Source organism: Pan paniscus, chromosome 21 (assembly GCF_029289425.2).
Source record: "Pan paniscus chromosome 21, NHGRI_mPanPan1-v2.0_pri, whole genome shotgun sequence".
Taxonomy (NCBI): Eukaryota; Metazoa; Chordata; class Mammalia; order Primates; family Hominidae; genus Pan; species Pan paniscus.
The window spans coordinates 67,899,430-68,167,105 of record NC_073270.2 but is presented as its reverse complement, the minus strand read 5'-3'; the positions used below and the strand labels follow the sequence as shown (position 1 = coordinate 68,167,105).

General features: G+C 56.9%; 9 protein-coding genes and 2 long non-coding RNA genes across 41 annotated transcripts; 4 read left to right on the top strand and 7 right to left on the bottom strand.

Annotated features, from left to right (window-relative positions):
- Nucleotides 1-15,817: 15,817 nt before the first annotated feature.
- Nucleotides 15,818-77,765, top strand: LAMA5 (laminin subunit alpha 5). Of its 5 annotated transcripts, none has more exons than XM_063601133.1 (80): nucleotides 15,818-16,170; nucleotides 20,576-20,728; nucleotides 30,449-30,566; nucleotides 31,340-31,458; nucleotides 31,982-32,152; nucleotides 32,260-32,357; nucleotides 37,957-38,072; nucleotides 38,185-38,303; nucleotides 38,389-38,479; nucleotides 38,770-38,904; nucleotides 39,108-39,167; nucleotides 46,345-46,485; nucleotides 46,584-46,721; nucleotides 46,803-46,937; nucleotides 47,015-47,149; nucleotides 47,226-47,363; nucleotides 48,144-48,196; nucleotides 48,483-48,588; nucleotides 49,665-49,717; nucleotides 49,808-49,913; nucleotides 50,310-50,409; nucleotides 50,589-50,745; nucleotides 50,892-51,030; nucleotides 51,247-51,389; nucleotides 51,472-51,578; nucleotides 51,729-51,882; nucleotides 52,255-52,415; nucleotides 52,492-52,600; nucleotides 54,003-54,100; nucleotides 54,188-54,389; nucleotides 54,518-54,644; nucleotides 55,216-55,355; nucleotides 55,872-55,987; nucleotides 56,070-56,281; nucleotides 56,680-56,884; nucleotides 57,114-57,258; nucleotides 57,455-57,595; nucleotides 57,704-57,877; nucleotides 58,144-58,245; nucleotides 58,350-58,433; nucleotides 59,564-59,794; nucleotides 60,552-60,665; nucleotides 60,902-61,026; nucleotides 61,250-61,330; nucleotides 61,436-61,650; nucleotides 62,389-62,489; nucleotides 62,700-62,880; nucleotides 62,982-63,131; nucleotides 64,019-64,170; nucleotides 64,240-64,350; nucleotides 65,117-65,228; nucleotides 65,900-66,070; nucleotides 66,263-66,459; nucleotides 69,031-69,147; nucleotides 69,313-69,467; nucleotides 69,789-69,930; nucleotides 70,039-70,141; nucleotides 70,748-70,858; nucleotides 71,601-71,780; nucleotides 71,861-72,009; nucleotides 72,083-72,253; nucleotides 72,361-72,497; nucleotides 72,746-72,899; nucleotides 73,088-73,221; nucleotides 73,298-73,460; nucleotides 73,538-73,660; nucleotides 73,769-73,917; nucleotides 74,017-74,149; nucleotides 74,233-74,376; nucleotides 74,499-74,629; nucleotides 74,765-74,935; nucleotides 75,013-75,163; nucleotides 75,242-75,387; nucleotides 75,455-75,647; nucleotides 75,720-75,884; nucleotides 75,980-76,133; nucleotides 76,241-76,374; nucleotides 76,470-76,563; nucleotides 76,716-76,835; nucleotides 77,630-77,765. In XM_063601133.1, the coding sequence occupies exons 1-80, from the start codon at nucleotides 15,874-15,876 to the stop codon at nucleotides 77,707-77,709; spliced, it is 11,043 nt and encodes a 3,680-aa protein (XP_063457203.1). In that variant the 5' UTR covers nucleotides 15,818-15,873; the 3' UTR covers nucleotides 77,710-77,765. The 5 variants fall into 5 exon arrangements, 3 of the variants coding, with proteins under 3 accessions (XP_063457203.1, XP_054960894.2, XP_063457202.1); XM_055104919.2 differs by lacking the exon at nucleotides 77,630-77,765 and adding an exon at nucleotides 77,197-77,514 and having other exon boundaries at nucleotides 75,013-75,148; XM_063601132.1 differs by lacking the exon at nucleotides 77,630-77,765 and adding an exon at nucleotides 77,197-77,514.
- Nucleotides 27,236-31,007, bottom strand: LOC130541085 (uncharacterized). The gene is made up of 2 exons (XR_008955122.1): nucleotides 30,492-31,007; nucleotides 27,236-27,523 (listed from the first exon to the last, which is right to left on the bottom strand). It is a non-coding gene; the product is annotated as an uncharacterized LOC130541085 (long non-coding RNA).
- A 32-nt stretch (nucleotides 77,766-77,797) lies between the features above and the next one.
- Nucleotides 77,798-86,446, bottom strand: ADRM1 (ADRM1 26S proteasome ubiquitin receptor). Of its 3 annotated transcripts, none has more exons than XM_003810820.6 (10): nucleotides 83,609-86,446; nucleotides 82,877-83,090; nucleotides 82,081-82,197; nucleotides 80,338-80,461; nucleotides 79,926-80,012; nucleotides 79,208-79,289; nucleotides 78,832-79,064; nucleotides 78,482-78,639; nucleotides 78,190-78,292; nucleotides 77,798-78,005 (listed from the first exon to the last, which is right to left on the bottom strand). In XM_003810820.6, the coding sequence occupies exons 2-10, from the start codon at nucleotides 83,087-83,089 to the stop codon at nucleotides 77,899-77,901; spliced, it is 1,224 nt and encodes a 407-aa protein (XP_003810868.1). In that variant the 5' UTR covers nucleotide 83,090; nucleotides 83,609-86,446; the 3' UTR covers nucleotides 77,798-77,898. The 3 variants fall into 3 exon arrangements, with proteins under 3 accessions (XP_003810868.1, XP_008961454.1, XP_063457204.1); XM_008963206.5 differs by having other exon boundaries at nucleotides 83,613-83,763; XM_063601134.1 differs by lacking the exon at nucleotides 78,190-78,292 and having other exon boundaries at nucleotides 83,609-83,858.
- LOC129394921 (uncharacterized) lies at nucleotides 80,468-81,226 on the top strand. The gene is made up of 2 exons (XR_008622318.1): nucleotides 80,468-80,618; nucleotides 80,832-81,226. It is a non-coding gene; the product is annotated as an uncharacterized LOC129394921 (long non-coding RNA).
- Nucleotides 86,447-90,582: 4,136 nt separating the features above from the next.
- On the bottom strand, nucleotides 90,583-149,915 carry OSBPL2 (oxysterol binding protein like 2). 4 transcript variants are annotated; one of them, XM_034947527.2, is made up of 15 exons: nucleotides 146,179-146,271; nucleotides 141,995-142,335; nucleotides 129,973-130,137; nucleotides 126,071-126,215; nucleotides 122,502-122,577; nucleotides 114,334-114,468; nucleotides 113,178-113,275; nucleotides 107,235-107,417; nucleotides 105,315-105,422; nucleotides 104,601-104,690; nucleotides 102,300-102,423; nucleotides 99,845-99,973; nucleotides 97,400-97,523; nucleotides 94,936-95,026; nucleotides 90,583-92,982 (listed from the first exon to the last, which is right to left on the bottom strand). In XM_034947527.2, the coding sequence occupies exons 3-15, from the start codon at nucleotides 130,007-130,009 to the stop codon at nucleotides 92,880-92,882; spliced, it is 1,443 nt and encodes a 480-aa protein (XP_034803418.2). In that variant the 5' UTR covers nucleotides 130,010-130,137; nucleotides 141,995-142,335; nucleotides 146,179-146,271; the 3' UTR covers nucleotides 90,583-92,879. The 4 variants fall into 4 exon arrangements, with proteins under 4 accessions (XP_034803418.2, XP_054960895.1, XP_054960896.1 ...); XM_055104920.2 differs by lacking the exon at nucleotides 141,995-142,335 and adding an exon at nucleotides 130,933-131,054; XM_055104921.2 differs by lacking the exons at nucleotides 141,995-142,335; nucleotides 146,179-146,271 and adding an exon at nucleotides 149,425-149,915.
- Nucleotides 149,916-150,846: 931 nt separating this feature from the next.
- Nucleotides 150,847-152,564, bottom strand: LOC129394920 (putative uncharacterized protein FLJ44790). The gene has a single exon (XM_055104918.2). The coding sequence runs from the start codon at nucleotides 151,942-151,944 to the stop codon at nucleotides 151,309-151,311; it is 636 nt and encodes a 211-aa protein (XP_054960893.1). The 5' UTR covers nucleotides 151,945-152,564; the 3' UTR covers nucleotides 150,847-151,308.
- Nucleotides 152,565-164,772: 12,208 nt separating this feature from the next.
- On the top strand, nucleotides 164,773-170,144 carry HRH3 (histamine receptor H3). 3 transcript variants are annotated; one of them, XM_008963200.4, is made up of 4 exons: nucleotides 164,773-165,363; nucleotides 166,469-166,593; nucleotides 168,157-169,073; nucleotides 169,702-170,144. In XM_008963200.4, the coding sequence occupies exons 1-4, from the start codon at nucleotides 165,111-165,113 to the stop codon at nucleotides 169,727-169,729; spliced, it is 1,323 nt and encodes a 440-aa protein (XP_008961448.2). In that variant the 5' UTR covers nucleotides 164,773-165,110; the 3' UTR covers nucleotides 169,730-170,144. The 3 variants fall into 3 exon arrangements, with proteins under 3 accessions (XP_008961448.2, XP_008961447.2, XP_034803416.1); XM_008963199.4 differs by having other exon boundaries at nucleotides 164,774-165,363; nucleotides 166,427-166,593; XM_034947525.3 differs by having other exon boundaries at nucleotides 164,775-165,363; nucleotides 166,427-166,593; nucleotides 168,157-170,144.
- Nucleotides 170,145-180,982: 10,838 nt separating this feature from the next.
- Nucleotides 180,983-201,501, bottom strand: MTG2 (mitochondrial ribosome associated GTPase 2). Of its 9 annotated transcripts, none has more exons than XR_010111029.1 (10): nucleotides 201,444-201,501; nucleotides 190,889-191,097; nucleotides 190,113-190,275; nucleotides 189,489-189,625; nucleotides 188,547-188,694; nucleotides 186,546-186,661; nucleotides 185,665-185,883; nucleotides 185,260-185,398; nucleotides 181,707-183,865; nucleotides 180,983-181,467 (listed from the first exon to the last, which is right to left on the bottom strand). XR_010111029.1 is itself a non-coding variant. In XM_063601130.1 (9 exons), the coding sequence occupies exons 2-9, from the start codon at nucleotides 191,090-191,092 to the stop codon at nucleotides 183,471-183,473; spliced, it is 1,521 nt and encodes a 506-aa protein (XP_063457200.1). In that variant the 5' UTR covers nucleotides 191,093-191,097; nucleotides 201,444-201,501; the 3' UTR covers nucleotides 180,983-183,470. The 9 variants fall into 9 exon arrangements, 3 of the variants coding, with proteins under 3 accessions (XP_063457200.1, XP_054960742.1, XP_063457201.1); XR_010111030.1 differs by having other exon boundaries at nucleotides 180,983-181,386; XM_063601130.1 differs by having other exon boundaries at nucleotides 180,983-183,865.
- Nucleotides 201,502-202,015: 514 nt separating this feature from the next.
- On the bottom strand, nucleotides 202,016-242,013 carry SS18L1 (SS18L1 subunit of BAF chromatin remodeling complex). Of its 7 annotated transcripts, none has more exons than XR_004668247.3 (12): nucleotides 241,793-242,013; nucleotides 227,092-227,168; nucleotides 225,947-226,031; nucleotides 224,116-224,260; nucleotides 222,774-222,953; nucleotides 221,342-221,506; nucleotides 220,740-220,841; nucleotides 219,479-219,571; nucleotides 211,917-212,036; nucleotides 210,064-210,191; nucleotides 205,143-205,317; nucleotides 202,016-204,330 (listed from the first exon to the last, which is right to left on the bottom strand). XR_004668247.3 is itself a non-coding variant. In XM_034947340.3 (12 exons), exons 2-12 carry the CDS (start codon nucleotides 231,354-231,356, stop codon nucleotides 205,291-205,293), a joined length of 1,125 nt encoding a protein of 374 aa, XP_034803231.1. In that variant the 5' UTR covers nucleotides 231,357-231,538; nucleotides 241,793-241,930; the 3' UTR covers nucleotides 202,016-205,290. The 7 variants fall into 7 exon arrangements, 5 of the variants coding, with proteins under 5 accessions (XP_034803231.1, XP_034803230.1, XP_008961442.2 ...); XR_008622288.2 differs by lacking the exon at nucleotides 241,793-242,013 and adding an exon at nucleotides 241,042-241,613; XM_034947340.3 differs by adding an exon at nucleotides 231,354-231,538 and having other exon boundaries at nucleotides 202,016-205,317; nucleotides 241,793-241,930.
- A 244-nt stretch (nucleotides 242,014-242,257) lies between these two features.
- PSMA7 (proteasome 20S subunit alpha 7) lies at nucleotides 242,258-248,980 on the top strand. Its single transcript, XM_034947345.3, has 7 exons — nucleotides 242,258-242,474; nucleotides 244,742-244,868; nucleotides 245,782-245,906; nucleotides 246,512-246,634; nucleotides 247,426-247,545; nucleotides 248,290-248,352; nucleotides 248,764-248,980. The coding sequence occupies exons 1-7, from the start codon at nucleotides 242,379-242,381 to the stop codon at nucleotides 248,854-248,856; spliced, it is 747 nt and encodes a 248-aa protein (XP_034803236.1). The 5' UTR covers nucleotides 242,258-242,378; the 3' UTR covers nucleotides 248,857-248,980.
- A 1,356-nt stretch (nucleotides 248,981-250,336) lies between these two features.
- On the bottom strand, nucleotides 250,337-263,300 carry LSM14B (LSM family member 14B). Of its 6 annotated transcripts, none has more exons than XM_034947333.3 (10): nucleotides 262,926-263,293; nucleotides 260,934-261,097; nucleotides 259,272-259,485; nucleotides 258,011-258,127; nucleotides 255,759-255,926; nucleotides 255,416-255,493; nucleotides 255,021-255,182; nucleotides 254,206-254,356; nucleotides 252,234-252,419; nucleotides 250,337-251,554 (listed from the first exon to the last, which is right to left on the bottom strand). In XM_034947333.3, exons 1-9 carry the CDS (start codon nucleotides 263,050-263,052, stop codon nucleotides 252,248-252,250), a joined length of 1,353 nt encoding a protein of 450 aa, XP_034803224.1. In that variant the 5' UTR covers nucleotides 263,053-263,293; the 3' UTR covers nucleotides 250,337-251,554; nucleotides 252,234-252,247. The 6 variants fall into 6 exon arrangements, 5 of the variants coding, with proteins under 5 accessions (XP_034803224.1, XP_034803225.1, XP_034803226.1 ...); XM_034947334.3 differs by having other exon boundaries at nucleotides 259,272-259,407; nucleotides 262,926-263,290; XR_010111028.1 differs by lacking the exon at nucleotides 250,337-251,554 and adding an exon at nucleotides 252,523-253,355 and having other exon boundaries at nucleotides 252,281-252,419; nucleotides 262,926-263,300.
- Between the last annotated feature and the right edge of the window lie 4,376 nt (nucleotides 263,301-267,676).

The following is a 267,676-nucleotide window of genomic DNA, read 5'->3' as shown; positions in this document are numbered from 1 at the left end:
TGCTACTACCATCATTGTCACCATCACCACCATCGCCATCACTATCATCACCACCACCATCACCATCGCCATCACTATCATCACCACCACCACCATCACATCATCGCCATCACTATCACCACCACCACCATCACCATCACCACCACCATCACATCATCGCCATCACCATCACCACCACCACCGTCACCACCATCATCACCACCATCACCACCACCACCACCACCATCATCACCACCATCACCATCATGACCACATCACCGTCACCACCACCATCCCCATCATCACTACCATCACTATCACCATCATCACCACCACCACCATCACCATCACCACCATCATCACTACCATCACCATCACCACCATCACTACCATCACCATCATCACCACCATCATCACCACCATCACCACCAGCATCACCACCAGCATCACCATCACCAGCATCACCATCACCACCATCACTATCACCACCATCACCACCATCATCACCACCACCATCACCATCAGCATCACCACCATCACCATCACCACCATCATCACTACCATCACTGTCACCACCATCACCATCATGACCACCATCACCATCACCACCACCATCACCATCATCACCACCATCACCATCACCATCATGACCACCATCACCACCACCATCACCATCATCACTACCATCACTATCACCACCATCACCATCATCACCACCACCACCATCACCATCACCACCATCATCAACTACCATCACCATCACCACCATCACTACCATCACCATCATCACCACCACCATCATCACCATCACCATCATCACCACCATCATCATCACCATCAGCATCACCACCATCACCGTCACCACCATCATCACTACCATCACCACCATCATCACCATCATGACCACCATCCTCACCATCACCATCATCACCACCACCATCACCACCACCATCAGCATCACCATCACCATCATCACCACCATCACCACCATCGTCACCATCATCACCATCACCACCACCGTCACCGTCACCACCACCACCATCACCATCATCACCACCACCATCATCGTCAATACCATCATCACCATTGCCACCACCACCACCATCATCACATCATCATCACCATCACTATCATCACCACCACCATCATCACCATCACCACTATCACCACCACCATCATCACTATCATTATTGTCATGATTGTCTATCACCATCATCATCACTGTCAGTATCATCATCACCACCATTGTCATTATCACCATCATCATCATCTTCACCATCTTCACTATCACCGTCATATCCACCATCATCATCACCATCATCGTCACCATCACAACCACCATCACCACCAACACACTGTCACCATCATCACCATCTTCACCATCATCACCATTATCAACATTGTCATTGTCACCATCATCATCATAACCACCATCGTCACCACCATCATTGTCATCATTGTTATTATGCCCAAGATCACAAGACTAGGTCTGGATTTGGGGCTGTTGACTCAGGAGGCCACACTATAGCCACCCCAATCTCACACGGGCCCCTATTCAGGATGCCTGGGCAGGTATCTGTGTACAACAGCCCTGGCTCTGCTCTCCAGCCCCTCCTTCAGGCTCACCTCACAGGCAGGTAAACATGTTCTCAGACATGCTGTGGTGCAGGCCGGGAGAAGAGCCTCCCTCCTCCTTCCCAGAGCAGCTGTTTCTGGGCCAAGCAGGGCCCAGGACAGCCCCAAATGCATTGTGTGTAGAAGGGAACAAGCCCAGAACAAGGAAATCCTCCTTCCAGGCCAGGGAGGTGGGTGTCCGGGTGAGTGGCAGGTCAGGGCCATGGGATGGGCCTTCTCCTGCAGCGAGCCCGACACTGAGCTACAGCCACCAGCCCCCACCCCTGCCCCAGATAGAACCCGCTCCTGGGTGAAGGCTACGATAGCCAGCCTCAGAGTGGGACTTATGGGGTGTGGGGAGAACACGGACCTGGCCGTGAGCTGTCGGGGGATTCCTGGGGCACTGCCTCCTAAGCCATGACTCTGGACATCCTCTCGTCCTGGAGAGACAGAGGCAGTAACAGCCCCGCCCCAGGTTTGCAGAGGCTTAAGTGAGGTCACCAACGTGAGGGGGAGGCCCAGCTGCCCGGGAGCCCTGGAGACTGTCACGGCATTTGGCACAGGGACCCTGGGAGTGTTGGGCCAGCGCATCTTTCCATTTTGTGCCATTCAGTTTTACTTTTAACTCACTTTACTATTTTGTTTTTTGAATTTATTTTACTTGATGAGACTTTACAATTTTTACATTGAGGGAGAACCTACCTATGAGAAAGTGCCCAGATCCTGAAGGTCCCACCCCTGTGGTCACGGCAGGCACTGGGTCAGAGCCTGGGGGTCCAGGGTACCTTCCCCACCCCCCTCCCCAGAGGCTCCTCATGCCCCTTTCCAGGACATGGTGAAGACAGGCAGAGGGGCTGGGCTGGCCGGGCCTGGGCACTGGGTACTCGGTCCCACCGTGAGTCTCCCTGGAGTACAGGCTGACCCAGCAGGGAGACCCGGAGAACTCCTCTCCCCACACCTCCTGGGGGCTGGCTGAAATCTGAGCCAAATGGCAGGAAAAGAGGCACTTCCATCCCAGTGGACACAGCAAGGGCTCCCACGCTGGCCGGGCGCTAGGCCAGCTCAGCCAAACTGGTTCAAAGAGAGGAAGCTGAAGGGGAGACCAGAAGCAAGGCCCACTCTGCCTCCAGGACCAGGCCCACCTGGGGCAGAGACTGGGGTCTGTCCCCACCCGGGACCTATGGGCCTGTATCCTGACCTGGGCCCAAGCTGACCTCTGACCCCAGCATAGACGGAGCCCCAGTCTCGGCTCCAGGCCAACTTCTTTTTTTTTTTGAGACAGAGTCTCGCTCTGTCCCCCAGGCTGGAGTGCAGTGGCACGATCTCAGCTCACTGCAAGCTCCGCCTCCCTGGTTCACGTCATTCTCCTGCCTCAGCCTCCCAAGTACCTGGGACTACAGGTGCCCGCCACCACGCCCAGCTAATTTTTTGTATTTTTAGTAGAGACAGGGTTTCACCATGTTAGCCAGGATGGTCTCAATCTCCTGACCTCGTGATCCGCCCGCCTCGGCCTCCCAAAGTGCCAGGATCACAGGCATGAGCCACCACGCATAAGCCACCACACCCGGCTTTTTTTTTTTTTAAAACGAAGTCTCGCTCTGTCCCCCAGGCTGGAGTGCAGTGGCACGATCTCGGCTCACTGCAAGCTCCACCTCCCTGGTTCACATCATTCTCCTGTCTCAGCCTCTCGAGTAGCTGGGACTACAGGCACCCGCCACCATGCCTAGCCAATTTTTTTTTTTTTTTTTTTTTAGCTGGAGTTTTGCTCTTGTTGCCCAGGCTGGAGAGCAATGGCGCGATCTTGGCTCACCGCAACCTCCGCCTCCCGGGCTCAAGCGATTTTTCTGCCTCAGCCTCCCTAGTAGCTGGGATTACAGGCATGTGCCACCACGCCTGGCTAATTTTATATTTTTTTTTTTTTTAGTAGAGATGGGGTTTCTCCATGTTGGTCAGGCTGGTCTCGAACTCCCGACCTCAGGTGATCCGCCCACCTCGGCCTCCCAAAGTGCTGGGATTACAGGCGTGAGCCACCGCACCCGGCCTCCAGGCCAACTTCTGACCCCAGGCCCCAGCATTCCGGAGCCAGGGCAGCACCGTAATTAAGGCAGAGACCTGGGAATCAGACAGGCCTGTTTCTGGTGCCACCTCCACACACACCCGGCCCTTCTCCTCCCTGAGCCTCAGTTTTCCCATTTGGAGGCAGGACCGTTCCTCCTTCACCATGGGTGGAGGGGAGGATCCACAGGGAAAGGGACTGCCAGGGACACCGTGAGGGGTGCACTATGCAAAGGCAGTGTCGCGTCCACACGGGGTGCACCTGCAGACACAGAGAAAAACTAACTTTTACTTTTGCTGCTGTTTTCCCACTGAAAATGGGCCGCCTCTGGCTGGGCGCGGTGGCTCACGCCTGTCATCCCAGCACTTTGGGAGGCCGACGGGGGCAGATCATGAGGTCAGGAGATCGAGACCATCCTGGCTAACACGGTGAAACCCTGTCTCTACTAAAAATACAAAAAATTAGCCGGGCGTGGTGGCGGGCGCCTGTAGTCCCAGCACTTTGGGAGGCTGACGGGGGCGGATCACGAGGTCAGGAGATCAAGACCATCCTGGCTAACATGGTGAAACCCCGTCTCTACTAAAAATACAAAAAATTAGCCGGGCGTGGTGGTGAGCGCCTGTAGTCCCAGCTACTCGGGAAGCTGAGGCAGGAGAATGGCGGGAACCCAGGAGGCGGAGCTTGCAGTGAGTGGAGATCGCGCCACTGCACTCCAGCCTGGGCGACAGAGTGAGACTCGTCTCAAAAAAAAAAAAAAAAGAAAAGAAAAGAAAAAATGAGCCACCTCTGTCTGCCTATGTGTCCAGGAAGGGGCCTGGGACTGGCTCTCAGGGGGCCTAGCTCCTCCTGCCCTCTGGGAAATGTGCAGAATGTCTAAGCCAGCAAGCAGGCATGGGAAGGGAGTGGCCGGCCAGATGCAGGGCTCCAGTGCCAGGGCAGGACAGCAGGGCCTGGAGAGCCATCGTCAGCAGGCTCCATCCTTCCACCTGTGAACTGTGACCTGAGAGGAGCCACCTCCTGGGAGGCCCACGAGGGGTCCTGACCAGCAGCCTGGCACCTGCTGGGGCCACGCAGAGACCCCATGGCAGCCCTGCGGGAAGGGCAGTTATCAGCCCATTGACAGAGCAGTGACTGAGGCCAAGCGGGATGGAGTCGCTTCCCTGGAGTCATGGAGGATTCGAGGGCCCGGCATGCCCAGTGGGAATGGCGGGATTTCGGGCACGGCACGTTCAGAGGCAACGGTGTGGGGCCCCCTCATTTCTGGAGCCCTGCTGGCGCCCAGCCGGGAGCCTGGGATGGGCCCCAGAGGAAGGCGGCTGGGACTCCTGCTCCACCCCCACCTCCCCGAGCCCATCCCAGCTGCTTCTGAGAGCATCAGGCTGGACGTGCCCGCACAGCAGAAACAGGCCCAGAGGCGAGGCTGTGTTTTGCTTGAAAGCCTCTGCAGAGTGATGGAATCCACATTCCTGCCCCAGGTGAGTCGCCCAGGCTTGTCTTGCTCAGCCTGGCTCTCCCAGCTCCTCAGGGTTCCCAGCCACTCAAGGTTCCCAGCTCTGTGGCCCGGCTGGAGCTCCGAGGCCCTGGAAGTTTTTGTGGGACCCAACAAGCCCCTGAGGGGCAGCCAGAGGCCCTCATCTGCTGGGACTCCTGCAGGTGGCTCCGCAGGATCACAGGTCACCCTGGGCCCTGGGGCCACAGTGAATGGATCCTAAGGCTGCCCTGCAAAGGGACCCCAGAGAGGGGATGGGGTTGCACCCCCGGGCCGGCCACTGCGTGCCATGCAGACCTCTCAACCGGCCATGCTGGTGGGAGGCGCCCAGCAACTGGCAGGGCCCAGGAGGGTTCCTGCCAAGAACCTGGCACCCGGCCTGGGAGTCAGGCAGAGCCGCGGCCCCCACCTCCCTCCCACAGCGCCACCACCTCTCAGCGCTTCCTGGGGCCCCTGCCTCAGGGGGTGCTTTTGCCCACTCCCCTCAGGGGACCTCACGGCCACCCAGCAGGGAGGCACCATTGTCCCTGCTCAGCACTTGAAGCCCTAAGACTCTCCCAGGCTCCCAGCCAGGGAGGCGCTGAGCCAAGACTGGGCAAGGAATGGGCCAGGCCCACCAGCTCCCCAACCATCCAGCCAGGACACAGGGCAGCCCCTGCCTGACTGCTGTCCCCAGGAGCCTGCACCAGGAGCCAGGAACCATCTGAGCTCCAGGCCTGCATGACAAGGCTACATGAGAACCAGTATTGATTCATTTCATTCATTCACTCCACAAATACAGTTGCTCCTCGACCCTCCGTGAGGCCACGTCCTGATAAACCCGTGGTAGGTTAGAAATACCGACAGCTGAAATGCGCTAATACACTTAACCCACGGAACATCACAGCTGAGCCTTCTTGCCTTATACACACTCAGCACACTTCCATTAGCCTACAGCTGGGCGAAGTCATCCCCCACAAAGCCTCCTTTATAATAACGCATCAAATGCCTCACGTAATTTGTCCAATGCTATAAGAAGGAGAAAAACAGATTGGTTGTGTGGGCACTGGAAGTACAGTTTCTACCGAACAATTGCAAATCAGAAGCCGGGAACCGTAGAGCACGGAACACCCCTCATGTCCCCCACCATTTCCAAGCCCCGTGCTGGGTACAGGCGCTCCTTGGTGCGTGGAACAGACAGCCCTGTGCCCAGGGAGCTCGCAGCCTAGGACGGGACAATTGGCATCCCAGGAGGGTGTAGGGCTGTGAGTCTCACCGGGGAGATTCAGCCCCGGGACATGGGGCTACTCAGAAGATATTTTTGGTTGTCACGACTGGAGGGCAAGTGCTTCTGGCCTCTTGGGAGTGGGGGCCAAGCGGCCCCACCTCAGGTCAGTGTCCAGCCAGACTGTCTGACCAGCGCCTGTTCAGGGGCTCTGAAGGGCCATGGCCCGGATGAAGGGGCTCCAGGGGCAGGGTGGCCAGGGAAGGCCTCTCTGAGCAGGGGACTTTCACAGAGTGAGCGGAATTGAGATGGCCCCGTTCCTCTGCAGGTCCCCACAGCCTGGGAAGAGGAGAATCTGAGAGCACGGCCGCCTGGGGGCAGGCCGAGGCAGGCGGATCCTGAGGGAGCAGCCGCCTGGTGCCAGGCCTGGGGAATTCCAGGAGGCAGAGGCCTCAAAAGCCCTCCTCCAGGCTCCGAGTTCCCAGCAGCCCCTGCTACATTCCTCCACCTGGGTGGGCAGGGGTGCAGGGGCTCAGCGCATTCCTGGTGGAGATAGGGAGGCCAGCCTGCGGCCTGCGCCAGCCTCCTGCGGGGCCTGGGGAGCCCTGTCCAGGCTCTGCCGAGCTCGGCATATTGGAGCTGAGCCAGTCGGCCTTTGCTGGAACACTCAGGCGGAGGTCGCCTTTCGCCTTTCTGTGTGGGGAGAAGCCACTTGCAGATAAGGCAGGGATTCACCAGCTCCGGGGGGCTGGCAGGACACAGCCACACTTCACCTGCAACCAAGCCTCCCCATCTGTAAAATACAGATAACAAGGGGGCCAGGCGGTGGCTCACACCTGTAATCCCAGCACTTTGAGAGGATGAGGCCTGTGGATCACTTGAGGTCAGGAATTCGAGACCAGCCTGGCCAACATAGTGAAACCTTGTCTCTACTAAAAATACAAAAATTAGCTGGGTGTGGTGGCGAGCACCTGTAATCCCAGCTACTCAGGAAGCTGAGGCAGGAGAATCGCTTGAACCCGAGATGCAGAGGTTACAGTGAGCCGAGATCGCGCCACTGCACTCCAGCCTGGGCAACAAGAGCAAAACTCCATCTCAAAAAACAAAAAAAAACAAGAGCAGGTCCCTCGCAGGAGATGGGAGCCGGCTCCGCGCCCGGCCTGATGTCAGCTGCACAGGCTGCCTGGCTCTCTTGCACAGAGGTGGGAGGGAGGCACGGGGGGCCCCAGGTCAAGAAAACACAACCCCCACGTGTTCAGGGGGCTGGAGGCGGGGGCTGCGCCTCTGACCTGAAGCCGCCCAGCAAGCCCTTTGTGGAGCCAGGAGCAGGCAGTGGGCAACTGGGCCGACGGGCCCTGCCCTGGCCGCCAGGAGGCTCCGTGGCAGCTGCTCTCTTGCACGCCGTCCCCACTGCCACTCCCGGGTTCTGAGAGGGAGCCCTGTGGGAGGCCACGCACAGACCCCTGACCTGGCTGCCGGGGGTGGTCCAGATCCCTTGCGAGAGGGAACGTGGGCTCCCAGTGGACCCCAGCACCATCTGTGGTCAGCGGGAGCCTTCCAAGTCTCCGTGTGTTTACATTCCCCCAGGAAATAGCTCCCCAGAAGAGCTGCAAATATTTTCTTAATGTTGGAACTTGTGGCAAACAGAGGCCTGGAGTGGGCCCACCCACACTTTGCCCCTCCACACATCGGGGGCCCAGTGGGATCCTGGGGTTACCTCCTCACCTGGCCCACCCCCTCCACCTCCCCCTCCTGGCAGGGGGCAGGCACATGGGGGCCCAGCTGGGGCATCTTCCTGCCGGAGCTGGGGCAGCCAGCCCAGGGGATTCAGTGGCACTGCCATCCTCCCACCTTTCAGCCTTCCTTTTGTGAAACCGGGATGGCAGTAGGTGGAGGTGGCTGAGGTGTTGCTTGGCGGTTTGAATCAATGAAGACCCTAGGGGACGGGGGTCAGGCCCTGGACCTGCCTAGTAATTCAGGCTCCTGGCAGACCGGGCTGAAGACAGAGGCAGCTACGGGGCTGTGTCTCCCGCCCCAGGCTGAGTCAGTGTGTAGGGCTGGGTGTCCTGGGTATGTGATGGCCCTAAACACAGGCCCCCACCTCTCTGTGCATGAGCACAGGTCCAGCTGGCATTGGCAGGCTGTGTGGGTGGCCCATAAGCACCAAGAAGTACCCTGCTTCTACTGACCTCCACCTGAAGACTCCCAGGCACCTGCCCGCCTGAACTGGCTCTGCAGGCCCACTCAGCATCCACGTGCTCCTCCCTCTCCCCCTCCACACTGGCGAGGGGCCAGTGGCCATGCATGGCACATCCCAGGCCTCTGGTCCCTGGTCCCTGGGCAGCCCCTCCAAGAGCCTGCCTGTACAGAGTGCCGCTCCTGTCCACTGATGTCTACTGTGTGGATGGACCACGTTTCTCTCCCCAGTCGACCCTGGATGGCCGTTCGGGCTGTTTCTGCCTGATGGCTCTGGTGCCTGGCGCTGCCGTGCGTGTTCACCCACGAGTATCTGTGCAGAGACGTGTTTACGCTTCTCTCTGCAGCTACCAGGTGTGGAGCTGCTGGGCCGTGTGCAACTGTGTTCAGTGCTTTGAGGAACCACCAGCTGGTGTCCTAGCAGCTCCCACACTGGACACCACACTGGTCCCCGCAGGATCCTGCCTGTAGTTGTTATTGTCTTACTTCCTGATTCTGTTGGTGGCTATAGAGTGAGGATCACGGTGTGGGCCTCAGGCGGGCATAAAAAGAGGCTGGAGTCTGGGCACCGGGCCCTTGCCTGCCACACCTGGTGTGGGAGGATGTGGGTCCCGGGGCAGTGGGAAGGTGACGGGAGAGGGGCGATCGGTCATTCAGCCACCATCGTCCAGCAGCCCAGCGCTGGGCTCGGACGCAGCAGTGAGCACACGGAGCTGCCTCTGCCTTATGTGCTTTGTCTGGGGGGCTGATGTGGGTCAGGAGATCTCATCCTGGATGCCCAAGGACACGCTGCACTGTCCTCTGTGAGCCGGGGGCAGCAACATGCCTCCCGGGCAGAGGGCGCGAGGACAGAGGGCCCATCCGTGTTGTGGATGGCACTTTCCGTGTGGAAGTGCGCGGTCTGGGAGCTGTCACTCCTGGGATCCTGGTTCACTGCAGAATCTGGACCAGCTCCTGGGCAGGAACCGTGGCCCGTTGTGTCCCAGTGGTGGCACCAGCCCCCAGACTAAGCCAAGCCCCACGTTCGATCCAGTCAAATAAAGTGACCGAGGCGCACACCCGCGATCCCTAGTGAACGTGACCGAGGCCCACACCCGCGATCCCTAGTGAACGTGACCGAGGCCCACACCCGCGATCCCTAGTGAACGTGACCGAGGCCCACACCCGCGATCCCTAGTGAAAGTGACCGAGGCTCACACCTCTGATCCCTAAGACCCTTGGCTGAGCTTGGCAGGGCTAGGGCAGCAGCGGGGGGAACACAAAGAGAGCAAGAGAGACAAAGAGAGATAGAGAGACACAAAGACAGAGAGATACAGAGACACAGAGAGAGAAACAGAGACAAAGAGAGATCGAGACAGAGAGATGGAGACAAGCAGAAACGGAGAAACAGAGAGATAGACAAAGAGATAGAGACAGAGACAGAAATAGAGACAGAGAGATCAAGACAGAGACAGAGAGATGGAGACAAGCAGAAACAGGGAGAAACAGAGATAGACAAAGAGATAGAGACAGAGAAATAGAGACAGAGAGTTGAAGACAGAAACAGAGAAAGAGATACAGAGATAGAGACAGAAACAGAGACAGACAGATGGAGACAGAGAGGCAGAGAGTCAGAGGGAGAGAGTCAGGAGAAGGAGGAGTGGGAGGGGGACGCTTCCCTCTGCCCCAGGGACCCTGGCTAGCCAAGGCACACACCAGGGCACAGGCAGAGGGGATGAAGCCCCGTGGGCGTCCATGTGGCTGGAAGCGGCTGACTGTGGGGCCTGGGGAGTTGCTCTTGCAGTGCGGGAAAGCCGACCCAGATGAGGGGAGGCCTTTGTCCTGAGGAGGGGCCTTTGCAGAGCTGCAGGTGTTCCCATCCATGTGGGACCCCCAGCCAGATGTCCCAAGGTGGGTGAGGGGCCGGGCCAAGCTGCCTCCCTCTGAGGGGTTCTCAGCCCAGGAGGCTGGGTTCATGGGAGACATTTGAGGGTGGGCTCGTGGGGGCCCTGGCCTCGCCCAGGGCGCAGTCCCAGGTTCCTGCCCAGGCTCTGGCTCTGCCCACTGGGCCCTCCTGGGAAGTCAGATTCCTCCTGGGCTTCGAGGCCTTCTGGCCATATAAGGCCGTCTGTGGGCACCTCCTGGAGAAGCTCAGAACCCTCACCCCCCACCCGCCCCACCCTCTATGAGAACCAGAGCTCAGCCAGGCAAGGACAGAGGCAGGGGAGGGCCTGCTGGAGCCGTGGTCCTGTGGGGGAGGAGGGCACAGGCAGGCCAGGCCCCAGGGGTTGAGGCTCAGGGTCCCGAGTCACCCTGCCCGGCATGCTGGGGCGCCCCCATTCCACCTGTTTCCCCTGGGGTTCCTGGCCCCTGGAGCTCACTAGGGCTCCCCAGTCTAGGCCTGAGGCAAGCAAGTGGTAAGAATAGGGGGTACGGGGTAGGGGGACCGCAGTTAAATAAGATTAAGGTGACGCGTGGAAGCGTAGGTGCCCGGCCTCGGGGTGGACGCTGCAGCCGTGTGCCACTGCATGTTTACCCCGGGCGATGCCTTTTCTGGGGCTCCCCAGAGATCTGGGGGCAGGAGTCCTGGACTCTGCCTCACACCCCAGCAAGGTGCTGGGAGGTGCCCTGACAGGGGCCCCCACTTGAGGGAGGGGATGGGCTGGGGTCCTGGGAGCAACCTTGTTACTGGACCGGCCCCTTCCCTGCCAGGTTGTAGGTGGTTAGCTCCCAGGGAGGTCCCGGGACCCCTCCCTGGGAGTTCCCAGGGCCCCCTACTCCTTCCCTCCTAAAGGCTGGCAGGGTGGAGGCTCCCCTACACCCAGCTACACAGGCCCAGGCCAGGGCAGGGGCGTCCAGGTGGGATCCTGGACTCTGGACTTTCGGTCGCCACGCAGACCACCCCACAGAGCTCCATGAGGCCCCCCCCATTTCTGAGCACCCCAGGTTTGCCTGCTTGTCGTGGGGCTGGGCCCGCCTGCACAGGGCACCAGCCCAAGCGCTTCTCCTTGCCACTTGGGAAGAAAAGGAGCTGGGTGGGCAAGAGGAGCCTCGGGGAGCATCTGTGGAGAGCCCAGGAGCCTGGATGCTGACCCTCTCCAGATCTCCGACACTGGGCACCACCTAAGCCTGTCTGCACCCCCTCTGGCATGGGGGCCCACCTGAAACCCCCCAGGTGTGAACCCAGTGGCAGCCTTTGGGTCGGGCCTCGGGGAGTGGGCAGGCGTGAGGCATGTCACCTGCACGGGTGACTTGTCTCCTGGAGCCCTAAGGCGGTGGCCATGCTCCTGGCATGGTGCCTGGCCTGGAAGGCTTTGAAGAGCCCCCAAGTCTGTGGAGGGCCTGCCCCGTGAGTGGTGCCTGGGGCTGCGTGGCCTATGAGCTGGGCACACACAGCAAGTGGCAGAGGGGCCAGGCAGCGGTGGGTCAGAATCCTTCATTCCTGGTTAGCGTCAACCCAGAGCCTGGTCTCTGTGCTTTCCAACAACCACATGTCCCAGAGGCCATCAGGAGCCCAGCAGTGGCCCAGCTGGGGTCACAGCCAGGGAGGAAAAAGCACCACTCCTTCCAAACGGGCTGTTTCCAGACCCTGCCTAGGCCAGGAAGGCCGGACTATCCCTTGGCCCCATCCTTCTGGCAGCAGGAACCTGCAGACCCTCGGAGGCTGGAGGCAGGTGGCAGCCCTGGGGGAAGGCGGGCTCCAGGCCTGGGGGAGGGGTCTGGCTATGGCTCAGGGTCTTCTTGGGCTCTGCCTCCATTCCTTTGAGGCCAGCCCCCCAGGGTCTGCAACTCCGGGCTGGCTCTTACAGCAGTCTGTCCAGGCTGAGGGCAGTGGGGGCCTCCTAGGCCAAGAGGCCCAGAAGCTCTCCCAGTCCGCTGGGTTTATGCAATCCTGATGAGACCTTGTCTTCCCGGCACCTGCTGTTCTGTGTCCTCCTCCCAGAGGACTGAGCTGGCCCATGCGAACAGTTCAGAACCAGCCTTGCTGCCCGCTCCCAGCTTCTCTATTTCATGGACAGGGATGGAGGTTCTTACCAGCCGGCTCCATGGAAGGGCATCCCAGCAGCCCTGAGAAAGGGACTGTGGCCTCCGATATCCTAAACCACAGCGCTGGCGTTCCTCCAGACCTCATCCCGCTGAGACAACATTCCCAGTTCTGGAGTGGGAGCCACAAGGCCTCACCCGCAGGCCCGGCCCTAGCAGGAGCCCAGCCTCCAGCCCTCCTTCTTGCTCAGCCCCCGCTTCCTCTTGGGGGCTTCTCCCGAGGGTACAGCACCCACTTGGACGCTGGGCTCTGGGACAGGAGGGTCTGCAGAGTCATCTGTTACTGATTGTGGCTGCCTGTGATGCAGCTGAGTGTGGGCGTGGGGGTGCCCCATGTCCTCAGCACAGCGGTGTCCCCAGGAGGCTCCCAAGGTCAGGAGTTCACGACTCACGGCTGAGTCAGATGTGCCTGTGGCCTACCCTCAGGGTCCCCCACAGCTGCCTGTAGGTGTGGCCGAGTAGGGTGGGGGCATTCTCAGGAATGCCACTGGAGTAGCACTGGGGGCTCAGGTGAGGTGGCTGCCCCCAGGGCTCCGCAGCAGGCCTTGTCCCAGGGCTGGGGGAGGATCTGAGACCCCTTCCCCAGGGCCAGGAGTGCCCCTACTTCTCTCGGGCTGCCACTGACCCCTGCCCCCGACCCACCTCCTCTGGGGCTCCATCACCCTGGAGCTGGGTGGGCAGGGGCTCTGGATCTTGGATTGTCCCTGGAGGGCAGCCAGAGCCTGGTGGGACAGAGGCTCCTCCACGGCCCTCCCCTGGCGAGCCACCTCCTTTTACCCTCCCCTCCACTCCCAGACTGGGCAGCTCCCTCCTGTGGATTCAGGACAGGACGTGTTTGGGGGTGGGGTGCTGTCTGACCTGTTGTAGGGAGGAGGACTACGTCACGGGCGGGTGCCCGAAAGATGCCCAGTAAATAGGAGTAAGAAATGAATGATGGACAAACTTCCTCTTGCTTTACTAACTTGTGTGCTCTTGATTGACCCTGGCCTTTTTGGCCTCAGTTTCCCCATTTGTAAATAGAAGAGGTGGCTGGGCTGCGCAGGACTCAGACAAGGAGACAGGCTCGCTGGTCCATTTGGTGATGACTCACTGGAACTATGACAAAGACAGCAGGGGTGGGGGTGTGCAGAGATGAGCTGCCCCTCTCCCTGCCCACCTCCCCAACCCCCTGTGTGTAGCCCGGCTGGGACAGCCCCCCCGCCCTCCATACGCTCAGCTCCTGCCCCAGCTGCCTCCTCCCCAGTCCGTGCACCAGCAGACACAGGGTGGGGGCAGAGTGTGGGCTCTTTACCCAGCCCCTGGGCCACATTCTCTTGTCCACTGCACTCCCCGCCTGCCTGCCAGTTGCTCCTGGGGCAGCTGTCTGCCGGGAAGCAGTGAGCCCGGTGATTAACCCTGTTGGTGCTGGCAGCTCCGGCTGACACAGCGCATTCTCAGGGCCGGCCCCCGCTCCCCTCCTGGCCAGTGCCGGAGGACAGCGGAGGCCTGGCGGCTTGGCCTGATCTGGCCGCTAGGAGGCTTAAAGGGCTCTCCCCACCCCCACCTCTCCCCCCGCCCCGCCACTCGCAATCCCACCCCTCCAACCACCCGACCCTCCAGGGATCCCAAGAAGCCCTCAGGGTCTCAGGAGTCTCCACCTCCAGTCCCCCGGGGCTGTCAGAGCCCCAAGCTGTCAAGGGGGAGCCCAGAGCCAGAGCACACTGCCTGGGGCCAAGCCCCCACCTGGGGACCCGCTACTGCCCAGAGGCCGCTCTCTGCCTCACACGGGATCTAAAGCAGCTCAGAGCCGGACTCTGCGCCTGGACTGCAGATTCCTTGATGTCTCCGCCCCCTCTCCAGCCAGCCCCTCCCCCACTTGGAGCTGCTCCTGCCAAGGGGAGCCGCCTCCTTTCCCCCCTCCCCCAGGTGGGAGAACTAATAGTGAAGTTATGGAAGAATTGCAGGGCCGGAAAGTAGGAGGGAGAGAGGGTCCCATCGCCCTCCCGACTCCATAGAGAAAGGGCCATACACCCTCTTGGGATTTGAGATTTGCAGGAGGCCAGGGCGCCAGGAAGGTGTGCAAGGAGGTGCACCCTCCAGGGACAGCTGCTAGCTCAGAACCCCCACCAGAACCGGCTGGCCAGTGCCCCACAAACCCACCCGGCCCCCCGGGACTGTCCAGGGAACCCAGCGAGAGATGAGCCCCACAGCCCATCTGGGACCATGGCCCGCCCAGCTGGCCTGGCTCAGAGATGGGGGGTTGCTGCCAGCTCGGCAGCTGCAGCCCCACCCCGCCGCCACCCCCTCGGGGCTTCCCTGGAGGCAGATTTGGCCCCGGAGCCCAAGGGAAGTAGGAGACCCAGGGCCGCAGCCACCCAAAGGCAGACGAAGACCTGATCTCGGCCTCTAGGTCCTGTGCTGTTTGCCAGGCGTCCTCGAGCCGCCGATCGTGGCAGGAACGCGTGCGCGGCTGTGCAGCGGGTTGGAGGCCAGGCCGAGAGAGCTGGTGGAGCCCACGGGGCCCCGGAGCACAGGTGCTTCCAGGCACCCAGCAGGTGCTCAGCAGCTGTGACCAGAGCCCCCGACCTCCTTAAGAGCCAATTTGGCGGCTGTGGGGCCGTGAGCACCGCCCCCGTCCTCTAAAGGGGGCTGCAGCTGCAGGCCAGTCCCTCCTGCCCCTATTTCCCTATCTGAGAGTATTTTTAAGTCCTGCTGGGGCAGGCAGGAGCCAGGCCGAGTTGAACCTGACCTGGCTGCCCCAGGAAGCAGGGGGTTCCCACCTAGGCTGCCCCTGTTCCTCTGCAGATGGTCATTCGCGGGTGCAGAGGGCACCTTCCCGCAGCCAGCAGGACGGACGCTGTTGGGGGAGGAGCGGGGGCAGCCGAGTGGTGCACCAAAGTTAGGGTAACAAAGAGTGGGCCCCTGGGCTGGGAGGAGCTGGTGGGCGCTCTGGGGGCCAGGGCGTCGTGGGGAGCGCTAGGGTCACACCCGGGACCCGGAGCTACGACCTGGGCTGGGGGCCCGGCGGCGCCGTCGTCCCACGGCCTGGCCCGAGGCCAGCAGGTGCCCCTTCCGGGAGGCGGCCGGGCCGGGGTCCGAAGGGTTAAGGCCGCCCGGCCGCCCCTCCCCCTCCTCTCTCCTTCCCCCCCCCCCCCCCACCCCGCCTCCCCGGACCTCTCCCCGGGGCTCGGGGCTCGGGCGCTCGGGCGGGCCGGGGCGGGGCCTGACGTCCGCGGGCGGAGCGAGCCCTGCCGGCCGCCTGGCTTCAGACCCGCCGGGCTCCCGCCGCGCGCGCTGTCCCTGGAGCTGGGGACGCGGCCCGGAGCCGGGAAGATGGCGAAGCGGCTCTGCGCGGGGAGCGCACCGTGTGTTCGCGGCCCCCGGGGCCCCGCGCCGCTGCTGCTGGTCGGGCTGGCGCTGCTGGGCGCGGCGCGGGCGCGGGAGGAGGCGGGCGGCGGCTTCAGCCTGCACCCGCCCTACTTCAACCTGGCCGAGGGCGCCCGCATCGCCGCCTCCGCGACCTGCGGAGAGGAGGCCCCGGCGCGCGGCTCCCCGCGCCCCACCGAGGACCTTTACTGCAAGCTGGTAGGGGGCCCCGTGGCCGGCGGCGACCCCAACCAGACCATCCAGGTGAGCGCAGGGGCGGGCCGTGGGGCATCCTCCCGGGGCACTCGGACCCGGAACACCGGCCCGACCCCAGGGGGAGCGCCGTGGCCCGGGGCGAGTCCAGGTGCGGACTCTCTGGTTCCGCATTTTGGGGGCCCAAGAAGGCACCCCGACCCGGCCGCTCCGTCTCGGCCGGGAAACTTCGCGTCCCTCCGGGAAGGCGGAATTAAAGTCCCCGGCATGGACCCGGGGGCGGCTGGGCGCCGGTCCAGTTAGACTGCGGTGACCGGGGCGGGAGAGGGGCCGGGCCCAGTCCCTGGCGGCCCCAAGTCCGGGATCCCGGGGAGGGCGGGACTTGGCCTCCGCCGCCTGCTGCCGGTGGGGAGGGGGCGCAGCTCCGCCCTACCCGGGACAGGCTGGAACCTGTTGGCCTCTGGATGGGGTGGGAGGGGCCAGCCACCTGAGGCTCCCACTGGCCCCTCTCGGAGGAGTCTAGGGACTCGAGGAGACCTCCAAAGTAGGGGAGGGCCAGCTGCGAAGTTTTGACTGGGGCTGGGAACACGTGGCTCCCAGGAGGGGCAGCATCTCTGCCCAGCAGGTGGTAGGGTCCGGGGGCTTCAGTCTCCCTGGGAGATGTGGGTTCAGGCCCTGAAGACCCCCTGGGGTGCATGTCCCCTCCCCAACAAGCCTTAAACCTGTAGGCGGGTTCTGTTGGTGGACTCCATGCATGGACACCTCACCTGGAAACCAAGGCTCTTGGGGCCCTCTAGACTTAGGTTGGGCCTGGGGTCAGCCTTTGGTGAGGAGCAGCAAAGTCAGCTCCAACGGCTCCCAACCGGCCGCTCTAGGCCCATTCCCCACCTCAGCCCCACCTTAGGGAGAGTCTAGGGGCCCTGAGGGCCTGTGTAACCTGAGCTGTCTCCTCCCTGGTACCTCTGCCTTCCTGGAAGGAGAGGCTGGGGCAGGGGCGAGTAGCTGGAGATTTGCTGGGTGGGGGCAGAGGGCCCTGGAGCAAGACGTTATGGGGATGAATGGAGGAGCCTGGGCTGTGCCCGCCCCCTCTGCCTGCCCCACCCCCTTGGCCCTGGTGGAGGGGGAAGGAGCCTCCCCAGGCTTCTGGGCTCACCGTTCTCTCCTTAAGCCCAGCACAGTCCTCTGAGATAGGAGGTCTCAAGCCCACACTTCAGATGGGGAATCTGAGCCCTGGAAAGCTGCTGACACCTGCTTGGAGCCCCCCAGCCAGAACAGGGTCCAGCGGGGGTTAGCTGTGGGAACCTGGGCGCCTCCTGGCTGCCCCCTTATCTGTTCAACTCAGAGGGGCCGGGTCTCAGGACGGAGGGCCTGTGACTGTCTCCTTGCCTGCTGCCACACCTCACCACAGAGGGCCTGGCTGAGTGTCCCCAGCTGAGATTTTGCCGTTCTGGCAGGGGAGGCTCCAGGTGCCCTCTGAACCTCAGACCACCCCCCAACAGCCTGCCCATGCTGCGTGGCTGGGGGCCACAGGCCCCCTCTCAGATCTGTCTCCTCTGTGGGGGCTTATTACCCCCGTCTCGTGAGTAAAGGGCCAGCCTGTAGTCAACGCCCCTCTCCTCTGCCTCAGCTGTGTGGCTTCCCTCTGTCAGCCTCAAGCTGTCTTTAAAATGGGCACAGCGTGCTGGCCCGCCTCACCTGAGACTGTGAGCTTGGCCCGAGGAGCCTGGGAAGCGGCCACAGTTTCAGTGGCAGCTGTGGGCTGTGGTGCTCCATGCCTCAGAGCCAGCTTGGATGAGAAACCAGCCGGCCTCGCCCAGCTCATGTCTAGCAATAGAGGCGAACCCTTCGCTTCCAAAGTCTTGAGCTCTGAGCAGTGAGTGCCCACTGAGGCTGCCAGATATGTAGAAAGATCGGCTGGTAGACGTGAGCTGGACGGGTATGACCTTGGATGCCTCCTTCATCTGAGAGCCGCGGGTCTGCTGACCGCCCTGGCCGCGGATTGGGCGTGTGAGAAGTCCTTGCCGGCCAGTCTGGAGTGGAGCTGCGGTTGGGGCAAGGCAGGCAGGCACAGGAGGTGCCCAGGCGATGAAGCCGCAGCTCCATCTGAGGGGGCTCACTAAGGCTATGGGGCCTGGGGCTGGGCAGTGTGTTCTCAAGGCTGCAGGCCAGGGGCTCTCAGGGACCCTCTGTAGGAGATGCACATTAGCTGGGCATCCCAGATGGGGGTCGGGGTGAACCCTGCTGGGCAGCTGGAGCAGGCAGAGGGCAGGGGGAGGTTGTGGCCCTCGCAGCCCCAGGTGGGCATCAGGGGATCCCTGGCCGGGCCGGCCCAGCCTGGGAAGGTGGGGACTGGGCAGCCAGGCCAGCGTGGTGACTCATTGGAAGGGGAAGTCCTTATCGGCCCTTCTGCTGTTTCCTAGCTCTGTTCTCACGGGACCCTCCGCAGCGGAGGTGGGGGAGCCTGGTTTTCCCAACCCTGTCCTCTGTGGCTCAGTGAGTGGCCGAATGGGGACTGGAACTGCCTCCCAATAACTGGACCAACGCTGGCCCAGGCAGGGACTGAGCAGTTGCTTCCCTGATCTCCTGGAAGAGTAGAGGCTGACCCTTGACCCGCAACCTTCCACCCAGCTTCCCTCTGCTGCTCGTGTGTCTGGGAGGGTGTTGACCAGCAAGCAGCCTTCCCTGGGAGGTCCGGCTGCCCCAGCCAGAGGGCCCCGCCCACACCTACCTTCTCCAGGAGCCCCTGGCCCCACCCTGAGCAGGACCTGTGTGTGCCGTGCTGTCATTGAGCTCTTGAGTTTGGGGGCCACCGTCAAAGCTTGCAGTGCGGCCTGCGGGTAGGGGTCGTGGCGCTTAACTGGGTGTCTTCAGTTGCTCTAGCCCCATCCACAAGAATGCTTAGGTGGTGAGCTGGGGACACAGCGGGAATAAGGAGGGTGTGGACCCTGCCACCGCAGAGCTCTGGGGGACCCCGGGGAGGCCCCCAGATAATTCCAGGTCTCATACATGCAGTAAAGGAAATACAGCAGTGGCCACACTGGGGGCTGCGGAGCTGCATCTTGGGTGGTCTGGGGCAAAGTCTGAGATGGGGCAATCCAAACACCAGGGTGGGGTCTTGGGAGCCTGTGGGAGGGGTACCGGGTGTTGCCCTGGTGCTCAGTGGAGGCAGAGGGCACACTCTGGGCAAGGGGGTTGGGCCCTCTGTAGGTGCTGGGCCTGGGGGTGGGGAGAAGGCATCTCCCCAGCTCCTACCTCCTCCTCCTAGGATGAGGTCTGGCCCCTCAAGGGAGGCTGGGCGGGGTAGGGCCACTGACTTTCCCAAACTCAGATTGAGGCCTCTGGGGCCTCAATCAACCCCAAGCCTGGGAGGGCGCCTTTGTGTGGACAAACAGCAGATCTGGTTTCCTGGGGGGGCGGGGGAGCAGCCAGGACCCAGCTCTGCCCCCTCTCCTCTCCTCATCCCTGCCCCGGCTCCCAGCACTACCCCTCCCCTGCCAGGATGCAGGCCAGGATCCTGCTGGGAGCCTCCTCTCTTCCCCACTCACCCATGCAGGACAGGCCCCCAGCAGATGGCAGGCCCGGGACAGAAGCGGCTGCCAGGCTGTGTGTGTGAGCCATTACTCCTCACGGTGGCCCCAGGCAGGTGCAGCCTTATCCCCACTCTTTGGATGGGGACATTGAGGCTCAGCAGTTACTGTGACTTGGCCTCTTCCCAGGACTCGGAAGCAGCAGCCAGGAGGCCCAGGCCCACCTGCCGCTGTCCACACCTCCACTCTGGGGCCGGTCCCCACAGGCCTCCGGAACAGCTTAATTCTGTCTCTCTGGAGACCCTAATCCGGAAGGCTATGGGCAAGATCTGGAGGTGGGGCGGGGTCTGGCCGCCTGGATCCCGGCCCTGACGGTCCTTCTGTCTGCAGCTCCCCCTTCCGCCCCCTGGCTTGCTGCATTTTGTCCAAGCCTCTCTGGAGCCCCTGGCAGGGCCAGCAGGGAGGGGTAGCCATGCTTTGCCTTGCTCCTGCCCCTTCTTGCCCCCTTGGCTCTAGACACATTGATCCACCTTGTGGTTTACTGTGAGACTCTTCCTGCCCCCAGGGCTCGTTGCACTGGCACCCCCTCTGCCTAGAGCACACCCCCCACCTTACCACGTAGTGCTCAGACGCCACCCCCCTAGAGAGGCCCACCGAGATTTTCCCACCCAAGGCAGACGCCCCTCTCCACCCTGGTCTTCCTCTTGTCCTTAGCGCCGTGAGCAGCTCACATGAGCCACGTCCCCTGAGTCGGAGGCGCAGCAGGTGCTTGGCGCGTGTTTGCTGAGCAAGTGGATGAGGGGCGCAGAGGCTGGGCGTGGAACCAGCTCAGTGGGACCAGGACTTGTCTCGGGGCAGCAGGGTGACTGTGGAGGAGGAAGGGGGCCCCGGCCCTTCTCGGCTATCTGACCCTCCTGTTCCCTCTGCAGGGCCAGTACTGCGACATCTGCACGGCTGCGAACAGCAACAAGGCACACCCCGCGAGCAACGCCATCGATGGCACGGAGCGCTGGTGGCAGAGCCCACCGCTGTCCCGCGGCCTGGAGTACAACGAGGTCAACGTCACCCTGGACCTGGGCCAGGTAGGGACCCTTCTTTGCGTGCTGCAGCCCCCATCTCTGTGTCTGTGCCCGTCGTGCCTACCTTGGGCCACAGGACCAGAAGGCGAGGTCTCCACCGTGAGCGAGACCTGGGGCCTGGGAGGCTGGACACGAAGGACTTGGTGGGGGGCAGTCCCCACAGGGACAAAGGCACGGCAGTGGTCACCTTTTGTTTGTGCTTTCAGCGTCCCCATGACACAGGGAAAGCGGGTGCTGATGGGGGTGTTTCCAACGGCCACAGAGTTTGGTTGCGGGTGCTGAGTAGACAGCTTGGGGCTGGGAGGACGGAGGTGCTGTGAGCAGTGCGGTGGTGCCCCCTGCGTCAGGCGCCCTGCTGTTTAAGGAATTCCTGGCAGGTGCGGGAGGGGCTGCAGGAATGCAGAGGAGGCTGGCGCAAGTGGACATTCCTGGGATACCTGTGCCGAGGTGGCGGCCACTGAGGGTTAGGTGGGGTCGGGTGCCTGCTCTCCGGTCCCCAGCTCTGGGCTCTCCTTGGCCTTGGAGGCCCCTGCACAAGCAGGAGGCTGCAGCTGGGTGCCTCCAAGCGAAGAGTGAAACCCCCAAGGTGGGCCTGCCTGGCTGCCAGCCCTGAGCACCCCCAGATTGGGGGCGACTTGGCCTGGGTACCCAGCCTTGAGGTCCTGGCCTGTAAAATGGGCCAGTAATCCTGGTGCTTCTTGGGTCAGGGACAGTGGTGGGGCAGGTGGAGGAGGCTGGGCCTGAGAGCAGCCAGTGCCTGGAGTGGGGGCCCCAGGGCTGACCCAGAGGCCTGCATCCCAGCCGGCTCCGCCGGTGCCCCAGTCCCAGCGTGTGAAACGTCGGTCTTCACCCCTGTCTGAGCCTCTGTCCCTGCCGTTGTCCTGAGAGTGTTAGAGATAGAGGTCTCCCTGGAGCCTGGCTGGAGGGCCGGCCCCAAGGGGCAGACACCTTTGGCAGCCTTGGTGTTCTGCAGGCCTGGCCCGGGCTGGGCAGGCAGTGAGGGGAGGGCTCAAGCTCCAACAAGTGGCCTGGAATTTCCAGGGGTTCCTGAACTTGCAGAGCCCTGTGGAGAAGGGCGGGGAGCTGGGGAGGGGTTGCCTGTCCTGGGCTCCCTGCCTGCCTGCCAGGCCCCTAGCCCTGCCCTGGCCTGGGTCTGGGTGTGGCTTTGCCTGTTTACCTTCATCTCACTGGGTTTCCCCGCATCTGACTCCCCTGTCCCCTGGAGCCTGGGGGTCCCTCATCTCTCTGGCACAGCAGCAGAGGCCCCCACCTTGGCTGTAGCGTACGTGTGAATTCTCAGCTGCTCGGGGCGGGAAGCTGGGTACTGGCGAGTTCTTCCCGCCCCTCCTCCTTCGAGAAACTAGGGGGCTGGGCTGGGGGAGGGGAGATGGCCCAATCTCCATGGCAACCCCAGGGTGGCTGCAGAGCCAGTGGGTGTAGTGCCCGACGTGCCTGGGTGGGGCAGGGAAGCCGGGACTGACACTCGGACCCACGAGCGTGGGCTCCACCACCCCTTGGCTCTGGGGCTCTCTCAGCCTCGGTGCACATGTATGAGCTGGGCTGGAAACTTCAGGCCTGAAGCCAGTTTGCTTTTAGATTGTTCTGGGCCAGAAATCAGGTTCCACCATGTGAGCATCTTGCTTCTCACAGCCTCAGTTTCACCAACTGTAAAATGATACGGAGGGAAAAGGAACCCTTTCCACTCCACCTGGGAAGTGGTCCCTCCACCCACCCACCCATCTATCCCTCCACCCACCCACCACCCATCTATCCCTCCACCCACCCACCCACCCATCTATCCCTCCACCCACCCACCACCCATCTATCCCTCCACCCACCCACCCACCCATCTATCCCTCCACCCACCCACCCATCTATCCCTCCACCCACCCACCCACCCACCCACCCATCTATCCCTCCACCCACCCACCCATCTATCCCTCCACCCACCCACCCACCCACCCATCTATCCCTCCACCCACCCACCCACCCACCTATCCTATCCCATCCTGCTACCTGCTGACCCATCCACCCCCCTACCTATCCACCCAGCCACCCACCCCCTACCTATGCACCCACCCACCTACCCACCCCCCACCCCCCCACTTATCCACCCACCCACCTATCCACCCCCACCCCCCCACCTACCCACCCCCCCACCTATCCACCCATCCACCCACCTATCCTATCCCATCCCTCTGCCTGCTGACCCACCCACCCCCCCACCTATCCACCCACCCACCCACCCACCTATCCTATCCCATCCCTCTGCTTGCTGACCCACCCACCCGCCCCCCACCTATCCACCCACCTACCCACCCACCTATCCTATTCCATCCCTCTGCCTGCTGACCCACCCACCCCCCTACCTATCCACCCAGCCACCCACCCCCTACCTATGCACCCACCCACCCCCCACTTATCCACCCACCTACCCCCCTACCTATTCACCCACGCACCCACCTATTCTATCCTATCCCTCTGCCTGCTGACCCACCCACCCCACCCCCTCCCTATCCACCCACCCACCCACCCACCTATCCTATCCCATCCCTCTGCCTGCTTACCCACCCACCCACCCCCAACCTATCCACCCACCCACCCCCTACCCATCCATCCACCCACCCACCCCCCTACCTATGCAGCACCCACCCCCCTACCTATGCAGCACCCACCCTTTATTCCTTGTTTCCATCCATCCGTCCATCTGTCTGCTCATTCCTCCCTCCACACCTGCACCGTCTTCCTTCCTTCTCACCCACTTTCCTGACCACGTGGATGTATCTTCCAAGGCCCCTGTCTCGGCCTAGGCCAGGGGGCTGCAAGCCTTGGTCAGGGTGGGGGCAGGGACTCCCTGGAGTGGGGTGGGGAAATGTCCTTCCTGGGCTTCAGGGCTGATCCTGGGGCGGGGCTGGGGCTTCCATCAGGAAGCCAGGCTGAGCGGCGGGTGGGTCCGGGCACTCCCCCTGCAGCGGGCTGCCAGCAGCCTTTGTTCTGGGATCTGGAGCGGATGCCCTGGGACGGGGGTGGGGGCGGCTGGCACTGGGCATCGGGAAGGCTTCCTGCTCCTGGAAGGCTGAGGAGGGCGGGATGGGCTGCATCACGGTTCGGATCTCATACCCCTGGTGTGTGGTGGGGCAGGGGCTGGCGCAGGGGAGGGGAGACTAGTCCCTGTGGTGTCCACCCAGAAGCAGCTGAGCCTGGGCCCCCGGGAGTGCCAGCTGGGCTCCTGGCCTGGGTCCCGCTGCGCCCAGCCGTGGAGGGGTTCTCTCTCCAAGGGTGGGGCCTCAGGAAGAGGCTCCAGCGCTGGTCACTGGTGACTCAGGGGGCAGTTTCCGAGTTCCAGACGTGACCTTCCCCAGGGGGTCCTTCTAGGGGGTTCTTGCGTATCTCCTTGCATCCTCCGGAAGCTTCTGGAACTGAGCGGCCACATCACTGGCCTCAGGCTCCTTCTTCCGAGAACCACACCCAGGCCCCAGGCCCAGGGAAGGGTGAGCGCGTTCATGACTGCCCAGGCACATGGCCAGCGGGTCCTGGCTTGAGCTCCCCCACCCCCTGGCTCTGCCGCAGGGTCCAGGCCCTTGCCCCACTACACCAGCACGCTAGCCCAGCGGGCCCAGGTTGTAAGGAGCTGGGCAGGGTGAGTGGGGCTGGCTCTGGCCTGTGTCCCCTCCCTCTCCAGTCGGCCCCTGGGTGGCCTGACCGTGGGGGCGGGGCTCTCCCCAGCAGAGGAGGGCATTGCCTCCCGCCTCCCTCAGATGAGGAGTGAGGACGCACGGGCCCCCTTCCGGTAGGGAGGCCCCTGCTTTGTTCTCTGTAGAGCAGGCCACACTGCAGGTGCTACAGGTGGGGTAGCGGCTTTGTCCCAGTCCCCAAGGCCCAGAGCTGCAGGGCAAATGGGGAGGCCCAGGTGGGGGTCAAGGTGTGGGGGAACTGGGGCTGGCAGGGTATAAGGGGGTAGTTAGGCATGAGGCTAGAAGTATTGGTTGGGGGCGAGCAGTGCCAGGTGAGGGCCTGTGCCCCTGGGGATGGTGGAGACCCATGGGAGGGCAGAGTGGACAGGTAGGGCCGGAGAGGGGAGGCAGTCAGCTGTCCCCTCCAAGTGGGGGTACAAGGAGGCAAAGCTCTGCTGAAGTCATTGGCCACTGGAGTGTGAGTTTCCCTAGGCACTTGGGGAAACTGAGGTGGGGTTATGAGAGGGTCAGGGCCAGTGTGGAGTGCCCAAGGTCCCAGTGCTGGGGTCTGGAGGACTGTGGGGTTGGCCATGCTGTCTGCAGTCTGGGTTCCCGGGCTGGTTCCTCCTCTGTAAATGGGAGGAGCACCGCAGGAGGAGGACCTGCCGGAGGCCCGGCGGGCCCAGGCTGCCTCACCCTTCAGGACTGCCTGTTCTCTGGCTGGCCGGCTTGGGCTCTGGGCAGGCCTCCTGGTCCAGGGTGCCACTGGCTTGGCTCCCTGGGCCTGGTTGGGCACTCAGCCATGTGGCCAGTGCCCCAGGACGGTCAGTGGGTTGTCCAGGGAGGGACAGGAAGTGCAGCCGCGGCCAGGCTCTAGTTACAGAGCTCGGCGGCCGGGACAGGTGCACGGGCTGAACCAGACGCAGCCACTTGAGCAGGGCTCCCTGGGGGGTACGGCGGGGGTCCTGGGAGGCACCACTCCCCTCCCCTGGCACAGGATAGATGGCAAAACCCTCCCTCTACGTGTCCTGGAAGGAGGACACGGCCCAAGGGGCTGCCATGCCAAGGTGGGGATGGGGCCGCTCCTCTCCCCGCACCCCCGCTGCCATGCTTGCCCTTGGTGGCTGCATGGCCAGACCTGGCACTCAGGGCACAGAGATGCCCCAGCACCCACCTAGACCCCCAGGCCCTGGTGGTTCCCAAAGGCTTCCTGTTTTCTGTCTGTTTCTAAACAAGAGCCACCACATTGGCCTCTGACAACACAGCTCAGTGAAGACGAAACTGTTTGAGTTTCAGGCCGAGGGGTCCCCTTGGGATAATCTCTACTTCCTGTGTCCCCGGCTGACCATCTGGCCTGACCTGGGCTGGGCTGCAGGGAGGGAGCCTGGAGCTTGGGCTGCAGTGGTTGGGGTCCCTGAATCCACCCCAGGCCCAGCTCTGTTGAGGTGCGGGCAGCCCCCTGGCTGGGAACCCATCCTCTCCCTCCAGCTGGGGAGCTCCTGTCCCCCCGCCCACTCCTGGAAGTTTTCCTGTCCTGCTTAGGACATCTGTAGTTGGGCATGGCGGCGTCCAACCCCAGAGTTGGGGGTTCTGGCCTCAGAGTTGTTATTTTTCTTCCCAGCGGTGGGCTTGCTGTGGAAACCCCTGGCTTTTCCACTCCACGTCCCTCTGGGAGAGGTGTCTGTGTGGGGCATGTTTCCGGACCCCTGATAGGTTGTGTGGCCACCGTGCTTATTCACCCAGCTGGGGGCCAGTGGAGATGCTCCCGGCCACCGCCCCGCCCCTGCTGTGGGGCTTATCTACGTTTCCAGATGGGGTCTCTTCGAGGGGAGGCACACAGCAGGAGCGGGCAAGGGCTGGGCTGGCCCAGGACTCTGGGCATCGAGGGGGCTGGGTGCCCCGGTGCCCTGTCCGAGCAGTGCGGTCAGGGTGCCCCGGTGCCCTGTCCGAGCAGTGCGGTCAGGGTGCTGGCCTGGACGCCTGGGGCTAGGAGGGGCTTTTCCTGCCCCGGGAATTGGCACAACGCCCTTCTTCCTGCAGGGCGGGGGCTGAGTCACAGACCTCTGTGATCCAGGCTGCCGGGGAAGGCTGACTGGCCCTCACCCAGCACAGTGGGCACCTGGACCTGGCCCTGGTCTCCCCAACCCAAGATGGGTCAGGGCAGAGCTAGGTTTGGGCACAGGACAGCACCGCCTCCCCTCCTCTGGGGGTTCCAGCCACAGCCCACCCCATGGTGAGGTGGGTGCCTCAGCCCAGGAGGCTGCTAGCCAACAACCCCACGCCATCCCCAGGGTCCCCGAAAGCCCCACCAGAGTTTCTCTGTAGTCCTCACCGTGCTGCCCAGACCCCAGCACCTACTCAGTCCCCTCCGCAGCTTTGCCTTCGGAGCGCCGGTGAGTGGGGCAGCTCCAGTGGGGGCCTCTCAGCGTCTCTGCGGGGTGGCTGCTGCCCCCCAGGAGCAGCTGGCGTCCTTCCTCCCAGGGCGCTCAAACCTTCATGCCCTCATGAAAGGCATTTTATCCTGATGCCCCTCTCTGCAGCTCTTCCCACTGCCCTGTGCCCAGGAAGGGGAAGTGTCCGCCCCAGGGCCACACAACCCCTGAAGCCTGGAGCCGGCCTGGGCCCTGGGTCCTGGGCCCCGTACTCCTGGGGCTCCTGCCCACCCCCTGTGAGGCAGTGGTCACCGGGCAGAGGCCTCCTCTGGGAACCGTGGCCCTCCCAGGTCAAGCTGGGTAGGGGGGACTGGAGGGTGCAGTGGCTGAGAGGCGGGTCCGGCTGCCGTCCTGGAGACGTGCCTGCCCCAAAATAGCCGATTTTTAAAAATAACTCAGGCAGCTTTTGTTTGGCTTTTGCTTTAAAAGAATTTTTTTTTCTTTCTGCACAGAACTATGTAGCAGCGGAAAGGTCAGCACTGGCAGCTGAGCTGAGCGGGGCGTGGAGGGGGAAGGGCGGTCCTGAAGCCAGGGGTCTGCGCTCGCTCCGGGTCATGGCGAGGGCGGCCGGTGTGGCCCTGGGAGCCGCAACCAGGTCAGAGACAGATGGGAGTCCTCCAGCGCGGGCTTCCCTTCCTGTGACCATCTGTGCAGCCACCAGGCCCTCGAGGACAGCTGTCCAGGGGCCCTGTCTGACAGACAGATGGTTGGGATGGGGGACAGACAGGAGGCCAGGATCTTCCTGTGCGTCCCAGGGGTGGGGAGGGCGAAGTGTCTGTGTCCCCCTCATCCTGCTGATCAGTGTCTTCAAGTCAATATTTGTGCAAGTGCTCTCAGCTGGGAAAAATGTGACTGGCCTGCTGAAGGGGAGGGAGGAGGACAGATCGGGCCGAGGAGAGCGCAGCCTCCATCCAGGCACTCAGGGAACAGCGGGGGCGGCTCCCAGGGGGCTCAGTCGGGACCTTTAGTCTCCTTCGGAGCCTTTGGTGGGAGGGGCTGTGTTGCCAGCTCCCCGAGAACAGCCTGTGTCCCTGCCTCTGTCCACCTCTAGCGGGCCCTTCCCTGTCCAGGCACAGGGGCCATTGGCCCCCACCTGGGGCTCTCTGGAATGCTTGTGGTCAGGCCCACAGGGGGCTGCTGAGGCCCAGGTGTGGGGCTGGGTATAGGGTCTGTCCCTGAAGAGGCTCATACCCCTCCCTGCTGGGCAGGGCATGTCTCCCTGCCCCCCACCCACAGGGAGGTAGACAATGACCTCAGAGCCTGGCAGCCGGTGAATAGGCCTGTGCCCCGCCCCCACCCCGGAAGGCTGCGCTTGGCTCCCACAGTCCCCGCAACGCCAAGCCCTCCAAGAAGGGTGGGATTTGGACCTGGGATGTCTGGAGTCTTGGAACCTTGCCCCCTACCTGGAGTCTGGACAGCTGGTGCCCCCAAGGGCTGAAGCTATGAGGGGTCTGTGGTCTTTTCATGGGGGACCCCACAGCAGTCTCAGTCCAGCTCAGTCCAGTGGGGTGACTGTAGGTCTTGTGCAGCTCTGGGGGACCCCACTCTCCCCCTTGGGGCCCTAGGCTTCCAGGCCTACCTGGCCAACAGCACCCAGCTGTTCCCGGGCGTACCTGCTGTGGGGAGAAACTCTCCGGAGGAGTGGGCACTGGCGGGTCAGGGTCCCGAGGAGGTGTGGTGGGTGGCCCTGGGGTGTGGCGTGACCCTCGGAGGCCTGCTGGCCTTTTTAGGGCCCACCTGGGGGCCCACCTGTGAGCAGAGGAGGGGCTGGTCCCCACTGCCGCCCACAAAGAGTTGGGCTGAGTACTGAGGTCTCCCAAGGTCTCCATCGTGGACCCTGTGGGCCTGTCAGGGGAGGTGTGGGCCGGGACAGGCAGGCCACACCTGTGCTGTGGGTCCATGAGTTGCCTCTCTCCCCTGGCACCCGGGCCTCCTTGCACAGGCGGGGGAGAGGTTCGTGTTTCCTCCGCCTCCCTGCCAGGTCCCTGTGGAGCCTCTGCCTGGGAGAGCCCTTTCCCCTTTGTTTGAGAGAGGCTGGGGAGGGGCTCACCCTCCCTTGGAGCCTCCAGGCTTGTGACAGGGCCTGGAGACAACTTCCCTCCTTTGCCCCCAGGTAGGGGGAGCCTAGGGCTCCCCTCAGAGGCTATGGCGGGTGGGAGCACTTGGCTGCAGCAGGGGCTGAGCCCTGGCTTGCATGAGTGTGAAGGCGGGGTGCTGCTTGGGCACCGCCCCCTCCTGTGTGCCTCGGGACCCCCCCTGCTCCTGGGTGCAGCCTCTTGCCATTGAGGCCATGGGCTGTTTTTAGGGACCAGAGACCTTTTCAGAGGGGGCCTGTGGCCTGGGTCCATGGAGGAGCCACCCCCACGGTGTTTCACTGTTGGGCGGGTGTGTGTGCACCCCCAGGTGCAGGCATGGAGGCCCACGGTCATGTCGGGTGGGTGCAGAGATGAGGCTGGGTAGCACTGACTGCTGGGGGCAGGAGAGGCTCAGGCCTGGAGTCCTGAGGGCAGGGTGTCAGGGGATGGGTAGGGAGGGAGGGAGGGAAGCCCAGGCTGATCAGAGGCCTGAGGGGAGTCAGGCCTGGCCTGTGCGGAGAGAAGGGCCGGGGCCTGGGGAGATGTCCGCAGCTGAGGGTTAGGGGGAGGGGCTGCAGTCAGGGAAGGCTTCTCTGAGGAGGTGTACAAAGCGTCCTGTGAAGACTGAGCCAGGCTCTCCCCCAGCCCCGAGGCACAGACACATGGGCTGTCCCTGGGTGGAGGTCAGGCTGATACACGGGGAGAAAGTGGGCAGAGCCAAGGTGGGGCTGGGGCAGGGGCTTGGGGTTTCGGGGGCCTGGCAAGGAGCAGCTTTCCTCTGCCCTGGGCAGGGCTGCCCTGACGTGCACCGGGCCACAGCAGTGCTACTGCCCCAGTGCCTGGGCTGGTGGAGTCTCCGAGGCAGACTCAGCTTCAAGAGGGCCCCCAGCCTGCAAGGCTGAGCCCCGCTTGCTCCCTGCAGCCCAGCCCCTGGGGGCTCAGTGGGCCCCTGGCTGTGGGCTGGTCAGCATGGGAGTGAGCAGAGCCTGGGGAGGGGTGCCCGGTGTGAGGTGGGGGCAGGGGCCCCATCTTAGGAGCTGCTGACCTGTCAGAGGGACTAGGGGGTTGGACCTTTGGACCTGCCTGGTGGCAGGGACAACTGTCTGGCCACCAGGCCTGGCTGGACGTGAGGGCTGTGGGGACACTGGGGTGTGTTCCTGCCTCCACCCTGGCCAGTCCCTGCCTGGGCCGCAGGTAGGCCTCTCCCTAGCTTGCTCCATCTGCAGCCACAGAGCTTGCAGGACCATGGGGGAACCCCAAACTCCTGCGGCAGGGAAGGGGAGGAGGCAGCGCGTTGGTCCCGAGCGCAGGTGGGGAGCCCTTCCAGGAGGGCTGGTTCCCGGGGGCTCATCTCCATCCCTGGGGAGCCCTCTCCCCTGGGCTCGTCTGCCCCACACAGGCAAACCCAGAGGTGCCCCCTGTGTGGCGAGGGTGCCACAGCTCCTGCTGTGGCCTCACCTGAGGGGCAGAAAATGAGCCAGGCCCCTGGGAGCATGGGAATCCAGGCGCCCCTGGCTCCCCTGACGCCCTCTCGGCCCACAGGTCTTCCACGTGGCCTACGTCCTCATCAAGTTTGCCAACTCACCCCGGCCGGACCTCTGGGTGCTGGAGCGGTCCATGGACTTCGGCCGCACCTACCAGCCCTGGCAGTTCTTTGCCTGTGAGTCTCTGCCGCCATGGGGCCTGGGGGGAGAGGCAGGGGGGTCCCTGGGCAGGCCCTCCATGACCAGGCTTCTGAAGGTCTCCGAACACCCAGCCCTGCCCTCACACCCGGCTGCTGCGGTCATGACTGTCAGACGAGGACCCGAAGGCTCATGGGGATTTATTGGCTCCTGTCCCTGGCGTCAGGCACAGCCAAGTCCAGGGGCTGTGGCGCCAGGAATCTCTGGTGCCATCTCTTGGCTGCCTCTGGATGGCTTCATGCACCGGCAGCTCCCGTGGTGACAAAAGGGGCCTGGCAGCTCCCACCTCGCCTCCTGCCAGCCTAGCCACCTGCGTCAAGAGTACTGGAGTCCTAGCCCGGATGCTGGCCGTCCCTGGCCCCGTGCCACCCTGACCAGTCATGCTGGTGGGAGTGGGTGCTCCTCCCCAATAGGGCAGGCCTGGTCACGTGTCCCCCAAAATTCCCTGGCCTGAGAATGGGGGAGGGGCGGGTCAGTGATGGGCAGTAGGCATCTGTCCCCAAGGAAGGGGGTGAGGATGGTCATCGAGGGGGGTCACTCGCACTCAAAGCGTGCAAGGGAGAGCAGTGGGGGGCAGTGCAGTCCAACGGGCCAGGCCCCTTCAGCCAGTGAGCTGTGGTCTCTGTCACGCGGCCTCTTGGCCTGTGGGAGCCTCAGTGGCAAGGCCCGGAGACGTCAAGGGGCCCGGGCACTGCGGGGACCCAGGCTTTTCTGGTGATCCAGTGCCCTCCCCTCCCGCCATTCCCCGCAGCCTCCAAGAGGGACTGTCTGGAGCGGTTCGGGCCACAGACGCTGGAGCGCATCACACGGGACGACGCGGCCATCTGCACCACCGAGTACTCACGCATCGTGCCCCTGGAGAACGGAGAGGTGGGCCGGGGAGGGGCAGGGCGGTGCGGGGGCTGGAGAACGGAGAGGTGGGCCAGGAGGGGCAAGGTGGGCCGGGAGGGGCAGCGTGGTGCGGGGGCTGGAGAATGGAGAGGTGGGTAGGGGAGGGGCAGTGCCGAGCGGGGCTGGAGAATGGAGAGGTGGGCCGGGAGGGGCAAGGTGTGCCGGGAGGGGCAGCGTGGTGCGGGGGCTGGAGAATGGAGAGGTGGGTAGGGGAGGGGCAGTGCCGAGCGGGGGCTGGAGAATGGAGAGGTGGGTAGGGGAGGGGCAGTGCCGAGCAGGGCTGGAGAAGGGAGAGGTGGGCCCGGGAGGGGCAGTGCTGAGCGGGGCTGGAGAAGGGAGAGGTGAGCCGGGAGGGGCAGCGCGGTGCAGGGGCTGGAGAATGGAGAGGTGGGTAGGGGAGGGGCAGTGCCGAGCGGGGCTGGAGAAGGGAGAGGTGGGCCCGGGAGGGGCAGTGCTGAGCAGGGGCTAGGGCCACGCTGGCCTCACCGCATACTGCCCACAGATCGTGGTGTCCCTGGTGAACGGACGTCCGGGCGCCATGAATTTCTCCTACTCGCCGCTGCTACGTGAGTTCACCAAGGCCACCAACGTCCGCCTGCGCTTCCTGCGTACCAACACGCTGCTGGGCCATCTCATGGGGAAGGCGCTGCGGGACCCCACGGTCACCCGCCGGGTGAGCTGCCCATGGCGCAGGCGGGGGAGGGGGACTGGCCGGGTGGACCCGGGACTCGGGGTGGGTGAGGCCTGGCCGCCTGGTGCTCACGGGGCCTGCGGATGCAGTATTATTACAGCATCAAGGATATCAGCATCGGAGGCCGCTGTGTCTGCCACGGCCACGCGGATGCCTGCGATGCCAAAGACCCCACGGACCCGTTCAGGTGAGGCCCCATTCAGGTGTGGCCCCGTTCAGGTGAGGCCCCCCCAGCTCCCTGCCTGTCCTTGTCACCCCTGCCTAACCTGAGGGTGGGTGACCTGGTTCCATGGCCCACCACAACCCTGCTGTCTGTGTGACCTGCACTGACCACCACCGTGTGTGCCTCAGTTTCCTCATCTGTGCAGTGATGTGGAGGCCAGGGCATGTGCAGCCTCCCCAGGGTGCCCTATCTTGGTTTGGGGGGCCTTGCCCTACTGCCAGCAGAGGTGGGGCTCTCCGGACCCCCAGGCCAGCTGGCCTTCCCACCATAGTGGACACCTGGGGCCCTGTGGAGGGGAGTCAGCAATGGGGATGATTGATCCCCGACTCCAAGACTGCGTCCCCCGGAATGGACAGGTGCCCACTACCTGCCGAGGCAGCCCTAATTCACTTTGGGTGTGCCCGCCCAGCTCCCCCAACCTTTCAGGACACAACAGACAACTTCCCTGCTGCCCCAGCCCTGACCTTCACTCCAGTCAAGCAGGGACCAAGGCCCAGGACGGGGATGGCAGGGTGGGGGCAGCCAACACCCCACATCTGCTGTGCCCTGTGTGCCTGCTTTCGGGGGCAGCCGAGGGCACTGCAGAGCGTCCACCTCCCGGGAGCCCCTCACAGGACGGGCAGCGGCCCTGGTGCTGGCACCGGCACATTCCTGGGCCTCACCCAGAGTCCTCAGTAAGGTAGGGCCGGGCTCATTCTGCCGAGAAGCAACCCCAGGGCACGTCCGTCCTTTCCTCCCTCCCTCCGTTGGTTCCTTCAGCCAGCAGCTGTATGTTGAGCGCCTAACACATGCTGGACCGTTTTCCTGGGAATGGGAACACAGGGTGGGACCCCAGCCTGGCCTCAGGAGCACCTGTTCCAGGGGAGGCAGCTGGGAAACACACAAACCAGTACTCAGCGTGGTGCCTGGAGGGTGTAACACCCTAGGGTGGCAGTGCAGGCATGGGGCTGGACAGAAGCCACTCAGAGTGGTGCAGCTGAGGCTGAGTGTGTGACGAGGCTCCTGGACCCCCAGCAGGGAGCTGGCAGGGCTCATCTAGTGCCTGCAACCGAGCAGCCCAACTTTCATGCGCTTGGATTTGGGACCCGCCCCTGCCTTCTGTGGGGCCTTACTGCTCTGTCCACGCTCCAGTTTACAGGGGAGGTGGGGAGGCGGGTGGAGCTCAGACAGGACAAAGGTTCACTCCCATTCTCACGGCCAGTGCCGAGCAGAGGCGGGAGCCCTGGGCCCCTTCGGATGTGGCTGGTGGGTCTGAGGGGAGGAGTGGCACAGTCACCTGAGCCGGAGGACTTGGGCTGTTTGCCAGGAGCTGTGGGCCCTGGGGACCCACCCGGGCACTGGTTGCTGCCAGCACAGCTTCAGGTGCTGAGCTCCAGCAGAGCTAACTTGTCCTGGGAAATTAAGTGCCAAGTGGGGATGCAGCTCGTGACAGCAGGGAGTGGAACCCACCAGGCAGCCAGATGGGCCTCCAAGGAGAGGAAGGGCGCGGGAGCCGGGGGCTTGCCTTGGCCTGCAGGGAAGACATTGCCATCCCCTGACTCACCGCACCTGGGTGTGGACTGAGCTCAGCTCTCCCTGCAGGTGCAAGCAGGGGTGACTGGGAATCTTTCATGGAACCACAGCCTCTGTTACCAGGACCTGGTCACCCACCAGTGTCCCAAAACATTAGCCTGCCCATGTTCTCCCTGCACCCTTTACCCGCCACCCCACCTCTCCTCCAGGGAAGGGGGCTCCATGTCATTAGCCAGCAATTTTCTGCCTCTTTACCTCCACCATCACCTTACTCCCACCCAAACCATCACCCCCACTACCAGCCCACTCCCACCATCATCACCCCCACCATCACCATCGTCACCCCCACCATCACCATCGTCACCCCCACCATCACCATCGTCACCCCCACCATCACCATCGTCACCCCCACCATCACCATCGTCACCCCCACCATCACCATCGTCACCCCTACCATCACCATCGTCACCCCACCATCACCATCGTCACCCCACCATCACCATCGTCACCCCACCATCACCATCGTCACCTCCACCATCACCATCGTCACCCCCACCATCACCATCGTCACCCCCACCATCACCATCGTCACCCCCACCATCACCATCGTCACCCCCACCATCACCATCATCACCCCCACCATCACCATCATCACCCCACCATCACCATCACCATCATCACCCCCACCCCCACCCCCATCATCACCCCCACCCCCACCATCACCCCCACCCCCACCATCACCCCCACCCCCACCATCACCCCCACCCCCACCATCACCCCCACCCCCACCATCACCCCCACCCCCACCATCATCACCCCCACCCCCATCATCACCCCCACCCCCACCATCATCACCCCCACCCCCACCATCATCACCCCCACCCCCACCATCACCCCCACCATCATCACCCCCACCCCCACCATCACCCCCACCATCACCCCCACCACCATCATCACCCCACCATCACCACCCCCACCATCACCATCATCACCCCCACCATCACCATCATCACCCCCACCATCACCATCATCACCCCCACCATCACCATCATCACCTCCACCATCACCATCATCATCACCCGACCATCACCATCATCATCATCACCCGACCATCACCATCATCACCCCCACCATCACCATCATCACCCCCACCATCACCATCATCACCCCCACCATCACCATCATCACCCCCACCATCACCATCATCACCCCCACCATCACCATCATCACCTCCACCATCACCATCATCATCATCACCCGACCATCACCATCATCACCCCCACCATCACCATCATCACCCCCACCATCACCATCATCACCCCCACCATCACCATCATCACCCCCACCATCACCATCATCACCCCCACCATCACCATCATCACCCCCATCATCACCATCATCACCCCCACCATCACCATCATCACCCCCATCACCCCCACCGTCACCATCCCCATCCCCTGGGTTGCTGCTTCCTCCTTCCTGAAATGCACCCTGTAGTTTTTCTATTCCATGACAGTCTATCCGGAATTGTCTGAAAACGGCTGTTTTGTCCTCCCTCTTGAATGATAGTTGAGCTGACTGTAGGATTCGTGGTTGATAGCTGCATCTCTCAGCACTTTGGAGAAATGATTTGACTGTCTCTTCACCTCTCCAGGTGCTTGGGAGAGTCCATTGTCCCTGCAGTTGCTGATCGTCTGTGGGTCGTCTTCTTCTCCAGGACTTTTTATGGTCTTTTTGCCATTGGTGTTCTGCAGATTTATTGTGATGTGTTGAGGATTGGGATTTTTTTCTTGCTCAGGACTCACGCTTTTTTTTTTTTTTTTTTTTTGAGACGGAGTCTCACTCTGTTGCCCAGACTGGCGTGCAGTGGCACGCTCCGCCTCCTGGGTTCATGCCATTCTCCCACCTCAGCCTCCTGAGTAGCTGGGACTACAGGCACCCACCACCACGCCTGGCTATTTTTTTTTGTATTTTTAGTAGAAACGGGGTTTCACCATGTTAGCCAAGATGGTCTCGATCTCCTGACCTCGTGATCCACCTGCCTCGGCCTCCCAAAGTGCTGGGATTACAGGTGTGAGCCACTGCACCTGGCCATGTGTTCATTATTAATTCAAGACCATCCTTGGCCATTCTTTCTGACTGTTGCCTCCCTTTCCTACCTCTTTTCCCCTGGAGTCCCCATTAGATACAGGAGCACCTTCTGGTTTCCTTCTCATAATTTCTATTTCCTCTCTCTTTATCTTCTGAGGTGTCTTCTGGATAGCTTCCTTTGCTCCTCTTCCACTTCACTAAATCTCTCTTCCACTGTGTCTGTCTGCTGTTTAGCCCATCCATTGAGTCTTTAATTTTATAGTTTCATTTTTCATTTCTAGAAGTTCTGATTGGTTCTTTTTCACATCTGCCTGTTTTCCATAGTGTTATTTTTTTATTATTATGTTTTAGATTTCTTTTTTATTTTATTTTATTCTTTTTTGAGACAGAGTATCACACTCTTGCCCAGGCTGGAGTGCAGTGGTGCAATCTCGGCTCACTGCAAGCTCCACCTCCCAGGTTCGTGCCATTCTCCTGCCTCATCCTCCTGAGTAGCTGGGACTACAGGCACCTGCCACCACACCCGGCTAATTTTTTGTATTTTTCTTTAGTAGAGATGGGGTTTCACCTTGTTAGCCAGATGGTCTCGATCTCCTGACCTCGTGATCCACCCGCCTTGGCTTCCCAAAGTGCTGGGATTACAGGCGTGAGCCACTGCGCCCGGCCTATGTTTTAGATTTCTTTATGACCATTTTTAACAGTCTTCTCTGGCTTCTACTAGATTACTCCATTTTGTGAGGTTCTTGGGGCTCTTTCTGCTGACCTGCCACATTGTTTCTCTGCAAGGTCTTTAGCAGGGTTTATCTTTGTGCTTCTGGCGTGCCCTGGGATTGGGATGGTTTTGGGAGAGCTTTTGCTATACACCCCAGGGTATCGCCAGCCTGGCACCACTTTTCCTATCAATTTCTTGACCATGTGGATTTTTGAAAAATGGAACACCAGTTCAGGCCCTTGCTTATAGGTACTTGGAGCTGGTGTGACGACAGAGCAGCTTCTTTGTTGATCACCTGTGCTGACGGGCAGTTTATTTCCCAATTCCTCTCATTGAGGGTATGGCCCTCCGAGATGTTTCTGGATTCTGAGGGAAAGCAGTATTGATTCCCGAGGCCCTGTGAGGTGGGCCCCGTGGAGGACAGGACTAGAGCTGGACCATTTGAGGCTCTGGGTCTAATCCTCATGGACTGGACTGACTTCTGGGGTCCTGCTCAGGGAATGCACGGCCCTGCAGCCTCCGGCAGAGCCTGATCTGGGGCAGGGACTCCCGCTGTGGTCTGGCTAATACTGAGCAGTAGGTGCTTCCAACCTCAGGCCTTGTCTCTCTCCAGCTGTCACCCTGCCCACGGGACATAAGGCAAGATTCCAGCCCTGTGACTTAGTGTCCACCCCAGCTGGAAGAAGGAAGCAGTTCTTGGCCACTTGGCCCTAGGGAGGTGACCAGGATGCCTAGGAGTCCTGCCTGCTAAGCGAAATCTGAGCCTTGGGGGGTGCAAATGGACCCCTTTCCCTTCTGGCTCAGGGAAGTTTTGAGCTTACGCTCGAGTCCTGGCCGAAGTGGAAAGGGCATAACTCAGTTTTGGAGAACGCAGGTCTCCATCCTGACCTGCAGGCAAGGGGGACTCTACTGACCCCTGAGGTGCCCTGTCCTAGGCCCCACCCGGTCAGTGCACACCTGCTCCCCAGTCCTGCCTCCACAAAGGCGCTGTGAGACCCTGTCCTCCACCGCCTCTTTCCTTGTGTCCATTCCCTGAGCCTGGGGAAGTTGCGTCAGAGCCACTGGCTCGGGGATGCTGAGTCTGGGCGAGCGCTTGCTGCCTGACAGCTGGAGAAACAGCAGCGGGGGGCCGTGTCCATGTGGCAAGCCAAGCCATCGAGGGGATCACAGGCCCCTTCAGGGAAGGGACTGAGCACCTGCCACCTGCCTCCAGGATGGGCCTGATCACCCCTCCTGTGTACCCCACAGGCTGCAGTGCACCTGCCAGCACAACACCTGCGGGGGCACCTGCGACCGCTGCTGCCCCGGCTTCAACCAGCAGCCATGGAAGCCTGCGACTGCCAACAGTGCCAATGAGTGCCAGTGTGAGTGCCTCCTCCCACACACGTGTGTCCTGCCCACACCCTGGCCCATGAGAGGGCCCCGGTGCCCGGGCCTGTGGAGGGCATGCCAACAGCTGCGCTCCCCTCTCTCTAGCCTGTAACTGCTACGGCCATGCCACCGACTGTTACTACGACCCTGAGGTGGACCGGCGCCGCGCCAGCCAGAGCCTGGATGGCACCTATCAGGGTGGGGGTGTCTGTATCGACTGCCAGGTGGGCTGGGCTAGAGGGCTGGGAATGGGCTGGCCCCAAGGTGGGGCAGGGACCTCCCCAGACTCAACGGCCATTGCGCTCCCAGCACCACACCACCGGCGTCAACTGTGAGCGCTGCCTGCCCGGCTTCTACCGCTCTCCCAACCACCCTCTCGACTCGCCCCACGTCTGCCGCCGTGAGTGGGCTCAGCTGGGCGGGTGTCCTGAGTCTCAGGGTCTGCCTGGAAAGAGGCGTTCTTGGGCCTTTGGGGCTGCTTTGGAGGGGATGTCCTGAGCTTCCAGGCCAGCCCAGGAAGGAGCCTCCCAGGCCACAGGGCGGGTCCCCAGCCCTCATGTCCCCCCAGGGGGCCTGGCTGTAGCCCTCATCCCCATGGCCCTGGCTGGGGAGGTAGAGACTGCCACATCTTGGAGCCCACCCCTTGAGTCCTGGTAGCTCCAGGCTTACCCGGCTCCTGCCCCTGCCCAGGCTGCAACTGCGAGTCCGACTTCACGGATGGCACCTGCGAGGACCTGACGGGTCGATGCTACTGCCGGCCCAACTTCTCTGGGGAGCGGTGTGACGTGTGTGCCGAGGGCTTCACGGGCTTCCCAAGCTGCTACCGTGAGCACCTGCCAGGGGCATCCAAACAGACACCACTGCCTGCTGGACTCCGGGAGCCCTGCAGGGGGTGGAGGGGTTCCCCGGGATGGACCGTGTTATCCTGCCTGCATCTCCGATTGTGCTGAGAGACCAAGGGTGGCAGGGGGTGTAGGGTGCTAGGGTTCTGAGCAGACCTGGCCAACATGCGTGTCTCTTCCCCTCAGCAACGCCCTCATCCTCCAATGACACCAGGGAGCAGGTGCTGCCAGCCGGCCAGATTGTGAGTAAGTGTCCTTGAGGTCCCCAGGTCCCCGGCCTGCCCTGGAGCCATGGGGGCGGCTTTACAGGAAGTTCCTGGAGGAAGGGAGGATTTTCATTTGGTCACTTTATTTTTGGCTTATTTCTTTTTATGCAAATTATGCCTATTCACACTGGAAAACCTTCGGAAATATAGGTCGGCCTAAAGCCAAAGAAAAAAGTTAGCCCAGGCAACATGGTAAAACCCTGTCTCTACAGCAAATACAAAAATTAGCCGGGCGTAGTGATGTGTGCCTGTAGTTTGAGCTACTCTGGAGGCTGAGGTGGAAGGATTGCTTGAGCCTGGAAGGCCGAGGATCACACCACAGCACTCCAGCCTGGGCAACAGAGTGAGACCTTGTTTCAAAAAAGAAAATTGGGCATGGCACATGTATACATATGTAACTAACCTGCACAATGTGCACATGTACCCTAAAACTTAAAGTATAATAAAAAAAAAAATAGAAAAAAAAAATTGGTTGGGCACAGTGGCTCACGCCTGTAATCCCAGCACTTCAGGAGGCCAAGGCAGGTGGATCACCTGAGGTCAGGAGTTCAAGGCCAGCCTGGCTAACATGGTGAAACCCCGTCTCTACTAGCTGGGCATGGTGGCGGGCACCTGTAATCCCAGCTACTCAGGAGGCTGAGGCAGGAAAATCGCTTGAACCCGGGAGGCGGAGCTTGCAGTGAGCCGAGATTGCACCACTGCACCCCCGCCTGGGCAACAGAGCGAAACTCCATCTCAAAAAGAAAAACAAAAACAAAAAGTTATCCACAATTCCACCAGCTCTGCACAGTGCTTGAATGCTCTCTGTACACAAGCACTTCTCTTTCACAAGCTTCGTCATGCGCTCTGCACCCTCTCCTGTGATTACGTCCCAACCACAATCCTGTAAACACATTGTCTTGTGGTCCATTTCATAGGGACTAATGAAGTATTTATTTAAACAACCCCCAGTGGTTGGAAATCTAGGTTCTTTTTTTTTTTAATTATGCTGTGATAAAGCATTATTAAGATGAGGTAGAAAACTGGCCGGGCACAGTGGCTCACACCTGTAATCCCAGCACTTTGGGAGGCTGAGGCAGGTGGATTACCTGAGGTCAGGAGTTAGACACCAGCCTGGCCAACATGGTGAAACCCCATTTCTACTAAAAATACAAAGATTAGCCAGGCGTGGTGGTGTGTGCCTGTAATCCCAGCTACTTGGGGGGCTGAGGCAGGAGAATCATTTGAACCTGGTTGCAGTGAGCTGAGATCCACCATCACACTCCAGCCTAGGTGACAGAGCAAGACTCCATCTCAAAAAATAAATTAAAAAAAAAAGAGTCTCCCAGCATACAGTCACAGCCACAGAGCAGCATGGCACCTGCTGACCAAATCATTGCCATTACCACATAGCAGTCTATCACTCTTGGCTTGATAGACAAAAAATATTCTCAAGTCAGAGCCATGTTCCCTTGCTTTTTAGTGTTTCTGGAATTGGGACGTGTCTTTTGCTTGATGGCATATCACAGTCTAGTTGGTAGGGTTTTTCCCTTTCATGACGGGACATACAAGCATGGCATCTTTCCCAGTGAGTGGGGTCTTACACTTAGATTGTATTTGATATGACGTCTTTTTTTTTTTTTTTTTGAGATGGAGTTTCGCTCTTTTTACCCAGGCTGGAATGCGATGGTGTGATCTTGGCTCGCTACCACTTGTGCCTCCCAGGTTCAAACGATTCTTCTGCTTCAGTCTACCGAGTAGCTGGGGTTACAGGCATCCGCCACTAAGCCCAGCTAATTTTGTATTTTTAGTAGAGACAGAGTTTCTCCATGTTGGTCAGGCTGGTCTCGAACTCCCAACCTCAGGTAATCCGCCTGCCTTGGCATCCTAAAGTGCTGGGATTACAGGCATGAACCACCATGCCTGGCACGATATTGTGTCATTTTTAGCTGCACTTTGACTACTCTGTAAGCTTGAATCTTCTTGACTTTTCGAATGCTTTCTTTTTTTTTTTTTTTTTTTTTTTTTGATGGAGTTTCACTCTAGTTGCCCAGGCTGGAGTGCAATGCTGCAATCTCAGCTCACTGCAACCTCTGCCCTCCGAGTTCAAGTGATTCTCCTGCCTCAGCTTACCATGTAGCTGGGATTACAGGCATGTGCCACCATGCCTGGCTAATTTTTGTATTTTTAGTGGAGACGGGGTTTCTCCATGTTGGTCAGGCTGGTCTCGAACTCCTGACCTCAAGGGATCTGCCCGCCTCAGCCTCCCAAAGTTCCGGGATTACAGGTGTAAGCCTCTGCGCCCAGCCTGTATCACCTATTTCTTATAAGTTGTGTGTTTTTCTCCTGATGGGTATTTGCCCCTTATTTTTGGGGGGAGCTTTTTTCCGTGTCCTGATTTTGTAAATTTTGAGGTGAATCTGCCCACGTTGTTCTACCGAATCTCTGGCTGGATCGGGTGTAGATGCTCCTCCCTTACCCAGGAATTCTCTTGTCTGCTGGTTCTGTGATGGTTTTTTTATGTGGAAATGTTTAGTTTTTCATCAATAGTGTAAACCAGGGGTCAACAAACTGTCGGAAAAGGCCCAGACGGTAAATGTCATAGACTGAGGGCCGTGCGGTCCCTGTGGGGAAACTCCTCAGCTCTACCGTTACCAGCTGTAGCTTGCAAGCAGCCATAGAACGCGTATTCATGAGTGGGGTTGGCGGCGTTCCAATAAAACTTTATTTACAAAAGCAAGCGAGGAGTCCATAGACTAGTTTGCTAATCCCTGGTGTAAACTGACAATTTATCTTTTCACTACTGGGCCATAGTAAGCACTCAGTAATTACCTGTGGCTGTACAGTATTCACTTTCAATGTGTTCATTACAATGAATTGTATTGTCTTTCCTAATGGGGACACAGTATTGAACATCAATATTTTATTTTGTCTAAATTCACAAGTGAGATTGTTTTGGTTTTGTAAAATACTTGGGAAATCATCCACACTTTTTTATGCTCCCAATCAGTTTAAAAATCACAGAAATTATTTACTTGTTAAAAGTCTGGTCAAACTTACAAAACCCTTTAGTCCTGATACCTGTTTTTCTTTTCTTTTCTTTTTTTTTTTTTTTTTTGTTTGAGACGGAGTCTCGCTCTGTCACCCAGACTGGAGTGCAGTGGCACGATCTCGGCTCACTGCAAGCTCTGCCTTCCAGGTTCACGCCATTCTCCTGCCTCAGCCTCCTGAGTAGCTGGGACTACAGGTGCCCGCCACCACGCCCGGCTAATTTTTTTGTATTTTTAGTAGAGATGGGGTTTCACCGTGTTAAAGCAGGATGGTCTCGATCTCCTGACCTCATGATCCACCCGTCTTGGCCTCCCAAAGTGCTGGGATTACAGGTGTGAGCCACTGAGCCCGGTCTCTGATACCTGTTTTTCAACAGAGATCTTAAATTAAGGTTTTAATGTATTCTCTGGCTATTGTATTCAGTTTTCTACCTCATCTTTTTTTTTTTGAGATGGAGTTTCACTCTGTCGTCCAGGCTGGAGTGCAGTTGCACGATCTCGGCTCACTGCAACCTCTGCCTCCTGGGTTCAAGCGATTCTCCTGCCTCAGTCTCCCAAGTAGCTGGGATTACAGGCACCTGCCACCACGCCTGGCCAATTTTTTGTATTTTTAGTAGAGACGGGGTTTCACCATGTTGGCCAGGCTGGTCTTGAACTCTGACCACAAGTGATCCACCTGCCTCGGCCTCCCAAAGTGCTGGTATTACAGGCATGAGCCACCATGCCTGGCCAGTTTTCTTCCTCATCTTAAGTCAGGTTTGATTATTTGTATTAGCAAATTGTGTGTTTTGTTTGGATTTTTTTAATGTATTGACATAAAGTTATGCACAGTGGCCTGTTATAAAGTTAAAATTTCTGTTCATTTCTATTCTCGTCTATTTTTATTTTTATTTTCTTTCTTTCTTTTTTTTTTTTTTTTTTTTTTTTGGTTGATCAGACCTAACACAGGTTTGTTGAGTTTATTGGTCTGTTCGAAGTACAGGTGCAGTTCTCTTGATAAGACCTGCTGAGGTTTTTCTTTCTTTAGTTGGGAGGAGAGATTTTCCTTTCTAATATTCAATTTCTTTAATCCACTTTCTTTGATTTATTACTTTTTTAAAATAGCTTCTTGAGTTATTATTTTTAGTCTGTCTTCATTCCCAACAAAAAGGCTTAAAGCAGTGGTTCTCAGCCAGTGGTGACTTTGATGCACAGGAAGCATTCGATGATGTCTGGAGACATTTTTGGTTGTGACGATTGATGGATGTAACTGATCCGGTGGGTAGAGGCTAGGGATGCTGGGAACCTCCTACAACACAGGACTGCTCCTGCACACATAACAAAGAGTTATCCAGCCTGGACTGTCAGTAGTCCTGAGGCTGGGAAACTCTAGTTTAAAGCTATAAATTTTCCTCAGAGTATAGCTTTGGCTAGGTATCTTGTAGTTTGAGATGTGGGGTGTCCTCATTGCTGTGTTTTTTTTAAACAGTCTATCATTTGGGGTTTTATTTTCTTTCAACCTGTCACTGTTCAAGGTGCTGAGGTTTCCCTCCTGTCCTTTTCATGGTGTGCAGTTCTGGTTTTGCTGCATGGTGGTTAGACTTGGCACACTGATAGTTTCTGCCTTTTGTCTTTGGAATTTGAGATTTTCTTTGTTTCTAACCTAGAATGTGACGACTTTTATTTTTTAATTTTATTTATTTATTTATTTATTTATTTTGACACAGAGTCTCACTCTGTCACCCAGGCTGGCGTCCAGTTGCACGATCTCGGCTCACTGCAACCACCACCTCCTAGGTTCAAGCGATTCTCCTGCCTCAGCCTCCCGAGTAGCTGGGACTGATTATAGGCGCCCACCACCATACTTGGGTAATTTTTGTATTTTTAGTAGAGATGGGGTTTTACCATGTTGGCCAGGCTGGTCTCGAACTCCTGACCTCAGTTGATCCACCCACCTCAGCCTCCTAAAGTGCTAGGATTACAGGCATGAGCCACTGCGCCTGGCAGTTTCTGCCTTTTGTTTTTGGAATTTGAGATTTTCTTTGTTTCTAATCCAGAATGTGACCACTTTTAGATTGTTCCAGGAACATTGGACAGGAATGTGTGTTCTCTATGGAGTACCGATTTGGCATGTTAAAGCAGGCTTGTGGCCAGGCGCGATGGCTCATGCCTGTAATCCCAGCACTTTGGGAGGCTGAGGTGGGCAGGTCACCTGAGGTCGGGAGTTCGAGACGAGCCTGACCAACATGGAGAAACCCCGTCTCTACTAAAAATACAAAATAAGCTGTGCATGGTGGCGCATGCCTGTAATCCCAGCTACTCGGGAGGCTGAGGCAGGAGAATGGCTCGAACCCGGGAGGTAGGGTTTGCAGTGAGCTGAGATGGCGCCACTGCACTCCAGCCTGGGCAACAAGAACGAAACTCCATTTCAAAAAAAAAAAAAAAAAACAAAGGAGGCTTGTTCATTATGCTCTTCAAACCCACAGTACCCTTGCTCAATTTCTGTCCCTCTGAGCTGTCACAGTCTACCTATGTATCTCCATCCAGTCTTTGTCTCTCTCTGACTCTGGTTTGCCAAATTCTCCTTGCCATTTTAATAGTTTTGGCTTCCCTCACCTCCAGGACACGTTACCTGCTCCTAGAGATTCGTTTCTGCTGCCCGTTGGGTGACATGCCTGAGCTTCCCTCTGTCTCGTTACCGCCGTGCCTTCTGTCCTCACTCCTCTGTGTTTGCGTCCACCCCAGCTCCCTACACACAGCTCTCGGTTTACCACCTGTCTGAGGCGTTGGTTTAAGGTACGCTCTTTCAAGAGGCTATGGCTGGAGTTTCCTCTTGGTCACGCTGATGTCTTCGGTTTTTATCTCATGAAGGAGACAGCCCAGCCCCACGATCGTCCTTGCCTCTGTCAGTTCTGGCTGGCTCCTGCCCTTGTATCATTTCTCCTTTTCTGCTGAAACATTTCCTTTCCTGACTTTCACAAGTTAGAGCAAGAAAACGTGCTTTGATTTTGGTCTGTTTGTTTTTGCTACTGTTTCCTCTCTGGGGAGGGTTTGCAAGCTCTCTTTCTGTGTTCTGGTCTGACCAGTGGTTACTCTTACATTTTTGACAAGTATTGAACCTTTATTTTTCTATCAGTAACAAAAACTGAAGCGTGTTCACAACCCTCCTTTCATGCGTAAGTTAAGACATTTGATACATTCTTTCTACCTTCTTCCCAACACCTGACATTGTTTCTAAAGAAACTATAATTTTAATCCCAACACTTTGGGAGGCTGAGGCAGGCGGATCACGTGGTCAGGAGATGGAGACCGTCCTGGCTAACATAGTGAAACCCCGTCTCTACTAAAAATACAAAAATTAGCCGGGCGTGGCAGCGTGCACCTGTAGTCCCAGCTGCTGGGGAGGCTGAGGCAGGACAATGGTGTGAACCCGGGAGGCAGAGCTTGCAGTGAGCCCAGATCGTGCCACTGCACTCTAGTCTGGGTGACAGATCAAGACTCCGTCTCAAAAAAAAAAAAAAAAGAAACTATAATTTGTTTTGCAGCTTGTTTTGAGTTTTGATTTGTTTGTATTTTCTCTTTGTGTTAATGCTTACAGCTAACTAGGAATCTACGTAACAAATAACTAATGAAGCGTTTTGATAGTTGGCCTGACTTTGTTGCACACCACTGTTTTCCCAAACACGCCTCTCCCTTGTTGGAATTTTTTTTTTTTTTTTTTGAGACGGAGTCTCGCCCTGTCGCCCAGGCTGGAGTGCAGTGGTGCGATCTCGGCTCATTGCAACCTCCGCCTCCCAGGTTCAAGCGATTCTCCTGCCCCAGCCTCCCAAGTAGCTGGGATTACAGGGGTGCACCACTATGCCCAGCTAATTTTTGTATTTTTAGTAGAGACAGGGCTTCACTATGTTGGTCAGGCTGGTCTCGAACTCTTGACCTCATGATCTGCCCGCCTCGGCCTCCCAAAGTGCTGGGATTACAGGCGTGAGCCACTGCACCCAGCCCTTGCTGGGATTTTTATTATTTTATTTTCTAGTTAGTGTTGTGTAAAAGTGTAAGAAAATGAGTTTGTGGAGAGGGAAGGTTTGCCAGGAGGGGCGTACTGGGGTCTGCAGGGCATCTGAGACTCCCCTGCCTGTCCCCACCCTCCAGATTGTGACTGCAGCGCGGCAGGGACCCAGGGCAACGCCTGCCGGAAGGACCCAAGGGTGGGACGCTGTCTGTGCAAACCCAACTTCCAAGGCACCCATTGTGAGCTCTGCGCGCCCGGGTTCTACGGCCCTGGCTGCCAGCGTGAGTCCCCTCTCCCCGCTCAACCTCTACCTGCACTCGAGGTGGACACCAGAGGCCTGGTGCCTCTGACCAAGCATGTGGGCTGCCCTTTCCTGCAGCCTGCCAGTGTTCCAGCCCTGGAGTGGCCGATGACCGCTGTGACCCTGACACAGGCCAGTGCAGGTGCCGAGCGGGCTTTGAGGGGGCCACATGTGATCGCTGTGCCCCCGGCTACTTTCACTTCCCTCTCTGCCAGTGTGAGTGGTGCCTCTCCACGTGGGCGTGGGTAGGGGAGGCCCGTGGGCCTGGCCTACCGTGACACCCGCTCCGCTCTGCAGTGTGTGGCTGCAGCCCTGCAGGAACCTTGCCCGAGGGCTGCGATGAGGCCGGCCGCTGCCTATGCCAGCCTGAGTTTGCCGGACCTCATTGTGACCGGTGCCGCCCTGGCTACCATGGTTTCCCCAACTGCCAAGGTGAGCAGAGGGTCAGGGCAGGAAGGGGCTCTGCCACCCACATGGCGCCAGGGCCTGACCCCATTGTCCCTCTGCAGCATGCACCTGCGACCCTCGGGGAGCCCTGGACCAGCTCTGTGGGGCGGGAGGTTTGTGCCGCTGCCGCCCCGGCTACACAGGCACTGCCTGCCAGGAATGCAGCCCCGGCTTTCACGGCTTCCCCAGCTGTGTCCGTGAGTGCCTAGGGAGGAAGTGGTGGGGAGGCAGGTGCAGTCTCCACTGCGTGCCCACGGCTATCCTTGTCCGCAGCCTGCCACTGCTCTGCCGAAGGCTCCCTGCACGCAGCCTGCGACCCCCGGAGTGGGCAGTGCAGCTGCCGGCCCCGCGTGACGGGACTGCGGTGTGACACGTGTGTGCCCGGTGCCTACAACTTCCCCTACTGCGAAGGTGAGCAGGCAGGTGGCTGTGTGCACCAGGTGCCGGGCCTGTGTGTGGGTCTGTGTGCTGTTCACACGCTGCCTGCCTTCCTGTGAGGCTGTTCACGTGCATCTTGCTGTGTGTACTGCGACTGCGTCCCCACGCTCTGTGTTCGCACCTTGTTCACATGCCGTGCAGGGGTGTCCGCGTACTGCCCGTGTCTGCGTGCTGTGCATCCGCACCTGTCGTGTCTCGTGTGGGTGCGTGTGTTGCGTTCTGTGTGTGTACGGGTGTCGTGTTGCCTGTGTGGGTGTGGGTGTCACCTAAGTGTGGGTGCGTGTGTCACGTAAGTGGGTTTGTGTGTCACGTGGGTGCGTGTGTTGCGTGTCGCGTGTGAGCGTGTGTCGCGTAAGTGGGTGCGCGTATCGCGTGTCTCAAGTGGGTGTGCGTGTTCATGTCCTTTCACGGGCGTGTGGGTGTGTTAGTGCACGTGTAGTGGGTGCATCTTCACGTGCGTTTGTGTGCTTGTTCAGATGTGTGTCACACACTGCGTGTGGAATGTACACGGGTACCCCACGCGGTGCACGTTTGCGTGCACATCCGTGAGCAGGTGCTGTGTGGTGGGATGGCACATCCGTTGCTGCGGAGGGAGCAGGGAGGTGCGTGTTTTCAGGCCGTCCATGTGGATGAGAGGCACCTGTGCTGGTCCTCAGCTCCTGTGGGACCGTGGGTTCTGGCTGGGCCTGGGACACCCTTGGCCTTCCGGGTTGGTCACTGGGAAATGACCGAGGCATGGTCCTCTCTTCACAGCTGGCTCTTGCCACCCTGCCGGTCTGGCCCCAGTGGATCCTGCCCTTCCTGAGGTGAGCCCAAGTCTGCTCGTGTGTGGGAGATGGGTGGGGACCCAGGCCAAGCTAAAAGTCCCGAGTCCGGTGAGACCAGGGCTTCCTGCCTGCTGCTCAGTTGCCATGGCAACCCCAGGGCCTGTCTGCTCCTTAGGCTGGTCCTCTGTCCCCACTGCAGGTGACTCCTGTGAGTCACAGGTGAGGGCCCTCAGCCCTCACCACCCCTTGTCAGGGCTCTATGGCTGAGGTTTGTGGGTGGGAGAGCAGGGCGCCCGCTCTGACCTGCAGTCTTGTCCTCTCCCAGGCACAGGTTCCCTGTATGTGCCGGGCTCACGTGGAGGGACCGAGCTGTGACCGCTGCAAACCTGGGTTCTGGGGACTGAGCCCCAGCAACCCCGAGGGCTGTACCCGTGAGTGTGCCCTGGAGTATTGGGGTACAGGGGTTCCTTGGGGAACTGTGCCCACAAGTATATCCTGGAGGGAGTGTTGGGGTGCAGGGTTCCTGGAGGGGCTGGAGCCAGTGAGTGTGCCCTGGAGGGAGTGGTGGGATATGGGGTTCCTCGGGGATTGTACCCATTAGGGTGCCCTGAAGGGAATGTTGGGGTGCGGGGTTCCTCAGGGGGGCTGCGAGTGTGCCCTGAAGGAGTATTGGGGGTATGAGGGTTCCTTGGGGGGCTAGAGCCTGTGAGTGTGCCCTAAAGGGAGTATTGGGGTATAGGGGTTCCTCGGAGGGGCTGCACCTGTGAGTGTGCCCTGGAGGGAGTATTGGGGTATAGGGGTTCCTCGGAGGGGCTGCACCTGTGAGTGTGCCCTGGAGGGAGTGTTGGGGTGTGGGGTTCCTCAGGGGATTGCACCCATGAGTGTGTCCTGGAGGGAATGTTGGGGTGCGGGGGTTCCTGGGGGGGGTACTGGAGTTCATGAGGGTGTCCTGGAGGGAATGTTGGGGTGCAGGGGGTTCCTGCGTGGGACTGGAGTCCATGAGTGTGCCCTGGAGAGAGTGTTGGGGTACGGGATTTCCTCGGGGTGCTGGAGTCTGTGAGTGTGCTCTGGAGGGGTGTTAGTGTGTGGGGGTTCCTCGGGGGGGCTGCACCCGTGAGTGTGCCCTGGAGGGAATGTTGGGGTGTGGAGTTCCTCAGGGGATTGTACCCATGAGGGTGTCCTGGAGGGAGTGTTGGGGTACAGGGGTTCCTGGGGGGGGCTGGAGTCTGTGAGTGTGCTCTAGAGGGAGTATTGGGGTACGGGATTTCCTTGGGGGGCTGGAGCCTATAGTGTGCTCTGGAGGGAGTGTTGGGGTATAGGGGTTCCTTGGGGGATCTGTACCTGCAAGTGTATCCTGGAGGGAGTGTCGGGGTGCAGGGGCTCCTGGGGGGGCTGGAGCCTGTGAGTGTGCCCTGGAGGGGGTGTTAGTGTGTGGGGGTTCCTCGGGGGGCTGGAGACAGGCTCTCCTGCCCCACCAAGCATCTGAGTCCTGCCCTGCTCTCCCCAGGCTGTAGCTGCGACCTCAGGGGCACACTGGGTGGAGTTGCTGAGTGCCAGCCGGTGAGTCTGAGGACCAAGGTGTGGGGGATTTGGGGGCACACGGGTCAGGACCCTCCCCTGCCCCACTTCACCTCCTCCCTTGGCCCCCAGGGCACCGGCCAGTGCTTCTGCAAGCCCCACGTGTGCGGCCAGGCCTGCGCGTCCTGCAAGGATGGCTTCTTTGGACTGGATCAGGCTGACTATTTTGGCTGCCGCAGTGAGTGCCCACTCGCTCGTCCCAGACCACGGCCCTGCCTCCCCTTGGTTTATGCTGGGGAACCCAAGGCCCGGAAGGACAAGTGCAGCCTGGGCAGCATGAGGCCCGGGTGATGGATGGCTGCCCCTTGGTGCCAGCCTGTGCCAGGGTGCGGGAGAGGGGGTGCAGCTCCCACCCAGATGCGTGGCTTCCTCTCCCCTGTCCTACACCCGGGCAGACGGCACTAACAGATCCCAGCGCCCTCGCCCTCGCCCTCGCCCTCGCCCTCGCCCTCGCCCGAGCCCTGACTCTCCATCATCCAGAGAGCCCCAGGCAGGCTTCTCAGTCTGGCTGTGAGGGGCCCCTGAGGCTGGGTGGGGGCCAGGCAGCCTCTGACCTCCCACCTTCTCCCTGCAGGCTGCCGGTGTGACATTGGCGGTGCACTAGGCCAGAGCTGTGAACCGAGGACGGGCGTCTGCCGGTGCCGCCCCAACACCCAGGGCCCCACCTGCAGCGAGTGGGTACCCCTTCCCCACTGGGTCGTGGGGAGCGGGGCAGGCAGCTTGTCCTCCGGGCCTCTCCGTGTCCCTCACCATGGGCCCACGTGAGGCCTCACCCTCCCTGGAGATCTGGGGCCGCTGTGCAGGGCTAGGTAGGATGGCCAAGCTGCACCTGACCAGCCCCTGCTGTGGCCAGGCCTGCGAGGGACCACTACCTCCCAGACCTGCACCACCTGCGCCTGGAGCTGGAGGAGGCTGCCACACCTGAGGGTCACGCCGTGCGCTTTGGCTTCAACCCCCTCGAGTTCGAGAACTTCAGCTGGAGGGGCTACGCGCAGATGGTACCTGTCCAGGTGGGCGCTGTGTTCCCCCTCCCAGGCTCAGCCTAGAAGTGGAGCCAGGCGTGGCTGGCAGGGAGGGGTGGACAGGCCCCTTGAAGGCCCGGGCCTCAGGCTGGCAGTGGTCAGGGAGAGTGACCCGACGCTCCATGCCCACCCAGCCCAGGATCGTGGCCAGGCTGAACCTGACCTCCCCCGACCTTTTCTGGCTCGTCTTCCGATACGTCAACCGGGGGGCCATGAGTGTGAGCGGGCGCATCTCTGTGCGAGAGGAAGGCAGGTCGGCCGCCTGCGCCAACTGTGAGTGGGGTCCCTGGGCCACAGCCCCTGCCCCACCTTGCCCTACCCAGCCCCTGCCCCACCAGCCCAGCCCACCCCACCCCACTCCCAAGCCCCGCCACCTTCCTCTGGCTCATGTGGGTGGTAGGACCAGCCTATCCCCAACCCTGTAGGGGGTGCAGCCTGGGGTGGCCCCAAGGGCTGGGCTCAGGAGTCTCACCCCCCGCCCCCGCCCAGGCACAGCGCAGAGCCAGCCCGTGGCCTTCCCACCCAGCACGGAGCCTGCCTTCATCACCGTGCCCCAGAGGGGCTTCGGAGAGCCCTTTGTGCTGAACCCTGGCACCTGGGCCCTGCTTGTGGAGGCCGAAGGGGTGCTCCTGGTGAGGCAGGGGCCAGAGTGAGGGCTGGGGGCCGGGTCAGGGGGTGGGGCCCACCACTCTCAGCACCACCTCCACCCTGCAGGACTACGTGGTTCTGCTGCCTAGCGCATACTACGAGGCGGCGCTCCTGCAGCTGCGGGTGACTGAGGCCTGCACATACCGTCCCTCTGCCCAGCAGTCTGGCGACAAGTGAGGGCCATGCGTGTGGTGGGACCGGGGTGGGGGCTCCCTGGACCCCCATTGTGCCTGGCTTCCCCCACTCAGCCTGTCTCCCCCCACTCAGCCTGTCTCTGGGGACCTGGGTGGACCTGGGGCTGACCACGGCCTGTGTCCCCCCAGCTGCCTCCTCTACACACACCTCCCCCTGGATGGCTTCCCCTCGGCCGCTGGGCTGGAGGCCCTGTGTCGCCAGGACAACAGCCTGCCCCGGCCCTGCCCCACGGAGCAGCTCAGCCCATCGCACCCACCACTGATCACCTGCACGGGCAGTGATGTGCGTGTCCTGGAACCCCACGGAGCAATGGGTGTTGCAGGACCTTGGCCTGGGGGCTGGGGGTCCTGTGGCGGTGGCAGGTTATAGGAGCAGAGCACTGCCTCAGGCAATGGAGCCCAGCACCCAGGCAGGGCGCCCCTGCCTCCTGCCTCCTGCCTCCTGCATGTGTGACCTCAGTGCCTGTCTGTACGTAGGATTGGCTGTGGCCTCCACATACAGCTCAGCCCCCACCACTTGCCTGGAGCTGTCCGGGCCAGGGTGGGACTTGGCTGAGGGGCAGGCCCTGGGGTCAGGGAGGTGCTGGAGTGGGAGGGGAGGGAGGTGGGAAGGGTGAGGGGTGGCGGGCCTCCCGTCACCCTGCCTTCCCTGCAGGTGGACGTCCAGCTTCAAGTGGCAGTGCCGCAGCCAGGCCGCTATGCCCTAGTGGTGGAGTACGCCAATGAGGATGCCCGCCAGGAGGTGGGCGTGGCCGTGCACACCCCACAGTGGGCCCCCCAGCAGGGGCTGCTCTCCCTGCACCCCTGCCTGTACAGGTGAGTGGGAGCCGGTGGGGCTGGAGTAAGGGCACGCCCGGGGCTGCCCCACCTGCTGACCACCCTCCCCCCACAGCACCCTGTGCCGGGGCACTGCCCGGGATACCCAGGACCACCTGGCTGTCTTCCACCTGGACTCGGAGGCCAGCGTGAGGCTCACAGCCAAGCAGGCACGCTTCTTCCTGGTAAGGACCCCTCAGGTCCCCACCCCAAGGGGTCAGCTTCTTTCAGAAGATTTGAAACATGCATGAGAGGGGAGAGGACAGTTGGGGTCACAGGTCCCCAAGGCAGCCACACTCGCTGATGCCCAGCATGTTTCTTCTGGAACCCCTCCTGCAAGCGTTTTGTGGATTCAGTCCCTTTTGACGTACCCCCAAGCTGTTCCATGTCCTCAGGAAAGCACCTGCAGTCACAGCTCCCTGGCCCCAGGGCAGCCACCTCCTGGCACAGACAGCGTTGGTTGCCTGTTCTGGAACTTTCTTTTCTTTTTTTTTTTTTGAAATGGAGTCTCACTCTGTCGCCCAGGCTGGAGCGCAATGGCAAGATCTTGGCTCACTGCAACCTCCACCTCCTGGGTTCAAGCGATTCTCGTGCCTCAGTCTCCCAAGTACCTGAGACTATAGGCACTCACCACCACGCCTGGCTAATTTTCGTATTTTTAGGAGAGACAGGGTTTCACCATATTGGCCAGGCTATTCTCAAACTCCTGACCTCAGGTGATCTGCCCTCTTGGGCCTCCCAAAATGCTGGGATTACAGACAGGAGCCACCACACCTGGCCTGGAACTTTCTATAAATGCCACACAACATGTTCTGTGCAGCCGCGTCTCCCACCGTTGTGTCAGCAGATAAGTTGCCGTGTTCCGAGACACCAACCTCACATGGCCGCACGGAAAGGGAGCACCCATTTGCGGCTTGTGCCTGCTGAGTGCCTGCCTGGGTCAGGTCCTAGGAGAGCTGGGCCTGTCCCGGCCTGGTGGCACCAAGCAGCACTCGAGATAAGAGTGGGGGAACAGTGACGGATGGGAGGGCGAGGGGGAGGAAGAGGGCTATGGGAGGAGCCGCATAGGCCTGTGGGCCCAGGAAATGGCCAACACGCTGGTCTGCGGTTGGGGTTTGTGCAGCTGGAGGAGGAGCAAGGGCATGTTGGAAAGAGCAGGGCTCGGTCGGACGCCTGGGTTTGCAGTTTCCTGGGTCTGAGCTGTGTGACCGGCCCCCCCATCGTACCGCCTGCACCCCTCATCGTACCGCCTGCACCCCCCCATCGTACCGCCTGCACCCCCCCATCGTACCGCCTGCACCCCCATCGTACCGCCTGCACCCCCCCATCGTACCGCCTGCACCCCCCATCGTACCGCCTGCACCCCCCCATCGTACCGCCTGCACCCCCCCATCGTACCGCCTGCACCCCCCATCGTACCGCCTGCACCCCCCCATCGTACCGCCTGCACCCCCCATCGTACCGCCTGCACCCCCCCATCGTACCGCCTGCACCCCCCCATCGTACCGCCTGCACCCCCTATCCTCCCCGCACCCCCTATCCTCCCCGCACCACGGGCGTTGCAGCATCTCGTCCCTCTGCCTGCAGCACGGGGTCACTCTGGTGCCCATTGAGGAGTTCAGCCCGGAGTTCGTGGAGCCCCGGGTCAGCTGCATCAGCAGCCACAGCGCCTTTGGCCCCAACAGGTAATGGCAGGTAATGGGGCTGGGAGGGGCGCGGCCGAGGGCCCGGCGGCAGGGCCGGCTCTGACTCACCCACTGTGCTCTCACCAGTGCTGCCTGTCTGCCCTCGCGCTTCCCAAAGCCGCCCCAGCCCATCATCCTCAGGGACTGCCAGGTGATCCCGCTGCCGCCCAGCCTCCCGCTGACCCACGCGCAGGATCTCACTCCAGCCACGTCCCCAGCTGGACCCCAACCTCGGCCCCCCACCGCTGTGGACCCTGATGCAGAGCCCACCCTGCTGCGTGAGCCCCAGGTGAGGGCCACAGTCTCTAGAGGGACGGGGGTGTCAGGGCAGGGCTCCGGGCCCCAACCCAGGGCAGGTTGTCCAGGGGGCAGCAGGGGCTCATAGCTCAGCCTGCTCACTAGGGCCTATCCCTGCAGGCCACCGTGGTCTTCACCACCCATGTGCCCACGCTGGGCCGCTATGCCTTCCTGCTGCACGGCTACCAGCCAGCCCACCCCACCTTCCCCGTGGAAGTCCTCATCAACGCCGGCCGCGTGTGGCAGGGTGAGCGTCTGGTGTGGCGGGTGGAGAGGCTACCACACACGATGAGGCTGGAATGCCGGCGCCACAGCGTGACCTGTGCTACCTGCTATGAGCGACAGGCAACATGACTCTGTCCTGCCATCAGTTCTCAAACTAGCTGCCCTTGCAGCCCGCAGCCCCTACCCGCCCGCTCCCGTTCCCAGAAAAGCCTGGGTCTCCCCTCTGTCTCGTGCGTTGGGAAGCCCCGTTGTGCTCCATGGCACGTGGCGAATTGAGGGCTTGCCCCAGGATGCCGCTGGCAGCACATGTTGCCCTGTGTGTTTGTCTGGTTCCTGGCTCGGCCAAGCCTGGGGTCCCCCACATGGAGTTGACCGGTACCTAGAGGTGTCCCGCATGACATCTGTAGGTCATGATGTGGCCAACCCCCGTGACATGAGGGGCCGGCCTTGCAGACCTCTTGGGCACGTCCCATGCCTGTGGCCGTTGGCCAGCGGGCACTCCTTGGCTGCCCCAACGCTGCCATCTTCAACCCTCTGGGTGTCTTGGGGGCGCTAGAGATGGGGGCTTGACCCTGCTTTTCTCCCCTGCCCAGGCCACGCCAACGCCAGCTTCTGTCCACATGGCTACGGCTGCCGCACCCTGGTGGTGTGTGAGGGCCAGGCCCTGCTGGACGTGACCCACAGCGAGCTCACTGTGACCTTGCGTGTGCCCGAGGGCCGGTGGCTCTGGCTGGTGAGTCCCAGCTGATGTCCTGCTCAGGGACCAGCTGTCCTTATACTTGTCATTACCACTGTGGTACACTTGGGCTCGGTCTGTCTCTTCTGGGCCTGCTGAGGCCTGGCCTTGTGCCCAGCAAAGCAGCTCCTGCCTTTGGGGACCTCCCGATCCACCTTGTGAGGCTCCAGAGGGGCCCTGGACCCTGCACCCTGCACCCTGCTGGTCAGGGTGGCCTTCCTGGAGGAGGTGGGGCCTCCAGGAAGGAGAGGGAAGAGGAAGGCATGGCCAGCAGACAGAGATGTGGGAGACACCAGGAGGTCTCATCAATGCTGCTGCCTCCTCACGCCCCCGAAAGCTGCTGTTTGGCTTGGAGTGGCCTCCCCTGAGCAGCCAGGGCCCAGGGCTGGGCTGGGCTGGGCTGCTGCTGCCAGGACTCTGAGCTGCCTGCAGGATCCTGGTCCCAGCCAGCCTCTGGGGGCCTCCCCACTGCAGGCTCTGGGCCCGCGGGAGTGACCAGGCCTCACCCCCTAGGATTATGTACTCGTGGTCCCTGAGAACGTCTACAGCTTTGGCTACCTCCGGGAGGAGCCCCTGGATAAATCCTATGACTTCATCAGCCACTGCGCAGCCCAGGGCTACCACATCAGGTGGGCAGGGCTCTGGCAGGTCAAGGGTCCGGGGTGGGGGTCTGGGCCGGGAGCTGGCCTCACCACGTGCCCCTCCATGTAGCCCCAGCAGCTCATCCCTGTTCTGCCGAAACGCTGCTGCTTCCCTCTCCCTCTTCTATAACAACGGAGCCCGTCCATGTGGCTGCCACGAAGTAGGTGCTACAGGCCCCACGTGTGAGCCCTTCGGGGGCCAGTGTCCCTGCCATGCCCATGTCATTGGCCGTGACTGCTCCCGCTGTGCCACCGGATACTGGGGCTTCCCCAACTGCAGGCGTGAGTACCCCAGTCCTTGGGCGCCCAGTGGCAGGGAGTTGGTGCCAGAGCCCAAGGTGGACGGGTCGACCAGAAAGCAGGGTCAGGAGAATGTTCTAGAGCCTGGCAGGGCAGCATTGCTGCCCCATCTGTGGGCCTGGGCCCAGGACTCCAGCTTGCGGGCCATGCAGAAGGTTTCAGGGACCAGCAGGTGGTCCACAGTCTCTGACGATGACGTTGATTCTGAGCAGCTGCCTCCATGTCAGGAGCTGTCCAAGGCTCAGCACCCGGGGCAGGGGTCCCTGTTCTTGTCTCCCCCGCCCCCGTCACACTGCCACATCCCCTAGGGCTGCATTCTGGGCCTCTGAGAGGGGCGGGACTGGGAAGAGGGGTCAGTAAACCCTGTACCCGCCCCACAGCCTGTGACTGCGGTGCCCGCCTCTGTGACGAGCTCACGGGCCAGTGCATCTGCCCGCCACGCACCATCCCGCCCGACTGCCTGCTGTGCCAGCCCCAGACCTTTGGCTGCCACCCCCTGGTCGGCTGTGAGGAGTGTAACTGCTCAGGGCCCGGCGTCCAGGAGCTCACAGACCCTACCTGTGACACAGACAGCGGCCAGTGCAAGTGAGAGCCCAGAGCGGCATCAGCGCGGCCCCTGGTGGCCTTAAGGACAGCATTTCCTCTAGCCAGAGGGTCCTGGCACCCACCCTGCTCCCATTTGTGCTCCCTGGGTGCAGCAGCATCCTCTCCTCCACTTCTGGGAGGATGCTGCCTGGGTGGGGGGTGCCTACGAGGTCTCACTTTGGTGTGAGTGACCTGGGGTGGAGGGGCTCAGCTTCTGCCCCTGCCACAGGTGCAGACCCAACGTGACTGGGCGCCGCTGTGATACCTGCTCTCCGGGCTTCCATGGCTACCCCCGCTGCCGCCCCTGTGACTGTCACGAGGCGGGCACTGCGCCTGGCGTGTGTGACCCCCTCACAGGGCAGTGCTACTGTAAGGTGAGTGAGGGCTGGGCCCAGATCTGGCCTCTCCCTCCGGCCTCATCAGCTGAAAGTGTCCTTACGGGCCTTTTGGGGCAGCTGGGGCTTCCTAGAAGCTTTTGGGAGAGTCATCCCCATTGGCAAGTGGGTACCAGGAACCTGGGGTCAGGCACCTGGCACCTGCCGACCACTCTCACTGTCCTCTCATCCCTAGGAGAACGTGCAGGGCCCCAGATGTGACCAGTGCAGCCTTGGGACCTTCTCACTGGATGCTGCCAACCCCAAAGGTTGCACCCGCTGCTTCTGCTTTGGGGCCACGGAGCGCTGCCGGAGCTCGTCCTACACCCGCCGGGAGGTGCGCCTGCAGGACTGAGGGCATTGCCTTCTCGGGGAGGGCTTAGGTGGGACTGGATGCAAGATGGGGCCCTGTGATGTGTGGGCATCCACCCGTGTGTGCCCACAGTTCGTGGATATGGAGGGCTGGGTGCTGCTGAGCACTGACCGGCAGGTGGTGTCCCACGAGCGGCAGCCAGGGACGGAGATGCTCCGTGCAGACCTGCGGCACGTGCCTGAGGCTGTGCCCGAGGCTTTCCCCGAGCTATACTGGCAGGCCCCACCCTCCTACCTGGGGGACCGGGTAAGCAGGGCATCAGGTCTGGGGGAGGCACTTTGAGGATGGCCAGGACGCCTGAGAGGGTTGGGAGCCAGGAGTGGGGTCTGTCCAGGGAGGGGGAGCTCCATGAGGGTCCATGAGGGTGCCCAGGCCCTGTCCCGGTAGGGAATGAGCGCAAGTATCCAGGCCCAGCGCAGGGCTCTGTGCTGGGGGTGCCCAGACCACTGCTGACGGGCTCTGAGCCTGTGGCCAGAGTCTGGCCAGGTCACCTCTGTCTGTCCCGCCTCCAGGTGTCATCCTATGGTGGGACCCTCCGTTATGAACTGCACTCAGAGACCCAGCGGGGAGATGTCTTTGTCCCCATGGAGAGCAGGCCGGATGTGGTGCTGCAGGTGAGGGAGCTGAGATGATGTAGCAGGGTGGTTGGGTGGGCGTGGCGCAGTGGCACCGTGGTCCAGGCCCGTGCCAACCCTCACCTCCCCATGTGCCTTCCCAGGGCAACCAGATGAGCATCACATTCCTGGAGCCGGCGTACCCCACGCCTGGCCACGTTCACCGTGGGCAGCTGCAGCTGGTGGAGGTGAGGGGAGCTGGCTTGGGCACCCAGGTCCCTCCTGGGCCTCAGCTCATCTGGGAAGGCCGGAAGGGGTCCCAATGCTGCTGTGCCCATTCTCCGTGGTGGAAAACAGCCCAGGAGCAGAAGCGGGGTGGGGGCTGGGGAGGTCCCCACACCCGTTGTCAGACATCTTCTGCGCTGGTCACCCTGGGGGGTGTCATGCTGTCTTCCCACCTGCTTTGTGAGTCCCTGATCCCTGAGGGGTGAGCAGCTGCTCAGTAGCTGTTGGCTTCCTCCTCCATGCACTGCCTGTTAGCATCTTTTGCCCATTTCTCTTTGACTTGCAAATCTTTTTCCATTCTTTTAGAGTTCTTTGTTATTCTTGGTGCTTACCCTGTCAGACTTCAGAGTAACAACCGTCTTCTCCTGTCTCACAGCTCATCTGGTTTTTCTTTGTTTTTTTTGTTTGCTTGTTTGTTTTTGAGACAGTCTCGCTCTGTCGCCCAGGCTGGGGTGCAGTGGTGCAATCTCGGCTTACTGCAGCCTCTGCCTCCCAGGATCAAGCGATTCTTCTGTCTCAGCTTCCCAAGTAGCTGGGACTATAGGCACCTGCCACCACACCCTGATAATTGTGTATTTTCAGTAGAGATGGGGTTTCGCCGTGTTGGCCAGGCTGGTCTCGAACTCCTGACTTCAGGTGATCCTCCCACCTCAGCCTCCCAAAGTGCTGGGATTACAGGCGTGAGCCACCACACCCAGCCTGAGCTGTCTTCTGATGAACGGCCTTATAGTTAATGTACTTGAATTTATCCTTTTTTCCTTGGCAGCAAGCGTTTTTGCATCTTGTTTAAGAAAGTATTTGTCACTACTTGATCAGAAAGGACCTGCCTATGTTTTCTTCTAGAAGCTTGGCTGTTCTCTTTGTGTATTTCAATTCTTAAGGCATCTGGAGCTGGTTTGATGTGTGGTGTGAGGCAGGGATCTAGGTGCTGGCTGGCCTCATGGGAGACTGGTTTTTCTACCTGTGTGTACCTCCTCCTGCCCCATGGTCTTTGTGCCCCTCCATCCCCTACAGGGTTGGGGGGGTCTGTTCTAGGCTCCCTGTTCTGTCCCATTGAGTGTGGCCCCACTGAGGTGCCATCCTGGACCCACAGGGGAACTTCCGGCATACGGAGACTCGCAACACTGTGTCCCGCGAGGAGCTCATGATGGTGCTGGCCAGCCTGGAGCAGCTGCAGATCCGTGCCCTCTTCTCACAGATCTCCTCGGCTGTCTCCCTGCGCAGGGTGGCACTGGAGGTGGCCAGCCCAGCAGGCCAGGGGGCCCTGGCCAGCAATGTGGAGCTGTGCCTGTGCCCCGCCAGCTACCGGGGGGACTCATGCCAGGTGAGGTTAGGACAGCACCAGACTGCGAGGCGGCTCACCTGTGCACACCCTTCCCTCCAGCATCCTCCCTGTGTTCCCTTCCTTGCTGCCTCCACTTCCTGTCACCCTACTCACCTCTCTTCCTGCCCCTGCTTTTCGCAGGCTGCTGGCCAACTCATGGGCCTGCCTGTCCCCTGCTGCCTGTCTGCCTGCCCCTCGTCTGCCTGCCCCTCATCCGCCTGCCCCTCCATGCACACACCCTCCATACCCCTTTCCCACCTACCCCAGCCCCCACCACTAGGTCACCTGGACATCCCCCACCGACCATCCTGGCGTCTGCCTGTCATTCTGCCCATCCCTCGCCCACTGTGTGTCTGTCCAGCTGCTAATCTGCCCTGCTAATCTGTCTGTCTGCTGTAACTTTGCTCCTTCCGTATGAGGAGGTTTGTGGTTGAATACCTCCTAGAAGGAGTGGAAAGAGCAGGCCCTGGTCCACATGGAGGGGGTGGTCACCAGCCCCAAGGCCTGGTCATTCCCGAGACAGGACATCCGTGTGGCTTTGAGAGCTATGTTCTCAAACAGCAGCCAGGTGCTGGCCCACCTCCAGCCGGCCGAGGCCAGGAGTTCCTGACCAGCCTCTGACCCAGCGGTGACCATGCTCCACGGGTTCCCAGCGCCTCGTGCCTGCAGGATCCCTGAGGGTCTGACCTGTGAGCTTGCAGGGTGGGGCCCCTCGTCCTCTCAATCGCTGATGCCACCTGCCCCCGTACACCCTCAGGAATGTGCCCCCGGCTTCTATCGGGACGTCAAAGGTCTCTTCCTGGGCCGATGTGTCCCTTGTCAGTGCCATGGACACTCAGACCGCTGCCTCCCTGGCTCTGGCGTCTGTGTGGTGAGTAGGGGCTGGTGGGGCCAGGGGGGCAGCATTCACTGAAGGCACAGTCAAGCGTGCCAGGGAAGACCAGGGGCTGCACTTCCAGGTCAACTGAGGTCTGGGGAAGGGTGTTGCCCAGTGGGGGACCATCTGGCCTTGGGCACAAAGTCTGAGGCAGGGGTGGTGGGAGCTGCACAGACTCGGCAGTAGGATGTGGGTGTCCACCATAGGGCTGACTGTCCACTCTGCCCCAGGACTGCCAGCACAACACCGAAGGGGCCCACTGTGAGCGCTGCCAGGCTGGCTTCGTGAGCAGCAGGGAGGACCCCAGCGCCCCCTGTGTCAGCTGCCCCTGCCCCCTCTCAGTGCCTTCCAACAAGTAAGCCAGCCTCCTCCCGGGACGAGGCCCTGATGGTGCCAGGCTCCCTTCACCCAGCAGCGGGGTGGGTTCCCACTGCCCTCTGCAGAGGCCTGGACAGCTGGAGGTGTCCGTGAGGTCTGGGCCCCCGACGCCTGGCGTGTGTTCCAGCCAGAGCACAGTGTGCTCGCCCGGGCCCGGGCACTGCCAGGGGCCTAGTGACTGACGCTGCTGGTCTTTGCAGCTTCGCCGAGGGCTGTGTCCTGCGAGGCGGCCGCACCCAGTGCCTCTGCAAACCTGGTTATGCAGGTGCCTCCTGCGAGCGGTGAGCTGGGGCCAGGGCAGTGGGGCAGGGCCTGAGTGCTGACCCCAGGATATGCGAGGGTGAGCGCCACGGGCCACTGACGGCCCCTCCCCACCCTGCTCCCAGGTGTGCGCCCGGATTCTTCGGGAACCCACTGGTGCTGGGCAGCTCCTGCCAGCCATGCGACTGCAGCGGCAACGGTGACCCCAACTTGCTCTTCAGCGACTGCGACCCCCTGACGGGCGCCTGCCGTGGCTGCCTGCGCCACACCACTGGGCCCCGCTGCGAGATCTGTGCCCCCGGCTTCTACGGCAACGCCCTGCTGCCCGGCAACTGCACCCGTAGGCGTCGGGCTGGGAGGGATGCACCCTGGGGAGGGTTGCGCAGGGAGGAGGGAGGCCTGCTGGGCATACCCCATAAGTAGGCTGTGTGCCTGATGCTGGGGCCCAGCCGGGACAAGTCGGAGCCAGCCTTCTGGGTTCATGGTCAACCCTTTCTCCCCCGCTATGATCCGGTCCTCCCGCCCCAGCGATCAGGCCCTCCCGCCCCAACGATCAGGCCCTCCCGCCCCAACGATCAGGCCCCTTCACCATCAGGTCTTCCCCCGACCATCACACCCTTTCTCCCTACCACAATCAGACCCTCCCCATACCAGGATCACATCCCCCCTCCCCTACCCATGATCAGGCCTTACCCCTCTATGATCAGGCCCCCACCTTCACCATCAGACCCTCCCCCCAACCCATGACCAGCACCCCCCCACCTCACGATCACATCCCCTCTCCCCCCACAATCAGTCCCCTCTCATGGTTAGACACCACCACCAATGCCCCACCACTGGCAGCGGACACCAGCCGTCAGAGCAGGGCAGGCCATGGCAGGGAGTCTGCAGGTCCCTCGGGCCCAGGGGAGGCAGCTGGGGAGTGGGGCCAGGCTGGGACAGGAGTGGGTAGCCGGGTGGTCCGGGCGGCCTGGAGGAGACACAGCAGGAGGCAGTGAAGTGAGGGCTTAGGAGGGTGCCTAGGGGCTCCCTGGGGGGTGAGAGGGCCCAGGGCTGCAGTCACGGACCTCTTCTGCAGGGTGCGACTGTGCCCCATGTGGGACAGAGGCCTGCGACCCCCACAGCGGGCACTGCCTGTGCAAGGCGGGTGTGACTGGGCGGCGCTGTGACCGCTGTCAGGTAGGGCTGTGGGGTAAGCAGGGCTGGGTGGGTGGGGCCTAGGGACTAGAGTTGGGGCCTGGGGAGAATCTGATAGGTGGAGCTGAGGGGCAGTGTTTGATGGGCAGAGCCTCAGGGGGTGGGGCCAGATGGGCAGGACCCCTGGCTTCCAGGTTGGTCTGGGACAGTCTTGAGGGCTGGGCAGGGCAGTGACCACAGCCTGTGCCACAGGAGGGACATTTTGGTTTTGATGGCTGCGGGGGCTGCCGCCCGTGTGCTTGTGGACCGGCCGCCGAGGGCTCCGAGTGCCACCCCCAGAGCGGACAGTGCCACTGCCGACCAGGGACCATGGGACCCCAGTGCCGCGAGTGTGCCCCTGGCTACTGGGGGCTCCCTGAGCAGGGCTGCAGGCGTGAGTGCTGGCCGGTCACAGGAGGGCGGATGGGGACTTCTGAGTGGGGTATGCTCCAAGGTCCCAGGCCAGCCATGCTCACCCAAGCCCCCCCACCACAGGCTGCCACTGCCCTGGGGGCCGCTGTGACCCTCACACGGGCCGCTGCAACTGCCCCCCGGGGCTCAGCGGGGAGCGCTGCGACACCTGCAGCCAGCAGCATCAGGTGCCTGTTCCAGGCGGGCCTGTGGGCCACAGCATCCACTGTGAAGGTGCGTCCTCAACACCCCACTTCCCCACACCCGATGGAGTAGGAATCCAAGTCCCACACAGCCTGGTGACCCCAGTGTTAACTTCGACCTCCCAGAGTGGTCCCAGCTGCCTTCCATTTCCCAAGAGACCCATGCCTGTCCAACTCCAACCACGCTGAGGAGCGCTGCAGCTCCAATGCTGGCTGCACCCCTCTACTGTCCCTAGCCTTCCTGTGTGCCCTGGCCCCACCCCATCTGCTGGCCCTGCCCCCCGCACTGACCCCATCCCTCTGCTGGCCCTTCCTCCCCCACTGACCCCACCCCTCCACTGGCCCCACCCCTCTGCTGGCCCTGCCTCCCCCACTGACCCCACCCCTCCTCCACTGGCCCTACCCATCCTCTGAACCCACCCCTCCACTGACCCCACCCCCACTGGCCCCACCTCTTCCACTGGCTGCACCTCCTCCACTGGCCCCACACCTTCACTGGCCCCCTCTTCCTCCACTGGCCCCACCCCTCCACAGGCCCCACCTCCTCCACTGGCCCCCTCTTCCTCCACTGGCCCCCTCTTCCTCCACTGGCCCCCTCTTCCTCCACTGGTGCCACCCTTTCACTGACCCTGCCTCCACTGGCCCCGCCCCTTCACTGGCCCCACCTCCGGCCCCAACCCCTTGTGCTGGCCCTACCTTCTCCCTGGGTGACCCCATGCCCTTCACTCCCATCTGACTCCTACCTGACCCTATGACTCTGCCAGAACTCTGGGACGTCCCCACAGGTCCTGTGTCCCTAAGCTGACCTCATGACCTCTGGCTGAGCCCTCCCCACCCTAATGACCCCAGGGCCCCAGCTGATCATTCTCCCCTGGCCTGACCCCATGACACTGACCTGTGACCCCACATCGCCTGCAGTGTGTGACCACTGTGTGGTCTTGCTCCTGGATGACCTGGAACAGGCCGGCGCCCTCCTCCCTGCCATTCGCGAGCAATTGCGTGGCATCGATGCCAGCTCCATGGCCTGGGCCCGTCTGCACAGGCTGAACGCCTCCATCGCTGACCTGCAGGTACTGAGCGTCCTGGCCTTCCCTCCCCAACCCGGGCCAGTGCAGGCCTTCACCTTCCGCTTCCCACAGAGCCAGCTCCGGAGCCCCCTGGGCCCCCGCCATGAGACGGCACAGCAGCTGGAGGTGCTGGAGCAGCAGAGCACAAGCCTCGGGCAGGACGCACGGCAGCTAGGCGGCCAGGCAGGAGCCCCAAGACCCCCCAGGGCCCCGGGAGGCTTTCACCTGTGTTCCCTGCGGTTCGCTTGTCCTCATTCAGCAGATGTTACTTCATGCCTCATACATGTGTCAGTGCAGGGGACAGGAGCTTGAGAGTCTTAGGGGTTGACCAAGTCACTGAATTACTATCTAAACTACCTAATACATTTGTTTACAGTGTATAATATCACTCAAATGTCTTTTTTTTTTTTTTTTTTTTTTTTTTTTGAGACACAGTTTTGCTCTTGTTGCCCAGGCTGGAGTGCAATGGCTCAATCTCGGCTTACCATAACCTCTGCCTCCCGGGTTCAAGCGATTCTCCTGCCTCAGCCTCCTGAGTAGCTGGGATTACAGGCACACGCCACCATGCCCAGCTAATTTTGTATTTTTAGTACAGATGGGGTTTCTCCATGTTGGTCAGGCTGGTCTTTAACTCCTGACCTCAGGTGATCTGCCCATCTCAGCCTCCCAAAGTGCTGGGATTACAGACGTGAGCCACCGTGGCCGGCCTCAAATGTCTTAATGAGTAACTATTTCATTAAATTGACAGGAAATAACAAATGGCAAGTAATAACCAATTATTTTAGGTAACTAACAAGTGATAAATAACAAGTCATCAGATAAGAGAGTTAAATAGATAAGGGGCCCCTCTTCCCTGGGACCCTCGGCGCTCCCCCAGACCCCAGGCCCTCCCTTGCCACCCCGACCCTCGCCTACCAGCAGCATGGGCTAGTGGGCTCTTCCTCCACAGGCCGTGGGGACCCGAGACCAGGCGAGCCAATTGCTGGCCGGCACTGAGGCCACACTGGGCCATGCGAAGACGCTGTTGGCGGCCATCCGGGCTGTGGACCGCACCCTGAGCGGTAGGGGCCAGCCCAGCCAGGTTCAGGGCTCAGAGCCAGGAGGGCTGCCTGGGGTAGGGGTGGGGGTGCCTGGCCGAGCTTGGCCTGGAAGAACAGGCAGGGTCTGTCTGTTTAGATGGGAGACGACGCCTCTGGAGTGAACAGTAGGGCAGGGTCAGGAGGTCGGCGACACAGCCGTGTGGCCAGACAGGTGGCCCCGGGAGACATCAGACCCCTCGACAGCCTCCCCAGGAAACGCGCCGGTTAGATGTTCGCGCTCACAGATATCCCGTAGTGCACACTGAGACATGGGACTCAGGAGAGACTTGGCTCCCCGAGCCTGCCTAACAGGACCTGCCAGCCCAGCCTGGGGGTCGGCAGGGGGTGCCATGTCAGAGAGAGCTGGCCAGGGAGCAGGGTGGGCCAGGTGGAGAGGGGCAGGACGAGAAGGCTCAGAAGCTAGCTGAGCAGACTGGTGTCAGGGTGTTGGAGGCACTGCAGGAGGTGAGGGCCGGGCAGGTGAGGCAGCTGTGGCCTTTCGCCAGGTGCTCTAGGGGCCACCCAGGTGCGCTCAGGTTCCGGGCCGCTGGCCTGCCAAGGATGGCAGGGCTGGGGTCTCGGGCTTGGAAGCCAGCAGGCAGAGGTGCACTAGTACGGGCAGCCCCAGGCTCTGACGAACCCCTGCCCCACAGAGCTCATGTCCCAGACGGGCCACCTGGGGCTGGCCAATGCGTCGGCTCCATCAGGTGAGCAGCTGCTCCGGACACTGGCCGAGGTGGAGCGGCTGCTCTGGGAGATGCGGGCCCGGGACCTGGGGGCCCCGCAGGCAGCAGCTGAGGCTGAGTTGGCTGCAGCACAGAGATGTGAGTGGTGTTGTCCCTGGCAGGCGGGGTGGGGAGAGGCAGGGACCTGGGAGCTCCAAGGGGGAGGTCAGCATGGAGTGGCATCAGGTGGGCATCACGGGGCAGATGGATCTGGCGGGCACCAAGTGGAGACCAGGGGTCACGAAGGGGCCTGGCTTCCAGAGTGACCACCCTCACCCTGGTCTCGGCTAGTGCTGGCCCGAGTGCAGGAGCAGCTGAGCAGCCTCTGGGAGGAGAACCAGGCACTGGCCACACAAACCCGCGACCGGCTGGCCCAGCACGAGGCCGGCCTCATGGACCTGCGAGAGGCTTTGAACCGGGCAGTGGACGCCACGCGGGAGGCCCAGGAGCTCAACAGCCGCAACCAGGAGCGCCTGGAGGAAGCCCTGGTGAGGACCCCGGACTTGTTCTTCCTCCTGCTCCTCTTCCCGCCTCCTCCCTGCAATCCCTCTCCTCTCCCGCTCCTCTCCCGCTCCTCCCCTCCCCTCCCCTCCCCTCCCCTCCCCTCCCCTCGTCCTCCCCTCCCCTCCCCTCGTCCTCCCCTCCCCTCCCCTCGTCCTCCCCTCCCCTCCCCTCGTCCTCCCCTCCCCTCGTCCTCCCCTCCCCTCCCCTCGTCCTCCCCTCCCCTCCCCTCGTCCTCCCCTCCCCTCCCCTCGTCCTCCCCTCCCGTCCTCCCCTCCCCTCGTCCTCCCCTCGTCCTCCCCTCATCCTCCCCTCCTCTTCCTCCTCCCCCTTCCTCCTCCCCCTCCTCCTCCCCCTCCCCCTCCTCCTCCCTCACCCCTCCTCCTCCCTCACCCTCCTCCCTCGCCCCTCCTCCTCCCTCACCCTCCTCCCTCGCCCTCCTCTCCCCCTCCTCCCCCTCCTCTCCCCCTCCTCTCCCCCTCCTCTCCCCCTCCCTCATCCTCCTCCCCCTCCTCCCTTGCCGTCCTCCCCCTCCTCCCTCGCCCTCCTCCCCCTCCTCCCTCGCCCTCCTCCCTCTCCTCTCCCCCCTCCCCCTCTTCTCCCCTCTCCCCCTCCTCCCGTCCCCCTCCTCCGCTTCCCCCTGTCCCCCTCCTGCGCTTCCCTCTCCCCCTCCTCCCCCTCCCCCTCTCCCCCTCTCCCCCTCCTCCCCTTCCCCCTCTCCCCCTCCTCCCCCTCCTCCCCTTCCCCCTCTCCCCCTCCTCCCCTTCCCCCTCTCCCCCTCCTCCCCTTCCCCCTCTCCCCCTCCTCCCCTTCCCCCTCTCCCCCTCCTCCCCTTCCCCCTCTCCCCCTCCTCCCCTTCCCCCTCTCCCCCTCCTCCCCTTCCCCCTCTCCCCCTCCTCCCCTTCCCCCTCTCCCCCTCCTCCCCTTCCCCCCTCCCCCTCCTCCCCTTCCCCCCTCCCCCTCCTCCCCTTCCCCCCTCCCCCTCCTCCCCTTCCCCCCCTCCTCCCCTTCCCCCTCTCCCCCTCCTCCCCTTCCCCCTCTCCCCCTCCTCCCCTTCCCCCTCTCCCCCTCCTCCCCTTCCCCCTCTCCCCCTCCTCCCCTTCCCCCTCTCCCTGTCTTCTCCCCTCTCTCCCTTCTTCCCTTCCCCCCTCCCCTTTCCCCCCCTTTCCCCCCTTCCCCCCCTTCTCTTCTCTTCCTCCCCAATCTCCCCCTCCTCTTCAACCTCCTCTCCTCCTCTCACCCTCCCACTCTCCTGCTACTCCCCCTCTCTCCTTCCTCTTCTCTCCCTCCCCCCTCCCCTTCCTCCTCTCCCCCTCCCCCCTCTACCCCTCCTGCTCTGCCCCTCCCCCTCTGCCCCTCCCCCCTCCCCTTCCTGCTCTCCCCCTGCTGCTCTCCCCCTGCTGCTCTCCCCCTCCCCATTCTCCTCCCCCTCCCCATTCTCCTCCCCCTCCCCATTCTCCTCCCCCTCCCCATTCTCCTCTCCCCTCCTCCCTCCCTCTCCCCTCCTCCCCCTTGCCCCCTCCCTCCCTCTCCCCTCCTCCCCCTTGCCCCTCCCCTCCTCCCCCTTCCCCCCTCCCCTCCTCCCCCTTCCCCCCTCCCTGTCCCCTCCTCCCCCTTCCTCCTCCCCCTGTTCCCTCCTCCCTTCCCTTTCCCCTCTCCCCTTTCTCCTTCCCCTTCCCCCTCTCCCCTACTCCTCCCCCTGTCCCCCTTCCCCCTCCCTCCTCTCCCCTGCTCCCCCTTCCCTCTCCCCCTTCCCCCCTCCCCTCCCCCATCCCCTCCCCCTTCCCCTCCCCTCCCCCTCTCATCTCTCCCCTCCCCCCTCTCCTCCCCCCTCTCATCTCTCCCCTCCCCCCTCTCCTCCCCCCTCTCATCTCTCCCCTCTCATCTCTCCCCTCTCCCCTCTCCTCCCCCCTCTCATCTCTCCCCTCCCCCCTCTCCTCCCCCCTCTCATCTCTCCCCTCTCCCCTCTCCTCCCCCCTCTCATCTCTCCCCTCCCCCCTCTCCTTCCCTTCCCCCTTCCCCCCTCTCCTTCCCTTCCCCCTTCCCCCCTCTCCTTCCCTTCCCCCCCTCCCCCTCTCCCCTTCCCCCTTCCCCTCTCCCCTTCCCCTCCTCTCTCCCCTTCCTCTCTCCTCCCTCTTCTCCTGTCCTCTTCTCCTGTTCTCTCCCTCCCCACTCCCCATCTGCTCATCATCCCCCTCCCCCTCCTTGTCCCTCCCTAATCCTCATCCCTTTCCCCAGCTCCTCTATTCTCTCCTTCCCCTTCCCCTCCTCTCATTTCCCCATCTCTCCCCACCCCCTCCCATCCTTTCTTCCTCTTCTCCCCCTCCCTGTCCCCTCCCTTTTGCCCCCTTCCCCCCTTCCTTTCTCTTCTTCCCCACTTTTCTCTCTACCCCTCCATCCTCCTCCTTCCCTCATACTCACACGTTCTACCCCTCCCCTCCTCACCCCCCATACTCACCCTCTTTTCTTCTCCCTTCCCTGCCCTGCTGTCCACCCCATCACATCCTTTATTCTTTTCTTACCCCTCATTGTCCCCAACTCCCCTGCATTGCCTTCAGCAAAGGAAGCAGGAGCTGTCCCGGGACAATGCCACCCTGCAGGCCACTCTGCATGCGGCTAGCGACACCCTGGCCAGCGTCTTCAGATTGCTGCACAGCCTGGACCAGGCTAAGGAGGTGAGTGCAGCCCCTGGCCCCTGTCACCACCCCATCCACGGCCAACTCCCTCCCAGGCCCGTGGGCAGCTTTGTGTGCACACTTGCGTGCAGAGCCCGCCCTCGGGGTCGTGGATCAGGTGGCTGTGAGCAGGAGGAGGGGCTGCTAAGTCCACTCGAATTCCAGGAGCTGGAGCGCCTCGCCGCCAGCCTGGACGGGGCTCGGACCCCCCTGCTGCAGAGGATGCAGACCTTCTCCCCGGCGGGCAGCAAGCTGCATCTAGTGGAGGCCGCCGAGGCCCACGCACAGCAGCTGGGCCGGCTGGCACTCAATCTGTCCAGGTGCGTGGCCAGGAGAGGAGGGGCCCTGGGCCCACCCTGGGGATGCAGACAGGGCCTTGGGAGGGCCAGCTGGTCTGGGAAGGCTCCTAGGGGCTAAGGCTGTTGTCCTCAAAGAAGCCAGGCCTTCCTCAGCTCCACGGCAGGCTGGGGCCCAGAGTGACAGGAGCAGTACACCCAGCAGGCGACAGGCACGGGCAAAGACCTGGAGGCGGGACTTGGCGGGCAGGCGCAGGCACGGCTGGTTGTGAGCGCAGGAGGCTGGAGAGCCAGGCCGAGGGCATCTGCGCTTACCCACTCCTTCGACCCTCCCTTCTGCCGCAGCATCATCCTGGACGTCAACCAGGACCGCCTCACCCAGAGGGCCATCGAGGCCTCCAGCGCCTACAGCCGCATCCTGCAGGCCGTGCAGGCTGCCGAGGACGCTGCTGGCCAGGCCCTGCAGCAGGCGGACCACACGTGGGCGGTGAGGCCCCTCACTTCCCCTCAGCCCCAGCAGGAGCGCCCCCACTGCCTGCACCTCCCGCAGCCCCGGCCTGCGTGTCTGAGCCACGGTCTGCCCTGGCATCCACAGACGGTGGTGCGGCAGGGCCTGGTGGACCGAGCCCAGCAGCTCCTGGCCAACAGCACTGCACTAGAAGAGGCCATGCTCCAGGAACAGCAGAGGCTGGGCCTTGGTGAGTGCTGGGCTCCGATGGGGGCCCTTAGGCCTGCTGGGCATCTGAGCTCCCAGGGACCCTCAGCCCCCAGCCACATGCACGCGTGGGGTTTGTGGGTCACTGCAGCATGGTTTGGGGTTGGGAGAGCTTTGGAGATGGCTCCCCAGCTGCTTGTGTGTCAGCCCTGGGGAGCCCTGCAGGGGAGTCCAGGTGCCTCCTGCGAGGCACCGGCTGCCACTGAGGCACCAGCTGAGCCACAGGGCACAGGGCAAGAGATACGTGGCCTCTGCTCTGCTGACCTGAGGGCCACACGCGTGCCAAGCTGAGCAATGAGAAAGGTGTGAGCTGCTAGGACCAGAGGGCTGTCTCTTCTGAGCCTCTATTGTTTCATCTGTACAATGGGGACAGCTATGCCTGCAGTGGGACCAGAGGCCTTCAGGGAACAGAGGCCACGCTGAGACTGAACACCTCCCCACAGGCCAAGGGACTCCATGTCTGAGTGTCCTTGTCTATCTATCTGCTGTGTGTCAGCCTTGGTCCTCCTGGGGTCAGAAGGGTGGAGGTGGGCTGCAATTGTATACTCGGGGTGAAGCTGCCTGGGAGCTGAAGCTGCCTCCCCCGCAGTGTGGGCTGCCCTCCAGGGTGCCGGGACCCAGCTCCGAGATGTCCGGGCCAAGAAGGACCAGCTGGAGGCGCACATCCAGGTGGCGCAGGCCATGCTTGCCATGGACACAGGTATGCGGAGCCTGGGCCTGGCTCTCGCAGCCGGCCGACCATGAGGCTCTGTGACAGTGGCGCTGGCCACATGTGGTTGGTGAGCGCTCACTGTGCTGCTGAAGGGACCCCCACAGTGGGCAGCTGGGGCCAGACACAGAAAGCCTACCAGGGAGGTGCCAGGGCTGCAGATAGCACAGACAGCCCCAGCCGTCGGGAGCCTGGCAAGCTTGGAGGTGCTTTGGGTAGAAATGGAGGTATAGGTGGGAGGGCTGTAGGCCTGGGGGGGGGATTGGGGCACACCCTGCAGGAAGGGCACCCAGGAGGGCACAGTGGTCAGCGTGGCTGGAACCAAGGGGCTGGCAAGACCTTGGGTGGTGAGGACCAGGGCTCCCACCCTGAGCGGCTTGGAGCAGAGGACGATGTGGCCTCACCCAGTTTCTGAGGGACCCCTGTGGCTGCGGACTGTTCCCAGCAAGCCCAGGAGAGATGGTGGGGGCCAGGTGGTGGGAGGTGACATGGGGCACATGTCCAGGGACCAGCTGTGGCCTGAGAGGCTGGGTGCCTGTCCTGGCATGGAGGGGGCGTCTGGTGGAGGCATTTAGGATGGGTTTGGATTGCACTGAGCAGCGGGGTGTGAGGGTCTCACACGATCCATAGGGGGTTGGATGTCCCTGTTGCTGGCCCAACAGAAAGACTTGGGGACATGAAGCCAGGATGGTCCCCGCTGGCCCCTGCTGAGCCTGCCCTCTGCCCACCACAGACGAGACAAGCAAGAAGATCGCACACGCCAAGGCTGTGGCTGCTGAAGCCCAGGACACCGCCACCCGTGTGCAGTCCCAGCTGCAGGCCATGCAGGAGAGTGTGGAGTGGTGGCAGGGCCAATACGAGGGCCTGCGGGGCCAGGACCTGGGCCAGGCGGTGCTCGACGCAGGCCGCTCAGGTGCGCCCATGGCCCTCGCGGTGCCCCTGATGGAGGCGGGCAGGGTGGGGGGCAAAGGTCTCAGGTCTCCCTCTCTGCAGTGTCTACCCTGGAGAAGACGCTGCCCCAGCTGCTGGCCAAGCTGAGCATCCTGGAGAACCGTGGGGCGCACAACGCCAGCCTGGCCCTGTCCGCCAGCATTGGCCGCGTGCGAGAGCTCATTGCCCAGGCCCGGGGGGCTGCCAGCAAGGTGGGTGAGAGTCCCAGGGGAAGGTGGACATCAGGGAGGGTGGTGGTGGACGCTGATGGACCGTGCCCCGCAGGTCAAGGTGCCCATGAAGTTCAACGGGCGCTCAGGGGTGCAGCTGCGCACCCCACGGGATCTTGCCGACCTTGCTGCCTACACTGCCCTCAAGTTCTACCTGCAGGGCCCAGAGCCTGAGCCTGGGCAGGGTACCGAGGATCGCTTTGTGATGTACATGGGCAGCCGCCAGGTACCGGGCTGGCTGGGTGGATGCGGCCCGAGCTCAGGCTCTGTTTGGAAATGAGCGGTGCCTGGTCCCTGGTCCCCATCCCGACTGTGTGTCTGTCACTGCCGCAGGCCACTGGGGACTACATGGGTGTGTCTCTGCGTGACAAGAAGGTGCACTGGGTGTATCAGCTGGGTGAGGCGGGCCCTGCAGTCCTAAGCATCGATGAGGACATTGGGGAGCAGTTCGCAGCTGTCAGCCTGGACAGGTGGGAGGCCCAGGAGAGAGGCCGGATGCCTCCAACTGCAGGGCCTGTGCCCGTTCGCCATCTCTCCCCTCTCTGTGTGCACCCACCACCCTTCACCCCTCCATGCCCACCTGCCACCCCTCGCCTCTCCGTGCCCACCCGCCACCCCTCGCCTCTCCGTGCCCACCCGCCACCCCTCGCCTCTCCGTGCGCACCCGCCACCCCTCGTCTCTCCGTGCGCACTCGCCACCCCTCGCCTCTGCCCTCAGGACTCTCCAGTTTGGCCACATGTCCGTCACAGTGGAGAGACAGATGATCCAGGAAACCAAGGGTGACACGGTGGCCCCTGGGGCAGAGGGGCTGCTCAACCTGCGGCCAGACGACTTCGTCTTCTACGTCGGGGGGTACCCCAGTACCTTCACGGTGAGCCCGCCCGGCCTGGGGCAGCCTGGGAGGGGCTCCGCAGCCCCGAGTCGCTTGTGTCCTGGAGAGCCGCGGGTTCTCTTGGTATCTTGCCTCAGTCCGTCCTGCTGTAGTCTGAAGTCCCCTTGGTCCATCCTGGAGGGGAGGCGCCTCAGGCCAGGTGCCCTGACCTAGCCCTGTGCCCACAGCCCCCTCCCCTGCTTCGCTTCCCCGGCTACCGGGGCTGCATCGAGATGGACACGCTGAATGAGGAGGTGGTCAGCCTCTACAACTTCGAGAGGACCTTCCAGCTGGACACGGCTGTGGACAGGCCTTGTGCCCGGTGCGTGTGGCCTGCCCTCCCCGTCTCCACCCACCCCACCCCACCCTCCGCTGACCCCAGAATCTCCGACCTGCAGCTCCAAGTCGACCGGGGACCCGTGGCTCACGGACGGCTCCTACCTGGATGGCACCGGCTTCGCCCGCATCAGCTTCGACAGTCAGATCAGCACCACCAAGCGCTTCGAGCAGGAGCTGCGGCTCGTGTCCTACAGCGGGGTGCTCTTCTTCCTGAAGCAGCAGGTACGCCAGGCACACCCGTCCTGCCATCCCCACTTGCACTGACCCTGCCCCACACTAACCCTGCCCTGTTTCTGCAGAGCCAGTTCCTGTGCTTGGCCGTGCAAGAAGGCAGCCTCGTGCTGTTGTATGACTTTGGCGCCGGCCTGAAAAAGGCTGTCCCACTGCAGCCCCCACCGCCCCTGACCTCGGCCAGCAAGGCGGTAGGGCCAGGGTGGGGACCAGGGTGGCAGGGAGAGGAGATGGAACGATGGGGACGGGGCAGGCCGCAGGGACACAGCTGGCCCTGGAGCCCCCACCTGGTCCTGTAGATCCAGGTGTTCCTGCTGGGGGGCAGCCGCAAGCGTGTGCTGGTGCGTGTGGAGCGGGCCACGGTGTACAGCGTGGAGCAGGACAATGATCTGGAGCTGGCCGACGCCTACTACCTGGGGGGCGTGCCGCCCGACCAGCTGCCCCCGAGGTAAGCACTGTGCGCAGCTGGGGCTCCGAGGCCAGGCTGTTGGGGCGGTAGGCTGGGCTTGGAGGTGGCGCCCTGACCCGCATCCCCGCTTCCCCACAGCCTGCGACGGCTCTTCCCCACCGGAGGCTCAGTCCGTGGCTGCATCAAAGGCATCAAGGCCCTGGGCAAGTATGTGGACCTCAAGCGGCTGAACACGACAGGCGTGAGCACCGGCTGCACCGCTGACCTGCTGGTGAGCAGCCCTCCCCGGGCTGGGGGTGGCATCTGTGGACATGCAGGGGCACCCGCGGGCACTCAGGGATGGCCTCCCCGCAGGTGGGGCGCGCCATGACTTTCCACGGCCACGGCTTCCTTCGCCTGGCGCTCTCGAACGTGGCACCGCTCACTAGCAACGTCTACTCCGGCTTCGGCTTCCACAGCGCCCAGGACAGTGCCCTGCTCTACTACCGGGCGTCCCCGGTGAGACCTCACACCCGTGCCCATTCCCCACCCCGCGGTGGCCGTCGGAGCAGTTGGGACTGGGGTGTCTGGAATGAGTCTGGGTCCCCAGGCCGGCCGGCTGACCTGGCTGCCGTCCCCAGGATGGGCTATGCCAGGTGTCCCTGCAGCAGGGCCGTGTGAGCCTACAGCTCCTGAGGACTGAAGTGAAAACTCAAGCGGGCTTCGCCGATGGTGCCCCCCATTACGTCGCCTTCTACAGCAATGCCACGGGGTGAGCCTGGCCACTGGGCCCTTATCGTGAAGGTCTGGAGGGACGCCCGCCTGCACTTGCCTGGACCTCTATCTCCTCTGCGGTGGGGGTGGGCAGGGTGGGGAAGAACCGAGCCTCCGGCCTCCCGCCCCCCAGAGTCTGGCTGTATGTCGATGACCAGCTCCAGCAGATGAAGCCCCACCGGGGACCACCCCCCGAGCTCCAGCCGCAGCCTGAGGGGCCCCCGAGGCTCCTCCTGGGAGGCCTGCCTGAGTCTGGCACCATTTACAACTTCAGTGGCTGCATCAGCAACGTCTTCGTGCAGCGGTGAGCCTGGTGGGCGCTGGGGGGCAAGGTCCCAGCTGGCCTTCTGCAGCTGCTGACCGCCTGCCCGCCCTGCACAGGCTCCTGGGCCCACAGCGCGTATTTGATCTGCAGCAGAACCTGGGCAGCGTCAATGTGAGCACGGGCTGTGCACCCGCCCTGCAAGCCCAGACCCCGGGCCTGGGGCCTAGAGGACTGCAGGCCACTGCCCGGAAGGTGGGCACCCCAGGGGTGAGCAGGCAGAGCTGGGGTGGCTGGAAGGGTGGCCCCTGTGTGGGCAGCCCCTGCATTCACCGTCCACGCCCCCAGGCCTCCCGCCGCAGCCGTCAGCCCACCCGGCATCCTGCCTGCATGCTGCCCCCACACCTCAGGACCACCCGAGACTCCTACCAGTTTGGGGGTTCCCTGTCCAGTCACCTGGAGTTTGTGGGCATCCTCGCCCGACACAGAAACTGGTAAGGCCAGGCCCGGCTGGGGTGGGCTGAGAGGGGCCGCGCAGGCTGACGCCAGCTCCGCTTCCAGGCCCAGTCTCTCCATGCACGTCCTCCCGCGAAGCTCCCGAGGCCTCCTCCTCTTCACTGCCCGTCTGAGGCCCGGCAGCCCCTCCCTGGCACTCTTCCTGAGCAATGGCCACTTCGTTGCACAGATGGAAGGCCTCGGGACTCGGCTCCGCGCCCAGAGCCGCCAGCGCTCCCGGCCTGGCCGCTGGCACAAGGTGAGGGCCGAGAAGAAGGAAGGTGGTGGGCAGGGCCTGGCAGCCCTACCCTGACCCATCTCCTGCCCCCAGGTTTCCGTGCGCTGGGAGAAGAACCGGATCCTGCTGGTGACGGACGGGGCCCGGGCCTGGAGCCAGGAGGGGCCGCACCGGCAGCACCAGGGGGCAGAGCACCCCCAGCCCCACACCCTCTTTGTGGGCGGCCTCCCGGCCAGCAGCCACAGCTCCAAACTTCCGGTGAGAACCATCTTGCCCCAGCCCCCACTCCCCACCCACTGTTCACCCCTTTCAGCTGCCCTGGGCCCTGATCCCTGCCCGGTCTGCTCCTATAGGTGACCGTCGGGTTCAGCGGCTGTGTGAAGAGACTGAGGCTGCACGGGAGGCCCCTGGGGGCCCCCACACGGATGGCAGGGGTCACACCCTGCATCTTGGGCCCCCTGGAGGCGGGCCTGTTCTTCCCAGGCAGCGGGGGAGTTATCACTTTAGGTCTGTGGGTGCTGGCATCCCAGGCCCCAGCAGGGCAGGGTAGGGGGCTCCAGGAGGTTCTGGGGAGGGGCCCCCCCTTTCTTCTCCATCACAACCCCTCCCCGCAGACCTCCCAGGAGCTACACTGCCTGATGTGGGCCTGGAACTGGAGGTGCGGCCCCTGGCAGTCACTGGACTGATCTTCCACTTGGGCCAGGCCCGGACGCCCCCCTACTTGCAGCTGCAGGTGACCGAGAAGCAAGTAAGCCTGGCAGAGGTGGCATGCCAGGGCAGGGTTTGCCTCCCCATTCTGGTGACCTCGGGGCACAGCCTGACCCTCCCTTCCTACCCCGCCAGGTCCTGCTGCGGGCAGACGACGGAGCAGGGGAGTTCTCCACGTCAGTGACCCGCCCCTCAGTGCTGTGTGACGGCCAGTGGCACCGGCTAGCAGGTGAGGCCCCTCCTGTGGCCAGGGCACTCTGCCACCCCCACCCTTCTGCAGAGCGGGAGCCAGGCGGGACTCTGGGTGGGGTGGCTTCTTTTGGGGCTGGAGAGAGGCTGGGCTGAGGACCACCTGGCCTCAGGAGTCCCCCTTTCTCCCAGTGATGAAAGGCGGGAATGTGCTGCGGCTGGAGGTGGACGCGCAGAGCAACCACACCGTGGGCCCCTTGCTGGCGGCTGCAGCTGGTGCCCCAGCCCCTCTGTACCTCGGGGGCCTGCCTGGTGAGTGCGGCCTTGATCAAGGGTGGGGGAGCTGCTCCTCAGGACTAGGTGCTGCGTAACCTACCCCCCTCCCACCCCCCACCCCCTCCCACCCTCCTCCCACCCCCACCCCCTCCCACCCTCCTCCCACCCCACCCCCTCCCACCCTCCTCCCACCCCACCCCCTCCCACCCCTCCCACCCTCCTCCCCCCCACCCTCCTCCCCCCCACCCTCCTCTCACCCCCCACCCCCCTGCCCCCTCCCACCCTCCTGTGATGTGGAATGAGACAGGGGCTGGGTGGGGCACTGACGTTTGGGAAGGGCCTGTGGGTCTCTAGCTGCCCCCCAACCAGCCTTCTTCCATCTTCCCTGTGCCCCCAGAGCCCATGGCCGTGCAGCCCTGGCCCCCCGCCTACCGCGGCTGCATGAGGAGGCTGGCAGTGAACCGGTCCCCCGTCGCCATGACTCGCTCTGTGGAGGTCCACGGGGCAGTGGGGGCCAGTGGCTGCCCAGCCGCCTAGGGCACAGCCAACCCCGGCCCCTGGTCAGGCCCCTGCAGCTGTCTCACACCACCCCTTGTGCTCGCCTCATAGGTGTCTATTTGGACTCTAGCCTCTACGGGTGACAGATCTTGTTTCTGAAGATGGTTTAAGTTATAGCTTCTTAAATGAAGGAATAAAATACTGCAAAATGTTTTTATATTTGGCCCTTCCACCCATTTTTAATTGTGAGAGATTTGTCATCAATCATCACTGGTTCCTCCTTAAAAATGAAAAAGTAACTTCTGTGTAACCGAATGTTGACTTAAATACAGAGAGAGTCTCAAGACAGGTCTGGAACCGGCCTGGACAGAGGCACCAAACTCTTCCTGGGGTGACCGTTTTCCGTTGTTAGGTCAAATAACTTTCTCTGGGACCCTACAGCAGCTCCCCACGCTAGCACCTGTCCAGCCAAAACTCCCTTTGGGCAAAGAAACTAAGCGTTGGCAGGTAAAAGAAAAGACTTTATTAATAATCAGTGGGTGGGAGGTGAGGGTGTGCAATGCACTGCAAGCGCCCAGTTCCTCGGAGGACGGCGCGTGGCTCAGTCCAGGCTCATGTCCTCCTCTTCGTCCTTCTTGTCCTTCGTGTCGCCCTCTTTCTGCTCGGGCTTGGCGTTGTTCTGCATGGCTTTGGCAAACGCTTCCACATCTAGAACACGTTAAAGACACAAGGTGGTGTCTAACCCTTGCCCAGAACTGGGGATCAAAGCGATGGGATCAAGGGCAGAAGGGCTGTGACCTTTACCCCCTCAGCCCCACTTCTGCAGATCCAGGGGGACAGGAATGGACCCTGCCCCTGGCTCTGGCCTGGAGGTGCAGGCGCAGCCACTTACCGCCCTTGTTGGCGGCCTCCACAGCCTCTGCAGGCAGACCGAACTGGCACATGAGGGGGCCCAGCTGCCCCGAGGCCAAGGCTGCGCTGAACATGCCCAGGGCCTGCAAGAAGAGCCAGGCGAGGGCTGAGCTCCAACCCGGGCTGCGCCCCAGAGCCACACTGCTCAGCTGCCAGCTCTGCGGGTCAGGCACATGAAGCACTGGCCACGGTGAAGGTGGGGCAGGGCCTCCTCCTCCCTCCTGCCCACTCCCTGAGCACACAGTGGAGGACACCCTGGGCCCGGCCTCTACCTGCTGGAACTGGGGCGAGGTCAGGGTATTCTGGATCTCATCCGCGGTCTGCGGCAGCGACTCCCCAGATGGCAAGTAGGGAAGCAGGCGCTCCTGGACATCCGCGTTGGCGAGGATGGGAGCCATTATCTCCGGCGTCAGCACACTGGCCAGGTCCACTGGGGCACAAGAACACGGCCATCAGCTCCATGACAGCCTAAGTGCCCACATGGAAGGCATGCAAGCAGGGACTCAGCCCATGGCCCCAGCACCCCAGGCACGCACACTAGGCAGATGCCTTGGAAGGTGAGCGTGCGAGGGTCAGCGGGCCCCATGCCCCCCACCCAGCTCCAGGCGACAGCACACGTTACCTTGCTGGCCGCCTGCTGGCCCGGCTGGTACGTTCATCGTGGCCAGGATGCTCTGGAGGTCACTCAGCTGGATGGGCTGGGTCGGGCTGGCTGCTGTGCTGGCTCCATTCCCGGAACTGGGTGCAGGGCTCGGGCTAGTTGCTGAGGCAGCTGCTGGAGCAGAAGGGGCTGGGGTGGCACGGGTGGAAGAGGTGGTGGATGACGGGGTGACCGCTGCCGACTGGCTCCGGGAGCTGCGAAGAGAGAGGGCACCGCTGGAGCGGACACGCCCCACACGGCAGGGCCTACTCGCAGGGTCCAGGGTGCCGGGCCAGGATTCCCCACTGCCCCTCCCTTAACACCGTGGCACCTGCGTGGCAGGAGCGATGGGGCTCACCTGGAGGAAGAGCTGCTCCCTGGAGGCCCACTGCTCCCCAGTAAGCTGGCCAGGCCAGGTCCAGTCAGGGCCCCCAGCCCACCTGCGAGGGGCAAGGAAATGCGAGCTCAGGATGCCCTCTAGCCCACCAGGAAGAGCCTGGCCCCTCCCCAGGCCAGAGGAGCAGGAATTCCCAACACCAAAGCCAGGAAGAAGCGGGGCGGTGGGGACCCATAGGCCTGTAGGAGCGGCGTGGGGCGGGTGGACACTTGCGGCTGTGTTCTGGAAGCAAGGTCACTTCTGTTCCATCCCATTACACAATTCATGTGCTTAGATGAGAAGATTCAGTCCAGATCCCACCCAAAGGGACAAGCGTTTCTGAAGGGCCAAGCACACGGGTCTGCACTCCATGAGCTAGCAGCAGGCAGGCAACCATGTGGGGCCAGGGGACCCAGGGCGCAGGAACCCCAGCTCCCTCCAGTCCTCCAGCCCCACCGCTCGGCCAGCCACCCTCCTCCGAAGTACCCAGCTGGGGTCCTCACCAGGGGCCCAGAAGCCCTCGCCTACCCAGCTCTAGCCACAGGCAAACAAGCGCATTCCCAAAGGGGAACCAGCTTGCGGACACACAGGCTCCCCGACACTACGCAGACAGAGCCAGCAGAAGTTTAAAGGAAACAGAGACCGGGCCTCAAAGCATTCCCAGCAGAAGCTGCCCGAGAGCCCGGGTGGCGCACGTTACCCAGTCCTCCGAGGCCGGCTGGTCCGATGAGCTGCATGAGCTGGCTGTGGCTCATGTTTCCCAGCAGGCTCTGCAGGCCACCCTCACCTGGAAAACACTGAAGCTCAGGCGGGCCTGCCCCAGCCAGATCCACGCGGGCCCCACCGCGCTGCCTGCGCCTCTGCTGAGCACCGCACTCGGCTGCCCCTGAACCCTACAGGAGGCACCACTTGAAGTGAGGCGACGGTGGGATGCAGACCCGTCCTACCCCATGAAGGTGGGAGTGGGGAGTGACCCAGGGAGCTCACAGGGTCTCTAACTTTTAGAATTTTCTATTTCCACTTCCAAACAACCTGTATTGAGGGGGCGAGTCATCCACAGTACTCTGGCCTCCCAGGAAACCCTGAGCTCACGTGACACATGTGACAGTTACCGCCTAGCGCAGAGAGTTCGTGGCCGCTGCTTCCGCTGGCCCCCAGCGCCCCAGGCATCGGGGGGTTGTTCAGATACTCGTTGACTTTCCGGCAATGCTCCTCATCCTGGTCTGTCTTGGGTTCCTGCAAGAGGAAGGGCATGTAAGGGCAGGAGCTGGCGCCAGCTCACCCAGGGCCACCACAGCCATCCTCTGACCTGGCTTCCAGGTGAGGGACCTGAGACACAGAGGCGCGTGTGCCTGGCCACACAATGCTGAGGAGACAGGACCCGGCCCAGCAGGTGAGGGGACGGCAGTGGCGCCTCCTGAGCACGATGCTCCTCGCCCTGTCCCCATCCGCCGCAATCCCGGGTGTGCCCTGTCCCCCTCCGCCCATTTCACAAATGGGGAGCCTAGAGCTCCGAAGGCACTTAGCTGCTGCCAGACCAAGCCCTCTCACCCTCCTGCCCTCTGGGGTGCGGTTCTTTACACACCCGTCTCCTTCCTTCAACCAGTGGAAGGCAGCGAACTGGCCCGCTCAGCACACCGCGGCCCAGGGCCACGGCAGGCGCTCACAATCGAGCACACGCGTGTGCACACACATGTGCACAGATCAGTGTCAGAAGCATCGACCTGCGAGCTCACAGAGCTGGGAGCAGAGCACCCACACACCCCCCGAACGGCTATGGAAGCTGCAGGGGGCCAGGGACACTGGGAGTCCCTGCTCTCATGGCAAAGCAGGGACAGGGGACTTAAAAGCCACCAACAGGAAAATCGGGGAAAAAAGGGAGACGGTGGTAACAGTTGGACACTATTTCTTGGCAAAACCGTGGAAAAACACGTTCTACACCAACAGGTGGCAAATTATGGCCCCCATCTGTGTTTGCAAATAAAGTTTAACTGGAGTTTGGCTATGCCTGTTCATTTTCTCAGGCCGCTGCACACTACTTGCACAGGTGACCAGCAACACAGACCATGTGCTCCACAGAGACCTCAGACAGGGCCACCCCTGCTCTCGAAAGTGCCAAGGGGGGTGGGGTGGGGACAGCAGCTCCACCTCTGGCAGAGAGCATGGCCTTCTCTCTTCACACTGCAAACGCATGCACACGCTTCCTGACCACAGGCCCGCCACCAGTTTTCACCTACAGATGATACTGGCTTATGGAAAATGATCTGTGTACCGGGCAATTCTTTGCAACACTGCCTGTAACAGCACAAAAAACGGCAACAAGCTCAATGGTCACTGACAGATGGCAGAATGAGCAGCGGCCTCTAGACCCAAAAGACGCTCTGCAGCTGTGGGTAAGAGAAACCCTGGGCACTGACACCCCTGGCCTCCAGGACACACTGCCAGGGAAGGGGCAGGACTGTGGAAAGTGTGAGCAGGATGCTTCGTTTCTGTGAGCACCAGCAGGGAAGCCACACAGGGGCCTCTGCCTCTGCTGTGGGGGCCTCAGTGACCCACGGCAAAGGGCAGAGAGAGGGCACTGGGCATCGTTAGAACCAGGGCCAGCATGCCTGTCTGCCTGGAAATTTCACACCGCAATCGGTTGCCCGCAGCCCAGCCTGGAGCCTCCGTACTCTGGGAGAGGACCTCGGCCCCAGGTGGCATGCACCGCAGCCCTGAGGTGGCATCTCAGGCCGTGTGGCCGGGTGTGGCCGGCGCCCGCTGGTTTATAAAAGCCAATTGCACCACACTGTAAGCAAGTTCCTAACCGAATCGCAGGGCAACAAAAAGGCACAACCCCAAGGCCTGCCCCATACCTGCATCCAGAAGAAAAGCCGCTTGGACCCTGCCTTGAACTTCAGCACGTAGACCCTCCCGCTGGGGCACTGCGGCACCCGCTTGAACTCACAGTCGTCAGGGAAGATGATCAAGTCCTGGCAACCCAGGGGAAGAGAGAGTCAGTGGCGCAGATGGCATCACTGTGCCCAGTCTCAGGAGAGCGTGCCGAGCCCTGGGTCTAACCGGGTGGGGTGCGCAAGGGGCAGCTAAGCCGCCAGACCCCTCGCTGGCAGGGTCTCCGCAAGGCAGAGAAGCCAGGGTCAGAGACAGCCCATGAAAGGCAAGGCCGGGGGAGAGAGCAGGGAAGGGGGCCTTTCAGATGGCAACGGGGTTTCTGAGACGTGCTGGAAACAACATTCCCAGAGTAGTTAAAAAGTCAACTCCGAACTGCTCTCAAATGTAACAAAGAACAACTTAGAGTTTGAAAAACAAAGAAGACTGAGTGAAGCCGCCAGGCACAGAGCTCCAGGCTCTCCAGGGCCACACCTCCAACCCCAGGCACCTCACACGGACAGTTCAAGGCCAGGCACAGAGCTCCGGGCTCTCCAGGGCCACACCTCCAACCCAGGCACCTCACACGGACAGTTCAAGATACACAGTGACCGAGATGCCCCTGTCACCGCGGAAACCAGGACGACCCATCAGCAGGGCAGTCGATGACGGCCCCACGAGCGGTCCCCAGATGCGGCCAAGCCCCCACCGCGAACTCCAAAGCGAGGACTCCGAGGGCCCGAGAAGTCGCCTGTCCTACTGCTGCGGCTCAGGGACACTCACGTCTTCCACGTTCCCGGACGTCCTGTCCTTCCAGCAGAAGTGAATAAGCGAGTCGTCCGTCTGCTGAATGTACACCAGCCCTTTCCGCTTATCCGGAGTCACGGTGGTCCCCTTCAGGGACATCTTTCCCGCCCGAAACTCCACCAAGTACTTGTTGGAGGCGCCCCGAGAGCCTGGCACCAGGCTTGGAAAGAGCGCGCCCGAGGTCGTCATCCTGAAAGCGCGGAGAGGACGCTGAGACGCGGCGGTCACTGTCGCCTGCGGTCCGGCAAGCTCCCGCCCCCTGGGGTGTTTGGGAGCAGGGGGCCTGCGCCCAGAGCTGCCTAAGGCAGACACGGACACGCCGGGCTGCCTTTCCGCGTTTCCCTCGCTCACGACGATCGCACCGCCCGCACTCGGCGCTGGGCCGGGGCAGCCCCGCCAAGCCTAGTGGGGCCGACCCTAGGCGTGACGCCGTCTCCGCAGGGCACCAGCCTCGACGCGCCGCCCCAGCGACCGGCTCCGCGGGGCAGACCCGCCCGAGCTCCCGCCGAGCCCCACGCTCAGAGCCGCAGGCGGAACCGGGGCGGCGCCCGAGACCCCAGAACCCCCGCCCGGCCCGGCCCCCGCAGGCCCCACCCGCCGCGCCGGCCACCTTCTCGTCCTGGCTGCCCCCGCCCCATCCTTGGTCCAGCAGCCCCTGCCCCCGCCTCCGGTCGCCCCCGGCCGCCCCAGGCCCGGCGACTCCCGCACCTGCCTCGCGCCCACACTCGTTCGAGAGGCGCCGTCCGGGCTCGCTCTTCCTCCTCGGCGCCTGCCGGACCCCGCCGGAAGCCCGCGTTCGGCCCGCCCCGCCTGCCGCTCTCGCCGCCGATTGAGCCCCGTAGGCCGCGCAGCCGGCTCTAACCTGCCAACGATTGGCGAGGGCGACCGTCCATCGCACTCGCTCCTCCCCGGTCCGCCCCCGCGCCGGCGGCTCTTTTCCGGCGGAAGCGCGGGCCGCACGGCGCTTGGACCAGAGCGGCCCCTATTGTTGCTGTGTCATAGGGGAGCGGCGGCGGCCCCTAGAGGCGGCGCCAGGGACCACAGGCGGGTTTCAGAGGGGCGCTGGGGACCTGCTCAGGTGGGGCCGAGCCCACCCCTCGGCGTCGCCAGCCCGGGCAGGCAGAGCTGTCACTCGCGTGGCTGAGCCAGGGGTTAGGCGGAGGCCGAGGAGTGCGGTCCGGCTGTGGGCGGCGGGCACCAGGGCTACGCATAGAAGTGACCATGGGTTCAGCGCTTTGGGGACCCAGGCAGGAGCTGGAGTCCACGCGTCCGGGAGAGCAGGGGTCCGGGAGGGTAGAGCAAGGGTGAGAACCGTGATATGGTCTCAGCTGTATACATCTAGTCCCGCAGGGGTCCGGGAGGGCAGGGGTCAGGAAGGGGTGGGTCCGGGAGGAGAGGGGTCCCGAGAGGGGAGGGGGTCCTGGAGGGGAAGGATCTGGGAGGGGTGAGTCCGGGAGGGGAGGGGGCCCGGGAGGGGAGAGGGTCCCAGAGGGGAGGGATCTGGGAGGGGTGAGTCCGGGAGGGAGGAGTCAGGGAAGGCCTGAGTCCCAGACGGGTGGGGTCCTGGAAGGGAGGGGTCCGGGAGGGCAGGGGTCCTGGAGGGCAGGGGCTCACCCTCCGGACATCTGGATGGGAAAGGCCACAGGGTAAAAAGGCGGCAGTCGCCCGCCAGTGTTGTGTAACTTTGAGTCACTTTGACACAAACTAAAGCGAAGACAACAGATAGTGTTTGTGGCACCCCAGCCGGCTGCTGAAGGGACACGTTCTTTGGGATTTGCCTACAGCGACGCCAGGCGGGGGCTCTCAGAGGGCTCAGGCGCGGTGGCTCACGCCTGTAAACCCAGAACTTTGGGAGGCCGAGGCGGGCGGATTACTTGAGGCCAGGAGTTCAAGACCAGCCTGGGCAACATGGTGAATGAAACCCCGACTCTACTAAAAATGCAAAAATTAGCCAGGTGTGCTGGCACATGCCTGTAATTCCATCTACTCAGGAGGCTGATGCACGAGAATCGCCTGAACCCGGGAGGTGGAGGTTGCAGTGAGCCGAGATTGCGCCACTGCACTCCAGCCTGGGCGACAGAGAAAGACTCCTTCTCAAAAAAAAAAAATAATAATAATAGTAATAAAATAGAGAGGTCAGGCGCTTCGTGACAACCCTGAGGTGCAGTGGCCTCTGCACCCCAGTTAAGCAAGACTAGATGTTTGCAGCTGAGACTGTGCCAGGGTCCTCGGGTTCTCCTTTGCCCACCGCTCACTTCCTTCTTTCCTTCAGATACTTCACTCCCTTCGGGCGCTCCCCGGGGTCACCGTGTGCTTGGTGGCTCACCCTCAGAGTGGATGCACAGCTGTGTGCTTACGTGCTCTCTGAGGTCTTTAGGTGTGTGTTTTCACTCACCCTTGTTGGGAGATGCGTTGGTGTTGATGCTGGCAGCTCCAGTCCTTTCATTCTGCAGGGAGCCTACTACTCAGGCCTCCATTGTCTCGGTGGCAGAGCTTGTGCCAGTTATGTTTAGTTGCCAGCTTTTGACTGTCATAATGCTTCCATTTGAAACATTGATTGAGCTAAAGATTCACGTTTTTTGTTTTGGAAAATGTAGCCACTTTTCATTTTAAAATGTGTGTTAACAGTAAGTTTGTTATTGTTATTTTTATGTAGCTAAATAATTTTAAATGTCCTCTTAATTCCTAGTATGGTAAATGTCAATAGATAAAGCTCACATAAACAAAAGCTCTTTGGGGTCCTGTATAATTTTTAAGAATTTAAACGGTTCCAGAAGCTAAAGGGCGTGAGAGGGGCTAACACAAAGCTCTGTGGCCCGCTGGTGACAGGTGCGTCACTGATACTGCAGCCCCATCCTCGTGCCCTCGTGTAAAACAGGGAAAAGGTGGAAATGAGAAAACCCAGCCTGGCTTTCCCGGCAAGAAGGTGGCAAGCAAGTGTCACTCGTTTATGTCACAGACAGTAAAGCAGAAGCCCCAGGGTCCGCAGGGGCCAAGTGTGCAGAGGCCAACGCAGTGGCCAAGAGGACCCTGGATTTACCATTTCCTCCACTTCCTGGAGGCCCTGTGGCCTGGGATGGCTCAAACAACCCCAGGACTCTTTACCCACACTTCAAGCTAAACTCCCGCATTCCTATGAGCACGCTGCAGTGAGGAAACGAGCCGCAGCCAGGCAGGCATTGCAGAGGCCACTGTGGGTGCCCGCTGCCAGCCCACGGGCTCTATGCGTGTGTGGGGTATGGCACCTGGAGCACCCAGCAGCCCAGGACTCCAGCTGTGGCCAGAGTGGGTGGGGGGGCACACGCTGCTTTGTGTCAGGAATCTCGGACTTGAAGCACACACAAGGTCGGAAGGGCTGTGTGACAGGTGCAGCTGTCCCTATCTTCTAATTGGTCGCTGATGGCAGTTGGTGGGATGTCTGCAAAATGCCCGCAGCGTCTAGAGGAGCAGCCTCACCGGGACACGCGCATTCAGCTAAAGGATTTGGACTAAGAGATCCCCCAAAAGAGATTTCTATTCATCCTGTTTAGCAAAAAAAAAAAAAAAAAAAACAAGCCCCAGACTTGCATGATGATGATGGCTCACACCTGCAATCCCAGCACTTTGGGAGGCCGAGCTGAGAGGGTCCTTTGAAGCCCAGGAGTTCAAGACCAGCTTAATCAAGACAGTGAGACCCCGTCTTTAGAAAAAGACAAATTAAAAAAGAGCCAGCCATGGCGGTGCATGCCTGTAGTCTCAGCTACTTGGGAGGCTGAGGTGAAGGTCAAGGCTGGCGGTGAGCCGTGATGGCACCACTGCACTGCAGCCTGGGTGACAGAGCGAGACCCTGTCTCAAAAAAGCCCCAAACTGTGAAGAAAGCACACCCTGATGCTCTCCACGTGCTGCAGGCTCCTCAGGTGAAAGGTGGGCGGCAGAGCCCAGGCTGCGCCTCCATGTGCGCAGAAGACACCTCCGGATGTTTCACCAAAGAGGTCACAGGCGGCAAAGGCACCATGGCAAGCTGCTCAACACCATTATTCATGAGGGAAATGCAAATGAAATACACCTGCTGGAACTTAGCAAACGACGGAAGGTGCCAGGCAAAGTTGGAAACACCAATGGCACGGCTACTTCGGAAAAGCATTTGGCAGGGGTAGGGTTTTTTAAACTTTTTTTTTTTTTTTTTTTTGAGATGGAGTCTCACTCTATCCCATAGGCTGGAGTGCAGTGGCTTGATCTCAGCTCATTGCAGCCCCCGCCTCCTGAGTTCAAGCAGTTCTCCTACCTCAGCCTCCTGAGTAGCTGGGATTACAGGCATGTGCCACCAGACCCGGTTAATTTTTGTATTTTTATTAGAGACAGGGTTTCACCATGTTGGCCAGGTTGGTCTCAAACTCCTGAGCTTGAGCGATCCACCCGCCTCAACCTCCCAAAGTGCTGGGATTACAGGTGTGAGCCACTGCACCTTGTGGGTTTTTTTTTTAACATTTTAAAAATAGACAAGTCACAACTGAGTGGAAAGCAGAGAGTTCTGGTCCCCCTGGGTGTTCGGTGAGCTACGCCGCCACCGGGTCAGCGCCCAGAGCCCGGCATTCGCGTCGAGGTCCACGTCGGTCCATCTGTGCTGCCACCACTGACCAGGCAGTTTACAAAGAACCGAAACGTACTTTCTCACAGTTCTGCAGGTCCGGAAGTCAGCGTCAGTGGGGTGGCAGGCCTGGTTGTCTGGTGAGCGCTGTCCTCACCTGGCGTGGCGCTGATGCTCTGTGGGGCAGACCAGGCAGTGTGGGAGGAGCCTCTGGCTCCAGGCTCAGGCAATGGTGGTGGAGCCCCACAGCCAAACCCCTGGAGCATTCCGAGAGCATGGACGTCTTGTGGACCGTGTGTCCCTCTGCCCCAGCCACACTGACCACTGGGACGACTGAGTCTGCTCAGCTTACGCTCCTGAAAAGCACGAAGGTGCTGGGGCCACTTACGGCAGAAGGCAGGCAGCTGAAACCTGGGGCACCGGGCGCTTCGCTGCTTCTAGCAGTAGCGTCCCCCCGCCAGGGGAGGGGGGTCCATCAGAGCCTCCTGCTGCTCGGAGAACCTGGGCACTCCACCCATCACATGTGCCGCCCGACAGGTGTCACGAGTGTCCCCCAGCCCCCTCTCCACAGGGCAGTTTTTGGAAATGAGCCATTTGCTTGGCCAATCCTCAGGAACACACGGTCCAAGCTTCTGATAACCAGGCATGAGGACTCATCCATAGCAGATTTGTAGCCCTTTTCAAAATGGCCAGAGCGGCTGAGATGGTGAAAAATTGCTCAGTGTAAAACAAAGGTCACCTGCTGCCCATCTTCAGAGAATCTTCATTCAAATCTTAGAGGTTAACATTTATTTTCACAGATGTGTACACAGCCCTCTGAAAAATCTGAGGATGACTGTGTTAATGCAGTTTGGCACTGACAGTTGTTAAATATTATAAAATAAGCGCGTTCTGCTGGCATCTTTTCTCAGCTGCCATGTCCTTGCTGCCTGCTGGGATGAATGGCACTGGAGGAGCAGCTGGGTGAAGGCACGGGGAGGGGTGAGGGCCTGCAAGGTGTGGGCGACAGGAAAGCCCGGCTGCACACCATCGCCCTCTGCAGAGCCACCGTCGTGCTCCTAAACATCTGGCCACGGCAGCCTGGCTCCCAAAGCTCACCAAGCGAAGGACCGACTGTAAAGTGAACTTCGTACCCAGAGTTGGCAAATGTGGCTTTCGCCTCACAGAAATTTTACATCAGCCTGTAGAAGATGGTGAGGAACCATCTTTTGAGGGGTCCGAGGGAGACCCAGCTCCCGTGCTGCCTGGCAAGCAGCAGGAGGCACCGCCACGTTCTCGGCCACGGCAGGGGCCCTGTCTTTTGTGTCCACTTTACACACAGGCAAGTCCAGATGTGGCCATCAAAGAAAACTGGGACCATCAGGACTTCCTGCAGATGGATCGAACTCTCCTCTGGAGTCCAGCTGCGCCCCTCATCCACATCTGTGTTGGCTAGAGGGTCAGGGCTACACTCTGCCCGACAAGCAGTCTGGTGCAGGGGACGCAAATGTCACACCCAGCAGGGCCCAGCACTTGGAGACCTGAACTCTGTCGCCCAGCTCAGTGGGAAGCTCACCGGAACTCGTAACTGTCTTTGCTTTGTTTTCCTTCACGGAAATGACAAGGACCTGTAAAACTTGTAAATCCCCATTTCTGCTGGGGAGAAATTTTCCCCAAAGAGCAGGATGCCTTGTGAGGAGGCCTCCAGGCGTTTCTCTTGTCCTGTTCTAACCTCCTGACCTTGTGTTCAGATGTGCCTGGCAAACCGGGGCAGGTCCTTGGTGTTCAAGGCCAATGCCCCAGATGGACAGCTCCATGCTCAGACACGTGGACAGTGGGGTGCCCGGAGGCCACCAGGGTGGCATGTGGCACTTCTCCAAGTGCCGGGCCCTGCTGGGTCTGACATTTGCGTCCCCTGCACCAGACTGCTTGTCGGGCAAAGTGTAGCCCTGACCCTCCAGCCAGCACAGATGTGAGCTCTGGGGATGGCGTCTGGAAGGGGTGGTGGTGACCGGGAGCACCTGCAGGCACCACTCTTCCTGTACCGGCTTTCCCACTTGCCGCCGGAGGCTGGGAAACTCACGGCACACACAGGCACCTCCCCGCGACCAAGGCATCTGGGCCGCTGGCTCGCTCTCCTCCCAGACAGCAGTCTCGGGAGGGTCTGGCTTCAGGACAGCCTGCACCAGCAAAATGCCGGATGTCCATCAGGGCTGGGGACCAGGGCCAGCTATCCCCCACTTCTCACAACCCAAGCCTCACCCGGTGAGAAGGCTGCAGGTGTTGGTGACACCCGACCCTTCACCGTCCTTGGACACTAGGGCAGGGCAGACGTCGCCACGTGGCCAGCGACTCAGATCCACACCGTCATCCCAGGTGAGCCTGGTGAGCAGCAGCATGTGCTGTGTTGCCAACACGTGCTTTGCATGTGGCCCTCCGTGCTTTGCATGTGGCCCTCCGTGCTTTGCATGTGGCCCTCCGTGCTTTGCATGTGGCTCTCCGTGCTTTGCATATGGCTCTCCGTGCTTTGCATGTGGCTCTCCATGCTTTGCATATGGCTCTCCGGGAGGCATGCCTGTTCACCGTTCTGTCTCCAGCAGCTCACAATACATACACCCTGAACCAATGACCATGGAACCGAATTCTCATTTCAATTAGCAATAGAATCCAACCAAGGTATTAGGTTCTGTTGGGGAATAAGCTTGCTAGGTTTTTCATTCTGTAAGGACATCCTACATGACAGGATTAATTTTTTAAAAGAACCAAGGGCCTGGCACAGTGGCTCACACCTGTAATCCCAGCACTTTGGGAGGCTGAGGCAGGAGGATTGCTTGAGCCCAGGAGTTCAAGACCAGCTTGGGCAACACAGTGAGATCCTGTCTCTACCAAATTGTTTTAAAAAAACAGCTGGGTTTGGTGGCATGTGCCTATGGTTCTAGCTACTTGGGAGGCTGAGGCTGGAGGACTGCTTGAGCCCAGGATGTCGAGGCTGCAGTGAGCTATGACTGCACCACTGCACTCGAGCCTGGGCAACTGACCCTATCTCTAAAAGTGAATAAAGCACCAAGACCCTTGGTCAAGGCCATACTCACACCCGAACGCGTGGCCCACGAGAAGGCCATCACTTTCCACACATTAAGTGGTGGCCATCTTTATTAGAGATGTTTAACATTCAATAGATATCCAAGGTGACAAAAGTTAGGTCATACTTTATGTGTTAGCATTTGCAGAAACAGTAACAAAAAGTAGTAAAAAGTTAAAATCACCTCGACACACAGCCGCTTTCACCATCAGCCTTCCTACCGTTCTTCCTCCACCTCTGGTTTGGTGTCTGTCCTCAAGGACAGCAGAAGAGGGGCTGTCTGTGCAGCCAACCAGCCCCTGAAATACCAGGAGCCTGGTCCTAGAAGAGGACTTGGAAACAAACCCGTGGGCAAATTATCTTAACCAGTAACAAGTGGAATGATCAGTAAGAACTCGTTAAACCTCCCTAAATGCAGTCACTTTCAATGTGTCTGAGTCTCACCTCTGGATGTTCTCAGCTTGCAGTCTTTCTTGGAGAAGGAGCCGGTTCACAACCACAGTCTGGAAAAGCAGATGACCCTCCACCAGAGGCACCTGGGCTCCACATTCCAGCCATCGGGGAATTGCAAAGTCTCCTCTTTGAATAACGCCACAATCCTGAATCCTCAGACCCAGCTACCAGTCACGGAGTGGTTCTGTTCAGACACTTTTGAGTGGCTGGTACGGAGCTCATAGGCCCCGAGGATGACACAGGACTCGGCACCAAACACCATCGCTTCCAGCTTCCAAAGCTACAAAATCAAGCTTTCAAAACGAGTGTTCACTTCCAGAAGTGCTTCCGTCGCAGGTGTGATGTGGACGCCAAGACACACGCAGGTGGCACCTGTCACTCAGAAGTGCCGGCCTGAGTAACCTGGACTCCATGCAACCGCGTGTCAGCGTGTGCATGAGTGCGTGCGTGCGTGCACACAACCGACGGTCTTTCAAAGTGCTCCACTGTGATCTCTCGTGTTGACAATTCTACATGAAAAAAAATCAGTCACGGCCAGGCGCAGTGGCTCACGCCTGTAATCCCAGCACTTTGGGAGGTTGAGGCAGGCAGACTACTTGAGGTCGGGAGTTTGAGACCAGCCTGACCAACATGGTGAAACCCCGTGTCTACTAAAAATACAAAATCAGCCAGGCGTGGTGGCGCGTGCCTGTAATCCCAGCTACTCGGGAGGCTGAGGCAGGAGAATCGCTTGAACCCGGGAGGCGGAGGTTGCGGTGAGCCGAGATCATGCCATTGCACTCCAGCCTGGGCAACAAGAGTGAAACTCCATCTCAAAAAAAAAAAAAAAAAGGAAAGAAAAGAAAAAAAAATCAGTCACTTGATAAAGGTGAATGCTGAGATGGACACATACCTATTTTTGGTTCAATAACTTTAATTACACCACTGTAAGTAGATTCTGCCTCTGACCCTCCCACAGCACACAACCGGATGTGATTCTTGTCACTTCTATTTTAAACATGCATACTGGGAAAAACAGAAACACAAGAGTGCTATGGGTACACGCGACGTGTGAGAAGAAATGAACCCCCTGGAGACACGGACACGGTGTGCGGTGACAGCCAGGCCTCACTGACAACAGGGCAGCGAGTCGCAGCCGGGACGCCTCTGAGGCGGAAGCAGTCTTGGGATTTCCTGGCACGCGCTCGATGCTTCTGCCCACTCTGGTTTGTCATGGGGATGCTTCATTTTGGACAGTATAAAACCGGTGATTAATGCATATCTTGCTCTTCAGCAAAATACTATTCAAGTAGTTTTAACTTAAATATTTTAAAAGTAATCTTTACATTATTGAAGATTGTTAAAAAATACAGAATCTGACAACTTTTCACTCAATCTGATGCTCTGAAACTCTTCACTTCTGTTTTATCATAATTTAGAAGGCAATCCCTGGCCTTTATAAAACTCTCTGCAGGATTAGTTTCAAGATCCATCTTTCCCCCACTGGTTCGAGTTTAAAAGACTTTCAGAACCTTTTGCCACTGCATTATAAAGAGAACATGAACCCCTTCCCATTACTTCCTTTAGCTACACATGCTATGACTGAGAGTGTGCTGGAAGCTAAACAAGCCCCAGCTGATTTCTGCCACATAAAAGGGTGCCGTGAAGAATTTCCTTGTTGAAACCTTAATGAAGACGATGATCCCAAGTGAAGCTTTATGAAGAGACGGCACAGCAGAGTGAAATGTTTGGCAATCAACAGTTAATTAGAATTACATCCTTGATCAGGGATGATGCTATCTCCGCGAACTCAGTCGTTAGAAAAGTTGGTTTCTGCCGTGACGAGGCTCAGAGTGGCCACTCGAGGAAGTCCAGCCTCGTCAGCCTCCGGTCCCGGGCCCCAGGCCCCTCCAGGCCCTCAGTAGATATCTGGGCAGTCGGAGAAATTCCGCTCAAAGTAATCCCCTGCATACAACCAGTCGGGGGTCCCAGTGTAGGGGTTATTGCCTGGGTAGAACCACCTGCCGGATACAAGGGAGGGGGGTCAGAAGATGCTCAGCCCAAAAGGAAAACGCAGCCCTGTTCTGGGTGCAGGAGTGTGTTCCCCCAACTCAGCACCATCACGGTAACGTGGGTTTTAAAATGCAGCCCAGCGTAACAACTTCAACGGAGAATTATTGAGCACGTGGTCATGTGAATGCTGGAACCTAAAGATATCCAGCCACCCGTGTCAATTTCACTTCCCAACAAAATCTTGAGGGTTTAACTCAACACAAAATCCTCACACTGGGCCCTTATCAGAGAAGTTACTGGAGCCTAAATAATGCCTCTCCCTTTTCAAGGCAAAAGCAGTTACACTGTTCACATGTGCTGTCATTTAAAGCAAACCAAGTATTTGTTTTTTTAACTGAGGACAAAGGAAGACATTATAGGCAAAGAGAAGGTAGCACAGGGCCTGAGTGTTGGCGCTGGTTCAGCCGCCGTCCACAGCCCCCGGCTGGCACTCAGGGCCCGAGGGGTGTCCTTAGTGTTGGGGGTGGGGTGGGGGCAGCGCTCACAAAGGAGAAGACATTTTCTTCGAAGGACAAAAGATCATTATTTTCACAGTATATTTTTTTAACACTTTAAAAAAACAATGAACAGGCCGGGCGCGGTGGCTCACGCCTGTAATCCCAGCACTTTGGGAGGCTGGAGGCAGGCGGATCACGAGGTCAGGAGATTGAGACCACGGTGAAACCCCGTCTCTACTAAAAATACAAAAAAAAAAAATTAGCCAGGCGCGATGGCGGGCACCTGTAGTCCCAGCTACTCAGGAGGCTGAGGCAGGAGAATGGTGTGAACCCGGCGGGGCGGAGCTTGCAGTGAGCCGAGATCACGCCACTGCACTCCAGCCTGGGCAACAGCAACAACAAAAAAAAAAATGAGGAAAGGTTAACTATTTTGAAGCTGATTTTTCTCTGGATTAAGGGCAAATTCCAAATATCAAACCATTCAAAGCCTAGTATTAAATTAAATTGGAAGCCCAAACAGTGAGAATTGGTTTCAAAATGCCAGCCACATGTAAGCCACCGGGTATCATTGTTGTTGGGCCTTGAGAACAAATCCTACCAAGCAGGTGGCCTACAGGATTAAGATGCTTCACAAACACCCAAAGATTTTTCTAACAAACTAAAACGTTTTACTTATAAATACATTTTAAAATTATACTCATTACAGTACATTATTGATTGAATCCTTATTCAATGGTTCTTTTCTCTTATGACTATTATAGAACAAACCACAGCCAGCTTAGGACAGAAACAGGAATCATGTCCCAGCAGCTGATGCTTCTGTGAGGCCCACGCGGCCCATGCCACCGTCCCAGCCTCCATGTGCACAGATGCCACGGCACAGCACACGGGATTTAATTTTCACAAAACCTGTCCGGGTCATGGGGTGAAGATCAGCCTGAGTGGCACTGACAGGAAGATGTGGTATCGGTGTGACAGGCATGGCCTCCACACGGTGCCACCTCCCTACACATGGGCCGTGGCCCCTGGGGCACCTCACCCATACGCTCACCAGCTGTGTTTTCCTAAAGGGAGCAGTCACATTCAGGCAACATTTTCTCTTTAACTTTGCCACAGTTGAAAAGAAAGCTTTGGGCCAACACACCATGAGGCCCGGCAGTAGACCCGGGTCTGAGGTGACAGGCACTCTGCACAGGCCACCCCCAGCCGGGAGGTCTCGGCAAAGTGTGCGCTAAGCTAGGATGGGCTCTTACCTGGGCAGTGGGAACCACATGGGTCAGGGGCAGCCACTGGTGTCACTACCTTAATGGAGCCATGGAACAGTAACTGCCCAGCCACAGGGGTGTGGGGGTGAGAGAAGGCACTCCCCGCCGTCCCCAGGTGTGTGTGGGGCCTCCCCGCCGTCCCCAGGTGTGTGTGGGGCCTCCCCGCTGCCCCAGCCTGCGTGGCTACCACAGTAGTCACCTCGTCTGCCACTCCGCCTCCTCCTTGGCCCGCTCCCTCCGTGCTTCTCTCTGCTTCTCCTCCAGCCGCTCCTTCTCCTGGCTGGCCAGATCTAGGATCCAAGCAAACAGTTTAGGTCAGACAGAGACCTTAGAACCGCACCCCGCCACCCCCTATGCACCTAGATCTCTAGTTGGTGTGTCTCACTGTGGCTGGAATGCCACAGACAACAGGTTCTGTGATCGGGAGACCAAACACAATCACAACTGCCGAGGCCACAGCGGCCGGCACGCCAGCGGGGCCCTTCCCAAGCAGAGCTGAGTAGAGCATGGGGGCTGCATGTGCTGCGTGTTCTACGACAGCACTACTCAAAGTCTGCGGGTGCAGGAGTCTGAAGGACAGGCAGGGCCCAGGCACCACCCGATGCCCTGGTGTGCGAGCAGGCGCTCAGGACGAGGAGCCAGCCCCACCACGGGCTGCGCAAATCAGAGCCCATCTCTCAAAGACGAGCTCCCTTTAGCCTTAACCTCGGGTAACTGCCATGTGGCTTCTGTGAAGGACTGGGCACACATTCTGAATACAAAGCATGAGAAGTTACATCCATTCCCAGGTCACACTCCTCGTGAGCTGGGTTTCTCTCTGAAAACATCACTAATTCAAGCCGGGCGTGGTGGCTCATGCCTGCATCCCAGCACTTAGGAGGGCTGAAGCAGGCAGATCGCTTGAACCCAAGAGTTGGCAACCAGCCTGGGCAACATGGCAAAACCCCATCTCTATAAAAAATACAAAAATTAGGCCAGGCACAGTGTCATCCCAGCACTTTAGGAGGCCAAGGCGGGTGGATCACCTGAGGTCAGGAGTTCGAGACCAGGCTGGCCAACATGGTGAAACCCTGTCTCTACTAAAAATACAAAAATTGGCCAGGTGTGGTGGCGGGCACCTGTAATCCCAGCTACTCGGGAGGCTGAGGCAGGAGAATCTCTTGAACCTGTGAGGCAGAGGTTGCAGTGAGCCGAGATTGTGCCACTGCACTCCAGCCTGGGCAACAAGTGTGAAACTCTGTCTCAAAACAAACAAACAAACAAACAAAAAAAAACCTGGCCAGGCACAGTGGCTCATGCCTGTAATCCCAGCACTCTGGGAGGCTGAGGCGGGCGGATCACAAGGTCAGGAGATCGAGACCGTCCTGGCTAACATAGTGAAACCCCGTCTCTACTAAAATATACAAAAAAATTAACCGGGCGTGGTGGCAGGGGAACCTGTAGTCCCAGCTACTCAGGAGGCTGAGGCAGGAGAATGGCCTGAACCCAGAAGGCGGAGCTTGCAGTGAACCGAGATCGCGCCACTGCCCTCCAGCCTGGGAACAGCGTGAGACTCCGTCTCAAAAAAAAAAAAAAAAAAAAAAAACCCACAAAAATTAGCCAGGTGTAGTGGCAGGCACTTGTAGTCCCAGCTACTCGGGAGGCTGAGGCAGGAGGATGGCTTGAACCTGGGAGGTTGAGGCTGCAGTGAGCCAAGATCACACCACTATAGTCCAGCCTGGGCTACAGAGTGAGATCCCGACTCTAAACATAAATAAATAAAACATTACTAACTCAAAACCCAGGACACTTTGGATTTGCCTCCTCAGCCAGGAGTTTCACTGCGGATTCCATCTAGATGAGTGAGTGAGAAAGTTGTTCATCTGCCATGTTACAGATGAACGCTGCATGCACAGAGCCCACCGGGAGAGCGCGAGGCTGCAGGACACACCACACACGTGCCAGTGACTGCACTGATGGCTACACGGATCCTTACAGTGGAACACGTGCAGTTTTCTAAATGTAATCTTAACTTTTGTTTAATTTAATAATAACAAATTAGGAACTTGTACTTTGTTTTTTGTGTTTTTTGTTGTTGTTGTTTGTTTGTGAGGCAAGGTCTCACTCTGTCGCCCTGGCTGGAGTGCAGTGGTATAATCTCGGCTCACTGCAACCTCCACCTCCTGGGTTCAAGCGATTCTCATGCCTCAGCCTCCCTAGAAGCTGGGATTACAGTTGGGCGCCACCATGCCCGCCTAATTTCTTGTATTTTTAGTAGAGACGGAGTTTTGCCTTGTTGGCCAGGCTGGTTTCGAACTCCTGACCTCGGGTGATCCACCTGTCTCGGTCTCCCAAAGTGCTGGGATTATAGGCGTGAGCCACCGCGCTCGGCCTAGGATTTGTACTTTGTATGTATTTTTTCATTTCATTTTCTAGTAATGTAATTTTAATTTATTTACAAAAGGTTTGGTCTGAGGCAGGCGAGAGATCTTTAAAGCCCTTCACCACAGACGGTCTGAGAAGCCTAGTTAGAAGGCCTGCAGCCTGCTTGTTTGTTTAGGGAGAGGGACAGGGCTCCCCTTGTAGGCGAGAGCCTGGCTTCTGCCAGCGAGTGCTTTGTGCTCTCCCACCCTAGCCAGGGCGTCCTTGGCCCCAAGCTTCCTCCTCTGACTGCGTGGACACACCCATGTTGCCATTCTCCATGCCGCGGATGTCAGGGCGCAGGCGGCAGTCCGTGGGTGGCAGGGTCTTCTCCATGCCTGTCTCCAGCTCGTTGAGGCTCACAGTGAAACTGGTGAAATTATACATCTGTGGAGCAAGGCACAGAGACGCGACCTCAGCAGGGCCTCTGAACCATGGACTATGCTCCAAGACCCCCAGTGGGCCCCTGAAATCCCGCAGGTGCTACCTGACTGCCACCATGGGAACCTACTTCCGCTCACGTCTTCCACCCGCAAATTCAATGCCTCTGCCGTCTTCACTAAGCACGTATCATGCACTGCGGCTGTAACATTTGCATTTTGAGGTATACCAGCAAAACTCACACACATTTCTTTTTTTGTCTTTACAATCTCATCAACAGATTTGTCACCGGCTTGCTGGAAACACTCCAGCCACGCCACCTGTCTCCCACTGCTAAACCCTCAGCTCGTACCTGCTCCTTTCCTGCCCTCAGCCACACCTGCCCACAGGTTCCTCCCCTTTACTCCTGAAGCTGCCAAAGCCTCAGCCCTGGAGCAAGTGAATTTGTCACATTAACAACTGGAATGCTTAGGGTATGACAGTCCCCCCGTGCCCAGGATGCCCAGAGCCTTGCTCTGCCTGACCTCTGGCTCGCAGCTGTCTGCTCGGCGTCTTGTGGACAGCACACCCGAGCAGGCCTGCGGCAGCACCCTGCACCCACAGCCTCCCAGCCTCTGCACCCACAGCCTCCGGCCTCTGCAGCCCTCAGGGCCCTGGCTCCACTCAGGTCCTCCCGCCACAGCCAGGCCCTCCAGCCACCACCCATGTCCTCCCTCTTCTGTTGCTGCCCTCACAGCATCTCAGCAAGCAGCCAGAAAGGCCACAGGAAACATCAACAGCACCCGTCACCCCCTGCTCAAATGACTCCTGGTGCCCCATGTCACTCACAGCAAATACTGAAGTCATCTGGAGACCCCTGCACCCCCTCCACCCTCATCCCCATGGCCCCCTGGGCCCTCACACACTAGTCTACTCCAGGGGTCTCTGCCCTGACTGTCCCCTCTGCCCAAACGCAATCCCTAGACACCCCCACCCCTACCCCATGACTGAAGCCACAGCACTCAGATGCCCTCCCTGGCACCCAAGGCACCACCTGGCTCTCAGGTGTGAGTCAACCACCTGCCCCGCCTCCCTCCTGGGACCTCGTCTGCCTGGTTCTAGTGCCCAGGCCCACAGGGCCTGGCAGGCAGGAGGACTCAACACATACGCTGAGCCAAAGGCTGGAAGCATGAGTTATCTTTAAAGAGACTCCCTGAAAAAAAACATAAGCAATTTTCCTAATAATAAATTTAAAATACCAATAGTATCATTGGCAGGCCACAGTGTCTCATGCCTGTGGTCCCAGCAACTCAGGAGGCCAAGGCAGGAAGATAATGCTTGAGGCCAGGAGTTTGAGACCAGCCTGGGCAACATAGCAAGACCTCCTCTCTACAAAAAATAGAAAATGAGTCTGGCATGGTGGCACACGCCTGTGGTCCTCGCTACTCGGGAGGCTGAGGTAGGAGGATCACTTGAGCCCAGAAATTGGAGCCTGCAGTGAGCCAAGATCACACCACTGCACTGCAGCCTGGGTGACAGAGCGAGACTCTGCCTCTATTAAAAAAGAAAATAGCATTGTTAAACCAGTTCATACTCTACTCAAATGATAACAGCGACTGTTGAGATAACGTGCTTAAAGTGAAGGTTTTGCTTCCTTTTCTGTATTTTACGCATGTTCTGCTGTGTTTATGGGACATACAAAATTGCATAAGTTGCATAAATTTTATGTGCAAATAAGAATTTATAAAAAATACTAAGATATTACGTGTGATATTTATCATATAACCATATATCACATATTTTGTCATAAAACATGTAGTTTATCATATATTTAATAAAAATTATAAGTGCAATTTTCAAAAATAAATAGCACAAGGCATTTGAGCATCTAAATTGAGAAGTGAGAAAGCAATCTCCCCAAACAGGCTTGGAAGCCTCTTTTGATAAGACGCACTCGGTGCAGGCCTTGGCTGGCAATGGCCGCGTCTGTCTGACGTTCCCAGGGGAAGCACAAGCATGTGTGCCCGGCGGGCAGCTCCAACACGCAGCGGGCAGCTCTGACACGCAGCCGAGCATGCGTCCACACCTCAACCTACATGTCCTATGGAGCAGCGGTGCCCAGCCCCAACAGCAGGCCCCGAGGCAGGCAAGCACAGGGCCGGGACGCAGCTCCAGGGACAACAGAAGCCACTCCGACAATGGCGGAGGCCCCTCTGTCTGCTCTGGGACAACAGGCTGAGGCGAGGCGGCAGGCAAGGGCCCAAGAACAGGGAAGAGCCGTGGGGCTGGGCCCAGAGGCGGGTGTGACATGGGCACGCAGAGACGTCAGGCCATGGAGGGACACAGACCTGGGCAGAGTTGGGGGGCCGGGTGTTGATCCTCCACAGCAGCTTGCTGCCGGGAATGACCTGCACAGTCTCCTGGGCCACAGGCACGTCGTCAGCCACGTCGCTGTCAGCCTTCCCGGAGTCTTCATCCTGAAACACAGAACCCTGCTGTGTGGCTGCCCGGCGCCAGGCCACTCTTACAGCTATTCTCAGAGCGCCTTTCAGACCAGTCACCTGAGCAGAGCCAGGCAGCCTTCTCCTTTTTTTTTTTTTCAGACGGAGTCTCGCTCTGTGGCTCAGGCTGGAGTGCAGTGGTGCGATCTCGGGTCACCGCAACCTCTGCCTCCTGAGTTCAAGAGATTCTCCTGCCTCAGCCTCCCGAGTAGCTGGAATTACAGGCGCCCAATACAATGCCCGGCTAATTGTTTGTACTTTTAGTAGAGACGGGGTTTCACTATGTTAGCCAGGCTGGTCTTGAAATCCTGACCTCAGGCAATCCACCCACCTCGGCCTCCCAAAGTGCTGAGATTACAGGTGTAAGCCACCACACCCGGCCTTTTTTTTCTTAAACTAAGGAGAAAATCGAATTTCCTCTCCAGTCTATGACACTGTCTGTCCATCACTGTATGGAGAGGAGCTGGGCCCCAGTCCCTAAAGCAGCTCACACTCCCTTCGTGGGGCTGTGCTGTCTGTTCTAACGGACACCCAGAGCGGAGACGACAGAGGTCAGCGGCCAGGCGTGTTTCCCTTCACGGAGACGACAGGAGGTCAGCGGCCAGGCGTGTTTCCCTTCGGGTGACGACAAGAGGTCAGTGGCCAGGCGTCTCCCTTCGCAGAGACGAAGGAAGTCAGTGGCCAGGCGTTTCCCTTCATGGAGATGAAGGAAGTCAGTGGCCAGGCGTGTTTCCCTTCGGGAGAAGCGGTGCACGCGAAACAGCGCTTCATGGAGTCTGAGTGCGACGACACAGCGGTGCCTTCCAAACAGCAGGTTCATTCACACACACGGCGCCTCTCCAGAAGGCAGGTTCTGGGACTGAGAGCTTTCTAGATAGCGCAGCTTTGCCCCCATCAAGAAGTGGCTCCTGTGTGGGGGTTTCAGGCTCTCTACACCCTGATGAAAAGACAAAACCTGCTACATTGCTTCTCAAAATAAATAGGTCCTAGAAAAGGGAATGATTCCAGAAGCAGCTGTTCAGGGAGACCACTGAAAACAAGCGAGTCAAAGCCCAGGGCTTCCTGCACTAGCTGTATTCACACTGGCTGTAGGCACCACGGCCCGAGGCTGGGACGAGGGAGAGCCGCAGCTCAAGGACAAGGATTCACAGAGAACTCCCGTTTCTAGGTCACCTCAAGGAGCAGGAAAGCATCAAAAGACATCGCTAAATGGATTTACCCTTCTAGGTCTGTCTAGTGTGTAAGCAGAATTTTCCTTTTTAAATAAAAGAGGGTGATTAGAAAAGGTGTCTAACAGCACAAATCAATACTACAACATAAAAAACACTTGGGATCCGGAGGAGGCTGAATGTTTCCGTTAAATAAATATTGAACATTTCAGGTTTGGTACATTCCAATTCATTATGTAGAAAATAGGACACCTCTTTTGAACTATCCCTTTTATTTTTAAGTTCAAGAACAACTAGTCTTAAGATAATGAGTATTCCAAAGCTCTAAGGGGAAAAGCCTTGCCAGTACTTTCTGGCTGTTGAATATATTATCTGGTACTCACAACTAAAAACAAAAAATTGAAATTCACTTGATTTTTAACAATATGTCTAGGCTAACTCAAAGAAAGCGAGAAGATTTATTAAGAAGGACCCAGAACTTGGAGCTTCCAGAAAAGAAACAGCCTTGCCTGAGGTTCCCTCAGATACTTCCAGCCATGGGGGCCAGCAATTATGTATGACTCGTGGGCACTGGTGCCCACGGTTTATAGCAGCAGCCTCCGTGCAACCAAAATACAGATAAGCCGGCTGGGTGTTGTGGTTCATGCCTATTAGTAATCCCAGCACTTTGGGAGGCCGAGGTGGGAGGACTGCTTAAGCCCAGGAGTTCAAGACCAGCCTGGGCAACATAGCAAGACCCCATCTCTACAAAAAAATAAAAATTAGTCAGGCATGGTGGTACATGCCTATAGTCCTAGCCACTTGGGAGGCTAAGGAGGGAGGATTGCTTGAGCCTGGTAGCTGGAGGTTGCAGTGAGTTACGACTGCACCACTGCACTCCAGCCTGGGCAACAGAGGGAGACCCTGCCTGGAGGGGAAAAAAAAAAAATGGAAAGAAATACAGATAAACCCCCTCACTGATACTGGAACCCACAATACATGGTTCATCTGGCCAGACAAATTCTGCACATTCATCTCTCCTGGTGGGGCCCAAAGGTTCCCTGGGACCCCAACAGGTGAGCTAAAGGCAGCAGTGGCCTGGCAGCCCTCAGCACCCAGGGCTCAGCTCTGCCCGGGGACGCCCCAGCCCTTACCAGCTTGGCCTTTCTCAGGTGGTCACCTCTCCTCTCCTGCTTCTTGAAGGATTCATACAAAACAGGATCTATGCCCCACAAACATTCCGTCCATTTGCCATAGATCATAAAGAGCTTCTTTTTGCTGTAATTAAATGGGATTTTTAAAGACAAGTTTTAGTCATTACAAACCATTTGTCTAAACATGTAGCACCTTAATTTTGACCCTGGAATAAATTCCCTTCAGGTATGTTTTCTTATGCATTTTGGGACATCTCTGGACATAAATGCGAAGGTGAAAATTTGCATTCTGGGACCATTCCTAGCCCTGATACACACCATGGAAAGGAAAATGAAGGGCCGGAAACCTAAAGGACGGACAGCCCACCGGGCTGCAGGAGATGGGAAGGGACAGAAACCCAAAAGACAGATGGCCCATGGGACTGCAGGAGACAGGAAGGGATGGAAACCCAAAGGATGGTCGGCCCAGGGGGCTGCAGGAGACGGGAAGGGGCAAAAAAGAGTGAGCGTTTTAAAATGTAAAGCTGCATGCGCCGACTGATCATTTTCAACACACTGAATGTGTTGTGTGTGTGTCCTTCAGCCCTTTTCTATCAATCAGTGCAGTCAATGCTGCTTGCTTGATCTTTGGTTCCCCGCCTGCCTTTTTTCATCAATAACAACCCAGAGACCTTTGCAGAGTGGCCACCAGAGCTCTCGATTCTAAAAGGGATGAAGCCAAATAGTGCCAGACTCCATTTTCTTTCTCCTTTCGCCTCTTGCTGGGAAGAGTCAACCGTGACCACAGACTCCCGGGAAGTGCAACTCTGACAGGCTCGGGACCCAAGAGGGGACGGTGTCTCTGCAGTGCCTGCAGAGCCAGCAGACAGAGGTGGGGAACTGGGCCAGGCCTCACCTAGTAGACAGCCTGGGGACAACTCTGTCTCCAAGGACAGAGCACCCTTAAATTTAGGATGGAAAACCAGACAACCAAAACACACTTTACATGCACTCACTGAAGCTCAGCGAGTCTGGCCTCGGGGTCCCCGCCCGGTTCTGGAAAAACATGTTTTACATGCACTCACTGAGGGTCAGCGAGTGTTGGCCTCGGCGCCCCCGCCTATTTCTGGAAACAGACAGCCAGCTGCTCCCTGGGCTGAGTTCCAAGGAGGAGAGGTGTCAAGGCACTGATGACTGCTACCCCGTTGTAAGACTGCTGTCCCTTCTAGGTCCACATGTTGATCCTCACATGTTTTATGGGAGAAATGGTCAGTCATAAGCCTGGCCATTTTATTTTATAGGCTGTTCAAACGGGTGCATTTCTGGTCTACCATAGACGGTGGACAGAGCAGAAACACCAACTGTCTTATTTTTTTGAGACAGCCTCTTGCTTGGCTGCCCCGGCTGGAGTGCACTGGCGTGATCTTGGCTCACTGCAACCTCCATCTCCCAGGCTCAAGAGATTCTTGTGCCTCAGCCTCCTGAGTAGCTGGGATTACAGATGTGCGCCATCACACCTGGCTAATTTTCGTATTTTTAGTAGAGACGGGGTTTTACCATGTTGGCCAGGCTGGTCTTGAACTCCTGACCTCAGGTGATCTGCCCACCTCAGAAGTGATGGGATTACAGGCATGAGCCACTGCACCTGGCCCTGACTGTTTTAAATTGGGGACTAGTTTCTAATGGGAAATGTCTACATTTTTGGAACTAGAAGGAACTTCATGACATTCTATGGCTCAAATTCCTTACGAAAAAAACAAATGTGAGACCCAGATTACAAAGTAATTAACCCAAATGGGGAGAAAAAAACTGAAAAATTTGTTAAAACAGTACTGACCATTTCTCTGCTCACAAAAACTTGTGAAAGTCCCTGATTTAAAGACTGGAGTGAACTGGTCACGTGACACTGACGCCCCTCAAGCTAACACATTTGAGTCTCGCCTGACAACGTGCATGGGGTGCTGGTAGAAGGAAAACGCAAGGCCACACTTCCCACCCACCTCAGCTCTGCTGCGAAACAGTCTCCTCTCATCTCCCAGTGGAAATAGCTGACTTCTCAAGACAATTTTATCAAAAGAAGATGGCCCCAGTAACAAGCCACCTAGAAATTACATTCAAAAATACCCTTTATTTCATCTTATGCTCAATAACAAAATGTCTTTCCAAAACAAAAAAGAGTCATACTTCTGGACCATGAACAGATCGCACTGGTGTACCCGCGTCTCGTGCACGTCGGCACACGCAGGCTCAGGAGCACCTGAGCCCTCTAACGTGGACACACAGGCTGTAGTGGTGCCCCATGAACACCTGGCAAGGACCTACTTTTTGTCTTGAATGTGTCCTTCCACCTTGTGAAGTTCTTTTCCAAATAATCCACACGGTTTAAAGTGAAGCACACACTTATGTCCGGTTCTGTGAGAAAAACAAACAGAGGTTTCTGCTGCAAGACAGCAAACAGCCGGAAAGGGTAACTCTGTAACAGGAGAAGCGCGGTGGAGGCCCCTGGGGCAGGCGGGGGGTGACTGCAAATGGGTGTGGTGGGCCTTTGGGGCGATGGAAGTGTTTGAAACGGGCTGTGGGGACGGCTCCATGATTCGGTCAATTCACTAAAAATCACTTAAGTGTCCACTCAGAATGGGCGAATCTTATGATGCATCGATTATACCTCACTAAAGTGGTGAAAAGGCGAAGCCCACCAGTCATGAGCTTCCAGGAATAGGGCATTCAAGCCTAGACAGTGGCCAACGGCCGTGGACGGCCACTGCGCTGCACCTGGCAATGACACAGCTCTTCAGCATAGCTCAAAGCCTTAAAGTAACGACCGTGACGAAAAACGAGGTCTTGAACGAGGAGCATCCATGGCCAACACCGGTCAGAGTCAAGTCTAGGCAGCTGCTATGCCTGGGCTGGCGGGGACACGGCAGCAGCTCGTGAGGCTGAGCTAAAACCCACCAGGAGCACGGATGCTCACACTCCCCGGCTCGCCCATCCCCACCCGGAGCCTCGCGCTCTCACCCAATGGTGGGGTGCTGTCACCTGTGGTTTAAAATCTCCACTGTCCCATACTGCTCTATCCACAGCTTCCCGATGATGACGTTGTGGACGCAGCAGGTGGGGTTGGTCCAGGTGTAGGCTTCATTATGTCTGTGAAGACACCAGAAAACAAGCAGTGAGAGTCCAGAAAAGCCAAGACACGACGTGACCCAAGACGCAACGACCAGGCGGGGCTGGGTCACAACAACCGGCACCCGCGGGAGACCAGCACGCTGCTTTGAAGCCCCTGCGACGGAGGCTGTGTATTTAGCATGCGTTTGAAATGTACTTCTTCTTTCCTTTGTAGCATCTACAAAGCTTTCTACTTAAATGTCAAGACAAGTTAATAAGCAATCAAAGAAGACTGAACAAAGACAAATGGCTTTCCTGTGAAGTCGTCAAAAGAAAAGCCACCTCGCCAAACACACACGGCAGTAATGCAGGGTCCTGGGCATGCGGCCCTGGCTTTCTGGGGAGCTGGCACATGGCTGTGGAGGGGTGCAGGGTTTTCAACCGCACTCCACATACTTGTTTCCTTTATTCCTCATCCTCCCAAATGGCCCTGCCCAAGAAGAAAACACCCCACCAATGTGAGGCAGCAGATCAGCAGCCCTATGTTCTAAGGGGCTACGTGGGGGAGCCACAGTGAAGGCAGAAATCTGCTCAGAGCAGGATATTCTGCGACACGTCTGGAACTCTCTCAATTTCCTGGGGGTGGAACCCAAACTGGTTCATCAGCAAGGTTATCAGCAAGGTTATCAGCAAGGTGTGCAACTTTATCAGCAAGGTGTGCAACTTCTCATTTCTGCACGCCTCTTCTTAAGCAAGGCCACTGCACAACAGGCACTCGGCCGTACCAGCCCCAGGACACACTCTCAGGGGCTTCTCCAGGTCCTTATGGAACCTTCTAGCCACCATCCAGGCAGGGCCAATGTGAAGCAAAATCGACATCAAATGCTTCATCAGGCAAGGTGTCGTTTATTACTTATTTCTGTATGTATTTGTTAGGACCTGCTGCCTACAACAAGACTGCAGGCAGTGGCTTGGCAAGACTCACGTCTCAGAACTGGTGGCCCAGGAGGACGCCAGCATCCGGTCTGTGTCTGCCGGGTCTTAGCGGCCGGCATTTGTTGGAGACTTGTGTTTTGCTCTGAGGTGTCTTTGGTTGACACCTCAGATTGGGGAGCATTTAGGCTGAGAGTGAGGAGGGGTGGCAAGCAGCCTCTCAGAGGGTCCCCTCCCATGCTGTTTCAAATTCCAACCCTAAGTCACCCCTGCCACATGAGCACAGGGTGGGGGAGTGTGCAAAGGGCCACTTCCCTGGCTTCCTTCTCAGCTCTCTCCCCCTGTGGGAGGCAGTGCCCTGCAGCAAGCAGCCCAGAAGGGGAGCCAGGACACAGGCGCCATGGGCAACCCAACCCTCATCGCCACCGCAACCTCACGGTCCCCGGCCCTCAGACACCTGCCAGCCTGGTGTGGAAGCTGCTAAGTTTGGGACAGTTATGCAGCAAAAGACAAGAAATACAATGAATGATGCCGGAAAGGGGAGCGAATTCCAACTGCAGACGTGAGGACGCACCCCAGCAACACGGGACCCTGGTCATACAATGAATGATGCCTGAAAGGGGGGCGAATTCCAACTGCAGACGTGAGGACGCACCCCAGCAACATGGGACCCTGGTCATACAATGAATGATGTGACCGAAAGGGGGGCGAATTCCAACTGCAGACGTGAGGACGCACCCCAGCAACACGGGACCCTGGTCAGGAAGCTCATCTGAAGACGTTTCTGCTGTGGGGAGGTCACCACCTCAGGAGAAAAATGACAGGGTTTCCTCCTGAAGGAAGCTTTCCCTCCACATCACCAGCACCCATTTCAGTTTCTGCAGGAAGCGGATCTCAGCAGGACGCACCGACACTCACTTGAGCAGCTCCAGGGTGATGGTGCCTCGGGGCTCCGCCTCCACGCTTTTGCCCCAGAACTTGAGCTTGGGGTAGATGGAGCCGTGGAACAGGAAGTCATGGTTGAGACCTTCCGAGTGGAACGCACTGATGGGGGGGTGGTGACTGACCTGTTCCGATATAAATCTGAATCCTAAATCTTCCCTAGGTCAAAGAATAAAAAAGAGAAAGAGACACATTAATGGCAGCAAAATAAAAGAAAGGGCAGCTCAGACATCATGTGGAGCCCCTCACAGGATGCTGGGAAGCAGGGGCCCTCCATGCCACAACATGTGGCGGAAACACCCAACACCACCTCTCCGACATCGCACTTGGCCTAACGTTGGCAACAGACACACACACAAACATGACATCGCACTTGGCCTAACGTTGGCAACAGACACACACACAAACATGACATTGCACTTGGCCTAACGTTGGCAACAAACACACACACAAACATGACATTGCACTCGGCCTAACGGCAACAGACACACACACAAACACGATATCGCACTCGGCCTAACGTTGGCAACACACACACAAACATGACATCGCACTTGGCCTAACGTTGGCAACAGACACACACACGCAAACATGACATTGCACTTGGCCTAACATTGGCAACACACACACAAACATGACATCGCACTTGGCCTAACGTTGGCAATAGACACACACACAAACACGACATCGCACTTGGCCTAACATTGGCAACAGACACACACACAAACATGACATCGCACTCGGCCTAACATTGGCAACAGACACACACACAAACATGACATCACACTTGGCCTAACGTTGGCAACACACACACAAACATGACATCGCACTCGGCCTAATGTTGGCAACAGACACACACACAAACACGACATCGCACTTGGCCTAATGTTGGCAACAGACACACACACAAACACGACATCGCACTTGGCCTAATGTTGGCAACAGACACACACACAAACACGACACCGCACTTGGCCTAACGCTGGCAACAGACACACACACACAAACATGACATCGCACTCGGCCTAACGTTGGCAACAGACACACATACAAACATGACATCGCGCTTGGCCTAATGTTGGCAACAGACACACACTCACAAACACGACATCGCACTTGGCCTAACGCTGGCAACAGACACACACACACATGGCTTCCAGAGCACATCTGACCCACCCAGAGAGCGCAATGGTGCAGGAGAGGCCTCCACCCTGATGCCCCGCTTGCTCTCCACCTGAGCCACAGCAGTGTCTGGCTAGAGGTACCCAGAGACGCAGGTGGAGAAGCAACCCTTACACACCTCTGACTCCAAACCCTCAACCCCGAGGGACTCCCATTGCCCAGGAACTCAGGACCCTAAACCCTTTCTGAAAGGGGTGCCCCTTCCTTGTCTTTCTACAAGGCCCCTGAAATTTCCGAGATGGAATGGCTTATACCCCAAAATACTCCTGTCCAGGAACAGGATTTTTAGTGTACTCTCTTTTTCAATCAAAATGTCAGCTTTTAATTGTTCCGGAACTGTGAATACACCTACAGTTATAGTCATTAAAAATTAGAAAAGCTAAACCACATAATTACCAACTTAACTGGAATCAGAATTTCCAATCATTACAGAAGAAGGAAAGTTGAAAAATTAGATTTTAAAAGGTTGACTACCAAGGTATGTAATTTACAAAATGAATACTTGTCTGAGAAAAGAATGTGTATTTTTAGCTATAACAAGGGATCTGTAGGGATCCAGGGTATCAGGAAAGGACTTGGTCCACGTCCATGGCCCCTAACCTGACAGACTGCCAGGGTCTCACAGACACACAGCACATGGCAGACACTGGCAAGGACGATCTGGAAGTGAACTCATGACAGACGACGTGTCTCGGCGTTGCGAAGGTGCATAGCTTGCTTCCGGCTGTGCAGCAGGAGCTCCGGCCCCAGGTGCAGCGCCTGGGGAAGGGTGCTGGCGGCACGCCCCGCTCTACCCAGCCCAGGCGGCTTGCATTCCTCTCACCCACAAGGCTTCTTCTCTATCATCTAGAACTTCTTTCCTCTTCTGATTTATCTTTTTCTTTTTCTTTTTTTGAGATGGAATCTCAAAATCTCTGTCACCCAGGCTAGAGTGCAGTGGCGTGATCTCGGCTCACTGCAACCTCCGCCTCCAGGTTCAAGTGATTCTCCAGCCTCAGCCTCCCGAGTAGCTGGGATTACAGGCACCCGCCACCACGCCCGGCTAATTTTTTGTATTTTTTAGTAGAAACGAGGTTTCACCATGTCGGCCAGGCTAGTCTCGAACTCCTGACCTCAGGCAATCTGCCTACCTCAACCTCTCAAAGTGCTGGGATTACAGGCGTGAGCCACCACGCCCGGCCTGATTTATCTTTTTCAAGACATTTTAATACCTTTTTAAGAGCCAATCCCGTCAATGCCTCTGACAGTGGCACAGCACCCTGACCAGAGGACGAGAAGGCTGGCAGGCAGCAACAGGAATACTGCTCAAGAGAAATATCTAGAAAAGGAAGCACACTCTACATGAATTCAGAACAGAAGACTCCCTCACAAGTGATTCTCGTGGCCAGTCTTTCCCTTGTCCAGGCCTCAGCCTCCCCTTTCCCAGAAGCAGAAGCAGGGCTGCTCCCTGCAGCTTGTGCCAAGACCCACAGTTGCCTGCTGGACCCTGCTGTCACCACGCCACACTCTGTCCAAACTAGTCCTACTTGCTCAAAGGCAATGACATCTTGAGAACAGGTGCTCGGCTGCCCAGTGCCAGCCAACTTCTAAATCAGACAAAAAACACAAAGTTGGCATTCACGCACGGGCAGCATGTGGGTAAGGACCAGCAGCTGACCCAGCCAGGATGAGCCAGGAACAGATTAGAATTTGAAGCTGTGACATTTATGTTGCTTCTCCAAACTGCATAGTGATTTATATACAGAAGTGCAGGAAAGCTTGTACTACTAACAACGGATCCTCCCAAAATGGTCTGACAGGCAGTGCTGACACACCTTCTAGGACAAACGTGGGCACGCACTTTTAAACTCTTTACACACTGGAAAAGAGTCCATCTGAAGCAAACCAAATCCCACAACCATTTGCTCACTATTGATAAAAATCTCAATCATGGCCAGGCGTGGTGGCTCACGCCTGTAATCCCAGCACTTTGGGAGGCCAAGGTGGGCAGATCACCTGAGGTTGGGAGTTCGACACCAGCCTGGCCAACAAGGTGAAACCCTGTCTCTACTGAAAACATGAAAATTAGCCAGGCCTGGTGGCGTGCACCTGTAATCCCAACTACTCAGGAAGCTGAGGCGGAGAATCAGGAGAATTGCTTGAACCAGCAGGCGGAGGTTGCAGCGAGCCGAGATCATGCCACTGCCCTCCAGCCTGGGCAACCAATGGAGATTCCGTCTCAAAAAAAAAAAAAAAAAAAATTCTCAATCATTAATAACACATAAAATACAATAAAGGGCCCCAAAACAGCGGCCTGAAGTTTCAAAGGAACTGCACTTCTTGGAACCCAAGATGCCATTCATTGCACTGCACACCATTATTTTATGAAAGAAAGAAAAAAATGCTGCAAATGAAACTATGACTTGGACTGGGCACAGAGACTCACACCTGTAATCCTAGCACTTTGGGAGGCTGAGGGAGGCAGATCACTTGAGCTCAGGAGTTCAAGAGCAGCCTGGGCAACACAGCAAAACCCTGTCTCTACTGAAAATACAAAAATTAGCTGGGCATGGTGGCACACGCCTGTAGTTCCAGCTACTTGGGAGGCTGAGGTGGGAAGATAACTTGAGCCCAGGAGGTCGAGGCTACAGTGAGCCGTGATCATATCCAGGAGGTTAAGGCAGGAGGTCGAGGCTACAGTGAGCCGTGATCATGTCACTGAACTTCAGCCTGGGCGACAGAGTGAGACCTCGTCTCAAAAAAAAAAAAAAAGGAACAAGAAACTGACATGTAGAAGTGCTGCCACGTGAACAAGGTGTCTTAGAATCGATGAAACACTCTAATTTAGAAAAAGTTTTTAATATCACAGGAAAATTATGACATGTTAAAAAGGGATACAAATTAACATTATCATATTTTGAAACACACACAAAAGAAAGTCTAACAAAATGCTGACAGTTCTCCTTATTTTTTTTAAAGAGACACGGTCTGGCTCTGTAGTCCAGGTTAGAGTGCAGTGGCACGATCACTGTAACTGAACTCCTGGGCTCAAGTGATGCTCCTGCCTGGGCCTCCTGAGTTGCAGGTATTCCAGGCGTGAGCCCAGCCAGCTATTGTCTTTTATGGGATTATGCCTGATTCATCTTTTCTACCTTTCTCAATGTTACACATTTTCTATAAGGAGCACTCTCTCGTAATTAAAAAAACAGACTTCATAATAAAATAACCCAACAGAATCTCAACTAACCCAGAATCCAAATAAGAGGCTAATTGTTTTGGCTCAACTCCCTTTTTCACAGAAAAATAATAAAACAAGATGATAAAGGAGCCCGCCTTCCCTCCCGTCTGCACTCTGTTCCTGGGCAGGGAGGCGTGCAGCCCAGCAGCCTGTGGCAAACAGCTTGCATTCTGCACAGCAGACTTGTCTAGATAACCACCCACGCCCCTCCAGCTCCTTCTCCCCAGGCAGGCGGAGCGAGCCCTGTGTGCTGGGCTCCACTGACAGTCAGAAGAGTGAAGGGCGTCCCACCAGCAAGCTCCTTCTCCCCAGACAGAGTGAGCTCTGTGTGCTGGGCTACCTCAACAGTCGGAAGACTGAAGGGTGCAGCGAGAGTGCCCTGCCCCTCCCTCCTTCAGAACCACAGCTTAGCCCTGTCACAGAGACAGCGGCTGAACTATGCTCTGCTGACTCTTCCTACACATCTGCCCATGGGCACCTGCATGCATCTACAAGAGAATGACGGGGTCCACGGGCAGTGGAATAAAAATCATTTTAGACATCACCAAACGGCCCTGAAGGAAGCCACCCACATCCCTCTCATCCACAGCTCCCCGGAGCCCCAGCCAGGCTGCTCGATGGCTGAGGAATTACCACACTGCCACATACATGCCGTGGTCTGGCCTGCTTTTGACTTCATTTGTTGGTTTGGGTGGGCACTGTCACCTGGGCAGAATCCCAGGATGATTCTGTGAATAACCACAGCAGTCCCTGGGGCAACCAGGTGGGTGAAGAGAACCCCAACCAGTCCTTCCAGAGGCCCAGCCACAAACAACGGATCTGGGGCCCGGCTGGACCTCTGGGGTCAGAGTTCTAGGACTTGGAGTCAGTCTCACGTCTGTGAGGTGAGGGCCACCAGAGACAGGAGGGAAGCTGGGGAGATGGCATCGCTGCCTAGAAGAAAGTTCCATAGGAAGAAGTTTCAGGGATGTCTGGAGATGAGGCGTGGTCTGGTTAACTCTCCCTTGGCCAGAGCCGTCTGACCCTTCCTAAAACTCTGGGGAGGCTGTGGTGGCAAACGTGGCCTTGGGAGTGAAGCTCCTCTTTGCAATCATTCCTGTGTTTGGATTTACCTGCTTTTTCAATAGCGTTCACTAAATGCTTTAGTAAAACAGGCTAGTTTTGCTCATTAGTACCTATTTCCATTTTCGGTGAAGCTCACAACAATCCTACACATTTCACAGACGTCGCACACACACACGGAAGCGTCTACAGTGCGCGCTATCTCCACGCTGGAGTCGAACACACTAACATATCTCATTGCCAGCGCTTTACACTCACTCAGACGCCGTGGCACGCTAGCACAACACCCCGTGTGTGTGAAACATCTCGCCTACAGCATCCAAACGCTTTCGTGAGCTCTTAATTCAAACAGTTTATTCTCAGAGCAGAGGAATCAATGCTAGTGAAAGAATCAAACTTATCTGTCATCCAAGGAATTCCATTTACAAGATATTTATGATGGGCCTTTCCCCCCTTACCTGATTAATTCATACGTTTCTCCCAAGAGTGGATTAAATGGTTTGCCGGTCCTCTCCCACTGGGAAGCCACAGCCGAAACAGCAAAAGCAGCCACAGACTGTAAATAATCCACGGGGGGGACAGGAACAGCTTCAGTTAGGAAACGCGCTGGAGAAGATGGCCTCTTGTGGAGGGCGGTGGGCACCTGGTTTCTGTCACTATTTGTTCCGTGTGAGTTTTCAGTTTTCCCCGAGCAATGTGTCTGAGATTATGGGACTTCCAGGGAACGCCCTTCATAACCCGCCACTCCCCCGACAGCACAGAAAGAAGGAACTGGGTGCTGCCTTCCACCCCCGGAGCCGGGCCCTTCTGGCAGATGCTGCAGCAATGTCAGCCACTCTGTCTCATATGCACACACAAGGCCACACACTCAACACACGCACCCCAAGCACTCATTCACAGAGGCATGCGCACACACGCGCACAGGGACACACGTTATGTGCACCCACAGTCACACACTTGTATTCTGTTATTTTTTAGACACAGGGTCTCACTCTGTCACCCAGGCTGGAGTGCAGTGGCGTAATCGTGGCTCACTGTAGCCTCTAGCTCCTGGGCACAAGCGATCCTCTCTCATCAGCCTCCCAAGTAGCTGGCATTGCAGGCATGCACCACTGCACCTGGCTAAGTTTTAAAAAAATTTTTGTAGAGATGCGGTCTCACTGTGTTGCCTCAGCTGGTCTCAACCTCCAGGAGCAATTCATCCGCCTCAGCCTCCCGAAGTGTTGGGATTACAGGCATGAGCCACCGTGCATGCCCAGCCCACAGTCACACACATGCACACACATGGGGCGCAGTGGTGCAACAGGACCCAAGAGGAGCCCAAGGGCAGAGCCCACCGCCACCTTCAGCTCCAAGAGGCGGAGACTCCCGGCAGGAGGCGGCAGCAGGGAGCTCTTGGGGCCACTGAGAGCCCAATGGCATTTCCGGCAAGTTCTGTCATCACACACCTGTGGTGATAGGACAAATGCCACGACCGCCAGGCAGGATGGCACTGAACACTGGGGGGAGCTGTGCGAGTCCTCACAGATGCCTGGGGCCCCAAGACTGTGTGGCCAGACATGCAAGGGGCGTCACTTTCATGACAAACTCCTGCCTGGCACCCCTAAGGCCCACCTGCATCCTCTCCAGGGGCTGGGGCTGGCAGGAGGCCCTGTGGATGAGGTACACGTGCTCCATGTACTCCGTGATCCGCTGCAAGAAGCTCAGAGGCTCGTTGAAGGCGATTGGCATCGTGATCTTGGACAGCTCCTGGAAAGATGGGGAAGACTTGCTGGTTACTGCTGCCTTCCTGACACCGCTGGGCTGCCCGATGCCCCTGCTCTGAGCATCCCTTCATGGAGCCGCAGCCTCTGGGGTTGAACCGGATCTTCAAACCCCCCATGGGTGAGCCACTCCCTGCCCCATCGGCCCTGCCCTGTGAGCCTCGGCTGCCATCAGACCTGACACACAATCTGTGCTGAGCCTGCAGAGGTCTCTGGCATGACACCCCTGAATCCTCTCTGCCTCCCCAGCCCACCGCCCCATTCCAGACACAGAGACTGCCACAGGGGCTCCTGGGCCCACCTGCGCCCCCTCCCCTACTCCACATCTTCTCCACCCCACTTCCAGAGTAGTGGTCCCAGGCTGGGCACAGTGGCTCACACCTAAAATCCAAGCACCCTGGGAGGCCGAGGCGGGTGGATCCCTTGAGGTCAGGAGTTCAAGACCAGCCTGGCCAACACAGCGAAACCCTGTCTATACTAAAAATTCAAAAATTAGCTGTGCATGGTGGCGCACACCTGTAATCCCAGCTACTCAGGAGGCTGAGGCGGGAGAATCGCTTGAACCCAGGAGGTGAAGGTTGCAGTGAGCCGATATTGTGCTATTGCCCTCCAGCCTGGGAGACAGAGCCAGGCTCCGTCTCAAAAACAAAAAAACAGAGTAGTGGTCCCAGGCAGAGCCACCCGCGCCATTAAAAATAGTCCCTGGCTTCCCGTCCCTCCAGGATGCCTCGGACACACCTGAACCTGGCAAATGAGGCCTCCCATAACATGGCTCCATGCGGCTTTCCCCTAAGGCCTTCTGAGTTGGCAAAGGAGTCTCAGGTGTCTGCTCCCAGGCCCTGGACGGCACAGAGAGGGCGCATGGCTTAGTGGGGGAAGCTGGGAAGGTGCCAAGGGGACGAGTGCCCACAGGGGCCACTCCTCCCGCCGGGCTTCCAGGAAAGGGATCCCAAGGGCAGTAGGCATTCCAGGGAAACACAGCTGTCACCTCAGGGCAGGCTCTTCAGGAAGGAGCAGAGTCTGGGGTGGGCAAAGCAGAGGTAGAGGGAGAGGGACAAGGAGAGAAGGAGAGGACCAGAGAGACCAGAAAGGGACAAGGAAAGGACCCAGAGAGGCCAGAGAGGGACAAGGAGAGGACCCAGAGAGGCCAGAGAGGGACAAGGAGAGGACCCAGAGAGGGACAAGGAGAGGACCCAGAGAGGCCAGAGAGGGACAAGGAGAGGACCCAGAGAGGCCAGAGAGGGACAAGGAGAGGACCCAGAGAGGGACAAGGAGAGGACCCAGAGAGGGACAAGGAGAGGACCCAGAGAGGTCAGGGAGGGACAAGGAGAGGACCCAGAGAGGCCAGGAGAGACAAGGAGAGGACCCAGGGAGGGACAAGGAGAGGACCCAGAGAGATCAGAGAGGGACAAGGAGAGGACCCAGAGAGGCCAGGAGGGAGTGGAGGAGGAGATGCTAGTGGCAACAGGGACAGGGCAGGCTTTGGAATCCACTTGCTGTGGGTTCCCAGCTGACACACACACGAGCTGCTAAGCCTCTCAGGCTCCTCGTCTGCACCAGGGACTAGGACGGCCCCACCAAGGCCTCAGGACACCACGGGCACTGCGTGCACAGGGTGGACGGAGGGTGGGCGGGGTGTGCACAGCACCACAAGGACGCGCTCTGCCTGGGCCGCGAGGTTCCCAAAGCTCAGCGTCCGTGCTGGGAGGGGGGCTCTGCTCAGACACTGGGTCAAGGACGAGTGCAGGGACCGAGGCTGAGAGCACAGGGCAGACGCACAGAGCCTGCGGCTCAGGCTGCTGCAGGGGCGAGCAGGCCCCAGATGGCACTGGACACACAGGGACTGTGGGCTTAGGAGGGGCTAGAACTGGATTCCAACTGAGGCAGCCCCGGCACATGGGTGTGGCCAAGACTGCACAAGGGAATGTGGCTGCCGAGGAAAGCAGGAAGACAGGTGACCCTCGTGATCAGAGCTCAGCATTGCAAGAGCACATGGCAGAGAAAGAAGGAAGCCCCGAAAGAATGAGCAGAAAAGCAGACAGATGGGGGAGCATTTGCAATTTACATTCCAGACCAGGATCAACAGCCTCCCGTGCTCTAAACGCCTGGTAAACTAGAAGAGGCCACAGTCCACAGCGGCCAGAGATGGGACCAGGGAGGCCAGGAAGTGCGGCCGGTGGCGGCCCTGAGCATGGGGGAGACGCTGCCTTGCTCAGGAGAGGAGAGATGGTATCGCAACTGCGTGCAACTCCCACCCAGGGAAAGCCCCCCGGCTGCTGTGGAAATGCACAGTGATGCAGCCCCACGAGGGGACTGGGCTGCTTCTAGCAAACTCTACGGGTATTTGCCCCTGACCCAGCAGCCCCACTTCTAGGAATCTATCCCACAGAGCCTCGGCCAAACACACATGCAGTGCTCTTTGCTGCCGCACGGCTGGATCCATGAAAGATCAGAAATGACCCGTATGTCCAACAACGGGGCGCCAGTCCAATAAGCTAGGGGGCAGCCATGTGAGGGAGCGCCGCGCCATTAAAAGATTCAGAAGTCGGCCAGGCGAGATGGCTCACGCCTGTAATTCCAACACTTTGCAGGGCCAAGGCGGGGAGGATCACTTGAGGCCAGGGGTTTAAGACCAGCCTGGGCAACAAAGTGAGACCCCGTCTCTACAAAAAAACATTTTTTTTTTTTGAGTTGGAGTCTCACACTGTCGCCTAGGCAGCAGTGCAATGGTGTGATCTCGGCTCAGTGCAACCTCTCCGCCTCCTGGGTTCAAGCGATTCGCCTGCCTCAGCCTCCCAAGTAGCTGGGATTACAGGCATGCACCGCCACACCCGGCTAATTTTTCGTATTTTTAGTAGAGACAGGGTTTCACTATGTTGACCAGACTGGTCTCGAACTCCTGACTTCGTGATCCGCCTGCCTCAGACTCCTAAAGTGCTGGGATTACAGGCGTGAGCCACTGCCAAAAAATTTTTTTAAAGTAGCTGGGCATGGTGGTGGGTTCCTGTAGTCCCAGCTACTCCAGAGGCTCATGTGGGAGGTTCACTTAAGCCCAGGAGTTTGAGGTTACAATGAGCCATGATCCTGCCACTGCACTCCAGACTGGGTGACACAGCAAGACTCAGTCTCTAAAAAGAAATAATAAATAAATAGATTAAGAAGTCACTGCATGTTGCTATGGATATACTATTGAATTTTAAAAGGTGGAGAAAGCCTCTCATTTATGTAAAGAAGTGGGGAGAAGATACATATAGAATCAGCTGTGTGACGCATGAAAGACATGCCCTAAACTTGGCTCCTGGTCACCTGTGGGGAAAGCAGAGAGCACCAGGAGGGGACAGGGACAGGAAGCTGACTCTCCTGGAATATACCTTGCTTGATAAATTTGATGCAGGACCCATAATTTAAAAAGAAAATTAAATTTTAAAAAGTCATCTCTCAATATCAAAAATGAAACAAATGAACCTATGTCATTCCTTTGGTGGCACAATCACCCAGCGAAGAAGCACCCAGGTGGTTTTAAAATGCAGGCATTTGGCCGGGCGCGGTGGCTCATGCTTGTAATCCCAACACTTTGGGAGGCCGAGGTGGGCGGATCACAAGGTCAGGAGTTTGAGACCAGCCTGGCCAACAAGGTGAAACCCCGTATCTACTAAAAATACAAAAAAAAAAAAAAAATTAGCCGGGCACGGTGGCAGGCGCCTGTAGTCCCAGCTACTCAGAAAGCTGAGGCAGGAGAATTGCTTGAACCCAGGAGGCAGAGGTTGCAGTGAGCTGAGATCGCGCCACTGCACTCTAGCCTGGGCGACAGAGCGAGACTCCCTCAAAAAAAAAAATAAATAAATAAATAAAAAATAACGCAGGCATTTGAGATATACCCTGAAGACAACGACAAGTGGCAACTGCAGGAGGCACAGACATGTGCTGTCTCAGCAAAGACACTGTCGGCAGCAGAGCTGGTCCCACAGGTATGTGGGGCAAAGTGAGTGAGTCACAACTGCGTGCCGGTCTAAATCTGTCCTCGCCAGGGCTGCAGAAAACTGGGACTGTCAGTGAGGGAGAAAAGAGACGCAGACATGAGGCCGCAGAGGTTAGGTGAAGCCTGTTGGCCCAAATTTGAAGCATCACCGAAACAAACAAAAACACAATTCCTAGCTGTAGGAACAGACCTCGAAATAAGACTACCCCGGTGGCCTCCTGAGAGCCCGGCTGTGGTCCTGAATTCTCCTTCTCTCCCTGGACAAGTAGATGATGCCAGACCCCAGACAGTAAACGCACAGGACAGGCCTGAAGCTCCTTTTGTAAAGGACTCCGGGCCACCTTGAAGAGACTCTCACTGACCAAAGATGGAACAATCTGTGGACTGGAAGACATCCAGAACTATCCCCGGCAATCAATAAAGGGTGATCATGTTGGCGCGGCTCCAACTAGCAATTCCTAGTGAGTTAATGGACCCAGGCTCTGAGCGCCCACAGCTCTGTTTGTTTGTTAGAGACAGGGTCTCACTCTGTCACCCAGGCTGGAGTGTAGTAATGTGATCACCGGTCACTGCAGCCTCAACCTCCCAGGCTCAAGTGATCCTCCTACATCAGCCACCCGAGTAGCTGGGAGCCCAGGCATGTGCCACCATGCCCGGCTAATTCTTTTTTGTAGAGATGGGATCTCACTTTGTTGCCCGGGCTGGTTCTGAACCCGTGGCCTCGAGCGATCCTCTCGCCTCAGCCTCTGACAGTGATTATAGGCGTGAGCCGCCGCACGCCTGGCCTGCCCACAGCTTTTAAATTCAGAGAAAGAGCAACAAAAAGGCTTCCTGACAGAGGGACACAAACAAGGTCCAGACACAGGACTGCAAACACCAGAGGGCAACACGTGAGACCACTGGACATTTGAACATAGATTGAGTATCTGATGATATTAAATAACTTTCTAAAGTTATTTTCTAAAGTATAATAATAATACCACAGTCACATTAAAAAAGAATCCTTACCCTTTAAATATACATAAGAAATATTTACAAACAAAAAGATGTCTGGAATTTGCTTCAAAATACGAGGGAGGAGAGAAGCAGGGGGGTGTGGACCAAACAGAAAGAGCCACAGCCTGTCACTGCAGATCCAGAATGAGCCACAGCCAATCACTGTGGATCCAGAATGAGCCACAGCCAATCACCTCGGATCCAGAACGAGCCACAGCCAATCACTGCGGATCCAGAACGAGCCACAGCCAATCACTGCAGATCCAGCTATGGGGACATGAGCTCACCACTGTCTGTCTGAGTCTGTCTATGTTGGGACTGTCCACGTTGCCAAGTGTGCTTGTGTTTTTTCAATACAAGCTGAGAAGTAGTAAAAAGAGTGGAGTGCCACCAAAGCCTCCAAAGGGGAGTGTTTCAAAGTGAAGTGTAAGGGGTGGAGCCGCCCCGCAAGGCCCCTCCCAGCGCCTTTCTACTACGCTTGCCAGTCCTACGTGCTCACATGAAACTTTCACCTCAATCTCTCCACAACCCTCACCTAGGGAATGCAATATACATCACTTCATATTGTTGAAAAGATGCTTTTGGTCCTAGAATCTTTATTTATTTTTTTTAAGAGACAAGGTTTCCCTCTGTCATCTAGGCTGGAGCACAGTGGTGAAATCACGGTTCACTGCAGCCTCAAACTCCTGGGCTCAAGCCATCCTCCTGTCTCAGCCTCCCCAGTAACTGGACGACAGACATGTGCCACCATGCCTGGCTAATCTTTTAAATTTTTTTGTAGAGTTGGGGTCTCACTATGTTGCCCAGGCTCTGGTCTCAAGCTCCTGGCCTCAAGCAATCCTCTTCCCTCAGCTTTCCTGAGGGCATGAGCTACTACCACACCCAGCCTGTCTCAGAATTTAAAAGAGTCAAAATTAGGTGGTTTGTCAAGTTCACAAAAGACATTCCTCATCTATACCAAGACAGATATTTTTGTCAAGACCTGAATTATCCACATAGTCAAAAATGTACAAAAAACATTGCTGAAAAGAGAAAAAAAATCTCAAATGGTTTATTTTAAAAGAAACATACAGATATATACATAAATACAGATGTGTATGCATGAGCATTAGCACACTCGTATTTTTCAGTGCTGTCTGCTGAGAGGGCCTGCAGGCAATGATACCTCAGCAGCAATGAGCTCACCCAGCACTGGATTGTGGTTTCTAAACACCATTACCCAGTGAATGGGCTCCCTGGGGAAGTGGCTGATTCCAGGGTTAAGGCAGGGAAAATATAAGCTGAACTAGAGCATTCTTTAGTGCCTGAAATAAGTGTTCAGAAAAGGATGGGGGTTCAGCAGAAGGGGGAAAACCAACCTAGAAGAACTCTCAACACCAAAGGTAGAACACTTTGAGCAATTATTTATAGTCCGTAAATAAGGACTCTACTGGAATTCAACTCACAGAATAAAATACATGCTCATGAGTTCATACTAATACAAATAAATAACTGAATAAATATATAATTAGGGGAGAAGGGACAGCTCTCCTTTACAGAACAATTCCGATTAATAAAGGTAGAAGAAAGAACGAGAATGGAAAATCTCCATTAGAATGATTTCAGTAAAACCCACCAATGGATGCTACAATTGGCAAGCAGAATCCAAGTGTCTTCCCTAAAGCATTGATTACAAAGAGAAATGCAGCAACTTTGCAGTGGAGACACTTGACCAAGTGATCAGGTTAACAGTCCCACTAACAAGACATGTGGCTATCACAGAGCCCCTCAGACAAGGCCCTGGCAAGGGTACCTCACTTCTGTGTGTGCCAAAAATACAGAACCTCATTCTAAGAAGAAAATATCAGACAAACCCAAATTAAGGAAAAGTCCACTAAGTAACAGACCAGAGCAGCTGCCACCAAGTGGAGGAGCCCAAATGCCATGAGGGTCCTGGGACAGGAAACGACATCGGGGACACTGAGGAAATACAAGTGACATGTGGAGCTAAGATGCATTTCTTGCTTTGGTCACTGACCTATGGTTATTCCGAGAGATGCTGGCATCAGGGGAGCTGGGTGGTGGGTCTACAGGAATGCTCTGTGCTATTCTGTGATTTTCCGTAAGTCTAAAATTATTTCAAAATAAAAAGTTGAGAAAAAGTGAAGTTCCCTCTGGAAAAAGAAAGGACTAAAACAGATAAGGGCAAAAAATCACCAGCACTAGAAGACATGGTCTGAGCAAGAGTGACACGTATTCCCAGGCCATTTGAGTTTTCAGTCATCAAGCGCTGGCCCAGGAACCAGCACGGTACAGAAGGCACGGGACACTCCCCGCCCCTGTGAGGCACAGCTTGGGTTCTCACAGTCAGGAAAGATCATGAAAGGGAAAGTCTGTAACTTCTGGGTGCTCATTCCCAGCTGGTTTTTCTGTCCCAAACCCTGAGCACCTGACAAAGGCTGACACCCCTCCTGCAGCTCAGCACGTGGCCAGGGAGGGTGCCACGGAAGCCCCACCCACCTCACGCAGGCCACAGGGCTGGATGGGTGCTTGCAGGATGGTTCTTATGTCCCGTTTCACCTACAGAACACCTCTTCCCCTGACTTGCTTGTTCTTTTCCTGTTTTATTGTCTTAATCTCATGCTGTTTATAAACGTAAGAGTGCATTTTTTCTTTTCCTTTTTTTTGTTTTTGAGATGGAATCTCACTCTTATCACCCAGCCTGGAGTGCAATGGCACGATCTCGGCTCACTGCAACCTCCGCCTCCTGGGTTCAAGCAATTCTCCTGCCTCAGCCTCCCGAGTAGCTGGGATTACAGGCATGTGCCACCATGCCCGGCTCATTTTGCATTTTTAGTAGAGATGGTGTTTCTCCATGTTGGCCAGGCTGGTCTCGAACTCCTGACCTCAGGTGATCCCCCACCTCGGCCCCCCAAAGTGCTGGGATTACAGGCCTGAGCTGCCGCACCTGGCAAGAGCGCATTTTCTTAAACCACCAGCACTGCAATACCTTCCCAGGAGTCAGTGGTGCAGCCCCATGTGTGAACACGGGCCCCCGGACTCACCAGGCCAACACACTTCTTCAGGATGGTCCACACGCTGAAGTCGCTTCTGCTGAACATGGGAGCCGGCAGCGATGTCCTGCGAAGCACAAAAGGGGTACGTGTGGGTGAATTCAACACAGGACTCTGACTACTCAAGGCGGCTGTGCTCAATGACCATTTCTCTTTAATTTTTACACCTAAACATTGGCATTTCTACATTCTGGCATGCCTAGGGACACAGGGCACGACTGCTGCCTAGACGCCTTCCACACCCATGTTCCCAGGGCTTCCTGGGAATGTTCATGACAACAAAGATGACTCTGCAGTCTTGGCCCCGCAGTAGCCCTGCTGTTGTTTCCTCTCAGAGCTGGGGGACAGGGTGGCAGCTGGAGGGAGTCCCTCTGCCCACAGAGCCCACAGCCTTCTGGGGGCTCCTGCTGGGTCCCTGGGGCAGTGGCCAGACCACAGGCAGAGGTCAGGCGCGAGGGCAGCAAGTGACCTGAATTAAAAGCTTTTCCGCGCTTTAAACACGTGCTTGCTTTCCTGAGGGGCATTTCTTTCCAGGTCATCTTCCAGTCGGCTGCAAGGGGGAGCCCATGCCCTCATGCTTGCACCAGGAGACCCTCACCCCCACCACTGCTCACCACTCATCGACCGGGACCACTGACCCGGGGCCCTGGTCTCCCCACCAGGAACGTGGAGCTGGAATGAGACACTGTCTCCATCTAGGAGGGGAGCGCCTGAATGGAGACATAAACTTGGATTTGGGGAGAGGCGTGCCAGACCCACACAGGACACCACAGAGCAGGGTGCAAAGAAGGTGCTGCAGAGTAGGGGCCCGGGGTTCCCTGCTGCTCACAGCCCTCCAGGGACACCCCAGGGCTCTCCTGCTGAACTCCCATTTCATGGAAGCTGCTTTGAGGGGCGTTTTGCCTCACACCCAGCAGAACCTTGGCACCGACACTCTGACCTCCGGAGTGATGAAAGCGCGAGCTCTTGTCTGCTCTGCTCCCGAGCTATGCCCCGGGAATGCCACGTCAGGGCAGCTGGGTCAGGGCACACTACTGGTGTCAGGGGGCAGGAGGGAAAGGACATGGCAGCTATGAGGCAGGGTGGAAAAGAAAAGGAACATCTGCTGAGTACCAGGCCCGGGCTGCCAGAAGCCAGCACCCAGCTCTGCTCCGCCATCGTCCGTGCACGCATTCAGTGAATACTTTGTGATTTGGAGGTGCTACCAGGAGGGGAACGTGGCTCTGCGGAGGGTCAGGTCACATCCCCCAAGGATACGAACCTGCATGGAGATGGGATGCATAGGAACTACAGACAGGAAAGAAGAGAAAAGAGGCCCCAGGCCAAGGGAGCAGAGGGAGCTGACACACCCGAGGACCTGAAAGAGGCCCCTGCAGCTGGGACGGGAGGCAACAGGGCTCGGGGCCAGGCCTGAGGGCACAGGTGAGGGTGCTGGCTTTCTTCCTAAGAGGTGAGTGACCACATGGTGCACTGTCCGAGCTGGGTCATTTCTTCTAGTATAACAGGGCGCCATTCACAGTTCTGTAGGAGCAGCAGTGTGAGGCCGGCCATGTGGTCATCCTGCCTGAGTTTTAGGCAGAGGGTGACGGGGTGGGGGGGTCCAGATCTGTCTTTTGAAAAGTGCCTCTGGGCTGGGCATGGTGGCTCCTACCTTTAATCACAATACTTTGGGAGGCCGAGGCAGGCGGATCACTTGAGGAGGTCAAGACTAGCCTGGCCAACACGGCGAAACCCTGTCTCTACTAAAAATACAAAAATTAGCCAGGCATGGTGGCACATGCCTGTAATCCCAGCAACTTGGGAGGCTGAGACAAGAGAATCATCTGAACCTGGGAGGCAGAGGTTTCCGAGGTCACGCCACTGAACTCCAGCCTGGGCGATAGAGTGAGACTCCGTCTCAAACACAATAAATACACATATACACAAATGCCTCTGCACAACAACAGGAATAAAAGGCAGGGATGCAGAGGCCACTCTGGAAACAAGGGTGGTTGGGTAGACGGGCATGTTGCAGAGGAAATGGAAGAACTGACGGACCTAACAGCATTTAAAGCGACCGCAGAGTCAGGGCTAGAAAACGGGGAATGCAGGAGCGGGGGTGGGGGCTCCCATATCTGTAGGGTGAGAGAACGAACAAACCAGAGGTGAGATGCACATGTGGGCGCCCAAGTGGACCCACCAAGCAGGCGTGTGGGCCTACAGCTCGAAGGAGAGCCTGAGGCCAGGCTGCAGCAGCTCCCTGGAGCTGAGACACACATCAGCGGCTGTGCCTGGAGCCCGCAATGCAATGCCACCAGCTCCAGGGCCACTGCCTGCCCCACCTGACACTTGTCCTGCCTTTGTGCCTTTTTTTTTTTTTTTTTTTTTTGGAGATGGAGTCTCGCTCTGTCACCCAGGCTGGAGTGCAGTGGCGTGACCTCGGCTCACTGTAACCTCTGCCTCCCGGGTTCAAGTGATTCCCCTGCCTCAGCCTCCCGAGTAGCCGGGACTACAGATGCGCACAGCCACGCCCAGCTAATTTTTTGTATTTTAGTAGAGATGGGGTTTCTCCATGTTGGCCAGGATGGTCTCGATCTCCTGACCTCATGATCCGCCCACCTCGGCCTTCCAAAGGACTGGGATTACAGGCATGAGCCACTGCGCCTGGCTCGTGCTTCTATCAACAAAGACTGAAGACTTCTTCCCTTTATTTTTTGAGCCAGGGTGTTGCTCTGTTGCCCATACTAGAGTGCAGTGGCGCCATCGTAGCTCACCATAGCCTCGAACTTCTGGGCTCAACGGATCCTCCTGACTCAGTCTCCCAAGTAGCTGGGACCAGAGGCGTGCACCACCATGCCCAGCTAATTATTTTAATTTTTTTGTAGCAATGGGGTCTTGCCATGTTGCCTAGGCTGGTCTCCAACTCCTGGGCTCAAGTGATCCACCTGTCTCAGCCTCCCAAAGTGCTGGGATTACAGGCATGAGCCACCACGACCAGCCAAGGACTGAAGACTTCTTGTGATGGCCACTGTCACTGGACTCTACCTACATGAAAACGAACGTGGTGGAGGAGGAAAGGGAATGAGGTCTTGCTACATCAAGGAAATTAAACCCTTCTTGTCCTGTAGGGGTCAGAGCTGAACACACTGCAATAGAACTCCGCTGAGACAGAGGATGAACTTGGCTGCCCATGGAAGAGCAGGCAGATCTGTAGGAAATCAGCAAGGGGTCTGATGATCAAAACGCCATGTACTATTTGCCAGGCCCTGTCAAAGCCTGTGTCACCCCAAATCCTCTCACAGCAACTCCTGAGGGCAGGGAGGGGAACAGAGGCATTTCTTAGATGGGGAAAGGCACTGCTCAAAAAATTGCCATCTGTGGATTCCAGGAGCCAAGAGAGGCATGGAGTCTCTCTGAACCCTTGCTGGCCAGACACAGGAGGCTGTCCAGACGGGGAGGCCAGACAGCTGTGGGGGGTGCCACTCCAGCTCAATGCTCGTGAGGGCTGAGGGGTACCCTGCAGAGTATTTTTGGGGTGATTACAGACACATTTTAGAAACGACAGACGTGAGAGAACATACCTGTGTTTCTGAATTCCATTCTCTTGAGAGGGCCTCTCCCCAATTTTCCCAATCCTATTATTTTTGCTGGTGTCTAAGTCAATCATTCCCGTGACTTTCTGATTTGCCTCTGAAAATTCCCCAGAAGAGTTATCAGAATCAAAGCCTGTGCGAGACAAGAAAATGGTCATTTTCGCTGGACCTGAAAGATTTTTTAAAAGCCTACCTCCAAGAATTCTGACTATGCAAGCAGGTGACTACAGAGCTCAGTTGTGTGAACGGACACATTTAGAAGAATTAACTCTGGTTCCCCAGAAGTAGACACGGTACAGAGAGAACAGGAGGGCGCCACGGAGCTTCCCTCCTAAGAACGCGCTCCCAGCGAGCTCCAGTGCCCAGGCTCCTCCCACGCTTGTGATTTGAGGTCCAGTCCCAGGCCATGAGCTTCATCTTCCAGAAGGAACCCTTTCATCATTTTAATCTGCGACCTACATGCTCTGGGTGGGCCACTTCTATCGGATTCAAACCCATCCCAAGGCTGCGACGCGCCCGTTGTGGCTCAGGGCTTGTGACCAAGGTCTGCGTCTTGGTCTGAAACACGCCTGCTGACAGTGTTTCAAGGGAGACCATCGCGGCACGCAAAGGCACCACTGAACTGTACCCAGCTAGGGAACAATCATGGAAATGCCACACACGTGACTGGACTCGGAGTGGACTCCGGATGAAGGGGGACTCTGGAGAAGGAGCTCTTCAGAATGTGAGTGAGATCCAGCCATGCATGCACTCCTGGAGCAAAAGTCCTGGAGAAGAACGGCCGGCCACTGCCCTGGTGGGGTGGGCCCTTCCCCAGGACAGAACAGGCAACTAGGGAACGGGAACATACGTCTCCCTTCAACTCCTGTCAGTCTGAGTCGCTGGAAGGGCCAAGTTCTGCTCCAGAGCTGGGCGGAGTGGGGGCTGGGGCCCCGCGATGAGTTTATTCCATGGGGGCTCTGGGCCTGTAGGAGCCGGCAACCACCCAGTGCTTCCAGGGTCTGACGGCTCCACGTGAGGGGCACAAGCCCGGGAGGGTCAGGTAGACAACTGCGGTCGGACCCCACATGCAGATGAGTCTGCCACAGGCTCCACAAGAACAAAGCAAAGCTGCTGTGTCCTGCCCCTCCACACAGCAGAGTCCATCCATAAAGGCAGTGCTGGGGTGGATGACATCATGATTTTGAGAGGATGGGTTAAAAAGGAATCCTGAAATGGCCCACGGTTTCTGAAATAGCCTGCCATCTCTCATGTTTTGCTCTCTGTCCCAAAAGCAACATCTCTAACTTCTCACTCTGAAGTTATCTTAAAAACATTCCCTACTTAAGGGAATTCCATGGGGCAGGACCTGCCCCCACCCAGAAGAATAAAACAGCACATCCCGGCAGCCACTGCAGCCTCTGACTCAGCCAACACTACACGGATGGCCTAATAACATTCTAAGACCTGGCAGCCACCGCAGCCTCCGACTCAGCCAACGCTACACGGATGGCCTAATAACATTCTAAGACACCACATGCATTTATTGTAGAAAAACAGAAAATACAGATGAGCAAAGGAGGAAGCTGAGATCTCCTATCATCGGCTCCCTCGGAAACCCCTGCTTTTATTAGCCCCTCTGCGTTCATAGCCCTTAATCCCATACACACTGTTCATGTCCTCCAAACCTTTCCTTTGAATGGCACTGATTCTTAAGACAAATTAAATGCCTAATGAAGTCATTCATTTAATAACTGCTTAGTTTACATACTTTTGAAATTAGAGTTACAAAGTCAGATGAGTATTATAGGTGGTGAAGGAGTCGAGAGTCTACCTCTAGCACGGGTATTTCATCGCATAAAGAGATGAAGTGGTTTTTTCCTTCCATTATTTGTTTTGAAGCCCAAGAACTGAGGGGGAAAATTCTTGTCACCTAGATGTCTGTCCCTTCCACTTCATCCTTGGGGACACATGGAGAGGCCTTGCCATGCAGGAGCAGCGCCCCACAGCCCCGCACACCCTGTGGCTCCTAGAACAGTGGAGTCCATCTGAGTACCACATCACACACAGCTGGGAACCCTGGGAAGTCACAGCAAACTGACTCAAAAAGCTCAGAGGTGGCCAGGCGCAGTGGCTGACACCTGTAATCCCAGCACTTTGGGAGGCCAAGGCAGGTGGATCATCTGAGGTCAGGAGTTCGAGACCGGCCTGGCCAACATGGTGAAACCCCATCTCTACTAAAAGTACAAAAATTAGCCAGGCGTGGTGGTGGGCATCTGTAATCCCAGCTACTCGGGAGGCTGAGGCAGGAGAACTGCTTGAACCCGTGAGGAGGAGGTTGCAGTGAGCTGAGATCACGCCACTGCACTCCAGCCTGGGCGACAAAGCAAGACTCTGGCTCAAAAAAAAAAAAAAAAAAATGGCCAGAGGTATTCGGGAAAGTATCAGTCACACCAAGACCCCAGACAAAAAGGACATCCTATGAGACTCCCAGGAGAGGAGGGACCTCAAAACTGCGCTCTCTGTGACAGACATGGCATCCCACTAGAGGGCAGCCCGAGGGTGTGAGAGCCTGACAACCCCTCCGCTGTGTGGGATTCAGCAGAGAACACAGAACCACCATGGATGAGTTGCAAGCTCCATGGACCCTCCTCTGAGAGTGCATCCGAGGCAAACACGCTGCAGATAATTCAGCTACGAAATCATGGAAACTGACTTCGAAATTGAGCCTTTGAAGCCAGTAAGGAGCGCAGCATCCCCTTCTCCTGGGGTTTTGGATAAGAGTAAGTCAACCATCTTGAGCTGCCAGAGCAGGTACAGGAGCAGCACAGCCTCGGGACAATCAGCCCGCTCCAGCAGGGCCACGGACCGGAGGCGCCACCAGAGCCATCAACGTCCTCGGGGTGTGGCCACAGAGACCCTCCTGACACACCCACCCTGGCAGGGCCACAGACTGGAGGTGCCAACGGAGCCATCGACGTGTCCTTGGGGCATGGCCACAGAGACCCTGACAGATCCTTGAGCGGCAGTAACCGCAGAAGTGCTTCTAAAGATCGTCACTAATTCCTGGCCTGCGGCCACATTTCCAAAACCGCTCCTTTCTGATCCCGACGCCTAAGGACAAGGGAACATCAAGGAGAATCTCCTGATGCCCCTTCCCACCAGCAATGGTCCTTTCCAGAAAAAACAAGCGGAATTCCAGATGCTGACTCCGAGGCACAGAAGAGTGGAGAATGAACATGAGGACCTGACAAGACATGAGCTCGAAGGGTTTCAGGCTCTTCCCTGTGCCAGGAGAAGGGGCGGCTCTGGGAGGCCAAGCTGCCAGCCCCGCCTGCCCTTTCCTCTAGCCGCCCCGTCACGTGCCCATGAGCCCTGCAACACGGTCTTCATTTTCTTTTTTTGAGTGACTGGATGCCAAAACACATTCTTTTCAATTAGGCCACAGGATTTCATTCAGACCACAGGCTGCACGCCGCCACTTTAAACCATCGTGCGAAAGAAAAAAATAACTGCATTCTGAGGCTGTGAGCGCAGCTGTGGACCCAGGGGTTTGCTGTCTGATGGGATGCATCAAGCAGTGCCAGGCAAGACAGGGCCACCATATCTAGAACGTTCTCATCATGAAGCAGAAATAGGAGAAGAAGATGGCTATCTCAGGAGACAAATGAAAATATCCGCACCCCAGGAAACTCTTCGGGAGACTTAAACCCTGTCAGCCAAAGTCAAGGCTTTTCCCACCTCTGAGATGGATGTGAGGTTTTGCTGAACAGTCCGTGTTTGGGATCGTGAACGCTCACCCACACACTGCTTTACTGAGCATCTTTACACCCCAAACGCCAGGTCCAACATCTGAATCCAGGGACGTTCACCCTTCCAGTACGTCCCTAGTTGGTTCTCTTTCGACTCACCTGTGACGGCATCAAAGAATTCTTCCTCTCCGTTCATCCTTCAGCAGCCAGCCTCCACAGCCCCTGACGTGTGCTCTTCTACTGAATCATCGTATCTGATCCACATCTACAGTGTAAGGAATTTTACAAACTTTCTCTTGGAAAAATCCAATAGACACAGAAGATCTAAAGGGAAAAAAATTTTGGCATACTTAGCTTCCAGAAGTTTCACGGTTTAAAAACATTTTAAAAATACCCATTCACCATCCTAAAATCAATCTAAATTCCATGTAAGCAAATTAGTAAAATAAATTATCACATCACAAACATAATTTCAAAAAGTAAACGAGAGGGAGCATTTATAACGTAAGATCAATCAATGAATAACAGACCAATAATTCAGCCCTATAACAAGAGTTGTTTCTAAAAAGCATTATTGGCTGGGCATGGTGGCTCACGCCTGTAATCCCAGCACTTTGGGAGGCTGAGGTGGGCGGATCACTTGAAGCCAGGAGCTTGGGACCAGCCTGGCCAACATGGTGAAACCCTGTCTCTAACTAAAAATACAAAAATTATACAGGCGTGGTGGCGCACGCCTATAGTCCCAGCTACTTGGGAGGGTGAGGCAGGAGAATCTCTTGAACTCAGGAGGCAGAGATCGCAGCGAGCTGAGATCGTGCCACGGCACTCCAGCCTGGGTGACAAAATGAGACTCTGTCTCAAAATAAATAAACAAATAAATAATTAAAATAAATAAAATTAAAAGCATTATCTACAGTTATGTAAGAAAACAATAAAACATTAATTTGGGAAAAGTCATGGGGGCAGGGTGTGGTGGCTCACGCCTGTAATCCCGGCATTTTGGGAGACCGAAGCCGGTGGATCACTTGAGGTCAGGGGTTCAGAGACCAGCCTGGACAACGTGGTGAAACCCTGTCTCTACTATAAATACAAAAATCAGCCAGGCATGGTGGCAGGCACCTGTAATCCCAGCTACTCAGTAGGCTGAGGCAGAAGAGTCGCTTGAATCCGGAAGGCAGAGGTTGCAGTGAGCCGAGATCACGCCACTGCACTCCAGCCTGGGCGACAGAGCGAGACTCCATCTCAAAAAAAAAAAAAAAAAAAGAAAGTCATGGGGGCAGTCAGAGAGAGCAGGTGAGCTTCAATGAGGTGTTCAGCATCCGAGGTTCAAACACGGCTCAGGAAGTTTTGCTGAAAATCATTGCAAACATTCACCAGAGGCTGGAACAAGTGGCTGTATAAGTAAATGGAAAATTATGTCTAAAATTTCACAACTACCTGAAACCAACATCAATTCTAGAGAATTGAGGCTGCTATGTATGTTAGCTACTCCCAGGATAAACTGAAGTAAACTTACATTTTCTCACAACGACCTTAGCTCAATATTCTAGAACTCATGCACATTAGTGTCTCCCATCAGGAAAAGCAGCGTTTGATGAACGACAAGAGAAGGAAGCCAAAATCAGCATCCTTACTTGTGCCAAAAATACAAAAACCAGCCCAGAGCTCTCTGCACAGTTCTGAGGGTGAGGGCGCCGCGGCGAGAACGGCCCCCAGTGCTGGGTGACCCCCCAAGCGGCTCATCCCGCAGCCCTGCCACAGCCGCAAGGGGCAGCAGCAGCTGCTTCCCTCCAGACAACAGGACAGCCACCACGTCCCCTGAGAGACTCTCCAGTGTCTCCTGGTTCCTCCCTCCTTCCCAGCCGGACTGCGGCAGCCCCTGAAGGCCGGCGCAGACAGCCCTGCTCACGGCCAGGGTGTGCTTGCCCTTGCAGACGGGAGAAGTTGCTGTCACTCACTCAGGTCCCCTTCACAACTGCAGCGATGTGCTTCCCCCTTCAGAGCCACTGAGGGGCCAGGGCTTCCTGAGGAGACGCGGCTGAATCCAGGACTGGGCTCCTCTTGCCATGGTAGCAAGGAAGCTGCCTGCCCAGAAAGACTGGGGTGTAGAGTTGGAATGTGCATCCCTCCAAACACATGCTGAGATCTGACTGCCATGTGACAATGTTAGGATGTGGGGCCTTTGAGAGGTGGTGGGACTGTGAGGGCTCTGCCCTCAGGAATGGCTTAATGCTGTTTTATAAAAGGGTCTGTTATAAAAGGGTGAGTCGGCCGGGCGTGTTGGCTCACGCCTGTAATCCCAACAGTTTAGGAGGCCAAGGTGGGCAGATCACCTGAGGTCAAGAGTTCCAGACCAGCCTGGCCAACATGATGAAACCCCGTCTCTACTAAAAAAATTCAAAAAAATTAGCCCAGGCATGGTGGCAAGTGCCTATAATCCCAGCTACTTGGGAGGCTGAGACAGGTGAATCGCTTGAACCCGGGAGGCAGAGGTTGCAGTGAGCCGAGATCACGCCCCTGCACTCCAGCCTGGGCAACAAGAGTGAAACCCTGTCTCAAAAAATAAATAAATAAATAAATAAATAAAAGGGTGAGTTTGGCCCCCTTTAGTGCGCTCTCTCCCCCTCCCTTTGCCTCCCCCTCCTTCTCCCTCCCTTTCCCTCTCTCCTCTCTCTCTCCCCCTCTCTTCCCTCCTCTCTTGCCCTTCCACCTTCTGCCATGAGATGACAGCAAGAAAGCCCTCAGCAGACACCAGCACCTTGAACTGGACTTCCAGACTCCAGAACGAGGAGCCTGCACATTGCTGCTCATTCTAAACTGCCCAGCCTGTGGCACTGCTGTAGCGGCACAACACAGGCTACGCCAGGGGCTCTCGCCGAATGACTCAGGATGAACCTACGGAAGCTCCCACAAGAAAGAGGAGACAATCTGAGCACCAGTACATGGGAAAAGGCTGAAACACAGTGAATACATTCAAGTCCAGAGTTCCTAAGATCCTAAAAAGGAGATTAACTGGTCATGGTGGATGATGCCAGTAAGCCCACAAGTTATTTTGAAACTGGCAATCAAGGAGATAGCATCCTGCCTTCCCTACACACACTGCTGTGCCACTGTCGCCAGGTAACAGGTGAGGAAATTGCGCTTTATGGAAGCATCCCAGCAAATGGATGAACAAGGCACACAGGTGTGTGACCATCACCATTAGACGACACTGGAGAATTCACACATCCAGGCACTGAACCCCGAGAGACGGCCTTGGGTGCCTCCCGGGGAGAGATGACACTGCCATTGCTGAAGCAGTTTTGCCCGGAACACTGAGCCCAGGTTTGTCCAGTTTCTAGCTTTATCTACTGACATGGTCTGGATGTGTCCCCACCACCAAACCTCCTGTTGAGATGTGATCCCCGGTGTTGGATGCAGGCCTGATGGGAGGTGTTTGAGCCATGGGAGTGGATCCCTCACGGCTTGGTGCTGTCCTCCTGGTCCTGGGCAAGGATGAGTGCCCATGAGATCTGCTTCTTTAAAGGCGTCTCTCTCAATCCTCCTCGCGCCATGTGAGATGCCTGCGCCCGCTTCGCTTTCCACCACGAGTAAAAGCTCCCTGAGGCCTCCCCAGAGGCTGAGCAGATGCCAGCGCCATGTTTCCCGTAGAGCAGAACCGTGACCTAATTAAACGACCTTTCCTTATCAATTACCCAGTCTCAGGTATTTCTTTATAGCAACCAGGAACAGCCTAACACACCTCCCAACCTAGGGAAGTACAGAGACCAGAGGCCACACCACGGGGACTCAGCAGCAGCACCCGGACCCCTGGCACCTCGCCCAGCAGAGCTGGCCTCTGCAGAAAATCAACCACATTGAAAAAGGAGGCACCCAGGAGGAGAAAGGAAACCTCGTGACTTTGACTGAGCAGCCACTTCTTAGGTGTGGGCACACCATGTTCGACTACCTGCGAATGTGGGGGTGCAATCAGCAAAACCCATGCACGACCAACCCAGTCTCTCCAACAAATCAATTACAAAGACAGAGAGAGAGAAGGAGAGGGAAGGCTTCTCACCATCTTGATTATGGTGATGTTTTCATGGGTGCACATGCGTGTCAAAACCTATCGTACACGTTACACATGTGCAATTGATCATATGCCAATTATACCTCAAAAAAGCTATCTTTAAAAAAAAGACATACCGGCCAGGTGCAGTGGTTCCTGCTTGTAATCTCAGCACTTTGGGAGGCTGAGGCAGGTGGATCGCTTGAGCCCAGGGGTTGGATATCAGCCTGGGCAACATGGCAAAACCTCATCTCTACAAAATACACAAAAATTAGTCGGGTGTGGTGGTGCGCCCACCTATGGTCCCAGCTACACGGGAGGCTGAAGTGGAAGGATCACTCGAGCCTGGGACATCAAGGTTGCAGTGAGCCATGGTTGCATCACTGCACTCTAGCCTGAGCGACAGAGCAAGACCCTGTCTCCAAAAAAAAAAAAAAAAAGGCATACCAATTAAAATGACGCTTGAAGCAGGATTCAAACAAGGCCTACACACAGGCAGACAGGATTTCATGGAGACATTTATAAGACAGTGGAAATCTAAACACAGCGAGTATCTGATGGTAGGAGGATTCCTGCTCATTTTTAAGATGTCACGATAGGCCAGGCGCAGTGGCTCATGCCTGTAATCCCAGCACTTTGGGAGGCCGAGGCAGGTGGATCACCTGAGGTCAGGAGTTCAAGACCAGCCTGACCAACGTGGAAAAACCCCATCTCTACTAAAAATACAAAATTAGCCAGACATGGTGGCGCATGCCTGTAATACCAGCTACTCGGGAGGCTGAGGCAGGAGAATCACTTGAACCCAGGAGGCAGAGGTTGCAGTGAGCCGAGATTGCACTATTGCACTCCAGCCTGGGCAACGAGAGCAAAAATCTGTCTTAAAAAAAAAAAAAAAAGTCACGATAGTATGAATATCTTTTTGAGAGAACCCTAAAAAAAAAAAAATTGGCCAGGCGTGGCGGCTCACGCCTGTCTGTAATCCCAGCACTTTGGGAGGCCAAGGCGGGTGGATCAAGAGGTCAGGAAATCGAGACCATCCTGGCTAACACGGTGAAACCCTGTCTCTACTAAAAAACAAAAAATTAGCCGGGCGTGGTGGCCGGCGCAGTGGCGGGCACCTGTAGTCCCAGCTACTCGGGAGGCTGAGGCAGGAGAATTGCTTGAACCCGGGAGGCGGAGGTTGCAGTGAGCCGAGATCGCGCCACTGCACTCCAGCCTGGGCGACAGAGGCTGTTTATTTTATTAACAAATAAATAAAAATTTAAAAAGCAAAAATAATTTTAAAAAGCAAAAGTTAGGCTTCATAATTGAGTATCAAAGTTGAGGAATATACAGAAAGTTAAATGTTTAAGAAAAAGCATTAGGAAGGCAGAGTTTATTTCCTGAATATGTTCTTCCACGTGCAGATCTCACTTTGCACTCAGAAAACAACCCCCAGAGAGAGTATTTCAGGAACAAACTTTGCTGGGGTTTTCTGTCTGTTTTAATGGGCTCTTTCTGTTCAACTTCTCCCTTTTCTACTTCTAGAGAAAAACCCTGGGGCCTGAGTCTGTGCTGGGCATCTCTGCTGGCCTCTTGCCCTTTGTCCTTCTCCAGTGAGAGTTTTTTTTGGGGGGGGGTGGGGGGCACTTCCCTGGCCCCAAGGACGCCATCCCTGCAGGCCCCAGTGAGTCTCAGTTCCCCTAGCCCAGGGAACTCACCAGTCCCTTGAAAAGGACCCCAGCACACTTTCTTAAAGGTGCTGTCCCCGTCCCACCAGGATCTCAAAATGTCCTACACCACCGGTATGAAGACTTGTCGTACAAACCCATCTTTATGTTTTTCTCAGATGTGGGCCCTGCACGGTGGCTCACATCTATAATCCCAATACCTTGGGAAGCCAAGGTGGCAGATGGCTTGAGCCCAGGAGTTTAAGACCAGCCTGAGCAACACAGTGAGATACTGTCTGTACAAAAAAACAAAATAAAATAAATTAGCTGGGCACAGTGGCACGTGCCTATAAGTCCTAGCTACTTAGGAGACTAAGTCAGAAGGACTGCTTGACCCCAGGAGTTGGAGGCTGCAGTGAGCTATGATTGCTCCACTGCACTCCAGAGAGGGCAACAGAACAAGATCCTGTCTCTTAAAAAATAAATAAATAAATAAATAAATAAATAAAGCAAGCAGATCTGACAGTTCAGGAAGTTGGTGAACGAGACTGGGGATCCGGTGCTGACCACCACGGGCGACCTGCTGGAAGTTCAATTACATGTCGTTACTCTGTCCATCAGAAACAGGCAGGGCACCCCGGACATGCTGGACACAGAGAGTGCACTGATCACCAGAAGATTCTAAAATCACTTCTGAGGTTAAGTATCAATTCTAAGTTCATACAGTTCTGCCCGGACACGATGGCTCACGCCTACAGTCCCAGCGCTTTGGGAGGCCGAGGTGGACGGATCACCTGAAGTCAGAAGTTCGAGATCAGCCTGGCCAACATGGTGAAACCCCATCTCTACCAAAATATACAAAAATTAGCCAGGCATGGTGGCGTGCACTTTTAATCTCAGCTACCCAGGAGGCTGAGGTGGGAGAATCGCTTGAACCTGGGAGGCAGAGGTTGCAATGAGCCAAGATTTAGCCATTGCACTCCAGCCTGGGCAACAGAGAGAGACCCTGTCTCAAAAAAAAAAAAAAAAAAGAAAGAAAAAAGAAAAAAAAAGAAAAGAAAGAAAATATAAGTTTTATTTCATAATTTAAAAATACATCAGCAAGCAGCACTAACAAATAAACAGCTGTGCACAGAGCCTTATGTGGCATTTTGCTGAAAGGGAAAACGTTCCCACTATTAACAACGATGGGGTTCTGTCTTAGAAAGGACCCTAAGGGGCCGGGCGTAGTGGCTCACACCTGTAATCCCAGCACTTTGGGAGGCCAAGGTGGGCGGATCACAAGGTCAGGAGTTCGAGACCAGCCTGGCCAATATGGTGAAACTCCATCTCTACTAAAAATACAAAAATTAGCCGGACATGGTGGCAGGGGCCTGTAGTCCCAGCTACTAGGGAGGCTGAGGCAGGAGAATAGCTTGAACCTGAGGAGGAGATTGCAGTGAGCTGAGATCGCACCACTGCACCCCAGGCTGGGCGACAGAGCGAGACTCCAGCTCAAAAAAAAAAAAAAAAAGAAAGAAAGAAAGGACCCTAAGGACCCCATCCAACACTACTTCCACTTGAAAGAATGCTCCTCCTCCTGCCTCCTCCTGACAGGTCAAAGCCACTGGCAGAGACTTTCAAACTCATTCCCGTAGGGATCACACTGTGGTCGGGCATGGCCGGGGAGCTACAGTCTCTCAGTCCCCGCGGTCCCGCTGAGCTTCGCAGGGAGGCAGCTGCGGCGTGGGGGCAGCAATCATAAGCCAAGGTGCCAGGGCAGTCACAGGGAATGGGTTCCACAGGCCTGGTTCTGCTCCACAAGAGGCCACATCCAGCACAACCACAGAGCAAGCGACCCCAGAGGACCCACAGGAAGATCTTCAGTGCCTAAGCCAAGAGGCAAGCTCAGCCATCCCCGCACTCACTCAAGCCGACGTGCACATCAAACCAGCTTCCAGGGCCAAGCGAAGTTCCCAGTGCAGCATCATGCACTGAAGAGCACCTGCCATCCGCTCAAGGTCAAGGCTAACACGTGAGCCCAACCACAGTGCAGAGCAGAACTAGGTCAGGCTGGGGCCGGCCAAGGAGCAAACCAAAGCCACTGTCACATCCTTGCAGGACTTCTCCTTCCCCAGAGCAGTCGGCGACCTGGCAGGGCCTAACCTGGCCACTCAAATGCTTGGAAAGATGCTACCATAACACTGCGAGGTTGCCAGAGCACCAGGAAGGGAAACAAGTGTCACCTACGAGCATCAGAGTCACACAGTTTAAGGACAGAATTAGCTCTCTGTGGAAATTAAAGAACAGAAGGTCTCCCGGAACAAGGCTGGAGGATGGGATGAAATCATGGACAGCAAGACAAAGCCTGCTGTGACATGAACGGACGCAGGGAGAACCTGGTGTGAGATGCCTGCACCTCCGTGTGGCACTGAGGGGGAGGGGCAGGGGCTGAGGGACAGGGGCGCAGCTCTCTTCACCCAGCACCTTCTAAGCCCTGGGGCAGGAGTGACCAGTCAGGGCCTCTCTGACACCTCATCCCTCCCTGCGTGTCCAAGCCTAGCGTGGGCAATGCTTCTCAGCTAGCATTTCAGCCTTGACACATCCACTTTGCAAACTCAGCCCATGCATCACCCGGACGCCTAGAAGCCCTCACCCCACTGACACCCAGCTGGCCACCAGGCCACAATCTCGTTTCTTTTGCAAAAAAAACAAAACTTAACTAAAACAAAGACTCAACATTTCACAGCTTCAGAGCTGAGCTTAGACTCTCCCATGGCACTGGAAATGTCATCTGTCCAGTGTCGTCCCTATGGGCCACAGGTGGCTACAAGCACTTGAAACGTGAGGGAGAACTGAATGCCGGATGCTAATCAGCTGAATTGACTTCACTTCAACAGCCACCCACGGCAGTGGCGCCCATCCTGGACACAGCGTCCCGGGGCCCCATGGGGCTGAGCCATCGTGGGACCATGCCCTGCCTGTGACCAGCCCCACCAGAGGGTGGAGGAAGATGGAGGCGGCGGCAGCAGCGAGAGCAGGGGGCTTTGCCAGCCCCAGGCGCAGGTCCAGGCCTCTGCGAGGAGACGCGGGAATGGCAGCCGGCCCCCCGCCACAGCTACCTCTCAAACACCAACCCCACAACGATGGAGGGCCGTCAAGGACGCCGCCGGGCCAGGCCCCATTCCTCCTTCCCAGACCTCCCTGGATTGCTCCGTCTGTGCTCACTGAAACACGCCTTCTGCCAGTTGTTGAGGAAAAAAATCAAGCCTTAATATTCCTGTCATTGTAAAAGCTTAACGGTTATTTTTACAGATTTTGTATAAATTTAGAACCAAATAAACAAGTCATATGCCATTCACAACAATGACCTTTTTTAAAAAGGGGGATGTGCACGGCTGTCTGTCCTCGTCACCGTCTGCAGCCCGTCACGAGTGAGGCACGTACGACCGGCCGCTCAGGCCTTTGCCCTTAAATGCACTGTGTTTTGGTGGCAATGGGATGGAATCAAGAGTGACCTTTATTGAACACTGGTTCTTGATCCTTTAGCCAAATAAGGTTAAGTCCAACTGCATCAGAAGCTCCAGGAGACAGCCCTTCTGAGCACAGAACCAGCTGGCTCTAGGTCTGTGCTTTTTAACCTGAACAACCTCTCCGCCTTCTTCAGGCCTGTATGGTTCTTCTTAGCGTGGGGCTCTACGTGGCTCATCACAAACAGGCTCCCTAACACCACACAGAATGTAACACGCCTTAGCTGAAGAACAGGTTTCAGGCCGGGCGCGGTGGCTCACGCCTGTCATCCCAGCACTTTGGGAGGCCACGGCAGGCAGATCACTTGAGGTCAGGAGCTCAGGACCAGCTGGGCAACATGGCAAAACCCCACCTCTACTAAAAATACAAAAAAATTACAGGTGGCACATGCCTGTAGTCCCAGCTACTCAGAAGGCTGAGGCACAAGAATCACTTGAACCCATGAGGCGGAGGTTGCAGTGAGCCGAGATTGCGCCACTGCACTTCAGCCTGGGCGACAGAGCAAGACACCGTCTCAAAAAAAAAAAAAAAAAAGAACAGATTTCAGCCCTTTATCCTAAGACACCAGCGTGGACACACGAATGGCTCAACCCTGACTCGGGAAGGCCCTGTGCTACGCGTGCCAGCCAGGCAAACTTGCCAGGTGCACATGAGGACTCTGCATCAGTCCAGAATTCACGCAGGAAGTTTCTACACTGAGAAAGGCAGGTGAACCTCTCCCACTGTGCAGACAGCAGCACCCCCACTGTTTACCATTCTCCATGCCATGAGGGTGACCTTGAGAGGCAGGCAAAGGTGAGCCCGGCTTGGTCCCAAGAAGCAGCTGTGGGGAGTGGCAAATCTTCCCACTGGGCCTCGCGGCCAGTGTGGCCCGATGTCCCGGAAGCGGAGCCTACCGCCCCACTCACCACAGTCAACTCCCTCAAGTCTTGTCGCTGACTTAACTGCTTCCTGTGGAATATTAATTGCCAAAAATACACCACGCACCTCGAGGAACATTACCTTGTAATGCAGTACGATGTATTTCCAAACACACAAGATGAATGCAAGCGCTTCCGTACAAAAACATGTGTTTTAATCAACCTTCTCCTTATGCAACACAATAAAAAGCTGTTCCAATGCGGCCCACGAGACTGGGTGGGAAGGCAATGGACAGGGCGCATGCCCCACAGCTCACGGGCACCCTGCTCTCAGAAAGCCATGCCGGAGGGCAGGGAGAGCACTCCAAGGGCAGCAGCAGTCCGGCCAGCCCCCGACCCGCTGCCGCTGTGTATCTCTGATGATCAAAACCAACGGCCCCGAGAGGAGCCCAGCCTGCGGCTGCAGCTAGAGGAGAAGGAGACACCTTGTACCCACATCTCACAACCCAGCAAGGGCCACAGCAGGCGGAGGACGCGGTGAGGGAGTGGGAGGAAAATTAAGACAGCAAAGGGAAGTGAGTGAGCCAGGTGAGAGGCTGTTGTCCTGCAGGGCTCCCGGCCTTCCCCAGGGCACCTGCCCAGCCAAGGAGTGGCTGGCTTGCTGGAGTGCGTCCTTGCCCTCTGGCCGCCTCCTTCTCTGTGGCCTCAGCTCCAGGCCCTCCTCACCATCATGCCCATCTTCATCCTGTGCAGCCCTAATGGGGTCCACTGTGCTGAGAAACCTGTCACCCTAACATCAGACCTGCCCACGTGGCTGCCAACTGTGCTTCCTGAGCACCTACAGGCAGGGCTTCAAACCAAGGTCAGAGAAAACCATGAATCTCTAACCCCTCTACCCTCTGCAAAAAAAAATTTTTTAATTAAAAAATTTTAAAAAACAGGAAAAAAAAATTTGTGTTCATTTTTTTCCCCAGAACAATGACCCAGATTATTCATATTCATGAAGTTCTCAAAGGGGTCCTTGATCTAAAAAAGGGTCCTGACCCCGCCGTGGGCCTCCAGCACTTGGACTCCCTGCTGAGGACCCACCCCAGACCCTCCTAAGCTTGTTAAACACATCTCTTCCCGGGCCCCTCCCGGGAAACCCAGGCTCAGTGAAGCTGGGGCTGGGCCTTGAACCCACACTTTTTAAAAAGTTCCCCCAGCTTTTCTGATGAGAAGCAGGGGTGAAAACTCCATGATGTTAACCCAGGAGCCTTCTACCCTGACAGCCGAGCCACTGAAGAGGCGGAATTGCCAGGCAGGCGCTGCAGGGCAGGGGCTGCGGGGCAGGGGCTGCGGGGCAGGGGCTGCGGGGCAGGTGCTAGGGCTCCTCGGGCACCTCTGCACTGGGACCCCTCCCCTGGCCCCAGCTCAGGCACTGCCCTGGCTCTGCTTCCGCTCAGGTGTTCCAGCATTTCCCACAGGTGAGACTTACTTGGAAGACGGGTGATGATTACAGCGAGACTCCCAGCTCTGCTACATCATCAAGAGAGGCCAAGCCAGAGCCAGGGCACTCGCAGGAGCTCGCCACCACAGATCCAGCCCGTGTCCTCTTTCACAGTAAGAGGGTAGCCCCACGCCCTGTGCGCACCTGACACCTGCCGTCATTATTGGAGTCACCGAAATGTCACTGAATCACAGTCCCCCTAGTTTTAAGGCAATAATGGAAGTCGCTCTCTGGCCGAGCACAGTGGCACAAGGTCCCAGGTTACAGGGGGCTCTTTCTCACGATCAGCCTTAGGTTTATTCAGTACAAAGCACAGGCACTCACTTCCACACCATAGTCCTCCTTCCTCTACAGCTGCCTCCGTCTTTTCTGGAACCAAAACTCCACACGACTCCCTACACACTACAGTCCTCCCTGCCTGGTGCTCCTCCAAGAACTCCCCGTATGAGCCCACAACAGGCGCTCTCTGGGCACCCCTGAAGGTTGCAGTCCCAGCGCCTTTGATAAAGAAATGTGCTCAGTGTCTGCTCAGCCAAGAGCCCCTCAGACCCTTCCCACCCCTGACTTGCCTCAGCGTCGGGGCCACAGCCCCCAGGCCCTCAGTGCGCAGGTGAGAAGTACACACCTTACACCCAGGAGAGAGGCTTGATGACCGCCACAAGCCCTGAGGGTGCGGGAACCTCTTCAGGCCCCAAACTATGGAGCCAGCCACTAGCTCAACAGGACTGATCCCAGAGTTTGTTTCTCAAAATACATCAAGCGAGTGTTCCACTGAAAACAGAAGGCAAGCAAAGAGAAACAGCCACAAACATCAGGCACGAGTCTCAGATCCAGTCCCTTATAAAAGCTCACTTCCACCACTCAGCTCAACTCAGAGGTCACAGGATTTGCATCAGCAGAAGCTCCAGCGGAAAGAACGTGGATGCTGTGACATTCTGCTGAATGATCCCAAGTTCTTTTCTGAATCTGGAAGGAAAAGGAAAGAAGTGCCAAAAAGTTCACGCAAACAGTGCTGTGAGCTATTTAACAGATGCTTTTATTATCAAGAGCTGCAGAGGTGGGCCGGGACACCGCCACGCTTCCACAGTGGGACCCTAGCCCAAACCAGCAGCCTGAGAGGCCGGGACACCATGCCTGAAACTCACTAGCAAGAACACTCTGAAAAAGCAAAAATGACAGCAGATTTACAAATCAACTAGCATATGTGGAAAGTGCATTTAAACTATCAAACCAGAACCCACCATATTAACTCAGGACTTCGGTCCTTTTTAATAATCAGTCATGTTCAAATACTGACTTCCTTTCAGTGTAGATAAGGTTATAAATCAACCTGAAAATGTACTACATATTGGAATTAAACCTCATACTTGACAATCTGTGCTAAACACTAAACGAAATGTCAACACCCAAACAGGAAGTATGACAATGATTAGGAGAAAATCAGCCCACACCCAACCGCACTGCCCACAGAGGCCCCGACACCACACACACAGGTGCCCCTCATCACGGAAGCCGAGAAAACCCTTGCCTGGCAGAGCTGTGTTCTGTTTAAAACAAGTCACTCTTGAATAAGGGACCATTCAAGTGGGGGGCAGACTTATACAAAGATCCCGGGACACCTGAGGGTGTGACTGCTGCACTGCTGAGAGGCTCCAGCTTCAGCAGGTGTTGGAGCCAAGGGGGGCCCAGGCACCCACAACGTATCAGACACTTGATGTTATATTTTCACAGATTCCACATAGTAATCCGTCTTACAGGCAAAGACACTGAAGGCAGGAGCCAGTGGGAACCCACCCAGGACCCAAGAGCCCTGGTCTGGCGCACCACCTTCGCAAAGATGCTGTGACTCAGGAAGGCACGGCGCCAGCTGCGCCTGCACGGCCAGACAAGACATGGCTTGCATGGGGACATTAAAGAAATCACCTTGAGGAGACGGCAGCTTCCCTGCTTGAAGACAGCATAAGAACCTAAAATGTGTCAACAATTCCCTTATACAAAATGTCACTTTTGTAATTGGCTGAAAGTACTAAAACTTTAAAAGTCGAGCAAGCTTTAATGACAAATCCAAGACCTAAAATTAGCCAGGCGTGGTGGCGGGCGCCTGTAGTCCCAGCTACTTGGGAGGCTGAGGCAGGAGAATGGTGTGAACCCGGGAGGCAGAGCTTGCAGTGAGCCGAGTTTGTGCCACTGCACTCCAGCCTGGGCGACACAGCGAGACTCCATCTCAAAAAAAAAAAAAATCCAAGACCCATCTGCTGGCATCTCCTGGACGGCACAGAGGAGAGACACTGGGATGAAAGTCAAGTGGCATTTTTTCACATTCAAACAGCACCCCTCATTAACGTGGAACACAGCAGAGTCTGACCCTCTCAACGCACTCGAGGCGTGGAAGAAAAATGTCCTACGTGTGTACTCTAAGGCAGTGTGTGAAGTCCCCTGGAACTGAACTCAGAACGGAGACCTCAGAGTCTGGACTGCACACCTGTCAGCACCCATGCCCCTCAGTCCTCCCTCTTCACACAGAGACCACCACTGAATCTGCCAGTAACAAAGGAGCTGGGTGGCAGGGAAGGTATTCTGGCAAAATCCTGAATGGTCAAACGGTAAATTACTTTATTTCAGAAAAAATGAAATGGCTTTGTAAACACTCAGGCTCACAAAAAAGAAAGTCTATTAGTTCTATATGTAGCAAAATCCCGAAATTCTGACACACAGTAATGCAGCATGATTAGAATATTCTAAACAAAAATGTTAAATGAAAATCTTGATATTAAAAGGCAGTACAGGGTAGTGTTTAAGAGTGTGAACCCTGGAGCCTGGATTCAAATCCATATTTCATAATTTACTGCTGTGTGGTTTAGGTAAGTTACTTAACCTCTCTGTTCCTTAGCTTCCTCATGAATGAACTAAGGATAATGTCAGTACCTGCCCAGTGGACTGTTGTGAAGATCACACAAAGAAAGTGAATACGACATGCTCGTAACAGTCCTGGAACAATCATTATTAAATAGTATCGTCTGCTGGGGTAAGAGCTGTCATTAATAGATGGACACATGAAGAAAACAGGGTAAATTCTATGAGGGAGACTCAGTCACTCACTCACTCATTGCCACATTGTAAAAGACGACACTGTGGCAGGCACTGGGCTGGGCAGGGAGGAAGTGCCACCGACAAAGTTCCTGTCCTCAACAAGGGGAAGGTAACTGGCATTCCGGGGTGCGCACTAGGTGTCAGAGACTGTTGTAGAAAATGATTTCATGGCAGGGTGCGGTGGCTCGCATCTGGAATCCTAGCACTTTGGGAGGCTGAGGCAGGCGGATCCCTTGAGGTTAGGAGTTCGAGACCAGCCTGGCCAACATGGTAAAACCCCATCTCTACTAAAAATAAAAAAAATTAGGCGGGCGTGGTGGCCGGCGCCTGTGGTCCCAGCTACATGGGAGGCTAAGGCAGGAGAATGGCTTGAAGCCGGGAGACGGAGGTGGCAGTGAGTCAAGATCGCACCACTGTACTCCAGCCTGGGCAACAAAGCGAGACTCCATCTCAAAACATAAAACAAGAAAATGATCTCGTTTGCTTCTCTTATCAGCAAAGTGCTACATGTCCGGATGAAGGAGTTGAGGCTGACAGCCAGAAAAGAGGCCGTGGGCACGAGTTAGGAAGGGCAGCAGGGACGGCCGTGGCTTCCCAGCATGTGGCCCCTGCACCAGTTCCGGGCTCCTCAACTCTCCGCTGTCCTCGCCACACATCCAGCTGGTGGGAAGGCCGCACAGCACCCAGCCAGGCCCACAGCAGGCATTCGAGAAACGTCTGTCCAACCAAACCGAATGGGACCCCTTCTCCAGGTGTTCCGGGCCGTCATCCCAAAGCTGCCGGAGCCAGGCTAGGCCAGGGCCTGTCCTAGAGGACGGTTCAGATAGAAACGCCCCTGGGAGGTGACCCTCACCCCAGGAGAGCCTGCAACACCCCGACACCCACTGCCTCGTCGCCGGTCCTCCCATGAAGCGGGGAGGCTGAGGTGCTGTGACGACCTAACAGTCTTGGTCTGGGCTTATAAACTTGGAAAGTCTAAAGACGTATTCTTCTGAGTACCACAAGATAACTGGCGAAAGAAGGAACCTCTTAAAATTACATTACCAAAGATAGGTTTTAGGTAGCAAGTTCTCAACCGTGTGTAGTCTGCTAAGATTTATAAATTAAAAACAAAAACAGAGCCCAGGGGAACGGACAAGGGCTCGCGGGCACCCTCCCCGGGACGACGTGCACACAGGCCTGCGGGACAAGAAGGCCAGGGTCGGAGTGGGACTGCGTCTCCCTGCCCTTCTTCCCGGCGGAACTCGCCCTCCTCACCTACAGGATCGCCCTAAATGCGCACGAAATCCTTCCCTGTTCCCGGTGAGCTGGTGAGAGAGGGCGAGGCCGCGAGCAGGTGCGCCCGTCCCCACTTCCTGCTCAGCGGGGCAGCAGGGGGGCTGGGGGTCTCGGGGGGGCCGGGCCGGGGGTCCCGGGATCGCAGTTGCCGGGCGACCGCAGGGGGAAGGGTGCGGGGGCCGCGGGACCCAGGCCCAGGCCCCAGGCCCGGCCGGAACTTTCCTCCCAAAGTTTCCCCGGGGCGCCAGGCTGCGGCCTAGGCCGGGCGCGCCTCCCAGTGGGGGTCGAGGCCGGGGCCGGGGCTGGAGGCGGCCTGCGGACCCGGGTCCTGCCCGGCCCGCCCTCCCCTCCCCGCCCCGGCTCCAGCCCCAGCCCGCGGCCCAGGCCCCGCAGCTCGCCGGGGTCCCGGGCCTTCGCGTGGCGGCGGCGGGGGCCACTCACCTGGACGCGGGTCCCTCGGTTGCCGGGCGAGCTCACTGCCGCCCCGCCCCCGCCCCGTAGGCCCGCGACCCACTGACACCGAGGCGGAAGTGCGGCCCGCCGCCTCGCCGACTGACAGCCCGCGCCCGCCACTCGCTGCGCCCGGCGCCGCCGCGTCGGCCGCTGCCTGCCCAATCAGCGCCCGGCCCGAGGCTCGCGCCGGGGGGTGGGACTATGCTAATCCTTTCGCGAAGGGCCTCTACCTGTGCCCCCTCAGAGCCCCGCCCACGCAGCGGAGTGACGGCAAGGACAGCCAGTCACAGCAGGAGAGAGGCGGGGTTATGCCGCCCCTGAGCCAAAAGGGGAGGGAGGCAAGGAGGAAAGGGCGTGGCTGCAGAGAGCAGAGTTGACAAACAGTGAGTCAGGTGGCCCGGGGCGTGGGTGCTCCGCCCTCAGGTGCACTGCGTCCTGGCGGCAGTGTGGGCCTGCGAGGCTACCCAAAGCCCTGGGGGCTTTTTCCTACAAATGCTGGGGACCGTGCGATAGCTGGGGCGTAGCTGCTTCCACTGTCCTACCAAATCCTGAATATCGTCCACCTCCTTTGCATGCCATTCACCGCCAACCAAAATCCAGCGCCAATTTACCCCTCCAGCTGCATCCCCGACCGTTTCACCACCATACTTAAAACCCTTTGGACTCCCACTGACCTACAGTGGCTCCATGGTTAAGCCCAGAAGTTCTGGAATCAGACCTGGAGCTTGCATTCTTTACCAGCTGTGTGGATTTGGACCAATTAATTAACCTCTCTGAGTCTGTGATCACTCAGAGTTTCATTTGCAAACCAGGGTTCCCCTGTCAACATCTCATTGAAGTCATGGGTCTGGTTTGAGGTGAGTGGAGTGGCATAAACCAGGCTGGCTACATAGTCACAGCAGTTGGTTTAGGGGTCAGCCTGTGACCCAGTTCTAGCCAAAGAGGCTCAGTCCTGGGACTTTTGCTGTAGGGTCAGAGTTCAGACCGGAGGGGAGGCTGAAGTCAAATGACTCTCCCATCTGCCCACAGACCTCTCCAGAGCTGGGTTAGGTGAGAGAGGGAAGGGGCCAGTCTTCCACATCTCACCACCCGAGAACAGGGCTGCACGAGAATGAAGCCAGCCCAGAGGAAAGCCGGAGCAACCACGGCCGGGTCACGTGGACCCTGCTGCACCTCAGCAGGTCCTTTCCTTGACTTTTCAGTTACGTGAACCACATGCTCATTTCTGCTTCAGCCCATTTGAGGTAAAGCCAAGAGTCCTGGGCTTCCTGTGGCCTTGAGAGCCCTGGCGGATGACCCGTGACCCCGCAGTGCATCCTGCAGCAAAGCCAGCCCCCGTTGGGCCTCTGCACCCCCTCCTCAGGCCTTGTCTCCCCACTTCCAGGCTGCCCCTAGCAGGGTCATGGACGCAGGGACAGGCCTTTGCCCCATCTGTGGCCCCGTGGCAGACGTGGGTACTCTATAAATTTCAGGGCATGAGTGAGCCAATGAATATGGCCTCTGTGGCAGGGGTGGGGCCCAGGCCACATCTCTGGGCCCAGCAGGGCCGTTCTCCCCAACCCCAGGGGCTGGCCCTACTCACGGGTGGGCCACTGTCAGTCGGCGCCACTAGAGACGTGCCGGGACTAGGAAGGAGCTGGCTGAGCCTCTCCTGAAGAGAGAACGGGGAGGAGGGCGGGCAGGCCTCAGAAACAAAGGGGTTGCCATGGTTACCTCTGAAGAAAGCGACTCCAGCCGGTGAAAGGGAAGGGAAGGCGTGCAGCCCCCAAGCCAGGACAAGGACGATGAGGCCAGTTGCCACGGAGATGACCGCGCTCCACAGCTTTCCCTGTGGGCCTTGCCAGGGCCAGCTCAGGGTCCCAGAAACCCACCACTCTCCATGTCCCTCACCCTAAGTCTCTAAGACTCTAACCCCTGTGCCCTTGGGGGGATCCAACCTGCCCACCCACCCCTTGACCACGAGCTCTGCAGTGAGGGCAGCCTCAGAGGCTCAGGCAGAAGGACCCTCTCATCTGCCCAGGGACCACCCCAGGGCCAAGCAGGGAGATCCACCCTGGCCTTGGGGTTGGGGGTGTGATCTCAGATGGCCCCTGGGCTGGAACAGGGGTTTCACCCCTCTCCACAAATGCAGTAACTGAGCTTCAAGGGTAGTCTGCCGTCAGCCAGCACTGCTGGAGACGTGCCAGGACTGGGAAGGGTGCTTCCTCCCCGGGGCCAGTTGCTGGGACTAGGCAAGAATCCTCCCTCAGTTGGTGGGTAGTAAGGAGGGTGCCTTGAGACCAACTTAGGCGTCTTTGTCATGATCTTTACTAGGTCACAAGGCCAATTCAAGAGGCACAGTTCTCCAAGGATGGAAGATGGGGGTGGAGAAGGCAACAAAGATGGATGAGCTGGGGCCATGATGATGAAGACGATGATGAGGATGATGATGTTGATGATGATGATGGTGATGGCGGCCGAGTGCCCTGTGATTTACAGGCCCATCTGGTTTCATGTTTGCAACAGCCAATCAAGTGGGTACCAGGTGCCATCATTCCCACTTTACAGATGAGAAGACTGAGCCCCAGACAGGTTAAGTGACTCCCCCAGCCCTGCAATGAGGAAGGGCCCAGCACAGCTCCAGGCACAACAAGCAGGCACTCCAAGCATAGGGAGGTCTGGTGGACCAGGCCTGGCCCAGGAGCTTGTCGGCAAGGCAGAGCCGCATCCAGGCTCCCGGACCAGGATCCGCACACGAACAACAGGCCCAGGAGTTCCCATGGCTGTGGCTGCTGGACCCCCGCACCAGGTGGGCTGGCGGCTGTGTGCCACACATGCTCTCTAGAGCCTGAGAAATGCTCATCCTGCAGGTGATTTGGGGGGTGTCTGCTCCCACCTTCACTGCTCTCAGACCAAATTTCTGCTTCCTGACAGAATTTCTAGGATCCTCCCTCTGTCCTCTTAGCCAAGGAGGGGAGAAGCTCTCTCCCTCCCTCACCATGGGGCAGGTCACCAGTGGGTGGATTTCATGACCCACATACCTCCCAGGGCTGGCGTGCAGGGTCCAGCAGTCCCAGCCACAACTATGTCATCCCGCTTCCTTTCCTCTCACGGTGAAGGAGGCGGAAGAGAGGTTGTTGCTCCCACCTTTTGGATGGGGAAACTGAGGCTTAGAGAGCAGAAGCAGCTTGCCCAGGGCCTGGCAGCACCAGTCCCGCCCACGACCCACCGCCCTTTCCCCCGCTCCACTCTTACCTCCTCCCCCAGGTTTCTGGGTCTGGGTTTATCTCTTTATCTGGGTCTGCATCCACAGCTGCCCCATTAGATCAAACAGGGCTTGGCTTCCAGGAACGCCGGGTGCCTTGGCATTGCTGGCCTGGCTGGCAGCTGCTGGCTGGTGAGCCCCGGCCGAGGCTGTCTCCTCTCCCCAGGCCTTTAGAGAGGACATTCTCCCACTCTCTTTTATGGAAAGCCATGGAATCTTCTGTGTGGATGCAGCCTGGGCAGTCAGAGAGGGGCCTGGCCCTCACGTGGCCGCAGCTGACCCCTCCCCGCCGCGGCTCTCCAGTCTCCTCTGCGACGTGACAGCCCTGGCTTCTCTGCTGTGGGGAGGAGAGTATTTTTAGTTTTGAACCCACCACGTGAAGCGAGACAAGTTATCAATAGCAGCAGCAAAGGGCTTTTTCTTTCTCTCTCTCTTTTTTTTTTTTTCCCATGTCTTTGGGACCTGAACAATCTGCACCCATTAAATTCTGCCAAAAGAAAAAATAGTGTTCCTCTTATAAACTTTTTACCCCACAGCTTCCTTGCTGCTGCAGCTTTGCAAACCCACTCTTCCTGGGGTGACCCCACCCGTCTCCACAGCCCCCCTCTCCACTCCTGGGCACTGAGACCTGCCTGGGAACAGGCCCTTCTGAGCAGAGGGCCAGGGTGGGGCTCAGGCCACAGCTCCAGAGCAGTTGGAATGAGGGGTTGGGGAGAGGGGAGAAAGGCCCCCCAGTTTCCCGCTCACAGAGCTGGCAGCAGCCACAGCCTCTCCTGGAGTGCTTGCTGCCTGCCCGGGGCCAGGCCCAGCTCCTCTGAGTGCAGTAGCTCAGGGACACGCCCCACCCCGCAGTGAAGGGCAGAGAAGGTGGCCTTCCCAGAGGCCTTTCTGGCTGTAATTCCTTGTTTCTGGAGGAAGGGGTTCCTCAGTCGAGTAGGCTTGAGAACACTATTTAAACAAAGTCAACAGGTGCCCTCCCCAACCTTAGGCTTCCCAGAGCCCTTCCCACTCAGGTGCACATGGAGGCTCCAGGGCCCAGGAAGGGCCTGATGCAGACCCCCAACATATGGGGATGGAAGCCTTTTTTCTATGAAGTTTCTTGCAGGACACTGGAGTGGCTTCCTGCCTTGCTGGGGGAAGCATTTGAGCCAACATGGCTGCCTGCCTTTTAGAACTGGTTAGAGCTGCGTTCCTGAGAAAGCTCAGAGTAACAGAGGCTTCGACAGAGTAGAAACGTACTTTTCTCTCGGGTGACACAAGCCTGCGCTGTCCAGCTGGCAGGGTACCGTGCATCCTCAGGGACACAGCTCCTATCTTACACTATCCTCTCCTAGTGGCATCCTCAGGGACGCAGCTCCTACCTTACTGTATCACTCTCCTAGTGCTGGCTTCCAGCCTCAGTGTCACCTCATTGTGCAAAACAGCTGCTGATGCTCCAGCCATCACAAGCATACCTGACCAGAAAGGAGGAAGGAAAAGAGGAAGAGCAAAAGTGCTGCCCCCTAGATGAGTCAGCTCCCTTTGAGGATCTGTCCCTGAAGACACACCCAGCACTTCTGGTCACATCTCACTGGCCAGAACTCCATCCTATGCCACTTTTGGTAGGATAACGGCATTTTAGCTGAGTGCACTTCCAGCCTAAACAAAACATGGGGCTACGGGGAGCAGATTACAGATGGCCCCAAAGCCAGGCCTAGATCGTCCCAGACCCAGAAATGTGGACATCTCCAGAAGTGACCTATGAGTGCCCTGCCTCAGAAGAACCGACAGCCCCAGATGCAAGACAGAGCGCCTGGCACACATTCCCTGGCACGCCTGTGGCACAAGGGCTGTACTCCAACTCCGTGCCCCAGCGTGGTGCTGCAGCGGCCACTTCAGCGTTGGCCCTGGAGTTTCCCTCTTCCTGGCTGCACCCTGACTGATGGGAAGTGGGTTACTGCTCCTTCTTGAAATACCTGTTGAAAACCTGCTGCACTCTGCTGGCCCCACCCTGGGCGCCGGGGTACCTCCAGAAGCAGGGCACCCACCCCAGAGGCTGCTAGGCAAAGGGCTTTCTTAGTGTGGGAAAGTGGGGGACCCTGGGGGACCTCTGCACCCTTCCTGAGGGCCCATGTAGGGTGGGCAGGGTGTGGGCACATCCCTGCAGGGAACGGGAGGGGCAGGTGGGAGCCGGAGGAGAGACAGCTGGGCTGGGTTAGATTTAACTTGCTGCGGGAGCCAAGTGCGTTGGCTGGAGCCACTGGCTGGGCCTCAGTGCCAGGGGATCTGCCAGGCACGGGGGTGGGAGGGGCAAAGTTTAAATATGCCTGAGGAGCCAAGATGGGGGGCAGAGATGGGGCCCAGGTTGAGGAGCCACCGGGGGCCTGAGGGTGGCGCCGTGGGTTTCTCCTCAGGAGCAGCCCAGCAGCATGCTTGCCCCTCAGCTGGAGCTGGGGATGGGGGTTGGGTAAGAGACAGCCAGCCAGAGATTTGGGGTTCTTCTGGGGATGGGTGTGCTCCCCCAGTTGCATCACTGGGAGAGGAGGTCAGGGAGGGGGTGGAGGGGATGGCTAGGGGTCTGTGTGTCAGGAGTCACAGCAGGGCACTGCATACCCAGCCCAGTCCTCGTGGTCACGGTAGAGAGGGGTGACCCATGAGGCAGAGCTGTACCCACCAGGAGCTTCATGCATGGCTCACAGCACCCAACCTGTGCTGTCACATGGCACCTGAGGTTAATTTACCAATCTACCATTGCCGTCTTGAAATTCTTCATCATCTTGGGGCAAGGAGTTCACATTTTCACTGTGCGGAGGACCTGGTAAATCCTGCAGCCATCCTGGGTGAGGAGGGTGCGGCACTGGAAGCAGGGCCCACGGGGTTTCAGCAGTTGCATACAGCCGGCTGGGTGATGCCATCCCTGCCAGGCATGGTGACAGGCTGGGCAAGCAGGCTGGGCCTGTTCTGGGGAAGAGATGGAGGGGCTGATAAGAGGCCCTGTGCTGGGCTTCTGTGCCTGGTGCCGGCCTGCACAAGCTGGGGGAAGGCAGTCTGCCCAGGAGTCCCATGTCCCAGGGCTGGGAGATCCCTGGGGCCAGGGAGGACCATGCTGGCCGGTGCTCCCACTCGCTGGCTGGCTTCAGGAAATAGGGGTTCAGTAATGCCCAGGGCATCTGCAGGAGGTGGGTGTGGGTCGGTCTGGGCAGATGGCTGGGAGTTGGGTGGAACCTGGAGCCCATGGGGGTCTAGACCCAGCCTTTGCTGATGGAGGTCCTAGCTGCCGATGGAGGTCCTAGCTGCCGATGGAGGTCCTAGCTGCCGATGGAGGTCCTAGCTGCCGATGGAGGTCCTAGGTGCCGATGGAGGTCCTAGCTGCCGATGGAGGTCCTAGCTGCCGATGGAGGTCCTAGGTGCCGATGGAGGTCCTAGCTGCTGATGGAGGTCCTAGGTGCTGAGGGAGATCCTAGCTGCTGATGGAGATCCTACGTGCTGATGGAGATCCTAGGTGCTGATGGAGGTCCTAAGTAGGCCACAGAGGCACTCTGAGCCTCAACTTCTTGGGGGCTTGGTGAGGCTCAGAGAAGGCAGAGCAAGGGAAAGTTGTTTGGAGGGCATGTGGGCATTGCCGGGGCTCTGCCCAGTATCCACCACATCTCCTAGGAGCAGCCCTGAATCCTTCTTTGGGAACTACCCATAGGCTGGTACTAGGCTGAGCCCATCTCTTGCCCCAAATAGGGCATGTGTCTGGGACCTGGGCATCACTCATTGCCTAGCCATAATCAGTCAGATTGTACTTGGGCCCTTCATGGACCCCAGGTCTGAGCTGGGATGTCAGCCTGGAGGTGCCATGCCAAGGGCAAGGGCTGTCTGAGAGGACAGCAGGCTGAGCCCAGGGTGGGGACACCAGTTTTGATGGTAGCTGTCGGGCTCCTGGATCCAACCATGCCTGAAGGAGATGGCACCACCAGTGTACTCTCAGATGCAGGCAAAGTTTCCATCCTGGTAAATGAAGTGTCCTGAGCCATCTGCCCACCTCGCCACACAGGGAGAGGACGGCCACATGTCCCAACAGGTCTCTGACTCCCTCCTCTCCTCATCAGGGCATTCCGGGCTGGGGTCACCCTTCAGAAGAGCACACAGGTGGGCACTCAAGATGCACACCAAGGAGCCCCAGATGTTTCCACCAGGGTCTTTCCACCACTGGCTCATCCAGTGCTGCATAGGTGGGACACACAGAGCCCAGGGGACGGAGGAGTCGCCCAGTGACCTCACCGTGCATCCCTTGGGCACTCCCATCTCTGCTTGGATCAGCTAAGCAACTCCAGAAAAAGTGAGAGGATAATGGGACGCCAGGAAGAGGCAGATCCAGGCGAGGTTGGCCAGTGTAGGGGAGGGTCAGGGGGAGGCACCAGGGTAACAAGCACTCCGGGGACGTGGGCCGTCATTCCCTCAGGGCCATGGGGAGAGCCCAGATGGCCTCATCATGTCCTGCAAAGACAGCCTCTGACCTGGGTCTAAGAGCTGCGCCTCCATCATCCTCCATCAAGGCCCGGCGCTGCCCCCTGCTCATGTCCTTGGTCTGGCCCGGGACCTCGGGTTCCCAGCTGCAGCCGGGACGCACCCATGCCACTTTGGTGGGTTCCAAGCAAAGCTACGTGAGGCCCTACAAAGCCCTTCGGTCCCAGGCACTCTCCCCTGCTCCCCCAGGGACAGCCCAGGTGGGACAGCTTGTTCCCTTGTTTTCTGGTTGTGTGAGTGGAAGTGTGTGTGGCAGAGTGTGTGTGTGAGAGTGTGAATGTGAGTGTGTAGTGTGTGTGGTATTGTGGGAGTGTGTGTGGAAGTGTGAATGAATGTGTGTGAATGGAAGAGTGTGGAATTGGGGGAAGTGTGTGTACGAGTGAGCGTGTGAGTGTGAAAGTTAGTGTGTGTGAGTGGAAATGTGTGTGAGTGGAATTGGAGTGTGCGTGTGTGTGGAAATGAATGAGTGTGAGTGTGTGAGTGGAAGAGTGTGTGGAATTGGGAGTATGTGTGTATGGGTGTGTTGAGGGTGTGAGTATGGAAGTGAGTTTGTGTGTATGTGTGACTGTGTGAGCATAAGTATGTGGAATTGGGGAAGTGTGTGAGAGTGAGTGTGTGTGTGGAATGGGGGAAGTGTGTATGTGTTAGTGTGTGTGTGGAATGGGGAGAATGTACGTGTTTGTGAGTGTGTGAGTGTGGAATGGGGGAAGTGTGTATGTGTTTGTGTGTGTGGAATGGGGAGAAATGTGTGTGAGTGTGAGAGTGTGGAATGGGGGAAGTGTGTATGTGTTTGTGTGTGTGGAATGGGGAGAAGTGTGTTTGTGAGTGTGAGTGTGGAATGGGGAAGTGTGTACGTGTTTGTGAGTGTGTGTGGAATGGGGAGAAGTGTGTGTGTGAGTGTGAGTGTGTGAGTGTGGAATGGGGAAGTGTGTATGTGTTTGTGTGTGGAATTGAGAAGTGTGTGTTTGAGAGTGTGTGTGGAATGGGGACAAGTGTGTATGTGTTTGAGTGTGACTGTGTATGTGTGTGTGTGGAATTGGAGAAGTGTGAGTGTGTGGAATGGGGGAAGTGTGTACGTGTTTGTGAGTGTGTGTGTGGAATGGGGAAGTGTGTATTTGTGTGGAATTGAGGGGAAGTGTGTGTGTTTGAGTGTATGTGTGAATTGAGGGGAAGTGTGTACGTGTTTGAGTGTGAGTGTGTGTGTGGGGAATGGGGGAAGTATGTTTGAACGTATGAGTCTTTGAGTGAGTGTGTGTGGGATGAGTGTGTGTTGAGTGTGAGGGATGGGTGTGTGGGATGAGTGTGTGTTGAGTGTGTGGGTGTGTGGGATAAGTGTGTGTTGAGTGTGTGTGAGTGTGGGTGAATGTGTGGGTGTGTGTGTGTTGAGTGTGTGTGGGATGAGTGTGAGTGTGTGTTGAGTGTGTGTTGAGTGTGTGAGTGTGTGGGATGAGTGTGTGTTGAGTGTGTGGGGGATGAGTGTGTGTTGAGTGTGTGTGTTGAGTGTGTGAGTGTGTGTGTGATGAGTGTGTGTTGAGTGTGTGTGGGATGAGTGTGAGAGTGAGTGTTGAGTGTGTTGAGTGTGTGAGTGTGTTGAGTGTGTGTTGAGTGTGTGAGTGTGTGGGATGAGTGTGAGTGAGTGTTGAGTGTGTGTGTTGAGTGTGTGTGTGTTGAGTGTGTGTTGTGTGAGTGTGTGTGGGATGAGTGTGAGTGTTGAGTGTGTGTGGGATGAGTGTGTGTTGAGTGTGTGTGTGTGGGATGAGTGTGTGTTGAGTGTGTGTGGGATGAGTGTGTGTGTTGAGTGTGTGTGTTGAGTGTGTGAGTGTGGGATGAGTGTGAGTGGAGTGTGTGTTGAGTGTGCGAGTGTGTGTGGGATGAGTGTGTTGAGTGTGTGTGTGGGATGAGTGTGTGTGTGAGTGTTGAGTGTGTGTGTTGAGTGTGTGTGTGGGATGAGTGTGAGAGTGTTGAGTGTGTGGGATGAGTGTGAGAGTGTTGAGTGTGTGTGGGATGAGTGTGTGTGTTGTGTGTGTTGAGTGTGTGAGTGTGTGTGGGATGAGTGTGAGAGTGTTGAGTGTGTGTGTTGAGTGTGCGAGTGTGTGTGGGATGAGTGTTGAGTGTGTGTGTGTATGGAAAGGCGTGTGGGCAGCAAGTGACAGTGATTCGTGCCCAGACCCAGGGGAGGGGGGTCTGCCTCTAGAGCAATTGTCGCCCCCTGCCCTGGCTCAGGGCCTTGTGGAGGGAGGAACTGTTTCTCCCACCCTGACCTGTCCCTTGCAGGACAGAAGGGGACAGTGTCAGTTTCCTCCCGACACCTCTGTCACAGCTCGCACCAAACACCCTCAGACACACCCACAGACCCACAGACGCACGTGCACACACACATAGCCCAGAGAGACACGCACAGACATACCCGGATGCACAGAGACGTGTACACTGACAGACGCAGACATAGACGCACGCATGCACACGCATGCATTCTTTGCCTGCTGCTTGGGAGCCCCCATCCTTCCTCCCCCAGCACACGGGGGCGGCCACATTCACTGGGTCCCAGCCCCAGCACTGATCAAAGCTGGGTTAGTTTTTCCAGCAGGCACCAGGTCCCCAGGAGCTGCCCTGGATCTGCGGGACTCCAGGGAGTCAACAGAGAGGGTCGTCCCCGTCCCTGTCCCCATCTCCGTCCTCGTCCTTGTAGAGCCCAGACTCCCCCTCCAGGACGAGGCTCCCTGAGCCCACCTGCTATGCTCAGCCCCTCCACGTGGCGCCTCTTCCCGACCTTCTGCAGGGGAAGAGGACCCAAGGCTCCAGGAGGGGTCAGGGTGCTGCGTTTGCCCTAGGGGTGAGGGCATACACTACCTGGGACCACGGTCAGCAGCTCTGGGAACAGCACAGGCAATGGGAAGACCTGGAATAACCCTGAAGGCTTCTGGGAGGAGGCACCCATAGGGGAAGGTGCCGGGTGGGGCAGAGCCTGAGGGGCGTGTGTCTGGGGAGGGGCATGGAGGTGCAGGAGGTGGGGACAGAGGGAGGAGGAGGGGCCACCTCCTCACCAGGCTTCAGGTTCCAGGGTAAGGCTGGCCTCTCAGCCTTACCCCGAGAATGGATCCAGGCGGCAGCCAGATGGAGACCGGCCTGCACAGTACTCACAATGGGCCTCCAGTGTGCCCGCCCCGTGGCCATCCTTGCTTCCTCCCCAAACAGACTACCCCACCCAGGTGGGAGGCATGGGGTGGACAGAGACGGGGCTAGCCCTCCAGCAGCCCTGGGCGGTGAGCACAGGTGTGCTGGCCACATGTCCCACGTTCTTGTCTGTCGCCCTCCACTAGATCCACCAGGCCCCTGCCTATGCTGACCTCAGCTGCTGGAGGGGAGGGCCCCAATGGCCTGTGTGTGGAGCAGCCAGGAGCACGTGGCCCCTGGCTGGCCTGCCTAGCCTTGCGCCCTGGATGGGGGTCTGCAGGATGGACCAGGGTCACCAAGACTGGTCCCCACTTGGTGGGGGACCTAGGCTGAGGGGGTGGGCAAGGTATTCAGGGCAGACAACAGCCGGGTCTCAAGGCACCCTGGCATGGGAAGCAGGAGGAGCTGGATGCCAACCAGCTTGACGGTCCAGACATCCCCCTCCCCCAGGGCCTGTCCCTACCTCTGGCCTGGCCCAGCGGCCCCCTGGCTTGATGCTTACCACTGTCCAGGGCCTGATTCACCCCCAGGCACCAGCAGGGATCGGGGTTCATGGCCTGGGTTTGGCTCGGAGGCCCCCCCAGGCAGTGCTGCTCTGTTGGATCATAGCCACAGGAGGCCCCACCAAATGCTCTTACGGATGGGGTGAGGGCTCCTGGGCTGGGGCTGGGTCCCCCACAGCTGGACTTGGGTTTGGGGCTGGGTCCCAGCTACCCTGGAGCCCTCTCGGCCTTTCAGAGGGTTCTGGAAAAGCACAGTGGAGACCGTTCTGCTTTCTGTCTTCTTTTCTGTTTTCTCTATCACGTCTTCATTCTTAGCCCACGGAGGGAGGCTGCACAGATGCAATCTGTTCCATTCATTCAGCGAATACTTCTCAGCCAGCCCTAGGAGGTGCACACTGCGCGCCAGCAACAGTCTGGTTCACACGGAGGGACTTTCCGGGGAGGCAGGAGCTCCTTTCCTCCGGCAAAGATTTTTTATTCCTCCAGTTTCTCCGGCAGCCTCTGCACTCACCGGGCTGTTGACCCTCAGATCAGACCTGGGTTCTCAAGACCGCCTCCAGGCACCACCTCCTCCAGGGAGCCTTCCCGGGATCACTCCTTCTTTCGTGCTTGATGTCTCCACCAGGCGCCATCCTTAGGAGGGAAGAGCGCTGGGTCAGGCTCCATTCAGTTCTGCACTCTCCCTGCCCCAGCCTCTGCCCTCGGACCCAGGCCCCAGGGCTCAACAGGTCCCCAGTCTCAGCAGGAGGAGCTGAGGTGTGATTGGAGCTTGGTTTTCTGGGGGCCGCTGTCCTGGCCTGTGGTGTGGGTGTGCCCCTGCCTCTTTATTTATTTTCTGTAGAGACAGGATCTGTCTGTGTTGCCCAGGCTGGTCTTGGGCTCCTGGTCTCAAGCAATCCTCCTGCCTTGGCCTCCTGAATGTTGGGATTACAGGCATGAGCCCCCACTCCCAGCCTGCGACCCTGTCCCTTAAGCTGGCTGTATCAGCCCTGGGTGAGCAGGGAGCAGACCCCGAGCGGGCTGCAGGCTTCCTTCCTACAGATGGACCACGGGTGGCTCCACAGCCATCCTGCCCGGGCCCCTTGAGACCTGCCAAACTGCCACCACCCATCACTGCCCCTCTCCCTGCTCTCTCAGCCTCACTTCTCACAGCAGCCAGGGAACAAGAGAAGCAGATGCCCCGAGAGAAGGTCATCTCTGCAGTCGCACTTTCCCTGCCGCCCCAACCACGGCCAGGCTCTCTGTGCCCAGGCCCACTGTCCCAGCAGGATGGCACTTGGACCCCTGAGGCATTGCTGGGGGATTAGGCAGGGGCTCCTCGCGGGGACCTCAAAGCAGCTTCAGGGATGACCACCACTACTCCCCCTCCACTCCTCGTGCATCCTCAGCCAGGGTTTGACTCCACCGTTGTGAGCTCAGGCATCACGATTGCCCAAGCCAGGCCAATGCCAGGCCAAAGCAGCTGATCCTGGGGTTCTGTTGGCTGAAAGGCAGCCTCCTCTCCTGCCTGGGGATGGAGGAGGGGACAGGGGAGTCACTTGGAGCTGCAGGGAGAGACCTCAGGGAGATAATCCCTGCCTGAGGATGAAGTGCACACAGGATAAGACGAAATGGAGGGAGCAACTGTACTTGAGCCCGGATGCAGCTGTGCCTGAAACTCACTGCCCCTGGACTTCGTGGGCGTAGGAAACAGCACCTGCTCCTTGTCCTTAGGCCCTTTGGAGTTGGGCTCTCTCACTTTCAACCAAACTATAGCAACTAATGTCTGGCTCTCCTGTCCCCTCTCTCCTTCCTACCACCCAAGTCTTGGGCCCAATTCTGCCTGGTCTGCAAAGGCAGGTAAACCAGACTCAACTTTTTATTCCAAGTTGGCGGCCTCAGACGCCATTCTTGTCACACCCAGGCCCTGAGCTCGTCAGGATGCACCCGGAGCTGGCTCAGAATGTCACGGGGGAAAAAAAGACATGGAACAAAAAAAGAAAAATTTACATTCCCATATTCAAATGAGCTCCTGCAGAAAGAGAGAAAGCAAATATGGGTTCCTTGGAAGAGGCGGCCCAGTGCTGGCCCCAGACCCCCACAGGTGCCTTGGCTGTAACTAGCAGGACAATTGTCCTGCACTGGCCCTGGCGGCCCCGCGCCTTACCCCCATATTACTCACCAGCAGCTGCGTCCCCATGCAGCAGAGACAGAGCACTGCGGGGACAGCACCTGGGCGCACCATCAGCTTTTCTGGGCACCAGAGATGCTGGCCGCAGAGCTGCTCCCCCGATGGCACAGGGTGATGGGAGGGCGTCCTGCTGTCCGCTGCTGTGACACCAGCATGGCCACCAGCCCAGAGTTCCTCTCATCCCAGCCCCTGACTGCCCATTTGACCAGTCTCATCTCTTGAACATCCCGTTGGCAATTCAGCCTTGGCGCCCTCAAACAGGGCACCTCTTCGTCCCCCAAACCTGCTCCCTCTGGTTCATTGTCAGCACCTTCTTTGAGGCATTTGAGCCCAAATTATGGAGTTGGGCTGGGCCCCTCGTCTCCTCTGCCCTCTCACACTTCACATGCCAGCTCATGTCAGAATCTGCCCAGGTCTGCCTGACCCCCACCGCCACCATCGCCTCCCACCTGGAGTCTTGCAACGCCTCCCCTCTGGTCTCTCTTCCCTCATCCACCTAGAGACCACTCTCCAATGCAGTCAGGGGATCGTGTAAAAGCGTCCCCCAGGCCCTCCTGGAGCACCTGTCTGAGAAAACATCAGCATCCTTGCAGCAGCTCAAGGGGCTACAAGACCTGCCCCTGGAACGCACTCCCCACGCCCCCGCCTGAGCTCCGGCCGCGCGAGCCTCCTCATTGTCCCTGGAACACGAACGTGCTCCACCCCTTGCCCTTCACTCCTGCTGTTCTCCTTCCTGGAACTCTGCTTCCTCCAATATCCACCTCCCTTTCTTCCCCCTTTGCTCGTGTGTCTCCTCAGTGGAAACTCCCTGACCACCCTTTCAAAACTGGAACCTGGGCTGTGGGTCCTCCAGGAAGCAGACGCCGAGACAGCGTGGGAGGTGGAGAGATGTGTCAGGGTGAGGCCTGTGAAGGATCAGGGGTCAGGGGACAGGGGCAGCTGAGCTGGGGCCCCGCCTGGCACGCGTCCCCTCCCTCCTGCACTCTCCCACCTCGGCTGTGGCCACTGCAGGTCCTGGAGGCTCACGCTCCTTCCCTGAGCCCTGGCCACTGGACCTTCTCAGGCTGGGGTGGCCACACTTGTCCATGCACAGAAACGATCAGGCCAGGGGGTGCCATGGCACCCAAGAGGGCCCTGAGTCTCACACCCACCCCCTCCCACCCCTCCTCTCCTGGAAATAGCAGCCCCACCTTCTCCTGCTGATCAGGGCCACTTACCCCGACAGAAAGGCGGCTCCTCGTCTTGTCTGCTGGAGCTCAGGAGCTCAAAGTGCCTGGGAGCCATCCACAGCTGTGTCCCCAGTGAGCAGGTGTCCCTCAGAGATGAGAAGCTTGAGCCTTGCAGAGCCCAGAGTTTGGAAAGCACAGATTCCCCTGAGGATGCTTGGGAGGGTGCCAGGCGGGGCCCCTCCTGCTCCTTCCCTGGTCCTGAAGGCCTGTGGTCTTCTTGTTGGAGACGTGACGCCATGGAAAGGACTCTGCTCTGTCATCCGTGTCTGCAGGGCAGAGTCAGCCTCGGAGGTGAGTGCCCCAGGCTGGTGTGCCTCTGGAGGCTGCTCCTGGGTGGTGTGGCAGCCCAGACCCTGGTGGGCCCATGGCCGGGGGGCCATGCCGGCTCTGCCTTCATGGGAAGAGGGTCCCCTGGCCAGATGCCACACTGTGTAGGAATCTCTGCCTGTGGATCTGAGGTCCATAGGCCCCTGGATTGCAGCGTAGGCTCAACAGGCAAGACAGGCCGACGCACACCCGGAGCAGGTCTGTGGTCCATGAGGGCTAGGGGAAGGGGACCCATGGAGCCATCTCACCAGCAGCTATTTGCTGTCATCAGAGAATGTCCCCTTCTTGGGGCTGGGTGTTGAACGCTTGCTGGCGGTCAGACATTCAGAGGCAGCAGCAGCAGGTGGGCCTTGGGAGGTGGGGGTCGGTGCCCTTTGGCCCACACGTAGCCTCCAGGGTGGCCACTGCACTTGGTGGGGCCGTGCTGCGCTCACTGCACTCACCTCAAACATCCCAGTTCGAGGGTGGCCAATGACAGGGGCTTGCTAATGTCACGTCTTCAGGGTGAATGGCTTCTTGTGGGTGTTTGCTTGTGATAGGAAACCAACAAGCTAGGCCCCCAGTCACGTGGCCATCCACATGGCTCTGGCCCAGAGCTCCTGTCTCCATCTCTAGTCCTTTTCCTCCCCAGCCTGGACCAGCCTGCCGGGACATTGGTCTCTGCCCATGAATACAGGGATGGTCTCCCCTGGCGACTTTCTTTTCTCATGACAACGTACACAACATAGCTGCTCCCTGGGACAGGGCCCCCCAGGGCTAGACGGGCTACACAGGGACCAGCCACATGCACCCTGCATTGCTGTGGCCACATCAAGCCGCACCCCAGAGGACAGTGGCCTCCTGTTTGGGCAAGGACAGGGGCCTCTCGCATGGTTGCTGGTCATGCTGGTGCGCTTGCTGGCCTCAGGCTGGGCTGGACATGTGGCCATGGAGAGGGTGCGCCTGCGTGACCTCGGGCGGGGGGCTCACCAGCGCTGCAGGGAGGCAAGTCCCGCCCAACTTTATGGTCTTGCAGGGGCTGGTGAGGTCAGGTACCAAGCACTCCCACCGAGTCTGGCTGAGTCTAGGGGGCGTTCACGGCCGCCAGCCACTGTCATCATCAGACCTCGGGGACAAGCCAGGCCCTCTCCTCTCTAGGCAGCCTCCATTTACAGCAGCTTAGAGAAGTTTGGTAACTCACCCGGGGTCACACAGTTGGGTCCCCACTGCCAGGGGCCAAACCCCGGGGCCTCCTTCTGACTTCCCACGAGGGTGCCCTGAGGTGACCCACAGGCGTGTGATGGATATGTGTCACCACTGTGGTGACAGGCTGCAGAAGTGGGTCCCCTGGCCGATGCCACGCTGTGCGGGATTCCCCGCCTGTGGGTCCAGATTCCATGGGCCCCTGGATCTTGGTGCAGCCTCCGCGGGGGTTTCAGTACAGCTGTGGGGCAGGTGTGGGCTGAGCTGTCCCCCCGAGGCTCTGGGGCAGAGAGAACACCAGGAAAGCTCCCTCTGTCTGGGTCATCTGGCTCAGGCCAGCACTGCCCAGGCTCTCCGGGGCTGGTCAGTTCACGGGGAAGCCTGGGCAGCTGTAGATGACAGGGGAGGAGGGGTGGGGAGGGAGAATGGCTGGGCGGGCCTCCAGACTCCTTCATCCTTGGTTCTGCTTGGGATTCCAATTTATATTCCCCATTCCAAGATGGGGACACTGAGGCTCCAGCCAGTGAAGGAGAGAGCCAGGGCCCCCTCTTAACCCCCACCCAATGCCATCTCCTGCAGCCTCAGTGGGTATTTGGGGAGGAGGAGGGCCTGGGGAGGAGTTCTCTCAACAAGGAGTTCTGGTTTGGGTGGGGACAGTGAGTCAAGAGCTGCAGCAGGCCTGGGTGGCAGCTCTGATGGCCCCACAGCCCCTTGCTGCCCAGCTCCATGGAACTTTTCCCCTTGAAAACTTTTCCCTGGTCCAGGCAGAGTCCCTCCACACTGGGTGAGTTGGGGTGGGGTGCAGGGAACGTGGGGGAGCCTGTATGAGGAGTAGGGTTTGCAGGTGGAGTGGGATGAGTACAACCAAGCAGTCAGAGAGGGAAGCCGAACCCCTCCCCCAAGAGCAGACTCCTAGAAGCCGTGAAATCGTGGGCTGACGGGTCCACGGGTCTGGGGGTTCCTTTCTGCAGTCAGCCCTGAGGTGGCAGCAGAGGAATCCCAGCTCCTCCTTCCCCAAAGTTTCTGAAGCGCCACTGGGGGCGAGGGGAAGGGGCAGGTCCCCACAGTATGGGGAAGCTGCTATAAGTAGGGGAGTGACGGTGCATGTCAGCGCCCGGGGTCCCCTCTGCAGCCCCTCCCCCAGACACGCGCACTCTGGCCTCTTTGAGGCACCAGGGATGCCTTCGGCTGCTTCCTTCTCCTGTGAGCGGAGTTGCTGCTTCCTTCTCCTGGGGCGCGGCTCCCTCCCTGCCTGCTGTCTGATGTGTGTCTCGCTCTTGGTGGGTCCTCAGCCTGGCGCTGGTGGCTGCTTCCCTGGCCTGTGGGTGTCTGTGTATCTGAATGTGGGCATGTCTGTCTGTCTGCCCTGAGTGTTTCAGGAGGAATCTGTCCTTGACCCGGTGTATCTGAGCGCATGTGTCTGGTGGTGGGGGCGCTCCCTCCTGCCACCTCTCCTCTCCTCCCCCGTCCCCTCCCACAGGCGCTAACACAGCCACCACCTGCGCCCTGAGCGCAGTGACCTCGTCTGTCCGCTGCAGTGGCGACTGCCCCTCTGTCCACAGGGGTCCGTGGCTGGGCTCCGAGCGGCTTGCTGCTCCCTCCTCAGCCTGAGGCCGCCGGAGCCCAGGCTAGACGCGCTCCCCTCCGGCTGGGTCCGCCCGGCGCCTCATCTTCCCTTATGTAACTCCACATCTGCCTGCGCCTTGCGGGTCACCCTGGACCCTGCACTGGGCCCTGTCCACAGGGAGGCTGGCATCCAGGGTCCGTGCAAACGGGAGGTGGAGCGGACCCCTGGTCTGGGCACCGGCTTTCCAAGACCCCCTCCTCCCCATCCCTTCTCCTCCAGACGTTCCTTGCCCCGGAGACCCACATTCCCAAAACATGCACCGAGGAAATGCCCCGCAGGGCAAGTCCCCAGAGCGCGGGTGCAGGCGTTTCCCCCACCCCCACCCCGGGTCCCCACAGGCGCCAGGGCTCTCCATGATGACCGGGCAGGGGTCACCAGGGCCGAGGGCACGGGAAAGGCCGAGCAACCCAGACCCCGGCTCCGAGTGCGCGGGCTGACTGACCGCAGGCGAGCCCCCAGACCCGGTCAAGCCCCGGCCGGGCTCCCAGCCAGCTGCTGTGAGCGCAGGGGCTGGGCTCCAGGCAGCCTGGCGGGCACGCGGCGCTGTCCGTGGTGCTGCCGGCGCCGGGCGGGGCGGGGGCGGGGAGGGGGCGGGGCGAGGGCGGCAGCCAATGGCGGGGGCGCTGCGCGGGGCGCGCGGGGCGGTGGGCTGGGCGCGGGGCGCACTCGGCTGCGCGTTGCGCTCCGGCTGCACGGTCGCACCGGCAGCGGCTCAGGCTCCGGCTCCTCTCCCGCTGCAGCAGCCGCGCTGCCGGCCCCACTGGGCTCGGATCCGGCCCCGGCCCCCTCGGCACCGCCTGCTCTGGCCCCGGCCCCGGCCCCGCGGACCATGCGCTGGGCGCCCCCAGGGGAACCCGACCCGGCCAAGGGCCCGCAAAGACGAGGCTCCCGGGCCGGGGCCCCTCCCGGCCGCCCAGCTCTCGGCCGGCGCCCTGCCCCGCGTCCCGGAGCCGCGTGAGCCTGCGGGGCCATGGAGCGCGCGCCGCCCGACGGGCCGCTGAACGCTTCGGGGGCGCTGGCGGGCGAGGCGGCGGCGGCGGCGGGCGGGGCGCGCGGCTTCTCGGCAGCCTGGACCGCGGTGCTGGCCGCGCTCATGGCGCTGCTCATCGTGGCCACGGTGCTGGGCAACGCGCTGGTCATGCTCGCCTTCGTGGCCGACTCGAGCCTCCGCACCCAGAACAACTTCTTCCTGCTCAACCTCGCCATCTCCGACTTCCTCGTCGGTAAATCCCCAGCCCCTGGCCGCTGGGGACCCAGGGGCGCCCAGCGTGGCCGGGCCAGCGGGGACTGGAGCACGGACCTGGGTGGCTCCCGCAGGCACACGCCCCACCAGGGGACCCGGCCTGGGAAGGGGGCGTCCGGAGCCCATGGGGTGGGGGGCACAGGCGAAGTTCCTTGCCACTCAGGCCTCGGGACAGGGGCTGGGGAGAGATGTCCCCGGGAAGGGACACGGGCACTGGGCGAGGCGCAAGGCGCAAAGGCAGCGGGTGCAGCTCTGGCTCCTGCGCTGTAGCCAAACAAAGGCTGCTGCGGACTTAGGACGCGCGGAGGGCGCAGTGGGGCGGTTTAGAGAAGATCTGGGGGAGGGGACATGGAAGGGGGATTTTTAGAGCTGTGTTGGGGGAAGGGACGGTGGGGAAGGTGGGGGTTGGGGGAGACGCTCGGAGGAGCGTGCTCTCACGTGTCCAGGCTCTGCTGCCGGCTGGGGGGCGGGGCACGCGGAGGGGGCTGGAACGCCAGACACCTGTTGGGGCTGTGAGGTGCGTCTCCCAGACGCTCCAAGCCCGCTTGGCAGTAGTAGTAGCGGCTGGCGGCTGGCGGCTGCAACCAAGTGCCCTTTCAGCCAGGAGAAAGGCTTTCTCCTTGTCTAAGCTGAGTCCGAGGGCTGTCCAACGCCAGGGTAGGGGCTGGAGTCCAGCGGGGGAGGGGAGAAGGAAATTGTCTTCTTTCCTCCTTTGGGGGCTGGGAGGGCTGGACAGAAGTCCAGGGAATCCCGACTCCAGGCTCTCGGGGGTCTTGTGGTGGCCAGAGTTCCCCATGCCTGGATCATCCCTCCTGCCCCCAGGCCCAGGGGACACAGATAGTGCTGGGAGCTATGTGGGGGTGAAGGCTGGCGGCAGGGCAGAGTTTGTGGTTGACACCAGGTGAAGGGGTGGCAAGATGAGGATGGCTAGTTCCAGAAAAGCAGCCACCATGTGACCCCAGGTCCCGCCGGTGTCTGCGCTTAGGTCCGTCTGGCCCCTGGCCCCTGGCTGCATGGTCCCACTGTGGCCCTACTCCCCACAGGCGCCTTCTGCATCCCACTGTATGTACCCTACGTGCTGACAGGCCGCTGGACCTTCGGCCGGGGCCTCTGCAAGCTGTGGCTGGTAGTGGACTACCTGCTGTGCACCTCCTCTGCCTTCAACATCGTGCTCATCAGCTACGACCGCTTCCTGTCGGTCACCCGAGCCGTGAGTCCTGGGCTGCGGAGCTCCTGTTCACTCCGCAGGGACAGTCGGGACGCCCATGGGAGGCACCTGGGTGGGGACGGCCACTTCTGAGTTGTGGGCAGAAGTGGGCTTGGTCCCACTGGCTTTGCTGCTGACACATGGGCCACTCGACGGCCAGCTGCCCACTCGGGGCCATGGCTGCAGCCAGACTGACCTGGCCCAGGCAGGAGATGGGGAATCTGGACGCAGATGGTCCTGAAGGCAGGGCTGTCGCTGCAGCCCCCGCCCTGGGGCAGGTCCACAGTCCCCGGAGTTAAGGGAGGATCTGGGGCCAGAGGCCCTGGGTGACATCCCTCCCACATGCGTGTGTGCAGCGTGCACACACACACAGGCCCCGGGAAGGCAGGCGGCAGATCCTGGCTCCGCAGATTTCCCTTCGTGGGAGCGGCCACCTGAGTCAGGGACCCTGCCCCACCCAGGCTCCCGCATCGGGGCCATGCAGCCCAGGGAGCCACTGCTGAAGTCACACCTTCCCCTTCTCATCTCCTTGGCAGCTCACCTCCCCAGGGCTTTATGGGGGCCTCTGCAGGACTGAGGGCAGGTTGTTTGGTTCTAGCCTAGAAAGGCTAAGAGACAGGGTGCAAAGAGCATGGCTTTGGGTTCCTCTTGAGCCCATCCCCCTGTGGTCTCTCCCTCCTTTCCTGGAGCCACCAGGCATGGGGCACAAGGAGAGCTGCCACGAAGGGTAAAGCGGCCGAGCAGAGAGCCTGGCATGGGGGTGCTCTGCCCACCTCTCATTAGCAATAGCTGTGAACATTGCTCCCGCCGTCACCAAGGTAAACACCATCAGGCTGGTGGGGGAGGGTGGCAGGGGCTCTCAGGTCCTCCTCCTCGAGCTGTCCTACCTGAGACCCCTCAGTGGGATCCCTTGGCCCTCCTGCCCCCTGCCCCCACCAGCTGGTTGCTCTCTGCCCTGAGGAGGGCCCTGCCCTCTCTCCCTCTTCTTCCCAAGAGGCCCTGATGTCGATCTGGGATGCTTTGTTCTGTGGCGGGGCGGGGGATGTCTCCCAGCAGTGGGCCAACTTGTGGCTTCACTCCTGCACCTCCAGCTCCCAGGGGTGCGAGCACCTGTGCAGGAGGGGGCTGGACCTCCCACCCCAACCTCTGCAGATGGCTCAGGCCTTTGCAGGATCAGGATGCATCATGTCAGAAACAGCTGTGTGTGCACGTGGTCTGGGGCTGATGCTGAGTCTGGTCCCAACGGTGCAGGGGCCAAGGACAGGACCCCCAGGGAGCTCACAGCTGGTAGGGGGTGGTAAACAGGCAGCCTAGCAGAGAGTGAGGGTTCAGGTTGGTCCCAGGGAGCTTCTGAGGCTCTCACTGAGTGTGGCAGGGCACCAGTCCGGGACCCCAGTGGGGAGGGTTAGAGGAAGGGAGGGGAAAGAGGGAGGGAGGGAGGACAGGAGGGGAAAGGAGGAGCATTGCTGCTGAGGGAAGGGCCCACATAGGGGCCCACAGGCTACGGGGGCGCACCCAGTCCAATATTCCTTCCGCCCCGCCCCTGACCAGCCTGCCCTTCTGCAGGTCTCATACCGGGCCCAGCAGGGTGACACGCGGCGGGCAGTGCGGAAGATGCTGCTGGTGTGGGTGCTGGCCTTCCTGCTGTACGGACCGGCCATCCTGAGCTGGGAGTACCTGTCCGGGGGCAGCTCCATCCCCGAGGGCCACTGCTATGCCGAGTTCTTCTACAACTGGTACTTCCTCATCACGGCTTCCACCCTGGAGTTCTTTACGCCCTTCCTCAGCGTCACCTTCTTTAACCTCAGCATCTACCTGAACATCCAGAGGCGCACCCGCCTCCGGCTGGATGGGGCTCGAGAGGCAGCCGGCCCCGAGCCCCCTCCCGAGGCCCAGCCCTCACCACCCCCACCGCCTGGCTGCTGGGGCTGCTGGCAGAAGGGGCACGGGGAGGCCATGCCGCTGCACAGGTATGGGGTGGGTGAGGCGGCCGTAGGCGCTGAGGCCGGGGAGGCGACCCTCGGGGGTGGCGGTGGGGGCGGCTCCGCGGCTTCACCCACCTCCAGCTCCGGCAGCTCCTCGAGGGGCACTGAGAGGCCGCGCTCACTCAAGAGGGGCTCCAAGCCGTCGGCGTCCTCGGCCTCGCTGGAGAAGCGCATGAAGATGGTGTCCCAGAGCTTCACCCAGCGCTTTCGGCTGTCTCGGGACAGGAAAGTGGCCAAGTCGCTGGCCGTCATCGTGAGCATCTTTGGGCTCTGCTGGGCCCCTTACACGCTGCTGATGATCATCCGGGCCGCCTGCCATGGCCACTGCGTCCCTGACTACTGGTACGAAACCTCCTTCTGGCTCCTGTGGGCCAACTCGGCTGTCAACCCTGTCCTCTACCCTCTGTGCCACCACAGCTTCCGCCGGGCCTTCACCAAGCTGCTCTGCCCCCAGAAGCTCAAAATCCAGCCCCACAGCTCCCTGGAGCACTGCTGGAAGTGAGTGGCCCACCAGAGCCTCCCTCAGCCACGCCTCTCTCAGCCCAGGTCTCCTGGGCAGCTGGCCCTGCTGCCCCCCACCCGGCTCGTTCCCCCAGGGGTGAGCCCCGCCGTGTCTGTGGCCCTCTCTTAATGCCACGGCAGCCTCTCTTAGGCCACCCACCCTGCCATGGAGGCGCCTTCCTGGGTTGGCCAGAGGGCCCCTCACTGGCTGGATTGGAGGCTGGGTGGCCGGCCCTGCCCCCCACATTCTGGCTCCACCAGGAGGGACAGTCTGGAGGTCCCAGACATGCTGCCCACCCCCTGCTGGTGTCCACCCTTCGCAGTTACTGGTTGGTGTTCTTCCCAAAGCAAGCACCTGGGTGTGCTCCAGGCCTCCTGCCCTAGCAGTTTGCCTCTGCACGTGCACACACCTGCACACCCCTGCACACCCCTGCACACACCTGCACACCGTCCCTCTCCCCAGACAAGCCCAGGACACTGCCTTTGCTGCCTTCTGTCTCTTGCATAAGCCTCAGGCCTGGCCCTTTCACCCCTCTTCCCACCAACTCTCTCTGCCCCCAAAAGTGTCAAGGGGCCCTAGGAACCTCGAAGCTGTTCTCTGCTTTTCCATTCTGGGTGTTTTCAGAAAGATGAAGAAGAAAACATGTCTGTGAACTTGATGTTCCTGGGATGTTTAATCAAGAGAGACAAAATTGCTGAGGAGCTCAGGGCTGGATTGGCAGGTGTGGGCTCCCACGCCCTCCTCCCTCCGCTAAGGCTTCCGGCTGAGCTGTGCCAGCTGCTTCTGCCCACCCCGCCTCTGGGCTCACACCAGCCCTGGTGGCCAAGCCTGCCCCGGCCACTCTGCTCAGCCAGGACCTCTGGGGGTTGTTGGGAGGAGGGGGCCCGGCTGGGCCCGAGGGTCCCAAGGCGTGCAGGGGCGGTCCAGAGGAGGTGCCCGGGCAGGGGCCGCTTCGCCATGTGCTGTGCACCCGTGCCACGCGCTCTGCATGCTCCTCTGCCTGTGCCCGCTGCGCTGCCCTGCAAACCGTGAGGTCACAATAAAGTGTATTTTTTTATTGGTGCTGATTCCTGAGGACTTTGTGGGGTGCTCAGAGCCTTCGTGCTTTGAGGAGAGACTCCAGGGAGTCCAGAAACCACTGAGAAGCAGGCATGAGGCTGAGGGCTCTGTGTTTTCTTCTAAGTCAGGGGACTGCAGTGGGGATGAAAGACCAGCCTGCCACACCAGGGTTTAATCCCAAGAAGGGTTTCATGTGCCCTACCGCCAGACCCCTGCACTTCTCAGGACCTGGCTGGCGGGTGAGGAGATGCAGCCCACGCCCTGCTCAGGAGGGGCCCGCTCTGGCCCTGAGAACACAGACATGCAGCCTTCCTGCCCCCAGGACAGGTGCCTCATCTTTCTTGGTCAGGAGCAGGGTTGCACCCCAGCAAAACTCGGGACCCAGGGAGGATCATGGCCATGCCCAGCGTGTGCAGGGGCTGAGTGGCAGAGGGACTGCAGTGACCAGAGGGGAGGGATTGGGCTAGCTGGCTGGAGCTAGGCTGGAGGGGCTGCTAGAAGGGATGACCCTGGAGCAAAGGCATCTTTGGGAGAGGAGCTGTCCTGGGCAAAGGCCTGGAGGGGGGACTGAGGGTGCAGGATGAGGACGCTGGGAGGAAGATGGAGGGAGGGAAGGTAGCACCCTTCGCTGTGGCCCGTGAGCCTTTAATCCCGAAGGCCGTTGCACCTGCTCCAGGGGCCCCAGGAGAGGGAGGCGGACACCAGCCCGAACCCAGGCAGATGCTGGTCCACACCTAGGTGCTCAGAGGCCACTTGGAAACCAGACAAGCCCAACCTAGGTGAGATGCAAACTCGGTGGGCCAGGTGCCACCTCCCCCAACGTCGCCTCCCCCAGCTCCAGCCTCCAGGGTCCTGACGTCTCTGAGCCCACTCTACTGACAGTGCAGCCTTGCTAGGCACGCTTCTGCTCATATCCTTCCTTCCTACCCAGGGAGAGAATCTCGCCATTTTCTGGCTACTCTCACAGCCAGTGCTGGGGGTGGGGTGGAGGGTCCACCTGGGCAGGGAGACCCGCATCTCCCCCTCAAAGCACCACTTCCCAGCCATGCCAGCTCTCAGCACTGCAGAGGGGAAGCTAACAGCAAAATGCCTCACCTCCAGACTTTTTTCACACCCTGAAGCTAGAAGCTAGACCTGCACTTTTGTTTTCCAAACTCCCCGGAAACTTCTCCCAGAATCTGAAGCTCCACACCCCCTCCAACCCCCATGCCCACTCTCCTTCCCCCCGCCCCGTCCCTGCTCTCCCTCCCCCACCCATCCCTGCTCTCCTTCCCCCCATCCCTGCTATCCCTCCCCCCATCCCCGCTCTCCCTCCCCCATCCCCGCTCTCCCTCCCCCCATCCCCGCTCTCCTTCCCCCACCCATCCCCGCTCTCCTTCCCCTACCCATCCCCGCTCTCCTTCCCCCACCCATCCCCCCTCTCCTTCCCCCCATCCCTGCTCTCCTTCCCCCACCCATCCCCCCTCTCCTTACCCCCCCATCCCTGCTCTCCTTCCCCCACCCATCCCCCCTCTCCTTACCCCCCTGATCCCTGCTCTCCTTCCGGCTCCTGGACTTCTGACTGCCTCCCAGACACTCAAGTGACCCCTCTGAGACAGGCTCCTCTTCCTGGGCAGAAGCCACACAAGGCCCCTCTTAGTGACAGAGGGAGGGGCAAGACGGGACACCTGGGCCTTCTTCATAATTCTAGCCCCAGCCCGTGTGCACCTCTGCCCCTGGGGCTGGGCACAGTCCCAAGCGGAGCTGGAACCATGATGGCAGATGTCACTTTCAGAGTGGGGCGCCCCTTCTGCCTCTGGGAGGCCCTGAGGCTCCTCCAGCAGGCCAGCCGTTGGCCTCCCCTGCGGGCCCCCCGTAACACCCAGCCTGGCTCCGCAGCCAGGGTGTTGTTCCCGTAGCCGAGAGCTGTCTGGGAAAGGACAAAGAACTGTTCTCTGCAGTGATGGACGCTTCTGTGCCGACAACCCAGCAGAGCCCTGGCTGCCCCTCCGCCCGGCCCTGCTAAATGGCTACAAATTGGAAGATAAAAGCACAGGCTTTCAAGCAATTTTGCCTTCAATCTCTGGAAACTGCTGCTCCCTGGAGCTCCTGTGCGGGATGGAGGAGGAGAGAAGAAAGACACCGAGTCTATTGGGCCCGAGTTCTGCAGCAAACAAACACACAAGGGGGCCTCTCTCTGTGAGTGAGCATCTTGGAGGGGAGACAGAGCCTGCAGGCCCCGGGCTGGAGCTGCCGCCTGGGTGTCTGCCCACCCAGGCCACTGCTGTTTACTGAGCACCTGCTGTGTGCCAGGCATGGTGGTGGGGAGCGGGCTGCACAGGGCAAGCACTCATGTGGTCCCCGAGCTTCTGTGAGCTGGACCAACGAACAGCCAGCCTTGAGTCCCTGAGGAACAGGACGTGCTGGGGACACAGGGGGCTACCATGGTGCATGTGGGTAGCCTGGCCACCTAGCGGGGCCACCCTCGGCCCTTCTGTTGCAGGAGACAGGGCTGCAGCCAGGCCCTGGGTGGTCCTCAGGAAATAGGGGCCCAGGCCCTCAGAGGCTGCCACTGGCTGTGTGTCTGGCCACCTCACCTGCCTCGTGCTGGTTCTGGGGTGCCCCTGGGACACGTTCTGGGCACACGCTGGGTGGGGATCCTTCCCAGCTTGGGATGAAGCCCCTGAGCTCTCAGGGTGCCCAGCAGGCAACCCCATTTCCGTCCTGTAGGAAAGGCCCAGTTACTGGTGAGCCAGGGCCACAGCGAGGGACAGCTGGGGCCCCAGGCAAGGCTTCTGGAGCCCTGACCTGGGGGACACATGGCTGCCTGGCACTGTCTCTCTGGGCCCCCAGACCACACAGTGCTTATAGCCGGGCCTGGAGGTATGAAGAGCCTTTTGTCCAACATTTACTGGCACTCTCCTGGGTGCCAGGTCCAGGTGGGGAACCCTATGCCCTTGAAGCCATCTTGGGAGGCACGGACACGCTTCGTTCTACAGATATGAGAACCAGGGTTTGGGAGGCTGGTGACACCTCTGTCCCACGCCACCCTCGGCAGCTGGGAGTGCAACCAAGACTGGACGCCAGGTGTGACTCTGAAGCCCATGCTCTTTTGGCTCCATCATGCTGTCCCTGAGTGCCTACTGTGTTCTGGGCACCAGGCAGGTGTAAGTAGCTCCCCCCACTCCCGTGGACTGTGCCCTCTTGGGGGACACCACTGTGTGCAGTTGCTGGTGGGGGTACCCCCTGGGACAGAGAGCAGAGTGGGACATCCAGGAAGCCTCTGTGGGCCTCAGAACTGGACCTCAGCTCTGCTGATCCTCACAGGAAGCATCTATGGAGTGCCACCGGGGTCCCTCCATCGTGCCGGGCACAAGACCCCACTCAGCCAAGCTGGGGCAGGAGCTAGGGGAAAGAAAAGAGAGGAGCAGGGGGTGGGCTGTGGAGCCCGAGGTCCCAGTTGCCCAGGTCAGGCAGAAAGTGTGTCTGGAGGGGAAACTGAGGCCTGGCGTACGGGGATTGCCCCAGCCCACCCAGCAGGTCTGCATTAAGGCTGGGACTAGAATCCAGACTTCCTGGGAGGGTGCCAGCCCCGACCCTTCCTGTCCCTGCCCGTCTAAGAGGCCAGGCCGGGGGTCCCTGGGCCTCGGCTTCTTCCCCTGCAGAATGCGCTCGGCCACGCTCGGGGGTGGATGGAGCAGTGGTTGGTGAGTGGCCTCTGCCTGGCCCTCCGAATCCAGTTGGCACCACTCTCCCTGCCTGGCTGCAGCTCAGCAGGCCCCTCGCCCCCGCGGGCAGGAAGCGGCTCTGGCGCCCGCTGCAGGCCTCCCCATCATTACCGAAAATTGCTCCATTGTTGGCGGTGCACGCACCTGCTCGCAGCAGACAGCACTGTGCTAACGTCATTAAGCGCCGGGCCTCTCAGCAGGCAGGGCTGGAGGTGGCCGGCTGGAGGAGGCTGGGAGAGGTCGCTAAGGTCCCTGGAGGGTCGCCTTCTCCCCACCCCCTCTCCTTCCTTTCTCATGGGTTGGAAATGAGCATGGGGTCTGGAGTCGGCTGGACTGGAAGGTCGGTCTGACTGGGGCCACTTCCCAGCGGTGTGACCTCAGACAGGTCCCTCAGCCCCTGGGGACCAAACAGTGCCCCCTTCACCACTGAAGTCTGGTAAGGATGGAGGGATGTCTTGCTCCCAATGCCCCTGGGGGCCAAACCCCTCCCCGGACCTGATGGTACATCCAAGGACTGGTGCTGGGGGAACATCCAGGGTCTGCCGATCCTGGAGCAGGAGGCAGGGTCAAGGGTCAAGCTCCAGAGGGGTCTCAGTTTCCCTTTGAGGACACACAGGGGTCCGTGGAGGGGTAGAAGCCCAGCAGGGCTGGAGCAGGGAGGGGCAGGGCCAAGGTTCAGGGGTCCCTTTCTGGCGCCCGCCTGGGAGGAATCCTCTTGCTGCCAGGCACATGTGACACGCTCAGGCCGTAGTAACAAGAAGAACAGCTTCTGGCCCACAGCACGACGTTTTCAGCACTGTTCTGAGCCCTTTCCTCAGCTAAACCCATCTTGTTGAAGGAGGTTAAGTGGCCTGGTGGACATCACACAGCTAACCTGGGACTATTTTCCCAACCCCTCAGCTCTCAGGGACACGTCAGGCACCTGTTCAGGAGACGCAGTTTTCTCTGGGGAACCACTGCCCCTCACTCTGGTAGGCTCGGCAGGGCCAACTCCACCCCTGGGCTCCAGGGTTCACGTGGGTCTCAGCCATGGCTCGGCGCCATCACCACAATGGGTCTGGGGTGACACACATCACATCCCCAGCCCCGCCAGTGGGCGGCAGTCCTGGGACTCTGGCTGGAAACCTGAGAAGGAGGTGCCCTCTCCAGCTGGAACGGCCGTCCTGGCCGCCTTCGAGGCTGCCCTTGCCGAGGCTGCCTGGTGGAGGGAGTCTGCCTGGAGCAGACAGCAAGGAAGAAAGCCAAGCTGAGAGCTGGGGGGAGGCGGATTCCCCATGCTGTCGTACCTGAGCACCTGGATCCAGCCCTGCCTGAAGCTAGACCTGGGGCTTAATGTTTAACAAATTACCAAGTCCACCTTCTTTCCTAAAGCCCATACAAGAAGCATTTTTATAACTGGAGTGGGAAAAATCCTGCCAGGTGAGACTCTGCCCAGGCTGGCATCCTCTCTCTCAGGGGAGAACAGGTCACTCCTGCCCAAGGGAGGTCTATGGCTCTGACTAATGAAAAGTGGGGAAGTTAGAAGATTTTCTGATAGATAATAGTGTGTTTGTCACGGTTGCGGCAGGAAAGGCATCTCCCAACACTGCAAGCTCTGGAGAGAGGACGGTGCTGTCCTTTCTGTCCACAGGAGGCGTCCATGAGATGCCTCGCCCAGGCGGCCTGCCTCGAGTGGCCCCAGCAGGGAGAGGCTTCAGCCCCTGCCCACAGCCTGTCCAGACCACCCCCTCAGGTGCTGGAAGAAGGCAGGGGAGGCTTCGGGGAAGGGTGTACCTCGTTCCCCTAAACCCCTGGCGGTCCTCTCCCCCAGGTGGCCCCGTCTCCCGGCACCCCCTCCCGGGAGGCACCACTAAGGAAAATCAGTGTTGAAGCCACTCTCCCTGTCACCACCTCCCCCTTGCTTGGGTCACTACCTCCTTTCCTTGGGGTCACCAGATAAGAAGCAGGACGCTCCTTAGGGTCACCAGATAAGATGCAGAGCCCTGAACTTCAGTGTCAGGATGAATAATGTTTCAGTGTGCACCTCACATGCAGTGCACTCTTCATTGTAAATCCAAAATTCCACTCTAGCAGCGTGGGCTGCGCCTGCCTGAGCAAACCTGCCCACTCCCTTTTCTCTCCCTCCAAGGCCCTCCCTCCGCTGACGGGGACACTGGGGGTGGGACGGGGTGCTGAGTTTTAAGAAGCCACGAAGCTCTTTGGCAAGGAAGAGAAGGGGCTAGGGTTGGGGTTGGGTGGGGGACTGGGGGAGTGGCTTCCTGGGACCTGGACCCTGGGGCCTGGTAGGGGGCGGCAGGCTGGGCACCAGGGGTGTGGGTTGCCCAGCACACGGGGTTGGGGGGGCACGCGGAGCCTAGCCACCAGACCCATGCGGCTCTGCTCCACCCTTGGCTGGGGATCCCAGGTGACACCCGGGACCCCTGTGAGCCCAGAGGATCCTGAACAGGGAAGGTGCCCCTCTGTGCCCAGGCAGGGTGAAGGGAGACTGCTCCAGGCCCAGGCGGGGAAGGTATGGCCTTGGCTCATTGGCTGGGTCTTGTTATCCCCACTGGACTGAGGAGGGAACAAGGCAGGGGGAGTGAGACACCCCCGCCCCCACCCTCAACACCCAGCCGGGCCACGGCCAGGCCTGTTCCCCTGGAGGCCATGGCAGAAAGCTGAATGATTTCCTGGCTCTGGGGAACATCATGGATCCATTGGGACCCATTGATTTTTTGCAAAGAAGCAATTTTTTTTTCTCCTAAGGAACCAGACGATTACAAGAAAGAAAAAACGATCAGGTAGCCCTGTTTCTCGCAAGCCCTGTCCCCAGCACCCACTCCTGGGGAGGGGTGGTAGTTCCCATGCAGGCCTGTCTTGCACCCCATGGGTTCAGCAGCCTGTGGGCCATCAGGTCATTAGGGCACATCCAGGGACCCTGCCCCTGTCTTGCCTGTGTGGCTAACCCCATGTCACATGGAGGAGCCTAGGGTCCTCTCTGACTGTCTGGCTCCTTTCAGAAGTGGAGACCCTGGCCTGGGGGTAGGGCTGTTGGTGGAGCCAGTCCTGGCAGTAAGAATATGAATTATTCGAACAGCAGGCAGGGTTGGGCCTGCCGTGCGTCCTCCGTACGGCCTCTTCCTGGCGGTGCTGCTGGAGATGTCCCCAGATCCAGGATCCTCGGCAGCGGCAAAGCCCAGGAGGGATGTTTCCTGCAAAATTCTAACACCAACGGGTGTGCAGCCTGCAGAAAAGTTTGCTTTTGTTTTCAGCTGACCTCACGCTGTCTTCTTCTAGCAGAGATTGGGCAAGAGCACCAGGAGGGGACAGTCCCAGGAGGGCTGGGGTGGTTGCAGCCCGAACATTCCATGGAGCCTCCAGGAGCTCGCCAGAGGGCAGTGGGCTCCCGACGCCTTGACTTTTCCTCTTTCGAGATTGTTGTAGATTCCATGCTGTTGGGTGCAACACTACAGAGACCCCACATGCCCTTTATCGGCTTCCCCCACAGGGAAGCTTGGGTGAGCCACCCTCTAAGACCACAGCACACGCCATCACCGCACGCAGGACACACGCCATCGCCGCACGCAGGTTCCCACTCCCCTGCACTCGTGTGTGTGTGTGCATGTTTAGTTTTATGTCATATATATATATAAAATGTTTTTTTTTTGAGCCAGAGTCTTGCTCTGTCGCCCAGGCTGGAGTGCAGTGGCACGATCTCGGCTCACTGCAAACTCAGCCTCCTGCATAGCTGGGACCACAGGTGCCCGCCACCACACCCAGCTAATTTTTTTGTATTTTTAGTAGAGATGGGGTTTCACTGTGTTAGCCAGGATGGTCTCGATCTCCTGACCTCGTGATCCGCGCACCTCGGCCTCCCAAAGTGCTGGGATTACAGGCGTCAGCCACCGCGCCCGGCCTATGTCATATTTTTCATCGTGGTGATAAACATAAAAGTTCACCACTTGAGCTATGTGAAGTGTGCGGTTCAGTGGCTCTCCCATCACCACCCTCCACCTTCAGAGCCGGTCATCTTCCCAGCCTGAAACACTCAGCCAGTAGGATTCTTTCGCATGTGCAGACTCGTGGCCCCACCGCCAACACACAGGGTGATGGTCTGAGGACCCTGGCACGGCCCTTTTGTGTCCACGGCTACCTCCACCCTCCCGCCCTCCTCAGCCCCTGAGGACCACCAATCCATTCTCCTCATCGTTTCTGGAACACTCTGTAGAGGGAACCATCGTGTGTGACCTCCTGGCACTGGCTCTCCCCGGCTTGACACCTGCGGTCCCCAGGTGGACACCATGCACGCAGAGCTGCACCCCGCCCCGCCAAGCACTGCCGCACCCCGCGGCTCTGCAGCCTCTTTAGTGGCACCAGGGCAGGCCCCCGGCACGTGTGTTCACTGACGAGACGCTCCGGTTGCCTCAGCATGTCTGCCCTTCAGGCCTCCATCCCGGGGCCAGCGCCGACCCAGGCACTGCGCACAGACAAACGAGGCCTCTGTTCTCCAGGAGCTTAGGGCGGGCGGGGGGTGACAGCGGCTAACGTGAAGTGTGGAAAGTGCGTGCACGAGAGGGTGGTGGGCCCAACTGTGCAGAGCCTGGGCGCGTGTGGCTGTCTTTGGCTTTTTGACTAGAGGGCATTTCACGGGGTGTCTGGGCAGGGCACGGGGTCACAGGGATCAGCAACACCAAAGCCTGCAGTCCAGGGAGTGGCCTCAGCATGGCTGAGACATAGGAAGGGGCAGTGGGGCTGGTGCTGTGGGCACCAGGGACTCCCAGTGAGGGGCCTGGCTTCCTGGCACAGCCACATGGGAAGACTGAGGGGCCCGGGCACCAAGTAGGGGAGACGTTAGCAGGCCACTGCCATTGTCCAGAGCGGGGTGGAGGTGACAGGCACGGCGGGACCTGGGGTGGACCCGGGGGCAGAGCTGCTGTGCTGGGGAGGTGAGGAGGCAAAGGCCCCACGCGACACTGAACTCAGCATAGCACGTGCGCCAGGAAGCACACACGACCACAAGATGGAAAGGGAGGCCGGGAGTGGAGGCTCACACCTGCAGTCCCAGCACTGTGGGAGGCTGAGGCGGGCAAATCGCCTGAGCTCAGGAGCTCGGGACCAGCCTGGCCAACATGGTGAAACCCTGGCTCTACTAAAAATACGAAAATTAGCTGGGCATGGTGGTACATTTCTGTAATCCCAGCTATTCAGAAGGCTGAGGCAGGAGAATGGCTTGAACCTGGGAGGTGGAGGTTGCAGTGAGCCAAAATCGCGCCACTGCACTCCAGCCTGCATGACAGAGCAAGACTCTGCACCGCCCCCACCGCCACCAAAAAAAAAGATGGAAAGGGACACTGCTTGGGGTCAAACAACGTGCCCCCAAATCCACATCCACAGAACCTCAGAATATCACTATTGGAAATGGGGTCTGTGCAAATGTAACTAAAGATCTCAAGATGGGACCATCCTGGGTTTAGAGAGGCCCAAATCCCACAACTGGCTTCCAGAAGATAAGAGGACAGACACACGGGGAAGTTACATGAAGACAGGGCAGGGGCGGGAGCCTTTGCCACTGCTAGCCGAGGATGGAGCAGGAAGGACCTCCCTGGCCTTGAGAGGCCTCACCCCCCACAAACAAGAGAATCCACTTAGGTTTTTTTTGTTTTTGTTTTTTTCTTGAGACAGAGTCTCACTGTGTCACCCAGGATGGAGTGCAGTGGCGCGATCTTGGCTCAAGTGATCAGGGGTTCAAGCGATTCTCCTGCCTCGGCCTCCTGGGTAGCTGGGACTACAGGTGTGGGCCACCACCCCTAGCTAATTTTTACATATTTTTTAGTAGAGATGGGGTTTCACCATGTTGGCCAGGATGGTCCTAAACTCCTGACCCCAGGTGATCCGGCCGCCTCGGCCTCCCACAGCGCTAGATGACAGGAGTAAGCCCGCATGCTCGGCCAACTTCTGTTAAGTCACCCGGTTTGTGGCTCTTTGTCACAGCAGCCCCAGGAGACTGATAAGGAATAGATAAAACTTCATTTTCAAATGGACACACTATGTTTCCCACAGCGCTCAGGAGACTGATAAGGAATAGATAAAACTTCATTTTCAAATGGACACACTACGTTTTCCTACAGCGCTGCTGTGGAGCTTGGCTTCTACAGGGGATGCTCAGGGCAAACCCCTCCTCGCCCGTGTCCAAGTGGAGGGTGGCAGGGCCCCAGGGCACCCAGACTCCACCCCACCTGGGCTGCGGCAGGAGAACTGCTTGAACCCAGGAGTCGGAGGTTGCAGTGAGTGGAGATCGCGCCACTGCACTCCAGCCTGGGTGACAGAGTGAGACTCCATCTCTCTCTCTCTCTCTCTCTCTCTCTCTCTCTCTCTCACACACACACACACACACACACACACACACTGAGTTTCAGGCCAGGCGCAGTGGCTCACGCTGGTAATCCCAGCACTTTGGGAGGCCAAGGTGGGCAGATCACCTGAGGTCAGGGGTTCGAGACCAGCCTGGCCAACATGGTGAAACCTTGTCTCTACTAAAAATACAAAAATCAGCCAGGCGTGGTGGTGCAGGCTGTAATCCCAGCTACTTGGGAGGCTAAGGCAGGAGAATCGCTTGAACCCAGGAGGCAGAGGTTGCAGTGAGCCGAGATCGCACCACTGCACTCTAGCCTGGGCGAAAGAGTGAGACTATCTTAAAAAAATAAAAATAGTTTCAAACTAGGAGCAGCCTGAAGGCTCCTCATGCCAGCGCCATCCTCCGTGCACCTGCCAGCGCTTACTGACACCGTCTCTGGGTCAGGTGTTCTGAGGCTGCTGGGGATACACAGAGACCTTGTGTCCAAGGCGGCCCACACATGCTGACTGTGGGGGGGTTGGCCTGCACCCGCGGTCCCTTCCGTAACTGAAGACCGTGGTATCGGCCGCCTCAGGCATGGCTACTAAAGACCCGCACAGATGGCCACATAGTGTACACTCCAATTACAGGATCTGTCTGGAAGGCAGGTCCCTGGGGACAGAAGGTAGACGGGTGGGTGCCCGGGGGAGGGGGAAGGGGGTTCATGCTAACGGGCACAGGGTCTGTTTTTGGGGTGATGAAAACGTTCTGGAATTAGCAGTTTGACGGTTGCACAACCTTCTGAACATATAAAAAAAACACTGAATTATATAAAGTGGTGAATTTTATGGTATGTGAATCATATATCCCATTTGAAAAGCAGACTGACAAAAATTTGTTTCTAGGCAGGAAGCAGGAAACTGGGGAAGCCAAGTGTAGCTTTACCCTACTCAGGGAGAACAGTGTTGGAGAGAAAGCTGTCAGCTTTTAGAACGCGATGGCAAAAGCTGTGTGTGTGGCAGGGAGAAGTCTTGGGGCTTTTTGCAGCAAGGAAAGTTCTGGGCAACCTTCGTGGCAGTGACTCCCCCTCCGGAGCCTCAGCTTCAGCAAAGGACGAGGGCATGTCCCCAGAGCGGCCACAGTCAGGCCCAGATCAAGCTTTCAACCCACGGGGAGGCTGGGCTGGGGGCTCCGTGCAGGGGTCAAGCCATGAGGCATCTTGAGCATCCCCTGCAAGAGCATAAAGATGAAAGCCAGGGATAATTAACGCTGTCAGGCCTGGGGTGACTCCACAAAATCCTTTGTGGTGGCCTGAAAGAAAAAGCAAATAGATGCAAAACCCATCCTGGTTTCTAGGATAGAAGGACCTTTGAAATTATAAGACATTAAAATAAAGCTTCGGGTAAAAGGACTGTCATGTTCTAGCTGCAGATTTGATGTGAGATCAAAACGGAATTGCTCCTGAAAGCCCAGGCACCGGCCTGCTGTGCAAAGCGCGCCCCACCCCAGCGTGCAGAGACGCGGCCCCGCACCCTTGCGGCTCATCTCACCTGAGGCTGCCGTCTCTCCTCCAAGGGCTGGGGGTCCCCTTCTGATCATCCTTCTCTGCTTCTTTGTCCCCTCCACTTTTTTTTTTTTGAGATGGAGTCTCACTCTGTCGCCCAGGCTGGAGTGCAGTGGTGCGATCTCGGCTCACTGCAAGCTCCACCTCCCGGGTTCACGCCGTTCTCCTGCTTCAGCCTCCCGAGTAGCTGGGACTACAGGTGACCGCCACCACGCCTGGCTAATTTTTTGTATTTTTAGTAGAGACGGGGTTTCACTGTGTTAGCCAGGATGGTCTCAATCTCCTGACCTTGTGATCCGCCAGCCTCGGCCTCCCAAAGTGCTGGGACTACAGGCATGAGCCACCACGCCCAGAATGTTCTGTTTTTTTGTTGTTGTTTTTGTTTTTTTTTGAGACAGGGTCTCGCTCTGTCACTCAGGCTGGAGTGCAGTGGTGCAATCACGGCTCACTGCAGCCTTGACCTCCCAGGCTCACATGATCCTCCCACGTCAGCCTCTGGAGTGTCCCCTCCACTTTCTTTCTTAGGGGCCCCTCAGGGACATGTCAGAGGCCTGAGACTACTTGGGGGATGTCTATGGGCCAGGCAGGCTGCCAGCAGCTGAGCTGTCCTTGCCCTGGGGCTCCTCTGCAGTCAGGGAGACACCAGGCACGGGCCTGGCTTGGATGCATCAGTACTTGACTGCAAAGACTTAAACCACAGACAGAAAAGGCGCTGCTGCAGTCTCGAGGGTCAAATGCAAGGCCCCCTCAGCTGCTGTCCCACTGAGGGGCGAAGGCCCATCATCTCCCTTCGGCTTGGTTACTGCCTGGCGCAGCGCAAGGGTTCTCTTTAAATCCCCAGCAAATGGAGCTGAGTGGAAATTCTGCCCCATATTACCAGGCACACGTCTCCTTCCGCTCCTCACTATACCCTGCCCATGCCACAGCCGCCTTCTGAGAATAACGCTGACAGTTCCATGGCCCACACCCCCTCTAGTTAACTCGCTGTGCACGCGGCAGCCCAGCCAGAAACACGCAGCCAGGTCGGATATTGGGTGCATTCAGTCGTGAAGCCTGAGGCTTCCTGGCTCCCACTGAGCACAGCCAGGTGTTCTGAAGGACAGGAAGAAGCTGGCCTCACTGCTCTTCTCAGACGGCTGATGGAGAAAAGCTCACAGCTGCCTGCGCCGCTCTGCTTGGACTTGCATCCTCGGCCCCACCCCTTGTGCAGCAGTGAAGCTCCCCGAAACATGGGTGCCTGGGCTTGCTGTACCGCAGGGCTGCTGGACAACGGGCCAGACGCAGCCCCAGTGTGGATCCAGAGGTCTCTCTCCGTAGCAAGCCATGGAAGCACGATGGGCACTGTGCTGAGAACCCTGGTCTGCACTTCTGACCTGGGGCTCTGGCTGTGTGGTTCTGCTGAGCTCACCCGAGAGTCCACGGGTGCATGGCGGAGACCCGAGTCAGCGGCAGGGCCACCCCGTTATGGGCACCCCAACCCCTTATTAGGGGTGTTAATCAGCACAAATGAGCCAACTGGCTCATCAGTCGGCGCAGGCTGACAGGTGCAGGAAATATGGAGGGCAGGCGGGGTGGGGGGCACGGAATGCTTCCCAACATGAGGGCATCCCAGGCCAGCAGGCGGGGCCCAGAGACCCAGAAGCACCACAACTCCCCCGTGTCCACAAGGCACTTTATGCATTCAAAACCACCGAATTCACACCCAGGTTTGCTCAGACAGAGGCCTAGAGGCGATCCCGCTCTGGCGTGGCTACCACCTGAGCGGCTGGCGGCCCTGGCCCAGCTCGGCCTCCGCGTAGGCGTCATACAGCACCTTCAGGTGCAACAGCAGCTGCTCCAGGTTCTCGCCGGTCAACGCCGACAGCACGATGACCTCCTGTCCCAAGTGATCCTGGAGCTGGGACAGATTGGCTTGGGCTTCAGGGAGGTCAATCTTGTTTGCGACGATTGCGTGGGGCCTCGCAGACAGGCCCTTTTCATACATCTCCAGTTCATATTTTAAATCGTCAACTTGAGTCCACGGCTCAGGCTGAGAAAGATCCACCACGAACAAGAGAAAGCGGCAGCGCTCGATGTGCCTGAGGAAGGCGGACCCCAGACCCCTGTTCTGGTGGGCGCCTCGTATGATGCCGGGGATGTCGGCCACTGCAGGGAAGACAGGGGCACACGAGGTGACCACTCGGCACACCCAGCACCCAGAAGCGCCTTCCACCTCGAGCCTGGGAGCCCACTGCAGAGGCGGATTTCCTGAGTTCTAACACTTTCCTTTCAAGGAACGCCTTGAACTGAAGCCATTTGATTTAGCACCTGGGTGATTCATTGGGCCAACTGACACCTGAGGAATTCAATGCTTGGAGATGTTTGGGAGACCGGCATGGCGATGGATCTATCTAGTAGAGTACCTTTCATATCTTCTCTTTCTGCTTCTAATAGGACTCAAAAAAGAGGAAAATGGCTGCCTGTACTCTACTAATCATTTGATTACTGATAGAAATTTACATGTAGAGTACTCTGCAGATATAAAGTGCCATCCAAATAACCTTACCAGCAGGCTTACTATTTTTAATGGGTGTATTGTCTTCTGGGAAAAAGTTTTATTCTCTCAAACGGCACAAGGAAAGCTTTTAAGTCATGTGTTGTGATGCTGCTGAGCTTCCACAGATGAGAGGGGACAAATAGAGTGGGAAGAAATACTGTCCTCAGGGCTGGAATTTCAATGCAGGTTTCTGAACTGTAACTGACAGATTCCTAGGGGATGGGGTGGGAACCTGATTTTCATAGAGAACAGGCTGATGAAAATTGTTTAAATTAGGGCTCACGCCTGTAATCCCAAGACTTTGGGAGACCAAGGGCCGGGGGGGCGGGGCAGATCACTTGAGATCAGGAGTTCAAGACCAGCCTGGCCAACATGGTGAAACCCCATCTCTACTAAAAATACAAAAAAATTAACTGGGCGTGGTGGCGCACGCCTGTAATCCCAGCTACTTGGGAGGCTGAGGCAGGAGAATCACTTAAACATGGGAGGTGGAGGTTGCAGTGAGCTGAGATCACGCCACTGCACTCCAGCCAGGGTGACAGAGTGAGACTCCGTCTCAAAAAAAAAAAAAAATTGTTTACATTAGGAAAAACAATGCTACCTTTTTTTTTTTTTGAGATGGAGTTTCGCTCTGTCGCCCAGGCTGGAGTGCAGTGGTGCGATCTCGGCTCACTGCAAGCTTTGCCTTCTGGGTTCATGCCATTCTCCTGCCTCAGCCTCCCAAGTAGCTGGGACTACAGGTGCCTGCCACCACACCCAGCTAATTTTTTTGTATTTTTAGTAGAGACGGGGTTTCATCATGTTAGCCAGGATGGTCTCGATCTCCTGACCTCGTGATCCGCCTGCCTCGGCCTCCCAAAGTGCTGGGATTACAGGTGTGAGCCACCACGCCTGGCCAACAATGCTACATTTTAAACAGAAAGCTAAATTTAAGAGTTACATCATTACTTTTCTGAATTACATCATTTAAATCTAACCTTTGGGAGAATTCTGGAAGTTCTACCTGCTATTTGTAGGTGGCCTTCGTAGTGGACGATCCCAACGTGGGGCTTCAGGGTGGTGAACGGGTAGGAAGCCACAGCGGGTCTGGCGTTTGAAATGGCCCGGAGCAGTGAGGACTTCCCGGCGTTGGGGAATCCCACCTGGGGGAAAGAGGGAAGATGGTGGCACGGCCCACGGCAGCACCTTTGTTAGCGCAGAGTCTGTAACTAACTGGGATTGGAGGGAGGATTTCAGGGCTGGGGGAGTCACAAGGGCTCATGCTCACGACCAAGTCAGCAGTGTACTGATGGGAAAAAGGTGAGCCGCAAAGCTGTTCTCTTCCAGGCCACTGGCAAATCCCCATTGAGAAAAGTGGATTTTCTAGAGCTGAGTGTGTGCAGATGCTGTTGGCAGTGGGGACACCTACCATTCCGGCGTGGGCCACCGTCTTGAGCTCCAGGTGGAGAACTCGCTGCTGTCCTGGCTGTCCAGGGGTACAGGTCACAGGGGCACGGTTGTTGTTGGCCAGGAAGAAGCGGTTGCCTTTCCCTCCTGCCCCGCCCAGCGCGGCAATGTACTCATCTCCCACGCAAGACAGGTCGGCCACAACTCTGCCTCCCTCCTTCACCAGCGTGCCCACGGGGACCTGGGAAACAGCAGGCACTCATCAGCTGAGCTCTACCAGCAGTGAGGAAAGGCGGCCTTAACCCATTCCTGAAGCAAGCGCTAAGGAAAGAAGACAAGAGCGGACTGTGCCCCGGGCAGCTGCCCGCCCCACTCACCTCTGCCAACAGCTCCGGAGCACAAGGAAAAGGTCCCAGTGCTCCAGGGCTTTCACAGGGCTGCGTACACACCCTTCTGACTGCACAAAGGGCTTTTTCAAATAGTGTTTCTAAAATGTTAGTGTGAACTGAAGCACCGGAAAAAACATCTGAGACGAGTGAATTCAGCTCGCGAAGGAGACGCAGGCCCGCTGGGTGCCAGTGGCCTCCCTCAGTCAGAGGTCGGCTCATGGGGTCAGAGACGGAGGAAGCGTCCGTGCCGTGGGCTCCCTCTTTTTAAAAGAGAATCGTTTCATGACTTTTTCACTAGACATGCACATGGTGCGACCCTGGTACAAATGCCCGTCTGGGTTTGCTTTGAGGGGTGGGGCTGCTTTCCCGCTGTCTGCCAGCCTCCGTTTCCATTGTGCTGTTTCCTAGCTGTGGGCATCAAGCCACAGGGGCCCCGTGGGTCACACGGTGGACCCCAGGAGCTGGATGATCCAGAACAACGGGGACAGGGCCAGGTCCGGCAGTCTCGGCTCACCCGGATGTAGAGGACAGCGCCACTGCGCCCGAAGCAGTTTTTACTCCCTCCATCTTCTCCACTGAAACCCTGGTACCGTGACAGGACCGACGACAGGGACTTGACTTGCTGGTCAACTAAAGCAAGAACAAGAATCTCAGTCCCTTTGTGTTACAACAACCATGGCCTATCACTGATGTGTCTGGGTCCAGTTTAAGAACCTTAAAAATAGGTATGGAAGCATGGAGTGAGGTTGCAGCAGAAGTTACAAAACCAGCAAAGTGATTTTTTAAAAATGAAATCCTTATTTTCCTTCAAAAAGTGCTATCATTTCTGAAAATTTTTAAATTTCTTATTTTTTACAGTAGCTGTATTCTATGCTTTTGTTGTGAAGGCTTCACTCCCAGCTCGCTATGAGTCTATGCTGAGTGAGTGTGAATATAACCAGCAGCCGGCGGCACCCACCGAACCCACCACACAGGCCTCGTGCTTTCACGTGACCAACATGTCAGCTTCCCTGACAGGAAACTCTCTGTGCTCCTGAAATTAAACAAACAAAACAAAACATGTTCAAAGTTGCTTTTTCTTTTTTTTTTTTTAGACAGAGTCTCGCTCTGTCAGCCAGGCAGGAGTGCAGTGGCATGATCTTGGCTCACTGCAACATCTGTCTCCTGGGCTCAAGCAATTCCTCTGCCTCAGCCTCCCAAATAGCTGGGATTACAGGCATCTGCCACCACGCCTGGCTAATTTTTCTATTTTTAGTAGAGATGGGGTTTCTCCATATTGGCCAGGCTGGTCTTGAACTCCTGACCTCAGGTGATCCACTCCCCTTGGCCTCCCAAAGTGCTGGAATTATAGGCGTGAGCCACTGCGCCTGGCCTCAAAGTTGCTTTTTTGGGTGTGCTATTTAACTATGAATATCCATATAATTTATTTTTTTTATGTTTTATCTTTTATTTTTTTGAGACGGAGTTTCACTCTTGTTGCCCAGGCTGGAGTACAATGGCATGATCTCAGCTCACTGCAACCTCTGCCTCCTGGATTCAAGCAATTCTCCTGCCTCAGCCTCCCTAGTAGCTGGGATTACAGGTGCCCACCACCACGCCCAGCTAATTTTTTTTGTATTTTTTGTAGAGACGGGGTTTCACCATGTTGGCCAGGCTGGTCTCGAACTCCTGACCTCAAGTGATCCACCCGCCTCGGTCTCCCAAAGTGCTGGGATTACAGGTGTGAGCCACCACGCCCGGCTGAATATCCATATAATTTATAAAAATGATATCCATACATCAGGGTTTTTTGTTTGTTTTTTGTTTTTTTGAGATAGGGTCTTCCTCTGTTGGCTGGAGTGCAGCAGCACAATCGGAGCTCACTGCAACCTCGACCTCCTGGGCTCAAGCCATCCTCCTGCTTCAGCCCCGAGTAGCTGGGACTATCAGTGTGTGCCACCACATCTGGTTATTATTATTATTTTTTAAGAGACAGGGTTTCACCATGTTGGCCAGGCTGGTCTCGAACTCCTGACCTCAAGCGATCCACCCGCCTCGGTCTCCCAAAGTTCTGGGATTACAGGCATGAGCCACTGCGCCTAGCTGGGTTTAAAAAATGTTACTTTTTTTTTTTTAGAGATAGGGTATTGCTCTGTCACCCATGCTGGAATAATGCAGTGGTGTGATCACGACTCACTGCAGCCTTGAACTTCTGGGATCCAGCAATCCTCCTGAGTAGCTGGGACCACAGGTGCACGCTACCATGTCTGGCTAATTTTTTCAAAAATTTTTTGTAGATCCACAAACCTTGAGGCCAAAAAAAAAAAAAACAAACAAAAAAGACATGGTCTTGCTATATTGTCCAGGCTGGTCTTGAACTTATGGGCTCAAGTGATCCTCCTGCCTCAGCCTCTCCAAGTGCTGGGATCACAGGCATGAGCCACTGTGCCTGCCCATACATCAGGTTTTTAGTTCAAATGCACATGCAGTCTCGGGGCCCCTCCTCAACCCCGCTGCACTGCCCCAGGGCACCTGCCTCTCAGAATGACGTGTCCACCGTTGCCTCCGTCCCCTCCATCAGGGCCTCCAAACTCCTTGCGGGGCTCACTGTGGAAGCAGCTTGCCCCAGCGCCTCCGTTTCCTCCACAGACAAGCACTCTCCGATAGTCCACAAAATACCTTTTCTACAGAGAACACAAGTATCCCACGTCATCTCAACACTCCAAGGTCCTTTCAAGACACCATGCATCCATTTGAGATGTACATCTTCTATCTATAACAGCCTATTAAAATTAGAGGTTAATGACACTAATATTGCTAATCACTTCTAAATTCGGAAGATAAAAAACAGTCTCCACAAGTCAGCTGCATTTGTAGACCGAGGTAAATCCACAATGCAGATGTAAGTATTCTGTGTGGGCCTACACTTCAAAAATTCAGCATTTCTTACTCTGGGTGAGACTGATTTAAAAACCAACAACAACAAAAATCAGCATTTCTAAGCTAAAAAACCCACATCTTGTTTAGGAAATATTCCTTATATAATGTGTCTTTCCATTCAAAAAAACCATTCCTGAAATCATAGATCTTTACTCTTAGAAAGTTCTAGTTTCCCAGGATGCGATAGGGAAATAGGAAGTTAGAATCGTTCCTGGACAATTACCAGGCTTTCGACTCTGAAGAAAGAGTATTTTCTGGGGCCTGATGAAAACAGGGCTCATTTAAAAAATGTAGTGATGCAAACAGAGCCCCTTGCTGGAGGGAAAGCTGTTTTGTTTTGTTTTTTGTTTTTTTTTGAGGCAGAGTCTCACTCTGTCGCCCAGGCTGGAGTGCAATGGTGGGATCTCGGCTCACTGCAAGCTCCGCCTCCCAGGTTCATGCCATTCTCCTGCCTCAGCCTCCCAAGTAGCTGGGACTACAGGCACCCGCCACTGCGCCCGGCTAGTTTTTTGTATTTTTAGTAGAGACGGGGTTTCACCGTGTTAGCCAGGATGGTCTCGATCTCCTGACCTCGTGATCTGCCCGCCTCGGCCTCCCAAAGTGCTGGGACTACAGGCGTGAGCCACTGTGCCCGGCTAGGAAAGCTGTTCTGTAGGTCACTAAGGTAGGTGCAATCTGGATGAAGAGAGAGAACCAACCAGGTTACTGTTCAACACACAACAGCTCCTACCACAGGAGGGTCAGCTCCCGCAGCCCAGGGTGCTGCAACCTCACCACACGCTGGGGAGGACACCTGGCTTCTGCCCACGTGCACAGACAGATGTGCCCTGCCCCTGACAGCCACCCAGGGCTGCTGCCTCTGCACTCCGATCCAATACTCCTCAAATGCAGTTTTTTTTTCTTTTAAAAGAAAATTTTAAAACATTTAAAATTTTTAAACACAAAAATTTTAAACACAAAAATTTAAACACAAAAAAAAATTTAAAAATTTAAAACATAAACATTCTAAGATTCTTTGGCACCACCATGTGGGAAAACCACGAACTGTTATTTCCAAATTTCAATGTGTAATGCTGTCATGCGCCAACGCAAGCAAAATCCACCAGACAGGGAGGAAAGCCCCACTGGTGAGCACTTTGTGGAGGACAAAACCTCGACTCACTTTCTCTCCTGGGGAGGAGACAAGCCTGTGCGAACGCTTCAGCTATTCGAGCACACATCCCACCAAAGCGGCTTTTCCACTGGAAGTGCTGTTTGTCCCAGTAATGCTTATCTGGAGCCCCTCCATTCAGCAGGAAACGAAGGGAGTCATAAACGAGCATTTTCTTGAATTTATTAGAGACAATTCATGTTTTAAATAGGAGGTTTTGGTAAATAGAACAAGAAAAACTTGTAAGGCTTAAAGAACCATAAAACGGAAGGTCTATTCCCCCCACTTGTTTTATTTTTATTTATTTATTAATTTAAAAAGTTTTTTTTTTTTTTAGTAGAGACAGGGTTTCACCATGTTGGCCAGGCTGGTCTCGAACTCCTGACCTCAAGTGATCAGCCTACCTTAGCTTCCCAAAGTGTTGGGATAACAGGCATGAGCCACCGTGCCCAGCCTCCGCATTTGTTTTAAATTAAGAAATAGCCACACATATGAAAGGACATATGTAACATACACGTAAAATACACAGGCTCATGGGAAAATGAGCAGCCTGTATCACGGCTTTCCAAGCACCCAGCGCCTCTCCCGGCCTGCCGGGATTTGCTGAGCGTGGGATTTAGCACGCAGGCCTGCATTTCACCCCGTCATTTTCAAGAAGCTCCACGTGCCCCATCACTAAGATCATCAACTAACATCAACAGAGATGCGACCCTGAGGAGGACCCAAAACCACACCCTGTGCCTTCTGAGGAGGAGACAGGCAAGCTGCTCTAACTCCAGGAGTCTCACCAGCTTTTTCTCAGAGAGCGGCTTCTTCCCCGGGAGTTTCTGATGCTTGGCGAGGTCCGCACAGCCGACCGAGAGTAGCCTGGGAGAAGCCTGCTGTGGCAGTAGCCGGCTGGGCTTCAGGCCAGCCCATGTGGACAAAGCCCAATGCCCCACGCCCTGAAACACGGTCCTCAATCTTGCTGAGAAACGCCTTGCAGGTGCCATGGCCCCTACAGAAGTCAAATTGGCAAAATGAGATACTTGGATTAATGCTGGGCATGAAACAGAAACTGAAGACGAGGGCCTCATGCGGCAGGTCTCCATGCACGTTTCTGAAACAAACAAGTGAACTGATGAATCCGATTTTCCTGGTCACTCACCCTCTCGGCCCTGGGTCACGTCTTGTCCTCTGACCCATCAGCCTATCTGTGACTTGGGAGCAGAATTTCTGTACAAAGGATTTAAAACATGAAATCTTCCACAACACTGGACACATCCTCTTATGGAATAGCAAGTATCCGCTCAACGAAAATATTAAAAAGGAAATCCGAAGTGCAAGTCAAAATTTCTTGAAAATAAAAACACCCATTTATTAAAATGTTATCAAGAGTGTTATCCTGTGTAATTTTAAAGTTGTTACATTGGAACACAAGAATATTAAACATGGGGCATAGCGGCTAAGCACCCAGGCTCTGGAAAGTAACTCTAAGGGAAGGCCACCACCTGTGTGGCCTCGGCCTCCTCACTTGTAAGGACAGGGCTGGGTGAGGACGGGCTGAACTGATCCACACGGCTGCACAACCGCGGCCCTGGCTGTGGCACTGATAGAATGAGAAGAACACACTTGGCCCCTGCTCCTGGCTCCTGACACAGAGCTCTCAGAACGCTGGTGATTTCCTGAGTTACAGGGGTGATAGGGGTGCCTGACACAGAGCTCCTAAATCCCTTGGACTTCCCAGGTGACAGGAGAGTCTTCTGTTCTAATGAGGCACCTCTTGGTGGGCTCCTGGATGGCCTTGGGAGGGGGCTGGTCATCATAAAGACCAAGCCACAATGAGAAGCCTGGACCTTTTGGCCTCACCCCCACCCTCCAAAAAGGGGAGAGGGGCTGGAGGCTGAGTTCATAACTGATCATGTCTCCATGACGAGGCCTCCATGGAAATCCTTGAACTAGGGGGTCTGGAAAGCTTTCAGTTTGGTGAACTCATCCCCGTGCTGTAAGGCCAGCCACACAACTCCCTGGGGACAAAGGCTCCTATGCTTAGGACCCTCTGGGCCTCGCCCGTGCCCCTCCTCACCCAGCTGCCTGCCTGTGCCCGCTGTGGCATCCTTTATAGTAAACTGGCAATGCAAACCAAGTGCCTTCCTGAGTTCTGTGAGCCACTACCGCAAATCATCAAACCTGAAGGGGTCGTAGGAACTCCCAATGTGTAGCCAAGATGGACAGAAGTGTGGGTACCCCAGGGACCCACTACTTGCAATTAGCATCTGAAGTGGGGGGTGACTGAGCCCCTAACGCTGGGGTCCCTGACAACCGCGGCAGGGTCAGACTGAACTGAATTACAGGATGCCTGGCTGGTGTCTGCAGAGGACTGGCGAATTGTTGGTGTGGAAAACCCACACATTTGGTGCCTGATGTGTGGTGTGGGTGGAAATATCCCCGGAGCGACAGGGTTGGCACAGCTGCAGACTCTAAGTGCCAGCTACTGTCACTCTCAAAGCCTCATTTAAGCTGTCACTCATTCAACAAGCCGCTCATGACAGCCGGCTACCTTGCAGGTGCCAAGGGCACAGTGAGGAAGTCGCTGACCCTGCCCTCCAGGAGAGGACAGCCCCTCTCCCTTCACCATGAGCACAAATACCTGCCTGCTCCCAGGGCTCCCCAGTCTACAGCAGGTCGCACAGGAGGGACCTTACAAGGTGCTCCCCATCCTGACTACGAAAGATGTGTACAGAAGGGGCCCCAGTGGACGGCTGAAAACTCAACACGGGGCCAGAGCGGGAGCACAACGAGGGGACGCCGCCCGCCTCCTCCCTCGCAGTGCCTCGGACGCCTCCCTCTCCCCAGCCTCACTCCTCTGAAAAGGTGCCACCTCCTTTGGGGGGGTCACTATGTCTGCGGGGTCCTTGGCCATTCTGCTTTAATTCTGAGGCAATCACAGTTACAGAAAAGCTGGAGGAAGAGTACAAAGAACTTCCTCCTGAATCACGTAAGAGTCAGTCGCCGACTGGACTTCCCTGCACCCCGAACAGTCCATGTGTGTTTCCTAGAGAAAATGGTGTCCCCTCCAGAACCAGGGTGTCATTGAGACTGGCCATGACCGACAGCCCCTCCCACGTGGGCCCCGGTCTCAGCAGTGCCTCTCCCCGTAGGAAAGTCTGCGTCCCTATCCCGGCTGCCTGCAGCTGCCACACCTTGTCCAGCTCCTTGGGCTGGAAGGTTCCTCAGCCTCTCCTGACTCCCGGGCCGGCCCTGACACCTGGGAGGCAGCAGGCCAGCTGTGCACAGGACGTCCTCATTCCCAATTCAGCACTCTGGGGTCATTCTAATTTTCTCTTGTGGTCTTGGTAACTCCATTCTCCGCCTATAAGAAAGCAGGCCTCCATGCACTGTAAGATATTTACGGAGCTGCTCAACCCCTACCTGCTGTGGCCCGCCCTCAGCTCCACCTCCCCGCTCCCAGAGCTCCCCATTCTTCAGCGGGTCTCTGTTCTCCGACTGGCTGAGTTCCTGTGCCGGGCCACCTCTCCATGGGACACCCTCCCCTTGATACCCTTCCTGTCAATATAGTTCACAGGACAGCTGATTTTGAGATGGTTTTAGATTTGTGGACAAGGTGCAAAGGCATGCCTGCGGACCTCCTCCCCAGTGCCCCCCACAGCCGTGCCTGTGCGGCCGCCGCTGGTGCACTGCTACTAACTGAGCTCCAGGTGGGGCTTGGGGCTCAGCAGTTTCCCAAGAGCGTCCTTCTTCTGGTCCAGGATCTAGGCCAGGATCCACCCTGCTTTTAACCATTATGTAGGGATACTTTTAAGTGTTGGAAGAAAAGAGGCACGGAGGTATTCTATACGCAGGGAAAATATCTTTCAGAAACGAAGGTGCAATAAAGATTCTAGATGGCAGAAAACGAACATAGTTTGTCACTAATATAGCTGCTGTATAAGGAATGCTCAAGAAAGTTCCTCGGGTTGAAGGAAAATGATACCAGAGGGAAGCCTGGATCTTGCGGAGGGAAGGGAGAGCAACAGAAATGGTAAATATAAAATACTATTGTTTTCCTCTTAGGAGTTCTTAAATATGTAAGACTGTAGACAAAAAAATACTGCGTAGTTGGCTTCCAACGCGCACAGAAGTAATCCACATGAAAGGCAACAGAAAGGTCAGGAGGGGATTCGAGGGACCCAGATGACTGCAAGGTCCCCACGTTTCTGTGAGGGGCACAGTATGAACTCTGAGCAGACAGTGAAGGCTAACAGGTGTGCAGACTGGAACCTCCAGAGCAATGACTAAGACACAACACAAAGACACAGATCCGAAAAGCCAAGAGATAAATGAAATGCTCAGAACTAGCCCAACAATTCCAAAGAAAAAGAACAAACAAAAAACAGAGGGGACAAATAGGAAACAAATAATAAAAGTGCACCTAAATCTAACCATATAAATAATTTCATTAAATGTTAATGTTGGCTGGGCGTGGTGGCTCATGCCTGTAATCCCAGCACTTTGGGAGGCTGAAGTGGGCAGACCACAAGGTCAGGAGTTTGAGACCAGCCTGACCAACGTGGTGAAACCCCGTCTCTACTAAAAATACAAAAATTAGCTGGGCATGGTGGCGTGTGCCTGTAATCCCAGCTACTCAGGAGGCTGAGGCAGGAGAATCGCTTGAACGGGGAGGCGGAGGTTGCAGTGAGCCGAGATTGCATCATTGCACTCCAGCCTGGGAGACAGAGCAAGACTCCATCTCAAAAAAAAAAAAAAAAAAAAAAAAAAAAGTTAATGTTTACAAATTCTAATTAAAAGGCAGAGGTTGACAAAGTGGATTAAAAAGAGCTAGCTGGGCACAGCAGTTCCTGGCTGTAATCCCAGCACTGTAGGAGGCCAAGGCGGGAAGATGTCTTGAAGCCATGAGTTCGAGACCAGCCTGGGCAAAATAGCAAGACTCCTGTCTCTACCAAAGGAATTAGCTGGGCATGGTGGCGCACCCCTACAGTCCCAGCTACTTTTGAGGCTGAGGTGGGAGAATCACTTGAGCCCATGAATTCAAAGCTGCTATGAGCTATGAATATGCCACTGCACTCCAGCCTGAGCAATAGAACGAGAGAAAGAGACACTTTTTTTTTTTTTTTTTGAGACAGAGTCTCACTCTGTCACCCAAGCTGGAGCACAGTGACATAATCACAGCTCATTACAGCCTTGACTTCCTGTACTTAAGAGATCCTCCTGCCTCAGCCTCCTGAGTAGCTGGGGCTACAGGTAAGTGCCACTGTGCCTAATTTTTAAATTTTTTTTGCAGAGACAGGGTCTCCCAGTTACCCAGGCTGGTCTCAAGCGATCCTTCTGTCTTGGCCTCCCAAAGTGCTGAGATTACAAGCATGACCCAACACACCTGGCCTGAGACCCTGTCTAAAAATAGAAAAATAAAAACAGTAAAGACATAAAATCTGAACAATACTATCAAAATATTTATCTAGTTGACATTTACATAACAGTACATCCAACAACTGTACAATATACACTGTTTTCAGGTGCAGGTGGAAGTCACCAAACAGACCATAAGATGTGTCATAAGTCTCAATACATTGAGAAGAAATCATAGTCAGTCCTCCGTATCTGTGGGGTCAACAAACCTCACGTCAAAAATATCTGGAAAACAAACAAAAAAACCAGTAACGATACAACAATTTTTTTAATTTAAAAAATAAAGTATAACAGCTATTTACATAGCATTTACATTGTATTGTACTATAAATAATCTAGAGATTACTTAAAGTATACAGAAAGGCCGGGTACAGTGGCTCACACCTGTAATCCCAGCAGTTTGAGAGGCCAAGACAGGAGAAAAAGTTGAGGCCAGGAATTTGAGAACAGCCTGGGTAAAATAGAGAGACCTTGTGTCTACCAAAAAAAAAAAAAAAAAAAAAAAAGAAAATTAGCTGATTAGCTGGACATGGTGGTGCATGCCTATAATACCAGCTACTTAGGAGGCTAAGGTGGGAGGATCACTTAAGCCCAGGAGTTGGAGGCTGCAGTGAACCATGATCACACACTGCACTCCAGCCTGGGTGACAGAGCTTCTGTGGTGGGGCTGGGGGGAAGTATATGAATACCAACCACAGGGTCTATTCTCGGAATTAAATTGGAAGTCAATAGCTAGAAAATATCTAGGAAAATCCCAAATACCTGCAAATCAAACAAGCTTCTTCTAAATAATCCATAGGCCAAAGAAGAAATCAAAAGAGAAATTACAAAATGTTTTGAACTGAATTATAATGGAAATGCAAAATACCAGAATTTTTTTTTTTTTTTTTGAGACAGTCTCGCACTGTCGCCCAGGCTGGAGTGCAGTGGCGTGATCTCGGCCCACTGCAAGTTCTGCCTCCCGGGTTCAGGCCATTCTCCTGCCTCAGCCTCCCGAGTAGCTGGGACTACAGGCGCCCACCACCATGAAATACCAGAATTTAAGAGATGCAGCTAGAGTAGTGTTTAGAAGGAAACTTACAGCTCTAATGGCTACCTTGGTAAAGAAGAAAGATCTAAAATCAGTAACCTAAGGCTCCAAATCAAGAAACCAGAAAGAGCAAAGTAAGCGTCGAGTAGGAGGAGGAGAATAATACAGAGCAGAAATAAAGAGACAACAATAACATGTAACAGAAAAAAACAGGCTCACTGAAAAGACAAGCTAACTAACACACCTCTAGCCTGATCAGGAAAACGAGAGAGCGCAAACCTCCACTGTCAGGAATGTTCAACGGGTTATCAGGACACACCTTACAGCCAGCCAGAGGGCAAGAGAATGCTGGGAACGACTTTATGCCAGCAAATTCAGTAACAAATTCAACTTACATGAAATGGACAAATTTCTTGAAAAAGGCAACTTATTAAAGAAACACAAGAATAAACAATCTAAAATAGCCCTGTATCTACTCAATAAGTTAAATTTCTTATAAAAGAACACTCCCCAAAGGAAAACTCTAGCTCGGCTTGTTTTCCTGGTAAATTCCGTGTAACATTCCAGGAAGAAACAGTGCCAATCTTACACAAGCTTTTTCAGAAAATAGAGGAAGTGAGATCACTATCCAACTCATCCTATGAGGCTAGTACCAAAATCTGACACTAAGAAAAAATAAAATTATAGACCATACCCCTCATGAATATAGATGCAAATAACTCTTAACAAAATATTACCCAATTGAATCCAGCAGCTCAGAAAGGATCACACATCAAGACCTAGTAGGGATAATCTCAGAACACAAGGCCACATCAAGCAGTCAAAACTCAGCCCAGGCACTTCACTGTATCAACAGGTGGTACCACCGTCTCAACACCCACTCATGAGGAGGAAAACAAAACATCTCAGCAAACTGGGAACAGACGGGAACATCTTCGCCCTGATAAGGGCACTACGTAGGGCCTACAGCTAATCACATTTAATGAAGAAAGACTGAATGGTTACCTCCCAAGATGGAGAAAAAGGGCCTCCACACACACCACTGCTATGCAACAATGTCCTTTCACACACTGAAATAAAGGGGGAAAAAAAGAAGAAGTAAAACTGTCCCTGTTTACAGAAGAGAGGACAGAGTTCCACAGAGAATCCCAGGGAAGGCTGGGCACGGTGGCTCATGCCTGTAATCCCAGCACTTTGGGAGGCCGAGGTGGGCGGATCATTTGAGATCAGGAGTTCAAGACCAGCGTGGCCAACATGGTGAAACCCCATCTCTACTAAAAATATAAAAATTAGCCAGGCATGGTGGCACGTGCCTGTAGTCCCGGCTACTCGGGAGGCTGAGGCAGGAGAATCGCTTGAACCTGGGAGGCAGACGCTGCAGTGAGCCGAGATCACGTTACCACACTCCAGCCTGGGCGACAGAGCAAGACTCCATCTCAAAAAAAAAAAAAAAAAAAAAAGTCCCAGGGAAGGGAACTGAGCAAGATGGCATGTTATCAGGCTAATATAAAAAAATCAGTTGTATTCTTAAATACCAGCCGCAAACAACTGTAAATTAAAATTAAGAAAAAACCCCATTTATGGTAATGCCAAATACAAAAAGTACCTGAAAATAATTTAATAGTAAACCTTCAAGACCTCTACCTCACTACTTGCAAAATACTGTTCTAAGTATTTTTCAGGGATTAACTCATTCAGTCCTCATAAAACTCTGTGAAGTAAGTCCTTCATCATCCTCATTTTAAAGTTGCGGAAACTGGGCAGACAGGTGAAGAGACTTAACCCAGAGCTATCAGATGGGAAGGCTCAGGGGTGGGGCATAAAAACAGGTTGGGGAAAAACAACTCGGGCTCATCAACACAAGCATAGCCACGGCTCAGCCTGCTGGAACGTTACACCATTCAGCCCGGATATTCTGGAAACCAGGCTTCCTGATGCAGGTGACACGGAACCTGCAGATCAACCGCAGAGAAGGTTGCAAAGCCAACCAGAGACCTGAACTCGGAATCTTGCCTAATTTGCTTCCTCCTTTTTGCCCTTTCAATTTCTCTTTGGAGGCCCGCTGAGTGCTGTGCTCTCCCCTGCCGGATGAACAAATCCCACTGTTTTCACGCTGCTCTTTGGTGTCTTTATTTTCCTTCCAACAAGGCTGTCCTTGACCTGTCCAGCACAGTCCCCACTGGCCAAATGTGGCCATTTGGCTAAAATTAACTGAAATGTAAAAACTCAGTCCCTGAGGTAACATCTAAGTACACACAGCCACATGTCACGAGTGGGTACATATGGGACAGCACAGATTGGAACACTGCCCTCGTCACAGACAGGTTTTTTTTGAGACAAGAGTCTCACTCTGTCTCACTCCCAGGCTGGAGTGCAATAGCATGATCTCACCTCACTGCAACCTTCGCCTCCTGGGTTCAAGCAATTCTTGTGCCTCAGCGTTCCAAGAAGCTGGGATTACAGGCACCCATCACCAGGCTCAGCTAATTTGTGTACATACATATACATGTATATATATGTATGTGTATATATATTTTTATTTTTATTTTTTTTGGAGACAGTCTCGCTCTGTCGCCCAGGCTGGAGTGCAGTGGCGTGAGCTCAGCTCACTGCAACCTCTGCCTCCCGGGTTCAAGGGATTCTCCTGCCTCAACCTCCCGAGTAGCTGGGATTACAGCTGCATGCCACCACGCCCAGCTAATTTTTGTATTTTTAGTAGAGACAGGGTTTCACCATGTTGGCCAGGCTGGTCTTGAACTCCTGATCTCGTGATCTGCCCACCTCAGCCTCCCAAATTGCTGGGATTACAAGCATCAGCCACCACGCCCTGGCCATTTTTTTTCTTTTTTATTTGAGGCAGAGTTTCACTCTTGTAGCCCAGGTTGGAGAGCAATGGTGGGATCTCGGCTCACTGTAACCTCCGCCTCCTGGGTTCAAGTGATCCACTCGCCTCAGCTTCCCGAGTACCTGGGATTACATGCACCCACCACCACACCCAGCTCATTTTTGTATTTTTAATAGAGACGGGGTTTCACCGTGTTGGCCAGGCTGGCCTCGAACTCCCGACTTCAGGAAATCCACCTGCCTCGGCCCCCCCAAAGTGCTGGGATTACAGGCGTGAGCCACCACACCCAACCAATATATCCACTTTTAAATGTATTCCTAACGATAATACCCTGCGAGGGGTAATACTGCATGCCGAGCTATCTTCCATTTGCTTTTCCAGACCAGCTTTCCACCCTGCCCTGTGCTGTGTGTCAGGAGCCTGAGCTTGCCCCATAGGAAAACCTACTGGGACCTGGCCCTCTACCAGAGACGGGAGGCAGGAGCAGGAGGCCAGGACATGGACCTCCCTGCCCACTCAGACTGAGGCTCACACCTCCAGTCCAAGAAGCCCTCCCCAGTGACTCTTCTCCCTGTCCCGATCACTGCTGCCTTCCCTGATCCTTTGGAGCCCAGGAGTAGAAACTCCACTGCCACCAGTTCCAGGCTAAAGGACCAACTGTCATTTACCTGCACTCTGCCTTTGCAAACGGTCCCTTTATAAACCCTCCTCAAATCCTCCTGTGAGCATGAAACGTGATTTTTTGGGGGGGGGGGTATGTTTTTGAGACAGAGTCTCGCTCTGTTGCCTAGGCTGGAGCAGAGTGGTGCGGTCTCGGCTCACTGCAACCTCCACCTCCCAGGTTCAAGCGATTCTCCTGCCTCAGCGTCCCCAGGAGCTGGGATTACAGGCGCCTGCCACCACGCCCGGCTACTTTTTTGTATTTTTAGTAGAGATGGGGTTTCACCATGTTGGCCAGGCTGGTCTTGAACTCCTGACCTCGTGATCTGCCCGCCTTGGCCTGCCAAAGTTCTGGGATTACAGGCGTGAGCCACCGCGCCCAGCGGAAACCTGATTCTTGACTTTACATTTTTTATGCCCATCTAAAGCAGTGGAGGCTGAGACTCACAGAGGTTCAGTCACTTGCCCAAAGTCACACAGTATCCTCTGGCCTCCCTGGCATGCTACTGACACCTGCATTTTACGGCAGGAATCTTCTCACTGAGGTTCGCGTACACAGACTTCTCAAGGGACTAAGGCCAGGATAATTTCAAAGGAATCCATTTTCTGCCCAAGTTTTGCTACGTTCTCTCTGCTAAAACAGAACTGCCTGAGGACGAACCTGCGTTTAAAACAATTTGAATTCTCCTTTCCCGTCCCCCTTTTATAATGGGTCCTCCCCTTTACAAAAGAAAGGTATTTCTCTAGTGACACTGCCCAACAACCCCTCTAATTCCCACCTACAGGTCTGTGTGAACGCCGTTCCTCGGTATCCACAGCTACGAGAACGTAAATGGGAATAGAACGGGTAACCCGCTCACTGGGCAAAAGCCACCCACGGACAGTGAATTATCTGGAAATGCGTCTCCCTGAGGCGCGTTTACAATACAAAACTTTATTGTTGTTTTATCATCCAAATGTGTACATATTTCTGTTGTTTTGTGCAACTGTATACTGCCAATAATCACTTTAAAATGTTTAATACTTAGAGCGCTGGATCAAGGCAAATTCCTAACAACTTGACTCGGAACTCACACACGGCACCCATCCCGTGACAGAGCACCACCGGGGTGGCTGACAAGACTTCTGACCCCAAAACGCGGTTCTGCGGAGAGAGTAGGGCAGGACCGGGGAGCAAGGCGCCGCTCCCCACCGCCCGAGCGCTCGCTACTCCGGGGCCGCAGCGCTCGGTCCCGCCGGGGTTCGCAGCCCGGCAGCCCTCCAGGCCTCTCAGCTCCTAGGCCAGGGCCTCTCCCGCTCCCAGCGCCCCGGTACCCCGCGGCCCAAGCCGAGGCCCCTCCTTGCGCCCGGGCCGCGACCACCCCCCGGACCCACGCTCCCCGCTCCCCGTTCCCGCACTCACCGGCTCGGGAGAGCACGTCACTTCCGGAGCGTCGCAAGCGGCCGACCACTTCCGGGGCCTTTTGGCTCCGGAAGCCCAAGGCTTGCCCAGTGCGCAGGTGCAGAAAACACGCAGACGGACCGAGAGGCGACCTTGTCCCTGGTAGCGGAAGCAGGAGCAACAGCAGGAGGGCTGCGGAGCGCTCAGCTGCAGCCGCGCTTCTCGCCGGCGCCCTCGCTGCCCGAGCACAAGGACAGCCGCCCCGCCCGTTCCACCCGGTGCCCAGGGTCCCCCAGCTCCTCTGACCCCTCCGGCGTTTGCGGAGCCTCCCGGGTCTGACGAGGACACCGCCGTTGCCCGAGGAGGCTACGGGGCAACGCAGAGCAGGCAGTGGGGACCGCAGGGCAGCCCCGGGGCGCCGTCCCCACCGCCCTTACCCTGGCTTCGCCTTGCCGCCGCGGGGAATCCGGTGCGGACGCACGGGAACTCTGCCCGGGAGCCGAGGTGACAATCTACCGGGTCTTGGTAATAAGTATTTGCAAAACACATCACACCAAAATCCCGTTAACTTCATGAAAACTCACTTTATAGGATGATTTTTGAAGAACCAGTTTATTAAGAGATTACACCAAAAGCATAAACAATTTATACGTCAAACTCCGACTGAAAAAAAAATAACCGATAAGGATGTTTTTTAAATGTACTGTACTCACAAATAACAAGACAAATTTGACCTGTTCAATAAATAGAAGTGAAGTGGCTAAAAATTTTTAAATGGAAATGGAAAACAGTCTTCTTCTTTGTACAGCTTTGAAGGGGTGCCCCCCCCATTCAAGCCTATACGTATAAAAACCCTGACAAAATCAGAGGTTCACTTAACACTCCAACCATATGAGCGTATTAAGGTTTCTTTTCAGATCTTAGGAGATCTTGTCCACCTTAATCCCATTCACAGATCTTAGGAGATCTTGTCCACCTTAATCCCATCATAAAGACTGTTGGCATGAGTTCTGATGTACTGTTTTAATATGCTAAGTACTGTTGATTCAACAACAAACCTTAATGGGTGATGAGCTTTTGCATACCAATATGAATTTGTCAGCACTTCTGAAAACTGGCCATCATTTTTCAAATTCACAATTTGCTGGATGTCAGGGAACAATAGGAAGAAGAATGAGCGTCAATTTTCATGTCTTCCTTTGCTTCTTCACTGGCCTTCCATAGAAGTAGTCAGAAAAAAACAAAGCACCATCAACCACACTTCACAAACAATTCATGTTGGCCTAAGCTTTGCTCAACATTCATATGACAGAAGATAGAATAATGAAAAGGAACTGCTGGCATCACTTTCCCCATAATATGACATAAAAATGGACAGCACATTAAATAAACATTCTGTTATTAATCATTAAATATATTAACACCAAAAATCATGTATAAATTAGGAAATAAATGTACAAACTATTTTGCAAAGTGCTTTTTAAAATATATACACAACATTCAAGATATTCTTAATGTAAGACATTTCAGATTGAAGTTTTGGGATAAGTGTCCTTTTCTTTCAGAAAGTATTATTAATACAGCACTTAAAAAAACACACAAACACACAAAAAAGGCATATTCCCAGATTGGCAAGGAATAAAAATAAACTATTTTCACAGTTATCTAAAATGTTTAACATTTTCAGTGGGAAATTTTAGTCCCCGATTGAGTTTGCAAATTAGTTCTATGAAAATTGACAGGAAAAGAACAAAATCAAGGGAGATGACTCCCTAACTGAAATTGCTAATACTTTTGTCAATTAGCAATTACGAACTCTCATTTCAGTAATCGAACATGAACATATACATTTATTTTTAAGCCCTTACCAGTGTTAAGGGTTTTAGAAACCCTTAACGCCTACACAATAAACACTTCTATCCCCATTTGTGTGTGACATCTGTCTCCTAGAAGAGGGGAGAATGTCCTAGAACAGGACTGGTATTCAACACAGGCAAGTCCTTTAATCTGTGCCTCAGTTCTTCATCTCTAAAATGGGAACTGTTACCTGCCTCCAGATTTCCTCATAGGGGCTGTCAGAATTAATTCAAGCAAAACACATAAGTGACTTGTAAATTCTAAAGCACTCAACTCTGGGTAAAGAATTAATTTTAACTTATTTATTTATTTATTTATTTTTTTGAGACGGAGTTTCACTCTTGTTGCCTAGGCTGGGGTGCAATGGCGCGATCTTGCCCCACCACAACCTCTGCCTCCTGGGTTCAAGCCATTCTCCTGCCTCAGGTTCCCGAGCAGCTGGGATTACAGGTATGCACCACCATGCCTGGCTAATTTTGCATTTTTAGTAGGGACGGGGTTTCTCCATGTTGGTCAGGCTGGTCTCGAACTCCCGACCTCAGGTGATCCGCCCGCTTCGGCCTCCCAAAGTGCTGGGATTACAGGCGTGAACCACCACGCCAAGAATTACTTTTAACTTTTAAAACAAAACATCAATTAAAGAGAAATATCGTTATTACTAGGCCTCATATATCAAGCATTGGATATCTTTTGTATTTTCTTGGTAGTTCTTGGAAATCTGTCAGCATTTATCCAAAGATTTTTTTAAAAGGATTCATAGCAAATATGAATATTATTATTCCAACTAAAGGTTGATCAAATGTCCATGCTACTTGTTAATTGAAATGTGGGATTTTTTTCCTTTGACCATACTTTTGCAAGTGTGCTGTCTTTAATGTTCACACAGAATTTAAATGGGATTTAATGTCTTAGAAATGTAAAAATTACTCAAGTTTCTCTATATAAAACCTTTACTTTTCATTAGAAAGAACACAGTAACGTAACTGGATGTGAGTTTCAGACATCCCTAAAAGAAAAGAAATGCTTGCTTGGAGATCTGAGCAAGTAGGTCCTGGAAGAAATAATATAAAATAAACAACTTGCCAACTGTTTGGAAGATTTGGTTTGAATATTTAAAATTACCTATCAACTTAGAATTGGGCATATTAAATATTCCAATCCCAGAAATGACCATCAGCTAAACAAGGGTCAAAGCCAGAGTAATCTCTGAGGGCCCACCTCCCAGAGAGCTGCCCCTTTCCTTCAGCAATACCGCTGGCCCTGGGTTAGGCAATTTGTCAACGGCCCTTAGGGATTCATATTTATTTGGAATACAGTCATTGATCCCTGTTTACTTTTTAATACAAAAACATGTACCTTTTTGGATAAACGGATTTGGCGAGAGACAGGCAATGGGCAAGCTCTGGAAGTGGCCATCTGTGGCCTCTCCCGTGGGAGATGTTTATCCTTTTCGTTACGTAACAGAAACTGACCCAACGCACAGAAGATGCCCTCCCACCCACCCCATCGAGGCACAGGAAGAGGCTGCCCTCCAGGGGCTGCATGTGTGTCCAGCTGTGGCGTAGCCAGTTAAAGAAAAGTTGACAACCCACACTACAACACTGCATGAGGAGGAAAATGAGACCTAAGGTCTGTTGACGGGAACAGGTGGACTGTGGTGTCCTTGAGATCTGTCCTGTCCCTGGGCACAGAATGCTCTGATGACAAAATGACCCCCAAAGCTAGCTAGAAACATTGAGAAGGGGGCGGGGGACAAAAAAAGGATACCTCTCCGTGTACCGACATACAATACTATACACAGCACCAAAAGTATCACACCACCAAGCGCTGTCTCACGCCAGTGGTGTGCGCTCGGCGTCATACCCAGCATGAAATGAGCACGCTTCACATGCAGACGTGGCACTGGGCGAACAGGTAACCAACATGTCACAATTCACCAGAGCTGCCGCCAGCCCATCCGGCCCCTGGATGAACACGCTACCACAAGGGCTCCAGCCAGAATGTGTGTCCCTTACTGCTGGTAATTTCCATACTGGCCCTAAAAGAGATCAAGACACAGATTACACCCCTATAGTAATGAGTGAAAGGAAGACAGATGTCCACCCCAGCCCGGACGGGGGTAGGAGGGACAACAGCAAGCAAGCAACCTCTGCTCACATCTCTGCGGGGCAGCGAACGGCTTTCCAGAAGCCACTGGCCAAGCCTGGGGCTAACAACGTAGACAGGGCCAAAGGTTCATTTGTTCAGTCACACACTGGCATCGCTGCAGCTGGGCCTGTGCCAGGCCTGGCATCAGAGCCTTATGCTGGGCCTGCTATGCAGGAAGGCTCTCCTCCAAGCTGGCCCCACTGGGAGCCAATGCAAACACCATCTTCCCCCCAGCCTGCTACAGTAAGAAAATGGGAGCGGGGACGACCAGGGTGATGGATTTCAATCTATAAAAAAAATCTGAAGACCCAGGCTGGGCAACATGGCCAGACTCCATCTCTACAAAAATCCAACTATTAGCTGGGTGTGGTGGCGTGTGCCAATAGTCCCAGATACTTGGAGGGTGAGGTGGGAGGATTGCTTGAGCCCAGGAGGTCAAGGCTGCAGTGAGCCGTGATTGCGCCACTGCACTCTAGTCTGGGTGAGACCCTGTTTCAAAAAAAAATCTGAATTTGGGAGGCCGAGGTAGGAGGACTGCTTGAGCCCAGGAATTTGAGACCAGCCTGGGCAGCACAGCAAGACCCCATCTCTACAAAAAAAAGAGAAAAAATTAGCCTCGGCCAGGCACAGTGGCTCACGCCTGCAATCCCAGCACTTTGGGAGGCCGAGATGGGTGGATCATTTGAGGTCAGGAGTTCAAGACCAGCCTGGCCAACATGGTGAAACCCCATCTCTACTAAAAATACAAAAAAAAAAAATTAGCCAGGTGGTAGTGGCACGTGCCTGTAATCCCAGCTACTTGGGAGGCTGAGGCAGGAGAATCACTGGGCCTGAGAGGTGGAGGTTGCAGTGAACTGAGATCATGCCACTGTATTCCAGTCTGGGTGACAGAGTGAGACCTTGTCTCAAAAAAAGAAAAAAAAAAAAAAAAGAATAAGCCACATGTTGTGGCGCATGCCCTGGAGGTTGAGGCTGCGGTGAGCCATGTTCCTGCCAATGCACTCCAGCCTGGGCGACAGAGTGAGACCCTGTCTTAAAAAAAAAAAAAAAGGCCAGACACAGTGGCTCATGCCTGTAGGATTACAGTCCCAGCACTTTGGAAGGATCACCTGAGGTCAGGAGCTCGAGACCACCCTGGCCAACATGGCAAAACGCTGTCTCTACTAAAAATACAAAAATTAGCCAGGTGTGGTAGCACGTGCTTGTAATCCCAGCTACTCCGGACGCTGAGGCAGGAGAATCGCTAGAACCCGGGAGGCAGAGGCTGCAGTGAGCGAGATCGTGCCACTGCCCTCCAGCCTGGGCAACAGAACAAGACTCCATCTCAAAAACAACAACAAAAAACAACATGAAGAGAAACTAGAGAGCCTGTGCCCCACAAGGCCGCAAGGCAGAATTCCTTGGGCAGCAAAACGGAGCATCGGATCTGTGGTGAAAGCCACTCAGGAGACTGCCACGGGGGGAGACAACGGATCATCATCGCGTGCCTGTTCTCCACGGGGGGAGACAGCGGATCATCATCGCGTGCCTGTGCTCCACGGGGGGAGACAGCGGATCATCATCCGCGTGCCTGTTCTCCACGGGGGGAAGACAGCGGATCATCATCGTGTGCCTGTGCTCCACGGGGGGAGACAGCGGATCATCATCGCGTGCCTGTTCTCCACGGAGGAAGACAGCGGATCATCATCTGCGTGCCTGTGCTCCATGTGTCCCCAGCTAGGTAATGATCAGATTTCCCGAGTGCCCCCAGCGAGGAAGTGGGGGAGGGAGGAAAGCTGTTCCAGCCTGACCGAACACGTCACATTCTCATTCCCAGAGCTGCCTGTGATGATCCTAGTTAGTGGGAGTCTGTTCTGATGTCTTTCTGCCCCTGCACCATTGGGTAAGACGGAAAGCCTCAAATCCAGAGCTGCTCAGCTGAAGGCATGGCAGCCCTGGAGCCCTATAAAACCACTGGCAGCCCCAATGCCTCAGCACCTTTTTTTTTTTTTTGAGACAGAGTTTCGCTCTTGTTGCCCATGCTGGAATGCAATGGCGCGATCTCAGCTCACTGCAACCTCCGTCTCTATCTGCTCCCGCCCGCCTCAGCTTTCCAAAGTGCTATAGGCGTGAGCCACAGCGCCCGGCCGCCTCAGCACATGTTTAAGTGTAGCCCAGTGGTTCTCAAATGGAGACAATTTTGCCCCTGGGGCATCTGACAATGTCTGGAGTCATTTTAAATTGTCAGACTGGGCAATGGGGGTGCTACTGGCATCGTGGTGGAGGCCAGGGGTGCTGCAAACGTAACACAGTGTGCACAATGGCCCCTAGGAGACGCCCAGCGCCGGCAGTGCTGTGCCAAAGCGCCACGGCCAGCTACACTGGATGCTGACTAAAGGCTATCTTATGTTAATATTTTGCAGTTAGATGGACACATTTCCCCCCAGATGTGAAATTCTATTCTCTATCTTCCCCATTGCTCTGTGTCTTTTTCTTTTCTTTTTTTTGAGATGGAGTCTCTCTGTCGCCCAGGCTGGGGTGCAGTGGCGTGATCTCAACTCACCTCTGCCTTCCCGGTTCAAGCAATTCTCCCACCTCAGCTTCCCGAATAGCTGGGCTTACAGGCACCCGGCTAATTTTTGTATTTTTAGCAGAGATGGGGTTTCACCATGTTGGCTAGGCTGCTCTCGAACTCCTGACTGCAGGTGATCTACCCGCCTCAGCCTCCCAAAGTGCTGGGATTACAGGTGTAAGCCCCCACGCCTGGCCTTTCTTTTTCCTTTTTTTAAGACAAAGTCTCGCTCTCTGTAGCCCAGGCTGGAGTGTAATGGTGCAATCACGACTCACTACAGCCTCGACCTCCTGGGCTCAAGGGATCCTCGTGCCTCAGCCTTCCAAGTAGCTGGGATTACAGGCATGCACCACCATGCCTGACTACTTTATTTTTTGTAGAGACAGGTCTTGCTATGTTGCCCTGGCTGGTCTCAAACTCCTGGGCTCTAGTGATCCTCCTGCCTTGGCCTCCCAAAGTGCTGGGATTACAGGCATGGGCCACCACGACCGGTCACGGTCTTTTCATAGGTAGGTATAAAGTTATATGTCCTCTGCTTCAGTCTTATAATTAAGTTAGGACATTCACTTATTTCACAAAATCCAAATAAGTTATTTTCAGGACTGTATGAAGGAGGTATGGCGTCTCATCAGAATCATTCAAATATAATTCTAATTTAACATCAGGATGCAGACTGCTGTCCTTCCAGACTCCAGCATGACACTCCTGTGCAAACCTGGAGGGCCAAGCTGGGGCCTGCTCCCCACTGACCAGCGCCCAGCACACACTGGGGAGAGGCGGCCCCTGCGTCGGCTACAGTGGCCTCACAGTGTCCTGAGAGCACACCAGAGCCCTCCTGACATCTGTGTAAATGCCTCATCGGCGTGCCCTTCCCAGGCATGGCCGAGTACGGTGCCCTGGCAGGGAGACTGTGTTACATGGTCTTTAGGCTTCTCTACATCTACCTGGTGACCCTTTGCCCTCTTGAAGAAGGAGGACAAGAAGCATTTAAAAAACAGTGTTTGGCCTCTTACGTACCCAATTCCCTGAGAAAAACAAACTTGAGCGATGTAGTGCTTTGAAATTTCACTGGCAGTGTAAAGTGTCCCTAATACCTCCAGCCAGCTCAGAGTCACCAACACAGAGCCACTTCCTGCTAAGGACTCTCTCAAAGGAGGCTCCAAAAAATGTCCCAGACCATTCTCCTTCATATGCCCCGTGCTCCAGCCACCGAGCCTCCTTCAGGCTGCCTTCACTGGGACAAACCTCCTGGTGCCTCAGGACCTTGGCACGCCCTCTTCCCTTGCCTGGCTCATTCTCCTCTAGGAGGCCCTCGCTCCTGCAGTGCTCCCACCACACAGACCCTGTCCTCCTCCAGGGGCCCCATCCCACTCAGAGGGAAAGCGATGTCTGCTTTATGGAGGCCCCCACGCCCACCTGTCCCTGTCACCTCCCGCCACATCGGCCTCCTCACTGTCCCGAGAGCTCCCGCTCTTCCATCTTCCAAGCTGCTCTTTCCTCAGCTCCTTCAAAGCCCTGCTCACTGTTCCTGGGCAGAAAGGGCTTCCCCCTCCCTAGGCTGAGCCTGGGGCTGCCAGCCACTCCCCGCTGTGTCTTCGTCCTGGAATTGTCCACACGGGCCAAATGCGGTCGCCTGCGCCCCCATCTGGAAGGCGGGCTCCATTTGGGGCCCCCCGCTCTGTCCTCAGCACAGTCTGGCCCTGTGGGACCACCTTATGTCTCTGTAGCGAGACATAAGCTCTAAAAGTGCAGGGTTCGTGTCGCGGCCACACGCCAAGCACTCAGCAGAGACCGGACGCGTACCCAGTACGTGACAAACATTGGCAGAGTGAATGAATGTGAGAACCAGGCGTGCAGATCTAACGGTGAGCTTAGGGTATGAAAAGCCAGCTGGATGACTGAGGTGAGCGTATACACAGAGGTAATTCTGCAAAACCTTACAGGCTCAGAGACTTAACATTCTGGAAGGAACCCTGGAAGCCAGTTAGTTCCAGCTCATTATTCCTCATGGCCATAAGAGAAATCTTCATTATGTCTCGACAGGCGCGGTGGATGGGCACATCTGGAAACATCCAGAAAGCTTGCCTGTTCATAGCCGTAGGGCCGCTGCTGCTGGGCAGATGGCGCTGTCTGCGGTGCTCGGTAGCTTCCGTACTGCTGGCCTTGGCCTTGCTGGTAGCCGGGGTACTGTGATGGGGCTCCCTGGGCAGGCCCTGAGAAAACACCAGGAACTGTGAGGCCGGCCAAAACGGGCACATCTTTTTTTTTTTTTTCTTAACTTAAAATTTTTTTTAAAACTTCCTCTTCTCCTTGAAAAATTCCTGTCTCAATGCATCAGCCTTTTGTCAATCTCCAGAACACCTGGCACCTGCACGTGCTCCACGTTAACTCTGTACAGCGAGAGCACCACGTAATCGACTCACCAGCCCCTCCAGTCCTGTGAGGTCCCAGGACTGTGCCCCAGGCCCCCCACCAGCATGGCGAGGGCTGATGGGCTCTCTCCATCATCCCAGAACTGCTGCTACCTGAAGGCAGGACAGCCCTCCAGAACCCGCTGGCCCCAGTCACACTGGCTGCTGTAACTTGTCACTGAACTACCACGGGAGCTGCTGAAAACCTGCAGCAGGTGAGACAGAGACATCGTCTCTAGGAAGGCTAAGTCAAAGGCTCCGGCAAGAACTGATAGAGGCCAATTTTTTTTTTTTTTTTTTTTTTGAGGCAGGGTGTCACTCTGTCACCCAAGCCAGGCTGGAGTGCAGTGGCGTGATCTTGGCTCACCGCAACCTCCACCTCCCAGGCTCAAGTGATTCTCCTGCCTCAGCCTCCCAAGTAGCTGGGACCACAGGAGTGTGCCACCATGCCTGGCTAATTTTTGTATTTTTTGTAGAGATGGTCTCACTATGTCATCCAGGCTGGTCTCGAACTCCTGGGCTCAAGCAATCCTCCTGCCTCAGCCTCCCAAAGTGCTGGGATTATAGACATGAGCCACCACACTGAGCCTCAAGTAATTTATTTTTTTATTTTTATTTTTTGAGGAGGAGTCTCACTCTATCGCCTAGGCTGAAGTGTAGTGGTGTGATCTCGGCTCACTGCGACCTCTACCTCCTGGTTCAAGCAATTCTCCTGTCTCATCTCCTGAGTAGCTGGGACTATAGGCCCCCACCACCATGCCCAGCTAATTTTTGTATTTTTAGTAGAGACGAGGTTTCACCATATTGGTCAGGCTGGTCTTGAACCCCTGACCTCAGGTCATCCGCCCACCTCAGCCTCCCAAAGTGCTGGGATTATAGGCGTGAGCCACCACGCCTGGCCTCAAGTAATTTTTATACTATTTAATTAGTAACGGCTGTAAAGGGCTAAATAAGCACAGCAGAATCAGGCACGTGCCTCATAAGAAACCACGTGTGTGGAGCTCATCCTGAGAACTGAGATTCTGCTCCAACAAAAGACCTGGGGCAGCCCACACCTTATTTTTCAGAAGTTTCCTGGGTGATTGTAAGCTGCAGTGAAGGCTGAGACCCACAGGCTTTGACCTGCTCTGTCAAAGAGGTCGAAGCTGGGCCTGAGGCGTGCAGGTGACGGATACACGGGACACTGGCTCCCGTCACAGACCACGTGGGCAATGAATTTATGTTTAAGTTAAAATAAGATGTTTCAGGTCTACGTGCATGGATGTTTCCAACTTTTCTGGAAACCTAAAGGTATTCAAAATAAGTTTATTACACATCTGCCTGAGCACCAGCGTCACCGGGCATGTACCCACATGTGGCAGGGGCAGGGGTGGGCACTGGGGGGCCCCGAGGAGCGTGCTCGCCTCTTACCGTAGCCCTGCTGCTGCCCGGGGTAGCTCTGCTGGCTGGGGTACTGAGCACGTACCCATGTGTGGCAGGGGCAGGGGTGGGCGCTGGGGGGCCCCGAGGACCGTGCTCGCCTCTTACCGTAGCCCTGCTGCTGCCCGGGGTAGCTCTGCTGGCTGGGGTACTGCTGCTGGGAGTACGTCTGCTGCTGCGCGGCACCCTGCTGGTACCCGGCCTGCTGCTGGCTGTACTGGGAGTTTCCTGGAGGGAGGAGAAGACACAGAAATGACTTTCCCCACCTGGGCTAAGGGGGCTCATTCTGTGGCCCACTCACGACACGGTAACTTTGGAATCCCAAAACCAAATCCATTGCTTCGGCATGTTTATTTTTTCACAACCATTCAAATACTATACTACACCTTTATCTTATAGAAATACAAATGGAAAGCTAAGAAACGAAATGGTTAATATGACAACTAAGACAGAGATGAACGCCAGCGTCGCGGGTCAAACTGTGCTCCCCAGAGAGATGCTGATGTCCTAACTCCAAGTACCTGTGAATGGAACCTTATTTGGACATAGGGTCTTTGCAGATATAATTTTTTTTTTTTTTCAGAGACAGGGCCTCGCTCTGGCACCCAGGCTGGAGTGCAGCGGTGCAATGAGAGCTCACTGCAGCCTCCTTCTCCCTGGCTCAAGTGTTCCTCTCACTTCAGCCTCCCGAGTAGCTAGGACTACAGTGTGTGCCAGCGTGCCCAGATAATTTTTTTTTTTTTTGAGGTGGAGTTTCGCTCTGTTGCCCAGGCTGGAGTGCAGTGGCGAGATCTCAGCTCAGTGCAAGCTCCGCCCCCCCCGGGTTCACGCCATTCTCCTGCCTCAGCCTCCCGAGTAGCTGGGACTACAGGTGCCCGCCACAACGCCAGGCTAATTTTTTGTATTTTTAGTAGAGATGGAGTTTCACCATGTTAGCCAGGATGGTCTCGATCTCCTGACCTTGTGATCCGTTCACCTTGGCCTCCTAAAGTGCTAGGATTACAGGCGTGAGCCACGGTGCCCGACCATGCCCAGGTAATTTTAAATCTTTTGTAGAGACAGGGTCTCCCTATGTTTCCCAGGCTGGTCTTGAACTCTTGGCCTCAAGCAATCCTGCTGCCCCTGCCTTCCAAAGTGCTGGGATTACAGGCGTAAGCCACCATGCTCTGCGCAAAGAATCCATTTTCTACTTTACTTTTCTGGTTGGAAATAACTTTCCTTTTTTAGAAGCTGTAAAATTTAAGTATTTTAAAACTGCAATCTAGTATTTTTTTTAAATAACAGCTTTATTGAGATAATGCACACTGGAATGGCTTAAAAACCTATCAGGGTAATTCAATCTGTAGTTAGATGGGATGACAAAACTAACACACGCTCTTATTCCAGGCTGAACTCCTCCTAAGGCGAGAGCTTTGGAAAAACTTACTTGAGCCTTTCCAGTTATTCTCTATCCAGGAAGTACCTTGAGTCTTGAACTTCCAATGCCTTCCTCTAAATCCAGGGCCGGTTCCAGCAACAGCTGGCAAACGAGCTGTCACCGTCACGGGAGAAGACTTAAGGTCACTATCCTTTCTCCTGCCCCCATGAAAGCCATCTGAGACATGGGGGAGTGGGTTTTCAAGGGTGTCAGGCTTTTGGGGGTCAGCCTGCATATTCTCATGTTTTATAGCCCACTTTATTCTTTACATAATAAAGGAGCCAGTTTGTGGCCGGGTGCGGTGGCTCACGCCTGTAATCCCAGCACTTTGGGAGGCCGAGGCGGGTGGATCACAAGGTCAGGAGATCGAGATCATCCTGGCTAACATGGTGAAACCCCGTCTCTACTAAAAATACAAAAAATTAGCCGGGCGTGGTGGCGGGAGCCTGTAGTCCCAGCTACTCGGGAGGCTGAGGCAGGAGAATGGTGTGAACCTAGGAGGAGGAGGTTGCAGTGAGCCGAGATCGCACCACTGCACTCCAGCCTGGGCAAAGAGCGAGACTCCATCTCAGAAAAACATAAACAAAAAAAAAAAAATAAAGGAGCCAGTTTGTAGGAAATGGGCCAGCTTTGCCCTGGCACCCAGCAGGTATGCAACAACTGTGAGAGTGCCAGCTCAGAACACCCAGCCCCCACACACAGGGACCAGGCCTGGCTCTCACACCCCAGTGGGTGCTCAGGCGATCTAGTGTGAACTGGCAGCAGCCGCCCTATCCCCAAAGAAAGGGGGCTGCTGAGATAACTGCAGGGAAAGGGGGCACGACATCTGTGGAAAAGGCCTTCGCCGTTTTCAGATGTGTTTCATGAAATCTGCAGGGCTCGGGGGAGCCCAGGCCGTGCTCTCAACAGGACAGCAACAGGGCGGGCAGATGTGGGGCCTTCCTCCACAACCAGCAAGTACTCCAGGGTTCTTTCTTTTCTTTTCGAGACGGAGTCTCGCTCTGTCACCCAGGCTGGAGTGCAGTGGCACAATCTCGGCTCACTGCAAGCTCTGCCTCCGGGGTTCACGCCATTCTCCTGCCTCGGCCTCCTGAGTAGCTGGGACAACAGGCGCCCGCCACCATGCCCGGCTAATTTTTTTGTATTTTTAGTAGAGACGGGGTTTCACCGTGTTAGCCACGATGGTCTCGATCTCCTGACCTCGTGATCCGCCTGCCCCAGCCTCCCAAAGTGCTGAGATTACAGGCGTGAGCCACCGCGCCCAGCTCTTTTCTTTCTCTAAGAATCCTCTGGCATTCTGCGGGGTGCCTGTGAGAAGGTGCCGGGCAGCATGGTGCGTCTGTGTGTGAAACAAGAGGCCACAGCACACCCTCTGCTTCCTCAGGAGCAAGATGTGGACACAATGAGCCACGAGGAACACGTGAACGACGCTCAAAGCCGTGTCACATAAAAACCATAAAAACACAGTGATCCACATGAGGATGCAGCCAAGGCGGCCCCAGCGCTGCCCAGGGAAGATATGTCCCACAGGCCCCGGCCACACCACCCTGTCGTCCACTCCTGGGACACGCTGGTCACCACCTGGCGAGGGCCTGAGAAATGCATACGACACGCCAGCCACGCTCGGGACTCCAGGAGGTGTGGACGGTGTGGACAGCCATAAAGTGAGGTCCTTTCAGTTTCTGTGACAGCCAATGATGTTCCTTTTTTTTTTTGGAGATGGAGTCTCGCTTTGCCGCCCCAGGCTGGAGTGCAGTTGCGTGATCTTGGCTCACTGCTACCTCTGCCTCCTGGGTTCAAGTGATTCTCATGCCTCAGCCTCGCAAGCAGCTGGCTTTACAGACATGCGCCACCAAGCCCAGCTAGTTTTTGTATTTTTGGTAGAGATGGGGTTTCACCATGGTGGCCAGGCTAGTCTCAAACTACTGATCTCAAGTGATCCACCCGCCTCAGCCTCCCAGAGTGCTGAGATTACAGGCGTGAGCCACTGTGCCCCGCCCCAATGATGTTTAATTTAACTTCTGAAGCTGCCAATACATCTACATGATTCAAAGGTACATACAGACAGACCCATACCTTCAAGAGGTCCTGGGAAGGTGGCCGCTTCCACTCCTGCTCTGGACTGCCTGAGCCCTAACCCCATCTCCTACCCGGAAGCATTTGTGTTGGTTGTTTTGGTGTTTGTCCATTGGCTGACGGTGTGAGTGTGCGTGTGTGCAAGGGCACAGTCTCCTCTTGCCTGCATTTTCACAGAGGCGCATCCCACGCATCCAGCTCCATACCTGGCTTTGGCAGCTCATGGGCGGTCTCTCCTAGCAGCAATGGCGCCCAGACGCCAGGTCACGAGGGGCTGCGCTCTGTCCAGTATGCGTCACTGCAAACCTCACTGTGACGCGAACGCGGGACTCGCGCCCTCTCCTGGCCCCTCCCCCACCGAGCACCACATCCCGATGCTCCTGCCCAGCACAAGTGACCCCGTGGCCCCTGCTGTCCCCTCCTGGCTTGGTCAGCCCCACTCTGGTCCCCTCCTATTACTGGTGCCCTGCGCATGAACACCCTCTCGTTTTATCACATTCTGCAGGCTCCTGACTGATGCCGTCACCACGAACAATTCCAGCACCAGCCTGTCCCACTCATCCTGCTGTGGGATGACTCAAAAGTTGGAAAATTCTTTTTATTTTTGAGACAGGGTCTTGCTCTGTTGCCAAGGCTGGAGCGCAGTGGTGTGATCATAGTTAAGTACAGCTTCGACCTCCCGGGCTCAAGCTATGCTCCTGCCTCAGCCTCCCAAGTAGCTGGGACAACAGGCGCATGCCACCACACCTGGCTAATGTTTTTTAGTAGAGAGGGGGTCTTACTATGTTGCCTAGGCTGGTCTCAACCTCTCAGGCTCACGTGATCCTCTGCCCTGGCCCCCACAATGCTGGGATCACAGGTGGGAGCCACCGCACCTGGCCTGATGCTGGGATCACAGGTGGGAGCCACTGCACCCGGCCTGGAAAGTTCTTTATGGTGCCTTTGACCCATTCCTCCTAACGTCCCCCCAGCCTCTCCACTGCACCATGGGCCACAGTTGTGTTTGAAGGTGGCTATGACACACAAGACTTCACAGTACCATCTGCTGCAGGGTAAAGTGTCACCTACGTATGTGCACTCCTCATGTCAGAGTGTAACAAACAGATGGAATAAAATGCTTCTAAATCAAGGAGGAAACCACACCATCTGTCTTACTGGTCTTGAGGTTACTAAGCTTTTCAGCAAATTTCTCATCAATGATGGAAGGCAAGAGTACGTAACCCACAACAAGCTACGGAAGTACCTATCAGCCGGGCACGATGGCGCACACCTGGAGCCCCTGCACTGTAGGAGGCTGAGGTGGCACTTGAGCCCAGGAGTTCAAAACCAGCCTGGGCAACATGGCGAGACCTTATCTCTACAAAAATTAAAAAAAAAAAAAAAAAAAGCCAGGCCTGGTGGTGCATGCCTTTAGTCCCAGCAATTCGAGAGGCTGAAGCAGGAGGATCACTTGAGCCTGGGATTTCCAGGCTGCAGTGTGCCACGATCAGGCCACTGCACTCCAGCCTAGGTGATAGGGCAAGACCCTGTCTCTTTAAAAAAAAAAAAAAAAAAGTAGCTACATCAGACACTAAAAGGCTGAGCAGCACATCCTGCGTTTGTTTTTGGGACAAAGTGTGGCAGCCTTGGGCAGATGCATGTGGACACCTCGCCATGGACAAGGCTGAACGCTGTGCTCTAGTTGGAAGGGACAGGGCCAAGCCCATGATGGCAGAGATCCTGCTGACTCCCAGGGCTTACGGAGGCACCACTGCAGCCAATATGCCAGAAGATAGCCTCTGGGCGCTGGCCACAGGGTGGCTTTTGTTTTGAGACAGGGTCTGGCTCGGTCACCCAGGCTGGAGTGCTGTAGCGCAATCTCAACTCACTGCAACCTCTGCCTCTGGGTTCGAGCAATTCTCCCACCTCAGCCTCCTGAGTAGCTGGGATTACAGGTACCCGCCACCATGCCCGGCATTTTTTTTTTTTTTCCCGGGAGAGAAAGGATTTTGCCATGTTGCCCATGCTGGCCTCAAACTCCTGAGCTCGGCCGGGCGCGGTGGCTCACGCCTGTAATCCCAGCACTTTGGGAGGCTGAGGCAGGTGGATCATGAGGTCAGGGGTTCGAGACCAGACTGACCAACATGATGAAACCCCATCTCTACTGAAAATACAAAAATTAGCTGGGCGTGGTGGTGGGGCCTGTAATCCGAGCTACTCAAGAGGCTGAGGCAGGAGAATTGCTTGAACCCGGAAGGCGGAGGTGGCAGTGAGCCGAGATCGTACCACTGCACTCCAGCCTCGGCGACAGAGCGAGACTCCGTCTCAAAAAAAAAAAAAAAAAAAAAAAAAACTCCTGAGCTCAAGCAATCTTCCTCCACTGGCCTCCCAAAGTGCTGGGATTACAGGCGTAAGCCACCATGCCTGGCCATTTCTTTTTTTTATTTCTTTTTATTTTTTTTGAGACAAAGTTTCACTCTTGTTGTCCAGGCTGGAGTGCAATGGCATGATCTCAGCTCACTGCAACCTACACCTCCCGGGTTCAAGCAATTCTCCTGCCTCAGCCTCTTGAGTAGCTCAGATTACAGGCACATGCCACCATGTCCAACTAATTTTTGTATTTTTAGTAGAGATGGGGTTTCACCGTGTTGGCCAGGCTGGTCTCAAACTCCTGACCTCAGGTTATCCACCCACCTCAGCTTCCTAAAGTGCTGGGATTACAGGTGTGAACTAAAGTGCTGGGATTACAGGTGTGAACTAATGCACCGAGCTAATTTTTTTTTTTTTTTTTGAGACAGGGTCTTATCCTGTCGCAAGGCTGGAATGCAGTGGCACGATCTCGGCTCACTGCAACCTCCACTTCCCAGGTTTAAGCAATTCTCCCGCCTCCGCCTGAGTAACTGGGACTACAGGCGTGCACCACCATGGCCAGCTAATATTTGTATTTTTTGGTAGAGATGGGGTTTCACCACGTTGGTCAGGCTGGTCTCAAATTCCTGGCCTCAAGTGATCCGCCTGCCTTGGCCTCCCAAAGTGCTGGGATTACAGGCGTGAGCCACAACACCTAGGCTCTTTCTTCTTTTAAACTTTCATTATGTATTCATATACTTTTTGTTTCCCCCAGGTTTACAAAGGTATAACTGACATTTCAACGTCGCAGGCATTTGTAGCGCACACTGTGATGTTTCTATATGTGCCTACACTTGCGTGCTTTATTTCTTCATAGCAGGCTGAGATGTGTAAGCTCAGAAGCAAAACCTTTACACATCCAATTCTTTAAGAAGTAACCCAAACAAGGAAATCTGTAGCCGTTTAGTGCCCGCCTGCTTTGTGTACCTGGTGAAGCCTCACCAACACTGTTACCTCTTGATAAATCACAGCCCTGCAGTGGGAAGGCCTCAGCCACTGCTGCCTGCCGGTCAGCGTCAGCAGACACGAGGCCCCTCTCCCCAGGGACTGCAGGCCCGCCTTCCCTCCCGGACGAGGTCATGCAATCCCGCAGGCGATCATCAGCTCTTCTCTGGGGGCCATCTTTATCCCGGGGTGGGACTGGAACTGGCTGTGTGTACCTCTTCCCAACTCCACATTCTGGGATGTTCTGTTGGGGTTTCAGGGCAGCCAGGGTGGGGGCACAGACACCACAGAAAGGGGCAAGTCCACCCGACACACAGCCCCCAGCGCAGCACTGCCCAGGACTGCCATGATGGGCGGCAAGCCCCCAGCCACAGATGTGCGTTTCCTGGCCTGCAGGTGTCTGAAGAAACGCGAGGCCACACCCAGCGCAGCCACTGCTGGCCTCCAGCTGAGGAAGCTCTGAGAGTGGCTCGCAGGCCCCACGCTCCCTGGCCAGACCCAATAACAGAGTCTGTGTCCCCAACCCCAGCATGGCCGGCTGAATCCTTCCTGTTACAGGCCCCACGCTCCCTGGCTGGACCCAATAACCAAGTCTGTGCCCCCAACCCCAGCATGGCCGGCTGAATCCTTTCCTGTCTCACGAACACGCACATAAGGCAAGCGGGGCTCCCGACACAGCCTGAATTTCCAGCTCCCAGAACACACTGTCTCTCCTCCCACGCGCTGTGCTGTGATTTAAGGGACTCGCTGAAGGCAGGCACTGCGTGCTCCTAAGGGTGCAGCGTCTTAACTCTGCTGCGTGTGGCACTTACGCTCGAGCCCAGCACGCGGCCGTGCTCCTTACCCCCCTCATAGTAGTGCTGCGTGGACTCCTCGAAGGACCGGTCGTAGCTCTGCTCCGTGTAGGATGACTGCTGGTAGGCGTAATCGCCGTGGCCTGTGCGAAACGGAGACGGTGACCGTCAGTGGAAGCTGTGCACTGCACAGGTCCCGGAGGAGGCAACTGAGACCCAGGCTGGGGAGATGCTGTCTGGCCAGGGAGGCAACAAGAGCCAGCAGGACCCGTGTTCCCCAAAACCATGCCCCAACCTCCTGAGCCTCGGCCTCCTCACTGAAATGCAGACATCAATGCCTCCTTCTCGGGGCGACTGTGAAGCTACCTGGGGATTTACACAGACGATCAGCGCTTTCAGTGCCTGCCACACAGCCATGCTAGTGACCCGACTGCCTTCTGCCCGCCACCGCTAGCTCCTGGGAGGACGCAGGCAGGGGTGTCCAACCCTTACCGAGGCCTTCGCTGCATGTGACCATCACGTGGCAAGGGTGGCTTGCCCTGCTGCCACCTGCCCACCTGTCTGTGCACCTGCCCCTTGCTGGCTGAGGCCAGCTCCCTGCCTGGATGCCTCCCAGGGATCAACCCAGCCTTTAAGACCACTTTATTTTATTGTTATCTTTACTTTATTTAGAGACAGGGTCTTGCTCTGTCACCAAGGCTGGAGTGCGGTGGCGCGATCATGGCTCCATGCAGCTTCAGCCTCCTGGGCTGAAGCGATCCTCCTGCCTCAGCCTCCCAAAGTGCCGGAATGACAGGTGTGAACTGCTGTTTTCAGCCAAGACCACTTTCAGTATCCCCTCCACAAGCCCTGGGACTATGCAAAGACTGAAAGGTGACGACGGTAAAATACTCTGCAGAGATTAGAAGGGGCAGGAGGAGAGGTGCTGCAGGTGGAGCCGTCACCTTCAGGGCATTCTCTGTGAAGCTGGGAGGCGCCTTCTTGAACATTTCCACCTATCTACAGCTGGGAGCTGCAATTATCCGCCTCCAACTCCCACAGCCTTTCAGGAAGTAGAGGCAAGGCCGCGTGGAGGCCAGTGCAGCGGTGTGTGCCACAGCTTCTCTCTGCAGAGGCCAGGCACCACTGCCAGCCCAGCTCACCCCATCCCCTACACCTTGCTCCTGCAGGGCATCTGGCCGCTCTGCCTGTAGCCCAGGCCTGAGCTGGAATGACTGAGGACACACTGCAGTGGCCACACCCTCCTTGCCCTCCTTGCCCCTGCAGCTGCTCTGCGTTCCTGGGCGGGGTCAGGCCGCCGCCAGTGCTCACCGTCGGGGTAGTACTGCTGGCCCATGGGCTCCGCAGCGCCCTGGCTGTGGCTGTACTGCTCGCCATAGTACTCCTCCTGGCCCAGGTACTGCTGGGAAGAGCCTGCAGGGGAACCACATTCAGCGCCAGCGCGGGCCGCGCCCTCCTCCCTCGGAGGACCTGCTCGCTCACTGGGGAAGCCAAGGCCTTGCTGAATGGCCTCACCCACCCGAGGAGAACACCCCACGCCGTCATCGTATCCAACTTATGTTTTGTATTTTTAGTACAGAGTTTCACCATGTTGGCCAGGCTGGTCTTGAGCACCTGGCCTCAGGTGATCCGCCCACCTCGGCCTCCCAAAGTGCTCGGACTATAGGCATGAGTCCGGCCTGTGACACTCTTAATGACAACTGCCGCCCCTGCCCCCAACACTGACTCCTCGGGGACAGTAGACCCTCCACGGATCACACCCTGGCCCTCACCCCCAGCGTCCACACTCAATGTTAACACCAAGGCGCCAAGCCTCAATCCCCCAGGCTCCCCGAAGAGAAGCACACACAGCCTGGCACTTCATGACCCGCGGCGGTCAGCTGTGCCCGAGACCTGGCCCGGCCGGGTGTTACCTTGCTGGGAGGGCCGGTAGGGCGCCATGGGCCGCTGCCCCATCATGCTGCTCCCCTGGCTGCCCTGCCCCATCATGGCGATGGACGACTGGCCCTGGTAGTGCTGGCTGCCGCCCTGCGCCGAGCTGTAGTGTGACGTGGCCGCCTGCTGCTGCATCATGGAGACTGAACGACAGGACAGAGGCCCCACATCACCCCGGGAAGCCTCCCGCCCTCCCTCCCACACCCAACTACCTCCTGCGCCCGGGCGGGTTCCTCGTTATTTTCCTGCGCTCCCCACGAGGACAGTGTCCTCCACCGCAAGGCACGCCTCCCCTACGTGGCCCGCACTGACGCCCTGCAAGCTCAGACCCGCTGCTTGCACCGACTATTTAAAAATGTGCCGACGTGCAGAAAACAACAGGGAGAGCCCCCGGGCAGGAAGATCCAGTGGCTTCCACAGCCAACAACCACCTTTCCACCTCTCCTCGGACACACAGCTCCCGTGACAATCCCACTTCCACTGTGGCTCGAGTCCTGTTCTGCCTGGTCCCTTGAGCTGGCCTCAGGGGTCACACTGTCCCCTCCTCAGCAGCTTTGCAACCTCACAGCCCTTCACATTGGCCTGTCGTACACGTCCCCTGCTCAGAAGCCCCTAGTGGAGCCCCGTCCAACAGAAATGACACAAGCCACACTTTTTAAAGTTTCTAGTAACCACAGCAAAAAAGTAAAAACAAACAGGTGAAATCCATTTTAATCATGCATTTTATTTGAGTCAGTATGTCCACAATAAACGCTAAACATTCAGTTACTGTGAGAAAATCCTAAGGAGGTCCTCGGCACCCTTTCTTGGCACTAAGCCTCTGAAGTCCATGCGTCTCCAACACTCAAGAAACTCAACCGGGACTGACGCCCACAAAACACGACCGGGGCCGATGCTCGTGGAACGCGATGGGGACCCGCTGCTTCTCAAGTGCCCAACACCACACGTGGCCGCCATGGCGGACGGCCCCGCTCTCGGGCTCCCGCTGCCCTGCAGAAAGGCTGGGGCCTCTGGCCCAGCGCTTCTGGCCCCTTGTCTTCTCCACTGAGGTGCCTCTGGCCAGGCTGTTCCCTCCCCGGGGAACAACTCTACCCCACCTCTGAGAGCCCATTGCTGTCTGTCCAGACCCAGGGCCAGTGGCCCCCACTCCCTGGGGCATTCCCTGAGACTCCATGGGAAACACCCCAGCCCCTCGCAAAGCTGGGGGACAGGAGGAGTTGATCGTGCACCCACTGGCGCCCATCCCTCCGGAAGCTCTCAGAGGCAGCGGCCAGCCCCGATTCACGGGCCCCTCCCCTCCAGCACCCAGCAGGAGGGCAGCTTCCCCGGGACCACATGTCCAACGTGCATGTGTCAAGGGTCTTGGAGGCAGGCCCAGGCCCCCCGGGGTTGCAGAGGCAGAGTAGGTACCTGGGTTGGACTGCATGTTGATGTTGGTCCGAGACACGTAGTTGCCGATGGTGCCTTGCCCCTGCATGGGGACGCCCTGCGAGGCGGGTCCCGCGTGGCTGTAGCCGGGCCCAGAGATGCTCATGGAGGTGGTGGGCAGCGTGTTAGGCGCCGTCTGCTGCATGGACACGTGGCTCGGCCCTGGCATGGGGAGCAGGGAGTGGTGTCAGGCGCTGGGGAGCCAGGTCACCACTTCTGAAGATGAAGACACCCCAATTTCCCTTCAAGTGATTTTGGGAAGAGTTGCTATCAACAGCACTATTAATGATTAAGTGACTAATACATAAGTGGCCGGGAGCAGTGGCTCATGCCTGTAATCCCAGCACTTTGGGAGGCCGAGGTGGGTGGATCACCTGAAGTCAAGAGTTCGAAACCAGCCTGGACAACATGGTGAAACCCCGTCTCTATTAAAAATACAAAAAAATTAGCCAGGTGTGGTGGCACGTGCCTATAATCCCAGCTACTTGGGAGGCTGAGGCCGGAGAACTGCTTTAACCCGGGAGGCGGAGGTTGCAGTGGGCCAAGATCATGCCCATTGCACTCCAGCCTGGCCGACTAGAGCGAGACTCTGTCTCAAAAAAAAAAAGAAAAGAAAAGAAAGCAGTGTACATGCTAGCAAAGTACAGGATGAATCGTTTATTTGTTGTTATTTTGTTATTATTTTCTGAGACAGGGTCTGGCTCTGTCACCCAGGCTGCAGGGCAGTGGCATGAACAAGGCTCACTTCAGCCTCACCCTCCCGAGCTCAAGTGACCTCTCTCCTCGGTCTCCCGAGTATTTAACAGTTTGGACTACAAGTGTGCGCCATCATACCTGGCTATTTTTTGTAAAGATGGGGCTTTGCCATATTGCCCAGGCTGGTCTCAAACTCCTGGCCTCAAGTAGTCTGCTGGTTTAGGCCTCACAAAGGGTTGGGATTAGAGGTCTGAGCCACCACACCCGGCCTGTTATATTACTGTTAATGGTCTCCAAACGTTATCCATGCTTCTCAATCCAAAGACAGGAGCATTCCATTCCTATTACACAATCCACCTGGAACCCCGCAACTTGCATTTGAATTTGATGGAACGTGACAGTGTCAGATAGAGTGGGCAACTGGAGCAGGGGCTCAGCCCAGCCGCACGGCAAGCTTGCTGCGGCCCTGAGCCTGGGCGATGGCAGCCGACCTGTGGCTACCCCAGGAGGAGTGGGTCCCATGCCCAGCCCTGTGAGGGGTGGGGTGCCCCACCATGGCAGCCGGCTGCCCAAGGGCTGCCTTGGTGGCCTTGTAGCCAGGAACGCCCTCCTCCCCCGCCGCACTCACCGTTGCCAATCTGGCCCTGCAGGAGGGAGGAAGGTGGCAGGCCCGTGCTGATGGCGTCACTCAGGCTGCCCTGAGAGTGCAGGCCCTGGCTGGAGCCGCTCTGAGTCAGGGCTCCAGGGCCCAGGTTCATGTTCTGTGTGGGCGGCTGCAGGCAACAGGAAGTTTTCAGGGAAAAACGGTTAAGTTACGGAGAGCGACCTCCACAAGCCAGGCCAGGGACGAGAGGGCACCCGAGATTTGCCACCACACATCATGGCCACCTGGTCAATGTTCGTAATCAGCAGCCATCGTCACAGCCAGGTGACCGCAGAGCACCAGGCCCAGATGGAGATGGCAGAGTGAGCGTCTGGGTGAGCGTTCACAACTCTACTGAGTATCAAGTTCATCCACACGTGCCTGGGTGTGAAAAGCTGGACCTCCTCCTGGGACAGCAGGGAACCCCTTCCCCGGCCCACCAGGCTGAACGCACCCCGTCCCCCTCGGGCGCAGGTGACCAGCGCCTCCGTGCTCCCTGACCACGACCCCTCCGTGCCAAGAGCTTTGGCACAGGCGGGATCCCTCTCCTGTTTCCTGTGCTCCTGCTGCATGTGCCCCTTCCCCGACTCCCCCCACCCCACGCCCGCCTCGGATCACACCACACAGAAGGGAGTGAGTGTGAAGTGGCCCTCAGCACTCTCCCAGATCAAGGTCAACCAGCAGCTTTGGAGGTCTGCACACACATGCTGTCTACACCTGGCCAAGAAAAGGAAATTTCCACCAGGACCCGTGGGTGTCTGCAGGGTGAAGAAGTGCAATTTGACAGGTCAGTGGAGGTGGGTTTAACATTTTTACTCGCAAAACACATCCTGGCATTTATGTCATCACTTGCTGAGGAATAAGGGTCACTAGGAGATACGTCATTCCCGGCGACATGTCTGTCCCGGAACCCCGTCAGCAGGACAGAGGCTGCAGCAGCACGACCTCGTCTTCACTGTGACAATTTAATCTTGGAAAAATGCATTTTAAAAAATCAAACAAAATAAAATATTTGAACTAACACTGGGAGAATTTACTGTGCTGGGCATGTTTTAAGTTCCGTTTTCACCCACAGCAGCGCATGTGCACGGTTCACAGCGGCTCAAAGCACCCGGAGAGGCTCCAGGGAGACGCAGGGCCCCCATCCCACCTCTCCCCATCCCACCTCTCCCCACCCCACCTCTCCCCACCTCTCCCCACCCCACCTCTCCCCACCTCTCCCCACCCCACCTCTCCCCACCTCTCCCCACCCCACCTCTCCCCTCTCCCCACCCCACCCCACCTCTCCCCACCCCACCTCTCTCCACGTCTCCCCACCCCACCCCACCTCTCCCCACCCCACCTCTCCCCACCTCTCCCCATCCCACCTCTTTCCACCTCTCCCCACCCCACCCCACCTCTCCCCACCTGTCCCCACCCCACCTCTCTCCACCTCTCCCCACCCCACCCCACCCCACCTCTCCCCACCTCTCCCCACCCCACCTCTCCCCACCTCTCCCCATCCCACCTCTCCCCACCCCCGACCCGAGAGCTGCGGCTGCTCCTGGAGTGGCTTCTCTGGGGCTTCCTTCCCTTCAATACATAACGAGGCTGAGCCACAGTTCTGACCTGGCCACCTCAGACGCTGTCATTACCCCCAGTCTGTCAGGAAGGGTTGGTCACCACCGCCCACACTCCCATTTCTGGTGGCTCTAGTGGTATTTTTGGTTTCTCTGAGTCATCTTTGCTACCTGAGGTGACATGCCCACAATTCCGATCTTAGGCAGTGTCCGAGTCCTTGCTGGGTAAAGGAGGCCAACCCCCCGTGGGTACTCACAGCAGGAAGCAGGGACTGCATGTTCTGGTTGGAGTCTGCGATCGTGGCCAGGTATACCAGGTTCCGGTGCAGGATCTGCTGGTACCTGCAGGAGAGGGGGCACGCATGAGGCAGGACGACGGGACCACAGAGTCCCCACGTGGATCCAAGGCAGAAGTAAAGTGTGAACAAGACAGCCTGACATCCAGCCAAACCCCATGAGGACATGGACCCCAGATGACACCCAGCTGGACACAGGCAGGTGGCAGGGTGCTGGGGTCTAGGCGGGGACGGGAGGGCAGCCTCTACCCCAAACCCTGAGCAGGCTCCCAACCCATGACAAAAACTCTGGAAAGACTCTAAGGTAACAGCTAAGCGGAAGCTGGCATTGGTCTGTTCAGAGGATGGAGATGGGGGGAGGCCACGAGGAGGCAGGGGCCTGAAGGTGACAGAGGGACAGAGCCCTCGTCCAGTTGAGCCAGGCAGTGGGCGGACTCCATAGAGCCAACGACCCTGAGAAAGCCCTGGAAAGAAATGGGGAAGCACAGTTCTGCCAGGGAAGGCCCCTCGTATACCTCGCACCAGTGGGGACCCAGTCCCTTCACCCCACCCACACCCAGGGGTGTCTGAGGCCATTCACGCACTTCCCACCTCCAGGTCAGTCTGACGGCCACTTGGACAGCCGCTTGGAGGGTGGCAGACTGGCCACGCACCCCTCCTATGCATCAGGCATTAGGTTCACAGGGTCACAGGAGGTCCCACCTGGAGTAGGTGCTGTCTCCTGGTGTGCTGGCTGTTGGCCACAGAGCTGCCCAGAGAGGCTGGCCCAGGCCTCCCCACACTGCTCCTGCCTCCCACTTTCCGCCTCCCTCAGAACTACCCCAGTTCTGGCAGCAATGCTTCGCAGCTGTGCCGGGGACTCTCGGGACATATCTGGCCTCTGTGCTGGGGGACTCTCGGGACATATCTGACCTCCGTGCTGGGGGACTCCTGGGACATATCTGGCCTCTGTGCAGGGGACTCCTGGGACATACCTGGCCTCCGTGCTGGGGACTCTTGGGACTTATCTGATCTCTGTGCTGGGGGACACTTGGGACGTATCTGGCCTCCATGCTTAGACTCTGCATGACACCCTCCAAGTGTTCCGGTGTATGGCGGGCACTCACTGCGTGCACTCGGCCGTCTTGCCCTTGCTCTGGTACTCCAAGATGCACTGGATCAGGTGGTGGTTCTCGTCCAGCATCTGCGGAGAGAGCGTGAGCGGGCGCTGCCGACGCGGGGCTGTCGCTGACCCTCGGGATCAACTGCCATCGCTACACATCTAGTTTTCATATAGGTTGAGCGTCCCTTACGTGAAACGTGTCAGATTTCAGATTTTTCCAGATTTGGGGATATGTGTATTAGACCCACCGGTTTGGCATCCCTAATCCAAAAACCCGAAATCCAAAATGATCCAATGAGCATTTCCTTTGAGCCTCATGTTGGTGCTCAAAAAGTTCTGGATTTTGGAGCACTTCAAATTTCCAGATCTCGGATGCTACGCCTGTTCTGTATACGAAACTGTCGTTACGTGCATTGCCTCAGCCACCACAGACCGAACATTCACACCTCCCTGTGCTGGGGACTTCATCCGTATGCGGCAGGGCCATCTAAGCCCACAAATGAAAACACAGAGGCCCCGTGCCCCCAGCAGCCCCCAGCCCGAAGGACCCTCCAGCTTCCAGGGCCCTTGACGGCAGAGCATCTGTGCAGCAAGGGTCAGCCAAGCCGATGGCAAGGATGTCAGGACCCTGTGGGCACCCCACAAGAGGCCCTGGTGCCCCTAGGTGGAGGGGATAGCCTCGAATTGCAACCACACAGGGTGGGGCACAGGTAACTGCCCCCTCCCAAGGATCAGCAGGGGTCCAGGGCACTCCCAGGTGGTAAGGGCATCAAGACTTCCTGCAGGGGCTGCACCAACCGGGGTGAGGGAGGGAAGGAAAGGGTCTGGGGGGGTCAGGGACGGCACCACCGGTAGAAGAAACCACACACACACAGGCCGGCGTGGGGGCAGAAAAGATGGGTGAGACTGCAGAACCGGGCATGACCTAGACCTGGGGCTGGCACCCCGCAGCCCTCACCCCCAGGGGTGCTGCGCTGAAATGCAGGAGAACGGCACGATAGGCCCACAGGCCACACAGGGAAGGCCGGTCCCGTCTTGAACCTTCAGTGTCTTACACATAAAGTGTGTGTGCCCAGACAAGGTCATGACCCTAAACCCAGATTAAACCAGTTTCAAGTGACTCAGGTGAACAGCCAGATGTGGGCCTCCCAGAGCTGGGCCAGGGGTCTCTCTGCAGGCGCCACGTGCTCCTAGAACTGGCAAAATGGAGGCTTCTGGTCCAGGGACGGCCAGGCATACACTCCGCCAAGCACGGTCTGCGCTCAAGATGGGCACTGCCAGGAACCTGTCAGATGCAGGGGCTCAGCCTGTCTCTGACCTGGTGATCCACGTGCCTGGCCACACCTGAGCAGCAGGGGGCTGGGCCCACAGATTCCCCAGGTTTCCTTCCCAAAGCGCCTCCTGAACGTGCTCTGTGGCCCCAGGAGGGCTCTGGAGCACTCCCCAAATCAAGCGGCCCAAGGCCTTGCGTCCACACACCTGCGCGTAGTCAGGACGTGCTGAGTCTGGTGGCTGGTAGAAGTGGGGAGGGGTGGGTGGCAGCAGAGGAACAGGGACTGGGGCCAGGCGGCATCCTGCAGACACCACACAGGACGCCCACAGGCCGTGGGGAGCAGGCACAGGAGAGCTGGCTCTTTCAAGGTGTCCACCTGGGGGCAGCACTGGGTGGCCCGCGGAGACCCAACGGGAGGCGAGAGAGGAGAGAGGGGGTATGGGAGGGGACTGAGAAGAGGCGACACCCGCCCTGTGACCAGCCGCCTCTGTCTGCAGGGAGGCACAGAACTGAGCCCACCGCACCTGCTGCTTTTCATAAAAAGGCCTTTTCTCAGAGGCTGGCACCCAAGGAAAAAGCAGTGCCTTTTGGCTCCACTACAGCGTGCTGGGTCACTCAGCCCTAGGAGGCCGCTCCCGACAGGAGCTCTACAGGCCCTGGAGCAGGGGAGCCCTAGGGCAAGGGGAGGAGGAGCCCACCTGCCTGCCTGGGGCCTTGGGGCCACCCAGCTGTGCCTCCACCCTGCAACGTGGCCCCTCTAACTGCGATTTGACCTTGGGGCCCAAACTCATCCACAGGCAGAGGGAGCCCAGGGTCGAGAGAGCCAAGCCAGGCCAGCTCACAGGGCAGAGCCCGGACCCACAGCCCCAGCTGAGTGACTGCCCCCAACTCAGCTTCCTCCTCCGCCGGTCTCCACGACTTCAGGGTTGGTTTCTCCTGCTCTATTTTTTCTTAAAGTTATACCTTCCCCCTTTCCACTCTTTACCACTTTTCTCCCTGCTGGGGACAAGGTGCCCTGCACTCAGCTGAGCCCAATGGGGCCGAGGAGCCATCCTGAGATGGGGGTGGGGGGCCGCCAGGGGACACTGTGGGCCAGGCTTACCAGTGGGCAGGTGAGGGAGAGTCCACCTGCCAGGCGCCGGCATTCCAGATGGCTCTGCCTTCAGATGAACTGCAGGAAGGGACAACTATGGGCTTTCTTCCTTTCCTTCTAAAGGGCTTCCCCTCCTTGACTCCTAACCCCCAGGCAGAGACTGTCTCCAGGGACACGAACTAGACACGGCGGGCATTTCAGCATCACTCCCAGCACGGGGCCGCGATGGGCCAGCGGGCGCAAGCCACTGACTTCATTAGGCAGAGCCCCGCGGGTGTGCACTGGCCAGGGCAGTGCCGCGAGGTTTATGCACGCATGACGAAACACAGTACTGGTGTGGGTGTTTAAAAAACTGGATACAGAGAACTTTCTCATGTATGTTAGACACATACCCACTTCAAAAAGGGCAGGACAGGCAGAATGAAAGGTGGAAGACTGGACACCCCAAACCCCAGGCCCCGGCCGGCGACTAAGGATGGAACAGGTGTGGCCTTCTAAGGACAGAATGGGGAGGGCACAAGATGGCAGCGGCGGGAGTTTGGAAGCTGAAAAGCACATGGATGAGTAACAACCGAATCAGTGCCCCCAGGGCACCCGGCCTGAGCCACACTGTGCTGCGAAGCCCCACAAGGCTCAGGAATGTTAAAATTCCGGCACCTTTCAGGGTCGCCCAGGATCTGCTGGCAGGAGATGGGGTTGGAGGAGGGGGCGTCTCCAGGAAAGTGACCAGCCTGGAGGAAAGATGCTTGGGCACTGAAGGGAAAGAGCACCTCAGAGTGAACCACAGGCCACACGCCTGCCTGAGCATAGCAGGCAGTGCCCCGGCCTCCAATCCCCAGAAGCCACAGCGGTGCGGCCCCCACCTGCCATTTGAAAGACAAAGGCCAAAACCAGCCACAGAGGCCAAAATCCAAAGACGAAGGTTATGCAAGATGGAAACTTTTTCTATTTGCTTTTCTTCTGAGACAGGGTCTCGCTCTGTCACCCAGGCTGGAGTGCAGTGGCGTGATCTTGGCTTACTGCAACCTCCACCTCCCAGGCTCAAGTGATCCTCCTACCTCAACCGCCCGAGTAGCTGAGACTACAGGCGTGTGTCACCATACCTGGCTAAATGTTTTTTTTTTTTTGGTAGAGACAGGGTCTCCCTGTGTTGCCCAGGCTGGTCTCGATCTCCTAGGTTCAAGTGATCTGCCCGCCTCTGCCTCCCCAAGTGCTCATTACAGGCATGAGCCATTGCACCCGGCCTGAAACTTTTTAAAAAAATCCAACAAAACCTATTATAAATATCCTCACGAAGTCAGCTGGTGCAGTGATGCAGGTTACTGGAGCCCCAGAAAAGAAGATGATGCCAGTTAGAAACAACAGAGGGGGCAGAAGAGCTCTGGAGGTGAAAACCTGTTAGTCAGAACACAACTCAACAGAGGGGCAGGATATGAAGTTGAGGAGGAGTCCTGGAAAGCAGGACGGATCGACCGAGGAGAAAACAGAAAGACCACGAAGAAAGGGAGTGGGCCAGCGCGGCCCTCCAGGAGCCTCAGAGACAGGAGCAGCAAGGAAATCACCCCCAAATCCTTCAATCATTTTCTCAGAGCTGAAGGACGCATTTCCCCATTGGAAGGGCCCCCAGGTGACCAGTTTGCCAAAAAAGACCAGGGACAAAGAAAGATCCTAAACATGACAGGAGAGAAAAACCAGGTTCCACGTGAAGGACAGTGGATTCCGACGGCACGGAGCCTCCTACATGGGCCCACAGGGGGCGACGACCTCACGGAGACTTCCGGAGGAGCTGTGTCCCATACCAAGGGACACCCCCTGAGGTGTGATGATCCAGTCCCAACGGAGACCTCTGGGGGGCCGATGGCCTGGCCTGAGGGAGGCTCTGGAGGAGAGATGAACTCACCATGGAGGTTTCCGGAAGGGCTACGGTCTGATCCTGAGGGAGACTTCTGCGTAGAAATTCTAGTCCGCCGAAACCGCAACCAGGCGTGAAGGGGGAATGGACGCACTTTCAGACCCGCAAGTTAGGAAAACGCACCTTGTACCCAAACCAGGGGCACTCGATGACTGGCCGGCATTCTTCAAAAACTGTCAGAGTCATCAAAGACAAGGAAGATGAACAAGTGGTTCTCAACAGACATGGTCCCAGCGTCCTTCCAGTAATCCTTAATGATGTCCTACAAAAGCCATTACCGGGACAACTGGGAAGTCACAGTGAGTTGGAGCAGACGGCTGTGCTGCTGCCACGTCAGCTCCCCCGTTTCAATCTTTGTATGGCGTCATGTCCTCGTCGGCAGCAAAGTCACGCTCAAGCATTTGGGAGTAAAGGGGCACCAAGTCTATAACTCATTCTCAAATTGTCAGGGCAAGAATAACACGTGTCCACAGGACAGAAGAGGGGACGGGACAGCAAGTGAGGTGGCGTTAACATGCCAGCAGTCGAGTGAAGGGAGCGTGGGAATTCTGTTTAAAGGGACACATCCCAAACACCTGTTCTCAGGAGGCCATAAAATGATGCACCTCCCTCCCCAAACCAAGGGAGCAAATCCCAAGAGAAGATCCAAGACCCAACCCAAGAGAAGCCAAAGGAATTCGGCCAATGGTGGGAGGCCCACGGAGAGCAGCCCCGAGACTGAAACCCGGAAGAATACCTGAGCAAAGGAGGAGATACACTAGTGACAAGTGATCAAAAAGAAAAACAATCAACAACTCCAGGAAAAACAAAAGCCAGGCAGGAAAAGCAGTCACACGGTCCTGCGTGGTTCAGCAGTGAGCAAGGTGTTTATCATCACCACGTCAACAGCAGAGGCAGATCCAACCCGAGAAAGCCACTCTGACGAGTATGAGTGGGGAGCGCAGGTGTGCAGTGGGGAGGGCAGACCTTATCTGGTGACCTGTTCTCCCTGGTCACCAGGTTTAAGGTCAGCAGCCCTAAACCCATTCCAAAGTGGCCACTTGGTTTGGCCTTGAGAAGGGCAAGACAGCGCCTCTGGGAGGTGGGAGGCATTACTCCTGAGGTTACTCACACCCTGATAGGGTCTGGCTGTGTCCCCACCCAAATCTCATCTTGTAGTTCCCATTAGCCCCACGTGTCGTGGGAGGAACCCAGTGGGAAGAAATTAGATGGATGGGAGCTGTCTCCGCCATGCAGTTCTTGTGATGGTGAGTGAGTCTGCATGAGATCTGTTGGTTTTACAAGCATCTGGCATCTCCCCTGCTTGCGCTTCTCCTTCCTGCCGCCTTGTGAAGAAGGTGCCTTGCTTCCCCTTCCGCCATGATTCTAAGTTTCCTGAGGCCTCCCCAGCCCTGTGGAACTGTGAGTTAATTAAGCCTCTTTCCTTTATAAATTACCCCGTCTCAGATATTTCTTCATAGCAGTGTGAGAACAACTAACACACACGCCCATGGTGCTTCTTGACTCCTGATGTGCAGCACGCGTGGCTTTGGTGAGCATAAAATCCAAAGCAAAAGACCCTGACAGGACGGAAATGCACCGACAGGCAGCTGTGGCCCCCGCTCTGGAGCTTGTTGATTCGTAGTTTCTTATGTGTCTGTGTTTATGAAAATCTCTAAGACAAGCATTTACTCATGATATCATCTGCAAAGCGACCTTAAAGAGGCCTGAAGTGAGTCTGGGGTTGCCAGGGCTGGTGATGGGCCCACCTGAGTCTCCTCCACGTGGTGTGTACCTCTAACACTAAGCTGAACAAAGAAGCCATTCACGCGGCCTGGAGCATTCTAGATCTTCTGTATTTACTGCTGTCTTCTGCAGACACTGTTTCCCAGCTTCCTGATGTGCACTTGTGTATTTTTCTGCAACGTGAGATACAGTTCTCTCCACCCTTTCCTGAGAGGCTGAGTTTCTACAGGTTCAGGGGTAAACCCGCGCCAGAGACGTCACCGGGAAAGCACTGAAGCTGGTGGCCTGAGGCCTCCCGAGGTGAGGGCGCTGGGGACAGAGATGAGGTGGCAACTCCATCTGGAGGAGCCAGAGGCTGGCATCGGGGGCCGCAGCAAGGAGGGGTAGTGAGATCCCATCTCTGAGCATGCTTCATCAATGTGCCCATCCTAGGCCTGGGTGAGTGGAGGCGACAGTGAGGAGGTGCGACCCGCTCTGCTCATGGTGGAGTGGGCATGGGTGGCCAGTCGGGTGAAGACCGACGTGGGGATGCATCTGCTCAATGCCATGAGGCAGCGGAGCCCCAGGAGGCTCCTGGGGTTGACGTCCAGCTGGGCTGGAGGCTGGGCAGGAGCACACGGGTAAGGTGGGGGAAGGGCGGCCCGCTGGAGGAAACAGGCACGTGCGAAGGCCACGGGGCATGTCCAGGAATGGAGGCCAGCTCTGGGGAGCGGGAAAAGAGGGGAACGGGGGAGGCCAGCTCTGGGGAGCGGGAAAAGAGGGGAACGGGGGAGGCCAGCTCTGGGGAGCGGGAAAAGAGGGGAACGGGGGAGGCCAGCTCTGGGGAGCGGGAAGAGAGGGGAACGGGGGAGGCCAGCTCTGGGGAGCGGGAAGAGAGGGGAACGGGGGAGGCCAGCTCTGGGGAGCGGGAAGAGAGGGGAACGGGGGAGGCCAGCTCTGGGGAGCGGGAAGAGAGGGGAACGGGGGAGGCCAGCTCTGGGGAGCGGGAAGAGAGGGGAACGGGGGCTGCTGGGGGACAGGAGTCCTGTGCCCATTGTGGGGGTGACTTTCTCAACCAAAGCCTGTGCTCACTGCAGAGGCTGGCTGGACCAAGATCCCAACGCGGCTGGGTGCATCCATTACCCAATGCGCAACAAACCTCCCGGAGCCGCGTGGTTGAAACATGATTTGTTAGTTCTCATGATTCTGGGCTGGTTCGGAGGATCTTCTGCTGGGCTTGGCTGGGCTCGCGGCTGGGGCAGCTGGGACACCCGGGCCTCCCACTCCCTCTCTGCGTGGTCACCCCTGTGGTCTCAGGCTCTGAGGGGCGGCCCCAACGTGTCTCTGTTGGTCGGGCTGGCTGATGCCCAGGGCCAAGCCCAGCACTCACAGGGAGACAAACCCAAGGGGCACGGAAGCTGCGGCCATGGCAATGGACCATGTGGGTGAGCAGAGAAACTGGATTTGGCAGGCGGGGACTGACGGGGGACACGGGGCTTGGCTTGGAGGGCCCAGGGCACAGCCAGGCACCAAGGATGGGGTCTGGGGCTGCTGAAGCCCCACCGTGGGGTCCTAACTGGGTAGGCGAGGGAGTGAGGATGAGAACTGGGGACGGAGAACTGGGGTCCCAGAGCCCACAGAGAGTAGGGGAAGGGCTGGGGCCACCAGGCAAAAACCTGGGTGAGGGGTTCTCAGCAGAACAGTCTCTCCCCAATGACAACCTGTGTGGGGCCCTGGAAGCCGGACAGAGGAGGCCTGGGGCTCTGAGGCTCACTGCCGGGGTTGGCTCAGCCCACACTGGGCAGGAAGACCTCCAGTGTCCTCATGGTTGTCCTTTCTAATTACAAAGACTTTTGGAACCTTTTTAATTTTGCAGGAGGAACCCGTGGCTCCTCCTCCCCAGACGCCAGCTCTGCCGATTCTGGAAGCGTCTGGCATGGAACCTGTGCACTCCCCTCCCGACTCTGCACACACCTGATAACGTTTCGCTCCCGCTGCTCCACACAGCTCCCTTTCCTCTCAAATATCTTGGAGACTGTCCTCTGTCAGCACATAGACACCTCACCTGTCCCTTGAGCCCAGGAGGACAAGGCTGCATGAGCTGTGATCACGTTACTGCACCTCAGCCTGGGCGAAGGAGCAAGACTCTGTCTCCAAAAAAAAAAAAAAAAAAATCCACCTCAATGTTTCTTATGCTCCGGAGAATTCCACAACATGGACACAACGTAGTACTCTGTCTGCTTGGACAGACATTGAAATTGTTCCCCGTCTTCTGCTACTACATGCAGGGCTGCCATGCACTCCCCACGCATGGCGTGGACACAGACGCAGAATCAATTCCTAGGAGTCATCAAGGTGTGAGGGTGACCAGCCTGGCTAACCGGAGAGCTGGTTGAGCATCAGCAGGTGGCTAAGCCAGCAATGGCACCTGCGCTAGCGCCTGCCACTCCTGTTCTCGGGGCAGACATCACTGACCCATCAGCAGTCCTTCCCTCTGAGCCCAGCCTGAGCTGCTCCGTCCCTGCCCCCGAGGTCAGCAAGCCGATACTACAGACTCCACTGATGGAAGCCAGTGGGACCCCTCTGAACATTCACCCAACTGTGGAATCCGTGAAGTCGGTGTGTAGGTTTCAGAAGAGCCTCTCAATTTACACATGTGCAGTCTCCTTGGGAGGAGCTGGCTGCTGCCTCACGGCCCCACCGCTGTATGCTTGACGTGTGTGTGCAATTTCAAAGACTCTAAGAACATGTGAAGACACGCTGAACAGACACAAGAGCAGCCGCCTCTGCATGTGCCTTGGCAATCACTTTCAGTCTCATGGCGCTTTGGGCTGTCACAGCACAGCACAACACAACAAAATCACTGTGCTCCTGACAGTTTCCAAGCTGGAGACGTGCTTATTGTACTAGCAACATGCGACGTCTGTGTGCATCTCACCCATGTGCTGACACTGCCTTTTCTTTCTGACATGACCCTGGACTTGCGATGGTTTCCTGCAGTTTGGAATGGAGTCCTCACCTCCCTTTCCGAATACCATGGATAAATTCCGGCCATTCCTTGCTCGTTGAGTGCCTGATCAAAGGCTAAAGCTGACCAATTACAAGGCTGCTGGGCATTGCCTTACCCATACAGGCTATGAGGGAGGCCACAGCCCTGTCCTCTTCGTAAAGACAAGGAAACTGGGGCACAGAAAGGCGAAGCACACATCACCATCAGCAGGATAAGAATGTGAGCCCAGGAGGCCCGGCCTGCCCCACCCTGCCCTCCTGCAGCTCCATGGCCCCCATCCCCATCCTGGTAACACCGAGGACCTGCCTGCATTCCACACCTATTTCCCATTTGAGGAGGATATAAACAGGCCATTTCCGTCCCCATTGTGCACAGCAGCTGTGGTGGCCGATTAGAATCAGACCAGTGTCACAGGAGCCCCCTTCCTACCATCATCCATGGCACCTTCTCCCAACCCTTTGGACTCCTCTTGTGATCACATGGAGGGAGGTGGTGGAGGTGCCTGCCCGAACCAGGCGGGAAGACCTGCACTCCCTCTTCCCAGGCCCCACAGGCCTTACGGTCCATCAGCGCCAGCCCGCTAACTGCTCGGCACCCAGGGCCTGTTTATTCCTGCATCCACTGGGGGCGGGCATGACACTGCCACCACCTGCAGCCCGGGGATTCCAGGGAATCTGTCTTCTGACTCCAAGCACACAGAGGCAGGTGCCCAGGCCCCGACCCACTGGCCCAGGGCCCAGACCGCGCAAAGGGCCGGAGCCTCGAGGAGAGCACCCGCAGGACCGCCGGCTAGCGAGCACCACCTGGGCAAGACCTGGGCTGCCTTTGGCTGCTGGCTCCAGACTCCACACCCAGCGACTGGATGGCAGACAGGGACTCTGGAGACCCACCAGCCTTGGAAAGGTCACGGGTAAAGGGCAGTGGGCAGGCACAGTGTCTTTATCCAAATGCGTCCTCACCCTCCAGGCTGGGTAGGAGTTGGGAGAGCAGCTTCAGGAGCATCCAGCAAGAGGGTGTATGGCCAGGCTTTACAGGCAGAGGGGGGACAGAGGCCAGGCTGTGGCTGCTCCCTCCAGGACAATGCCTTTCTCCTGCCCACCTCCCCCGTGGCGCTTGGGTTCAAGGGCCTTGCAGAGCGCCTCCCTCACCTGACCGAAGACAGCAAGGAGACTGAGCCTCCCTCACCTAAGACAGCAAGGAGGCCAAGCCTCCCTCACCTGACCTAAGACAGCAAGGAGGCCGAGCCTCCCTCACCTGACCTAAGACAGCAAGGAGGCCGAGCCTCCCTCACCTGACCGAAGAGAGCAAGGAGGCCGAGCCTCCCTCACCTGACCTAAGACAGCAAGGAGGCCGAGCCTCCCTTACCTGACCTAAGACAGCAAGGAGGCCAACCCTCCCTCACCTAAGACAGCAAGGAGGCCAAGCCTCACTCACCTGACCTAAGACAGCAAGGAGGCCAAGCCTCCCTCACCTGACCTAAGACAGCAAGGAGGCCGAGCAAGGCTGGTGGCTGCGGGTTCCCTCCCCGGGGCTGAGCCCAGGCTCCGGAATGAGGGGACCCAACCCCCCTATCCCTGCGGATGTAAAGACAGGCCCCCATGCTCCCCTTCTCGGGTGGAGGGAGCCTCTGATCGCAGGAGGAACGCTGTCAATCAGCCACGTGCAAGGGAGGCTCGGCATCCCCAAGCCATTCAGTCACTGGACAGCTTTAACCTTACAAACACTCCTAGCCAAATTAGCTTGCGTTCCTTCAGACAGCAAGTTCCACGTCTGAGGGAGCACACAGGGTGCCCACTGCCTGCTGGGTGTGCACTCCATCCTCCGCAGCCCATCCCCACCCAGAAGTGCACCCCTTGCCCATGCCCCACCCCCGCACCTGGGTACCAAGGACATGGGGTAGGGCTGGTCCAGCCTCAACAACTCCCTGGCTCTCAGACCCTGGGCACGGCACTAACCCACCCCACGAAGGTCTTGTCTTCCCACACCAAACCCACCCAGCAGGCGGCCCCAGGGGCCCACCTCCTCTCAGCTCCATCCCATTCCCTCAGAGCCTTTCCCCAACCCTGCCCCGCAACAGGTGCTGGGGATCCAGACACCCAGCAGACAGGCAGACACCACTGCTATTATCCGGCCAAGGAAACCAATGAGAAAACCAATACAAACAGAATCAGTAACACATTTATTGAGCAATTACTGCATGCCAAGCAGCAAAGAGGCAACTCAGGGGTCCCCTTCAAGCCTGGCCACGTGGTCCGAGGTGACCACTGCAGGCCCAGCCCCAACAGCAGCGTAAGGAGCACGCACTGGACAACAGAACACTACAGTCCCCAGCTGGTGGCTAGAGAACACCCAGCCAGGCCCAGGGCCACTGTGGGGACATGGCCCAGCCCCACTGCAGGGTTCCCCAGCACAGTCATGTCCTCTGTGGTGCTTGCCACAGAGCGGTTCTGACTGTCTCACCCACACACTGCTGCCTGGTCACCACCAGCTACCCTCCCCACATCAGCCCAGCACCTCCTGCTCTTCCACTTTAGGTCCCCCAATACCTGCTCCATGCAGGCCAGGCTCGGGACCCTCTGTGACTCCCTGCCCCTGCCCCATGGTTCTCTTTCTCTGGGATAGCCCTCAACACAAACGCACTCTCGTGGGCTAAACTGTACCCAGACCCCCGGTGCCTGCGCATGGGAGGTACTGGAAACGAGGTATCTGAAAATGAAATAAAGACGGGGTCATGCTGGATTAAGGTCGGCCCTAAAACCAGTGACTAGAGTCCTTATAAAAAGTGGGAAATTGAGGCCAGGCACGGTGGCTCATGCCTGTAATCCCAGCACTTTGGGAGGCTAAGGGGGGGAGGGGGCAGATCACCTGGGGTCGGGAGTTCAAGACCAGCCTGGCCAACACGGAGAAACTCCGTCTCTACTAAAAATACAAAATTAGCCGGGCGTGGTGGCACGTGCCTATAATCCCAGCTACTCAGGAGGCTGAGGCAGGAGAATCGCTTGAACGTGGGCGGGGGCGCGGAGGTTGTGAGCCCGAGATCGCGCCACTGCACTCTAGCCTGGGCAACAAGAGCAAAAGTCCATCCAAAAAAAAAAAGATGATCAAAACAGAGACACGCTGGATGCACCTACAAGCCAGAGAACACCAAGGGCTGCCCGCAGTCATCAGAAGCCAGGAGAAGAGCAGGTAACTGACCCCTGGACTTGGGACTTCTGGTCTCCAGAACTGTGAGGGAATAGATTTCTGTTGTTTGAAGCCACCTGAGTTGTGGGAATGTGTCAAGGAAGTCACAGGACACGAACGCATCTGCTTATCTCAAAACACTTCCACTGATGGGACCAGCGTCACAGATGATCCGGCACGTGCTCAGCACTAACTGTGCTCAGACACTATGAGAGGCTGGGGATCAGCAAAGAATAATCAGTCACATGCCAAACTCAGGAGCCCAAGCAAGTGCTACAAGGGCCACATGACTGCCGACGGAGCATGAGACGTGGAACACGTGAGTGAGGCTTTGAAGGTTGAGTAGAAGTTGGCCTGGAAGATCTCCACCCGCACAGAATGCTGTAAGGACAAGTTGTAGACCTCCTTCTCCTTCACTACCACGCAGAATGCTGTAAGGACAAGTTGTAGACTTCCTTCTCCTTCACTACCACGCAGGCTTCAGAGGGGTCCCTGGCTTCTCTTAAAGCTCTCGGCATGACACTACCAGCACACACTGTGGACACAGCACACGTCTGAGGCATAGAACATACACCTCTCACACCTTTCTCAGCCTTCTCACACCTCCCAGTAAAAGATCCCTGGGTACATATATTCACCGTCAAAACACCAAGCCCAATACGCAGACTGCTGGCCCTACCAGGCCAAGTCAGCAGCCTAAACTGAAGGCCTATTTCCAATGGTCAGCAGGCTGAGTTTCTGCCCAGGGACCCACGGTCCACAGGTGCATTTCTTCCTTTCTGATCTGATGTTCGGGGCAGCACCTCAATACACACTTTTACCTGGAGAATTTGGGGAGCTTCAATGGAACTGTGTGCGAAGTGCAAATAATGGGATAAACGTTGCAGCCAAAGGTAGCTTCAGGAACAATGACTGTTAAGCTCCAAAAAACCAGAGTGCCAGCAGACGCTCTGGGTTCCAACATTTGCCTCTGAGCCTAGAGCTTGACCTCCGCCTGGCCAAATGTTCCCAGATCAAGGGGCACCAACAGAACGGACCCTGGAGCCACCGTATGGGTTCAACACCTGGCTGTGCCACTTACCAGCAAGGCATTTAGCCCCCCTAGGCCTCAGTGTCCACTTACCAGCAAGGCACGGCCTCCCTAGGCCGCAGCCTCTTTAGCTATTAAACGGGAAGCCAGTAGCTTCTATGAAGAATTGGATGAATCAAGATTTATAAAACCCCTAGAACAGTGTCTGGGATACGGTAAGCGCCACATAAGTGTTTACTAAGTAAATTAAAATGCCACACTTGTAAATTTGTATTTCTGCTATTCTCAATCTCTCCTGTTCAGAGTTGGCCAAGGTTCTCATTTGTTAAGACCATCAAATTTCTAAAACTAGCAACAGCAAAGGTAGTCTCAAAATAGGCGATAGATTTAGGACAACTTCCACAGGAGACTGGCACGTCATCAAGGAATAACAGCCTCAGTCAAGGTCAAGGTGAACCCCCTTAGGGAGACAAGCGGCTCCTGGGAACCTAGGAATACCACTGTTTATCCCTGCAATCCTACCAGGGTGAAGACGGAGTCAGAGTTTAGGAAAAAAAACCAATGTCATTCCAACAGATGTTGTGACAACTGAAACGGGTGTGGCTAATGCTGATTTTCTTCCGAATCTGTCTTCTACAGAAAAAACAGCAGAAAATACAAAGTCTCAATTTCAAAACTTAGGGCTTTGGATAACGGTGTCCCAAACCCACGTAAACGCTGTCTCTTGAAAACCACAAGGCCGAACTTACGGAGCTAGAAGAAAGGCTGTGGAGCAAATCCGTCAAGTTTGTTAGGCGAGGCGGCTGGCGAGGGTGTCACGCTGAAACCCGGCGTAGCCGCGAGGATACGGAGGGGGCGGTGCGCTCCCTACGGGGCCGGGCTGCGTAACGATGCCCCCCAAATGGGGATCGGGACGCGTCCTTCCGTGCCTCCATCGTTCGCGCCTCGCTCCAGGAGCAAGAGGGGCAGCCCCGGCCACAGTCCCCGCGGTCGCAGTGCGCCCGGAGGCCGACCCGGGCCCCTCACCACTAACCAAGATGAGCGCAGAAAACGAGTACCGCCCGCCTTCGCCACCGAAGCTGGCTGCGGAGCGCGACGAGCCCTCGCCGCGGCTCCGGCCCCGAGGAGTCCCCGTGCGCCCGGCATAGCCCAGGACAGTTCCCAGCGCGCGCCGCGGACTCGGGTAACAGCGCGCTCGGGGGCCGGCAGCCTCCAGCGTCCGCCCGGCCCCCACTGCCCAGTGCCCCGGCCCGAGGGACCCGCGCGCCCCAACAAAGTTGGCGCAGGCTCTCCGGGGAGCGCCCCCCACACGGCCGGGTGCCCGCCGGCGCGCAGGCGTGGGACGCGGGGAAGGGCACGGGGCCGCCGTCGGGGCTCGCGGCCGCCCGGCTGCGCCCCGGCTTTGTTCGCGCCCCGCGCCCGCCAGCTGCCCGCGCCCCGTCCCCGCGCGCGCCCGCCCGCAGACCCGCCGCCCAGCGCCGCCGCTCCGGCCCGGCCCACCTTCTGGATGGTTTGCTGCGTAACCTCCCCTTTGCCTCTTGGCCGGGCAGACGCGAAGGCCACGGACATGGTGGCGGCGCGGGGCTCAGCCCGTGGTCATCGAGGTGGATACTCCGGCTGCGCTGGGCGGCCCGAGGCGCTCATTATCCGCAGTCGCGGAGGGGGGGCAGGGGGCGGGAGCGCGGGGGGCGCCGCGTCGTGGGCTCGTCCGCCCCGTCGCCGTCGCCGCGCCTCCGGGCCCGCGGCGCCGCCGCTCCGCCCTGCAGAACGGTCTGCGGCCCAGTGCCGAACGGTGGCCCCCGGCGACCCCCTCGCACCCAGCGCCCGGCCCTCGCCGGAGCACCGCCTCCCACCCCCGGCCACCGGTGGTTCGGCCTGACCCCGCCCCGGCGCGCGCCATCACGTCCGCCCGACGCCGTCTGACGCTGCCCGTCGCCGCCTGACGCCGCCCGTCGCCGGCAGCGCAGGTCACGGCGCCGAGGGTGGGGCGCGGGCGTAGTGGCGCCGGGAGTCGCGGGTGCGCGCGGGCCGTGAGTGTGCGCTTTTGAGAGTCGCGGCGGAAGGAGCCCGGCCGCCGCCCGCCGGCATGAGCTACGACCGCGCCATCACCGTCTTCTCGCCCGACGGCCACCTCTTCCAAGTGGAGTACGCGCAGGAGGCCGTCAAGAAGGGCTCGACCGCGGTGAGGCGCCGGGGCCTGCGCGGGGCCGGGGACGCGGGCGGAAGTGGGGCTGGGGAGCCGAGAGAGGGCCGGGGCCGGGCGCGGCGCTGTGGGCGCTCGCGGGCGTGCGCGGGGCAGCGGCGCGGGCGGTCAGGGCTGTAGCTGAGCGCGGGCCCCGCTGCCGGTCTCCACGAGTGCCTGCCGAGGCGGCGTTTGGCGTGAGCCGCGAGCGCTCGTTCTCCCCACTCAGCGCCTCGCTTGGGGCCCGGCCTCGCGTGGGGCCCCGGGCACGGGGGCCGTGACGACGCCATCTTGAGCACCCCTGGCCCCGGACGGGCGCGTGGGTCGCGCCGCCGCCCCGGCGAGCAGAGGCCGGGCGAGGGCCGCTCTGGGCCGCGGAGCGCGGGGGGTAGGCCGTGCGCTCGCTGGGGGGCTGTTCACGCAGCCGGGTGGCTGGGGAGCGAACTACTGAAACCCCCCTTATGGGGACCCCCACCCGCTCCGGGGCAACACTTATTCTCTAGGCCCAGGTGGGCTTCGAGAACAAAGCGGCTCGCTGGCCTGGCCGGTGGCGGGCGCCTCCCGGGTCTCCGCACTCTGCCGGGAGGAGCCTTCCTGGGGCCGGGCTGCAGCCGCCCGGGTCAGGACTGGTTTGAACGCGGCCGTTTCGTTTTGAGGAGGGCTCGTGTACATTGACCTTAGTGACATTGTTTGAAACTTAAATTTGTACCATCAAGACGTGTCAGTTTAATTGGTCAGCCTGTGAGATCGTTATTCTTTTATCACCTGGTATTCAGAGGTTTGAGCAGGCAGACAAAGCAGCACACACGGTTCTGTAAATTTTGAGTTGTTTTCATTTTCTGAATCTTTGTTTTGAAATGAAGGCCCAGTATTCATCAGGTGATCTAACTCAGCTTAAAGAGGACTAGGAGTCGGCTGACCCCTGTACCCACCCCAATACTGCCACCCCCGCCAGCTGGCCGCCGCTGGCTTTAACGAACCCATATAGCTTCTCTGGGCCTCGAGTCAGTCGAAGGTCAAGTGAGTCAGTACCTGAGAAAGCTCCCAGAAAACCCAAACACTTCAGATCAATACTTCTCAGCCAGGGATGGTTTTGGGCCCACACGGAGCCACTGGCAGTGTGTGGAGACTTTTCCAGTGGTAAGACCTTGCAGAGGTGCTCTTGGCATTTGGAGGGTAGAGGCCAGGGACGCTGCTCAATATCCCACCCGTGCTCAGGGCGGCAGGCACAGGGAGATCCCCCTGCCCAGGTGCTCACAGTGCTGAGCTGGAGAAGCTCTGCTCTAAAGCAGGAGGCGCTGTTTATCCCAATGATGGTTCCCTTTGTTTCTGGCTTGACTCGGGGTTGACTGTCAGTGATTGTTCATGCTTTTAATAACAGCCATATCCTTCTCCAGCATCAGCCATAAACAATTTGGGATAACAGTTGACACCTTGTCACTGACGGCAAATCAGGCCCCTTCTCATGGCTGTCACATGAGTATCTCACAGTGCAGGAAACAGTGCATTGTGGCTCAATATAATTTCACAACTACAGAAACACTGCCTTCAGAACACCAGACTTGAGTGAAAGTCTCAGGCTTCCAGGCTTTGCACGGGACTGTTTGATTCATTGGGTTGAAAGGAAACACATGCCGATTATATAATGGTTACTCACTAGCTATGTTGTAACTAAAACTACATCTCAGTATTTGAAAGGCCCAGGTTGGGCACCTAGGTGAGCACGCCTGGGCTAGCTCTACCAGCAGTAGATGAATACCCCTGGGTTTGCAGGATGTGGTGCCAGCCACAGTGACAGACAAGTAGAGGAGAAAGGGGTGTGGGTGAACGCACCTTCCAGTGGGAGCTGCCACCCGGAGTACGTACCCCCCAGGACCCAGGTTCAGATCTGCTCCTACTGCTCGCTGCCTGGCAGTAGAACCATTTATCACTTTTTTGGGAGGATGGGGTGGGGTGAGGGGACAGAGTCTTGCTGTCTCTGTCTCCCAGCCGTCATGGCTCACTGCAGCGTCCACCTCCCAGGCTCTAGCGATCCTCCCACCAGCCCCCACAGTAGCTGGGACTACAGGCTTCAGCCACCACACCTGGCTAATTTTTGTACTTTTTGTAGAGACAGGGTTTTCCCATGTTGTCCGGCTGGTCTTGAACTCTTGAATTTAAGTCATCCACCCACCTCAGCCTCCCAAAGTGCTGGAATTAACAGGCATGAGCCACTGCACCCAGCACTCATATCACTTTCTTACGTGGTTTGTGGATCTTAATTAAAGGTTGGTGTTCGAGGAAGAGACATTGTTGTTCTTGGTGTGGAGAAGAAGTCAGTGGCCAAACTGCAGGATGAAAGAACAGTGCGGAAGATCTGTGCTTTGGATGACAACGTCTGCATGGCCTTTGCAGGTATGAGTCGGTGGGGAGCACTGTCTTACTCTCTAGAGTCTCAGCGAAGAATAGGGCTTTGGAGATTAACTTGGGTGTGTGGGCTATTGTGAGCCATATAAACTGAGTAAATGAAAATCATTTAAAAGAATTGGATTTGGACTTTGAAGTTGGCTAGTTTCTTTGGTGGCCTCTCTCTGCCATAGCGGGTGACAGAAATGGCTAAATGGATGAAAACACTTCTGGCTGCTGCGCAATTTGACCTCCACTGTTATTTTTCTGTATCAATCAGTTACAATCTAGAGAAAGGCTGGACTTTCTAGAGCTAACTGCATCTGTGGCATGGAGAGGACAGAACCACGTCCTGCCATCCCCAGCAGTAAAAAGGACCGCACTGGTGGATGCAGGCCATGCCTCGCCATGTTCTCAGTGCTGTTTTGGTCTTGCTCATTTCTCCTCTCAGCAGATGCAATCTAGGAAGATCTCAATTCATGTAATGAAATTAGGGATTAACTCAATTTCTAAGATTCCCAAGAGGACTCAGGTACTGTATTTAAGTATGGTCTGAAGTACACAATTCTTCATATGCAGACAGTCACTGTTGATCTATGTTTTTAAAAATCCAGATTCTGCACAGCAGCCTACAATTTTTTATTTACAATGGGTTTATGGGGTAGTAAATGCATTTTCAGCCAGGTATTTTTGACTTACGATGAGTTTAGCGGGATACCACCCCACTGCACATCAAGAAGCATCTGTACCCAATTTCCTGGAAGTTCCCAGGGGCTGATAGGTTCCGCTGCCAGTCAGTTAGAATAGCCTTGCTGCCGGTTTGGGGGGTCTGTGGAAGGTTAAATGCTGGGTCATCGTGTCTGTCCCCCACCCTGTAGTTTGTGCTGTCTCTCTAGCAGAAGCCTCTCTGCTTTCCTTGCAGGCCTCACCGCCGATGCAAGGATAGTCATCAACAGGGCCCGGGTGGAGTGCCAGAGCCACCGGCTGACTGTGGAGGACCCGGTCACTGTGGAGTACATCACCCGCTACATCGCCAGTCTGAAGCAGGTGGGTGCCTGCCCGCTCGCATGCTCACCTCTGGCAGCAGGGCAGTCACGGCTCTGCCATGGGGGGTCCTGCCATGTCACTTCATGTGGATTTGCATGTCACTTCAGGTGAATCAGAAAACTGATTTATTCCAGGGCGTGATCCTAATCTTGACTTGCACAAGTGTAACTTGACCTAGCTCACCAATTTCAGTAACATTGTTCTGTTCTCAGTTCCTGGCATGGGATATTCCAAATTCCTGTGTCTGGAGGGAAATGATAGCTTTTGTCTTGCCATCCTGAGTGACCAGTCACAAAGCAGTTGAAGGGGGCTGGAAGCCACCCTATGAGGAAACGCCATTAGTGTGTAAGCAGAATGTGTGTCTACCTGTCAAAGTAATTTCCAGTAACCTGAGTTCACAATTCTGGTCCTAGGTGAGTTTTTCTAGGAGTGAAAATGCAGAAAAGGATGTTGAAAGCTATTGGCTAATGTATCATTTGAACTGCTGATAACCTGAGAGGGGGCTCAGGCATGATTTAAAATGTTCGTATCTTCACTAAGTACGGTTCTTTCCTCACATGCAGTTTCTTAATTGGATGGCACTGACCTGTTTCTTTTCTTGCTAGCGTTATACACAGAGCAATGGGCGCAGGCCGTTTGGCATCTCTGCCCTCATCGTGGGTTTCGACTTCGATGGCACTCCTAGGCTCTATCAGACTGACCCCTCGGGCACATACCATGCCTGGAAGGTGAGTTCATGACAAAGGGGCTTTGGATAGTCTTGCCAGAAAAAGGCTTTGAGGGGTGGGAGGTCCTGGGCTTCCTGCTGTAGGCCCTGTATCAGTGAATGAGTCAGTTTAAGTTAACCTAGTCCTATGAGAGCAAGAAAATTATTAAACATTGCTGTTTGGAAGAAAATCAAAGGGCAGCAAGGTGTAAGCGTAGTCCACATAAATTAAAATTCTTGGGTGGGTGCGGTGACTCAACGCCTGTAATCTCAGCACTTTGGGAGGCTGAGGCAGTTGGATCACCTGAGGTCAGGTGTTCGAGACCAGCCTGGCCAACATGGCAGAACCCTGTCTCCACTAAAAATACAAAAAAAATTTGTTGGGCATGGTGGCACATGCCTGTAATGCCAGCTACTCAGGAGGCTGAGGCAGGAAAATCGCTTGAACCCGAGAGGCATAGGTTGCAGTGAGCCGAGATCACACCACTGCACTCCAGGCTGGGCAACAAGAGCAAAACTCTACCTCAAAAAAAATAAAAATAAAAAATCTCCCATTGCCTCTTGATAGCACAGTAAAAGATATAATCGTATAACCCCATTCTCGGTAAGAATCAGCACCAACTCTAAAGAGCTCTTTGCAAAAGGAAGCCACGAGGCAGGGCCTGTGTCCACGGCTGCTGTCCAGCACTCCAGCTTGTCTCCTGCCACTGCCACTGCCACTGGCTGGGCGGCCCATGTAGGGCAGCTATGTTCCAGGGCTGGCCCTGGGTTGTCATGCCCTATGCCACGTGAGAACATACGTGTCTGTTTTAGGCCAATGCCATAGGCCGGGGTGCCAAGTCAGTGCGCGAGTTCCTGGAGAAGAACTATACTGACGAAGCCATTGAAACAGATGATCTGACCATTAAGCTGGTGATCAAGGCACTCCTGGAAGTAAGTTTGCATTTGGAATCCAGGCAAGGTGGTGAAGATACCACGTTTTGGTGGTGAGTGGTGGGTAGATGGGCAGGAAGGAAGGTGGCAAGGATCCAGCAGTAATGCTTAATGACTGCTGTGTTCCAGGCACTGCTCTGGTCTATGGTGTATCCTAACTGCTGTGTTCCTTGAAATAGCCATGCAAGGTGTGATCATTAGTGTCTTTATCCAGCCGGGGCAGCTGAGGGTTGTGCAGGGGCACACAGCATGAGAACCAGAGGCAGGATGTGAACCCAGCTGTCCAGCTGTGGAATCTGTTCTCGAGCCATCACTAGGCCTTCCAGAGGCTTGAACTGTTGCTAAAGTCAGGGAATTAGAGAACTGGAGATATGGTTGGGCTTTGTCAAGACCTTGAAGTGCTAGCAGGTAAAACCAGAGAGGGACTAGCTGGAAGGCCAGGCGGGAGCGTAGGCATCAGGATTCCTGGTTGTAACCACTGTGTCAAGAGGAGGGCCTCGAGCACCGCTACTGTGCAGGAGAGAGGAGTCCCAGTGCTGGGAGGCGGAGGGGTGTGCAGGCATCCCAAACAGACTTCACAAATGGCCATGCGTTTAGGACAAAGACACAGGTTTTGGGGGCTGGGACCTCTGTTCCTGGGACGGTGCTGGGTTTGGGTACACACCTATTTAAGGTACTCCTGAGAGCTGCTTTTGTCTTGAATAGGGAAAGGTGGCTAATGCTCCTGTCTTCTGTCCTTTCAAGGTGGTTCAGTCAGGTGGCAAAAACATTGAACTTGCTGTCATGAGGCGAGATCAACCCCTCAAGGTAATCGCCAAGTTTGTCTGCTTTCTTTACCTGTCAGTTTTCTCCCATGATCAGGGCTGAGCAGTACCAGTTCCGAAGGAAACATCATAGGGCCATTCTGTGGTTGTAACATTAGGAAAATGTCTTTCTGAGGCTCCCCATACGTCAAAGAGAAGATTCCCATCTTCCTCTAATTAGATGGTCCACGCGTGTTCTCTGGGCATGCTGAGCGGCTGCCAGTCAGATCTGCTGCTGCTGCTGCTGCTTAATACTTGTCTAGGTCAGGCCAGCATCCTCTTGTTTTCCTTGAGGTTCCTCTCCAAAGAGGTTGTATGAGCAGCAGTGCCAAAGCTTGGCCGCCCTCCCCAGAAGAGGGCGCTGGTTCCTTGGCACCTTGTGTGGCTTAGGTAACCATGAAGTTTTTTTCGATAGATTTTAAATCCTGAAGAAATTGAGAAGTATGTTGCTGAAATTGAAAAAGAAAAAGAAGAAAACGAAAAGAAGAAACAAAAGAAAGCATCATGATGAATAAAATGTCTTTGCTTGTAATTTTAAAATTCATATCAATCATGGATGAGTCTCGATGTGTAGGCCTTTCCATTCCATTTATTCACACTGAGTGTCCTACAATAAACTTCCGTATTTTTAACCTTTTTTTTTTTTTTTGAGAATGTGTATCTTTAGGTGCAATCACAGCAGTCCTCTCATCTCTCACCCTTCTTTTTCAACCCTGAGCCACCGTAATTGAGCTTTCCTTTCTGTTCCTTGTGGCTAAGACAGTAAGCCAGTGTGAGACACAGTTTCCTCCCTTGGGAAGTCAGAGCTGCTGCCCTGGGTCCTGCAGAGAAACTTGGCCTTCAGCAGACCTGTTTCTCTGTTGTAGACACAGAATGACTTCCGTTTGCTTTTAGACCTTCATTCTAGTCCCCTAATGAATGTATAATGTCAAGGACACAAACACAAGTAGCCCTGGGTTCATTCTGTAGAGCAGCAGCTTTGTTCAAAGCAGCTTTGCATGTCTGACTTTCATAGACCACATCTTGACGTCTGCCCCCTATGTTGAAGACTGGTTCTGGCTATTCTCTGCCCTTTCCTGCGTTTTGACTTGTAGTCCCACAGTTTAAGGCTTTTGGGTCCTCCTCTGGTCCTTGGTTTTGGGCATGTGTCTTCTAAAAAGGAGTAAAGGGGCCCAGATACATTTTGAGCTCAGCGTAAAATGTACAATTGTCAAAACAATGAACATTTTAACAGCAAGGTCAGCTGGCACACGATAACCTGACTACCTTGCGATGCTCTGGGAGGCAATACCTGTTTCACCAAGTTCTCTAGCTGGGTGAGGACTGTGGCCACCAGTATCTGGCACACATAACATTTATTTTTCTGCTGGTCAAGGATATCCATTACCCCCACCCAAGAAATGGAGGGCCCCCCACTGGCAGTTCTGCTGTGGAGCCTGATGGCCACAGGCAGGTAATGAAAGGAGAACTCATGCAGCTGGTGTGTCTCCTCGTCCTCTCTGAGGGCCACTTTTAAGGTCACCTGGAAACCCATTAGACTAAAATGGGATGCTCTGAGCCTAGAACCAGCCATGTCTTTGTTTTTCTGCGTGGGTCCAGGGTGCAGCTTGCTCATGGCTGTGTAACATGCTCTATGGTGCCTGAGAACCTGAACGCTCCTGAGCTGGGGAGCTTGGAGGCAGCAGGAAGGTGGCAAAGGGGCCACTGCTTATGATACAGGTGTTATCTGTGAGCTGGGTTTTTAAAAGAACTTTGTATCCAGTTTCTGAGAGCAGAGCCATTCATCCCAGAAGGGTGGCCCACAGGGAGAACCCGGGTCTGCTGGCCGCACTTCACCCGACCAATTGGGTCAGCCACCTTGTTCCATCACCTGATGGGGCCCAAGTCTCCCCAAATTCCACCAGCCTAAGTGTGTGCTCCAGACCTGGACATGATGCAGAGGTGACTTGGGCAGAAGAGTCAACAGGATTCTTAGAGCATCAGAAAAGAAAATTTTAAAGGTTTGCATGTTTATTTATAATTACAATTTACATTACTCCAACAGAGGAGCCCCCTTGCTATGTTCTAATTCTTAGCCATTAAGTCCTACAAAAATAAACCCAAGCTTTTACAGTAACTTAATCAATACAGAACTAAAGCTTTTATAGCTATTAGAGGGGTTTAGTTACCAAGGTGCTTATTTTCGACAAAATGCCCTGTCACTCAGAGGACGCATGCGTATACTAAAGTTCTGACCCATCGACTCATGCAACAAATGTAGACCCCACCCTCCCTCCACCCACTGTTACAACACAAACACAAAGCAACGATGTACAACAGAGGGGAAATATGCTCTTGGTCAACTGACCTTGCAGAAAAGACTGGCTTGTTTCCAAGTGGATGAGAACGCCAGTGTGTGGCCAGAGTCCAGCAACGACTGACCGGCCCAGGTCAGAGGCTGGCAGGGACCACAGAAGGGCCAAGGCGCTGCCGGGGCTCATCCCAGGCTCCAACCCCAACCTGGAAGCTTGTGGACACCAGGCTCTGTGCAGCAGCTCCGTGGCTAGCGTCCAGGGCCCCTGGCCACTACTCCCAAATGCTTCTAGTCCACCCACCCCTGGCCAGCCCCAACCTTGACATCACTGTGGATGCCATCAGGGTGGTCTGGTTCACTTATACAACATGATCCATGGGAAAACCCCTTCCGTGCCCTCCACCCACCCACCCCTGCCCCCACACACCACCCTGTGCTGGCCCTGCCTGACTCCTGAGACCCCACCCTTGGCAGTGGGGGTGCCAGGCCAGCAGCACCAGGGGCCAGCTGGGTTACAGAGATGTACTTGGCTGCCACCTCTGCCAACAGATTTGGTTCCACTTTTAAAAGTCAAAGCTTGTCATTAAAAAAAAAAAAAAAAGTCACAAAGTAAGGATTCAGCTTTCACTATAGAAACCTTTTTGCAAAATACCAAAACCTTAGAATTAGGCTATGCGCAACTAAAAAGGAAACACAGGTAGAGAGACCTCAAAGAGGTTACCCATGAATACTTCCCCAAAACAAGTGGTTCTAACTCAGACCATGTCCAAGTTCAGTTAAGTCCAAAACACAAGTAGCAGTATGGGTCTCTTCCAAACTCCGTAAACAAAGTGACCACCTCTCCCTGTAAGTGCAGCGTTTTCCTCGCGTCCTGACACACACAGCGTCAGTTATGCGCCACTTCAGTAGGAGCCTGCAAGAGATGACAGGAAGTCAAACATCTGCTGGGATAAGCTAGCACTGTTGCCCCTGCTGGCGAGCAGGAGCCACTCAGCCTCCCTCCTGCCCCCAGTGTCAGACTGGCTACCCCCATTCTTCTCACAGCCCACTCTGAGAATCCTACTTGTACAATACACTGGGGACAGGGACGCAGCTAGTGGCAGGAGGGCTAGTCTTTCCAGGGCCCACCTGGCTGTCCCGAGGTGCTGGGTGGGGTTGGCACCAGGCACCCCATGTGGGACGCTCCGCCCAAACCCTAAGGTGCCCACAAATCCACTGGGACCTGGTTAAAAATGAAGCCTCTGATTCATTTAGGGCCGGGTTGGGCCAAGACACTGGCTTTGGAGCAAGGTCTCACTTGCTGGCTTCACCTGGGTGGTGAGCCCCCAGCCCACGTGACTCCCGCACCACCTCACCTCCCACACCTGCAATCTCACTTGGAGGATCTGGGTCCTACCCCGACAGATGCAGGTTGAAGTTGGCCAAGAGCCTCCCGGGTGACTCATAGGGTTGAGGCCCTCGGTTTGGCTTTGACACCTCTGGGCCTCTCTCCTTCCTGGGAAACCGAGCCTGCTCCCCACCTTCCTAAGCTCTCCAGGTGTGCCTGACCCTACACCCTCCCACCAAAGTGTCCAGAAGGTTCATCCACTCACCTTTGGCTGCACCCTCACACCCTGCCAGTCCCGGCCCTGTGGGAAGTGGGGTTGCGACGGGTGGTCCCATTGCCCCTGCCTCCTCGGAATCCGCCCCGAGAACTGCGGCCACGAAGAAACCTCCCTGACACCCCAAAGGTCTCTGTGTTGAGCTTCCTCTCTTCGGCCCACGTCGTCCGCCTGGAGCTAAACCACAGAGGAAATGCTGATTGTAGCAGGCACTGACTCTCCCAGGCTTCTGGCCAGGCCTCGTCCTCAGAGCGGCCCAGGGAAGGAGGGACAGACTCACCAGGGTCACTACAGGGAAGGGGCGGCCCCGTCAGCTCTGGAGCCCAGCTCCGGCACTGCAGGTGCTCCCTGCCACGTTTCCAACCAGGACTATCTCCACAGTGGGCCGGGGATCAGGATCCATCTCTACCATCTCTGGCACCACAGGCAAGCAGTGATACTAGTTGGCTACCAAGGCAGCCGCTGTTGCTCGCTGGGCACAGAGAGGAGCCCTGGGGAGGCCCAGGGGCCCAGGAGACCTGAGACCGGAGCATGAAGTGGACCCTCCTAGACAAGGAGGGGGCTAGGATAGATGGAACAAGTTCCCTGGAATGTGATGCTTCTGCTTTGGGAGTTTGAAAGACAGGGATACAGCATGGACACTCATGCCACCCAAACAAGCTGCTGGTGGGAGACCATCTCCCACATCCAACTGTGCACCCAGCACTCCCACCCAGCACTCCTACCGACGCAGACAACAGCTCCAGCAGCACACCCACCCTGAGCTCCTCTTCAGCCGGAAACCTGCTGCTCCCACAGACTTCCGTGTTCAAAGAAACAGCAACTCCACCCATCAGCCGCCCAGGCCAAAAGACTTAGGAGTCATTCTGGACTCTTCTCTTGTCATGTTGGCCAATTCTGTTAGCGCCACCTTCAAGATACATTTAGACTCTACTCCTTCCCTCTGTCACCACCACGGCCTGGTTCCAAGCCACCTGTGCTGCAGCACTGGCCCCTAACTGGCCAGTCAGCAGCCACACTTGCCCACCGTCCAACCACTCTCACCAAGGACGCCGTAAAACATCAGACCGCACCACGCTTCAGCACAAAACCCTCTGATGGCTTCCCGCGGCACTTGGAACAAAAGCCAAAGTCACTGCCATGCCCTACAAAACCCTACAGGAACCCATCCCCCAGACTCAGCCTGTCTGGAAGCACTTCCCGCACTCACCTGCGCAGCCTGCTCTGCCTGTGAGAACTGATCATCCACTTCCCATCGAGTCCACAGCCCCATCCCATCGCCCTCACTGCCTGGCCTTCACAACATGCTGTTCTATTTTTCCCCTGGCAGAACATGAACCTGAAGAGGTGGCGCTCTCCAGCCTGCCTTCTGAGGCCCCCTCAACGCCCCGCGGCATGTCTGGCGCTCAATCTGCAGGACAAATGGGCCCAAGTTTCCAAGCCAGGCCCACACTGTAGATGCCACCCACTCCCTAGGTTGCTTCGCGGGACTTCTGACCAGCTGTTAGGTGTGAAAAATAAAACACACCACATGGTCCCTGGCCTCAAACAATGAAGTGAAGGAAAGCCAGTGTGAGCACGTTCTAGCCATACCTCAGGCTGCAAAGCAAGGACCTCAGGCTGCCAGGCCAGCGGGACCAGCAAGCAGAGCACCGTGAGGTATGCTGAATGTGGACACGGGTCTGCCGGGGAGGGCGGTGCAGCCCAGCCTTTGTGGGGACAGGGCAGCAAAGCCAAGAGAAAACAGGCTCGACCTCAGCCAACCCCTCGGGTCGGGATCCCCAAGAGGCTTCCCACACGCAACCTGCTGGGACTCCGGCACCCATCATGCAGAAACGCAAGCAGGACCCTAGAACAGCTACCCTGAGCCTCAGAGTCCAGCTCTGCCCTCAGGTTGAGAGCCCTCAGCCCTGTCCTTTCTAGATTGGAGGACTGTCCTCCCCTCATTCATTCAGCCTCTCACCTGGTCTTGAGTTCAGAAGAGATGTTGTCGAAGAACGACTTGGATTTGTCATAGTAGCAGTTGGGCCCCAGAAGGTCTTCCTCAGCGGGCGCTTCGGCACTCTGGGTCACCACAGCCAGGTCCTTCTCTTCCCCCTTCTCAGCCTTGTCATCTACAAAAAGAAGCAGAACACGTGGAGATGGAGGAGGGGCAGAGCGCACAGCCTTTTAGCAGGGTGGTCCCTCCGGGCTCACTCGGAAGCCACCCTCAAGCTAAGACATCAACTATGCCTTGTGCAAAGCAGAGATCTCTTCTTCTACCTTCTAAGCACAGGTCTCGTTCTGCCATCTGGGCTGTGCAGTCTGCACCTTATCCCACCCGTTTTCACACCTCCCAGCACCTCACTTCATTAATTCCTCACCGCCGGTCACCATCCGCCTGGCATCCCCGGTTCCTCCAGGTATCTCTTCCTTTTCCTTGAGACAGAGTCTTGCTCTGTCGCCCGGCTGGAGTGCAGTGGCGCAATCTTGGCTCACTCCCACTGCAACCTCCACCTCCTGGGTTCAAACGATTCTCCTGTCTCAGTCTCCAGAGTAGCTGGGATTACAGGCGCCCACCACCACACCTGGCTAATTTTTGGATTTTTAGTACAGATGGGGTTTCATTGTGTTCGCCAGGCTGGTGTTGAACTCCTGACCTCAGGTGATCCACCCACCTCAGCCTCCCAAAGTGCTGAGATTACAGGCGTGAACCACCACACCCGGCCAGGCATCTCCTCCTAACACTCTCTAGGGGTACTCCTGTGCAGAGGATAATTTTCATATAATGAGCCAAACCTTTAAAATTCAGTTTCTTCTTAAATTCTTTGTCAAGCTCCTCTCGGTTGAACTGGGCATTTGCACTCTCGAAATCAAAGTCACCCTCAAATTTGATTGTGTTTTCCTTGACGTTAGTTGGACGGTTTTGCCCTCTGGAGCGATTCCTTGTTCGCCTGTTTCCTGTGAGGACAAAGGACAGCCCTGGCTGAAGTAGGTCACCAACCCAGTGATCTCAAACACCTCACAAGGAATTTCCAGGCACACCCCCAAGGCCACAGAAGGGACAGAGCACACAAGCAGCGACTTCACACCAGCACCCCTGAAACCGCCAACCAGAGCAGCAGGCAGGAGGGCAAGCAGAGCTCAGCCTGATCACTCGTGGTCCCCAGAAATCAAGTGGCAACAGGTGTTACCTGATCGCCTCCTCTGAGGTCTTCTGTTCTCGTCATTCACCTGCCCTTGAGCTTGCACAGCTGCCGGCTGGACTACATCTACGGCGCAAAAGGGAAGAGTAAGGCAAAGCTCCTATAGCAGCCGGAAGCCAGAACCCAGCTGTGGAAGCAGGCCCCACCACCATGGGGCACGCGGCCAGGGAGGCACCGCAGGAGGCTGCTGCACAGGCCTGCCCTGCAAAAGCACATGGGGCTTAGGATGGGGGAGTAGTATTTTTTTAATTTAAAAAAAAAAATAGCCCAGGAAGTAGTGTGCCACTTTTAGAACATCAAGCAAACTCCAGGAAATGATGTGTTCAAGTACCGCTGGCCGTCTTGCTGCTCGGCTGGGCCTGACGACCGTTGAGCTGCGTCCCTGTGGTGCCCTTGCCAGGTAACAGCTTTTTAGCATTCAGGTTGTCAGCAGAACCAGTCTGCACAGCCTGCTCCACCATGGGGCTCTTGCCGACTGGGATGGATGGAAAACCAGCTCCTGAATTGAGGAGGGGAGGAGGGTTTAAAAACAGAGAGAAAAGAAGCAAGCCTTATATCTCCAGGCATTTCTCTTCTGCTGGCATGTCAGGAAGGAAAGGAGGGCAACTGCCTAGATGTTCTATCAAATCCAGGCAAAGCACCCCCAGACTGGGCCATTCCCTCTTAGGCTAGCCCAGGCAGCAAAAGAAAGCCAAGAGTCACTGGGCAGCACCAAGGCCAGTTCATCTTTGGACTCCCCACTCCCAAAGCCCTGAGCTTCCCAAGTTAGGGAACCTCAAGGACAGGAAAAACACCGTGCCTACAAACAGGCACCTCCCCAGAAGTGTGGAAACAGCTTTCTTAAAACCACACAAGCTCCAATCCCAAAGGAGCTCAGCAGCCCCAAGATCCTGATGAATTCAGGATCTGAGAATTTGTTTCATTCTGGTCCACACTGGAGAAGAACCAGCCCAGCCTGGGATTTTCTAGAAAATGCAGTGAACAAATTCTGAAGTTAAATTCTACAACACTGTCATTTCCACTTAAGGCACAATAAAACTAAAAATGATGAAGCAGGAGCTGACTTCCGAGACGTAGCGGCCTACACTTCTCTCAAGGGCAAAGGCTCATCATGAAGACACAAAGGGCTCCTAGGTAGCCTTTGGCAAGGGGCTGTGCCTATGAAACTGCAGTCCGAGGCCCACGCACAGGGGATGAACCCTCAGAAACCAGGCCCTCTGAACCAGGAGGAAAATGGGAAGCACCACCCACCTCTCTCCATCTCCTCCCTTTCCAAGGTTCCAGGACCTGTAGGGACTCTAAACAGGACAATGTGGGACTGGGTGTAAGTGAACAGAGATCTGAAACAGAAAAGGCACCCTAACCACAGGGTAATTATTATTAGACGAACAGCCCAATACACATGAAGACTGGGCATCTCATCTTACTGCTTTTATGGAATAGAAATGAAAAAAAAAAATTGACTGTAGAAAAATTCCTTGTAACCAGATCAAGAGAAGCTCTCAAAGGGCAGGTTGGAACGACTCTGCATAGAGGTCTGGAAAGTGTCCTCTGGTGGGAATGCACCCGGGCCACTTTCTCACTGATTGTCTCACTCAGCATGTCCGGGAGACAAACACAGCACTGCCTGCCTCCTGATCATACTGTGACTGCAGGGGCATGGATAAGGGGCTTGTCTGCTTTTTTACACAACCAACTAGTTCAAACAAAGTCTTGCCCTATGAGCAGGTTTAGGTAACTGATCCTAAGAGCAATAGAAGTATCTGTGTCATTTTTAAGTGGGGAAAAAAAAATGACTACTCTGTAACTCAGATACACAGAGTGCATGCAGGATTTGGAAAGCAGCACCTTCAGAATGACAGACTGACAGCAGCTGTGTGCCATAAGGAAAGCCCAGGCATCAACCTGGACCAGGGCCGGGTAATGGCGATGGTTCAGCTTGTCAGGGTGCTATGTGTAACACAAACATACACAAAATCGTCAATGTGAATTTTAGAACTTCAGGGGAAATGAGTAGAACGTGAGAAAAGGTCTAGAAACCCCACAGGTGCTGCCACCACCACAGCACAGAGACGGGTGGTGTACACTGGCCAGCTGGCCATCAGGCTGATACTGTCCACCTGGCCAAACAGTTGGCGACTGTCACCCAAGCCCCTAATTTTGAATCCCCTCAATGAGTGACCTATGAACCACACGGATCAAAGAGCAAAACAGGCATGTCAGGTGCTTTGGGGAGTCCCCCCTGCAGCACTCTGGAACACATTTAGGACCCAGCAAAAACCCCAGGGAAATGACTTTCTGTGAACAGTGAAGTTTCCCGTATGTGGTAGTCATGGTACAGGTCAACAGAGAACCTGGACCCAGGGAGAGAGAACAAACTACTCCGCTGATTCTTTGTAATCCCTTCTTTAACACTGAGAGTTCATCAATCAGGACTACATGCTGAAGCAAAACAAGCAGCTCAGCGGCCGCATGGGCTTGGCAAATGATCTGCTACAGCTACTGTCATTCTGTCTGCTGCTTTACCCCTCGCTCTCAGAATGGTTTGCAAGACACCATGCAGTTCTCCCAAACTGCTGTTACCCTTGGCAGTGAGCTGCTGTGGCTCTGAGGACAAGTCAAGCTCTGAAACGGGCTGTGGAGATGGAGAAGAGCTAGGGCTGGAAGCAGCGGCTGAGGCTGGAGGGCTTACCAACTTCTCTAAAGGAAGATAAAGGAGAAAGAGCAAAAAGAAAGCACACAAATAAGTCAGGATACACTTGTCTTGTGTCTAGCAAGCTTGGAAAGAGCCAAGCAACCTCTTGTAGGATTCTGTCCTACAAACACGTTTTAGAAACACAGAGAGCTGGGCTGGGAAGGCCGCCTGTCACACTAGGAACAGCAACCAAGCAAGCATGATTTGTAGCAGCAAGTGGCCCACAGACCTCGCTTAGGGTTCCCTGTCTCACTACTTCATGCTGGATTCTGAGCAAGGGTCGTGGATCACCTGCCAATTCTACACTCTGAGCCCATCTGCAAAGCTAGGTCCAGGTTAAGGACAAGGCAGGATCTTTCTCTACATATGGAGAATGGAATCATACTCTGGGGTTTTTCAATCTTGGTTGAAACCATTTTTGAGCGAGGCACTTACAGTAGAATAAGGGACATGATGGGTGGGTTTGTATTTCCCGTCTATATTTACAGGCTTATAAATGTGCAAACAGCTAGACCTCATCTGTAATACTACATATATATCAGCTATTTCTTCTTTGAAGCAGATATACCAGGACTTCCACCTATTTATTTTTGAGACAGAGTCTCACTGTGCCGCTCAGGCTAGAGTGCAGTGGTGCAATCTCAGTTCACTGCAACCTCCGCCTCCCAGGTTTAAGCAATTCTCATGCCTCAACCCCCCAAGTAGCTGGGATTACAGGTGTGTCCCAACACACCCAGCTAATTTTTGTATTTCTAGTAGAGACAGGATTTCCCCATGTTGGCCAGGCTGGTCTCGAACTCCTGACCTTGTGATCCACCCGCCTTGGCCTCCTAAAGTGCTGGGATTACAGGAGTGAGCCACTATGCCTGGCCCAGGACTTCCACCTAGATCCGCCCTGACTCTTCGAATGAATTTTGATTTGATTCTTCTGTTCCAACACTCAGGCTGCTGCCTCTTTTACTTTCAGTTGAGTAGTTACTAAATGCTCTCACAAGCGGAAGTTGCACTGGGTAATTTACTAAGTGTGCAACAAAACAGTCTACGAGCTGAGCATGACAGGAATGCATATCCCCACCCTCAGGCTCCATCGCTCCACTCAGTGACAGTTACACGCAAGGGTAGTTTACCAGACAGAAACAGGTCACTCACCTAGACCCAGGGAGGCGGCATACTGCTGGCTGAGCAGGGAGCTGGCCGCCAGCGGGCCGTAGGGCGCCATCCCTCGGAAAGGGCTGTAAGGCACGTGCGGCTGGAAGGGCGAGGCGGAGGCAGAACCCAGGGAAGACTGAACAACGAGACATCGGGTGAGAACGGCGAAGGCCATCCCATCACCCCGCACGCCTTCATCAGGGCGCTTGTTCAGCTGGGAAACAAGCACCGTCCCATCAGCCTGCACCCTTGAGATGCTGGAGGAGCCCTTGGGGTGCAAGTTTCCAGTATGGTGAGAGCTGCCTTTTCCACAGCATTTCAGTTCCAGTTTCACCTGTCCATGTAATTCCTTCTTTTTTTTTTTTGTTTTGTTTTTTGTTTTTTGAAAGAGTATTGCTCTGTCGCCTGGGCTGGAGTGCAATGGCGTGATCTCAGCTCACTGCAACCTCTGCCTCCCAGGTTCAAGCGATTCTCCCAGCCTCAGCCTCCCGAGTAGCTGAGATTACAGATGCCCACCACCACACCCAGCTAATTTTTGTATTTTTGGTAGAGACGCGGTTTTGCTATGTTGGCCAGGCTGGTCTTGAACTCCTGACCTCAGGTGATCTGCCCGCCTCGGCCTCCCAAAGTGCTGGGATTACAGGTGTCTTGTCCATGTAATTCTAACCCAAATTTCTCCTAACTCAAAGCCATCGGATGGCTTCCCACTGCTCCCAAAGCCGGCCCTGTGTGATCCCACCTTCCAGGATGGGTGCTCAGCACAGAACCTAATGCAGTCTGAACCCCAGAGGAGCTAGTGAATATTTAAATTTAGAAGTGAAGAAAATATTAATCTGGGCTCCCTGGGGGAGCATGGGCAAAATAAGCCATAACCCAATAAGCAGGCACATGGCATCAGACTTGCAAATCTGGTGTTGTATAACAGCAGCATGTAACGACTGGGCGTAACCCGAGGGCAAGCCCTGCAGTCCCTGCAGGTAGGTCACGCCACTCACAGCAGCTGCTCAGGGCTCAGACTTCTCCAACCAGAAACTAAGGGCAAACGCTATGCCCGAAACATCACAGGTCCAGGAGCATCCACTCATACCACACTACGCTACACACGTGCACACGCACACCCAACTCCCCAGGTCGCCTTCCTTAAGAGCCACGTGACACAGCACACACCACCTACTGTGTGTGCTACAAGAATCAACACCTTCTGTGAGAGCAGCAACAGCCTGGACAAAAGTTAAGCCACTTTTCATTAAAAGGTTATTCCTCAGGCTGGGTGTGGTGGCTCACGCCTGTAATCCTAGCACTTTGGGAGGCCAAGGCGGGTGCATCACAAGGTCAAGAGATTGAGACCATCCTGGCCAACATGGTGAAACCCCGTCTCTATTACAATTACAAAAATTAGCTGGGCATGGTGGTGCGTGCCTGTAGTCCCAGCTACTCGGGAGGCTGAGGCAGGAGAATTGCTTGAACCCGGGAAGCCGAAGTTGCAATGAGCCGAGATCACGCCACTGACCTCCAGCCTGGCGACACAGCGAGATGCTGCCTCAAAGAAAAAAAAAAAAAGGTTATTCCTCACATTGAGCGTTCTGACCAAACATGCCACCAAGCTCCAAATGGAAACCAGCATCTCCTACAGCATGCACAGAGGGACAGTGGCACACTTACCTGAACAATGGCGGGATCCTGCGGGAGTGTGTGCTGAGCTTTCGGAGGTTCACACACAGTGATATCCTTGATGTCACTTCCTCGGAAAATGATGTACTCATAAATCTCCTCTCTGGGGGGCGCAGGCCTATCTGTGGGACGGTCTTCAGTGCCAAAGGACCTCACTTATGAGTGGAGAAAGAGAAGCGTTATTGTTGTCCTCAGCCAGTTCAATCAACCCTGACACCACTGCTCCCAAGCCTTCCAAAAGACGGCGACACTTGCTCAGAGCCACAACACAGCACCCCAGGTCCACATTTCAACAACTACTTAATGCCCCGATTTTCAGTGGACAGTGCTGATAATGCACCAATTGGTGAAGCTCCAGACAACAGACAGCTCTAGATCACAAAGATGACAAGGAACAATTTCACAGACTGACAGTCTGATGTGCGAAGGCACCAACGTACACAGCTCTCAGCAAAACAAGGCTTGCTTCGTAAGGCCTCCCTGTTCACATTTGACTCTGTAGATCCAACAGCCAGCCGGCTGCTTTATGCCCAAAGCCTCACCACACATTGCGCCTGAGGAGGCAGTTTTCTCACAAAGGAATCTAGACGAGTGTTGCCCTTACCCTTCTATCCATAACAAACCTTGGAACAGCTGTAACAGAAAAGAAAGGGAGACAGGGTCCCAGGATTACGGACCTCTGACCCCGGCTTCCGCATCTACAAGGAATTGAGTCTACTAACCCCTGACCAGCAGGCTTCCAGGAGCGCTACCAAGTCTCTTTTTAGCAAGCCTCTAGGGGCAGAGGTGGGTGGGACAGCAGCCTCTAACTGATAAGACACAACTCCTGCTAACTCCTGGGCCTACTCTGGGCCTCAGCTTCTCTAACTGGGCTCTCCTGTAATAAGTGTAGTGAGGTTCCATGGCTGCAAGTGAGTGCATAGCCCCGGCACACTCAACGAGCTCCTGAAGCCACGCAGGAGACGGGCTTCAAAAGGAGACACTCCCTGTTTGGAATGAGTGCGTTCTTCTACACATGAAGTTCCCTGTGACCTAAGCAGCGTTTCAGACGCGTCTAGACACTTCAAGAACCCCTGGGAGCCTAGCGCCAGATCCAGCACACACACGGGCTTAGGCAGACGTGGCTCCACGGGCACTTTTCTCTGAGAGGCAGGGGAAGTGCACTCCCCGTCTTCTCTGGGTGATGAAGACAAAGAAACTCTGGACCACCCGCTGCCTCAACAACCTCAGAGATTCTGACTCTAAAGAAGAGCCCCCCTCCTGTAAGTCCTCCAGCGGCCACAGCGGGTTACGAGCGCCCACAGGCGGCTGTCACCAAAAGGTAAGCCCCACAGTGGGAAGGTCAGGATAGAGCAGGAGAACCGTTTAAACCGGGGCATCTGGCTGCCAACGGATGCTTCTGCCTTGGCAGGAGGCTGCATTAGGACGCGGTATTTGTTCAGGATCAAGGCCCCAGCTGTCTAATAAGTTCCAGAAAGGCTTGCAGGATTCGCGTGTTGTGACCCCACCCCCAGCCTTCGGGAGACGCCGGGACACTGGCCCCGCCACCCGACCTCGAGGCTCCCCCGCAGGGATCCCCCCAGGCTGGCCGGGAGGAGGCCCGCTGACGGGAGCCGCCCTGCTCCTCGGAGCTGGCACCTGCAGAGGTGGGCTGGGCGGCCGAGGGGGCGGCACCGCGGGGGCCGGGCCCGCCCCTCACCAAACACCGCCGGGCGCCCGCGCACAATCACGCCGCCCTGGGAGCCTAGGGAGACCATTGTGCGGCCGGCTACGCTGCGGGAGGGTGGCGCGCGGGAAGGGGGCGCCTCGGGGGCGTCCGGGGTGAAGGCGCGGGCAGGGGATCTCGGCCCGGCTGTGCCCTGGGTGGGTTCTGGGCGGGGTCTGGGCGCCAGGCTCCGGGGCGCTCCGGGGCGGGGAGGGCACCGCAGGCCGGGGCTGTTGGCGGACGGGGGTCAGCGGGCTCGGGCGGGCGGCGGCCGCTACCTTTGGCGAGCGCCACGGTGGAGTTGTCGGTGTCGATGGTGTAGAGAATGCCCTCGTAGCGGATCTGTGCCTTGGAGATGAGGCTGATCTTGCTGCCCAGATACGGGGTGCCTGAGGAGCCGCTCATGGCGGCGGCCGGGGTGCGTCGGGCCGCGGTGGGGAAGGAGCGCCGGGCCGCGGCCCGCTCCGCCGCCGCGCGGTGGCCTGGCCGCCCGCTCCTGCGCTCCTCCGCCCGCCGCCGCCTCCGCCTGGGCGCCTCCTCGCCACCGCCCGAGGGGCCTGCGCGGGCACCGAGCGAACCAAGAAGGGGCGCGCGACCGGGGCTCTGAGAGGAGCGCGGGGGAGGAGGGGCCGCCGCAGCCACATCCGGGGCCTCGCGCCGCCACGCACCGCCCCTTCACGCTCGCCGCCCATTGGCTCGCCGCGCCCGCCGTCCTTTAAATATGGCCGGGCCGCCAGCTGGGGGGCGGGCCCTCGCGTCGTTCCTGCGCAGCAAGGCGCCGCTGGCCGGGGGCGGGTCTCCCCGGCGCTCCGCCCCACCCTCGGCCGGCTCCCGGCGGGCCCCTCGCGGAGCTGGGAGCACGAGACTGAGCGGGCGCGGGGAGGGGTGGGAAGCGGCCCGGGAGGAGCGCGCGTGCGCGTGGGCGGGCGGCTGCGGTTTGCACGCTCAGTGGGCGGGACCGGGGAGGAGCGCCAGGCCCCGCCCGCGCGCGTGCCGGCGCCGCCCCGGACGCTGGGCGCCGCGAACACGGGGGCTTTGCCCCCTTGGCCTCAGTTTCCCCTCCTACAGAAGTGGGGTCCGGACGACTCCCCTATCTTGGGCCAGATGCGCCTATAGCCTTCACCCTCATGGGGGACCGGGGAGTGGCGGAGGCCCTGGGCGCCGGGTGTTCCCGGGCAGTCCCGGGACTCCCGCCCCAGTGCCCAGGTGCCGGCGGGGGGCGGGCGCGGCGGCAGCTCCCGGGAAGGCGGCGCTTCCGGCGTGGCAGCCTCTAAATATAACATGCTGAGCACACTTTCTCTTTTAATCCTGCCCCTCCTCCCAAAGCCTGCTGCAGCTTTCCATTTCCCTTAAAATAAATTCTGACTGGCTACCGGGGGCCTCGGAGCCTCCGCTCGTACCCGGGGCTGCGGCCCGGAGGCCTTGCCCACCTCCCCGGCCGTGGAGGAAGCTCGGCCGCCCGCCGTCGCTTAGCTGCGGGCCCTCCTCGCGTATACTCCGCGTGATTAGTGACCGAGGGCGCGCGGTGTGTGCTTTTTTTGCTTCCGTCTTGACCGTGAACATCATCAGATCAGGGACCAATATTGGGTCCTGGAAAAAAAAAGTAGTGGGTGGTGACTATAAAAATGCAATAGGCTGGGCGCGGTGGCTCACGCCTGTAATCCCAACACTTTGGGAGGCGGAGGCGGGCGGATCACTTGAGGTGAGGAGTTCAAGACCAGCCTGGGCAAAATGGTGAAACCCTGTCTCTACTCTAAAAATACAAAAAAATTAGCCGGGCGTGGTGACAGACACGTGTAATCCCCAGCTACTCGGGAGTCTGAGGCAGGAGAATCGCTTGAGCCTGAGACGTGAAGATTGCAGTCAGCAGAGATCTCACCACTGCATTCCAGCCTGGGCGACAGAACTAGACCCCCTCTCAAGAAAAATAATAATAAAAATGAAATAGAATAAGCTGGAAAATATCAGATGGCGTGGTGGGTGGCTCATGCCTGTAATCTCAGCACTCTGGGAGGCCGAAGCGGGAAGATCACTGGAGGCCAGGAGTTTGAGATCAGCCTGGGCGACATATGGAGACCTCATCTCTACAAAAAAAAAAAACTTTAAAAAAAATTGGGCGAGTGTGGGGGCACATACTTGTAGTTCCAGCTCCTGGGGAGGTGGAGGCAGAGGCGGGAGGATCACTTGAGCCCAGGAGTTGGAGGCTGCAATGAGCTGATTGGACTACTGCACTCAGGGGTGGCAGCAAGACCCTATTTCTAAAGGAAAAAAAGAAAATAATAGTATCTCGCATGGTGAAAGTAAGTATTATTTTGTGAAATATTTAATTCAGCTGTTTGTGTAAGTGTGGACTTGGTAAGGACCTAAAATGTGTTTCTGACTATACTAAGAAGATCTTACCTGCCCTGCAGGATAGACGCTGTGACTCCCCATTTGACAGAAGGGGAAACAGAGGCCCAGCACGGGGGAGTCACGCAGGGAAGTTGTCGTCTGGCCTGGTGGCATCCTCCACAGGCTTGGGGCCGCATCACACTGTCTCTTGTCTCTTCACAAAGGTGAAGCCAACCTGCTCCCACCAGAGCCCGGCAATGGCCAGTAAGAGAACAGTGATGAGTTTAAGGAAGGGGACACAGGAAGCAGAAGAGAAGAGGGAAAATTCAGTTTCATCTGCCAAGATTGACCTGTACATTCTAGAATTGCTTCTTGGCTCCTGGAACATCATATGCAGGAAGAGAACAGAGACAGCAAAGCCATGGAGTCAGCCCAGCTCAGGGAGGAGAGGTCTCCAGCGACTGGGGCATCTGGCCCTGGGAAGCGCGACCCAGACTCTCAGCTTCTCAACACAGCACATCCTTCCCCACTTGGATATACAGGGTGCACCTGTCAGGAGGAGGTGCCAACCAGGTCTCCTGAGTGAGCTGGCCTGGTGATCCCATGTGGAGTCAAAGTCCTTCTGTCCCCCCACCCCACCCCATTTTCCAAGTAGGGAAATCCAAGGTCACAAATCCTGTACTTCATGCCTCCTAGTTTCTGAGCCACAGGCTTCTGGCTGTGTTGGGGGTGGGGTGCATGCTTCACTAGCAGGAGCTGATTCTGCCTTGAAAAGGAGCTGGCTTCTGAGCCCCCGGACTGAAGGCAGGGAGGGTGCAGTTCCCAGAGACCTCCGAGTGCCTGCCCAGCCCGTGGGTGTGCAGCTGGTGGCTCCCTGAGAACATTAGCCACCCTGCAAATGCCCAGGAAGGCAGAGGCTAAAAATATACGTAGTGCCCAGGTCCAGGAATGCAGGCCCTGCCATTCATTCCTTGGTGTCCTGCCCAAAGTGGAGGGCACTTGGGTGAGGTCTGAGAAGGCGACAGTTGTGCCAGGCCTAAGTCGACCTGGACGTTCACTGGCATGGCTTGTTTTCCAGGCTGGGGCACATGTATCCAGCACCTCCACTATAAGCAGCTCCTTACTGTGCACAGGTCTGAACAGCCCACCTGCCTGGTAATCACCAGGCTTTAGACCAGCGAGCCCAAGGATTTGGAGGAATGAGCTGGGGCTTCTGGGAAACCCTGGGCCACTTGGACTGCCTGCCTCAGTTTCTTCATTTGCCTGTCCATCTCACTGGTGTGCTTGAGGACCCCGGAAGATCATGCCTGTGAAGGGCTTTGAGAGTAACCAGGGGCTATTCTGGAGGAACGTGTAGGAACTGGGTGTGCTGAGGGCACTGGGAGGGCCATAGGGACAGCTGGAGAGGTTTCTGCTGCAGCCACAAGCCACTCATTACATGCTTGCTCTGTGTATGTAGGAGCATGCCGTGGTCCCCAGTGACAGGTGGGGAGACATGGAGTAAGGACCCTGCTCCACGTTGCATCACCAGTCTAGCTGGGGTGGCACAGGCCAGCATCCTGCAGCAGGTAAGGGTGCCCCACCACAGAAAACCATCCTGTGACTCTAATGTTCCCCTGAGCAAGAATGACTGGCACAGCCATTGATCTCACAGGTGTCATTGCTCAGTAGGCGCCACACAAAACAGCTGAGTTAATTCAGAGGGCGTTAACGATGGGTGGTCCACAGATAAGTCAGTGGTCTGAAGTGTGGCCACGTGCTGGTGAGACGGGACTCAACCGTCTCCGTCCCCTCATTCAGGATCTGGCACAGGAGAGGGGATTGGGGAGGCCCTGCAGGCCTCAGGCCCCCTCCCCCGAGGAAGACCCTCCAACCGCACAGGTGCAACAGCGCCAGCCTGAAGGGAGCTGAGGAGGGCACAGGTGCGCCGTGTGGGGAGGCTCAGGGCCAGCTTTGCTAGGAGGACTTCCGGGCAGGGAATGGGACAATGAGGCCCAGGGAGGGTGTTCGGGGCACAGGGACCCACAGGTGGCTGGACAGTAAGGTGAAGAGGGAGGGCTGAGTTGATCCTGTACCATCAGGAATTCTCATGGAGGTCTGACCTGCTCTCTGTGAATCCAGTTAAAATCCATTTCCTCCTGCATGGGGCTCTGCAGGGCTGTTTTCCCGGGAGGCTGGGTGAGCACCAGTGGGTTGAAGTTCAGGCATCCTCAGACCCTCTTCCCTCTTCCCATCCATCTCCCCCTCCTGCCTCCTGTCCCCTTTCCACCTCCCTTTCTCCCCTTCCCACCCCAACAGCCGAGTTTCCTGGCGTGAGGAGCCCTGTGTGATGGGAAGTTCCTTGGAAAATAAAAGAGGAGTGTGTTGAACTCCAGCACCTAGCGGGCAGCCTCGGCCCCGCTTCCAGGTGCAGCTGGAGGGACAGCTGGCTGGAGCTGATGAGAACCTGGGCAGACCCAGACACCAGCTTTCGAAATGTCAGATTCTGATAGGGCCAGCCCTGGCGCTGCCACCTCAGAATGCAGGATCAAATGCTGAGAGATCCTGGTGGAACAGAAGACGGGCTGTCAGCGGGAGGCTGGCAGCTTTTCTCTCCCGGTGGCTGTGAGGGGCTCCTGGGCTTTAGGGGCTCAGGAATGGCTGGGGTGGGGGCAGCATTCCCCAGCCCTGTGTTCTACTTGGATAGAAAGTAAACGAT

Excerpts from the sequence above, each read along its gene's own strand:
- LAMA5 (XM_063601132.1), top strand. The coding sequence starts at position 15,874 with ATGGCGAAGCGGCTCTGCGCGGGGAGCGCACCGTGTGTTCGCGGCCCC. Across the intron at positions 57,259-57,454 it reads CAGGGCAGTGCTACTGTAAG|GAGAACGTGCAGGGCCCCAG; the intron begins GTGAGTGAGGGC and ends TCTCATCCCTAG. Across the intron at positions 62,881-62,981 it reads CCCTGAGCAGGGCTGCAGGC|GCTGCCACTGCCCTGGGGGC; the intron begins GTGAGTGCTGGC and ends CCCCCACCACAG.
- ADRM1 (XM_003810820.6), bottom strand. The coding sequence starts at position 83,089 with ATGACGACCTCGGGCGCGCTCTTTCCAAGCCTGGTGCCAGGCTCTCGG. Across the intron at positions 80,462-82,080 it reads GGCTTTTCTTCTGGATGCAG|GAACCCAAGACAGACCAGGA; the intron begins GTATGGGGCAGG and ends TTCCTCTTGCAG. Across the intron at positions 78,640-78,831 it reads GCCAGCAGGCGGCCAGCAAG|TGGACCTGGCCAGTGTGCTG; the intron begins GTAACGTGTGCT and ends CTTGTGCCCCAG.
- OSBPL2 (XM_055104921.2), bottom strand. The coding sequence starts at position 130,009 with ATGAACGGAGAGGAAGAATTCTTTGATGCCGTCACAG. Across the intron at positions 113,276-114,333 it reads AGCCCCTGGAGAGGATGCAG|TCTGTGGCTGCTTTTGCTGT; the intron begins GTGGGCCTTAGG and ends GATTATTTACAG. Across the intron at positions 107,418-113,177 it reads GAAACGTATGAATTAATCAG|GGAAGATTTAGGATTCAGAT; the intron begins GTAAGGGGGGAA and ends TCTTTGACCTAG.
- LOC129394920 (XM_055104918.2), bottom strand. The coding sequence starts at position 151,944 with ATGCAACTGGGGGAGCACACCCATCCCCAGAAGAACCCCAAATCTCTG.
- HRH3 (XM_008963199.4), top strand. The coding sequence starts at position 165,111 with ATGGAGCGCGCGCCGCCCGACGGGCCGCTGAACGCTTCGGGGGCGCTG. Across the intron at positions 165,364-166,426 it reads CATCTCCGACTTCCTCGTCG|GCGCCTTCTGCATCCCACTG; the intron begins GTAAATCCCCAG and ends TACTCCCCACAG. Across the intron at positions 169,074-169,701 it reads TCCCTGGAGCACTGCTGGAA|AAAGATGAAGAAGAAAACAT; the intron begins GTGAGTGGCCCA and ends GGGTGTTTTCAG.
- MTG2 (XM_063601130.1), bottom strand. The coding sequence starts at position 191,092 with ATGGCACCTGCAAGGCGTTTCTCAGCAAGATTGAGGACCGTGTTTCAG. Across the intron at positions 188,695-189,488 it reads AGACCATCCTGGCTAACACG|AAAAGGTATTTTGTGGACTA; the intron begins GTGAAACCCCGT and ends TGTTCTCTGTAG. Across the intron at positions 185,884-186,545 it reads GCGCTGTCCTCTACATCCGG|GTCCCCGTGGGCACGCTGGT; the intron begins GTGAGCCGAGAC and ends GCTGTTTCCCAG.
- SS18L1 (XM_034947338.3), bottom strand. The coding sequence starts at position 241,861 with ATGTCCGTGGCCTTCGCGTCTGCCCGGCCAAGAGGCAAAGGGGAGGTT. Across the intron at positions 219,572-220,739 it reads CCAGCAGTACTACCCCGACG|GCCACGGCGATTACGCCTAC; the intron begins GTGAGCACTGGC and ends CGTTTCGCACAG. Across the intron at positions 210,192-211,916 it reads CGGGCAGCAGCAGGGCTACG|GGCCTGCCCAGGGAGCCCCA; the intron begins GTAAGAGGCGAG and ends GTGTTTTCTCAG.
- PSMA7 (XM_034947345.3), top strand. The coding sequence starts at position 242,379 with ATGAGCTACGACCGCGCCATCACCGTCTTCTCGCCCGACGGCCACCTC. Across the intron at positions 247,546-248,289 it reads TGATCAAGGCACTCCTGGAA|GTGGTTCAGTCAGGTGGCAA; the intron begins GTAAGTTTGCAT and ends TGTCCTTTCAAG. Across the intron at positions 248,353-248,763 it reads GGCGAGATCAACCCCTCAAG|ATTTTAAATCCTGAAGAAAT; the intron begins GTAATCGCCAAG and ends TTTTTTCGATAG.
- LSM14B (XM_034947333.3), bottom strand. The coding sequence starts at position 263,052 with ATGAGCGGCTCCTCAGGCACCCCGTATCTGGGCAGCAAGATCAGCCTC. Across the intron at positions 255,494-255,758 it reads GAGCAGCAAGACGGCCAGCG|ATGTAGTCCAGCCGGCAGCT; the intron begins GTACTTGAACAC and ends TTTGCGCCGTAG. Across the intron at positions 254,357-255,020 it reads GAAGAAACTGAATTTTAAAG|ATGACAAGGCTGAGAAGGGG; the intron begins GTTTGGCTCATT and ends TTCTTTTTGTAG.